The 277,948-nt window shown below is 58.0% G+C and overlaps 9 protein-coding genes across 21 annotated transcripts; 3 read left to right on the top strand and 6 right to left on the bottom strand.

Moving 5' to 3' along the window:
• Positions 1-7,447: 7,447 nt before the first annotated feature.
• On the bottom strand, positions 7,448-13,245 carry LOC139685232 (epiplakin-like). Its single transcript, XM_071581885.1, has 2 exons — positions 13,163-13,245; positions 7,448-10,578 (listed from the first exon to the last, which is right to left on the bottom strand). The coding sequence occupies exon 2, from the start codon at positions 10,523-10,525 to the stop codon at positions 7,598-7,600; it is 2,928 nt and encodes a 975-aa protein (XP_071437986.1). The 5' UTR covers positions 10,526-10,578; positions 13,163-13,245; the 3' UTR covers positions 7,448-7,597.
• An 8,621-nt stretch (positions 13,246-21,866) lies between these two features.
• EPPK1 (epiplakin 1) lies at positions 21,867-39,612 on the bottom strand. The gene is made up of 2 exons (XM_071581884.1): positions 39,541-39,612; positions 21,867-34,610 (listed from the first exon to the last, which is right to left on the bottom strand). The coding sequence occupies exon 2, from the start codon at positions 34,573-34,575 to the stop codon at positions 23,299-23,301; it is 11,277 nt and encodes a 3,758-aa protein (XP_071437985.1). The 5' UTR covers positions 34,576-34,610; positions 39,541-39,612; the 3' UTR covers positions 21,867-23,298.
• A 6,107-nt stretch (positions 39,613-45,719) lies between these two features.
• Positions 45,720-118,695, bottom strand: PLEC (plectin). The gene is made up of 80 exons (XM_071581860.1): positions 118,188-118,695; positions 105,997-106,058; positions 105,012-105,101; positions 102,999-103,076; positions 102,814-102,906; positions 102,441-102,607; positions 100,663-100,778; positions 100,462-100,568; positions 100,259-100,378; positions 99,550-99,645; positions 99,092-99,219; positions 98,418-98,511; positions 98,159-98,313; positions 96,636-96,948; positions 95,876-95,953; positions 95,248-95,409; positions 94,536-94,640; positions 93,877-93,972; positions 93,675-93,800; positions 93,017-93,169; positions 91,774-91,928; positions 91,575-91,701; positions 91,309-91,492; positions 90,959-91,116; positions 90,348-90,526; positions 89,950-90,088; positions 89,514-89,870; positions 88,821-88,904; positions 88,577-88,681; positions 88,294-88,392; positions 83,516-86,896; positions 76,645-82,977; positions 76,350-76,371; positions 76,001-76,246; positions 72,266-72,664; positions 71,170-71,252; positions 70,101-70,240; positions 69,727-69,847; positions 68,904-69,588; positions 68,499-68,704; positions 68,074-68,294; positions 67,368-67,969; positions 65,525-66,114; positions 64,905-65,075; positions 64,599-64,759; positions 64,065-64,224; positions 63,902-63,986; positions 63,225-63,466; positions 62,884-63,003; positions 62,663-62,770; positions 62,349-62,567; positions 61,906-62,109; positions 61,604-61,835; positions 61,253-61,479; positions 61,008-61,130; positions 60,194-60,295; positions 59,983-60,084; positions 59,485-59,631; positions 58,793-58,948; positions 57,880-58,077; positions 57,680-57,808; positions 56,537-56,707; positions 56,293-56,448; positions 55,484-55,690; positions 54,857-54,976; positions 54,416-54,585; positions 53,584-53,743; positions 52,913-53,110; positions 51,658-51,783; positions 50,691-50,834; positions 49,723-49,911; positions 49,300-49,414; positions 48,897-49,063; positions 48,060-48,222; positions 47,829-47,983; positions 47,675-47,749; positions 47,269-47,386; positions 46,906-47,090; positions 46,706-46,826; positions 45,720-46,524 (listed from the first exon to the last, which is right to left on the bottom strand). Exons 1-80 carry the CDS (start codon positions 118,678-118,680, stop codon positions 46,478-46,480), a joined length of 23,121 nt encoding a protein of 7,706 aa, XP_071437961.1. The 5' UTR covers positions 118,681-118,695; the 3' UTR covers positions 45,720-46,477.
• A 14,076-nt stretch (positions 118,696-132,771) lies between these two features.
• Positions 132,772-139,633, bottom strand: PARP10 (poly(ADP-ribose) polymerase family member 10). 2 transcript variants are annotated; one of them, XM_071581891.1, is made up of 11 exons: positions 139,540-139,622; positions 138,491-138,651; positions 137,693-137,938; positions 137,129-137,347; positions 136,475-137,040; positions 136,038-136,250; positions 135,822-135,939; positions 134,773-135,693; positions 134,568-134,701; positions 134,320-134,497; positions 132,772-133,787 (listed from the first exon to the last, which is right to left on the bottom strand). In XM_071581891.1, exons 2-11 carry the CDS (start codon positions 138,648-138,650, stop codon positions 133,483-133,485), a joined length of 3,060 nt encoding a protein of 1,019 aa, XP_071437992.1. In that variant the 5' UTR covers position 138,651; positions 139,540-139,622; the 3' UTR covers positions 132,772-133,482. The 2 variants fall into 2 exon arrangements, with proteins under 2 accessions (XP_071437992.1, XP_071437994.1); XM_071581893.1 differs by lacking the exon at positions 137,693-137,938 and having other exon boundaries at positions 138,491-139,633.
• An 894-nt stretch (positions 139,634-140,527) lies between these two features.
• On the top strand, positions 140,528-146,871 carry GRINA (glutamate ionotropic receptor NMDA type subunit associated protein 1). The gene is made up of 7 exons (XM_071581886.1): positions 140,528-140,593; positions 143,276-143,612; positions 144,522-144,634; positions 144,706-144,906; positions 145,311-145,439; positions 145,706-145,849; positions 146,070-146,871. The coding sequence occupies exons 2-7, from the start codon at positions 143,306-143,308 to the stop codon at positions 146,217-146,219; spliced, it is 1,044 nt and encodes a 347-aa protein (XP_071437987.1). The 5' UTR covers positions 140,528-140,593; positions 143,276-143,305; the 3' UTR covers positions 146,220-146,871.
• A 9,152-nt stretch (positions 146,872-156,023) lies between these two features.
• Positions 156,024-158,012, top strand: LOC139685228 (erythroblast NAD(P)(+)--arginine ADP-ribosyltransferase-like). Its single transcript, XM_071581880.1, has 3 exons — positions 156,024-156,047; positions 156,488-157,308; positions 157,644-158,012. The coding sequence occupies exons 2-3, from the start codon at positions 156,558-156,560 to the stop codon at positions 157,727-157,729; spliced, it is 837 nt and encodes a 278-aa protein (XP_071437981.1). The 5' UTR covers positions 156,024-156,047; positions 156,488-156,557; the 3' UTR covers positions 157,730-158,012.
• A 576-nt stretch (positions 158,013-158,588) lies between these two features.
• CCDC166 (coiled-coil domain containing 166) lies at positions 158,589-161,176 on the bottom strand. The gene is made up of 2 exons (XM_071581859.1): positions 160,283-161,176; positions 158,589-158,708 (listed from the first exon to the last, which is right to left on the bottom strand). The coding sequence occupies exons 1-2, from the start codon at positions 161,174-161,176 to the stop codon at positions 158,589-158,591; spliced, it is 1,014 nt and encodes a 337-aa protein (XP_071437960.1).
• Positions 161,177-167,546: 6,370 nt separating this feature from the next.
• Positions 167,547-169,357, bottom strand: LOC139685230 (NAD(P)(+)--arginine ADP-ribosyltransferase 2-like). Its single transcript, XM_071581882.1, has 2 exons — positions 168,475-169,357; positions 167,547-167,929 (listed from the first exon to the last, which is right to left on the bottom strand). The coding sequence occupies exons 1-2, from the start codon at positions 169,259-169,261 to the stop codon at positions 167,844-167,846; spliced, it is 873 nt and encodes a 290-aa protein (XP_071437983.1). The 5' UTR covers positions 169,262-169,357; the 3' UTR covers positions 167,547-167,843.
• Positions 169,358-174,243: 4,886 nt separating this feature from the next.
• SCRIB (scribble planar cell polarity protein) lies at positions 174,244-277,466 on the top strand. 12 transcript variants are annotated; one of them, XM_071581877.1, is made up of 40 exons: positions 174,244-174,656; positions 196,694-196,811; positions 197,462-197,540; positions 198,865-198,954; positions 199,634-199,690; positions 203,340-203,403; positions 204,918-204,992; positions 205,078-205,222; positions 205,568-205,686; positions 206,471-206,670; positions 208,140-208,306; positions 209,801-209,925; positions 211,071-211,196; positions 212,083-212,298; positions 212,759-213,076; positions 216,570-216,632; positions 228,357-228,446; positions 229,528-229,605; positions 232,021-232,335; positions 233,174-233,254; positions 240,162-240,416; positions 241,368-241,478; positions 242,278-242,454; positions 242,962-243,078; positions 244,134-244,322; positions 245,849-245,968; positions 246,207-246,263; positions 249,928-249,984; positions 251,556-251,639; positions 258,269-258,386; positions 259,395-259,669; positions 261,888-261,956; positions 264,030-264,080; positions 265,214-265,255; positions 266,794-266,919; positions 269,761-269,868; positions 272,275-272,322; positions 274,029-274,194; positions 276,249-276,417; positions 277,357-277,466. In XM_071581877.1, exons 1-40 carry the CDS (start codon positions 174,495-174,497, stop codon positions 277,448-277,450), a joined length of 5,121 nt encoding a protein of 1,706 aa, XP_071437978.1. In that variant the 5' UTR covers positions 174,244-174,494; the 3' UTR covers positions 277,451-277,466. The 12 variants fall into 12 exon arrangements, with proteins under 12 accessions (XP_071437978.1, XP_071437966.1, XP_071437969.1 ...); XM_071581865.1 differs by lacking the exons at positions 258,269-258,386; positions 259,395-259,669; positions 264,030-264,080; XM_071581868.1 differs by lacking the exons at positions 216,570-216,632; positions 258,269-258,386; positions 259,395-259,669; positions 264,030-264,080.
• The last annotated feature ends 482 nt before the right edge of the window (positions 277,467-277,948 follow it).

Below are 277,948 nucleotides of genomic sequence, written 5' to 3'. Positions count from 1 at the left end.
ATGGATTCTGAGGGGGAATGGGAATCCTCAGCGATCTGTTTGTGTGACCTGAGTTCAAACTCCAGGCTGGGACCTCCCCTGTCCTGCCGCTCCTCATCTGCAGCCTCCCCTGTGCAGGTGTGGGACTCACAGGTGACAACCGGGAACTCAGGAGTGTGAATTCAGCAGGGGCAGAACAGCAGGAATCCAATGCCTTGGGATCAGAGCAATCCCAGGAGATGGGCAGAGCAGTTTCCCAAAGGTGCTTCTCACATCTTGGAGCACACCCACTGTCCCCCAGAGGCGCAGGGAAGAATCCAGAGCTGGGAGAATCACAGAATTGATTGGGTTGGAAAAGACCTCCGAGATCATCAAGTCCAACCCTTGGTCCATCTCCAGTCCCTTTACCAGATCATGGCACTCAGTGCCACGGCCAAGCTCAGTTTAGAAACCTCCAGGGATGGGGAATCCACCCCCTCTCTGGGCAGCCCATTCCAATCCCTGAGCACTCTCTCTGCAAAGAATTTCCTTCTGCTCTCCAACCTCAATTTCCCCTGGCAGAGCTTGAGCCCATCGTGCCCCCTTGTCCTATTGCTGAGTGCCTGGGAGAAGAGACCAACCCCCACCTGGCCAGAACTTCCCTTCAGGCAGTTCCAGACAGTGCTGAGATCACCTCTGAGCCTCCTCTTCTCCAGGCTAAACACCCCCAGCTCCCTCAGCCTCTCCCCACAGCACTTGTGCTCCAGTCCCTTCTCCAGCCTCGTTGCTCTTCTCTGGCCCCGCTCCAGCCCCTCAATCTCTTTCCTGAGCTGAGGGGCCCAGAACTGAACACAACACTCAAGGTGTGGCCTCCCCAAGGCAGAGTCCAGGGGAAGGGTCACTGCCCTGGGCCTGCTGGCCACGCTAGTTTGGATCCAGGCCAGGATCCCATTGGCCTTCTTGGCCACCTGGGCACAGTTGGCTCATGTTGAGCTTCCTGTCAATCAGTGCCCCCAGGTCCCTTTCCTGCCTGGCTGCAGACGGGCTGCAGGCTTTGGCAATGACTCAGCCTGCTCATTCCAGCCCTGCCTGTGCCCCTGCTGGGCAGCAAACGTGTCTCCAGCTCTTCCATGAGTGTTTCCAGCAGCGGGAAGGGAGCCAGCGTGTGCCCGGCGCGGGGGCGGAGGTGAGGCTGACCACGGGAGCCGTGGGCGCCTGCGGGGACGGGCAACTGGCCATGGCTAAAAATGGGATGTCTGAGGGAGCTGGGGGTGTTCAGCCTGGAGAAGAGGAGGCTCAGAGGTGACCTCAGCACTGTCTGGAACTGCCTGAAGGGAAGTTCTGGCCAGGTGGGGGTTGGTCTCTTCTCCCAGGCACTCAGCAATAGGACAAGGGGGCACGATGGGCTCAAGCTCTGCCAGGGGAAATTGGAGAGCAGAAGGAAATTCTTTGCAGAGAGAGTGCTCAGGGATTGGAATGGGCTGCCCAGAGAGGGGGTGGATTCCCCAGCCCTGGATGTTTTTCAGCTGAGCTTGGCCGTGGCACTGAGTGCCATGATCCGGTAAAGGGACTGGAGTTGGACCAAGGGTTGGACTTGATGATCTCGAAGGGCTTTTCCAACCCAATCCATTCTAGGATTCTGTGTGGCACTTGGGGACATGGGTTGATGGTGGATTTGGCAGTGCCAGGGAACAGTTGGACTCAGTGGGCTCAGAGGCTTCTCCAACCTCAGCAGTTCTGTGATTCTGTGATTCTAAGGCAGGGATGACAAAAGGAGGTGGGGATCAGGGAGCACTGTCAGCAGCTGCCACCACCAGAGCTGGACAGCTGGATTTTCGAGGCAGCTGATTGTCTTTGGGAGTAGGATAGTAGGATAGTAGGATAGTTGTCTTTGAGTTGTATTTTGGAGACAGCTGGCTGGATTTTGGAACAGGATGATTGTTTATTGGAGACAGATGGTTGCATTTTGGAGGCTGGATTGTGCCTGTTGCCTGTGGCTGGTCACGCACAAAGGGCACCTGCTTTCTGTCAGAGCCTGGTGCTGCTCTCCTGCTGTTCCTGCAGCAGCCAGAGGGCTTGGAGCTGCTCCACAGGGCCCTGGACAGGGTTTCCCAACTCCTGGCCCCATTCACCAGGATGGAATCCGATGGCAGGCAGAGCTCTGATTGGGGACAGCACACCCAGGACTCAGGGTCTCCCCAACCTGAATCCTGTGTTTGGCTCTTCCCTGTTCTCCACATTATGGAAATCTCTGCTGGTTTCTTCAGGCCCCTTCGCTCTGTGGCCCTGCTGCTCTCCAGGGCCCCCTAAAGGACCCCCATCCTCAGGCAGAGCCAGCCAGGACCCCCATCCTGCTCCCCATGCTGGCCCTGGGGGACACTGGGGATGGGGGTGACAGGACAGGCAGTTCCTGGTGAGGTGAGGAGGGGACAGTTCATGACACACTTCAGGCTGAGCCCCTCCCACCCAGTGAGGATGAGGATGAGGAGGAAGGGAGCCACGGGTGCCCAGCCCAGAGTCTTTGGGGTGAAACCCCTCCCTTGGCTGTCACACTGTGAGGAGTTCACAGCCTGGGCTGTCACATCAAACCAGAGAGTTCCCTGTCCCAACAGCCTTTAAACACTCTTCTGAGCTTTTAGGAAGACAAAGAAGTGGAGTCAGTTCAGTTGAAAATAGAGCAAAGCTTCACCATAACAGGCTGGTTTGTTCCTTTTTCTCTTCAAGTCAACACCTTCCATGAGGACAAAGGTGACAGGTGGGGCATGAAGCTGCTGTCATTGTCACCTGTGGGTTTGGGAACACGCTGGGGCTCCATTGCTTTGTGCTGTGTGGGCAAACCAGGACAATTTGCACATATCTGGAGATCACAGTGAAGCCAAAAGGAAACTTTTATGCCCTGTGGGAGCCTTGATGCTGCTCAGGTGGGCCAGAGACATTCCTGTGTCCCTCAGAGACTGGAGTGTGCTGGAAGGGGAGTTGTAAGTGGCAATAAGGGCTCTCACAGCCAAATTAATTCAATATTTTCATCAACAGCTCTGTCAATAAATACCAGGTGAGGTGAGTGAGCTGAGCTGGGGTAGAGTAGAGGGCTGGAACAGGTGACATTGAAGCTGAATGAACAGTCATGGGACCATCAGGAATGGGCCCGAATGCACAGTCATGCCCTGGAGTCACTGAGCAAACAGTTGCACCGTGAATTCGGCCCCAGTTTGGAAGTGATTAAAGAGGAAAAAGCCTGTGTGAGTTCAGCAGCCTCGGGAGAGATGTGGGCTCCCAGGTAACACAGCCCTGAGGCCGTGGTGTGTCCCCAGCTCCCCCAGGATGTGTTTCCAGAGGAGGAGACGGTGCCAGGGGTTGGGCTGTGTGTGCAGCCCGAGCACCAGCCATGCCAAAAAACATGGATTCGTTGTGGGAAAGGGGCAGAGACACAACTGAGGGAATGCAGAGCTGGAGCAGCTCTGGCAGGACAGACGTTTCAGGAGATAAGATTGCCCAGGGCAGCCTTATCAGGGACAAACATGAAACCAGGAGCGGGTCTGGTCTGGCTGATGGGGGAGTTGCATGCAAAGAAATGGGGCTGAACACTCAGAGGACGTTTGTGGCTGCTGGACAAGGCAGAGCAGACCCTGCCCAGTATAGGATTCCTGGAAAAGTGCTGCTGCAGGGATCCAAAGCACTGGCCTAGGAGTGCCCTTGGCTGTGCCTGGGTGGGCTGGGGGGCTCCAGTGGGGGGATAAGCCCAGCTGGCACCATGTCCCACACTCAATGGCACCATTGTGGGGGTCAGTGGCCCCACGGCTCCCTGGAGAGGGACTTCTTGCATGTGACAACAGTGACAGGACAAGGGGGAATGGTTTTAAGGGGGAAAGGGAGAGATTAAAATGGGATATTGTGAATAAATTCTTTCCTTGTGAGGGTGGTGAGGCCCTGGCACGGGTTGTCCAGAGCATTCCTGGAAGTGTCCAAGGCCAGGCTGGATGGGGCTTGGAGCAACCTGGGATACTGGAAAGTGTCCCTGCCCATGGCAGGGGTTGGAATTGGATGGTCTGGTCCCTTCCCACCCAAACCATTCCATGATTCTGTGATTCTGGGATCACTCAGCAGGAAAAGCTGCTGCAGGCACTGCACCTGCTCCTGCACTCACAGCCCGTGGGCACAGCGAGGGATTTGCTGGTTTCCCTTTCCTTTTCCAGCAGGTCATTCCCGTCCCGGGGCTCTTGCTCTCATCCTTTTTTTCTCCCACAAAGCTGAGGAGTTTCCCGGTGCATCCGCTGTGGAGCGACATTCCCGCAGGGATGGAGCATCGGGCTGACCCTTCCTTTCCCCTCCTCTCCTCGGAGAGCGTTCGGAGACTGTTCAGCCTGTTCTGTTATGCAACCAGCTTTTCACTATGCAAATATATGCGGCTCTCGCCCCGCACAACGTCCTGTTTGCTTTCAGCTGCTTTTTTGGAAATTCAGCACTTCCTGTGGGATTGCAATCCGAGTCCCCGGGAGGCATCTGGAGCCTTCCCAGCTCCTCGGGCAGGCTGGAGCTGGCACCGAGTCCCCGCAGAGGGCTCCCAACCCCGGCTGCGAGTCCTCCCTCCCACCATTCGACATCTCCCAACACCTCGGAGTGTCCCAGTGCCAGTGGGACGTGCTGGTGCCCAATCCCTGCCCGGAGTAGGGACACGGCAGGGGCTGCATTGTCACAGTCTGTCCCACTTGTGGCAGCCAGGCAGGAAAGGGACCTGGGGGGACTCATTGACAGGAAGCTCAACAGGAGCCAAGAGTGTGCCCAGGTGGCCAAGAAGGCCAATGGGATCCTGGCCTGGATCCAAACTAGCGTGGCCAGCAGGCCCAGGGCAGTGACCCTTCCCCTGGACTCTGCCTTGGGGAGGCCACACCTTGAGTGTTGTGTTCAGTTCTGGGCCCCTCAGTTGAGGAAAGAGATTGAGGGGCTGGAGCGGGGCCAGAGAAGAGCAACGAGGCTGGAGAAGGGAGTGGAGGTGGCACCGAGTGTCCTCTTAAACACCTCCAGGGACAGAGAATCCAACATGTCTTGATCCAACCCCGCTGTGATCTCCAGCCCAGGGCACAGAGTGCCAGAGTGATCACAGTGGGGTTGGATCAAGGATTGGATTTGATAATCTCAGAGGTCCCTTCCAACCCAACTGAGAAGAGCAACGAGGCTGGAGAAGGGACTGGAGCACAAGTGCTGTGGGGAGAGGCTGAGGGAGCTGGGGGTGTTTAGCCTGGAGAAGAGGAGGCTCAGAGGTGACCTCAGCACTGTCTGGAACTGCCTGAAGGGAAGTTCTGGCCAGGTGGGGGTTGGTCTCTTCTCCCAGGCACTCAGCAATAGGACAAGGGGGCACGATGGGCTCAAGCTCTGCCAGGGGAAATTGAGGTTGGAGAGCAGAAAAAAATTCTTTGCAGAGAGAGTGCTCAGGGATTGGAATGGGCTGCCCAGAGAGGGGGTGGATTCCCCAGCCCTGGAGGTTTTTCAGCTGAGCTTGGCCGTGGCACTGAGTGCCATGATCTGGTAAAGGGACTGGAGATGGACCAAGGGTTGGACTTGATGATCTTGGAGGGCTTTTCCAACCCAATCTATTCTATGATTCTGTGATACTATGACAAGCGACTTATTTAGTGATGGGTTTTCCTCCGTGACTTACTCCAAATGCTTTGGGAGTCCACAGGAAACTTTTGCTCCCAGGACATCCTCCAGCAGGCCCAGCCATGTGGACTGTGAAGAATTCCTTGGATTGGCAACAACCCACAGTCCTGGGGCTGGAATAGACACAGAGCACATCCCCACACCTCTGGATGTTGTGCCATCCACCCTGGGCATCTCTCCCTCTGGGAAGTTCACTCATCCTCCCTGTCCTTTCCTGTGTTTCATCGTTCTTGTCCTCTGAGTCTTTTCGGGATGGGACAGTGGGATGGGACAGTGGGATGGGACAATTGGATGGGGCAATGGGATAGGACAAGATGGGAAAATGGAATTGGAAAATGGGATGGGATGTGATGAGATGGGACAATGGGATGGGACAATGGAATGGGACAATGAGCACCTCAGGAAAGGGCATTCTGCTCTCTGCTCCCTTCCTAGGAATTTCCAGCATCCTCATTCCCTTTGTGTGGAAAGAACAAATCTGTGCTGCTGAAGACCCAAATTACTGCTGAACTGGTTGTTTTGTGAGATCCCACTGTTGGAGCAGCTCCTCAGCCCTGGCACTGGGGGTCAAGTCTGGTGGGAACCTGTGCCAGCCCCTTCATGTGCCCCCCTCGCAGGGCTCAGTCCTCCCCAGGGTTGTGGGCTCCATGTGACACCCAGGACTCTGAGCCTGCCCACATGTACCATGAGGGTGGAAGGGATGAGACTGTTCATTCAGTCCCAGGGACAGCTCAGTGTCCAACTCTTCTGGCGCTCTCATGTGGCTTTGGAGTTCTGTGCCTGTGGAACCCTCTACAGAAGCACCCACAGCTGTGGGGGACACTTGCTGTGGCTCTGGCACTGTGCCAGCAGGACAGATGAAGCTCCTGCTACTCCAGCAAGACAGATGAAGCTCTGGCAGCTCCAGGGGATGCGGCACTGTGAGTGGCAGGGGGACAGATGGGCCCTGATGTGGTGGGATTGACGTGGGCAAACGAGATGGGATGAGCATGGGAGGGAAGGAGCCTGGCCTTGGAGAGTGGCAGCCATGGGTTGGGCTGGGGGTCCTGTCAGAGGCAGAGGCACAGCCAAGGTACCAGGGGAGGAATTGGATGAGCTGAGGGACAGGCTGAGGGATGGACTGGGGCCTTGGAGCCAGCTGAGGGCTTGTCCAGTTTGAGTGCCACCCTCCTGACCAGTTGGCAGCAGACACATACAGTGCCACAGCCAGAGCAAACCTCATGTAACACACACAGACACACAAACACACACATATACACACACCTTCACAGGCAGAGGGGTTTGAGGGTCCCTGGGGCACATGGGAGAAGCCCCCTGTGCCCTCTGTGCAGTGCCCTCATGCCCCGTGGAGGCATCACCGTTCCTGTGAGTGCCCCTGGCAGCCTCTCAGTGTCACAGGTGCCACAGCCCTGGCACCAGGGCCCCTGTCCCTCCGTGCTCATGTGCCATGAGATCCAGCAGCCTGGAGACCCCCATGACCCCATCATGGAGCTGAGCCAAGGGACAGGTCAGGGCTCAATGCCCCACCGGCCACCACAGCCTCATGTGCTGTCCCCACTGCGCAGCAGGACCAGGGTCCCTCCTGTCCCAAACAGAGGGTGTCTGTCCCAAACAGGTTGTCTGTCCCTCTGTAGCTCTCCTGGGGCTGGGGTTGTTCTGCACACAGCCCCTCCCTGAGGTCTCTGCCCCACTTGGAACACTCTCCAGCCCACTCAACTTGGGTGATGGCCCCACATCTCCCTGTCCTTGGTCAGTCCCTGCTTCCAGACCTCAGGCTCCCAGAACCCCTCCAGGAAAGCTCTGCTGGGTGAAAGAAATCTCAGCACAGGGGTGGGTGAGACAGCAGAACTTTAACCAGGTGCCCATCCCGCTCCACACATGGGTTTGCTGTCACCAGAGTGACACACGGAGGGACATGGACAGCAAAGTCCCACAGGTGCCCAGGGGGTTGAGCCCCCTGCTCTGCCGGGGTTGGGGGGGGTCAGTGGTGCCGCTGGTGGCTCTTCTGGCGCTGGGGGCCCGTGATGACAGTGGTGGTGATGGTGATCTTGTTCACCGTCAGACCTCCAGTGCCGTACGAGTCCAGATGGGCCTCACGCTTGTACTCGGAGACTTGTTTGGAGGAGAGGAGCTCCCACACTGACACCCTCTGCTCCTGGCACGGCCCAAATGTGATGTAGGAGCCCTCGGACCGCAGGAGATCCACGGTCTGGGGCGAAAGGGCTGCAAGGTGCCTCTCCTGGCTGTTGGTCATGAGGCTGCTGGTGGTGCTGAGCAGCTCCTGGATGGTGAGTGTCCCCTCATGGTAGAGCTCCAGGAGCTCCTGCCTCTTCTCCTCAGAGATGTAGTCGGAGAAGAGCAGCTCCCACAGGGAGACCTGTCTTCCCTGGAACTCACCCACTGAGCCCTCGACTGTGGTGACCTTCAGGGTCTCTTCCCAGGCCTTGTCCCCTTGCACTGGGGTGGGCTCAGACTCTGTGGCCATCGGCTCTGCAACAGGACCACCCACAGGTGAGGTTTGCTCTGCCCTTGCTGCCACTGTCTTGGTCACAACAGTGGTGACAACAGTCTTCACCTGCTCCAGGGTCAGCTCCCCTGCCTCATACAGCTCCAGGAGCTCCTTCCTGTTCTCCTCAGGGATATAGTGGGAGTGGAGCAGGTCCCACACAGAGACCTTGTGGCCCCGAAACTCCCCGACCTCCATGTCAACCATTGTCGTTTTCAAAGCTGTTTCCCACGGTTCTTCTTTGGGGGAATGGTTACCCTCCTCTCCTGCCACTGTCACTGTGTCCTTGTCAGAACTCTTGACTGTAATTTGGAATTTCCGGCTTGTAGATTCTTTTTTGTTAATGAGAGTGGTGACAACCAGCATTAACTGCTCCAAGGCCAATGTCCCTGCCTGGTACAGCTCCAAGAGCTCCTGCCTTTTCTCCTCGGAGATGTAGTTGGAGAAGAGCAGCTCCCACAGGGAGACCTGTCTTCTCTGGAACTCACCCACTGAGCCCTCAACTGTGGTGGTCTTCAGGGTCTCTTCCCAGGCCTTGTTCCCTTGCACTGGGGTGGGCTCAGACTCTGTGGCCATCGGCTCTGCAACAGGACCACCCACAGGTGAGGCTTGCTCTGCCCTTGCTGCCACTGTCTTGGTCACAACGGTGGTGACAACAGTCTTCACCTGCTCCAGGGTCAGCTCCCCTGCCTCATACAGCTCCAGGAGCTCCTTCCTGTTCTCCTCAGGGATATAGTGGGAGTGGAGCAGGTCCCACACAGAGACCTTGTGGCCCCGAAACTCCCCGACTTCCATGTCAACCACTGTGGTTTTCAAAGCTGTTTCCCACGATTCTTCTTTGGGGGAATGGTTACCCTCCTCTCCTGCCACTGTCACAGTGTCCTTGTTGGAACTCTTGACTGTAATTTGGAATTTCCTGCCTGTAGATTCTTTTTTCTTAATGAGAGTGGTGACAATGGTTGTCATCTGCTCCAGAGTTAATAACGTTTCATGGTACAGCTCCAAGAGCTCCTGCCTCTTCTCCTCGGAGATGTAGCTGGAGAAGAGCAGGTCCCACAGGGAGACCTGCCTCCCCTGCAGTTCCCCAGCTGGGACATCGATGGTGGTGGACTTCAGGATGTCATCCAGGTGTGTGTATTGTGTTGAAAAATCATCTCCATTGTCCCCTGCCCTCACCACTGCCCTGTGTGGATTTCTGGCATTTGCAGCTTCTGTTCTGTTCACGATGGTGGTGACCACAGTGGCCACCTGCTCTGTGCTCAGTATCCCTGCCCTGTACAACTCCAGCAGCTCCTGCCGCTTCCCCTGAGGGACATATTTGGAAAACAGCAGGTCCAGCAGGGAAATATTTTGCCCCTGGAACTCCCCAGCAGCGACATGGACAGTTGCAGACTTTAAGGACTTTCTCAACTGTTGCTCCTGGGACTGTGTGTCCTGAACTGGAGGTGCTGCCCTCACCTTATTGTTGGGTTTGGCTGTGGGTGAGCTCAGCCCCCCATTTCCCATTTCTGCCCTGGTGATGGTGGTGGTGAGGATGGTTGTCATCTGCGGGATGGTCACTGTCCCCGCCTTGTATTTCCTCAGCAGCTCCTCCCGCTGGAGCTCGGGGATGTACCGGGAGAAGAGCAGCTCCCAGATGGTGACACTCTGGCCCTGGAACAGCCCAACACTGAGGGTGGTGCGGGCACCCTGCAGGGCTCTGCGGGCATCCTCGTTCAGCTGGTAGAGCACCGAGCCCTTGTCCATCAGCTGCAGCATCAGCAGCCCCGTGTCCGGGTCGGGGACGCAGCGGCGCAGCAGCTGCACATAGGTCAGGTTCTCGTGGGTGTTGGGGTCGAAGCAACTCCTTGTTTGATTCTCAGGGTCGCAGAGAAACTGTCTCATCTCCTGGTCGAAGTAGCCACGCTCAAAGGCCACCTCCACAGGGACGCGGTGGCCGCGCTCGGGGTCGATGATGCCACCGGTGGCGAGCTGGGCTTGGAGCAGTCGGATGGCGTGTTCCCGGACGATGTACTCCTGCTTCATGGCCTGGAAGAGGGATATCCTGTGTCCCGTGTAGGGCTCCGTGTAGCCTGTCACGGCTCCCTCTGCCGACAGCAGCTTCTCATAGAAGTCCCGGCCGATGAGTCCCGACGCCAGCGCTGCTTTCACCGAGAGCCGCTCGTTCCTCGTGGGGTCCGTGAGCAGCCCCGAGGCAGCCTGTGCCTCCAGCAGCACCAGCGCCGTGCCCGGGGTCAGGAGCCCCCTCATCATGGCCTCGTAGATACTCAGCTTCTTGTTCTTGGCCTGGATGAAGACTCCAGCGATGAAGTTGCTCCCACCCCCGCCCATCTCTTTGTGTTCTCCTGCAATCGGGTTACTCCCCGTGTTGCTCGGCTTGTTGTTCCCAGGGCGTCCACTCATCTTGTGTGTCGTCTCTGGGGAACAGTCCTGCTCCCGCGGGGCACCGTGTGTGTCTGAGGAGAGACAAACAAACAGAACCTGTGCTAAGACCCAGGTCCCTGTGTGATTTCCCTGGGGGGTGTGGAGGGAGCCTCTCCCTGGAGGTGAGTAGGAGGGAGTAGGATCTGGGGCTTTGCTGCTGTGCTGCTCCCTCAGAGCAATCCCAGGGTGCAGGTCAAACACTCCAAGGGCACATCACAGGTCAGGGACAGGTGTGCATCACACAGACAAGCATCTTTTCAGCAGCATGGACACCTTGGCCCCACTCCAGCCCCTCAGGACCCACCTGTTCTCCCAGAGCCTGACACTGTCTCAAACCTGTGGCCTCAACCATCTTCCTCTTCTCTTCCTGGGTGACACAACCATCACTCACTGCTTTTGGGCTGATGTCAGTGGGTGCCAGCACAAGGCAGGGCTACTGCTCACCTCCTGCTTCCTCCCTGCTCCATCCCTGCTTATTCCCTGTTCTCTCCCTTCTCCCTACTCCCTCCCTGGCAGATTTTGCTGGTGTTCACTTCACAAACTCAGGTCAGGCCAAGGGACAGCCATGACTTCCTGACGTAAGGGCCACCAGCCTCACTGAAGTGCTGGCTGATTCAATATTGTTCCCACACTGGCTGTGACAGAGATGGGACACAGCCAGCATCAGGCAGGGTGATAGGCACAGCCCAGCACATGGCTGTGTGTGCAGATCTTCCTGGCTGTGTGATCCCACACCACCCTGGCATAACCGAGGACACAGAAACAGTCTCAGGGATGGATGAGTGGCTGCTCAGATCCACGTGCAGCAGCAAGTCCAAGCTGGCAGAGACCACCCTTGCAATTGTGCCTCTGCTGCACTTGAGGTGGGTCTCTGGTTCTCTGGGTCTCTGCTTGTTCTAAGGCCACTGGGTTGCCAGAGCCTCCAGACCCCACCCTGTCACCCTCCTATCTTGCAAAACTGGGCTGTGCTGCCACAGGGATGCTGGACCTGTCTATGGCTCCATGAGCTTGGCACGTTTTGAGTCTGTGTAGTAAACACAGAATCATCATGGAATCCCAGCGTGGTTTGAGTGGGAGGGAGGGGATCTTAAAGCTCATCTCGTTCCACCCTCTGCCATGGGCAAGGATGCCACCTAGTCATGAGCTGTCTCACATGCTGTCCCCTGGTCCCCTTGGGAAATCCTGTAAACAAACTTTCAGCCTCTCCAACATTGTGCAGTGATGAGGCCACAGCCTTGTAAAAACAGCAGAATCGAAACCCCAAGCATTTCTTTGGGAACACCCTTTTCCTGTAAACCACAGTGAGTGACAGTAATGACACGTTTAACTCATTATCAGGGTCAGAGCTTAAGTCTGCAACTGTTTTCCCAACTGGTTGGAAAGTCTCTGAGTCATTGCTTTTGATCCATTTAAATATTGGATTGATGCTGGGGCAAATGCATCACGATGGGGGAGAGGTTTATTCCAGCAGTTCCAGCCCAGCCCCTGCTCTTTGAGGACCCTGCCCATGTCTTCAGGCTCTTGTGCCACCCACAGCTCTGGTCTACCTTGCTCCTCCAGCCCCTGGCATCAGCTTCTCTCCCTCCCTGCCCGACTTTGAGGATGCAGCTGGGAGGTGGTGGGCTGGTTGTGCCACCTGTTGGGGTGGCACTGGATGCTGGACAATGCTGTGTCACACCCTGGAGCCAACGACAGCTTTGTAGGACAGCGACGTTGTGTGAACACCCTACACTGCAAAGTCATTTCCCGACTGCAGCCTGTCATTAGCTGGTCTCTAATCAGCCTCCTGATGCCGGGGCTGGGCTGCACACGCAGCTCCCGGGGCAGGGGCTGGCTGGTCCTTCAAGCTGTCACAGCAGCCCAGCCCAAGACGCCCCAGTGGAAGCGGTTTTCCAGCTGGAGTGAGTGGGAGTGGCCCGATAGCACAGGGGTCCCAAACCCTGCCTGTGCCTGTGCCCTGGGGAGGGAAATCACACCAGTCCCCCCAGTCTGGTGCTCACTCACAGCCTCCTTGCTGGGCTCCCAGCCAAGCCCCTTCACACCATCCACAGCCTCCAGTTCTGGTATCCCACCAGGTCCCACTGTGCCAGCCACAGCCTCCTGTGCCAGCTTCCAGCTCAGCCCACTGTGCCAGCCACAGCCTACAGTTCCAGAATCCCAGCTGAGCCCCACTGTGCCAGCCACAGCCTCCTGTGCCAGCTCCCACCTGAGCCCCACCGTGCCAGCCACAGCCTCCAGCCCCAGGTCCCCATCTGAGCCCCTCTGTGCCAGCCACAGCCTCCAGCCCTGGGTGCCTGTGGGCTCAGGTGGATCCCGCAGCTCTGACTGTTTCCCTCCCACATCCAGTTCAGCTGAAGCATCTGGAACACAAAGCTCATCGCACGGAGCAGCAGCTCCAGCCAGCCCTAGTGTGCCACTTGATCACTTTGTCCCCTCCTAGAAAAGCACTGAGTCCTGCCTGGAGAGCCCCTGCTCACTAAGCCCCAGAGTCTCAGCTCCCAGTGCTGAGGTTTGGGGCAGAACTGAGTCCCCACATCCCCTGCAGGTCCCTGGGAGCTGCACAGAAGGTGTCCTGCAGGACTAGGGCTGTGGTGGCCCAGATGGGCTCTGTCCTACCTGCTGGACACGTATCCAGAGTGGTGGATCCCCAGCAGGCTCTAATCCTGCTCCTCCTCCTCCTCCTCCTGCTGCTGCCTCCCAGTCAGGATGAACAGCCGAGGCAAATACCCAATTTAAATCCTTCCCTTCCCCGCCCCTGGGGATGGCAGGGCGGCCCTGCCCTGTGCTGACACATGGGATCACACCTGGAATACACAACTAGATCACTGAGCATGGACCCACTGTGGGTCTGGGACCCTGTGGGGTGACAGGGCTGGGGCACAGGGAGCAGCCCCAGTGCAAGACATGGGACATGTCTCACTGTGAGGCTTCTGGACTCTGCCATCACCTTCTTCTGACAGCACAACTGCTGATGGGCAGCCCTGTGTCCTGGCTGTCACAGAGGTCTCCAAGGATTGGGGCTTGTTAGATCTGCCTTTGCCTTGGGTGTCTCCCTTGGCTGATTGGGGACTTGCAGCCACCCTCCTGCCACTGTCCCTGAGCCATGTCAGGGACAGAGATAAGCCTGTCCCTCACTGTGGCCATGCTTGACCATGCCCGGGCCAACAGCAAGGAACAGGTGTTGGCCATGTGAGTGCATGGGGACATTTGTGATGGTGTATGTGTTGCCATCAACCTGCACATGTGCCTGTGCCTTGGTGTGTGACTCTGTGTGTGACTCTGTGTGTGTGTGACTGTGTGGGCTCTGGTGTGACTCTGTGTGTGTGTGTGACTGTGTGGGCTCTGGTGTGATTCCATGTGTGTGTGTGTGTGACTCTGTGTGTGTGTGTGACTGTGTGGCCTCTGGTGTGACTCTGTGTTTGTCTGTAATTGCATGGGCTCTGGTGTGACTCTGTGTGTGTGTGTGTGACTGTGTGGGCTCAGGTGTGACTCCATGTGTGTGTGTGACTGTGTGGGCTCTGGTGTGACTCTGTGTGTGTGCGTGTGTGACTGTGTGGGCTCAGGTGTGACTCCATGTGTGTTTGTGACTGTGTGGGCTCTGGTGTGACTCTGTGTGTGTGTGTGTGTGTGACTGTGTGGGCTCAGGTGTGACTCCATGTGTGTTTGTGACTGTGTGGGCTCTGGTGTGACTCTGTGTGTGTGTGTGTGTGTGTGACTGTGTGAGCACAGGTGTGACTCCGTGTGTTTGTGACTGTGTGGGCTCTGGTGTGACTCTGTGTGTATGTGACTGTGTGGGCTCTGGTGTGACTCTGTGTGTATGTGACTGACTGGGCTCTGGTGTGACTCTGTGTGTGTGTGACTGTGTGGGCTCTGGTGTGACTCCATGTGTGTTTGTGGCTCTGTTGGCCTCATGTGACTCTGTGTGTGGGTGACTCTGTGTCACCTGGACACGGGTGACAGTGTGTGTACAAGACATGGGTGAGGCAGCACGTACAGCTGGCCCAGCTGGGGTGTGTGACTGTGCCCTGCCATGTCCCTGGCCCTGAGTGGGTGTGTGTGACTTGTCCCTGTGTGCAGGAGGGGCACCCTGCCCCAGCCCTGCCTTCCCGGGTGTCCTGTCCTGCTTCAGGAGCACATTCCTGGCTGTGTAGGCGCTCACCAAACTGGCTGATCAGCACACTGAGAGCTTTTCCCTCTGACTCACCATGGGGGTTTGGCTCCAGGGAACACACCTGGGCAGGAGGTCCCCTGTCCTCGGGATGTGGACACGGGATTTAGACCTGATGTCTGCTCCCTCTGCTGAAGCCCTGCCTGGCATCTGTTCTGAGCCTGCCTGACTCTGTACTGTCATTGCAGTTCTTTTATCATGACCAGAGAGTGACAGGATAAGGAGGCTGGTTTTAAACTGAAAATAGAGGGATTTAGATGAGATATGGAGGAGAAATTCTTGCACAAGTTGCCCAGAGAAGCTGTGGCTGCCCCATCCCTGCAAGTGTCCAAGGTCAGGTTGGACAGGGCTTGGAGCAACCTGGTCTACTGGAAGGTGTCCCTGCCCAGGGAAGAAGTGGGATTAGATAGACTTTAGGGTCCACCCAACCCAAGCAATTCCATGATTTCATGATGATTCTGTGATTTCCTGTAGGTTCAGCCGTTTCCCCTGGGCTGCAGCAACTCTTCCTCCTGGGCTGCGTCCTTGGCAGGAGTGAGTGTAGGGGTGCAGGGGTCACCTGGCCTTTCTAGGCAGGAGAAACCCACCTCTCTCTTTGTTCAGCTCCGTCCCCCTCAGCCCAGACCACGTTCACAGTCCTGGCCTGATGGGCACAGCAGCACTGAGTCACTCCACGTGAGTCCCCTCCCAGCTCCTCGGCCACTGCCATGGCCAAGCGGGACCCTCCTCCGAGCTGTGCCAGTGACACCAGAGCACTCCCTGGAGCTGGCACAGTTCATTTAGACGCCTCTGAAGTGCCTGGAGTTGGCGGCTCCCCTCGGAGGTTACTTTGCATCTGAGAAGCAGGCTGATTTACCTCCCCACACTGGACACTTCCCGCGGCGCCAGAGCTCTGGTCCCGTTACAGCCATGAAGAGCTCACTGGGACACTCCCCAGAGCCTGGAGAGTGACTCCTCTGACCACTTACACATGTGGGATGTGTCCACAAAGCAGCCAGCGGCCACACGGACCTGCTGCCCTTGGGCTGCCCACAAACATCACCTGCAGTGAATCAGCAGGAGCGTCACCTCCTCCTGCACGTGCCGGGCTCGGAGCAGCCTCACCTGCCTCGCAGGCACCAGGTGCCTTAAACAGAGCTGGGTCATGTGGGAACGCTGGTGCCTCCCTTCGTGACCCTCCCAGACTGTCCCTGAAAACAGTGGAGAGCCAACCGGGCTCTTCCCCGACAAGGACCGAGTGATTAATCCTGTTCTTTTGGAAACAACAGCACAAAGAGGACTGTCTGTCAGCTGTCCATGCCATGGGGAAGCTGCTCCTTAGGCTGCTCCCAGTCTGTACTGACTCCTGGAGACATCTTGGAGAGGAAATTGTGCAGGTGGCTCAGGGGCACTCCAGATCCATCAGTGGGTGGATGACACGGATCCCCACAGTGCTGAACACACTGTGGGCTTTAAATGCCCTCGGGCAGGACCTGCAGGGAGCTTGTGATTCTCTGTCCCTGACAAGCAATGCCCAGGAGTTTACTCGTTTTATCTTCTCCATCTGGAAGGCAGTGGATGTGCCTTGGGAGCTGGTGCTGACCCTGAACATGGTCACAGGTTTGTGACTGGGGCTTGAAGCTCCTGGTTGTGTTTTCAAACACAGTGACTCCACATTTCACATCCTGTGCTCAGAGAAGGCAGCAACACATCTGGGGACAGTTTGTGTCACGACAGTGGAGACCTTCTCATTCTGTACAACTCCCTGACAGGAAGGTGGAGCCGGGGAGGGTCAGGCTCTGCCCCCAGGGAACAGAGGACAGGATGAGAAGAAACAGCCTCAGGTTGTGCCAGGGAAGGTTTAGGTGGGATTTTGGGCAAATTCCTCCTGGAAAGGGCTGTCCAGCCCTGGCACAGCTGCTCAGAGCAGTTGTGGCATCCCTGTCTCTGAAGGAATTTAACACTCCTGTGGATCTGGCATTTGGGGACATGGTAAGTGGTGGCCTTGGTGGTGCTGAGGGAACAGCTGGACTTTTCCAACCTGAACAATTCTGTGATTCCATGGTTCCATAATTCGGTGGCAGTGGATTGCTGGGGCTGCCACACACCTGCTGTGTGGCCTTAAAATGTTCAGATGTTAAAAGGGCTGATGTTTTTAGGCCAAGAAGGAACACCAGGTGGGTGGAGGTCTGGGGGAGCCCCTGAACCCCACATGTGCTGTATCCTCCTCTGTAACTGCCCCTCTCTGCAGCTCCACAGCCACAGAGCGAGGCTCCAGACCCACAGGATGCCCCTGTGCTCCCTGGCTCACCAGCTGCTCCTGTGGCTTCCCAGGAATCCTGGCATGGAGACACCTGGGCTGAGGCATCTTGCAGTCTGGCAGCCCAACCTCACCTGCCGGAAAGTGTAGGAGTCCTTGGCTGAAGGAGCCAGGAACCACATCAGAGAGCTGGGAGATGCCTTTCCCAAGGATGTTTCAGCACTGCAGTGTTCAGAGAGTGTTTTCCTTCAGCGACTGATTTGGGAAACCTCCTGTGCCAGAGCTCAGGTGCTGACACAGCTCCTGGCTCCCTTCCAGCTGGTCCCAGAAGCTGAGCCTCCGTATCTGTGGTGCTCAGGATGTGTTTCTGAGGAAGGGAGACACATGGAGCAGGGAACTGCCCACATCTGACGTGGGGACAGCAGCCCCTGTGCTGGACACCCTCAGGAACATCCACACGTGGGCAGCACAGGGCAGGGTGATCCAACTCACCTCTGGGAGAGGATTAACGAGGTTCTCATTAATACATCCCTTGGGGTGGATCAGAGTGAAAAAACACTGTCTATATATGAGCAGTGTAACAGCAGTGAAAAGATGTGGCTGTTTTCGTTATTATCTATAAAAATATAAATATATAAATCTGTATCTCTAAAGAAAATATATAAGGAAAAGAAAGAAATAGAAAGAAAGGACAAGAGTAGATCACACACAGAATCACAGACTATTCTGGGTTGGAAGGGACCCACAAGGATCATCGAGTCCCGCTCTTCAGTCAATGGCCCACACAGGGGATTGAACCCATGACCTTGGCATTGTTACAACCAAGTTTTAACCAACTGAGCTAATGGAGAGGAAATATTTCACCACTCATAACCCAGCAATGAGACCTGACTGGTGCAATTTTGGTGTCTGTGGTCAGAATGATGGTCACAGCTTTGATCCTTTGGGGATGGGGACCCCCAAAACAAGAGTTCAACAGGTTAATAGACATTCAGGTTTAGGTGAGGGTGTTCAGGTACCTCCCCTGGTGGGGAGTTTTACTTGGTCTGATGCAACACTGTGGATCATGTGCTATCCTCTTGTGGAAACCTCAGAAATGAGTCTAGGGGTGCTTTAGGGTATGTGGGGGTGTTTTGATGGTTTCTGGCCTCTTCTAATGCCATGACAGTCTTTGGTCTCTCTCCCTGTGCCAGTGTGGCTGAGTCAGATGTGCCTTATCAGAAGGAATGGGATGATAGAAACTTTCCCCCTTCCACAGGATCTGCTTCTGCCCAGTCTTTTCCCTTGTCTAGGCAGAAAACAGCTGGATTCAGGCATCAATCACAGGCCATCAGGGCACAGTAAGTCACAGAGTTGAACCAGTTTGTCTGAGCAGAGTTTGGTCTGTCACAAAGGGGTCAGTAGTAGCCAGAGAACTCCAGCAGCACCCAGAGCCCCTCTGCCTGACATGACCCAAGGTGTGGAGCTCGTGCACCAGCATTCCTGGTGCCAGTGGAGTCCTGTGGCACAGAGCCACCTGTGTGGGAGCTCCAGGAAGGTGTGGAGCTCCTCTGGTCTGTATGGGAGCTCCGGGCAGGTGTGGAGCTTCCCTGCTCCCTGTGGGAGCTCCAGGAAGGTGTGCAGCCCCCCTGCTCCATATGGGAGCTCTGGGCAGGTGTTGAGCCCCCCTGCTCCCTGTGGGAGCTCCAGGCAGGTGTGGAGCTCCCCTGCTCCATATGGGGGTTCCAGGTGGGTGAGGAGCTCCCCTGCTCCCTGTGGGTGCTCCAGGCAAGTGTGGAGCTTCCCTACTCCATATGGGATCTTCAGGTGGGTGTGGAGCTCCCCTGTTCCCTGTGGGAGCTCCAGGCAGGTGTGGAGCTCCCCTGCTCCCTGTGGGAGCTCCAGGAAGGTTTGGAGCTCCCCTGCTCCATATGGGAGCTCCAGGAGGGTGTGGAGTTCCCCTGCTCCCTGTGGGAGCTCCAGGAAGGTTTGGAGCTCCCCAGGTCCCTATGGGAGCTCTGGGCAGGTGTGGAGCTCCCCTGCTCCCTGTGGGAGCTCCAGGAAGGTTTGGAGCTCCCCTGGTCCCTATGGGAGCTCTGGGCAGGTGTGGAGCTCCCCTGCTCCCTGTGGGAGCTCCGGGAAGGTGTGGAGCTCCACACCTGCTCCCTGTGGATGTTCCAGGAAGGTGTGGAGCTCCCCTGCTCCCTGTGGGAGCTCCAGGCAGGTGTGGAGCTGACTTGGGATCTGCAGAACTGTGTGAGCCAGAGGAGTTGGACCCAAGGGCATACATCAGCTTGACCTGAGGGGAAATGTCACCTTGGCAATGTTAGACCTGAAGGAATGTCACCTGGAGGGCAGGTACAGCCACCACACCCACTCTGCCTGCTCCCACCCAGCCACACCACACAATGCAGCCACTTCTGGAGAAAAGAATAACAAAAATGTTCCCTTTGAAAGGGCCAAGGGACCAGCCCAGCCCCACGCCCAGGGGAGGGACACAGATCAATGGCCACAGTCACACAGGAGATAAAAATGTCCTTTTTTTAGCTTAGGAGAGATGTGATTGCACAACTCTGGTCCCTGTGGGAAAGGGACTCCCCAGCATCCTCTGCCCTGACTCGTGATTCCTGGGAAACAGGGATAGGCCAGGCTTTTCCTGGTGATTTGGGACACCTGGCAAGTGGCAGGGGCTGGGAGGGAGATAAGCTGGACATGCTGGAGTGGTGCCAGGGGCGCTGGGGTGGTGCCAGGGGTGAACCACAGCTGTAACTGCTTCCTGCACAAGGAAGCTTCTTTATCATTTGGCCTCCTGGAGCTGAGTTTCCCTTGACAGCTTTGGGTCACAGAGAGGGGAAGGATCTCACTTATGATCTGGTCCAGGTCTCCTCAGGCACAGTCCCTTTGCTCACTGAGGGCACACCAGGAACATGCAGAGATGAGTGGAGCTGGTGGACTCTGCCCTTTGCTCCATCCCCAGCTGCCAAATGATGCATCTCCCCTGCCCTTCTCTGAGGGCCATAGCTGGCCATCTATCCCCCCCAACTCCTTGGACACAGGTGACAGATGGTGGACACTGGCACAATGTCCTGCTAAGGGCAGACAAGGCATAGGCTTGTCCCAGAGATCATCCCTTGATAAATAGCCCCCCATAATGTGGCCACTCTGCTCAGCCCAGCACTCCCAAAACCTGCCCACGGGGGCTGCACACAGAGCAAGGGTAGATGTGCCCCTGCCAGGAGTTCAGAAGTCATGGAATCACAGGGTGGTTTGCGTGGGAAGGGATTTAAAGATCACCCAATCCCACCCCCACCACAGGCAGGGACACCTCCCACCAGCCCAGGTTGCTCCAAGCCCCATCCAACCTGGCCTTGGACACTTCCAGGGATGGGGCAGCCACAGCTTCTCTGCCCAACCTGTGCCATGGCCTGCCCACCCTCACAGGGGAAGAATTACTTCCCAATATCCAGGAATCCAGGAGGTGCTCTGGGACACAGATTTTGCTGTGCTGTGGAGACCTGGGGCACAGGGCACACCAGAAGGCACCCAGGGCTTCCCTAACATAGGATGCCCCAGGGCAGGGCTGGAGTTCCCATCTCTGAAGGGATTTAACAGCCCTGTGGATGTGGCACCTGGGGACATGATCAGTGGTGGCCTTGACAGTGCTGGGGGAGTGGTTGCGCTCAGTGGGCTTTTCCAACCCAGAGCAGTCCATGGTTCATAGAATCATAGAATCAATTGGGTTGGAAAAGCCCTCCGAGATCATCAAGTCCAACCCTTGGTCCAACTCCAGTCCCTTTACCAGATCATGGCACTCAGTGCCACGGCCAAGCTCAGCTGAAAAACCTCCAGGATGGGGAATCCACCCCCTCTCTGGGCAGCCCATTCCAATGCCTGAGCACTCTCTCTGCAAAGAATTTCCTTCTGCTCTCCAACTTCAATTTCCCCTGGCAGAGCTTGAGCCCATCGTGCCCCCTTGTCCTATTGCTGAGTGCCTGGGAGAAGAGACCAAGCCCCACCTGGCCAGAACTTCCCTTCAGGCAGTTCCAGACAGTGCTGAGGTCACCTCTGAGCCTCCTCTTCTCCAGGCTAAACACCCCCAGCTCCCTCAGCCTCTCCCCACAGCACTTGTGCTCCAGTCCCTTCTCCAGCCTCGTTGCTCTTCTCAGTTGGTTTGGAAGAGACCTCTGAGATCACCAAGTCCAACCCTTGATCCAACCCCACAAAGTGCCCTGGGCTGGTGATCACAGTAGGGTTGGATCAAGACATGGTGGATTCTCTGTCCCTGGAGGTGTTTCAGAGGACACTCAGTGCCACCTCCAGCCCCTTCTCCAGCCTCGTTGCTCTTCTCTGGCCCCGCTCCAGCCCCTCAATCTCTTTCCTCAACTGAGGGGCCCAGAACTGAACACAACACTCAAGGTGTGGCCTCCCCAAGGCAGAGTCCAGGGGAAGGGTCACTGCCCTGGGCCTGCTGGCCACGCTAGTTTGGATCCAGGCCAGGATCCCATTGGCCTTCTTGGCCACCTGGGCACACTCTTGGCTCCTGTTGAGCTTCCTGTCCCTCAGTTCCCCCAGGTCCCTTCCTGCCTGGCTGCTCTCCAGCCACTCTGTAGAGTTCTACGAGCAGGAAGGAAGGTGGGGAGGGAGGCAGGGCAGGAGGCAGTGTGGTGCAACAGGACAAGCTCTGCGGGCTCCAGAGGCTCTGGAGGAAGCAGGAACGAGCACACCTGGCTGTGGTTGGGACTTTGATCTCCAGAGGCCTCAGCTCAGTCCCTGTCAGTGCCAGGGCGCAGCTCTGGATGCTCCAAGAGGTGTCCCAGACTGTGTCACAGCTCCTGGCACAGGACAGGGGCAGCAACACAGTTGGATGTTACAGGAACTAACACCAGCTGTTCCTTTTTGCCATTGTGGATGAGGAAATTGAGTTTCCAGGATGAGAAGGTTCCTGAGAGACTTTATTGTGGCTTTCCAGCACCTACAGGGGGCCAAAAAGAGAGTGGAGAGGAGCTTTGGACAATGGCCTGGAGGAACAGGACAAGGGGGAATGACTTCCCACTGCCAGAGGGCAGAGTTAGATGGGATATTGGGAAAGAATTCTTCCCTGTGAGGGTGGGCAGGCCCTGGCACAGGTTTCCCAGAGAAGGTGTAGCTGCCCCATTACTGGAAGTGTTCAAGGCCAGGTTGGATGGGGCTTGGAGCAACCTGGTCTAGTGGAAGGTGTCCCTGACCTTGTCAGGGAGTGGGACTGAATGGGAAATGATTCTGTGGCTTCTCTCCCTTTAACTTGTCCCATCCTTTTTGAGCCTGTGCAGATCTGTGGGATCCACAGCAGGTCAAAGTCAGGAGCCGCACAGTTCCTCTACATTTGATCCCAATTATCAGCTGTACAAGCTGTGGCCAAAAATCCATTATCCAGGACATTACCGGGTTAATTAAGGCAAAAAGCCCCAGGCAGTGCATTTAAGGAGGTCAAGTTTCCTTCTATTAAACAGCAGTAGAACTATTCATCCCTGAACTCTACAGCAGAGTGGCTCCAGGGCTGCTCCTCTCCTGGAGCAGGGCACGTGGGCTGAGCCAGCTCAGGATAAAGGAGGGCAACAGGAAGGAAAGGGAATGGGGTCTGCACTGTGGGTGGGCAGAATAGAACTACAGTATGGCCAGGTATGCTCTGGGCTCTCAGCTCCTGTGTGGATCCATCCCAAGGGAGCGAAGGAAAACAAAGCAAGCGAACAAACTGCTCTGGGCTGGGGGTGTTTTTACTCCAGAGACCCCAGGAAACACAAGGCAGATTGAGAGAAGGAGACCAAGCACAGATTATGTGTCCCACACCGGTGACATCCAATGCCAGCCTGACATCCTGCCCACACCGAAATCTGCTCTCCCTGCAAAACTCAGGCTTGAAAACCTGTAACTTGAATATTGCCCGGCAAAGCTGCTGGGAAAGATATTCAGCATGTGGAAGAAAACAGAGGAAAAGAAGGATAAAAATACCAGTCACAGTAACACCCACACGGAACAAAGACCTGCACTTAAGCCTGGGTGAGGAAAAGGAGGACAACACATTTCACCACAATGACCTGAGATAACCCAGCCTGGTTCCTCTGTTCCTGAAACATGACCCAAGACAAAGCTCAAAGCAATGTCCTAACACTGCTGGGGGAGGCACATCAAAGCTGCACCTGAGGTGGGTGGGAGGTAGGAAAGCAAAGAGATTATAGAGGAAATTCCCTCGGTGGGATCAAAAATGTAAAAACCAAAATATTTAAAAAAAGAAAGACAAACAACAACAGCAAAAGAATTATTCACAAGAGCAACATTCTTCCCCAAGGCAATAAGAAGTAAAAAAAAAATCAAAAGGTTTTACAATTATTATTTGAGAATTTTAAGGAAATAAAGGCCTGTGTCCGGGTCGGGGACGCAGTGGTGCAGCAGCTGCACATAGGTCAGGTTCTCATGGGTGTTGGGGTCGAAGAAGCCCTTGGTGTCATCACTGGGGTCAGACAGGATCTGGCTCATCTCCTGGTCGAAGTAGCCGCGCTGATAGGCCACCTCCACAGGCAGGCGGTGGCTGTGCACGGGGTCGATGATGCCGCCGGTGGCGATCTGGGCCTCCAGCAGGCGGATGCCGTGATCCCTCACGATCAGTTCCTTCTTCATGGCCTGGAAGAGGGAGATCTTGTCCCCTGTGTAGGGGTCAGAGTAGCCCGTCACTGCCCGCTCAGCCGACAGCAGCTTCTCGTGCAGTTCGCTGCCCACCAGCCCGGACGACACGGCCTCGTCCACCGACAGCTTCTGGTTGGTGACTGGGTCCACCATGAATCCCGTGGCCGCCTGTGCCTCCAGCAGCACCAGCGCTGTGCCCTGCCTCAGGATGCCCTTCCACATGGCCTGGTAGATGCTCATCTTCTCCATCTTGGCAGGGTCAGCCTTGGAGGGCACCAGCACGCCCGCGATGACGCCCGTGCCGTCCAGGTAGCGCTTGACGGAGGCCATTTCTGTCACCTCCTGCACCGTCCTGGAGCCCTGCACCAGCTCGGCCAGTGTGTCCCTGTCGATGATGCCCGAGTCCAGCAGGTCCGAGGCCGTCACCTGCCTGCGCAGGCCCGTGAATTTCACGCTGCTGCTGCGCTGAGCCGCCTCCTCCACCAGCCCGGTGAGCAGCGTGGCCAGCTCTGCCAGCGCCACGCTGCCGGCACGCACCTGCCCCAGCAGCTCCTGCCGCTTGGCCTGGCACACGTACTGGGAGAACAGCAGCTCCCACAGGGACACCTTCCTGCCCTGGAAGCCACCGGCTGAGACCTCCACAGTGTAGGACTTGAGAGACCGTTCCAGTTCCTGCTCCTGCTCCCTCTCCTTGTCCTGCCTTGAGTCCGTGGCCTCACCATTCTGGACATGTGGTTTTGGAGAATCCTGCTGTTTGACCTTGGGGGCCAGGTGATCACTTCGGCCCTGGGTCTCAGCCCTTGTGATGATGGCAGTGAGAATCTCAATCATCTCCTCCACGGTGACCGTCCCTGCCTTGTACTGGCGCAGGAGGTCCTGGCGACGGTGATCGGGGATGTAGCGGGAGAAGAGCAGCTCCCAGACAGTGACACTCTGGCCCTGAAAAAGCCCCACATTGATGGTGGTGCGAGTGCCCTGCAGGGCTTTACGGGCATCCTCGTTCAGCTGGTAGAGCACCGAGCCCTTGTCCATCAGCTGCAGCATCAGCAGCCCCGTGTCCGGGTCGGGGATGCAGCGGTGCAGCAGCTGCACATAGGTCAGGTTCTCATGGGTGTTGGGGTCGAAGAAGCCCTTGGTGTCATCACTGGGGTCAGACAGGATCTGGCTCATCTCCTGGTCGAAGTAGCCGCGCTGATAGGCCACCTCCACAGGCAGGCGGTGGCTGTGCACGGGGTCGATGATGCCGCCGGTGGCGATCTGGGCCTCCAGCAGGCGGATGCCGTGATCCCTCACGATCAGTTCCTTCTTCATGGCCTGGAAGAGGGAGATCTTGTCCCCTGTGTAGGGGTCAGAGTAGCCCGTCACTGCCCGCTCAGCCGACAGCAGCTTCTCGTGCAGTTCGCTGCCCACCAGCCCGGACGACACGGCCTCATCCACCGACAGCTTCTGGTTGGTGACTGGGTCCACCATGAATCCCGTGGCCGCCTGTGCCTCCAGCAGCACCAGCGCTGTGCCCTGCCTCAGGATGCCCTTCCACATGGCCTGGTAGATGCTCATCTTCTCCATCTTGGCAGGGTCAGCCTTGGAGGGCACCAGCACGCCCGCGATGACGCCCGTGCCGTCCAGGTAGCGCTTGACGGAGGCCATTTCTGTCACCTCCTGCACCGTCCTGGAGCCCTGCACCAGCTCGGCCAGTGTGTCCCTGTCGATGATGCCCGAGTCCAGCAGGTCCGAGGCCGTCACCTGCCTGCGCAGGCCCGTGAATTTCACGCTGCTGCTGCGCTGAGCCGCCTCCTCCACCAGCCCGGTGAGCAGCGTGGCCAGCTCTGCCAGCGCCACGCTGCCGGCACGCACCTGCCCCAGCAGCTCCTGCCGCTTGGCCTGGCACACGTACTGGGAGAACAGCAGCTCCCACAGGGACACCTTCCTGCCCTGGAAGCCACCGGCTGAGACCTCCACAGTGTAGGACTTGAGAGACCGTTCCAGTTCCTGCTCCTGCTCCCTCTCCTTGTCCTGCCTTGAGTCCGTGGCCTCACCATTCTGGACATGTGGTTTTGGAGAATCCTGCTGTTTGACCTTGGGGGCCAGGTGATCACTTCGGCCCTGGGTCTCAGCCCTTGTGATGATGGCAGTGAGAATCTCAATCATCTCCTCCACGGTGACCGTCCCTGCCTTGTACTGGCGCAGGAGGTCCTGGCGACGGTGATCGGGGATGTAGCGGGAGAAGAGCAGCTCCCAGACAGTGACACTCTGGCCCTGAAAAAGCCCCACATTGATGGTGGTGCGAGTGCCCTGCAGGGCTTTACGGGCATCCTCGTTCAGCTGGTAGAGCACCGAGCCCTTGTCCATCAGCTGCAGCATCAGCAGCCCCGTGTCCGGGTCGGGGATGCAGCGGTGCAGCAGCTGCACATAGGTCAGGTTCTCATGGGTGTTGGGGTCGAAGAAGCCCTTGGTGTCATCACTGGGGTCAGACAGGATCTGGCTCATCTCCTGGTCGAAGTAGCCGCGCTGATAGGCCACCTCCACAGGCAGGCGGTGGCTGTGCACAGGGTCGATGATGCCGCCGGTGGCGATCTGGGCCTCCAGCAGGCGGATGCCGTGATCCCTCACGATCAGCTCCTTCTTCATGGCCTGGAAGAGGGAGATCTTGTCCCCTGTGTAGGGGTCAGAGTAGCCCGTCACTGCCCGCTCAGCCGACAGCAGCTTCTCGTGCAGTTCGCTGCCCACCAGCCCGGACGACACGGCCTCATCCACCGACAGCTTCTGGTTGGTGACTGGGTCCACCATGAATCCCGTGGCCGCCTGTGCCTCCAGCAGCACCAGCGCCGTGCCCTGCCTCAGGATGCCCTTCCACATGGCCTGGTAGATGCTCATCTTCTCCATCTTGGCAGGGTCAGCCTTGGAGGGCACCAGCACGCCCGCGATGACGCCCGTGCCGTCCAGGTAGCGCTTGACGGAGGCCATTTCTGTCACCTCCTGCACCGTCCTGGAGCCCTGCACCAGCTCGGCCAGTGTGTCCCTGTCGATGATGCCCGAGTCCAGCAGGTCCGAGGCCGTCACCTGCCTGCGCAGGCCCGTGAATTTCACGCTGCTGCTGCGCTGAGCCGCCTCCTCCACCAGCCCGGTGAGCAGCGTGGCCAGCTCTGCCAGCGCCACGCTGCCGGCACGCACCTGCCCCAGCAGCTCCTGCCGCTTGGCCTGGCACACGTACTGGGAGAACAGCAGCTCCCACAGGGACACCTTCCTGCCCTGGAAGCCACCGGCTGAGACCTCCACAGTGTAGGACTTGAGAGACCGTTCCAGTTCCTGCTCCTGCTCCCTCTCCTTGTCCTGCCTTGAGTCCGTGGCCTCACCATTCTGGACATGTGGTTTTGGAGAATCCTGCTGTTTGACCTTGGGGGCCAGGTGATCACTTCGGCCCTGGGTCTCAGCCCTTGTGATGATGGCAGTGAGAATCTCAATCATCTCCTCCACGGTGACCGTCCCTGCCTTGTACTGGCGCAGGAGGTCCTGGCGACGGTGATCGGGGATGTAGCGGGAGAAGAGCAACTCCCAGACAGTGACACTCTGGCCCTGAAAAAGCCCCACATTGATGGTGGTGCGAGTGCCCTGCAGGGCTTTACGGGCATCCTCGTTCAGCTGGTAGAGCACCGAGCCCTTGTCCATCAGCTGCAGCATCAGCAGCCCCGTGTCCGGGTCGGGGACGCAGCGGTGCAGCAGCTGCACATAGGTCAGGTTCTCGTGGGTGTTGGGGTCGAAGAAGCCCTTGGTGTCATCACTGGGGTCAGACAGGATCTGGCTCATCTCCTGGTCGAAGTAGCCACGCTGATAGGCCACCTCCACGGGCAGGCGGTGGCTGTGCACAGGGTCGATGATGCCGCCGGTGGCGATCTGGGCCTCCAGCAGGCGGATGCCGTGATCCCTCACGATCAGGTCCTGCTTCATGGCCTGGAAGAGGGACATCTTTTGCCCTGTATAGGGGTGGGTGTATCCTGTCACAGCTCTCTCTGCACTGAGAAGTTTTTTTTGTAGTTCGCTGCCCACCAGCCCGGACGACACGGCCTCATCCACCGACAGCTTCTGGTTGGTGACTGGGTCCACCATGAATCCCGTGGCCGCCTGTGCCTCCAGCAGCACCAGCGCCGTGCCCTGCCTCAGGATGCCCTTCCACATGGCCTGGTAGATGCTCATCTTCTCCATCTTGGCAGGGTCAGCCTTGGAGGGCACCAGCACGCCTGCGATGCTTCCAGTTCCCTCAAGGTATCTCCTCACACTGTCCATTTGTGCTATTTCCTGTGCTGTCTCCTTTCCTTCATTAAGTTTTTCCATGGTTTCCTCTGTAATTATTTTTGCACTCAGCAGTTCTGATGCTGTGATTTGTTGTCGGATTCCCTGGAACCAGACGTCACTCCTGTCCTCCTCTTTATCTCTAATGATCTTTAGTATTGTCTCAATGATTCCTTGTATGATGTGTTGGGATTCTGCTTTATACTTTTTCACCAGTTCTTTTCTCTTCTCCTCCGTGATGTACTCAGAGCAGAGAAGTTCCCACAAGGACAACACTTGTCCCTTGTATTTCCCCACAGGCACTTGGACCATTGTACACAACAGGGCATTCTTTGTTTGCTCATCAATATAGAAATAGTCGTCCTCCTTTTCCAGGACCTGCAGCAAGTACAAGCCGCTCTCACTGTCCTTGGCACATCTCTGCAGGAGCTGACTGTAGCTGATCTTCTCACGAGTGTTTGGGTCTATGAAGCCTTTGCTGCCATGATCTGGATCCGAGAGCAGGAGAAACATGTCCTCATCCAGGTGTCCACGTCGATAGGCCACGTCCAGGGGCAGGCGGTGGCTGTGCATGGGATCGATGATGCCACCAGTGGCAAGCTGAGCCTCAAGCAGGCGGATGCCATGATCCCTGAGTGTTCTCTTCTGCCTTATGGCCTGGAAGAGGGATATTTTATCTCCTATTTGAGGATCTGTGTATCCCGTCACGGCTTTCTCTGCCAGCAGCAGCTGCTCGCGCAGTTCGCTGCCCACCAGCCCAGACGACACAGCTTCATCCACAGAGAGCTTCTGGTTGTTCAGGGGGTCAATGAGGAAGCCAGTGGCTGCCTGTGCCTCCAGCAGCCCCAGTGCACACTGCTCTGTGAGGAGGCCCCTCTTCAGTGCCTGGTAGATGCTCAGCTTCTCTTTCCTTGATGGAAGGAGAACCCCAGCGATGCTCCCAGTGCCATCCAGGTACCTTTGGATGGTGTCCCTCTTTGTGAGGGTGGAAAGCGTGAGACTCCCATCCTGCAGCTGGTCCAGGGATTTCTTGTCAACTATCTCAGAGTTGAACAATTCTGACACTGACACCTCTCCCCGCAGTCCTTTAACTTTGAGGGCTTCTGTTCTTTGCTCAGTGTCCTCGATGATTTTTAAGATGAGGGATATCAGATTTTCCAGCGTCAAGGTTTTGCTTTTGTACTGCATCACCAGCTCTTTCCTTTTCTGCTCTGAGAAGTAGTGAGAGCAGAGGACTTCCCAGATGGAAACTGTTTGTCCCTTAAACTTGCCAACCTTTACCTGAATGGGCTTTGAGCGCAAAGCCTGTTTTGTTGACTCATCAATGTAGAAGTACTTCCCTCCTTCCTTTACAACTTGCAGCATGTACAACCCAGTCTCAGAGTCTTGGACACATCTCTCCAGCAGCTGCATGTAGGTCAGGTTCTCATGGGTGTTGGGGTCAAAGAAGCCCTTGGTGTCATCACTGGGGTCAGACAGGATCTGGTTCATCTCCTGATTGAAGTAGCCCCGCTGATAGGCCACCTCCACGGGCAGGCGGTGGCTGTGCACGGGGTCGATGATGCCGCCGGTGGCAATCTGGGCCTCCAGCAGGCGGATGCCGTGGCTCTTCACAATCAGCCCTTGGTTCATGGCTTCAAACAGGGACATTGGGGCTTTGGTGTAGGGGTCGGTGTAGCCTGTCACAGCTCTCTCTGCACACAGCAGCTTTTCAAAAATCTCCCCTCCGATCAGACCCTCCTTCAGCGCTTCCTCCACGGAAAACTTCTTGTTTCTTTCAGGGTCAATGATGTAACCAGTGGCTGCCTGTGCCTCCAGCAGCACCAGGGCAGTTCCTGGCCTCAGGATGCCCTTCCACATGGCCTGGTAGATGCTCATCTTCTCATTGCTTGGCTGTATAAGGACCCCTGCTATGAAATTGCTGCCCTCCAGGTACCTACGGACAGACTCCATTTCAGTGACTTCTTTGACTGTTTTCTTCCCCTGGTTGAGCTCATCAAGGGTCTTTTTGTCTATCAGTTGGGACTGGAAGAGGTCACTAGCAGATACTCTTTTCCTCAGGCCCTTGAATGCAAACTTCTTGCCTTGTGCCTCAGTCTCTTGGATAACTGTGGTGATAATTGTTGTGATTTCCTGGAGCACTTCAGTCTTCTCATCTTTGTACTTTTGCACCAACTCTCTTCTCTTGTTGTCTGAGAAGTATTCAGAGTTGAGGAGGTCCCAGACGGACACTGTCTGCCCCTTGAACCGGCCCACGTTGACACAAACACTCACAGATTTCAGCACCTCCATGGTCTGTTCATCCACACAGAACATTGCATTTTCTGACAGAGGGAGGAGCCACAAACCTGACTCAGCATCACGAACACACCGCTCCTTCAGCTGCTGGTAAGTCACGTTCTCTTTGGTGTTTGGATCAAAAAAGACCTTGGTGCTGTCATCCAGCTGAGACAGGGTTTGGTTCATGTCTTCGTCGTAGAAGCCGTGCCTGCACGCAGCCTGGAGCGGCAGGTGGAGGTGGTGGATGGGATCAATGACCCCTCCCGTGGCCAGCTGGGCCTCTAGCAAGGGAACAGCCTCTCCCAGGGGGATCAGCTCCTTCCTGAGTGCTTGGCACAGGGAGATGGAGCTCCCTGTGTAGGGGTCGGTGTACCCCATCACGGCCCTCTCGGCGAGAAGGAGTTTCTCGGTGAGCTCTTCACCCACAACAGCTGCTCTCACAGCATCTCTCACGCTGAGCCTCCGGTTTGTTGCAGGGTCAGTCAGGTATCCTGTGGCTGCCTGAGCCTCGAGCAGCCTCAGAGCAGCCCCAGGGAGGAGGAGGTTGTTTTTCATGGCATCATAGAAACTCATCTTCTGTTTGGACGCCTCTATGAAGACACCAGCGATGCTGCCTGTGCCCTGCAAGTATCTCTTCACGCTCTCCATTGCAGCCACTTCCTCAGGAGTTCTTATGTCCTGAACCAGTTCTTCAAATGTCTTCTCAGAAATGATGCCAGTGTCCAGCAGCCAGACCACAGGGACACTGCCTCGCAGGCCCTCCAGGGAGATCTGGGTCCGGGCTTTCATCTCCATGTCCCCCACCAGCCTGAGCACAAGAGTGACCAGCTGCTGGAGCGACAGCTCCTCTGAGCGGAACCTCTCCGTGAAGTCACTCCTCTGCTCCTCAGTGAAATACCCCGAGTGGATGAGCTCCCAGAGGGAAACCCCTTTTTCCTTCACCATGGTTTCCTTGAAAATCTTTTGGATTTGCTCATCTGTGTAGGCAGGAGCAGCTGTCTGGGACAGAGGCAGCAAGTGGAAGCCGGAGGCATCGTCCTTCTGGCAGCGCTGGATTAGCTCAGCATAGGTCATGGACTCTTTGCTGTCTGGGAGGCAAAAGGCCCTGTGCTCATCACTGGGCTTTGAAAGGGCCTTGCTGGTGTCCTCATCCAGGCACCCTCGCTGCTGGGCCGACTCCAGGGGGATGTAGTGGCCACACGCTGGGTCAATGATGCCTCCAGTGGCCATCTGCACCTCCATGAGCTGCAAGGCCTGTTTGTCTGCAATCAGGCCCTTCTTCATCGCCTGGAAAAGGGGGATCTTCTTGCCTGTGAAAGGGTCTTTATAACCTGTCACAGCCCCTTCCGCGTGCTGCAGCTTCTCGTGGACATCTGGTCCGATGACTCCCTCCCTGACAGCCTCATCCACACGGAGCTTCTGGTTGTTGACGGGGTCGATAATGAAGCCCGTAGCAGCCTGGGCCTCCAGCAGGGGCAGGGCTACTCCTGGCACCACAATGTTCTGCTTCATGGCCTCATAAATGCTCATTCTCTGGTTTGATGGCTGGAGCACAATCCCCCCAATGCTGCCCGAGCCATAGAGGTACTTCCTGACAGAGTCCATGTGCAGGACTTGCTCTGGTGTGATGGATCCCTCCAGTACCTTCTCAAACAGGGCCCTGTCGATGACACCCGTTTCCATCAGGTGGTAAGCACTGACACTGCCTCGTATGGCTGGGAACTTGATGGGGGCCCATTTCTTCATCTCCTCCTCCAGCATGACTCGGATTTGCTCCAGGCTGAGCTTCCTCAGCTGGAAGTGGTTGAAAATCTCCCGGCGTCTCCCCTCACTGAAGTACTCAGAGTTCAACAAGTCCCATACCGAGACCTTCTCGCCCCGTAAGCGCCCAAACCTGACAGGCAGCCAGGAGCTCTTGAACACCTGCCTGGTGGCCTCGTCAATGAACTGCCTCTTCCTGCTGTTCAGAGGGAGGAGGCAGAGCCCAGTGGAGGGCTCGGTAATGCACTTCTCCTTCAGCTGCAGGTAGGTCAGGTTCTCGTGGGTGTTGGGGTCGAAGAAGCCCTTGGTGTCATCGCTGGGGTCAGACAGAATTAAATTCATCTTCTTGTCGAAGTAGCCGCGCTTGTAGGCGACCTCCACGGGGATGCGGTGGCTGTTGATGGGGTCAATGATGCCACCAGTGGCAATCTGGGCTTCAAGCAGGCGGATGCCATGCTCCTTGACAATCAGCTCCTTCTGCATGGCCTGGAAGAGGGAGATCTTGCTCCCTGAGTAGGGATCTTTGTAGCCAGTGACTGATTTCTCTGCAGCCAACAACTTGTCATAAACATCCGGGCCAATGACATTCGCTCGTAAGGCCTCGTCCACAGAATACCTTTTGTTGGCTGCGGGGTCAATGACAAACCCTGTGGCAGCCTGTGCCTCCAGGAGGATCAGAGATGTTCCTGGCCTTAGAAGTCCTTTCCTCTTTGCTTGGTAGATGCTGATCTTCTCCTGGGAGTCAGGGAGCAGCAGCCCACCAATGCTCCCCGTGCCCTGCAGGTACTTCCTGACAGTGTCCATGCCAACAACTTCTTTGGCTGATGTTTCACCCTCCTTGAGTTTTTTGAACAAGTCTTTGTTGATAATTTCTGAGTTCAGGAGCTGGTCAGCAGTCACCTGGTCTCTCAGGCCCTCAAAGGTGACATTGGCAGTGGCAGCCATTTCCTCAACAGCAGCTCTGACAGCCTCACCAAGTCCTTGTGTGGAAAGTGTTCCCACCAGGAACTGCTGGGCAAGAGCAGCTCTTTGCTCACCCTGGATGTAGTCGGAGAAGAGGAGTTTCCAGACAGACACCAACTTGCCCTTGAACTTCCCTACAGCAATGGGCACCTGTGTGTTTTCCAGAGCCATTTGGGCCTCGTGGTTAAAGAAGAGGTGGGTTCCCTGCGATCCTTCGCCTCTGTCCCCACCAAGTGGCAGCAGCAGGAGCCCTGTGGTGGGATCAGTGACACAGCGCTGGAGCAGCCCTGCATAACTCAGTTTCTCCTTGGAGCTGGGGTCAAAGAACCCCTTCATGTGGTCAGGAGGGCTGGAGAGGAGCTGTCTGGTGGCCTCATCCAGGTACCCCCACTCACAGGCTGTCTCTGTGGGGACACGGAGGTGCCTGCCTGGAGCAATCACTCCCCCTGTGGCCATTTGAGCCTCCAGAAGGCAAAGGCCGTGGTCCGTGGGGACAAATCCTTTCCTGATGGCTTGAAACAGAGAGAGCATTTCCCCAGTGGATGGGTCTCTGTACCCAGTGATGGTTTTCTCAGCTGAAGACAGTTTCTCATAAAGCTCTGGGCCAATGAGACCAACCCTGACAGCCTCATCCACTGAGTAGGTTTTATTCTTCAGGGGGTCTGTCAGACTGCCAGTGGAGGCCTGGACTTGCAGGAGCATCAGAGCAGCACCAGGCACAAGGAGATGCTCCCTCAGCGCCTGGTAAAGGCTCTTCTGCTCCCCAGAAGGCAGGACAACCCCAGCCACAGTCCTTGTGCCACGCAGGAACTGCTGAACAACAACATTCTCTGCCAACTCCTGGGTAGAGACTCTTCCCTCCTCAAGTCCTCGGAACACATCGTGGCTGATGATGCCAGAGTCCAGCAGGTCCCTGCTGCTCACCCTTCCACCCAGCCCTGGGAATGTGATTTGCAGGGGCAAGAGGAGAAAGCCTGAGGCTGGATCCACAACACATCTCTTCCTAAGCTCTGAATAGCTGACCTTCTCTGTAGTGCTGGGATCAAGGAACCCTTTGCTGTCCTCATGGCTGGGGTCAGAGAGGAGCTGGCTCATCTCTTCATCCAAATATCCCCTTTCACAGGCCACATCCACTGGCAGTCGAGCTCCAGTGGCCGGGTCGATGATGCCTCCAGTTGCCATCTGGGCCTGGAGCAGCTGGATGCCCTGTTCCCTCCCTACCAGCTCCTTCTGCATCGCCTGGTACAGGGGGATTTTCTCTTCTGTGTAGGGGTCAAGGAAGCCAGTGGCAGCTCTCTCTGCTGCGAGCAGCCTCTCCTTCAGCTCCAGCCCCACCAGACCAAGCCTCACAGCTTCTGCCACCGAGACGTGCCGGTGCGTCACTGGGTCGGCGATGGAGCCTGTGGCTGCCTGGGCCTCGAGGAGGGAGAGGGCTGGATCCAGGCTCAGGAGATGCTCTCTAGTGGCTTCATAAAAGCTCATTATCTTCTTTGAAGCCTCTACATACACACCAGCAATGCTGCCAGCTGCCTCCGAGGGTTCCCCAGGAGCACCCGGCTCCGCCACATCCCTGCCAGCTGCTTTTGGCTGTTTGCGTGGCATCACGTCCTGGCACAAGTGGTTTTTCCCTGGCACGTCTTCCCCGGGAAAGCTGGGGACAACGTGGCCATTCACTGCTGGCTTGCTCTCCATTCTCCCACTGCAGACCTTCCACAGCTCCCAGGACTCTGGAGAGAGAGGGAGAGGGGGGAGAATGGGAAGAGTCAGTGAGGAATCAACTTCTTTGTGCTTTGCATGTTAAATACAGGGAAATCAGAAACATAAACACCCCGAGGCAGGAGGAAGTGACAGCCAAAGGCTGAACATGTTTGAACCTGACATGCCATCCCAAGGAATCTGGCCAAGCTCAAGGAGTCCATGGAGGAGAAGCTCCACATACCCTGGGCTGACATCCCAGAAACCCCTCATGTCCTGGGCTGATCCCAGAGTGTGGGCAGCAGGGCAGGGGGGAATTCTGTCCCTCTGCTCCACTCAGGTGAGACCCCACCTGCAGTGCTGCCTCCAGCTCTGGGGCCACAACATAAGAAGAATGTGGAACTGCTGCAGAGAGTCCAGAGGAGGCCATGGAGATGCTCTGAGGGCTGGAGCCCCTTTGGAGCCAGGCTGGGAGAGCTGGGGGTGTTCAGCTGGGAGAAGAGAAGGCTCCAGGAAGACCTGAGAGCCCCTTCCAGTGGCTAAAGGGGCTTCAGGAGAGCTGGAGAGGGACTTTGGACAGTGGATGGAGGGACAGGACACAAGGAACGGCTTCCAACTGCCAGAGGGCAGGGATAGATGAGATAGTGGGAAGGAGTTCTTTCCTGTGTGGGTGGAGAGGTCCTGGCACAGGTTGCTCAGAGAAGTTGTGGCTGCCCCATCCCAAGACCAGGTTGGACAGGGCTTGGAGCAACCTGGTCTAGTGGAAGGTATCCCTGCCCATGGCAGGTGATGGGACTGGATGGTCTTTAAGGTCCCTTCCCACCCAAACCATTCCATGATTTTGTGATTCCAGGAGTCCCGACATGCAGGTCCGTGGCTGCCACACGAACCAACCTCTCCTTCTGCTGTCCCTCCTTTCCACATTCTCCAAATAATGAAAGAAGGGCAGAGATTCCATCTCAGTGAGCAGTGGGCACCAGGCTCTGGAGCCCTGGAGCTGCCTTAGGGTGAGATAACATGTGATCCAAACCTGCCCTCCCATTTGCAAAGCTCCCAGACACGCTGGGCTATGCCACAGTGCAGTGCTGGTGCCAGAGGGAGCACAAGGCTGTGGTGCTGGGCTGTGCACACCGGGAGGCTGGAGGGCACTTGTGGCCGAGCATGGGTGTGCCAAGCTCTGGGAACTGTGGTCAGCCACTGCCTCCAGGCTGTGGTTGCAGCACACGGTGCTGGAGGAGACTCCCTGCCCACAGCCTCCCACACAACAGTGTCAGTGCCAGCACAGTCTCAGGCAGATGAGGGAAGTGATTCTTCTCCTGGACTCAGCACTGGTGAGGCCACACCTTGAGTGTTGTGCTCAGTTCTGGGCCCCTCAGTTCAGCAAAGATCTTGAGGGGCTGGAGCGGGGCCAGAGAAGAGCAATGAGGCTGGAGAAGGGACTGGAGCACAAGTGCTGTGGGGAGAGGCTTTGGGAGCTGGGGGTGTTTAGCCTGGAGAAGAGGAGGCTCAGGGGAGACCTTATCACTCTCTACAACTCCATGAAAGGATGTTGTAGCCAGGTGGGGATTGGTCTCTTCTCTCAGGCAACCAACAGCAGGACAAAGGGGCACGGGCTTAAGCTCTGCCAGGGGAGGTTTAGGCTGGATATCAGGAAGAAATTCTTTACAGAGAGAGTGCTCAGGCATTGGAATGGTCTGCCCAGAGAGAGGGTGGATTCTTCGATCCTGGAGGTTTTTAAGGTGAGATTGGAAGTGGCACTGAGTGCCATGATCTAGTAATCAAAGTGGGGTTGGAGTAAGGGTTGGACTTGATGATCTCAGAGGTCTCTTCCAACTCAATTGATTCTATGGTTCTATGTTTCTATGATTCTGTAACATCCTGCAGCAGGAAGCTGTGGGGTCAGAGCAGGTTTGAGGAGTGAGGGGGCTGGTCCTGCTATGTTGGGACTGCACCAATGGTTTATTCCCTCGTGAGTGTTGTCCCCTAAGGCAGAGCCACAGCACCAGTGCCAGGCTGGACCGGTCCTACAGGGGCAGGTGAGGCCACAGGCCAAGCACAAAGTGCTGCAGCAGACCTAGGAGATCTGCTTGGCAAAACTCCTGCAGACGAGCCAGGGTGGGCACAGTGCTGCCCACCGACATCTCTGGACCCGGCTGCGAGCCCCAGGGGTAGCCAGTGTCACACTGACCCTCCTGCAGAGGTCACTGCGTGGGGACAGTGTGGACCAGCTGCATCTCTCTGCCCAGAGCTCACAGACCCATATTCTCCCCAGCTCCACCAGTGTAAACAGCAGGGAGCAAAGAGCAGCGTGATGGTGCCGGTGGGTGCTGTGCCCGGATCCCTGCTCACCCCGGGACCAGCCGCTCCAACGGGGCTCCGTGTGCCCGTCTCCATCCCCGTGTGTTCCTCTAGCCCATCCCATGCCCTCCAGCCACGCCAGCATCTTTTCCTGGCGAGGGCTCCTCTGTCCCAGCCGTGCTCTGGGCTCACTGCCCGGCACGGGGAAAGGTCCCAACAGGAGCCGGCTCCCTCCGCCCGGTGATGTCACCGCGGCTCGGATCTGCCCAGGCAATGCTGTTTGTGTTTGCAGGATCAGAACTGCGCCCGGCTCCGGCGCCAAGAGGTGGGGACGGCGGGCGAGAGGCCCCGGGTCTGCGACTGCCTCCGGGAAGGACTGGGAGAGACGGGAGGAGGACTCGGGGATCTCTACTTGATGGGGAGGGTCCTGCGGGGAGGGCGACGGGCCCAGCTGCTGGCTGAGAGCTAGAGGAGTCGCTCTGTCCTGCGTTCTACGGTGGGAGCGAGGCGATTACCCCATCTCACAGGGCCACCTCCTCTGTCCCTCCTCTGGGTGTGTGCACAGCCCTGTGCCACACACCCCCAAAACACACGCGGGCCTGGCAGCACCTCACCACCGGCTCTGCCTGCCCCGGTCCTGGGGCCGGGAAGCTGTACCTGGCCCTGCCACCCTGGCAGAGAGATGCCGGGTTGGACGGCACAGGCTGTACTGCGCTTGAGAGGAGCTGGATTCAGCCCAGCCGTGCTGTTGGCACAGCAATTGACAGCAGTGGTGTGGCTCTGGTGTCTGGAGAGCCCCAGGCAGGTCCCCTCATGTCCCAGAGCTGAGACCGACACAGACACCAGCACCGGTGTAGCTTCGGTGTCTGGAGAGCCCCAGGCAGGTCCCCACATGTCCCAAAGCCAAGTCAGACAACGGCACCAGCACCGGTGTGGCTTCGGTATCTGGAGAACCCCAAGCAGGTCCCCACATGTCCCAGAGCCAAGCTGGCGACTGGCACCAGAGTGCAGATGGAATTTGGACACTGCCACCCTTAACTGTGGCAGCTTGAAAATCCAGATCCCATCGAGACTGGTAAATTAAGGGTCGAGGTGTTGCTCCCCACCCTCCCTGGACAGGGGGAGGCAGTGAGTGCCCAGAAGGTGAAGGACTCTGCTCCCTTTCGTCAGAAGGCGTCAGCCCCATGGAAACTTTGAGTAACCAACTCTACCTACGACGGCAGCGAGATTCCTGGTAGAGGTGTTGGCACCTGCCGCTCTCCCCGGGGCCACGGTCTCTCCCTGACACCAGCAGCTCTCCCTGGCAGCCGCAACCGCTGCTCCGCGGCTTTCGCTCCTGGCTGCGTCATGGAATGCGCTGGCACAGGTGTGAGCTGCGGCACACGCAGCCCCCGCGCACCCACTGCCAGCCCCTGGCACGTGTGGTCCCTGTGCACCCACTGTCAGCCCCTGGCACGCGTGGTCCCTGTGCACCCACTGCCAGCCCCTGGCACGCGTGGTCCCTGTGCACCCACCGCCAGCCCTCGGCACACGAGGTCCCCGCGCACCCACTGCCAGCCCCCGGCACGCGAGGTCCCTGTGCACCCACCGCCACCCGCGTCCCTCCCCAGGGTCCCCGGCAGTGTCGTTGTCCTAGGGAACAACCCGCATCTCTGCGCTCGCAGGGAGCACCTGGAAGCCGGCGCCGGGCGGGGAGGGAGAGGCTGCCGGGGGCCCTGGGGAGGGACCGGGAGAAGGGACAGGTTTTACTGGCAGAGTGGGGGACAAGGTGTCAGGGAGGGGGATGGTAGAGAAGGTGTTTGTGGGGCAGGGACAGCAGAATGCTGTGAGGAGCTGGAACTGAGAGTGGGAGCCTGGAGGAGCCCGGGAAGTGTGTGGGGTGGTCTTTGGTGGGATAGGCTGAGCTCGGGGGTGTTGCAGGGGTGGGAGAGTGGTAGAGAAGTTTTGTGGGGCAGTACCAGAGGGTGATGGAGACAGGGAACGGAGCTGGGGCACTTCGGGGGGTCGTGCTTTGAGCGGGTTGGGGGTAGCCCAACACCCTTCCCAGGCAGCGCTGCCTGCCTGGCTGCCCCGGCAGTGTCGGGGTCCCCCAATGGCCGGGAACAGACAAAGCTCCTTGCCCGGTGCCCGTAGAGGGGCTACGGTGGGATGGGGTCACATCCTACCCACAGGGAGAACCCCATCGTACCATGCACCCACCTCGAAGGATACTGTGGGGCGATACTGCCAGTCTCATGCCTGTCCCATCCCACCACCTGCCTCTTCCTCGGCACCCGCCGAGCCCCTCTGTGCCACCTTGCCCCGAGGCATGACGGGTTCTTTGCTGGAGCTGCTCGATCTGATCAGCCACCACCTTCTGTTCTGCTTCTGGGACATGCCACGGTCAGGGACCACCACCCTCCCGCTGTGCCCCAGGAGGGCTGGCAGTGCCCAGAGTGCCACAGCACCGTGCGGCTGCTGCCCTACGCCCACGATCCCGCCCCAGCTCCTGGCTCAGCCCAGCCAGACCGGCGAACGGGAGCGGTGCCGCATTCCGCACATACCGGAGACCGGGGCCAGCGTCTCCGTCCCCTGCTGCCCCCCGGTACGGCCCGTAGTGCCCAGCCAGGTCGAAATCCACCCGATCGCTCCCACCTGCGCACGGTGATCGCAGAACGGGCTTACCTGGCAGGTGCCTGCGGTCCCGCTGCTTCGCAGCTGTTTCCTGCCTGGGCCCAGAGCACGTTTAAAACTTTGCCCTTCCCCGCCCCTGGGGATGACACAACAGCCCAGCCCAGCCAGAAACTCGCGGACCAGCCCTCCCCACGGCTCCCTTTGGGTGCTGGGGTCCCCCTTGGCAGGGGTTGACCAATCCCAAAACCGTGGCGTTGTGGGAGGTGGCCCTGACCCGGTGGGCAGTGCTCTCCACGGAGGAGCTGAGAGTGAGCGACAGAGACCTCCCTCTATGAGGCCAGCGCTGCCCTCATCCCCAGCAACCCCTCATCTTTCTCCCCATCACATCCCAAACCCTCCCCTTCATCCTCAGTGCCCCTGCTCCTCACCCTGGTGGCCAGACCCCAGGCTCCAGCTGCAGGGCTGACAGACCCCCACTGCAGGGTTGGTCCTGGCACCACAGCTACTGGAATGGAGAGGGGGACCCCTCCCTGGTCCCCCCAGCCTTGTCCACACCCCTGGATGCGTACCTGCAGCCTGAATTGCCCAAAACATGCTCAAACCATCCTGTTGCCACCTGAGTCACCCAAACACCCATGTTCTGCCTTCCTCACCAGCCCCACGCCCTCTCTCCAGACCCTGCTCCCAGCTCCACATCCCACTCCTGCTCCCCCCCGAGCACCCCCTCCCTTCTTCCTGCTGCTCTTTCAGGCTCAGTGGACCCTGAAAGAACAACAGGCACCCCAGAGAGGGAAGAGACCTTTGGGCCCGCTGGGGTAGGGGGGTAGCACTGCAGCCTCCTGTGTTGCCACCCTGCAGGGTGAGGTGCTGCGGGAGGGATGTGGAACTTGGGCAAGATGTTTATGGTGTGTGGGAGTGTGTTGTCTGGAGAGGTGCCGGTATCCAAGCACGGGGCTGGCTGGGTGAGCCGGTGGTGCAGCCTGGCACGGTCCAGTGGGCACTGGCCCCTGGCACCCATGGTGGGTGCAGCCAGCACTGGCAGTGGTGATTCTTCCATGTGGAGAGGTATTCCCATGGGAATGGCACTGCCAAATAGCCAGGCAGGACCCTGCTGCTTAGGCAGTGCTGAGCCACTGGTCCAGCAGGGCAGAGGGACCCTCAGGAGGGTCACCCAGAGCTGTGGGGCCAAGAGGGGCTGGCCTGGATGATGTCCTGGACTCACAGGGCAATATCCAAAGAGGGGCAGCATCAGTGAGGCCAAGTGAGAGGGGCAGGGGCTGCATCCACCACTGAACCCATCCCAGCTCCTGTGGCCCATAGAGAGGTGGCTGCATACCAGAAACCAGCGCAGGTTTCCGACAGCTGCCCGGGCGTCGGCAGAGGTTTCGCTCCCAAGAGGTGCTGAGGAGCCTTAATCCATCAGCAAACAAGGATGAGTGTTTGCCACCACAGAGGGCTTGGCGCCGGCACAATGGAGCGGTGCCAGTGCCATGGAGCTTCTTGCTGCCAAGGCTCCAAAGCACTGATGTGCTCACCCTCTAACGGGGTGGGGTCCAACAGAGCCCCCCTGCAGCCTTGCTGGGACCCTGTGACCTGCACTGGGAGCCAGGACAGCCCCGAGGCTGCAGAAGGACTAGGCACAGACATGGTGGCCAGTGACTGGAGAGCCTGGCACCGGCATAGCCAGCAGGGCATCCCCTCCCCACGTGGCTGCAGGGAGGGGACCTCGTGTCCCTGTCTGGGCAGCATGGCTGTGCACACAGGAACCAGTGCACTGTGTTGGGCCATACTGGGCAGTGCTGGGCCATGCTGGGTCATGCTGCTCTGTGCTGGGCTTTAGTGCATCAGGTTGGGCTGCACTGAGCTGTGCTGGGATGGACAGGACTGTAGTGAGCCATACAGGGCTGTGCTGGGCCATGGTGGGCATTACTGCACCATGCTGGGCAATACTGGACTCTACTGGGCTGTACTGGACTGTGCTGGGCCATACTGGGCTGTACTGGGCCATGCTGGACTATACTAAGCCATACTGGGCTATGCTGGGCTGTGTTGGGCTGTACTGTGCTGAACCCTGGACTATACGGGGCTGTACTGGACTGTGCTAGACCACACTGGGCTCTGTTGAGCTGTACTGGGCCATACTGGGCCATGCTGGGCCGTGTTGAGCCCTGCCACACTCCGCCTGCCAGCGCAGAGTGGCTGATGCTGCCCAAGGCAGCGGGAAGGGGCCGTGGTGATAAATGAGCCGTAATGAGCAGATGCGATTCCAGCGAGTCCAACCAAACCACACGCGGCTTCATCAAAGCTCCTCAGCTGCCAACAAGGATGAGGAGCGACTGGCCTGGGCACCTCTCCCCTGCCCGTGGGCGGCACAGCTCCTGGAGCCTCAGTGACACCCCTGCTGTGCCAGCTCCAGAGCCACAGGGCTGTGGGGATGTTTGCCACTGGGAAGTGGAGTTGCTCACAGCAGGAAAGCCCAAGTGGGTGGGTTGGTGCCCACCTGAGCTGGGTGTCACAGGTGTACTGCCAGAGCCACCATGCCCAGCCACTGGTGGGGGCTGTGGGGAGGGTGTTGAGTCCAAGCAGGAGCGATGGGGCTTGGGCTGCACTGGTAGAGCTGGTGATGGGTCCCAGAAATGGCCACTCCACCCTCCACAAACTGTACTGCTGGTGGCCGGGTTCCGATCCACAGGGACATCCCACCCAACACAGCCCCTGGCACTCACTCACACAGCCCTGTATCATTAGGCAGCATGTGCCTCCTGTGCCACATCCATCTGTCCCAGATGCCATCAGTCTGGGCCCATGGATAGCCCAAGGACCAGCAGCAAAGGGCACAGCCCCCTGGCTCTGGAGCCTCTGTCAGGGGGGCTCAGCACATCTCTGGGGTGACAGTGGCAGCATGAGGAGAACGTGCCAGCTTGGGCACAAGACGCCACACTCCCCATCCCTCCGGGCAGACGCTGAGGAAGGGGTGAGGCACAGTGGGAGTGTGGCCCAAAGCCGGGGCTGTGGCCAGACGCTGAGCTCAGCGCCAGGAAGTGCCCGCCAGGGCTTTGCTGCCCAAGATTGGTGCCCACACACACAACCTCATACAGGTGAGCTCAGGTGCTCACACACAGGCACACACACGTCTGCTGTGCAAGTGGTTCTGCACACTCAACACGTGCCCTGACCAAAGATCAGAGCCGTGCCAATCCACGTAGCACTGAGGCCTCCAGCCCTGCCAGCTTCCATTACCACTGTGCCATCGTCTCCAACCTCAGTGGTGTCCCAGCCCTGGGCACAGATAGTGGCTTTGCACTGGCCAGGATGGGGGCCCAGAGGGCTGCAGGCTGTGGTTCTTGCTCCTTCCCCATTCACACCATGCCTGGGCAGGGGTTAAGAAGGTGCTGGGCTGTGGTTCTTGCTCCTTTCCACACTGTACTTGGGCACTGGGCAAGGGCTTCGCCCAGGACACGGGTACAAGCTGCAGACATCCAAGCCCAGTGCCTGCAGGTGGGAACTGGAGCAGCTGTGCTGGGGACAGGAAAATCAGGAGCAGAGTGATGGGAGCTGGGCTGTGCACCCTGGGACTGGAGGAACTGCCCTAGCACCGTCTCTCTTCCCACCCCAGAGAGGGGGCAGGAGGTGTCAGGGGGGACATATCTGAGCACTTTCTCCTTTACCAGCCCAGTCCCAGGGCACAGCTGCTCACCCCATAGTGAGGCTGGGCTCTGTGGGCTGGGATGGATAATGTGGCTTGGCCCAGGGCCAGCGTGGCTGTGTAGGGTGTTGGGGTGGCATGTTGGGCAGGGCAGGCCCCATTCCTGGGGTTCCCACAGCCAGGTTGAGTGCAGGGATGGTTGGGCAACAGGGTGGCACCCACATTCTTCTCCCTGTGTGCGGGCTGCCTGGCTCCGCAGGGCACATGGTGGGACAGCTGCTCTGACCTGACAGCGGGGCTGAGGGACCCAGCTCAGGGGCTTGGGGCTGAGCACCCAGCCATGACAGTCCCACCCATGGCCAAGACCCCACTGCTGCCACCCATTTGCTTGCTGCCCTGCTGACATGATCCCCCAAACCCAGCATGTGCCGTGGGCCTCAGAGGGTCTCCTAGGGCAGCACCGCTCCCCATCCTGTCTCCCTGTGGATGGTGCAGTCCCACTGGGACCCCACATCCCCATCCTCATGCTCTGGGTGGGTGTCTCTGTCCATCGTGTCACCCCCAGCAGGGGGGGGCTGCACCCTCAGGGTCTGTGTCACCATATAAACACCTTCCAAACAGTTTGGTGTGGGCCCAGCCCCCCACGCCTCTTGCCTTTGCTTCCCAAGCCAGCACCGTTGCCTGGGGCTCAGGATGCGGCTGACACAGGCCATGGTGCCGGTGGTGCCGGGCGTGTTGCCCCAGCTGGGAGTGGTGGAAGAGATTTCCACAGGCACAGGAATGTGCAACGCAACTTGGATCGGCAGCCCCAGCCTGTGCCGACAGCGCTGCGGGACCATCCCAGGACGTGTTGGCAGATGTGCCATGGAGAGCTGTGGGCCCCGATCCGGGGTGTTTGTGGGGCTCCCCCATGCATGACTGGGGATGTGCCTCAGCACAAACTCACTGGCACAATTCCAGCCGTGGCCCCTTTGGCTCTGTGTTTGTTCAGAAAAGAAAAGAGCAAAGAGAGGTTTTTAGTGTTAAACAGTGCAGAAATGGGACTGGGAGCCATTGAGGGTGTGGGCAGGTGACCAAGGGGACTGGGATAGGGAGGGGGCAGCCAGGCAAACCCCCAGCACTGGTGAGAGATCACAGGGAACAGCTCCAGCCCCTCTTTGTGGGGTCTGGGATTGCCCCAAAGTGGGAAGGTGCCAGGCAAGGGCCATGGTGCTGTGATACCTGAGGATGGTCCCCATGCTCAAGGTGTCCCCAACTCTCAGACTGGAGACCCAGCCAGTCCCTCCAGACACCCTAACCCACCCTGACAAGCAGCGATGCCCATCCCAACTGCCCCCCAGTCATCCCAGCTGGGATGGGGTGGGCAGGCAGGCAATAGATACACAGCTCTGGGACAACACTGGCACTCCTGGTGCTGAACCAGTTGCAGGGTGGCTGAAGGGCATCCAGCACTGTGGGAAGATGCACCATCACAAGCACCCAGGGATGAGGACCCAGCACCTCCCAGCAGTGCAGGGCCCAGTGTGGGCACAGCAGGAATGCCAGCAATGCCTTCCTCGGAAAGGAGGTAACACGGCACGGTGCCTGCTGGCACCCACTGCAGCACCCGGGGCTTGCCAGTTGTGGCGCCAGGCGGCTCTGCTGGTGGCACCAGCTGGGGCACACCCGGCCATGCTCGGCCACCCCATATGCCACCGTGCCAGAGTGCACTGGCTTTGGTGAGGTGATACACCCCCCATGCCATTGCAGCCCCTGCACTGACAGTGGAGTGAGTGGACAGATGCACAGACAGACTGCAGCCCTTGCACTGACAGTGGAGTGAGTGGACAGATGGATGGACAGACTAAAGCCCTTGCACTGACAGTAGAGTGAGTGGACAGACGGATGGAGAGACTGCAGCCCCTGCACTGACAGTGGAGTGAGTGGACAGATGGATGGACAGACTGCAGCCCCTGCACTGACAGTGGAGTGAGTGGACAGATGGATGGACAGACTGCAGCCCTTGCACTGACAGTGGAGTGAGTGGACAGAAGGATGGACAGACTGAAGCCCCGCACTGACAGTGGAACGAGTGGAACGAGGGGACAGACTGCAGCCCCTGCACTGACAGTAGAGTGAATGGACAGATGGATGGACAGACTAAAGCCCCTGCACTGACAGTAGAGTGAGTGGACAGATGGATGGACAGACTGAAGCCCCTGCACTGACAGCACAGTGAGCAGACAGACAGACTGCCTGCAGCCCCTGTCCTCACAGGGGGCAGACAGAGTACAGTCCCTGTCCCTGGCAGCAGGTGAGCAGACAGACAGACTGACAGAGTGAACCCTTCTGCCCTTAGCAGACAAACACTGATGGACTCCTCCCTCAACAGCAGGGCAAGTGGACAGAGGGACAGACAACACAGCCCCCGTCCCCGAGAGGAGACAGAGTGCAGGCTCCCTCTCTGAGTGGATGGAGAGATGGAGAGTGCAGCTCCTTTCCCGAGCGGGGATAGATGGAGTGCAGCCCACTCCCTGAGCAGACAGACAAACGGACAGAGTCCAGCCTTCTCCCTGAGCAAACAGACGGACGTACGGATGGGTGCTCATAGAAAAAGGAACCTCACTACAGTTTATTGTGGCGGCGGGCGGGCCCGGCCGGGGTTACATTCAGCTCTACTGCTGTCCGGTTAGCAGGGTGCGCAAGCATGCGGCAGCAGGGCGGGGGTCCCTCTGCCCGCCGGGGCCGCCGGCGGGACGGGGGCGCGGGCACGAGGGACCCCCGCACGTGGCAGCCCCAGCCCCGCCGAGGCGGTGGGCGGCCGGAGCGGGGGTCCCCTGTGCACACACCGAAGGCCGAGGGGTGAGGGTTAGCACCAGAAACGGGGCTCGGTGTCCCGGGGCACGGGTACCGAGCCCGGCCACATCCCGCCGGGGAACGGGCAGCAGGGTGGGGGACCCCTCTCAGCAACACCAAATGCCTGGGGGCACCGTAGCCACCCCGAGCTGACGGCACGGGAGAAGGGCAGGGCCCAGCGCGGGGATACCCGGCACGACCCACAGCCCCGGGCACTTGGAGCGGGTCACCGGAGCTCGGCCCCCGCCGCAGTGCCCGGTGGAGCCCTGGAGAGGGGAGCCAGTGCCCGGGAGCTTGGTGTGTGTCGGGGGGGTACTTGCATATCCGCCGGGGTCAGTCCCGGCGGGATCGGTGACGGACAGACAGCTCAGCCCCGCTCGAGGGGGCCGCAGCGCCGGGCCGGAGACCCACGGGGCGCACGGCCGCGGCTTCGCCGTCCTCCAGCCTCGGGGAGGAGGGTCCTGAGTGGGGCCGGCCGAGGGTGCTGGCGCAGGGTGGGCGTAGGGGTCAGCGGCAGGGGCTGCAGCGCTCCGGGGGAGACTCTTCGGGCGGCACTGCGAGGGCACGGAGTGGCTGGAGCGGGGAGTTTTCTTGCACCGGCTCCAGCGCGCCGAGGGGCGGGGGACAGCCCCACTGCCCTGCCCCACACCACACACCCATTCCGGCTCCCCTGTGCCCCCAACCCCCTGCCCCACGGGACGCGCAGGGCCCCCCCCACAGCAGCACAGCCCTCACCTGGGGGTACCACAGCCAGGCTCTCCTCGGCCGCGCTGAAGTGCAGCTCTGCTCCGTCGGGCAGTCCGGAGCCGCGGGAGCGCGGACAGCGGTCTCCAGAGCGCGTCCTCCGCAGCACCGACTGGGGAGGAAGAGGGTCAGTGCCTGGGGCAGCAGCGCAGGAGGAAGCGGGAACTTCTAGGGGGGTCCACAACCCTCACCTTCCTGGCCAGGGGGCTGCTGGGGGCCGAGGCGCTGCTGTAGAGGCTGAGGCTGGAGTTGGAGCGGCTCGGGGACAGCACTTTGGAGGAGGCAGCCGACTGGTTCCCTGCACACCTGGCGGCAGCCCCAAAGGTGTCCGGGGACAGGTACTTCTCGTTGATCTTCAGGTTGGTCCTTCCCTTCACTGGAGATGATGGAGGCAGTAAGGGGGCTGGAGGCGGTGTCCCAGTGGTTCAAGACTCTGGGGAGCCTCATGGGCTGTGCCCCACATGGGCCCCACTGACCCACTTGGCCCCACAGGCAGAGCACCGGGTATGGGGACCCAACAGCACCAGTGGCCAGCGTGGGACCCCCACACTCACCTCTGCAGGGGTCATTCTTCACCAGGAACTCATCCAGCGCGATCCAGCCCCCACCAACCCTCACCATGAGGGTGCTGCGCAGGATCCGCACCATCCGCAGCTGCTGGGACTCCCCAAACTGCAGGGAGAGGCACAGCAGGGCTAGGTGGGGGCTGGGGGCTTCACCAGGGCTTAGATTTGGGAAGGAGGTGCCAGAGTAGTACCATCACCCAGACCAGCCCATTCCTGCGGCCCCACAATCTCTGCTGGCATCACCCACCCATGGGGCCCAGGGCTCTGTGGGCCATGGGGATGTGCCCCCTCCCTGCCACAGGACATAGGCACTGCAAGACCCCTGCACAGGGCAGGGTGTGCACAGGTGTCACATCAAGCCAGGACCCCTGGGGCCCCATAGCTTGGTACTTACCCGGTACCTGTTGGCACTGATCTGCTCCACCTGGAAGCGCTTGGCACAGTTACACTGGGCCACTTGCCTGTTCACCTGGAGGGGCACACTCAGCTCAGCCCGAGACAGGTTCCCAACCCTTTCCAGCCCTCCCCACCACAGCCCCCCACCCCACCTCATCCTGGATCTGGTCAGCATCGGCAGAGCGGCGCAGCGGGTCCCGGTTTGGGTGCAGAGCACTGACGAACTCATAGTAGTCAATGAAGCCGTCACCGTTCATGTCAAAGATGGTGGCCACAGCATTCATCTCCAGGACGTTGGTGGGGAACTCTGCAGGGTGATGGGGACCCTCAGCCCCACAGTGCCAGCCCCCTCAGCCCACTCCAGCCCCCCCCCCAGCACCCACTGGAGGCGAGGACGCTCTCAATGAACTCCCGTTGGCTGATGCGCCCGTCCTGGTCCCTGTCAATGCCGCGGAAAACGTCCAGGACACGGGACTTCATCTGGCTGATCCACTGCATGTAGCGCTTCCTCCAGACCCCAAAGTCGAAGTGCGCAAACTCCTCCAGCTTGGGGGGCCACAAAGGGGGATCAACACACCAGCAGGACTCCCCCAAGCCCCTCTGTGTCAGCCAAGGTGACCACACTGTGGCCCACACTCAGGCTCAGACGCACAGCCCAGATGCTCCCAGCCCTGGCCTTGCCAAGGTTGCAAGAGGGTCTCTGCTCAAGGCCCCCAGCTCTGGGGTGCAGGGGGGTCCTGAGCTCCAGCAGCCACTCTGCAGTGTGTGGGTGCACGGCCTGGGTGCATGGGGACCCCTAGCTGCAGGGGTGAGGTCTGGGACCCACCAACCCCATCTACATCTGACCTCTTGCCATGGGGTCCCATGGGCAGAAGGTGAGAGGAGCTGCCTGTACTCTTCAGGGCAATGGGACCCCCAGATGCCCTTGCCTCCCACAAGAGAAGCAGCCCAGGCCCCTTGAAACACCCCTACCTCCTGCAAGAGGAGCTGCCTGTACCCCCAGGACAGCAGGACCCCCAGGTCTCCCCTACCTCCTGTGGGAGGAGCTGACTGGGACCCCCAGAATGCACCTACCTCCCATGAGAGAAGCTGCCCACATCCCCCCGGGCAGCGGGACCCCTGGCATGGTCCTATCTCCCACAGGAGGAGCTGCCCAGGACCCCAGAGCGCCACTTTATTTCCCATGGAAGAAGCTGCCCCGGCTCTCCGGGGTCCCCTACCTCCCTCAGGCGCTGCAGGGCCGTCTCCAGCCGGTACTGCCGGTCCAGGGCCAGCAGCCAGAGCTGCTGCCAGCGGTGCAGGAGCTGGGCCATGAGGGGCGTCTGGGGCTCCAGCCCCACAAGCGGCACCACCGCTGCCCCCTGTGCCTTCCCACTGCTGCGGCGTCCTGCGGAGACGGGCAATGAGGGGCTGGCTGAGGGTTTGGGGAGGGGGTGGCCAGGGGTCTGGAGAGGGGGCAGCCGGGGGGTCTGGGATGTGGCAATGGGGGCAATGATGGGGTTCCTTAAGGGTGGCCAGCTGGCAGGTGGCCGGGGGTTTGGGGAGGGGGCAGCCAGGGGTCTGGAGAGGGGGCAGCCAGGGGTTCTGGGATGTGGCACTGGGGGCAATGATGGGGTTCCTTACGTGTGGGCAGCCGGCGGGTGGCTGGAGGGCCCAGATCCGCTGCCAGCTTCCGCTTGCAGCTCTTGGTGACCTTCTCCACATCTGGCTGCTTGCGGTTCAGCTCCTCCATGAACACCTGCCATAGGGCACTGCTGCTGAGCCATGCTAGCACAGCTACCCAGTGTGCCCCGCAGCCTGCACAGACCAGCCCCATTGCCTCCCCTCCCAGGAGCCTCCTGAGCCAGCAGAATGTGCTGCAAACCCAGTGGGTTTGGGCTGCACAAAGCAAAAGGTGTTGTGGTGACTGTGACATGTGCAAGTGACACCAACAGACCAGCCTGGTGCACCCCAAAGCCCTCGGCCAGATCAGGTACTTTGCCTGTGACCAGGCAAGGTCATGGGATGACACACTCCCCAGGGACAGCTGGGCACAGGGTGCCTCACCATGTGCTGGGCAATGAGCTCCTCCAACTGCTCGGCCTCCTCTGGCAGTGGCTCCTGGTCCCGCAGCCCCAGGGCCTCCTCAGCTGCTGTGATCCAGTCCATGAGCTGTGTCGTCTCCTCCCGCTCGGCCGCCAGGACGGCCGCCTGTGCCCGCAGCCGCTCGCCCTGCTGCTGTGCCCAGCTCAGCACCTGTGGGGCAGCAAGGGGTACTGGGGCATGGGGGGTGCTGGGGGCACAGGGTTGCCACCCCACTGTAGACACTGAGGCCTCCCACCCCTACCAGATGCCACAGAGCCATCAGTTCATGAGTAATGAATCAGCACAGGGAGCCACAGCCACTCCAGCCATGGGGCAGGTACAAGGGGCAGGGATGTGGGGCAGGACTGAGCTCTCACAGTGCAGCTGGAGCAGGGCTGGGGTGTCTCCCCTCCATGTTAAGAGGTTTGTGCCATGCGGACGTGCCAGCTGCCCTCACTATTCAGGGTGAGCAGGGTGAGTGAAGCAGCCCCTGCACAGATCCAGAGCAGATCCTGCAGGTCTGAGCTCAATAAGGGCTTTGTGTGGGATCACCTGAACCTGCCAGACCGGTCCCAGTAGCACCAGGAGCCTCTTGCCTGCCAGGGAGGTTTTCAGCTGCTACAGGAGCAGGGTCTGAGGTGGGGGTCCCTGGGAGACTGCTCCCAGGTCTCCCTGCCTGGGCTGTGTGGCAGCTGCTGTCACACAGGAATGAACCACCACTGCCTAGGGGGCACTGAGGAGACTCCTGGTGACCCCCTGTATGGCCCCAGGATAGGGGAGTATGGGAGGACACCGGCAAGGCCAAGATTCTCTGTGCCATCCAGAGCTGAGTACCCCTAGACCCCCACAACACCTGGTCAGGGGCACTGCACTGTGCAGCCCCCAGTGGTGGCAGAGGTGCGGGGCCATGCTTGCCCCAAGCAGGGATGGGGACAGGGTGCCCAGCTCACCTCCTGGAAGCGGCTCTTGGCGACCGTGACCCAGGACTTGATGGTGATGACAGAGTCAGGGTGGCAGGTGGCAAGGATCTCCTCCCCCAACGAAGTGATGCACTCCAGCTCCAGCTGCTGGCACTGCAGGGACTGCATGAGCTCCTGGGGGGGCACAGACTGGGGTACTGCCAGGTCTCAGCCCCCTGAAGCCTGTCAGACCAGCCTCCACTCATCCAGGGCTGTTTGAGATGCTAAATCTCCCCACCCTGGGTTGTTTGGGGTCCCAAATCCCTTGTTCTTGGTGTAGGGTGACCCAAAATCCCATATTTCTCTGTGGTGAGTCACAACATTCTACATCTCACTGTGGGGACCCCAACATCCCACATTTCTTCTCTGTGGTGAGTCACAACATCCTACATCTCACTGTGGGGACCCCAACATCCCACATTTCTTCTCTGTGGTGAGTCACAACATCCTACATCTCACTGTGGGGACCCCAACATCCCACATTTCTTCTCTGTGGTGAGTCACAACATCCTACATCTCACTGTGGGGACCCCAACATCCCACATTTCTTCTCTGTGGTGAGTCACAACATCCTACATCTCACTGTGGGGACCCCAACATCCCACATTTCTTCTCTGTGGTGAGTCACAACATCCTACATCTCACTGTGGGGACCCCAACATCCCACATTTCTTCTCTGTGGTGAGTCACAACATCCTACATCTCACTGTGGGGACCCCAACATCCCACATTTCTTCTCTGTGGTGAGTCACAACATCCTACATCTCACTGTGGGGACCCCAATATCCCACATTTCTTCTCTGTGGTGAGTCACAACATCCTACATCTCACTGTGGGGACTCCACATGCCAGCAGGGCCTGTCTGGGGCCAGCTGACCTCAGTGCTGGGGTGTCCTCGGCAAGGCTGGAGCCACACAGAGGTGGGGGCCAGCAGGGACTGGTGGGGGCTGGCACTCACCTGCAGCTGGCTCTGGCACTCCTTCACAGCTGCCTCCTCCTCTGGGAAGACACCGTACTTGAGGGTCTTCTCTGACTCGGAGAGGCGCCCCAGGAAGGAGTGCACCAGGGTGTGGAACTCCTCTGCCTGCCACAACATCAGAGACCTGCTCAGCACCCACATTGTGGCCCCACGTACTGTCCCTTGAGTCCCCCAGCTGCCAAGATCCCTGTCCAGACCCCGAGTTCTGCAGTTTCTGCTCCTGCACATGGCCACACAAGCCCCTGACACAGGTGCTGGCACAGTGCTGTGCCAAAGGAGAGCTGCTGCCAGCCCTGCTCAACCCTCCTGGTGGGACTGAGGGGATGCCACTCACTCTGGCTCAGTGCCTGGACACAAATTCCTCTGAGCCCCCCAGTGCCAAACTGTGCCATGCAGGCCCCTGCCCCAGGCACCCTGTGCCACACAGGCACACCTGCAACAGGTGCCTGCAGCACCCAGCCTGGCACCTGGCCATGGCACCTTGTGACACAGCCATACAGAGCCCCACAGCCCCCCACATCGTTGGCAGTGCAGCCACACACCGAGCCTTGGCACTCCATGGAGAACTCTGAAATGCACAGCCACCTACAGAGCCTGGGAACCCCACAGAGCACTCTGGAGCATGGCCACACTCCAAGCACGGGCACCCCACTGAGAACCCCCAAATGCACATTCTCACACTGCCCAGGGACTCCACAGAGCACCCTGGAGCATGGCCACACTCCAGGCATGGGCACCCCACTGAGAACCCCCAAATGCACATCCACACACTGCCCAGGGACTCCACAGAGCACCCTGGAGCTAAACCACCCACTGCCCAGGCACCCCACACCCCCACAGCCACCTCAGCCTTCCCCACATGAGGGCACCAACTGCAGACCCTGATCCTGTTGCCCTCCTTGGCCCCCCAAACTCCCCACTTTGCAGAATGGTCCTGGGAAGGTTTCTGACTTCCACCCCCGCCACCGAGTGTTTCCCTCTGGGTGCTGGGGATCCCCACTCTGGAGCCCCCAGCCCCCCACTCTGCTCCCCACAGCCCTCCTGGCACTCCCCACGCTGGGGAGCAGGTCAGCCTCACCTTGTGCTCAGCCAGCTGGCACTTGATCTCTTCATGGCTGGTGGGAGCATCCTGCAGCAGACCCCAACCTGGGGATTCTCCTGCTGCCTCCCTGGTCCTCACCTGTCACAGCAGAACCTAAACCAGAGGTCCCCCCGTTGTCCCTCCAGCCCTCACCTGCCGCAGCGCAGCCTCCAATCGGGCCTGCTTGGAGAGGGAGAGTTTGCAGACCAGGTCCCAGCGGGTGCTGAGCTCCTCCACCTGGCGCTGCAGCCACTGCGAGTCCACGCTGCTGCTGCCACGCGTCAGGTCGCGCACCGAGCGCTTCAGAGTCTTGATGCAGCTGGCACGTTTGCCCAGCTCCTTCTGGAACACCTGGCAGGGAGGGCAGGAGGGGTGGGAGGTGCCAGTGGGTCCCAGCACCCCACCTGGGCCGTGTTACTGTGGAGGGTTCCTGTGCATCCCAAACCCTCACAGCAACAGGTATAGGGCTGCCATGTACCCTAAAACCCTCACAGCAGTGAGATCAGGATTCCTCTGTACCCCAAACCCTCACAGCAGTGAGAACAGGATTCCTCTGTACCCCAAACCCTCGCAGCAGTGGGTACAGGGCTCCTCTGCACCCCAAGCTCTCACAGCAGTGGGGTACACAGGGCCCCCCAGTGCTGACCCAGAATGGGGAGCACAGGCTGGGGTGAAGCAGCAACTGCTGTGGGTGGGCAAAGCCCTGTGCTGTGCCTGGGTCCGGTTTTGTTCCAGATGGAGGGTGGGCAAGGTGGGAGCAGAGCCCAGGGCTCCCTGAGGGCTAACACCAGGCAGGACCCTCCCACACACCCCGGGACACTCACCTTATGCTTGTCCATGAGGTCCCCGACCAGGTCTCGGTCCCCTCCGACAGGCACGTCCTCGCTGAGCTGTGGCTCAGCGCGGTACAGCCAGTCCATGAGGGCCTGCAGTGCATCTGTGAACTTGCCTGAGAAGAGCAGGTTCTCCTCCAGCTTGTGTTGCCTGCCAGGGGGGCACAGGAGATGTCACAGTGCCCATGTGCCAGGCGTCACCCACAGAGCTGGGTACAGCCAATCCACAGAGCCAGCAGTGCCATCGTGGACAGGGACAGGTCCTGGCAGTGCCATTATGGACATGGAGAGTCTTTGGCAGTGCCCTTACGGGACAGAGCCTGGCTGCATCCCAGTGGCAGAGCTCAGCAGTGCTGGGCACGGGGGTCCCACAGCAGGGAATGGGATGCTCAGGGAGGAAAAGCAGTGCCATGTGCTCACCTGGGACCCACACAGTGAGCAGAGAACAGACACCTTCCCATTCCTTGTGCATTCTCATCCCATCCCACACTCATCACAACATCCTCCTCATTCCAACCTATCCCCATAGCATCCCACCTGCATCCCAACCCCTTTCCCATCTCATCCCTACTCCTATCTTTATCTGCATTCCCATCCCCATTCCAACCCATCCCCATGGCATCCCACCTGCATCTCAATCCCTCCCCCATCCCATCCTATCCCTAGCCCAAACTTTATCTGCATTCCCATCCCCATTCCAACCCATCCCCATCACATCCCACCTGCATCCCAACCCCTTCCCCATCCCATTTCATCCCATCCCTACCCCCACCTTTATCCACATTCCCATCCCCATTCCAACCCATGCCCACCCCGTTCCCACCTCTCCGCAGCACGGCTGCACAGTGCGTCCCAGCGCTCCTTGAGCTCCCCCAGCAGCTCCTCCAGCGGCTGCAGGTCCTGGGGGAGCCGGGCCCCCTCCCGCAGGGCCCGCCCGCTCCGCAGGGTCGCCTCGTACACCGGCCGCTTCGCTCGCAGCACCTTCTGGAATGCCTGCGGGGACCCCACAGGTGGATGCTGGTCCCCTGAGCGCTCCCCCTTCTCCCCTGAGCGCTGGGGGGGTGTTGGAATGCTGACATCCCTCAGCCCTCCCTGGGTCTCCCCACTTTGTAGAATGGTCCTGGGAAGATTCCTGACTTCCACTCCCACCACCAAGTGTTGTCCTCTGGGTGCTGGGGATCCCCACTCTGGAGCCCCAGACCCCTCACTCTGCTCCCCACAGCCCTCCTGGGACTTCCCATGCTGGGGAGCAAGTCAGCCTCACCTTGTGCTCAGCCAGCTGGCACTTGATCTCCTCTTGGCTGGTGGGAACATCCTGTGGCACCTCCAGGCTCTGCTCCACCTCATCCATCCAGTCCAGGAGCAGCCGCCGGGACTCGCTGAACTGCAACAGAGGGGGAGGTTGTGGGGGGGCTGTGGGGGCAAAGTGGGGCTGCAGCGACCCAGACAGGAGCCATGGAGCCACACAAGGGAGTGGCACAGCCCTGGCACCACTTCAGGACAAACTATGGGACAGCATGGCTTCCAGCAGGACCAGTGTCATGGAATCATCAGTCCCAGGATGCTTTGGATAGGAAGGACCTTAAAGCTCATCCAGTGCCACCACCTGCCATGGGCACTTTCCACTAGCCCAGGTTGCCCCAAACACCATCGAACCGGACCTTCGACGTTCCCAGGGATGGAGTAGCCACAACTTCTCTGGGCAAGTTGTGTCAGGGCCTCACCACCCTCACAGGGAAGAATTTTCTCCCAGTAGCCTATCAAAGCCTGCCCTCTGGTAGTGGGAAGCCACTTCTCCTTGTCCTGGCACTCCCAGCCCATGTTCTGAGCAAATCAAGGGGCAGAGCCTTCTCCCCAGCCAATGGGGGCAGCCAGGCCACATCCCTGGTACCTGTTTGCTGCGTTTTCTGGCCTCCTCCAGTGCCACCCCTCTCTCAGCCGCCTGCTGCAGCACCTTGCCCAGGCGCTCCCGCGCCGCCAGCACCAGGTTCTGGATGACAGCCCCATCCTGCTTCCGGCTGAAATCCTTCAGACGTGTGGCCACAGCCTCCAGGCCACCCAGCTTCTCCCCGTGGGCATTTGCCTCCTTCACCAGGGCCTGCAGCGAGGGGACAGAAGGGGGTGGATGGTCCTGGGGCAGGTGGGGAGTCCCTGGGCACAGCTGGGACACGGCATGAAGCCCCTGGGCATAGCTCATGCTGGAATGGTGTACAGAGCCCACTCCAGGTGCCCCACCCATAGCCCAGGGGAGATCTCCCTGTGGGTGCCACATGGGACCCCTCCAGACAGACCCCAGTCCCATGAATCAGCCAAGGGAAGGTTTGTCTGACATTGCCATTTCTGATGCCACATGGGACCCCTCCAGACAGATCCCAGCCCAATGAAACAGCCTAGGGGAGATGTCCTTGTGGGTGTGTGGCCACGTGGGACCCCTCTGGGCCAACTCCAGCTCAATGAAACAGCCTAGGGGAGATGCCCTTGTGGGTGTATGGCCACATGGGACCCCTTTGGGCCAATCTCAGCTTGATGAAACAGCCTAGGGGAGATGTCCTTGTGGGTGTGTGGCCATGTGGGACCCCTCTGGGCAGACTCCAGCCTCACAAACCAGGCAGGGAAGATCTCCCTGCCAGTGCCTTTCAAGCAGATTCCAGCCCCATGAATCAGCAGCGGGAGCACCGAGAGGGCTCCTCTGGCTCTTGCCTTGTGCTCCTGGATCTGGGCGGTGACGGTGTCGAGGATGAAGCTGGGGGGTGCAGGGGATCCCAGCAGCTCCTCAGCATGGGCCACCCAGCGCAGCAGCTCCTGTGCGGAGCCGTGGAACTCGGTGGTGACCGTCAGCCACTCGGCCAGGCGCTCCTGAGGAGGGGACAGGCATCAGCCACCCCGGGGCCAGGGCTGGTCAGGGTGAGCCCCCCCGGGGGTCACAGCCCGCTGCCCCACACACCTTTCTCTCCTGAGCCTCCGCCTGGACGCTCTCCCACTTCTGCTCGAGGAGCCGCAGGCTGTGCTCGGTGCTGCAGGGCCGGCCGGCGCGGCACGAGTCCAGCAGCCGCTGCAGCCGCTCCCGCAGCCCCCGGTATGTCACTGCCCGCGCCTCCAGCTCCCGGCACAGCTCCTGCCGGGCACACCGGGACACCGGGTCAGTCGCGAGACCGGGATGGGGACAGGGACTGAGCACAGGGAATGGGATGAGGAAGAGGACAGGGATGGGGATGGGGATGGGGAGAGGGACTGAGGACAGGGAATGGGATGAGGAAGAGCACAGGGATTGGAATGGGGATGGGGACAGGGATTGGGATGGGGATAGGGATGAAGAGGGACATGGGGATAGGGATGAAGAGGGACAGGGCGATAGGGATGAAGAGGGACAGGGCGATAGGGATGAAGAGGGACAGGGGGATAGGGATGAAGAGGGACAGGGGGATAGGGATGAAGAGGAACAGGGGGATAGGGATGAAGAGGAACAGGGGGATAGGGATGAAGAGGGACAGGGGGATAGGGATGAAGAGGGACAGGGGGATAGGGATGAAGAGGGACAGGGGGATAGGGATGAAGAGGGACAGGGGGATAGGGATGAAGAGGGTCAGGGGGATAGGGATGAAGAGGGACATGGGGATAGGGATGAAGAGCGACATGGGGATGAGGAAGGGGAACAGTGGACTAGGGATGGGGACAGGGATGGAGAGAGAGAGATATACAGGAATAGGGGAGAGGGAGAAAGACTGGGATGGAGATAGGGATGAAGAGGGAGATGGGGGTGAGGAAGGCAGTCAGGGACAGTGGACTGGAGATGGGGACAGGGATGGAGAGGGAGATGTACAGGAACAGGAAATGGGGACAGAGACCAGGATGGAGACAGGAGCAGGGTCAGGGACAGGGGAGAAGATCAGGGATGGCTCCTGCTCTGTCTCATGAACCGGTAGGGGTTTGGAGAGGGGTAAAAGGCTCTACCTGGTTGGGGAGAGGAGGAAGCAGAAAAGGGTCTTGGCCATTTGGCTTGGAGAGGAGTGGATTTGAGGGACACATCCCCCAGAGGAACCCCAGGGAACAGCCCCACACTGGGGTCTGGCACGGTGCTCATGCTCACCAGGTGTGCGTTGAGCTTCTCTTTGGTGGCATCTGGGTGGCCCCAGGCAGGCTTGGAGCAGAAGAGCTGCAGCTCCACCTGTTCCAGCCACTGCAGCAGCTCTGTGATCTCCAGTGTGATGTCCTGCACCTGGGGGAAAGGGTGAGGGGGGTTCAGCCCTGGCCCCACCATCCTGCAGCCCCGTGGCCCCTCGCCCATACCTGGCTGAGGTTGTTCTCCAGCTCCAGCTGCCGGCTCTCGGTCTCACTGCGCACCAGGTCCCAGTGCTGGCCCAGCTGCTGGAGGCTGCGCTGCAGCCCCTCCACACTCTCCCCCAGGCTGGACAGCAGCAGCCCCTGCCCAGCCTCAGTCACCGACTGCACTGTGCGGGCGTGGGACATCACATCGGTCCGCAGCACCTGGGGAGGAGCAAGGGGGTCACGGCTGGGACCATGGCAGGGACACCTCATAACCCACCAGTTGTGCCACACAACTGCTAATAACTGGGACACATCCTCACTGCCACCACAGTGGTGGGGTCTAGGGGTGCCACACAGAGGGAGGACAGTACCCAGGGTGCCCCCAGCTCTTGCTCTCCAGCAGGGCATGTGGCTGAGGCACCAGATTTGCTGATTTGTGGTAGGGGATTGGCCAGGATGGGCACAGAGGTGACAGACAGGGTACCTCCTGCTCAGCACCCCCCAGCACGGGGCCAGCCCAGCCCTTGCAGAGCCTCGCCTGTGTCAGGCACTGTACAAGCATGTCCAGGCAAGGGGTTGCAGTGCTGGGATGGCACCGAGACAGCTCATTCCTTCCATAGTGTCACTGAGGGAGGGGATGCGTCCTCATGCTGCAGCCTGCCCAGCCTGGCCATCGTTGCCAGGGCATGATGGCAGCACCCCAAAGAGGGGCTGGGCAGCATCCTCTGGCCAGGACACACACCCAAGGGGTGGGACCACAACCAGAGCCCCCAGAACACACATATCGGTGGTGCCACCACAGCTGGGACCCCCAGGATACACACCCTGGAGTGGCACCATGGCCAAGACCCTCAGGACCCTCAGCAACAGCCCCGGCCTGGGTCTACACAGCAGGGCTGTGCCATGTGTGCCCCAGACCACTGTGCAGCCTCACCTTGTGCTTGGCCAGCTCAATCTCACAGCTCTGCAGGTCGGGGCGCAGGGGTGCAGGGCCACGCAGCTGCTCCCCAGTGCGGCTCAGCCACTGCAGCAGCTCAGCCAGTTGGTGCTGGAACTGCCCCAGCCCCAGCAGTGCTGCCTCCAGCTGGTGCTGCCAGGTGGGAGAGCGGTGATGTCGGGGGAGCAACAGCAGCAATGTCTGGCACCCACCCAGCCCACTCAGCACCCACCCAATGACCACTTGGGTGTGTACACTCAGCACCCACTCAGCACTCACACAGTCCTGCACACCCACATGGCATCCTGTGCTCCCACAAAGCTCACACACACCCACCCAGAACCCACATGGCCCCAAGCACCCACCCAGCACCACATACCCAGCACCTGCATGGACACCTGGCACCACGGGGCACCCTGTATCCAATGGCTCCACTGCCTCATGCACCCTCACAGCATCACACCCAGCACCCACGTGGAACTGCTGTGAACACCCCCAGACCCACATGGCACCCACCACACACAGCCAGCCCCATGTACCCAGCACCAACACTGAACCTCCCACACTGACCCAGCACCGATACACACCCAGCACCCACATGGCACCCCCTGCACTCACCCAGCACTCTCATGTCACTCCATGCACTCCTCTGCCCCATGTCCCCTGCACCCCCCATGGCCTCTCCCCACCTGTCGGCTGACGATCTCCTCCTCCAGGTGGTCCCAGCGCTGGCGGAAGTCACTGAGTGCAGCAGGGGGGTCCCCCTGCCCCCCACCCCCCTGGTGCTGCAGGCTCTCCACATCCACCTTGCACTGGTACAGCTCCCGCTTGAACTCCTGCAGGGCGGTACTGGTGGGTGACCCTGGCCCCACAGACCAGGACAGGGTTTGCTGTCACCAGGCACTGCATGGCACCACATGGCACTGCATAGCATGGCATGGGCACCTGGGGCCAGAGCTGTTTCTCACAGGGAGTGAACACTCAACCTACCCAAGGACCTTGTATGGGGCAGGACTTGGCCAATCAGAGCCCATAACGGTGGCACCAGCACTGTCCAACCAGCCACCCCTCCATCCCGCCACTGTCTAGAGTGTCCCACTGCTCCCCCTGCCCCCTGGCCTCGGGTCCCCATCCAGCAGCACAAGATGGCTCAGCCCAACATGGCACAACATGGCACATCACGGCACCTTGAGCTCTGCCAGTTGCTGCTGCACCATGTCCAGGTCCCCGCCAACCAGGAACTCCTCCGCGATGCGCAGCTCAGCCGTGTCCAGCCACTCCAGCAGCCGCTGGGTGTGGGGGAAGATGGGGGAACAGGATTGGGGGTGTCACATGGTGGCCTCACAGCCCCTCAGACTCCCTTCCATGGAGAGTCTGCCTGAGGGCCCCTGCACTCACCTGCATTGTGTCCTGGTAGCTGAGGGCGGCCTGGAGCTGCTCCTCAAGGCGCCCATTCCGCTCCATCCACACCCTGCTCAGGCTGTGCCAGGAGGAGTAGAGCTGCGGCCGGGCATGGGGTCAGCAGTGGCATGGGAGGCAACAGGGCATAAGGGGACAGGGCACAGGGCACAAGGGGGACAGGGTGTGGGGGCTCAGGGCCTGGGGTCAGCAGTGCCACAAGGGAGACAGGGTGTGGGGGGACAGGGCATGGGGTTAGCAGTGCCATGGGAGGCAACAGGGCATAAGGGGACAGGGCACAGGGCTCAGCAGTGCCACAAGGGAGACAGGGTGTGGGGGGACAGGGCGTGGGGGGACAGGGCATGGGGTCAGCCGTGCCGTGGGAGGGGACAGGGTGTGGGAGTACAAGGTGCGAGGTCAGTAGTGCCATGGGAGGCAACAGGGTATAAGGGGACAGGGCACGGCACTCAGCAGTGCCACCAGGGGGACAGGGTCTGGGGGGGTCAGGGCGTGGGGGGACAGCGCTTGTGGCCAGCAGTCCCATGGGAGGGGACAGGATGTGGGGGTACAGGGTGCAGGGACAGCAGTGCCACAGTGGAGACAGGCCATGGGGTCTGGTGTATGGTGGTGGCACCATACAGGTGTCCAGGCTGGGGGTCAGTGGCACTGTACAGGAGTCTGGGCATGGAGGTCAGTGGTGTTGCACAGGGGTCTGGAGTGCAGGGTCAGTAACACGGCCCAGGGTCAGCGGGCACCCAATCCCCACAGCCCCAGAACTCCATCCCTCACTGACCCCAACCCCAGGGACACTCACATCATCCAGGCTCTTGGTGACATCGGGCTTGTCAGGGTCCCCACAGGAGGCCATCAGCTCCACGCCCAGGCTGCCCAGTGTGTCCAGCTCGCCCTGCAGGGCATCGATCTCCTCGCGCAGCGCCTGTGCACGGCCCAGGGGTCAGGGCTGCCTATGTCATGGCACTGCCCAAAACAGGGGTCTGCCCATACCATGGCACTTCCCATGCCAAGGCACTGCCCCCCAAGTCCCCACTACAGCTGTACCTGCATGGTGCGCAGCCGTGCACGGATGGCCTCAGGCTCCCCATTGGCCTCCTCCAGCCCCAGCACCAGCTGCTGGGTGTCACTGAGTGCCAGGGCCAGTTCGGAGAGGCCATGCCAGAAGCGCTCAGCCAGCGCCAGCAGCTCCCGCAGCCACTGCTCCTGCTCCTGGCAGCGGCCGCGCAGGGAGTCCCACTGTGACAGCAGCTGGGCTGTGCGCTCCTGGATCCCTGCAGGGCACAAGGGATCAGAGACCAGGAAGCCCTGCAGGATCTGGCACACCCACATAGCCCCAACAGAGACACAGATCACCCACCCGCCGGTGGTGCCACGCCCACCCCTCCGTGCCAGTACCTCTGGCTGCGGCGTCGGAGCTGACCGCCTGCATGGTGGCCAGAAGCTCTTCACCCTGCGCCTGGACACCCTTCAGGGCCACCCCCAGCTTCTCCAGCTCGCCCAGGGCCAGGCTGTTCTCCCGGATTTGCTCCCGCAGGTGGGCGGTGTCCCCGCGGACGGGGGACTGGCTCTGCAGCCGGCTCTGAAGCCGCTCCAGGCACTCCAGCAGCATGTCCATGCGTTCCGTCAGCTGGGGACCAGCCCGGTCACTCGAGGGGACGCCCCTGGGAACGTCCCCCACCCTGGTGCCAGCCCTGTACCTGGCTGTATCGCGGCAGGGCATCCTCCAGCAGAGTCGCTGCCTGGCGCACATGCTCACGGATGCAGCCATACTGCTCCTCAGCCTCCTGCCAGCGCCGCTGGAATGGGGCTCCCTGCTCCGGGCTCAGCTCCAGCAGCTGTGCCGACACACGCTGCAGCTTTCCCACCAGCGGCCGGTGCTCAGCGATGGCCTCCCGCAGGCTCTGGGGATGAGGAACAGCCACAGGGTCACGTTGGGGTGGCACGTGCCCAGCAGGGATGTGTCTCATGGGGACATGTGCTGGTGCGACCTGTGCTGCTCCCAGCAGACTCATGGTCATCAGGTGCCCCAGCCCTCTGTCCCCCCAGTGATGCCACCTCCATCCTGTCACCTCTCCACTTCCAGCCCCACAGGGACACCGAGAACATCCCTCCATGTTCCTGCCCCTGTCCCTGCCTGCACCTGCAGCAGTGCCTGCTGCTCCTTGAAGGCCTCGTAGCTGATGGTGTTGGGGGAGAGCTGCACCCCCAGGGCCTGTGTCTCCTCCAGCCAGGGCAGCAGCTCCTCGAGTGCCTCGGAGAACTGGGCGAGCAGGGACTGGGCGTGTTCCAGCTGCACAGCACAGGCACCACTGCGCAGGGAGAGCTGCTCCGTGTGCTCCCGCAGTGCCTGCACCAATGGCTGTGGAGACAGGGGGTTCACCAGGCGGCTGGGGACGTGGGGCATGGCCATCCCTGGGTGATGGCACCATTCCCCCTGACACCACACCAGCTCACCTGGAGCTGCTGCTGCAGGGGCTCAGGGCAGCAGCGCAGCAGCGGGTCTGAGATCCCCAGCAAACGCTCAATCAGACCCCGGCAGTGCAGGATCTCAGCAGAGAGCAGCTGGAACGGAGCAGCAGGTGGGTGCCGGGTCCTGGGGGTCAGTGCAGGACTCAACAGAATGGGGGCACTGAGCCAGTGTCCCCAGGGACCCCTGGGCACCACTACAGACCCACCTTCTGCTCAGAGAGCTGTGAGCTGAGAGCCTCAGAGTCCAGTTGCACGCGGCCAATCTCCTCCAGCCGCTCGCCCAGCCCAGCCACACGGGCAAGCTGGGACTCCAGGACCTGCTCAAACTGCAGCAAAGGGACAGGCATCAGCCAGGCAGGGTGGGCACACACCAGGGCAGCTGCTCCAAGACTCAGACCCCTGGCACATCCCAGTCCCACAGGACTGTCTGCCATCACCCAGAGTATCCCACCCAGACCCAACTCCCCCATCTCCCACTGCAGACAATGATGCTGGGAATGGTGAGGGGGACAGAGGATGATGGTCCCCAAAGCCCCACGTCCCGCACCTTCTCCCTGTCGGCAGCGCTGACGAGGGGCTCCTGGCCATCATCCTGGCTCTCCCGCTTGCCCAGCTCCTTCTCCATGCGGCCCAGCCACAGTGCCAGGTCCTCAGGGGCTGTGCCCAGTCGGGATGAGGCCTCCAGGGTCTGCCCCAGCCGGTGTGCAGTGTCAGCGCTGCTCTGGCCCACAATGAGGTACCGCATCCTCAGTGACTCCATCTTCTCCTGTACCAGCTGGGCCTCCTCCCCTGTGGCCACACCACACTGGCATCAGCACCTCCATGCCAGCATCCCCAGGCAAGGGATCAGCCACACCAACAGCTTCCATTGCTGTGATGGTTGCTCTGAACTGACCTTCCCCCTCTCCTGCTGCTCCTGGAACTGGCTCCGGCCCCTCATCCCACTGCCAGTAAAATCCACCTTCCCAGCTGCCTTTCACCACTGCTGCACCCTGTCCCACCATGGCCCTGACCCCTAAGGCTCTGATCTGGCCCCTCTCCATCCCATGGGATGCTGTGCTCCCTCAGACCACCCCAGAGCCCCAGTGGGGAGCAGCATGGCCCAAGGAGTCCCAGTGCCCAGGGGTGCCCTCACTGGGCTGGGCTGCTGCACTCTGTGCTCATCTCATCCCATGCACCGTGGTCCCAACGCCATGGCTGCCACTCCTGGCCATTGCCACTCACCTGTCACCATCTCCAGGACCTTCTGCCCACTTTCCAGGGCACTATCCAGCTCTCCCAGCCGCCCACGGATCTCCTCGCAGAGTGCCTGGACAAGAAGCTTCCATGGCAGAGACTGACAAAGATATAGGTGCCCATGCCCACCCCGTGCCCACCCTGGTCCCACCTGGGTCTGCCGGTGGGCATCCTGCACACGGCCAACACATCCATCAGTGTGCCAGAGCTGGGCCAGCTGCCGTTCCATGGCACTGAGCCACTCCTGGAAGGCATCCATGGCCTCCTGGAAGCCCTGAGCCGCTGGCAGGATCCGCTCCAGGCAGCCATACCTGTGCCGGGAGGGCTGGGTGAGTTGGGAGGTCTTTGAGGCCAAGGTGTCAGCCAGCAAAGCCCCCTCTCCCCCACATCAGGGTCCCCATGCCCTGCGATCCCCAAGGAGGAGTGACATGGTAAGGCCAGTGTCCCCAAAGAGGGACCTGTGGGAAAAGCCTCTTGCTGGACTGGCTGCAGAGCCCTAGACTCTCTGCCACTGTGCTTCCCTGGCACATAGAATGGGGATGGTTCCTCTGCAATGGTGGTGGCCCTCATGCCAGAAGGGCAGAGCAGACAGGGACATTGGGGTGTCAAGATGGCACAGCTGATGGGAACACCAGTGGGTAGAGCCCATGCCCACACGGTGATGAGGGTCTTGACCCTGACCCACCTTGCTTCAGCCTCCTGCATCAGCTTCTCCCACCTCTCCCCAAGGTCGGAGAGGCCAGTGCTGCCCTCAGAGGCTGCCGTGCTGGAGCCGTGTGCTGTCGGTCTGTCCCGCAGGATGAGTTCCACGCGTGGCCTCCGCTCCTCCAGCAGCCGCTTCAGAAGCTGCAAGGCAGGGGGGGATCACGCTGTGCCGAGGGCACCCATCCGCCCAAAAAGCCTTGGCACAGCCCCGGGCGGCCGCTCCAGAGCCGGACGCTAATCCCCGGCTGGAGCCCGTGGGTGGGACGCGCCGGCTGGCCCTGCTGACCTTCTGCTCCTCCAGCTGCGCCTTCGCCACCTTCGCCTCCGCCGACGGCGGCTTCTGGTTGCTCACCAGCTCCTCCATGTCGGCCACCCAGGCCAGCAGCCGCTCCAGCGTCTCCTGGCCCCGCTCTCCGCCCGCCACCTCCTCTGCAATAGGGGTGGCCCGCGGGGACACCTGTAGGGGCAGAGGTGGCTGAGCCGCTCAGATAAGAGGACAGGGCACAGCCGTGGGGCTGGGCTGCGACCCCACACTCTGCCCTGTCTGGGAGGTGACACCGGGGACAGTGTGACCCTGCCCAGCCCATGGGGATCTCCCCGGCATCCCCCACAGGGCTTCTCAAAGCAGGGGCTGTGCCCTCTGCATCGTTTGGACCCCTCTGGACACACGATCCCCACAAGCTGCAGGGTAGGGGAGAGGATTTCCGGTCCTATGGCACCGGGCTGAGTGCCCAGCACCGGGGGTGTCACCAGCACCAGGGCACAGACCCCGGTGACCCCTCACGAGCCCTGGCCAAGGGAGAGAAAGGCGAAGACTCGTTGTGGAGAGAACCATGCCAGAGGCCAGCCCCGTGGTGCGTTGTTGGCACGGTGTCCTCCCGGCGAGGATCCCTGCCCGGCAGTCACCTCGATGGCATCTGCATGTCCGGCGCAGCCGGTGGCAGCGAGCTCCCCCACGCGCTCCGTCAGCACGGTGACCGTCCGGGTGACAACGGGGTCGCCGCCCTTCTCGCCCGCCGGGTACTCGGTCACCTCCACGATCTCCGTCACGATGGTCTCAGTCACCTCCGTCACCTCCGTCACTTCCCGGGTGGTGACAGGTTTCCAGGACCAGGTGCTGCGGGGGACGCTGGCCCTGGGCGGGGTCCAGGTTGCGCCCCCCGCCTGCCCCTTCACCGGGACTCCGGCCGTGCCCCCGTTCTGCACCGCCACCTCGGACTGACTGCGCCTCAGCACCGGGCTGCCCGGCCGGCTCCGAATGGCACTGGGCACCGGACTCCAGCCGTTCTCCACCGGCACCGGCGCCTTCTCCAGCAGTCCCGGCCAGGCCTCAGTGACGCCTCCAGCGGGCAGTTGCCCCTCATCCAGCCCCGGCTCCCGGCACGGCGGCTCCCGCAGGAGCTCCTCCGGCCGCCGGCTCTTCTCGCCCAGGCAGCTGGGCCGGCTCACCGAGTTGCCCATGGCGCGGGCGCCGGGCCCCCGCCTCAAATCCCGGCCTGAAACGAGCCAGGGGACGCGCGTTGCCGAGGCCACCGCGGGGCCCTGGACCCCGTCCTGCGCCCAGGTCACCCCTCCTTGCCTCTCTCCGCTGCCTGATCTCCCGCTCCGGTGTCGGGGGGTTCTGGCCCCCCAACAAAAGGCTGCCAAGAGCCAGGTGACCAGCAAGGGGGGACGGGACGCTGGCCGACACAAGGGTCTGGCGGAAGGAGGGGATCCCGAGGGACCTCCCGGCAGTGCCCGGGATACCCGTTCTGTGCGTCTCGGCAGCAGACGCGGCAGTGGCGGCAGCGCCAGGCACCGGGGACAAGCAGATGCTCCCGCCCTGCGTCGCCTTGTGCCGTTGGATTAACAAGGGCGGCGATGCCAGAAGAAGGGAGCATCTGTCCAGGGGACGGGGGGCTGGGGGTGGCCGGGGGCACCCACCGGCGGGCGGGCGGGCGGTGGGGCGGGCAGGGGACAGGCAGAGGACAAGCAGGTGGCCTCCCCACCCTGTCAGCACTGCCGCAGCCATAAATCCTCAGTGTGACCCGGCAGGACCCTCCCCCGGCAGCCCCCCTGCCAGCCCCCCTGCCGCAACCCTCCCGATCCCCGGCCTCACACTTGGCCCTCCGGCTCGGCCGTGGGCACACGCCCCTGTGCACGTGTGTAAACACACACACCCACACTTGTGTACACACATACACTCACACTCCCACACATGTGCACACACACTCACACACGTGTGTACACACACCCCGCCCACACGCAGACCCCACGCTCCTATCCTTGTGCAAGGGGCAGTGGCAAGACCCCCGCGCCCGTGTCAACCGTGACATGAAACACACCTGTGGCAGCTCCGCACACGCGTGGGGAACGCACATGCCCCTACACTCACCCGCCGTGGCCGTGTCCCCCGGGGTGTCCCCGCCATGGGCACCGAGCCCCCACGCACGGTCCGACACGCGGTAAAACACGCCACGGGCACGGCCCCCGTGCACGATCATTGGACACACTTGGAGCCACAGAGGGGTCCCGACACTCGCACCCCCGTGGGTGCAGTGCTGTGGGGCATCGCAGCCCCCACCCACCGCCCCCCTCTGCGTGTCGGGTTCCCGTGGGACCGTACGGGTAGGGGAGCCACGACGCGGGGTGACTCGGGGGGATCCCGCACCGCGCCTCTGCCTCGAGGTTGCTGGGGGGACACAGACCCCGCCCGGCCCCGCGCGCCCCGCGCTCCCAGACCCGCGCAAAGCCCCGGCCCCACACTCACCCCTCGGCGGCTCCGGACGTCCATGGGGCCGGGCCGGGGGCGCCGCCGCCGCCGCCGTTACCGGCCGGGGGGAGTGGGGCCGGCCTGTGCAGGGGAGCGGGGCGGGGGCAGCGGAGGGGGCTCGGACCCCGTTGCCACCGCCCCGGCCCCGCCGCCGCCGCCGCCGCTGCCTTTGTGCGCCGCGCCCGCGGCGCGGAGGGAGTACAGAGAGCGGGGGGCACTGGTGAGGACCCTCGCACCAGCCCCGGCCCGGCGGGGTTGGTCTGACCCCGGACACGCCGCCGCCCCCGTTAACCCTCCGGGCGCCGATGGCCGCGGTTACCGGGGAAACCCCCGGGGCCCCGCAGCCATCCCGCGGGGGAGGGGCGGCGCCGGCCCACCGCCCGCCCAGCGCCGCCCAGGGGGGGCGACATCCCGCAAGGGCACTGGCACTGACACCGACACCTGCTCTGGCACCGCACTGACACCTGCGCCGGCACCAGCACCGACACCAGGCACCACCGGCAGCGGCAGCGGCACCAGCGTCGGCACCTGCTCCTGTCCCTGCACTGTTGCAGACACCAGCACCTTTCCCCGCACCAGCAGCTGCCCCGACACCAACACTGACACATCAGCTGCCACCTGCACCGACACCGGCATCAGCACCTGCCGCTGCACCTGCACCGTCACTGAAACCTGCACCTGCCCCACACTGGCACCAGCCCACCCAGTGCACCGACAGAGGCACCGACACCAGTCCAGGCTGCGCCACAGCCCCACGGTGTCACAGCCCTTCCAGCTCTGGTGTTGTACCCTCCAGGGAGCACCGATCCCCCTCCCCGGCCCTGGCCCCACCAGCTCCAGCCCCAGGCAGTAGGTGCTGCGGTCATCAAAGGGCTCCGCCCCGTTCCTCAGGGCTTGGGACTGAGGGAGCTTCTGAATAAGGGGCTAGGGGGGGCTCAGTGAAGCAGGGCATAGCTGGGGGGCCCAGGCTAGGCTGCCAAGATTCTGGGGCGAAGGCCACCCTGAAAACCGGGGTGCTGCAGCCCTGGGGCTCCAGGACACCCCCCACCTCCTCCGCGCTGCCACCCTGGGTGCCGGAAATACCCAGGTGGGGGCTGCTCCTGCCTGCAGTGTGAGCCTCCTCCTCACCCTGCCTGGACCCAGCTCCAGCTCCGCGGCCCCCCAGCCAGTGTGAACCCCTCGAGGTGGGGGTCCTGCCCCACAGAGCTGCACGGGTGGCCCTCGCTGGGCCCCGGGAGCCGGGGGGCCGCTGCGGGCGCGTCGGCCACGCTGATGGATGGGGCTCCCCAGGGTCTCCTGGGAGCGGCGGGCGGCGGGGCCGGGGGCTTTGTCTGCTGCCAGAGACGCTGCCGGGAATTAGCATCTGCCAGGGCCTCGGCGGCTCCACACCGTCCTGTGGCGGCTCTGCACCATCTTTCCCACCCAGCTCTGGAGCCTTCCACTGCTGGCACCAAGCTGCTGGGCACCTAGCATGGGTCTGAGCCCCATGGCACCTCGGGCACCCCATAGCACCCCACGGCGCCCAGCCAGGACCTGCCAGGCAGGAGCTGGGCAGGGGGTGACGATCAGCCGAGCTGCCTCCCGGCAGCTCGCCCGGCACGCTCCGCAGCCCCAGGTACCGGGCTCGGGATGGCACGGGCGCCCCGGGCAGGGGAGCCCGGCGCGGGGCACCGGGCGGGAGCGGTCGGCTGGAATCCGCAGCCTCAGATCCCGGGAGCCGGGTGGGTTTCTGCGCGGCCTCGGCTTTGTCTGCGCTGGGGCCGGGATGAATGGCCCTTTCAGTTTGTGCCGTCATGTGTGCCGAGGGAGCCCGTGTGCCGGCCAGGCCCTGAACAAAAGGAGCCGGCGAGGGGCTGCGCGCAGAGCGGCGAGGAGGGGCTGCCGGCCGCCCCCATCGCGCTTCTCCCGCTGTGGCTCCGCGCCTGGACAGAGGGTACAGCGGTGCAGGGCTACACAACCCGTGCGTGGCCGCACATCCTTCGTGCACAGTCACACACCCCTCGCACAGCCGCACCCCCGTGCCCAGGCAGTGCCCAGGCAGAGCCGCAGCTGAGCCCGGTGCAGACGGTGGCCCTGTGGCCAGCCGGGCTCCGAGGCAGCGATTCTGCGAATACTGGCGGGGCCGCGGGGCCCGCGGGCTCCGAGCCAGCAGCACCGTCGGGCTGGGGAGCAGGAGCCGGGGACGGGTGGCCTGACACCGGCTCGTTGTGGGGACGAGCTGAGGGGTCTCTCAGGCCGTTATGGCCAGGCACCCTCTTGCCTTCCAGGGAGCAAGACTTCACAGGCCTCGATGGAAACATGAGCTGGTCCTGCCCGGCTCTGTGTAAGCCGGCCGCAGCCCAGGGCCAGACGTTACCTGCGGGGCCGTGCCGGGCTCCGGCAGCGTCGGCAACCGCTTCTCCACGGCGTCCAGCCAGTGCCGCAGGGCCAGCAGCTGCTCCTGCACCTCCAACCTCCGTTCTGACCGCGGCCGGGCTCTGGGGAGAGAGCGGGGACACTAAAACAGAGTGGAGGACGTGGCCGCTGTCCTCCCTGCCCACATTGCGCTGAGCCCCGGCCTAGCTGCGCACTCATAACAGACCCTGCGAAGGGCGTCCAGGCCACGCCACCGCTTGTGGCTGCACCAGCTCTCACTCTGCTCGCCCCGGCACAGCCGAACCGCGCCCTCCCCATCCCGGCGCCGACCCAGACCCCCCAGACGGTGCAGGTTCACCCCAGCTGCCCCATCACGGTGCAGGCACCGAGGAATACCCGCAGTCCCCGACACGGTATATTCGGAGGTGCTCATACCTCTCCATCTCCTCCCCATTCGGTGATGACCCCTCCACGCTCTCCCCGGTGAGCCCAGTGTTCCCCGCAGTGCGGTGCGTCTGCAGGAAGAGCAGAGAGACGGTGGGGACGGAACACCAGGACCCGGCAGAGTAGCAGGGGATGCGGGTCCACAGACCTTCCCGCTGGAACAGCGGTGCGGAGGTCTGGAGTCTCGCTGCGTTCCCCCAAAGACGACCCACCCTCACCAGCCACGGGAGAGCTCCCATGGCCGGGACCCCCAACCTCTGTCTCCGGCCGTCACCGATGCCTGCGAGTTTTGACTCGGCTCCGGCTCCTTTACATTCCTGCAGCTCTCCTCAGTTTCCCGACCCTTTTTCGCCCGAGATCAATCCCAGATCTCAGCCGGCTGCTGCCCCTTGGGCTCCATCTGGTCCCCTGTGTCCCTACACCTGCTCTGTGCACTGCAGAGCCACTGTTTGGGTCTGGCTGAGCCCAAACCAAGCCATGGAAAACTGAGCCACGACAAACTGTCCCGTGGAAAACCCACTACACTGACACGGTGCACTGACACCCACACCAGCCGCTCCCGGCTCCGGTGCTGTGAGCGCGGTCGCTTTGCCGCAACATATGGAGGGACATGCCAGGCAAACACTGAGATCTAAAACGCAGCAACTCCCCGGCACGGGCACAGAGACGGGGTATGAACGGCGACCGACTGCTCCGTGCCCCGGCAGAGAGAGGGGCTGGCAGAAGGGATCGCACTGTACCCGCTCCCAAGGCTGACAGCTGTGCTACTCCCAACAGCACAGGGAGCCCTGCAATTAACTGATCGTTAACCGTGGTGATTAATTAAGCCAGGTCATCTGGCCGAGTACAACGAGGGGGATTCCAGGAGGAAAACAGTCACCCAAAGACTAGGGGTATCCTGGATGAGCCGTGGGCAGGGTCTTGTCAGGAACCCTCGCAGGAGCAGTAAGGAATTCCCGGAATGAGGTCAAGCGGCTTCAGACAGGTGCCAGTGCCGGACCCGCTGCAGTCCCTCGTCGCCGGAGTGCCGGCAGGGCTCGGTCCCCTCGGAGACGCTCCGGGACTGCGCATTCACGGCAGACCCTGCAGGCGCGATGCCATCAGCCACGTCAGGGTTCTCCCGCCCGACGCGCCCTCAGTGTGGCCCCCTTCCCCCGGCACGGCACAGGTGCCCCATGCCAGCTGTCCAGTCTCGTGCTTCCTCCTGCTCCGCACCGGGCGAGTGTTCAGGAAAGGAGCGGAATGCGAGGCCGGGGGCACTGAGGTTCGTGGGGTCGTGGCAGCTCCAGCGCAGTCACCAGCAGTCCCGCAGCCCTCCTGCCCCGCCAGTCTCTGGTCCCATGTGCCTCACGATGAGCCCTCAGCCCGGGGCAGGACCACGGTGAAAAAGAGGTCACACAGCCCCGTCACCAGAGATTGGGCACAGAGAACCGGAGAGCTGGAGGATGCTGCCGCAGGTGGGCAGAGGACAACAGCGTTTGCAGTGGGAAACGCTCTTCCAGCAACTCAGTCCAGGCTGGCGAGGATGGAGCCGAGGATGAAACCCCAGCGACGCTGCCAGCCTGTCCCAGACAAGGCGTCGGGGCGACTGCACCGGCTGCTCCGGTACCGAGGACATGTCAAGACACCACGATCAACCCCGAACCCCAAACCGTCGCCGGGACACCGATGCGCTGGGCGCGGCACGTGCCTGCCAGGATCCCGCAGCCGCTGTCTGACCTGGCCCGCTAGAGGGGGGTCCCCAGCCCTGGCTCTGGCATCAGACACCTCGAGCTGCGCCGTCTGCCCGAGGACAAGACGGCCGGAACACACGGACCTGAAGCTGCCCGACAGCAGCTCCACAGTTCCGCGGAGGGAGGCAGGTCCTCGCACCGCGCTACCCACACGGCACCGCCGCCATCCCCACCGCGTCATTCTGGCCCCGTGCCCAGCCTGGGGGCTGCCTAGTGCCCGGCAGGACGTGGTGGCTGCAGCCCTGGGGCAGCACCGTCCTCACTCGCACCCCCGAGCCCCGCGTCCCGGACGAGGGGATTCACTGGCCCTGCCAAGGCCGGCCCCAGCAGAGACCGACGGGGTACGGAGTCTCCGGTGCCTACGCGAGGCAGAGCCGCCCTTGGCCAACGCAGCCGGGCTCCGAGCCCCAGCGGTGCGGCCGGGGGTGGTCTCGGGGTCCCTGCCCATGAGGAGGTTCAGCGCCTCGGCGAGGCGGGGGCGTGGGAGAGGCCGGTCCGGCTTTGTGGAGAAGCTGTACAGAGCGTTCCCGGAGCGGAGGGGGACGAGCCAGCAGTGCCCGGGGCGGTGGCACAGGGAGCTGGCAGCTACTCTGTGCCAGCACAGCCGAGCCGGCTGCCTCGGCCACACTTGGGACAGCGGCCACGGGTCCCAACCACCGGACCGCAGCCAGGACGGGGCAGTGCTGCTGCTCACGATGTGACGGGAGGTTGGCAAATGCTGGCGTGCGCTTGGCGGGGGGGGGGGGAAGGACCCCTCCAGGTCTGATCGGCACCAGGGACAGGGCGGCACTCGGTGCCTCACATGCCACGGCCCACAGTGTTAATGATGAGGGGTAGTTTTGCTCCAGGAGGCGGGGAGGGTGAGCTCCGAGCTGCACGGCAGCAGGGCAGGAGGAGCTGCAGGGCATTAAAATTGCGAATGTCATGGAGTTCTCCATCGTGACAAACTTGGCCCCGATACACACTGGCCTGGTCGCTTCCAGTGCATGGTGCTGAAAGGACTTTGGAAGGGACAGATGGTCTCAGGGGGCAATGGAGATGTGGAGCAGCATGAGGCAATGGAGAGGGTCTATGGATAAAGGACATAGCGCTGAGTTTGGGGTTGTGTCACCCAGGAGCAGACAGCCCAGAAGATCTTGGGGTGTCCCCATCTCCTGCACCCCTTTGCCAGCTATGGCAGGAGGATCCCAACACCCCAGGCACACTGGAGAGGGTCCCCATATCAAGGGCCCAGGGCTGAGGGCATGTGGGGAATGGGGTCTCCTCTGTCATGTGGATGCAGGTCCCATGGTGGGGCTCAGGAGTGGGGGATCTCTCACCAGGGACTGGAGCTGAACCCCACCAGTGTTGGGTGGTGATGTCGAGTTGGACCACGGGGCTTAGCCCTGGGCCAGAGGGCTCTTGGTGGCCTCATGAGCTTTGGGAGAGGTGACTGGCTGGGGTGGGAGGTCAGGAAGATGGTGGGGAGGAGGGAATGTCTGGGGGAGCAGGGAACATCTGGGGGACACAGGGAATATCTGGGGGGGGTGCTGAAATGGGGCATGGCCCTGGGCAGCCCATGCCACCCTGGGGAGTGTCATTGCTGCCTTGGGACCCCTCCTGAGTCTGCAACTCCCTCTGTCCCTCCAGCCCTGCTGCACCCAACAGGCACATCCCACTGCCGGTGGGGACAGATGTGGTTAATTGCCAACAGACAATGCAATTAACGTCCTCCCAGCCACTGCCATCTGTCCTGGCTTCCCCACCCAGGGCCGCCGCCAGGGCCAACACTCTTGGCTGCTCCTGACATGGTGAGACACCGCCAGCCTTTGGATGTCACAGGGGTCCCACAAGGGCCTGAACAGCTCTGGTACTCCCAGCACGGTGCCTGGTGCTCCTGGCACTGCTGCAGGATGAGCCTCCCAGTCTGGGCAGAGGAGTTGCACCTGGCTCATCAGGCTGGACAGACCCCTTGAGCTGCCCACACCTGTGCTGGCAGCTGCATCTACATTTCTCAGTTTGCCAGGGCTGTCCCTTCCAAATGCTGCTGCTCTGCCAGCGGCTGCTGGGCCAGCATGCCCAGATTCTCTCCAGCCTCTCATCCTCACGGCAAACCACTGCCACCTGCCCACAACAGCCCCTCACTGCCCAAAAAGGGAGAGTCCATGGCACATCCCTCACTGGGCAGAGACCATGGGATGGGCAGGCACAGCTCTGCATCAGCAGCGGTAAAGGCACACATGGGCACAGGAATGAGTGCTGTGGGGGGCAGTGTCTGTGCCCCACCCAGAGTCCCACTGACAGGGCTGGGAGGGATGGGTCTGTCCCCCTGAGATGCAGCCTCAGAAACCCCACAGCACCAGCAGTGCCCACTCCCCAAAAACAGAGACCTGCTAGCCAGGGGCTGTGGCCACACTCACCTCCTGGCAATGCTGGCTGTGCTACCAGCCTGGGACAGCCCTGGGGACACCCCCACAGCCCTGCTCTGTGCCTGGCAGCACTGTGGGCACACTGAGGCCCAGCCCACGGGTGCAGCACCTGTGCCAAGAGCCAGTCAGGACCCCTGTGCCCCAGCACATTCCACCATGACTCACAGCAGTACACGCAGCTCATGGCACAAACACACATGAGGCAGTGGGAGTCCTCAGCCCACAGCCACGGTGGCAAGGCTGGAGGGGTGAACAGACCACGCGGAGCTGCCAGCTGGTTTCAGAGGATTCTCCTTTACTGCCCTCACAGGGGAGCCCTGGGTTCACACTGCTCCTTTTACAGATGCTTCACGGTATGTACAGGTCAGGGTTTTAGTGTTTTGCCCCCAAAAGGAGATGTGTTTGGGTAACTGATGGGCCCCCAATGCCCCAGTGAGTGATGGCTGGGGCACTGGGCACCCCAGGGAGTGGGGAGCATCCCGGGGCTGCGCGCAGCGGCACCTCATGCAAAGCCAAAGGGCGTAATGAGAGCAATAATGACACCAGAGGCGGAGGGTAACATGACTGGATTTACAGGGGGCAGATGAGAGCAGGGGGAAGGAGGAGATGCCATGGAGATCCACGGTGAGCCTGGCACCCTGCCAGGAGGCCATCCCTGGGGAGCATGGGTTTTGCAGGGTGAGGAGGCACAGGGTGACCCTGTGGGTGCCTCTTGGGCCACTGGCTGCCCAGGCACTGAGGCCCCAGTCTCTGCCCAGGGGCAAGTGCAAAGGGCAAGGGAGCACGTCCCTGTGTCCTCAGGCGCGGTCCCACTGGCCCCGGGGCGGGGGACGGGCTCCGTGGCGGCGGTGAGGGGAGGTGAGATGGACATCCAACCACACTACAACAAAGTGAACAGAAAAGATGGGATGAGACAGGGAGAACGATCCATGAGATGAAGCCACTGACCCGACCGGCAGTGCCGCACGCCCGCCGCGGGACTGGGACGGAGCAGGGAGCTCGGTGTTACCTGTGCTGGCAAGCGCGGCCGAGCAGCTGCCGCCTCCGGGGCTCCCCTCGAGCCCATCCATGACCTGCTGACATCGGAGACCCAGCTCAGGAGCTCACCCAGCGGCACTGGGACATCTTTGGTGGGACTGGAAAAAGATGTCTGCCAGAGAGAGAGCTCGTTACTGCGGGTGGAGGGAGAACAGGGGGGCACGGGGTGGGTCAGAATTACCGCGAGGAAGGAAAAGGATGCTGGTTTTACAGAAATCTGCCTTTTTCTAACACGAGCATGTTTTGGGCTGCTGCAGCATCCCATGGCCCACCCCATGCTCCAGGGGGTCCTGGGGCCCCCACACCCCTCACAAGGGTCAGCAAAGTCCCTGTGGCTGGGGGGGCTCTGGAAACAGGAGCCGTGCAGAACCTGGCTAGGGCATGGGCTCTGGCAGACACCTGCCAAGGGGGCATGGAGCCACATTAGTGTGAGGAAATCAACCTCGAGTGGAAGCACTTCTCAGATACACGGAGAGAGAGACAGACAGACAGACCAGCCGGCCACGGCGGGAGTATCCCAGAGGGCGGGTGAGCGGGTGGGCTGGCGGAGGCAGGCGCGCAGTGAAGCCACTCGGCGGGCGAAGCGGCGGAGCGGAGGCAGGTTCCCCCCGTGTGGCATGGAAGCACCGGGCAGCACCAGCATGGCACTTACGGTCGGAGCACCAGCTCCGCGGTGCGGTGGCAGGGATGTGCCGGGAGGCCAAGGCAGGGAGATGGGGCAGCTCGGGGGCCGGGGTGCAGAGCCCCTTCCTCGACACGCTGAGTGGGTGGAAGGGGTCCAGGCAGCAGCTCCAAGGCCGGTGTGGCGTGTCTGGCTGTCGTGCTGGAGAGCCCACAATGTCCTCCTCCAGCATGCCAGCTGCAGTGGGGTACACCATGGGGCCAGGGTCATCTCCTCCTTCGGGGTGCAGGGGTTGAAGCCGGCAGGTTAATTACAAAAGAGTGCTAAGTGGTTAGATCCAAACAGGGAACTGTTTTCCTGGTATCCAGCTTGACCGCACCATGTGTGAGCGGCAGCGGAGTCTACGCAGCCAGGGGCAGGAACGGCGTCCGGCTCCCAGGGCACAGGGCAGGGAGGGTAGTGTGTGTTCTCTCTCATCTCTTAATATACAAACACTGTCAGCACATTCGCATATATATTAATTTATTAGTCTTGTCTTTTTGGTTAAACTCGAGGCACTGCTTTGGGAGAAGAGTGGAGGTTCAAAATTAAAAAATATACTAGTGATTAGCCAGCAGCGTTACCACATGCGGAGCGGGTGAGGCGGCGCCTCGGGGGGCTGGCGGGTCTCAGGCCACATGGAGTGGAGGCCCACACACCCCGGGGTGCTCCCCGCTCGCCTCCTGCCCACAGCTCCCAGATGCAGCCAAGGCAAGGGCAAGGGCTAGAGCAGCCGCATCCACAGTGCCCTGGGGACCCCCGGCGTATCTGCGCCCAAAGCTCGACGAGGAGTAAGATGAGGAAGAGAAGGTCATGGAGAAGCCGGAGCTGGTGGCATCAAAGCTGCCACGCCGGGAGCCTGAGCGGGAGCCGGTGCGGGAGCCTGAGCGGGAGCCGGAGGTGGAACCAGCACTGCTGACATTGTAGGGGCTGTAGTAGCCCTTGCTGGATTGGGAGGAGGCCTCCAGCAGCCGCAGGCCAGTCCCATCCTCAATCATGCTCCGGTCCATGGCATCCTTGTAGGAGATCTTGAGCTTGGTCTTGGGGCAGGTGAGGTACTTGGAGTAGGTGTTGACGTCCCGCAGCTTCTGGGCAGTGCGTGCATCAATGGTGCCCTTCTGCAGTGCCTCATCCAGGGAGACGCGGCCAGCGGCATCGGGCTCGATCAGGCCCCCTGTCAGGTACTGCACCTCCAGGAACCGCTGCCCAGCCTCATAGTACAGCCAGCCCTTCTTCAGCGCCTGTGCCGCTGACATCTTCGTCTTGGTCCGCGGGTCCTCGAAGCCATAGAAGGCCTTCTGCGCCAGATTGATGCGGTCCACCATGATCTTGTCAACCAGGCCTTTACTGACTGCGTCGGCAACAGAGCACTTGTCACCGGTGTTGGGGTCTATGATGCCCCCGGTGCAGGCCTGGGCTTCCAGCAGCCTCTGCCCTGTGATGTTGTCCACCAGGTTGCGGCGCATCGCCTCCGTGATGGACACTTTCTCAAGAGTGTCCGTGTCCAAGATGCCCGCCACCGGCCCGGTCTCCTCGGTTGGGTCAGTCCACATGGAGATTTGTGTCCGTGTCAGGGCTGGGCTGACGGTGTAGGAGGAGGAGGATCCCACTGAGGATGACCGTGACCGGAAGCCACCCATGTTGCCAGAGAGCATGTCAGCAAACTCAGTGATGGAGAGGGTGCCTGAGCGATACTGGTCCAGGGCTGACTGGTCAATCAGCCCCTTGCTGATGGCATCATCAATGTCGTACTGGCGCCCTGAGCGTCTGTCAATAATCATTGACTTCACCACACCATCGGAGGAGGAGGTGGTGATCTCTTCCCACTCACACTCCTGCTCTGACAGCTCCAGGTAGGTCTGGTGGTCAATGAGGCCCTTGCGATAGGCTTCGTAGACGGACATCTCCTTGCCCGTCTCCGGGTCAACGATCACCACCCGGCGCTTGCGGACAGAGGACTTGGAGGAGGTCTTCCTCTCCCGCTTCTTCTCCTTCAGGGGCAGGAGGCAGAGGCCAGTCTCTGGGTCTGTGATGCACCGCTCCATGAGCTGCAGATAGGTGAGGTTCTCCTCGGTGTTGGGATCAAAGAAGCCCTTGGTGTCATCGCTGGGGTCCAGCAGAATCTCATTCATCTCCTCATCAAAGAGGCCCCTCTTATAGGCCACCTCCACGGGCAGGCGGTGGCTCTCCTCAGGGTCAATGATGCCTCCTGTGGCGATCTGTGCCTCGAGCAAGCGGATTCCATGGTCCTTCAGGATGAGACCCTTCTTCATGGCCTGGAAGAGGGAGATAAGCTTTCCAGTGTAGGGGTCCCGGTAGCCGGTGACAGCCCTCTCAGCAGAGAGCAGTTTGTCCTTGAACTCAGGGCCCACTATGCCCATTCGCACAGCTTCCTCCACTGTCAGCTTGAGGCCCTTGATGGGATCGATCACATAGCCCGTGGCCGCCTGTGCCTCCAGGAGCTCAAAGGCAGTGCCAGGCCGGATGATCCCCTTCTTCATGGCCTGGTAGACGGACAGACGCTCCTTTGTAGAGTCCACAAAGACACCGGCGATGCAGCTGGTGCCCTCCAGGAACTTTTTGAGGTTTTTAGAGACCTCCTCAACGGAGGTGAGGCCCTCCTGGAGGCGCTGGGCTGTGGCTTCATCCATCACCTGTGAACGGACGAGCTCCTCCACGGTGATCTGCTTCCGCAGACCCCGGAAGGTGAGTTTCCGCGTGTCGCAGAGTGGGAGCAAGAGGAGCCTGGAGTTCTCATCCTTCCGGCAGCGCTTCAGCAGCTGAGTGTAGCTGAGCTTCTCATCCGTGGAGGGGTCCACGTAGCTGCGCACCTCGCTGGGCTCCGAGAGCATGTCGTACGTCTCCTTGTTGATGAAACCCCGCTGGTAAGCCACCTCGAAGGGCAGGTGGAAACCCAGGTGTGGGTCAATGACACCACCAGTGGCAATCTGGGCATCCAGGAGCTTGAGGGCCTCTTCGCTGGGAATGAGATCTTTCTTCATGGCCTGGAAGAGGGAAATCTTCTGTTCGCTGTAGGGATCTCTGTAGCCAGTCACAGCTCTCTCTGCAGACAGGAGCCGGTCGTGGATCTCAGGCCCCACTACACCCTTCCTGACGGCCTCGTCGACAGTCAGCATCTCATTCTTGGTGGGGTCAATCATGAAGCCGGTGGCTGCCTGGGCCTCCAGGAGGGAGCGGGCCACTTCAGAGTTGATCAGCCCCTTTTTCAGTGCCTGGTAGACACTGAGTGTCTGCTTGGAGGAGGGGATGTAGATGCCAGCCACACAGCCTGACCCATAGAGGTACTTCCAGACAGTCTCCACCTCCAGAAGCTCCCGGAAGGTTTTGGAGCCCTGCTTCAGCAGGTTGTAGATTTCCTGTGAGATGATCTTGGCCTCATAGAGATCCTCGGCCGTAAGGCGGCGCCGGACGTAGTCATAGGACATGAGGTTCTGCTGCCGGATGATCTCAGTCTTCTCAATGATCTCAATGATGATAATGATCATGCGCTCCTTGGACACGCGGCCTGACTGGAACTCCTCCATAAGCTGCTTCCGTTGCTCCTCGGGCAGCAGGTCTGAGTGCATGATCTCCCACAGTGACATGGAGGAGCCTGCCCGGCTGCCCACAGGGATGTCCACCTGTGTCTCCTCAAACACCTTCCGTGTCTCTGCCTCTGTGTACACCTGGGTGGTCTCCACCACTTTCGGCTTCTCGGGCTCCCGCAGAGGCAGCAGGTATAGGCCCGTCTCCGGATCCTCGATGCACCTCTCCTTCAGTTGCAGGTAGGTGAGGTTCTCCTGAGTGTTGGGGTCGAAGAAGCCCTTGGTGTCGTCACTGGGGTTGGAGAGGGTCTGGTTCATCTCTTCATCAAAGTAGCCACGGTGGTAGGCCACCTCCACGGGCAGGCGGTGGCTGTGCACAGGGTCGATGATGCCACCGGTGGCGATCTGGGCCTCCAGCAGGCGGATGCCATGCTCCTTGACGATGAGCCCTTTCTTCATGGCCTGGAAGAGAGAGATGGTGTTGCCCGAGTAGGGGTCTTTGTAGCCAGTGACAGCCTTCTCAGCCGACAGCAGCTTCTCATGCAGCTCCGGCCCAACAACGCCAGCCTTCACCGCCTCGTTGACATACAGTTTACGGTTCTTCACAGGGTCAATCAAGAACCCGGTGGCTGCCTGGGCCTCCAGGAGTACCACAGCAGTGCTGGGCCTCAGCAGGTTCCTCTTCATAGCCTCATAGATGTTCAGCTTCTCCTTGGTGGCCTCCACATAGACGCCAGCAATGCAGTCACTGCCATGCAGGAACCTCCTCACTGCATCTGTCTCAGAGAGCTCCTTCACTGTCTTCTTGCCTTCCTTCAGCTGCTCATACTGGGATTTGCTGATGATGCGGGACTCCAGCAGCTCACTGGCCGGCACCGGCGTCCGCAGACCACTGAACGTCAGCTTCTCCTGCTTTTTGGTCTCTGTCTCCTCAATGATGGTGATCACAATCTTGATGATCTTCTCGATGGTCACCTTGCCAGTTTTGTACTGTCGGAGCAGCTCCCGCCTGTGCTCCTCTGTGAAGTACTCAGAGTGGATCAGCTCCCAGATGGTCATCGTCTGGCCCTTCATGCTGCCCACCGGGACCTCTATGGTGGTCTTGTCAAAGCACTCCCTGGCCTGGCTGTCAGTGTAGACCTCCTCCTGCTGCGACTGGATGGCCTTGTCAGACAGGGGCAGCAGGCACAGGCCAGTCTGCTTGTCACGGTGGCAGCTCTTTTGCAGCTGGGTGTAAGTGAGGTGCTCCTGGGTGTTGGGACAGTAGAAAGCCTTGGCATCATCTCGGAGCTCAGTCAGAGCCTTGTTTATCTCTGGGTCAAAGTAGCCACGCTTGTAAGCGACCTCAAGTGGGAGTCGGTGGCTGTTGACAGGGTCAATGATGCCACCAGTGGAGAGCTGGACATCCAGTAGCCGGAGTCCAGTGTCACTGGGGATGAGGCCCTTCTTGAGTGCCTGGTAGAGAGAAACCGTCTGGCCTGTGTAGGGATCCTTGTAGCCAGTCACTGCCTTCTCTGCTGACAGCAGCTTCTCATGGAACTCTGGCCCCACCACCTCGGCTTTCACCGCCTCATCCACAGAGAAGAGTTTGTTCCCCACAGGGTCGATGATGTAACCGGTGGCAGCTTGTGCCTCCAGCAGGGACAGGGCAACCTCTGGCTTCAACAGGTTTCTCTTCAGGGCCTCATAGAAGGTGAGCTTCTGGCCCGTTGACTCCACCAGGACACCGGCAATGGCATCGGTGCCCTTCAGGTACTGCCGCACGGACTCCATCTCTGCCACATCCTTCACAGACTTCTTGCCCTGGTGCAGTTGGTTGTAGAGGTCCTTGTTGATGACCTTGCTTTCCAGCAGCTCGGCAGCAGGCACAGGGGCCCGCAGGCCCTCAAAGCACATCTGGCTCTTTTTCTCGCTTTCCTCCACAACCGTGATGATGATCTTGATGATCTTCTCCACCGTGATCTTGCCAGTCCTGTACTGCTGGATCAGGTCCCGCCTTTGGTCCTCAGTGAAGTATTCAGAATTGATCAGCTCCCAGATGGTCATCGTCTTCCCTTGGAACTTGCCGAATGGTGCAGTCACTGTAGCCTTCTTGAAGACGTCCTTGGCTTCCTTGTCTGTGTAGACCAGCTCCCTTGCTTTGGCCGCCTGGTCAGTGAGTGGCAGGAGGCACAGCCCCGTGTCCGGGTCAGTCACGCACCGTTCCATCAGCTGCAGGTAGGTGAGGTTCTCCTGAGTGTTGGGGTCAAAGAAGCCCTTGGTGTCATCAGTGGGGTCAGACAGGACCTGGTTCATCTCCTCATCGAAGTAGCCACGTTTGTAGGCAGCTTCCACAGGCAGGCGGTGGCTGTGCACAGGGTCAATGATGCCACCAGTGGCGATCTGGGCCTCAAGCAGACGGATGCCATGATCCCTGACAATGAGATCCTTTGTCATGGCTTGGAAGAGGGAGATCTTGTCGCCTGTGTACGGATCCTTGTAGCCAGTGACAGCCCGCTCAGCCGACAGCATCTTGTTATGCAGCTCTGGCCCAATCACACCCTCTCGCACCGCCTCGTTCACTGAGAGCCTCGCGTTCCGCACAGGGTCGATGATGAAACCAGAGGCAGCCTGAGCCTCCAGTAGCACCAACGCCGTGCCTGGGCTGAGAAGCTTCTTCTTCATGGCTTCGTAGATGCTCATCTTCTGGTTGGTGGGTTTGATCAGCAAACCAGCAATGCTGCTCTTCCCCTGTAGGTACTTCTTGATGTCCTCCCTCTGCGAGAGCTCATCCACACTCACAACTCCCTTTGACAACTTGTCCAAGTTCTCTCTGCTCAGAATGCCAGCATCAGCCAGCTTCTCTGCTGACACCTTCTGCCGAATGCCATCAAAGGCAAACTCTGGCTCCCCATTCTGTGCTAAGCCGTCCACTGCATCCCGGCCATTGGGCACAGCCTTGATGTCCAGCAGCTGTGTCGTTGTAACTGCAGCCTCCCCAGGCAGGTCATCTGTCTGAATCATGATCTCCCGTCTCTGGGCCAGGGCAGCCTTGTACTCCTCCTGCATCTGCTCAAGTCTCTCCCTCAGCTTCTTGTTCTCCTCTTCCAGAAGTTTCTCCTGCTGCTGTCGCTGCCTCTCCAGCTGCTGCAGCTCCTCTTGCTTGTGCCTGACGTTTTCCTCAGCCTCTTTCTGATGCTTCTTAGCTTCGTCCAACATGGCTTTCAACTGCTGCTTCTCCTGCTCCATCTCCTGCTGCTGCCTCTCCTGCTCTGCCTTCAGGTTCTGGGCTTTGTTCACCTCGTCCTTAAAGAGCTTCTCCAGCTTCAATTTCTCCTCCTCAACGAACTTCTCCTTCTGCAGCAGGGCATCCTTCTCTGACAGGAAGCTCTGCTGGAGAAGCTGCGTCTCCTGACGAAGCTGAGCCTGCTGGGCCACCTGCATCTGGGGTGGGAGAGAGGACAGTGTGGTCAGACACCGAGGAGGGCAGTGTGGGGGACTGAGGGCAGGGGGGTGAGGGGGCACAGCATGGGCAGCACCAGGGAACACAGAGTCACCCACACACTCCGCTATGTTGGGTAAGAATTAAGGAGCAGAGCCGGGGTTAGGGAGCCATATAACACAACACGGGGCAGGACAAACAGGGGGAGGACATGAGCGATCCTCCAGCACCGAGGCTGGAAATGGGGCACAAAGAGGGAACACAGCAGGACACACTGTGGGGCCGAAGAGCTGACCCTGGTGGTGGGAATCCCCCCTTCACAGTAGGAGATGGGATGGAGGTCCCGCTCTGACACTGCCTGTGGGGTTTGCTTCAGTGGTCCCAGCTCTACACACACCCCTGACCCACATGGGGGGGTCCTGCGCCACCATCCCCAGTGATGGTCCTTGGGGACCTGGCTAGGGATGGTGTGGGGTGGCTGGGGAGAGGGACAGCCTCCCTGCATATCACCACCGCTAAGGGGGACCCACAGCTCAGTACCTCCTCTGCCTTCTGCTGCAGCAGTGCTGCCTCCCTCTTCAGCTTGTCCTTCTCATCCTCCAGGTCAGCAATGGCCTTCCGCAGCTTCTCTGCAACCTCATCGCTCTGGTGCCGTTGGATCTCCAGAGTCTGCACCAATGTCATCTTTGCCTGTGTGGCCAGCTCAGTCTCGTGCAGCCTCTCACTGATCTCCTCTGCCTGCTTCTTGAACCGCTTGGCTTCTTCCTCAGCCTTGGCCTGGGCCATGCTCATCTCTGCCACTTGCACTTTGAGGCGCTCAGCCTCAGCTGTAATGTCCAGTTGCCGCCGGCGCTCGGCCTCCAATGTCTTCTGGAAGCCCTCAGTCTCCTCGGCCAGGCGCTGCTGCATCTGCTCCTTGTCCTCCTGCAGCCGCTTGGCGTGTTCCTGCGCCAGGTCCTTCTGCTTCTGCAGCACCTCGGCCTCAGCCCGCAGCCGCGTGGCCTCCTGCACCGCCTGCATCTTCTCCTTCAGCATCTTCTCTGCCAGCGCCCGCTGCTGTGCCAAGTCATCCTCGGCCAGCTGCCGCATGCGGGCAGCCTCCTGTGCCTCCACGCTCAGCCGGGCCACCTCCTCCGCCACATGCTTCATCTTCTCAGCCTCCTCTGCCAGGAACTTCTGCGTGTTGTCCTTGTCCTTGAGGATCAGTGCCTTGTTCTCCTCCTCAATGCGGCTCTTCAGCTTGGCCAGCTCCTCCATCTGCACCCGGACCTTGAAGAGCTCCTCCTCCACCTGAGCCTTCTGCCGGACAGCATCCGTCACCTCCTCCTTCAGCCGCTGCAGCTCCTCATCCAGGATGCCCTTCTGATGGTCTGTCTCATCCAGTTGCAGCTTCACCTTGGTCAGCTCCTGCTCCACCTGTGCCTTCTGCCGCAGTGTCTGCTCGGCAAACTTCTTGTGTTTCTCCATCTCGGCATCCGCCAGCTGCTTCTGCCGCAGGGCCGCCTGTTCTGCCTGCGCCCGCTTCGCCGCCTCCAGCTCGGCTTCCTTCCTCAGCTTCTCTGCATCTGCCTGTGCCTGTGCCTTGGCCTGCGCCTCCTCCTCAGCCCGCTGCTTCAGCCGCTCGGCCTCCTCCACGCGCTGCCGGGACAGGCTGGCATCCTGCTCAGCCTTGCCACGGGCAAACTCAGCCTCCTCAGCCGCCCGCCGGGCCTGTTCAGCCTCCTCGCGCAGCCGGTCCAGGAGGCTCTGCTCCTGCTGCCGTGTCTGCAGCAGCTCCTGCTCCTTCTGCTGCACGGCAGCCAAGTGAGCCTTCTCCTCTGCTGCAATCCGCTTCTGCGCCGCCTCCCGCGCCAGCTGGATCTGTCGCTCCGACTCCTTCTCCGCCAGCTCCTTCTGCCGCCGCGCCTCTTCCACCATGGCCCGCAGCCGCTCCACCTCCTCCAGAGCCAGCCGCCGCTGCCGCCCGGCCTCTTCTTCGGCTGCCAGGATGGCCTGAACCTTCTCCTCAGCCTCACGCCGCCGGCCCTCCTCCTCCAGCGCCAGCGCCCGCTGCCGCTCGGCCTCCTGCTCTGCGTGCTCCCGGCTGCGCTGCACCTCCTCCGCCTCTCCGCGGATGCGGTTTAGCTCTCGCTCCAGCTCCCTCTTGCCAGCCGAGGCCTTCTCAAAGCTGGCCTTGAGGGCGCGGATCTCCTCCTCCACCTGCCGCCGCTGCTGCAGCGTGTCCTCCACCAGCCCCTTCTGGCGCTCCAGCTCGCTCTCTGAGGAGCGCTTCAGCAGAGCAATCTTCTCCTCGATGTCCTGCTTGTGCTGAGCCGCCTGCTCCTCCAGCAGCTTGCGCTGGTAGGCCTCGTCCTCCGCCAGTCGCCGCAGCCGCTCGTTCTCCGCCTCCTTCTCCTTCAGCGCAATCTCCGCCTCCGCCTTCAACCGCGAGGCCTCGTTGATGGCCGCCAGCTTCTCCTTCAGGATGCGCTCAGCCTCAGCTCGCTGCCGGCTGGCCTCTTCTTCTGCCAGCTGCCGCTGCCGCTTGGCCTCCTCAGAGAGGGCACGCAGGCGGGCGGCCTCCTCAGCCAGCTCCCGCAGCTTGCTGGCCTCGGCCTCCAGCCGCTGCTTCGACTTCTCACTGCTCGAGCGTGACTCCTCCTCTGTCTTGGCCTTGCTCTCCAGCAGGACCTCCATCTCAGCCCGCAACTTGGCCAGCTCCTCCTCCAGCTCCTTCCTCCTCTGAATAGCCTCGTTAACCTCGCTCTTCAGCCGCGAGAGCTCTTCCTCGAGGAGCAGGCGCTGCTGCTCCCCGTTTTCCATCTCTGCCTTCAGTCGGATCAGCTCCTGCTCCGCTGCCAGCTTCTGTTGGGCTGTCCCCTCCGCCAGCTCCCGCTGCTTCTCCAGTTCCTCTTCTGCCAGCTCTTTCTGCCGCAGGGCCGCCTCCTCTGCCTTGGCGCGCTTGCGGGCCTCGCGCTCCGCATCCTCCTTCTGCTTCTCAGCCTCCTCTTGTGCCAGCGACTTCTTGTGGGCCACCTCCTCAGCCTGCAGCCGCAGGCGCAGTGCCTCGTTGGCCTTCTGCCGCCAGCGCTCCAGCTCCTTCTCGGCCTCCTCCCGTGAGCGCTCGGCCTCCAGCTGCTGCCTCTTCAGCCTCTCGGCCTCCTCCTGCAGCTGGGCCACCGCATCATGCTCCTGCTGCAGAGACAGCTCCAGCTGCGCCGTCTTCTCCGCAAATGAGAGCCTCTTGCTCTGCAGCTCGGCCTCGGCACTGCGCTGGGCCACTTCCTGGGCCACTTGGATCTGCCGATCCTTCTCGGCCTCTGCCTGCCGCATGCGCCGCTCAGCCTCCTCCGCCTGCAGCCGCAGCTGCTCCAGGTCCGCCACCGCCTTCTGCTTCTCTCGTGCCGCCTCACGCTCAGCCTGCACCTTGCGCTTCAGTTCCTCCTCTGCCTCCCGTTTCTTCTGGCTCTCCTCCTTCACCTGCCGGCGCAGGCGCTCGGCCTCCTCCTGTGCCTGCCGCTTCTGCCGCTCAGCCTCCTCGGCGCGCGCCCGCAGTTCCTGCAGCTCCGTCTCGGCACCCTCGCGCTGTTTCTCAGTGCTCTCCAGCTGCAGGCGGATGAGGCGGATCTCCTCCTCCACCTTCTTGCGGTTGTACTCGGCCTCCTCGATCAGCTTCACCTTGGACTTGATCTGGTGGTCTGAGTTCTGCCGCAGCTGCATCAGCTCCTGCTGGATGTTTTGCTTCTGCTGCTCGGCATCCACGGCCACCACCTCCCGCCGGGTGACCTCCTCCTGCATACGGAGCTGCAGCTCCCGCGCTTCCGCCTCCGCCTGTGCCTTGGCTTTGGCGTGGGCCTCGGCCAGTTGCCGTTGCTTCTCCAGCTGCGCCTCCACCTCCGCCAGCCGCTTCCTCTCCTCCTCCTTCAGCTTCTCGGCGGCTTTCTGGAGGGGAAAGAGGGTGCAGGGGACAGAGAGGGGAGAGAGAGACAAATCACAAGGGATGCGATCGCGCCACGGCGTCGACACCGGCCAAGCCACGCACCGCCGAGCCAGCAGAGGGGTGGAGGAATTGCGTGGAAGGGCTTCGGCCCCTGGGCCACCCCATGAGCCGGTGGCAGTGTCACCAGCTTCCAGAAGACGTACGGCAGGACAGGGGACACATGACAGCACAGGCAGACAGGCAACGGGAGCCAGACAGCAGCGCAGTAAGCGCATGGCCACATACCAGAGAGAAGGGACAGAGCGCGAGTGGAGCCCAAGCGATGGAGACAGATGCGAGCAGCGTGCACACCACCACCATGGCTCCCCACATGAGGGGGCCGGCACAGACAGCCCCTGCTGTGGGCAAATAAGAGAGACAGCCCAAGTGCCAAGAGCAGGATAGAGAGGAGCCATCCGAGAGTGGTGCCAACAGAGGTTTCCCTGTCGGGAAAGTCTTGACAATGGAGAGAGTGATCCAGCCGATTTGAACCCCTCCTGGCTGTTTCCAGGTGCAAGCACAGCACTCACACTCCATGCACCATGAGAGAGGCAGCCGCACGCCCCACAGGACCCGGGCACTGCGCATGCGAGGGAGCCAGATCCCTGCGCCAGACCCCCGATCCCAGGAGCAGCACAGAGGCTGAAGAGGGAGAGGAGGACAGGGCGAGCTATGAAGAAGGTGGGGGTGCCACAGGGAGAGGGCATGCGCAGAGTGAGTACCTGGTGCAGGGCTGCCAGAGTCATCCTGGTTTTTTACCCTCCATTAGATTCCCACCAACACAAACATCCCCCAAGAAAAAGCACCGGCAAAGCGGCTCCGAGGGCAGAAACCAAGAATTAGAGAGGTTACCCCACGCCAGATCCCGCAGGCCGGCGCCCAGCACAGCGGCATGCGCAGGCGGGTGCTGACTGCACTACGTGTATCTGGGAAGTGCCTCCTACCACCAGTCACACCAGAGCCCCTGGCACCTGGAGCCAGCTTGGCTCAGAGACTCTCCACACCCAGAGCCAGTGGCCTCGCTCCCGGGAGCCCAGCAGGGAGCAGAGTTAGAGGCTGTGAGTCAGTGTTAGTGATGGGGCCAGAGTCACAGCCATGGGCCAGTGTCAGTGATGGGTCTGAGGCCAGAGTCATGGCCGTGGGGCAGTGTTAGTAATGAGGCTGGAGCCAGAGTCACAGCCAGAGGCCAGTGTTAGTGATGGAGCCAGGGCTGGAGCCACGGCTGTGGGCCAGTGTTAGTGATGGCAACCAGGGCCAGAGTCACAGCCATGGGCTGGCGTTACTGATGGGACTGGAGTCCCTGTTAACCACGCTCCCCGCGGTTACACACCCAGCAGTGCCACCCCACGCCACTCCCTACCTCCTCCTCCTCCAGCCGCCGCAGCGTCTCGGTGATGAACTTGATGTACTGTGTGGTGAGTGTGGTCAGCTCGCTGTATTGTGTCCGCAGGTCCACATACTGTGGAGACAGAGGGTCAGTGAGAGGGAGGGGAGCACACCCACAGACCCCCAGTCCCTTGGCAATGGTGGGGCCAGATAGCGGTGAGTCTGCACAGCAGCCCCCCAAGTCCACCCCTTCATGAGCAGCCATGCTTTGGGAGCCATGGGGCACCCCAGGCCCACAGCAGTGGGACCCCCCTCACCTCCTGGATGATGCTGTCAGACGCCGACTGCACTTTGGGCTTCTTGGCCGGTGACGCCACCGGCTCCACCTGCGCCTTGAAGCTCACTAGCTGCAGCTCATAGTCCTGCCAGGGAGAGGGTGCTCAGTGTGGCATCACACCTCTGGCAAGACCCCCAGCCTTGGCATTGTCCCCACAGTGACCCATGGGACACTGTGCTGCCCCCTAGCCCCACCAGTCCCAGCCCCCCAGGCAGCAGGCACACCTTGATGGCATCAATGTACTGCTTGGCATAGCGCTGGCACTCCTCCACCTTCTCCTTGTGCTGCTCACACTCTTCCAGCAGTTTCTGGGGAGACATCTGAGGGTGAGTCCAGGCATCCCACAGCCACCAGAGAGCACCCCTAGCCACTCCACAGTTGGGAATGGCCAGGAGCACCCCTACCCTGATGGGGATAGTCAAGAGCACCCCTCATCCTGACACAGCCAGGGACAGACAAGAGCACCCCTTGTCCCACTATGGCCACCCAAGAGCCCTCCCCACCCCAACACAGCAGGCACAGGTGAGAGCACTCCCTGCCCCATTTGGGTCCAGATATGGTCCAGGTGTACCCTCACCCTGTCACAGCAGGGGACGGCTACATGCACTCCTTGCCCTGCCAGGTATGGCCAGGTACACACCTCACCCCACTAGGGATGGCCAGGAGCACTCCTTGCCTCACCAGGGATGGCTGGGCATACCCTTCACCCCACTGGGGATGACCAGGAGCATCCCTCACCCCACAGCAGCCAGAAATGCCCCGGCACAGCCCTTGCCACACCAGGGACTGGCAGGAGCACCTCTCACCCTACCACAGTTGGGGATGGTCAGGCACACCCCTCACCCCGTTGGGGATTGCCAGCAAGCCCCCTTGCCACACCACAGCCAGGACACCCCTTGTCCCGCCGCTGGCTCTACCTTCTCCTGCAGGAGCTGCTCGCGCACAGTCTGGCTGTCGGTGATGGGCACGGCCTGGATGGCCTCCTGGCGCTGCCGGGCATCACGAATCCACTGGCGCAGGGCATCGCAGCTCTGCCGGTAGTAGCGCAGCTGGCGGCCCAGCTGGTCCAGCTCACGCTGGCGCAGGTCGGTCTGGCTCAGCACAGCCTGCCAGCGCTCCAGCAGCTGCTGCACCCGCTCCCGGTACCGCTCCAGGTCCACATCCCGCTCGCTGTGGCCGCGGACCATCCGCTCGTTGACGTCCTTGGCCTTACCGAGGTCGGCCTCCAGGGTGCTGAAGAAGGGCTGGTGCCCCTCAGCCTGTGTCCGCAGCCGCTGTGGCAGATGGGCAGGGGTCAGTGCCAGCCCCAGCTCCACCAGAACCTCCTGGCATTCCCTGGAATCCCCCCCGTACCTTCAGCTCAGCCTTGCTGGCCTCCAGCTCAGCGAGGTCAGCTGGCACTGCCTGCACGTCCTTCAGCTGCTCCTCGTACTTGCGGAGCAGCTCCTCAGCCCCCTGCGTGCTCCGGATCACCAGCCCAATGGTCTTCAGCCTGTGGCAGAGGAAGGGATCAGCCAGGAGCAGGACAGGAGTGGGATGGGAGTGGGACAGGAGTAGGATGGGCTCAGCTGAGAGTGGGACAGCTCAGCCAGATCAGTAGCACAGAGCCATGAGGGAAGGAAAAGGGTAAAAAAAGGAAGAAGGGGAGAAGGGAAAAGGGAAAACTTTCTAATCCCCACTGACTGCCCAGGCTCATTCCCAGCCCAAGGTTCATAGAAGCCACACAGTGCCAGGGCTGAGAGTACACTCACTTCTCCAGGTAGATGGTGGAAAGGCTGTACACCTGTTCCATCTTCCGCAGGGTGACCTCCAGCTCTGAGCGCAGGACAGGGGCTGAGCCCGCCTGCTCTGGCTGTGCCAGCACCTGCTCCGTCTTCTCACTGACCTTGGCCAGGTTCTTCTGGATGCCCTCCAGCTCCAGGTGGGTTTGCTGTGGGGAGGGAGTCCCTCAATCCCTGCCACCTGCAGGTCAGGGCTGACCCCCCACTGACCACTCCCTTGGCTCCCTCAGACCCGAGGAGGAGCCGAGCAGGGGAAGGATCTGCAGCCCACCAGAGCAAGTGGGCAGGGGAGGTTTACATGCGATATTGGGAACAATTCCTTCTGCAATGGCGTGTACAGCCCCGGCACAGGTAGAGTCCCCATGCCTGGGGGGATTTAACAGCTGTGTGGATGTGGCACTTGGGGGCACAGTTTAGTGGAGGACCTGGCAGTGCTGGGGGAGCATCTGGACTCAATGGGCTCTGAGGGTTTTTCCAACCCAAACCATTCTGTGATTCCATGACAGTCCCATCCTGACACCGAGATCCCCATCCGTGTGCATCGCACACGTGTCACACGCCCGCACACACATGTCACACACCTGCTGCTCGGCCTGGCGCTGGGCACACTCACGCAGCGGGTCGGTGTCCAGGGGCAGGCGCAGGCGGTGCACGGTTCGGCTCTCACAGCTCTCCAGCTGCAGCCGGATGTCCTTCAGCTGTGAGATGTAGCTCTTGCACAGCGACTCATCCTGCTCTCCTACGGGGGCACATAGGGATGTCTCAGTATGCTGGGGACACCCCAGGAACACCATGGGAACTGGCAGATGTCTCAGTGCCCCACAGACACCCTGCAGACCCGTGGCAGGGAAGGTGGACAGGGAGACAGCTCAGCACCCCAGGGACACCGTGGGGACACTGCAGGGACCCATAGCAGGCAGGGGACACCTACCTTTCTCCTGGCTACGCAGCAGCAGCTCGTATTTGTGGGTGCAGGCATTGTAGTCGCGCTCCACCTGCAGCCGGTCATCGGGCTGGAAGCTCTGGGCATCCTGGCTGTCCCGCAGGAACTCCTGGTAGTGGGTTTCCAGGCTGCGCAGGACCTGCCGCACCTCCTCTGCTGGCAGCGTGCGGAACTGGGGGGGGGTATGGCTGTGTCAGCCCCCATAGGGACTCACAGGGGACTCCCGTGCCACTCTGGAATCCCTGGGGACTCACCGTGATGTGTGTCCAGGACTGGATCTGCTGGATGTCCCGGGTCAGGTACTGCCAGGCACGGAGGCTGCGCAGGTCCTGGTGCAGCTGCTGCCACAGTCCCAGCAGCTGCTGGTGGATGGTCTCCAGCCTTAGGGGACACAGTGTTTAGCAGAGGGAACACGAGGGAACCCAGGGAGGGATGCAAGGTCAGTGTCCGCACCTGTGCACAGCATCCAGAGCCTCCTTGTTGGGGGGTGGCAGGAGGAAACAGACGGAGGGAACAATGGCCTCGCTGCCACCGGCGCTCACCACCCGCCACTGCTGCGGCTGTGCATTGCTTAGCAGGGCACACGTGTCATTCTTGTGCACTGTCACCTGAAAGGCAGGGGGTCAGGGTGGGGCAGAGTATGCTGTGTCTCCTCATGTCCCCTCCATATCTCCCTGTGTCCCCCTATAGAGCTGGTGTGGTGTCAGACTGGGGTGAGGGATCCCTGTGTCCCCCATCATGTCCCACCATGGGGCTGGGGCAGAGTTGGAGCAGGGTGGGGTTCCCCCATGTCCATTTCATGTTCCCTTATATTCCCCTATGTCTCCTCCTATTCCTCCATATTCCTGTGTCCCACTCCCTTGTCCTCCTCCTGTGTCCCCCCCCACAGGACTGGGGCAGCACCACAGAGGAATGAGGGGATGCCAGTGGCCCCTTGTAGTGCCCAGTGTCTCCCAATTGCACTAGGGTGGTCTCATACTAGGGTGGAGGACCCCCAGTGTTCCTGTATATCCCCCAATGACAGAATCATAGAATCAACTGGGTTGGAAAAGACCTCTGAGATCATCCAGTCCAACCCTTGGTCCAACTCCAGTCCCTTTACCAGATCATGGCACTCAGTTAAAAACCTCCAGGGGTGGGGAATCCACCCCCTCTCTGGGCAGCCCATTCCAGTGCCTGAGCACTCTCTCTGTAAAGAATTTTTTTCTCATCTCCAACTTCAATTTCCCCTGGCAGAGCTTGAGCCCATCGTGCCCCTTGTCCTGTTGCTGAGTGCCTGGGAGAAGAGACCAACCCCCACCTGGCCAGAACTTCCCTTCAGGCAGTTCTAGACAGTGCTGAGGTCACCTCTGAGCCTCCTCTTCTCCAGGCTAAACACCCTCAACTCTCCCCACAGCACTTGTGCTCCAGTCCCTTCTCCAGCCTCGTTGCTGTTCAATGGGGCTGGGGTGGTAAGAGGGAAGTGGAGGGCCCCTTTTGTCCCACCATGTCCCCTCACAGGGCCAGGGTAGCATGAAAGCAGGGTTGGGGATCCCCCATATCTTCCCAGGGTGTTGTCAGTCCAGAGTGGGTGTCCTCCTGTGATCCCCCTTGGCCCCCCGTGGACCCTGTGTCAGATTGGGGTTCTGGTCCCATCATGTCCTCCAACATCTTCCCAGCAACCCTCACACCACCCCAGCCCCTGTGACCCCCGCACCTCCATTTGCTTGTAGTCACAGACAGCCTGGATGGGGGGACGGCCCTGCAGGGGGGTCCCGGGGCTTCGTGGCTTCAGCTGCACAATGGTCCTGGCACGGCGGGCAAGAGCCCCCAGCTGCGTCCCCAACTCTGCCAGCTGCTCCTTCTGCTCCTGTGGGAGCAGGTTTGGGGTACCTCAGGATTTTGGTTTGGAGGTGCATGAGGAATTTAGGGAAATAGCAGGTTTTTTAGGGGAGCTCAGGAATACTGGGAGGTCCTAAAGGTTTTGGAAGCTCTCAGGATTTTGCAGGGGTCCCAGGGATTTGGGGTGGGGTCAGGAATGTGAGGGGGGAGTCATCACCCTGGCCTGTTACAGTGGGAGGCATGTTTTGGGCATCATCCCAGGAGCTGCAGTGGGGATGGGGGTCACCCTGAAGGGACCACCTTGGGGATCTTGGGGGGGTCAATTTGGCAGGTCCCTCCAGGGTCCCATTTGCCCTCACCACGAGGTCATGAAGCAGAGTCATCCTGGGGGTTCCCCCTGGGGATCTTGGGGGGATTGGCCCTGGGGATTAGTGACAATCACCCTGGGGGGATGCCCCCAGGGTCTGGAGGTCATTGTGGGGTCACCCCCCGTGGTTTGGGGGTCCCCCTGGGGGTCCCAGGTGAGCCCTCACCGTGAGGTCCTGCAGCAGGTCCTCCAGGCGCGTGGCTGTGGTGCCGCGATCGCAGCTGAACTTGCGTCGCATCGTCTCCTCTGTCTTCCGCAGCAGCTCCTCAGTCTCTCGCACCTCAGTGAAGAACTGAGGGGGACAGGAGCCAGTACTGAGGTCACCTCCTCCCTTTCACCCACCCAGCTCCTCCCTGGCCCCTCCTTACCTGGAAGTAGTTTGTGTTCTCCTTCAGGTGAGTCTCGATGCAGCAGCAGAGCTGGAGCATCCAGCTCCACTGGGTCTGCAGTGCTGCCAGGAACGCCTGGGGAGGGCGGGGGAGCAGGGTGGGGCACATCAGGGCTGGCACTGAGGGCACCTGTGCTGGTACAGGCACCCACACCTGCACCCTCACCTGTACCTGCATCCACACCTCTATCTATACCTGCACCTTCACCTGCACCTGCATCTACACCTGAACCTGTACCCACACTGGCACAGGCATCTGCATCCTCACCTGCACCCACACCTGCACTCACACCTGAACCTGAACCTGCACCCTCACCCACACCAGTGTTCCCTTAGTGCCCAGGCCCCCTTGACCCCACTCCCCAACCCACCAGGCTCCCCCAGCCCTTTGGATTCTCCCAGCCACCCCAGGTCCCTCAAGCTCACTGAGACCCCAAGGACCCCTCCAAATTCCCCCCACCCTTCAGATACCTCAGCCCCTGTGGCTCCCTCAGCCTCCCATGCCTACCATCCACTTCCCTGTACCCCTTCAGTCCCATGCCCACATCCAGGGTCTGCATCCCAGGGTGTTTCCTGGGCAGTAGCTGCTCTCCCAAAGCCCCTCCTGTAGCCACCACCCCATTATCTCCCCCTGCCCACCTCCAGTGTCTGTGCCCCGGGGTGCTCCTCACGCAGCAGCCGCTCTCCTGAGCTCCGTAGCTCCTGTATCCGCCGCTCCCGCAGCTCCAGCTCCCGCATCAGTGCCTGGTGGGGGTCAGGGCTCACACACGTGTGCACAGATGGGAGGTCAGGGCTCACACACATGTGTGTGAGCCAGGGTGTCACCAGTAAATGCTCTGTGTGTGTGTGAGGGGAGCTCTGGGGATGGGGGTGCTCAGGTGGTTCACAGGGGCTCAAGGTGTGGGAGATGGGGACAAGGAGGCTCAGCACTGCGAAGCAGGGACAGGACTGTGTGGCACAGTCATGTGCAGGGATGGCACAGCCATGCCTGTGTCTGTGTGCAGGGATGGCACATGTTTGCATGTGCGTGTGCAGGTCTCAGTCCATGTCCATGTCCATGTCCGTGTCTGAGCAGGGGTGGCACACATGTGCATTTCCACATCCACATGTAAGTCCATATGCATGTCTATGTGCACGTGCATGTGCAGCAGGTGTCCTTCACGTGTGCAAGCCCTGTTACGTCTGTGCCCATCTCTGCCCATGTCCATGTCCATCCCTGTGCCCACGCTCATCTCTGTGCCCACGTCCATGTCCATTCCTGTGCCTACGCCCATGTCGATGTCCATCCCCGTGTCCATGCCCACCCCTGTGCCCGTGTCCATGCCCACATGCCACCCCACCATGCCCATACCGAGTAACTCTCCTTCTTGGCAGCCATGGCGGGGTTGTGGTGGCTCCAGTCGAAGGCCACCTCCTCCTCCTCACGCTCACTCAGCCACAGCAGCTCCTTGGTGGCAGCACTCACAAAGCCGTGGAGGCTCTCCAGGTGCCGCAGCCGTGACTTGGAGGAGTTCTGGGGAGGTGTGAGGGGGCTGTGACTGTGTCCTCACCCCACACATCCACCCCTCACACGCCTTCACCCTCACATGTGGCCGCATGTCCTTCATCCTTCACACCCCACATTCTCCCACTGCCATCATCCTCCTCCTCACAGCCACTGCACAGCCCCTGTCACATGCCCTCTGTGTCCCACCCACCCCACCAGGTTTCCCCCATGTCACACGCTCTCCATCGGGTCCTCTTATGACTGTCCACTCATCACCCCCCATGTCACACCTCTCCCAGCAGATCCCCCCATGTCTGCCCCCTCCAACTCCCAAGTCACACCTCCCCAGCAAGTCCCCTCCATGTCCCCTCACCACATCCCCCACCAGCCCTCCCCAGCAAGCCCCCTCCATGTCCCTCCACCACATCCCTCACAAGCCCTCCCCAGCAAGTCCCCTCCATGTCCCCCCACCACATTCCCCACCAGCTCTCACCAGCAGCTTGGCATACTGCAGCTCCAGCTTGCCCAGGCACTCCCGGTATGCGCCACGTGGGCCAGGGGACAGCTGGTTCTGGAGGGGACACACCATCAGAACTGGGACCCCTCCAGGGACAGCAGCACCCCACGAGCTTCCCTGCACCCCACAAGGGGGGTAATGGCAGGGGTGGCAGGCAGGGAGGGCAGGGGATGCGCCAAACCATAGGTACAGGGGGTGGGAGGCCAGGGGATGCCCTCAGGGCACCCCGGGGCACAGGGGTGGGGGGTGTCAGGGGGCACTCCAGAGCGGGGGCAAATCCAGGACAGGCTGCTCTCTCCAGAGTCCCTCTCAATCTGCACAAAGCCCTGACACCTCAGGGACCTCCAGGAGCCATAGTGCTTTGGGGACCCACAGGAGTAGGGCAGAGAAGCCCTGTGGGTCTCAGGGACACCCAGTAGGAGGGGTGGGGGCAGACACAGCACCTCAGGAATCCCTGAGAACAGGGGTGGGGGGAGCCCTGAGGGTCTGGGGGACACCCAGGAGCACAGAACAGGGACAGCCTCATGGGAAATGCTCAGGAGCAGGGGTGGGGGCAGCCCAAGGGGGACCCCTGGGACTAGAAGGTCATCCCAGAGGTCTCCCAGGACTTGGGGATCCCCAGCATCCCATGGAGGTTCATCTCATCGACCCCAGGACTTGGGGATTCCCAACACCCCAGGGGTCTCACCTCATCATCCCCAAGGACAGGGGCTCCCCAGCACCCTGGGGGTCTCACCTCATCGGCCCGTGCCCGCTCCACCTTGGCACGGAACTCCTCAATGGCGCGGTGCAGCCCGCGGTGGGCACCCAGGTGGGTCTCCACGGTGGGCAGGTCCGCGCCCCACTCGCCCGAGGCCACGTGCCGCTGGTTCTCCTCCACCCAGGCCAGCAAGTCCTGCAGGTACCTCAGCGGTGCCTCATCTGGCTCCGGCCGCCGCTGCCCCGATGCCACAGTCACGGCCGTGATGGTCGTCACCGGCGCCCCCGACTTGAGCCGCAGGTTGTACTCGGTGCGGATGGACACCAGGCGCTCGTGCAGCCGGTACACGCTGCAGGGTGAGGGGCATCAGTGGGGGGCACAGGGGGTCACAGGGGACATGAAGGGCACAGGGAACATGGGGGCTTTGGAGGCATGCGGGCTTTGGGGTGTACAGGGGTCAAAGGGGGGGACATGAATGGTACAGGGGACATGGGGGCTTTGGAGGCATGAGGGCCTTGGGGTGTTCAGGGGTCAAAGGGCAGTATAGGGGACATGAGGGCTTGGGAGCATGGGGGGCTTTGGGGTGTAGAGCAGTTAAAGGGGACATGGGAGCTATGGGAGCATGGAGGACTTTGGGGTCACATGGGCCACAGGGGACTTTCGGAGGTGCAAGGGCTGCAGAGGATATGGGGGTCTTTGAGGGGACACAAGGGACGTGAGGGACATGGGGGACATGGAGGGCATGGGGGTCACTGAGGGCTTTGCAGGGATCTGGGGGGCACAAGGAACATGGGGAGCTTTGGGATGCAAGGAGCATGAGGGGCATGGGGGGTCTTCGGGGTCCTTGGAGAGGCACAGGGGACATGGGGGCTTTGGAGGCATGCGGGCTTTGGGGTGTACAGGGGTCAAAGGGGGGTACAGAGGACATGGGGGCTTTGGGAGCACAGGGGGGGCTTGGGGTGTAAGAGTGGTCAAAGGGGACATGGGAGCTTTGGGAGCATGGGGGGCTTTGGGGTCACATGGGCCACAGGGGACTTTTGGAAGTGGAAGGGCTGCAGAGGCTATGGGGGCCTTTGAGGGGACATAAGGGCCATGGGGACATGGAGGGCATGGGGGTCACTGGGAGCTTTGCAGGGGTTTGGGGGACACAAGAAACATGGGGAGTTTTGGGGTGCAAGGAGCATGAGGGGCATGGGGACGTCTTTGAGGTCTTTGGGGTCCGTTGAGAGGCATGGGGGACATGAGGGACAAAGGGTATATGGAGGTCTTTGGGAGACTTTGGGGACATGGTGGGCAGGGAGAAAAAGGGAGACATGGGGGACATAGAGGGCTCTGGGGGGGCACAAGGCCATGGGGAAAGGGCATAGGGACATCTCCAAAACCCCACCCTGGGCCATACCAGCGGTACATCTACTCACCCTGCAGGTTCCACCCATGGGGACCCCCCAAACCCCCTGAGCCCTCTGCCCCAGGCCGTACCGGCGGTACATCTGCTCATCCTGCAGGTCCCACCCATGGGGACCCCCTGAGCCCCCTGAGCCCTCTGCCCCAGGCCGTACCGGCGGTACATCTGCTCGCCCTGTGGGTGCCGCCCATCCTTAAGGCACTGGACATCATTGAAGAGCACCCGGATCATGGCATCCGCCTTGTCCAGGTCCCGCTCCACCTCAGCCACCTTCTGTGGTGACTTCCCTGCTGCCAGCAGCTTCACATCCTGTGGGAGAGGACCGTGGGGTCACGGCCAGGGGCATGGCCAGGGTTCGGGTCCTGGTGGGGGTCCTGCCAGGTCCCCCTTGCCCCAGTGTCACCATCACTCACCGCTTGCAGCAGAGCATCCGCCTGGTTCAGCTGCTCCTCGCAGAGCCCCGACTCCATCTGCAGCTTGGTGACCACGCGCTGCAGCCGTTCCAGCCTGTGGAGACATGGGAGACACAGGGGACATGGTCAGCAGGGACCGGGTCCTGCTTGGGGGGTACCTGTCCTGGCCATGCACAGAGTGGATTCTGTCCCAGTCTGCATCCTTCTCCTTGTCCCACTCCCCATCCTGTCCCGCATCCCACCCTATATTCACATCTTGATCCCCATCCCCATCTTGCTTCTCATCCCTATCCTGCCCCCAATCCCAATCTCCCACACTGCTCCCCATCCAGTTACTTATCCCAATCCTCATCCCCATCCCAATCTCCATCCCATCTCACCCCCCATCCTACTCCCCACCCCGCCTCCTATCCCCCTCCCATCCCCTCCCCACTGCCCTCCATCCCCACTGCCCCACATTCCATTCCCGCTGTGCCGTGCCGTGCTGCACTCGAGGCCAACCACTGTGCTGGATTCACAGCCACAGTGATGACTCACAGCCCTGTGGTTCTCCCTCGGGGGGGGCGGGACACCCCACCCCGGCCCAGCCCCGTGGTTTGGCAGCGGGAGGGGGATGCGAGTGCCAGCACAGCCCTGCCCAGTCCCCCCCAGCCCCCCCGGAGCCCGCCACTTGCCTCTCGAATTCAGCCCGCAGCAGCTTCTCCCGCTCCAGCACAGCCACGTGTAGCCGTCCCCACTCCTTCTCCACATCCAGTGGGTGGTACCCGGGGGGCACCTTCAGCTGCCCCGACTGCACTGCGCCCTGTGCCCCCCAAATGTCACACATTGCCTGCACTCCCGAGGGATGTGCCAGGGGCTGCCACAGGACTCCTGGCACCCCAAGAGCCCCAGGACCATCATCCCCTTGGGACCCATCCCCAGCTCCTCAAGACCTCCAGCTCCCCAAGTCTCCCAGCCCCAAAGGACTCCCATCCCTCGGGATCCCCACCCACTAGAACCCAGGCCCAGGACTCCCACCTCCCCAGGACCTCCAGTCCCAGGGCCCTCACCTTCAGACCACCCGTTCCATGGATCCCAGACACCCAGGACCCCCACCCTTCGGGACTCCAGTCCCAGCCTCCAGCCCACGCACCTCCAGCGCCTGGAAGATGACTTTGGAGCGGTTCTTGTCAGCCTCTCGGGCCGGCAGCTCAGTCTCCTTGAACTTGAGGAACTGGCGCCAGAGAATCTGCCAGAGGAGGGGGCAGCTGAGCAGGGACCCTCAGCTGCTGCTGACCCCTTCCCGGGCATCCGCCCTCCCCTCCAATTTTCCATGCGTGCAGAGCCGGCGGGAAGGAAGTGGCCATGCCGGGCTTTGCCAGCGGTGACTCATGGCAGAGCAGGGGAGGGTGAGTCAGGCGGGGCCCCCCCGACGGGGCGCTCAACTCTGTTATGGCTCCAGGACCCTGCGCACCTCTGGCTCAGCTCCACAGCCATGGACAGGTCTCCCAGTGACCTGCAGCAGGCACAGCTGGCTATGTGCCAGCACAGGGGCTGCCACACCAGGCATGAGCCACCCACAGTGGGGCCACCAGTTGGCTGGGACTCTGCACCAGGCACGAGCCACCCATGGCAGGGCCATGGGCCAGCTGGGACCCCTCCATGCACTGGTGGCTCCTGGGGTCAGTCATTGCTGTGTCAGCACCATCCCTGTCTCCATCCCCAGTCCCCATGGTTGTGCCACACTGGCAGCACCAGCCCCATGCCATGCCCTCGACCATGCCCATTCCCATGCCCATGCCGTGCCAGCAACACCATCACTGTTTCATGTCCCCATGCCCATGCTGTGCTGGTGGCCTTACCTCAATCTCCTCATAACTGGCAGGGAGGCGACGCTCCTCAAAGACTGTTGAGTGCTGACGGCTCCACTGCAGCAGCCCCGTCACCACCTCATAGTACTCCTGCCAGCGCAGCTGCAGCTCCTGAGGAAGGGGACATGTGTGGAGTCAAGGGGTGACACCACCAGGCGTGACAGCAGCAGTGACCTCCTGGCTCCCTGACTCACATTGGCCTTGACACCATCCTGCACCTCGGGCACACGTGGCATGGCATCGTACAGTGAGGACACGTAGGTGATGATGGACTTCTCGTCTGGCTGTGCCACATCCACATCTGTGGAGATAGAGGAGGTCAGGCAGGTGGATCCTGTGGCAGGGAGGGATGGGGGCTCTGTTAGGGGACACGCCTGGTTCACTCCAGCCCATACCTTCTGGATCCAGCAGCCGTGTCACCCCCAGGTCCCGTTCGGCCACGGTGAAGGCTTGGTCCAGGTTCTCCAGGTTGCTCTGACGATACACCCGGCTCATGTCAATCAGCATCGGCCTGTGGGCAGTGGGACAGCAGGGGTCAGCAGGGTCGTGGGGGCCTCAAAATCCCAGGACAACAGGTCCCCTCTTCCCCAGGGCTGCCCGTGCCCCTGCCAGGCCACCCCATGTCTCATACACCCACACTGGGGGCACCTGCAGCAGGTGAGACCCCCACACCCAGCACAAGGGCACCAGGAGCCCCAGACTTCCCATGGTCCCCAGCAGGGACCCCAGTGCAGAAAGAGCCCTCGTGGCCTGTGAGATGGGCATCTCAACCTCTCAAAAGGCTGACACCCCAGTACCCTGGGGGTTTGACACCCCAAACCCCCACAGGGTTGATACCTCAACCCTCATGGGGCTGAAATATCAACCCCTCTTGAGTCTGACACCCCAAACCCCCATGGGGCTGACATCCCAACTCCCTGTGGGTCTGACACCTCAAACCTCCATGGGGCTGACGCCCTAAACCCCCATGGGACTGACACTCCAACCTCCTGTGGAACTGACGCCCTTGTGCCCTCTGGAGCAGACACCTTGGCCCCTCCTTGGGGCTCCATGGTGGAACCAAGTTCAGCATGGCAGTGGCTTGAGGCAGAGCACAGTACAGACATGCTGTGGCACAGTAAGGGTGCCTTCCCCCATATGGCACAGCCCTGCACATGCTTGTGTTCCCCAAAAGCACGCAGCAGTCCCAGCAGGACCCGTGGGGACCTGCCTGCCCACGCCCTGGCACGCCATGGTGAGCACGGCACCACCAGTATGAGCCAATGGGTCAGGACTCATGGGGAGCACATGCCCACATTGCCCCAAGTAGGATCACCAGCTGGCCCCAGTGAACACATCCCATCCACAGGATCGATGTGGCTCATCCTGCTGAACACACTCCACCCACAGGATCGATATGGCTGATCCTGGTGAGCACACCCCGGCCACTGGATCGATGTGGCTGATCCTGGTGAGCACACCCCACCCACAGGATCAATGTGGCTGATCCTGGTGAACACATCCCACCCACAGGCTCGATGTGGCTGATCCTGCTGAACACACCCCACCCACAGGATCGATGTGGCTGATCCTGCTGAACACATCCCGCCCACAGGCTCGATGTGGCTGATCCTGGTGAGTACACCGAACACATCCCACCCACAGGCTCGATGTGGCTGATCCTGCTGAACACACCCCACCCACAGGATCGATGTGGCTCATCCTGGTGAACACACCCCACCCACAGGATCGATGTGGCTCATCCTGGTGAACACACCCCACCCACAGGATCGATATGGCTGATCCTGGTGACCACACCCCGCCCACAGGCTCGATGTGGCTGATCCTGGTGAGTACACCGAACACATCCCACCCACAGGATCGATGTGGCTGATCCTGGTGAACACACCCCACCCACAGGATCGATGTGGCTCATCCTGCTGAACACATCCCGCCCACAGGATCGATGTGGCTGATCCTGGTGAACACACCCCACCCACAGGATCGATGTGGCTCATCCTGGTGAGCACACCCTGCCCACAGGATCGATGTGGCTCATCCTGCTGAACACACTCCACCCACAGGATCGATGTGGCTCATCCTGGTGAGCACACCCTGCCCACAGGATCGATGTGGCTGGTCCTGGTGAACACACGTCTGCCCACACGTCATGTGGCAGCACCATGGCACCCACCTGTGCCGGTGGATGATGGCATTGAAGAGGCGCCCGTCCCGCCAGCTGGTGGTGAAGTTGTCACAGCGGAGGCCCTGGTAATCCTCCACCATCCGCTGCGACCACAGCAGCAGCTTCTCCTTGGCTGTCATATCCTCAGACTGCCCTGTCACCTGGATGTCTGAGATCTGCCAGGACACAGATGTTACTCTGGGCACTAGCACAGGCACTGGCATGGAACCAGCACCAGCACTGGTACACTCACTCCATGGCAGCTTCCAGTGACACCACTCCTGCCCCGTGCAGGGACGAGATTGGCTCGGGAAGCCCCTCAGCACCATGGAACTCTGGCCCCCCAGCATCACTGCCCCCATCTCCACTCTGCCAGGCTCACCTGGAAGTGGAGGATGATAGTCCAGATGAGCCCCAGCGTCAGCTTGGGGTTTCCATCAGCGATGTCATCGTTCCGGATGTTCACCAGCTTCACCTGTGGCACAGGACACACTCAGCTCAGGGATGGGGGAGCACAGCACAGCCCAAGGGGTCCCAGGTTGCACAGGGGTCCCGCCCTCCTCTCACCTGCCGATGCTTCAGGTAGTTGAGGGCAATCTGGACATTCTGCAGCTTGTGAAAGCGCATCCGGCCTTTCTCCCGGGGCTGTGGGAGAGAGGAACAACTGAGTGCAGCCACAGTGGACACAGGCCTCCTGTCCTGCCACCTCAGTCCCCCTGAATGGCCACGATCCCTCTGTGATGCCATGGTACACCTCCAGCCCCCCACATGGCCATGGCCCTTCTGCAATGCCATGGTACACCTCCAGCCCCCCACATGGCCAAGGCCCTTCTGTAATGCCATGGTACACCTCCAGCTCCCTGCATACCCACAGCCCCTCTGCAATGCCATAGTATACCCTGGCCCCCTGCATGGCCCCACTGCAATACCATGGTACAACCCTAGCCCCCCACATGGCCAGAGCCCCACTGCAATGCCATGGTACACCTCCAGCCCCCAACATGACCATGGCCCTCCTGCAATGGCATGATACACCTCCAACCCCCACATGACCACGGCCCCACTGCAATGCCATGGTACCCCCTGGTCCCCTGCATGGCCCCACTGCAATGCCATGGTACAACCCTAGCCCCACACACAGCCATGGCCCTGCCATGACGCCAGGACACTGTCCTGCCACGCTGCCACACCCCCACACGCCACCCAGCCCCTCCCAGAGCCACACATGCCGATGGCACCCGCCCTCGCACTTTGCCCCTGAAGGGGTGGGGACGCTCCCCACGCTGCCCCCATGAACCTGCTGGTACAGACGGTTCCCACCCCACACCCAGCAGCACCGGGGCCACTGTGGCCATCCCAGGGCAAGCTGAGTGTCCGGTGTGTGGGCACAGCAGCCACTGCCCAGGCAGGACCAGTGACAGCCTCAGTGCCACAGCACTGAAGTCCTGACCGCACTACATGTCCAGTTTCCACAGTCCCTCACCATGCAGCTCCCCAACACACTCCAGTGTGCCCCCTCAGCAGGACCAGGCATCACTGAGCTGGGTGAGCACCCCCAAAACTTGCAGGTCCCAGTTGGGGTCCCCTGGGCAGGTCTTGCCTGGACAGATCCCCCATTCATGCTGGCCCCACAGTGATGCCAACGCTTCAGCCAGCTTTAGCTGCTGGGAGAGTTGGGGAGCCCCCAAATCCCCCATGTCACTCAGCAATGGATCAGGGTCCCTCCCACCCCACAACCAGGAGTCACCAAGGACCCCCACAAGCCTGTCAGGGCCAGCACCAGCCCCAGCATGAGAGCCAGGGGGTTGGTGGCCATGGTGGCATCCTCCTTGCCAGACACCTGGGCAGTGGATGGCACATCCCACCACAGTGCTGGGAGCCATAGTCCATCTCCAGCCCACAGGAGCTCAGTGCAGCGGGAACACTCCCAGTGATGCCACACTTCTCTTGCTGCCACCACCACCAAGGTCTGGCCCAGGGAAACCCACTCCCACGGTGCTTGGCATTGGATGGGGCACCGGGACAGGCAGAGCATACAGCTGAACACCAGGATGGCATCACACACAGCCAGAGCACTGTGACAGGCACAGCATACAGCCAGAGCACCAGGATGACATGGCACAGGGCATGTGGTACATGAATGGAGCCCCAGGACATGCTCAGCACTGCTCTGTGCCCGCATCGTGGTGTCGGTCACCATGCAGGGCCATGCCAAGAGCTGATGACAGAACCACTCACCAACCGCAAGGTCCGCAGGACGTCGCGCTCCCGGGGCTGCCCCGGCCGAGCAGAGCGGAGCGGAGCAGAGAGAAGGAAGGAGGAGGAGGAGGCAAAGGCGGCGGTGGGTGGGCCGGGGGCCGGCGCCGGGAAGCAGAGAGGGCACCAAAGCAAAGAGAGGTTAGAGGCGGGGGGCGCGGGCGCTCGGGGTCACCGGGACTGACCGACGGCCAAGCGGGAAGAGAGGGAGCAGAGGCGGGCAGCAAGAAAGAGGAGAAGGACAAGGACAGTTGGCAAAGGGGTACCGGCACACGGCACTGAGAGAGGGGGACAGCGCGAGGTGGGGGGCGGTGTGGCACCTACCAGTGTGTCCCCCGAGAGCACCTCCAGCAGCGAGATGAGGTTGTGCCCGTCCCGCAGGTCCTCGTACAGGTCGTTGACATGGCGCTGCGCCTGCGAGGACAGCCACGGTGTCAGGGGGGCTGGGTGCAGCTGAGGACCCCCCACCCCTCCCAGCCAGAACCAGGGTGGGCACCCGGTGACCCCCCAGTGCAGTGGGTGCTCACACACAGCCCCAAGCACTGCCAGTGACCCCAGTGCCACGTTCCCCCACAAACACACACAGCAACTCCCCCCACAGTGCAAGGATGGGTCCGGCATCACTCCATCACTCTGGCATGCGCAGGGTCCTGTTGCCCATCATGCTGGGTAGGATCTGCTGCCCACCATGCCAGCAGCCCCACAAATCCATCCCCAATCAGGGGAGAGGAAGATGTGTGAAGAGGAAGAGCACAGTGGGACAGACAGCGAGGAAGGACCTACCTCTGCTCGCCAGTGCTGCACAGGGCAGAAAGAAGAGAGCAGTTAGGAGAGAGCAGAAAGGGTGGGCTGGGGGTTGTGGTACTGCAGTGGCACTGGGGGGTTGGGGACATGTGGAAACACACTAGCATGAGGGCTGGGGGACATCCCAGTATGTGCTGGATGCTGAGGTGGGGCTTTGTCCGCCACACTGTGGGGATGGGCATTATCACAATGGTGGGGAATGGGGACCAGGAGGAGTGGGACTCAGGTGTCAAAGTCCAGGACACATCCCACATGCCAGGGGCACCATTCCCTCCTGGCACACATGGGAGGGCAGCAGGGGGGCAGCTCCTGCCTGCAAAGCCAGACCCCCACCATGGAATCAGCTGAGATGCCTCAGCCTCTGGTGAGGCACAGAAGTACCAGCATGGGGGACCCTCCACTGCCCATGTCCTCAGCCACACTGGCTGAAGCAGGGGATGCCTCCAGGGCTGAGGGCTGGGGTCTGCTGGAACAGCAGTGCCCACTGGACTGGCGGTGCCCATACCTTGATGAGGTGCTTGTTGACCCATTTGGTGAAAGTTTTCTTCTGGACACGATCTCGCTCATCTGCAAAAGAGGAGAGAGATAGGTGAGCCAGCAGCACCTGGGTCATGGCACAGCAGGAACCAGGCCCCGCCGGTGGCACCGCAGGGCACAGCTGGCGCAGGAAATCATGAGCCAACCGCTCTGGGGAACCACGGTGAGTCACGGGGTGTGGGGGAAGGAAATGGCTAACGGGGATCGGCCCCAGCGTGCCAACACCATGCCAGCACCCGCCAGCACCCATCAGCACCCGCCAGCACCCATCAGCAGCCACCAGCACCGCAACGCTGAGCACTGCTCAGACAGAGCAAGGGGTGCCCACCCAGCCCTGAGATCCCAGTGCCACAGTGGGGAGGGAGACCCAGCACTGCCATGGGCAGTGTGGGCACTGATCGAGTGGGATGGGTACAGCGCAGGAATGAGGCCATGGGATGTCTGTCCCAGCACAGCCCCAGCCCTGCGGGCAGGGCCCCGGTAGAACGTGCATGGGACTGGTATGATCCCACGCACCGTCTGCACTGCTGGAGCCATGGGAAACCCCGGGACACCCTACACCCCCAGGACACCCCTTGCTGCAGGCACAGGGCCAACAGGGCCACAATGAGTCACGACACTCCCTGCCCGCTGCCCTGTCATTAGGGGATGGGATGGGAATGGTGACGCATCGGGATGGGCACCCAGGATCGCACAGGACCCAACCCTCAGCACCCGCTACGAGCACCAACTGCCCTGAAGCCCGTTACCAGCACCCACTGCCCTGCACCCCACTAATCTACCTATTGCCCTGCACACTGTTACCAGCACCCACTGCCCTGCACCGTGCTAACCCACCCATTACCCTGGACCCCACTAACCTACCCATTGCCCTGCACCCTGTTACCAGCACCCACTGCCCTGCACCCCACTAAAAAACCCTGTGCCTCACTACCAGCACCCATCCTTCTGTCCCCACTACCCCCCAGCCCCTCGTGTCACCACCAGGGCCAGACCCAGTCTGGTGCCCAGGAGCGGACAGTGACCAGAGAGGACACTCCATGCACATGGGGCAATGCCACCAGCCCCACGGCCACCGAGACGCCCCCCTGCCCACGCCACAACAAGCCAGGTGCTGCGTGCCAGGTCTTGCCCCGCCGGAGCGTGCTGGGATCTGCCTACACAGCGCCCAGCACCCTACAGCCAACAGCCCCCACCCGGGCGAGCACCTGGGGACGCCGCGCACCCAGAATCGCCCTACGGGTTCACGGGCGCTCAGCAGCACAGCCAGGGCGTGCCAGCCCGGGAGTGGCCGCGGTGTGAGAGAAAGGAAGGAAGGAAGCGTGGGGCACACACTGCGCACCGAGCAGGGGGCACCAACACCGCGCCCCGGCACCCGTGCCCGGCTCACTGACACCCAGGGGGTCCCGACGGCGGCGCCCACCCCCCCGGCAGCGCCGGAGCTACCGCTGCAGCCAGGCCACAGCGACTGGGCAGGGCGTGGCAGGAAGAGACGGACGGGCACGGGGAATGGGGATGGGCAGCGGCGTGGGGGTCTGAACCAAAGTCTGCCGCACAGCCCGCCCCAGGGACACTGCCCGAGCATGGGGGGTCTGCCCCACACGCTGCCCGGGGACACCACCCCAACGTGGGGGTCTGACCCACAGCCTGCCCCATAGGCTGCCCTGGGGACACCAATCTGGGTACACACTGCGCCGGCGTGTGGGTCTGCCCCAGGGACACCGCCCTGGTGTGGAAGTTTGCCCCATAGCCTACCCCACAGACTACCTGGGGGCACACCTCTCCAGGGACACCGCCCCAGCATTGGGGTCTGCACCAGGGACACTGCCCAGGTATGGGGTCTGTCCCACAGCCTGCCCTGGGGACACCGCCTCAGGTGAAGGATGCAATGGCGGGGCGGCCCCCGCACCCTCGGGTGCAGTACCTTTGCGGCCCTCGGCCGCCCGCAGCACGGCCAGGTACAGGTTGTCCTCGGAGCCCGTCCGGGCAGCCGCCGACACCGGAGCCTCCTCCGGGGTGCGCCGCGACCGGGACATGGCTGAGCACCGACACAGCTCGTCTCGCCTCCCGCTCCGCCGCCGGTCCCGCCGCGAGTGGGGCGGCCCGGGGAGGAGACGGGGCTCCATCCCCCCGCCCCACGCCCCGACCCTGCCCACAGGAAACTCCCGAGCCCACGGCGCCGCTTTAACCCTTCCCTCTCCGCGCCGGCAGCCAGGATGGGGTATGGACCCACGGACCCACGGACCTGCCGTGGGGCACCCCACGGGGAGCCGGCACACCCCGCCACACACCAAGGGCCGCGGGACCTCCAGCTCTGCAAGAGTGGGGGGTAGGACCCCCAGTCCTGAAGCTCATGGTGCTCAGAAGCTGCCATCCTCATACCCAGAGGTGCCAGAACCTCTGCCCCACACTCCAGGACCTTGGGACCCCCAGGTCCACAAGCCCAGAGGTTTGAGACCTCACATGCCACACCCTAGGGCCTCGGGACCCCTAGGTCTGCAAGCCCTGGGGAGTTGGGAACCACAGCCCCACAGCCCAGTGTTTTCAGATTCCCCCCATTCCCCACACCCTGGGACCCCCGGGCTTACAAGCCCCCAGAGGCCTAGGACTCTCAAGTTCCCAGCTCAGGACTCTTCTGGCCCCACAACGAGGGTCCCTAGGACCCCTCTGGGCCCTGGTCACCAGTTCCCCAAACCCTGAGCTTCCAGGTGAGACCCTCAGCTCCTCTGGAGGCCATGGCACCACCCCCTCCCTGTGATGTGTGACACCACTGGCCATGGGAACTACGGGGGGAATCCAGGGGTCATGCCCCACAGGGTGTTACGTCCCCCTAGGACATCCCTCCTTGGGGCTCTCGGGGTTGGGGAACCCCAAAGGGGTTGGCACAGGGTGGGAGTCCATGGCCCCCCAGAGTGGCACTGGGCTAGTAGCCCTGCCCATGGCAGCACCCACAGCACCTATGTCATCCATGTCACCCACATCACCCATAGCAGTGTGTCAGCTCCTGGGGAAAGTGCAGCCGCAGGCACCCTGAACGCTGCCAGCCTGGCCCAACCTGGACCCCAATGCCAACATCTGCACCCCAACACACAGGTCTGCACCCTAACATACACATCAGTGCCCCAAGGCCCATACCCTGCACCCCAACATCAACATCTGTGTCACAACACCCACGTCTGCACCTCAACGCCCACATATACACCCCAACACCCACGTCAGCTCCCCAATACACGCTGCCCGACACCGGTGTGGAGTCCAAGGACACGGGGCCCCAGCCCTGTCCTGCCGTGACTCACGGTCCAACCGCGCGCCCGCGGCGCCACGGGGAGCCCTGCCGGCACCCGCCCACCGGTGACACCCACCCGTGACACCCACCCGTGACACCCCGTGGGTGCAGGGGCCCGTCAGGGAGCGGCAGCCAGTGCCGGCCCAGTGCCCGCTGGGGCAGAGCCAGCGTGGCCGCCGCGGAATGCGGGCGGCACCAGCCCGGCCCGGCCCGGCCCCGGCCCCGGCACGCACATTTTTCCGCCGAGAGCGCATCTGGCACAGGCACGTCTGGCACAGGCACATCTGGCACAGGCACATCTGGCGCCCGGAGCGCTATGGAAGCCCGACTGACGCACGTCAGGAGGGACAAGGACACCCCGGCGCCGCAGCTACCGCGGCCCGTGGGCATCGGGACACAAAAGGCGAAGGGCGGCAGAGGGACAGGGCGCTGGCACTGCCAGGACGGTGACATGGGTGGCACCGCGCCGGAGTGGCACCCTGCTCACACCGGCTGAGCCGCTCCGACGTGCCGAGCCGGGGCCGGAGGGTTCCGAGGCGCGGCCGAGAGCCCGGGACCAGGCTGGGGTGAGGGGCAGGACGGCATCCCCGCTCCGGCACCCGCGGCACCGGTACCCCCCGGCTCCGGCATCCTGGCACCGGCAGGTACCGACCGGGGGACGGGGCGGTGTCGGGGCGAGCGCTTTGAAGACCTGACAGGGCGGCTCTTGGCACCGGCCCCGGTAGCTCCCGGGGCAGGCGGCTCCCGGCTCCCGGCCCCCGGCCCCGGCGGCTCCCGGCTCCGGCGGCTCCCGGGCCAGCCAGGCCGGCCGGGCAGGAGCACCGCAGTCTCACCCGGGGCTGCCGACGCCGCCGGGCCGGCCCGGCTCCCTCCCACGGCGTCTCCGCCCGCCGGCCTCAGAGGGAACCCCCGGGACACGCCGAGCCGCCCCCACCTCGGCACCGTGCCGGGCACCCGCACCCGCACCCGCACCCTGAGGCATCCGCGGCCGCGAGCGGGGAACGGGAGCTGCCGGCACTGGGGTAGCACCTATCGCCGTGGCGTCGGGCTCAGGTGGCACTGCCACACACCTGGACGGGGCGACAGGGCAGCGAAGCACCACAGGGGCTCCGGGAACAGGTCCCGGAACTCGGCGGCACCAGCGGGGGACTCGGGGTGTCAGCACTGGGAAAGGGAGTGGGCGCGGGGGGGGAATGGTGCCAGCACCGAAAGGGGGGTCAGCACCAAAGCGGGGGTCAGCACCGAGATCATTCGCGGTGACACGTGTGGGGTGTCCTGACGCGAGAGGATGGGCACACGGGGCACCAATGCGGGGATATCCCATGGCGGTGGGGACATCCTAAGGTGGAGGGGCATGGGGAGCCGGGAGTGCGCACACACACACACATAGAGGAACACACGCAGAGGTGCACACACGAGCACATGTGTGCAGGAGCTCACACACACACAGACATACACAGCATCATACACAAACTCACATGCATGCTCACACACACACATACACACACTCACATGCTCACACACACTCATACACACACTCGCATCCTCACACACATACACGCACACGCATGCTCACACACACTCATACACACACTCGCATCCTCACACTCATACACACACTCACATGCTCACACACACTCATACACATACACATGCTCACACACATATACACACACATGCTCACACACACTCATACACACTCACATGCTCACACACACTCGCATGCTCACACGCACTCACACACACATGCTCACACACATACACACACTCGCATGCTCACACACACTCATATACACACACACATGCTCACACATACACACACACTCTCGCATGCTCACACACTGATACACACACACGCATGCTCACACGCACTCATAAACACACACCCATGCTCACACATACACACACCCATGCTCACACACCCATACACACTCACATGCTCACACACACTCATACACACACACATGCTCACACATACACACACCCATGCTCACACACACATACACACTCACATGCTCACACACACTCATACACACACACATGCTCACACACACTCATACACACACATGCTCACACATACACACACACCCATGCTCACACACACATACACACACACATGCTCACACACACTCATACACACTCACATGCTCACACATACACACTCACATGCTCACACACACATACACACTCACATGCTCACACACACATGCTCACACATACACACACACTCTCGCATGCTCACACACTGATACACACACACGCATGCTCACACGCACTCATATACACACACCCATGCTCATATATACACACACCCATGCTCACACACACATACACACACACATGCTCACACACACTCATACACACACACATGCTCACACACACTCATACACACACACACATGCTCACACATACACACACACCCATGCTCACACACACATACACACACACATGCTCACACACACTCATACACACTCACATGCTCACACACTCATACACACACACACATGCTCACACGCACTCATACACACACTCATATGCATGCTCACATGTGCACAGATACACACACTGGTGCACACACTCACCCATCACCCCCACACACATGTGCAGGAGCGCACACACAAGTGCACATATACACACTTGACCACACACACACAGGTGCACACACACACATGTGCACAGACACACAGACACCATCACACATATGTGCACACACTCTCACACACAATGGTGTACACACACACACACATCATTACGGCCAGATACGTGTGCAGGGGCACACACAGGTAGACACACATGTAGACATACATACATGTGAGCAGACACACACAAGTGCACACACACGTACAGCTGCACACACAGGTGCACGCACACACAAGTGTACGCTGGTGCACACACTGGTGCACACACATGTAGAGGCGCGCACCAGCACACACACACTAACACACACACATGCAATAACACAGACACACGTGTTAACACACAACAACCACTCACAATAACACGCACACTGACACACACCCTCCCGGCTGAGCCCGATCCAACTCAACGCAGTTCAGCCAAGCTCTGGGGGCGGGGTCGCAGAAAGGGGCGTGGCTCAAAGGCTTCGTGCAGACCCCGCCCCTCCCCGTTTCCCCCCCCCCTCGCCTCCCCGCCGCTCCCGTGTCCCCCCGTCCCGCTGCCACTCTCCCACCACACCCCTGCACCGGGACCCCCCCTCGCCACCCCCACCCTCCCCAGACCCCACTCCCCCTCGGTCACCGGCGCAGCAGAGCCGGGCGCTCAGGTACCGCCGCCGCTCGGGCTCGGAGCCGCCGCTCAGCCAGTCCCCGCCGGGACGGGGGCCCGACATGGCCGCGCCGCTCCACCGGACGGGACGGGACGGGACGGGACGGGTCGGATCGGGACCCACCGACCAACCGACGGACCCACCGCCGGGACCGACCGGCGGCACCGGGCGGACGGGACGGGCGAGGGGGGGAGGGACGGGAGGCACCCGCCCCTCTTCGCCCCGCCCTCTGGCGGTCCCGGCTGCGCCACCACCCGCAGCACCGGAGGGGACCGGGGGCACCCGGGGGAGACACCCCACCCTGCACCCCGGGGAGACCGAGGAGACACCCCACCCCGCCACCTGGAGGAACCGGGGGACACTCCGTCCCTGCTACCCCGGAGAGACCTCCCTGTCCCTACAACAACACGGAGTGACCCGGGAGAAAACCCCACACCACACCCTGGGGCGATTCCGGACAGGACCCCTCCTTCCGCACCCCATACCTCGGTGCTGAAACCTTGCGCGCCCGCCCTACACTTCTGCCCGATGCCGGCACCCAGCATTGCCCATCACCCCGCCCGCACTCCTCTGCCCAGTGCCCCCCGGACCACCACGTAATGCAGCCACGGGGTACCCCGACATCTCCAGCCTCCTCTCCAGCCGCAGAGCTCCCAGGGAGTGGGGGCAGTTCGTGCCTCCGAGCACCCACCCCTCACTTCAGCACTCATCCACCCATCCCCTCCAGCTTCCTCTCCCCACAGGCCCCACAAAGATTCCCCGTGCCCAGGGGAGCCTTCAGTGTGTTTTCTGTTGGGTCCCCACAGCACCGACGCCCCCCGAGCTGCCGGGTCCCCGTGCGCCCCACGCCGCGTCCCACCACCCCCGCCCCGAGGCCAGATGAGCCCCCCGGCACAGGCAGGGCCGGACCGAGCTGTGTCGGGAGGGAGCCTGCGACAGGAAAGGGGGTCCTGGAAGACGCCAAGGCGGGGACACCCCCCTCCGATCTCCGGCACGCGGGTCACCTGCTCCTGGCCCACAACAGCAGCAGCAGCAGAGTGCGAAGCCCATCGCGCGTTCCGGCCCCGGCGCCCCCCGCCCTGCTCGGCGTTCGGCTGCGTTTGGTGGGAGCGCAGCAGGATCCGTGCCCGGAGCGCGGCCGGAGCCACGGCCAGTGACTCACACAGCCCACGGCCTCCGCCAGCCCGGCTCCTCCTGCTCCCGGGCAGGGGGGAGCCCACCCACGGTCCCTCTGCTGGGAAGCCCCGATTCAGCACAGCTGTGGGCAGAGCACAACAGGCAGCTGGGACAAAGTCGGAAGGACTCGGACTGCCAGGCATGGGCACAGGCATGGCACGGCACAGACATGCCATGGCACAGGAGCCCTGAGCCAGGCAGACACCCGAATGGTTCAGAATCGGTTGCACCCCCTTGTCATCACGCTGGGTGCCAGGGGGGTCCTGGAGCTCGGCACATCCCGGCCACGGGGAGCACAGAGATCTCAGGGGGGCTCCAGGGGGTCTCGGGGGTCTTGTGTGAAAACCGAGCATGGCAAAAGCCAGCCAGGATAAGCCAGGCCAGCAGCAAGGCCCGTGTGTGGGGGCTGGGCACGGCAGAGCACGGCATGGCACAGTGCCGACGTACGGCTCAGCCCCACGGCAGTGGCCGCGTCCCATCTGTGCCGCAGAGATAAGGAGCTGGGGGGAGAAGAGGGTGGGCCGAGCCAGAGCGATAGCGCCCGACGAGCGGGGAACACCGCCTGGAACGGGACACGTGTCCCGCGGGATGCTCGTGCCGCACCCGCCACGCTTCCCGCACGCTGCCACAGCTCCGACACGCTTCCCACGGCTCTGATACGCTTCCCACGGCTCCACCGTCGAGGACGTGGGACAGTGGCGGGAAGAGCTTCCCCATGGATGCCAGAGGCGGTGCCGGGGGACCATGTAGGGAGGGCCGTGACGGGGATGCCCGTGGTTGCCAGGCACGGCCCCTTGAGGCCGGTGAGTCATGGCTGCGGCCAGCAGCAGCATCCGATCCTCCCGACCTGGCACAGCCAGAACAGCCAGCGCGGTGGAAAAGCTGAGTGGAGCGGAAAGGGGGGGACACAGGGGGGTTCCCAAACCTCTGGGGCCCCCCCTCCGCCCACTGCCGCCACGTCCCTGGCAGCCTTGGAAACCGGAACGGGGCCAAACAAACAGCAGCGTCCTGCTGCCAAACTCAGCCGGCGCCACCACCAGCCCGCCAAGCTCTGCCGCGGCTCCCCCGCCCCCCCTCAGCCCTTTGCCCCCCAGCCCCACACGCACGGGGATACAGAGACAGACAGGAGCCCTGGCTGAGCCGTGGTGCCCCTTGAAAATACGTGCCCCGACACTGTGCCAAAACTGCCACTGAAAGCAGTTGGTACAGCCCCTCATTTGCACCGGGCATCCCCTTGCGGACACCAGGCAGCCCCCTGTGGGTACTGGGCAGCCCCTCCGCAGGCATCAGGCAACCTCTCGTGAGAATCGAGTAGCCTCCCGCGGGCACCGGGCAACCCCTTACTGGTATCCGGCAGCCCCCACCCCGACTCCTCCGTGAGTTCCAGGAACAGCTCCCCGAAACAACCCCAGTGCCCTGGCAAGGCGCAGCCCAGCACGGGGAACACCAGTGAAAACCCCCCCGAGCCCCGGAGGGATTGCAGAGGTGCAGACCCCCAGCACCACCGAGAGCGGCCGGTGCTGCCGGAGCCTCCTGGCACCCCCCAGTTCGGGGGAGGGTCGCGGCGCGGCGGGATGATCGGCCCCGGCAGGTGCGACCTTGGGGGTGCCCTTCGTACTGGGCTGGCGCCAGTGCCAGCGGCCCCCCCGGCAGGGAGCAGCGAGGGCTCCAGCCTGGCCAAGGTGCCCTGCCCGCTTTATCTGGCACCGGCACGGGCACCGGCAGTGGCCGCCGCGGCTCCCGCCGGCCGTGGGCCCGGCAGTGGTTTCCCAGCGCAGCGGCCGCGGGAGCGGAGCCGTCCCGGCACGGCGACAGCCGCGTGACGGTGCCCAGTGCCGCACACAGATCGACGGAAACCGCAGCCAACGCCCTGGAAAGTGCCGGCAGGGGGGGGCCAGGGCCGCCGGCAGCGCCCTGGCAGCAGGGATGCCATGCCGGGGGCTGAGGCTGCGCCAGCAGCGGGTATAGGGGGGTCTCACGGTACCCCCAGACACCAGCATCCGCTCGGCCCGCCCAGGGCCCCCCTGTCATCAGATCCCTGTCTCCAAAAATATTTGGCACCTTCGCACCTCGGGATGGGGATGCTGGGGGAGGGCTTGGGCAGCAGGCCCCACGCCGAGGGGCTGCAGACGGGATCCCCACTCCTAATAGTGTCAGTGTCGGGGGCGTCACACTCCATCACTGCTGAGTCACTCCTGGGTACCACCTTGTGCTGCATCCCGCCCCCCGCACGGGGATGCTCTCTCATGCCATGCTCCCCCATGCCATGCTCTCCCATGACAGGTGACGCCCCCCAGAACCCAGGGCAGCACGGCCCTGCCCTTGTTCCCACCCTCACAGGGGGTGAGTCCCCCCTAAAAACCCCTCAGGACCCCCACCCGCTCAGGAGGCAGCGGGACTGCAGGTGTTGAGTCGCTTCCCCCCTCCCCACGGCGGGTGGGCGGGGCGAGGGGCCGAGCCGAGCGGAGCCGGGGGAGGCCGAGGGGGGACCGAGGGGAGCCGAACTCACCGCTGCCCCCCGGCTCGTCCCGCCGCCGCCGCCAGTACCAGACCAGGGCGAGGGATGCTGCGTGTCCCGCCGCCACCAGCGACGGGAACAGGGACCCGGTGTCCTCCATGCGGGACACGGGACGGGCTCGGAACCGGCCGGGCTCGGCGGGGCAGGGACGGACCAGCGCCCGCCCCCCCGGGGCAGCGCCCGCTCCGCCTTAACCCCTCCCGGGCCGCGGCGCGGAGACTCCTCCTGCCCGCCGCACCGGTACGGCCCCCCCGTGTCCCCCCTATCGTGTCCCCCCCCCTCCCCCGCGTCGTGTTCCCCCGATCCCGGCTTTTTATATCCCGGGACATAGCGCCCCAGCGGCGCCAACCTCCCCGTCCCCGTCCTTTCCGCAGCCCCCCCCGGTCTCACCCACCCGGTACGACCTTCATGGGCAAGGCAGGGTGCGGGCAGGTGCGGAGCGCGGAGCGAGGGTGCAGCGCGACTCCGCCGGTGGCGGCGGGGGCGGGGGGGGCGGGCAGGGAGCGGGGGCCGATATAAATAACCGGGGCCCGTCACCGAGCCCGAGTTAGAACATGACACGGGTGGGGGCGGGACGGGGCGAGGGGGGCCGCGGCGGCACCCCGGGACCCCCGGATCCCCTGGCACCTGGCGGGGTCGCGTCACCCGGCCGGCACCTCGGGGACGTCGTGACACCGGGGCTAAAGACCCTGGCACGGCCCCGCCGCCGGAGGAGGCCAACCTGCCGAGCCTGGGGGGAAAAGGGGGCGCTGGAAGGGCACCGGGACCCGCTCTGCCCCGCGGGGACCTCGCAGCCCCACGCCGCCGCCACCCCGTCCCATGCAGCCTGAAATCCAGGCCGGGTTTTCCGGCAGCGAATCGCGGAGCGGAGGGAAAACCCGGATCCGGATCAGCTGGCACGGCAGGACTGGACGGGACGGCCGAGGCTCTGGGATCGTGCCCCACACGGGGGTCGGGCAGCGATTGCAGCCTCGGAATCCGGCGTGGGGTGCGACCCCCGGGGCAGAGCTCGGGGGGGGCCCCTGTCCCCACGAGACGTGGGTACTGCCCGCGCAGGACCCGCACCCACGGGGCAGGAGCGCCGCGGGCCCGGCCCCCCCGCCGGCCGGTGACTCACGGCGCTGGCAGGGACCGGGCTCGGCGCCTCCGGGCTGGAAACTTGGCCTGGCGGCGACTGCCCACGGCCACGGGCTGACTCACAGCCCGGGGAGGTGCGGGGGGGCCCTCACCGCCGCCTCGGGGCGCCGCCGCAGCTGCCCCACCCGGGGGGGGTGGGACACCGGACGCCTCGCACTCCCGTCGGGTCCAGCTGCCGCCGATCGTGTGTCGGGATCGTGTGTCGCGGGGGAGGCGGGATTGAGGACCCCACCGTAGGCGCAGCCCCCTCCCCACCAGTCCTACCCGCCCCAGCTGCCGCCGTCTGTCCGACCCACCCTGGGCACAACAGGGACCTCGGAGGCACAGAGTCCCCACAGCACGGCTCCTCCACAGCACGGGCACCCCATGGCCGAGCCTTCCCATGGCACTGCCCCCTTCCCGCCATGGGGAGCCCGGGGGGATGGCAGCGGTGACACTCCTGCAGCGCTCAGGGTGTCTAACACTCCACTAGCCTCTTAGGGACCCCAGGGAGCCACCTCACTGCACCCCAGCCCCCGTGGTCCCCCAGGGACCATTCCAGCCCACAGAGTCCCCGTGGCCTCAGGAGGCACAGAGAGGAGCCTCCCAGCACCCTCCTCCCTCCCCGGGCAGTGAGGGGGCTGCAGCTGTCCCCCACCCCATCTTTGGCCGAGCAGCAGAAGGGATCAGAGGGCCTCAGCCACCCATGGGAGCAGCGGGGCTCAAGTGCCCCCACCCACGAGATCACGGGGGGCACCCCAGGGCTCTGGTTGGTACCTGTGGCCGGGCTGGGCTGCGGGGGCAGCTGAGACACCCCCTGCCCTGCAGAGACGGTGACAGGCTCCACGGGCCGCTCGCCCTCATCCTTTCTGCGGTAGAGCCGGTCGCTGCCAGTGGGACGTGCCCGGTGGGTGCCGGTGGTGGTGGTGGTGGCACGGCGGGTGTCGGGGCGTGGGGCGACAGGGCGCGGGAAGCGCTGCAGGGAGCGCGGGACAACGTCGGGCGGCAGGCGCAGGTACTGGCGCAGGTGGGCGATGCCGGCATCGGTCAGGTACCAGTAGAGGTGTCGCCAGGCGGCCGTTTGGCGCACAAGGCCGCGGGAGTGCAGTGAGGCCATGGCACGCCGAACCTCCACGTTGGCCACGCCGGGCAGCTGCGGGTGGGTGCGCCGGGGGCACCCATCCCGCTCCCCCACCAGAACACCCTCACGGAACAGCAGCTCCAGGATGGAGCGGAGCCGCTCCAGCGGCATCAGCATCCCTGCCACCATGGCGCGGGTGGCACAGCAGAGGGCACCGCACACAGCCCAGGGACTCAGTTACGCCTCACCGCTGCTCAGTATGGTCCGGTACAGCTCCGTACGGTACAGCCCAGTGTGGTTCAGTACAGCCCAGTATGGCCCAGCACAGCTCAGTATGGCCCAGCACAGCCCAGCCCAGTATGGTCCAGTACAGCCTAGTACGGTCCTCTCTGGCTCGGTACGGTCCAGCCCAGCCCACTAAGGTCCAGTTCGGCTCGGTATGGCCCGGCGCAGCCCACTACGGTCCAGTACAGCTCAGTATGGCCCGGCAGGTCCTGGCGCGATCCGGCACGGCGCGGCGCTGGCTGCCGGCACGGTCGGAGCGGCGGCAGCTCCACCCCCGTTCGGGGGGGCCGGGGGGAGCCGGGGGGGCCCAGGCCCAGCCCTGACTCACCACCGGCCCCTCCCCGGCCCCGGCTCCCGCCCGGGGGGGGGCACGACCGAACCCGCCCCCCCTTCTTCCCCCCCGCCCTGACCCACCCGGCCGGTTCCTGCGTGGGAACCCCCGCAGGTCCCGCCCCGCCCCGGGACCGGCCCCGCAGAGCTCCCGGGGAGACCCTGAGCCCGAGGGGAGCCTGAGCCCTGAAGGGGGACCCTGAGGCAAGAGGCAGCTCTCATCCCGGGGAGAGACGCTAAGTCCGGGAAGTCTTTGAACTTGGGGGGGACCCTGAACCCCGAGGATCGCTGAGCCTGGGAGTGAGAGCCCTGAATCCGGGAAAGGAGCCCTGTGCCCGGGGAGGGAGCCCTGAGCCGGGGACGTGGCACCCACGCCCCGCCCGAGCATCCCGCACCTTCGGGCTGCAGCCAGAGCAGCAGGCAGGGGTCGGGCAGGGGGACGGGAAGGTGTACAGGCAGGGGCACAGGCAGGGCTGGGCGGCCACATCCTGCCACGTCAGTATTTGCTCTGTTCCTGCCCCTGTTTATACCGGGGAGAGCAGCCCTAGGCGGACCCCACATCGCCCCATATCCCTCAGCAGCGGCACAGCCACGGCGGTGCCACAGCTGTGCCCCACCACGCCCCTCGGGTGGCAGGTGGGGAGGAGGCGGTGCCCACCACGGCCGTCTCCGGGCTCCCCCGGCAAGGACAACCGCCCAACATCCCCTCAATGGCACCGCGGGGACCCGGGCACATCCCCCGGCACAGCAGGGGGACCCCCAAGCACCATAGTGGGAAGATGCCCAGCACCGGTGACCCCTCACGCCATGGGCACACTCAGGCTCCGTGTGAGGGGGGTGTGGGAGTGAGTGCCAGCACGCACATCATGCAGCAGGAGGGACTCTGGGATGAACCGAGGTGCCAAGGGGCTGCCCCATGCCAGGGAAATCCCAGCCCCACAGCCCCCAAAAGGGGAGGAACCCCCTCCAGGGCTCCCCGGGCCCAGCAAAGTGAGGCCAGGGAACAGGAACGGTGCAAGACTGCAGGAGCCTCTCGGCATGGGGGGAAAGGGAGGATGCTGTGGCTTTGGGAACAGCATCCCTGGCACCTCTGTGGCTGCCGACAACACTACTGGGAGTGGCAGTGGGGTGCACTGGGATTACTGGTGGGGAGCAGTGACCTGGGCATGGGGGCCTGCTGCCAGTGGGGCACCCACCCCAAAGACCCCAAATCCACAGATGGGTGATGCAACAGCACTGGAGTCACCAGGGCAGCCTCATAAGGGCTTGAGTAACTTCCCCATCCCCCGAACGCGGGGGCCAAAGGAGGGTGGGGGAGCAGGACTCCCATCGCTGAGGGCCCCCAACATCGGGCACCCCTGTCACAGCTAGTGCAGGGGCCAGGGGCGCCGAGAGTACTGGGGTGCCCACCCCCCAAAAAGGAACCGTCCGAGAGAGCATCAGTAGCCTGGCTGAGCCCCCCAACCGTGCTCAGCACCACAGAGCAACCCCTCAGCCCCACGGTACCCCAGAATCCCAGTGGGGTGCGGATAGATGGAAGGGGGCAGAGATGGGTGGCAGCGACGAGGGGTCAGAGACGGTGAAGCGATGGGAGAGTGTTGGGGGAGTGATGGGGAACAGAGATGAGGCAGAGATGGGGGGAGTGTTTTGAGAGTGATGGGGTGCAGAGACAGGGGGGGCAGCGATGGGGGGCAGCAGGACCATGTCTACCGAGCCGTGGCTCCGCACCCCCAGCTCGCAGTGGGGTCACGGCCGCGCCGGCGGATCCCACAGGGAAGTGCCGCGTCAGCGCCCGCCGCCCGCCGTGATCCAACGCGATGTGACAGCGGGGCCATCGCCAGCATCCCGCCGCTGCCCTGCGCCGCTGCCCTGCGCCGGCACCCTTCTGCACACACCGGGGAGGAGCCCCCCGGCCTCCGCTCTGCGCTGCCAGCCCCCCCGCACCGGCCCCGCACTCCGCGTCCCGCCAGCGTCGCACCTCGGGGAGGCGGGGGCACCGACTGCCGGCACAAGGCACCGGGGCAGCTCCCCGTCCCAATCTTGTGCACTTCCCTTGCCCCTCGCCCCTCCGACCCACAGAGCCCGCGGGCAACCCGGCTGGGGGCAGCCCCCCAAATCGGGGACGGGCAGTGGCTCCTGGCACAGACCCGGCGCTGCCCTCCCGGTGCCAGCACCGGTGCCGGTGCCAGTGCCGGGGTCTGGCGAGGCCGCGGGGCTCCCCGTGCCCAGCGGAACAAAGCCGCGGCTGTTTGAAGAGGGCATCACGGCCAGAAACCGGCTCTTAATGAGGCCGGGTCCGGCGGGGGTCCCGGCACTGGCGTGGGTCCCGGTGCCGGCGGGTGTCCCGGGCTGGGACGGTTCTCACCATAAATCAGCCTCGCCGCAGCCCTGGCCCTGCGGGAGGGGACACGGCGCGGATCCCCCCGCTGGGCCTGCGGCACCGCCGAGGCTGCCGGGCGCCACAACTCTCCCATGGTCCATCCCATCACGATCCACGCCGGAGGCCATACCCACCCTCCCGGGATCCATCCCGATCCACACCGGGGGATCATCCCCACCCTCCCGGAGTCCATCCCGACCCTCGCCGGGCTCCGTTCCAGCCCGACCCCTGCTCGGTGGCTCGCTGCGGTGCCGGGCCCTGCGGTGGCTCTCTGCCCGCTGCGGTGACACAGGGGCCGGTGGCCTCCAGCAGCCCCGTGACCGGCATCCGCCGGCGCCCGTTACTCACGCCCCAGCGCCCCGGCTCTGCGGCGCGGCGTGGTAACATCGCACGGTAACACGGCACGGCACCGGCATGGTAACATCACACGGTAGCACGGCACGGCACCGGCATGGTAACATCGCACGGTAACGCGGCACCGGCCCGGAGCCCGGCTCAATGGTGCCTGGCAAGGTCCCGGTGATAGACAGTGGGTGATGCCTGTGACACCACGTAACACTGGGTGATGCCAGTGATCCCCGCTCTCCGCGCTGCGACACACGCACAGGAGGGATGCAGGGCGGCTGGAGCCCCCCCCCGGGACGCGGAATCCTCCCCGGGTCGCGTAGCCCCCGCCGGCCCACGCGGGCTTGACCTTGGGACCCCCCAGGTGTGCCCCCACTCCGGTACCTTTGAGGGAGGCGATCTCGTGGTGGATGCCCCGCGCCCCCTCCATGGCCGCCCTCGCTCCCACACGCTGCCGGTCGGTCCCGCAGCCCCTGGGCGGGTCCGTCCCGCCCCCTCGGCCCCGGTCCCGCCCCACCCCGCCCACCCGCCGCAGCCCCCCGCCCCTGCGGCACCGACACCGCCCCCCCCTCCCCACTGGATGGGACCGGACCCGCAGCCCCCTCGGCACGGCAGAGCCCCAGCAGCACGGCCCCCTCCAGAGTCTCCATTACAGCAGAGACCCTCCACATCAACATCAACACAGACCCACCAACAGCACAGCTCCCCCGGCCCCACCAAGTACAATACAGCCTCTCCATCAGCATAGACCCCCACCCATCATCCAGCACACACAGCACCCCGCCATGACCAATCCCTCCCATCCAGCAGAGCCCTCCATGCTCATCCAGCTCCCTTCCCTCACTCCACCACCAGTGGGACCCATCCCCCAGGGTGCTGGTCCTCAGTTCAGGGCAGGGATGCAGACCACCTCTGCCAGCAGTGCTAGTGGGGCTTCTGTCCTTGAGGGGGGTAGGGGAGTCCCCCAACGCACTGATTCCTCCACTGGCACCGCTGTCACAGGTTGGGGTGCTGGCAGGAGCCCCCTGGCAGGATGCCAAGCAGCAGTGCCAGGCCTCAGTCTCAGCTTTGCATGGTCACGCCAGCCCCGGGTCCTGCTGGGAATGGCTGTCACACTGTGGCCACTGGCCATCCCTGGGGACACCAGGAGGGACCCAGCACAGTCACCACACTGCAGCCACCAGCCACCCCCTCAGCCCTACAGACACTGTAAGGGACTGTGGAATGGTCACCACTCTAGCCACTGTGGCCACCAGCCAGCCCTGGGGACACTGGGAGAGACTCAGCACAGCCACCACACTGCGGCCACCAGCCACCACACCACAGCCACCTCCAGAGCCCCAGGGACACTGGGAGGGCCCCTCATCCTGCCACCACACTGCAGCCACCAACCATCCCCTGAGCCCTGGGGACACAGGGAGGCATCACAGCATGGCCACAACACTGTGGCCACTATGGCCACTGGCCACAACACTGAAGACACTGGCCAGCCCTTGAGCCCCAGGAACATTGGAAGGGACTCCTGTATGGCCTCTGTGGCCACTGGCCACCCTCCAAGCCCCAAGGACACCAGGGAAGGACCCTGGCATTGCCATCACACTGCAGCCATTGTGGCCACTGGCCATCCCCCAAGCCCCAGGGACATCAGGAGGGACTGTGGTATGGCCACTGTACTGTGGCCACCATGACCACCAGCCAGCTCCAGGGACACTGGGATGTACCCTGGCATGGCCACTGCTTTGCCACCCCAATGAGGGGCTGGGGGATGCCAGGGGTCCAGCAGTCCCCAACAGGGAACAGCCTTTGTGGATGAGCACTGTGCTGAGCCCTGGGGAACAAGCCCTGGCTGCCGTGGTGATGGTGACAGTTGTGACCATGCCAGAAGTGTCAGTGTCCCCCAGCCTGGTTTCAGTGCTCACTGGGCACTGGGCTACAATAACAGATCTAACAGAGAAGCCACAAGGCACCTGGCAAACACTCCAGTCCCTGCATTTCCTGGAGATCCCAGTATCCCCAGTTACCCACTATCCAGTTCTGTGGTGGGACCACCACCAGCTCTGCCAGTCCATGCCCCACTGACAGCAGCAAGCACCAGCCAATGCCCCACAGCACAGTCCCTGGTAGAGCAGGTGCTGGCTTCCACTGGGCTCTGAGCCTCAGGGATGGCACATGCAAGTGGCAGTGGCAGGTATCGCCGGCCCCAACAGGCTCTGCACCCACCATCACCATGTCACCACATGTGACAGAGCCCAAGGCCAGCTGATGCTTCCCAGTTGCCCCAATTCTGCCCCGACATCATCATCCTCTCCACTCAAACTGCCCTCCAGCTATGATGGCACACACACCCACCCCTGGGCCATGGCACTAAACTCACCAACACCTGCTGAGGGGTGACCAACCATATGGTGACACCAACTCCTGCTCTGGGACCCACAGCATTGCACCCACCAGCACCCAGTGAGGTGGGACTGCACAGTGATACCAAACCCACTGGCACCCAGTAAGGGGTGACTGCATGGTGACACTAAATCCACCCCAAATCCCACAGCACTAAATCCACCGGCAACCAGAAAGGTGGGATCATATGGTGATACCAAACCTCCCAGCACCTGCCAGCAAGGTGGGACTACACAGTGACGCCAAACACCTGCCCTGGGGCACATGGCATCAAATCCGCTGGTACACAGTGATGTAGGTCCACATGGTGACACTGAAATTGGCAGAACCTGGTGAGGTGGGATCACGTTAACACCAAACTCCCACTCCAGAACGCACAGCACCAAACTCATTAGCACTCAGAGAGGTGGGACCACATGGTGACAACAAACCTGCCAGCACCCAGCGAGGTGGGACCCCATGGTGACACTGAACCCCTGCCACATGTCCAGCACCACCAGCCAAGCCACACTAACCAGTCCCACAGTGCCCTGGCACCACAGAGGGATACCAGCTCTTGAACTATGTGCCATCCCTGCCGGTGGCACCCAGACCGTGGAGGGGACGGACATGCTGAGCTCCTCCCAACAGTGCCGGGTGCACGGGTGTCCCTCAGCCAGGGGACACCTGGGCCATGTCACAACTGGTGGTGGCACCAAATGGGCTGCAGGCTGAGGGCACCACTCCAGAACTGGTGTCCTGCCCTGGCGGGAGCAGTCGTAACTCCTCATCTCCAGGACCCCGTGGAGGGATCAGCCGGGACCCCCCGGCGCCGGGACGGGGGGGCTGCCCCCCCGCAGGCAGCACCCGCTCCCATGTAAGGGCATGGCTGCGGGCACTGCCGGCTCCACGCCGGGCACCGGTGCCCCCCTCGGCCACGATCAGGCACTGGGGGGCACTGCGGATAGCATCGGGGTCTGGCCCACCACCCAGCCTGCGATTTGTACCCCGAGATGCCACCGATGCCACCAACACTACCAATGCCACTGCCGAGCACCAGAGCTCTGCTGCCCACCACCGCCGGCCCTCACAGCCCGTGCCCACTCCCCGCCGCTCCCAGCCCCTCGGCAACACCCCCTGTCCCCAGCCCTCCCACTGGGACCCCCCGCCGCACCACACTGCCACCGACCCCGCCCTCCGCCTCACGGGGCCGCGGGCACAGCCCCCTGCCCATCCGCGGGCACCGAGCCCCGACGGGGGCAGCGACCCGGGGGCTCCCTTTGGGGTCCGAGGAGCTGGTCCGTGACTCCCGGTCCCCCCCAACCCCCCCGGCCGTGCCGGGGCTGGCGGCGCCCGTCGTGCCCAATTATGGGAATGAGTGGTCGGGTTCCTCCGCGCCTCCCCCCCGCTCTCGGCGCCCCACGGCGCCCCCCGGCCGGCCCGCGGTGGGCTGGGGGTCCCGTACCCTTGTAGCGCTCCCGCACGTCCTCGTAGGCCTGGATAAAATCCTGCTCTTCGGGAGCAGGCGTGGGGCCGGCGGCGGCCATGGCGGCGGGGGGCGGCAGCGAGGGGCGAGGGCAGGGGCCGTGGCCGGGGTCCGGCGTACCCGGTGTGTTCGGCGTGTCCGGCAGATCAGCGGCCCCGCACCCCGCGGCTGGGCACGGGCACGGGACGGGATAAGGGACGGGACAGGGGACGGGACATGCCCCCGCCCAGCCCTTTAAAGGAACCGCCGGACACCGCCCCGAAGCGCGCCGGACCCTCGGGCACGGCACCCACGGACACGGCACCTCAAGGGGCACGGACACGCTATGGGGAACAGCACCCCATGGGGGATGGGGCAAGTGGAACCCTCTGCGCCCCCCTAAACAGGTCACAGGGCGCTGGGAACGCGGCACTGCCCGAACCCAAACACCACCAGTCCCGGCCGTGGAGCACCCACGGGTGCCCAGATGAGCACAGGGAGGCAGAGATGAGTAATAAGGGACGTGGGTCGCGATTGATGGGGGACACAGTGGGGTTGGGAGCGCAGGTGATGAGAGGTGGGATGGGGGGGGTCATGGTACACCCCACAGCTGGCAGAGGGACCCCCCAGATTTGTACCCTGACCTTCCCACCCTCGCTCGAGGGGTAGACGAGCCGCCCCCTCCCTTACTGAGTGCTCAGCTTCTCAAAGAGATCCCCGGGTGACCCCCAGCTGGTGGGGACAGGGACGTCACGGCCCCTCCGGGGTCCCCACAGCAGCCCCATGAACACCGGGCGATTTTTAAAACTCCATCTCCCATTGCCACCGTTCCTGGGTGGTACCGGGAGGCCCCCACCGCGGCCCCCACCAACCCCCACCGGAGCCCAGTCCCAGCCGTGGGCGAGCTGAGTGGGTTGTGACACTGGCCTCGTGGGACGGGGCATCGTCATCCCTAAAAATAGAGACTAAAGCCCCGAAACCCGAGCGGGGACGGGAACGGCGGCGGGGGGGCGGACGGGAGGCGGGGAGAATGGCGGGAAAGGACAGGGAGGTGTAACGGAAATAGCCCGGGGAGGGGGGTATACTGTGCGGGGGGGGCTGCGGACTGTATGGGGGGGACACGCTGAGCGCTCTGAGAACACACTGGCTGCCCAATGAGGACACACTGGAAGCCGTATGGGTACGGCACGGCACGGCTCGGCTCAGCACAGCAAAGGCACGGCACAGCACGGCATGGCTAGGTTCGGCTCGGCTCGGCTCGGCACGGGCTCAGCTCGGAACGGTACCGGCACGGCTCGGCTCGGCACGGCATCCTTCATATCGTTATCACTGCCCCGGCCCTGGTACAGGTCCCCGCCGAGCACGGGGCTCCCACATCACCCCACAGGATGGCCCCACGGTCCTCCAGACACCGCCGGCCTCTCCATCCCACCGCGCTGGACCCCCCTGCGCATGCTGAGTCCTCTGGTCATACCCCGACCCCCCGGTCACATTCCAGCCCGTCGGACGCGTCCCAGCCCCGGTCCCGGCTGTACCTGCGATGCGGATGACGGCTCTCTCGGCGGGGTCCAGCACCGTCCCGTTGCCCGCGGCTGCCTTGGCGCGCTGGGAGCGCTGGTGCTTGCCCAGGTTCCAGGGCAGCGTGTCACCGGCGCCGGGCGAGCCGCTGCTGCCACTCGAGCTTTCCTCCGCCATCGCCGCCGGCTCTCGGCTGCCCGCCGACCCCGGCTCCTGCGGCAGAGGGACGGCGTCAGGGACCCCCAGAGCCGGGACCCCTGGCATCGCCACTGCCCTCCTTCGGGCGTCAGGGACCCCCGGCACCGGGACCCCTGGCATCGTCACCATCCTCCCTCGGGCGTCAGGGACCCCCGGCACCGCCGACCCCGGCACTTGCGGCAGAGGGATCGCGTCAGGGACCCTCGGCACCGGGACAAACGCCTTCGAGCGTCAGGGACCCCCGGCACTGGGACCCCCCCCGCACCTGGCAACACCTGGCAGCATCTGGCAGCACCAGCAGCCCCCTCACGCTCCAGCCCCACGGCAGAATCACGGAGCGCTGGGAGGTGCCGGGACCACCCGGGACTGCCCGGGAAAGCAAGGTCTGTGCCGAGCCGTGCCGGGCGGTGTCGCCAAGGCTACCGCGGCGAACGGACAGGCAGGGAGCCGTGGTGATGAGCGGTTCGGCACCGGGACAGCAGCGGGAGCACCGGGAACTCGCTCGTGGGGCTCTTCCGCCGGTGTCGCCGCAGCTGGGGCGGGCACGGGCAGAACAACCAGACCGAAGCCGCAGAGGACAAGACCGCACCGGTCACCGGAGCAACGGCCGGGAGGGCTCCGTTTCCGGGAGCGGCTGCCGAGGTTCGGCCGGTGCCGGTCGCAGCCTCTCGGTGCCAGGAGCGCTCCCGGGAGAGCGCGACGGGGGGTACTGGCAGCGGCAGGGATGGCTCCACGATCCCGGTACCTCCGTGATCCTGCACCCGCCAGCCCAGCACCTCCGCCATCCCGCCTCCATCATCCCGGCACCTCCGTGATCCCGCCCCCGCCATCCCGGCACCTCCGCCATCCCGCTGCCTCCGCCATCCCGGAACCTCCGTGATCCTGCCTCCGGCATGCCGGCACCTCCTCGATCCCGGCAACTCCGCGATCGCAGCTCCGCCCCGGCCCTACCGCAGCCGTGACACCGGCTCGAGCTCGTTCCCCCGGGAGCCGGCAGAACCGGGTGTTTGCCGCGGCCCAGGCGCCATTTGCAGAAGCTCCGAACCCGGCAGAGCCACCGGACCCGGCATTGCCGGTGTCACCGATATCACCGGTCCTGGTCCTCCCGGCACTGCCGGACCGCGGCATCACCGGTGCCGTCAACACCGGCATCGCCGGGACCACCGGCACCGGGGGTGGCAGGCGGGGGTGGGCATGGGGAAAAACTAGGGGGCAGGTGAAGGGAGCAGGTGAGGGGCGGGCGTGGGGGGCAGGTGTGGGGCAGGTGTGGGGCCGGGCGTGGGGGCAGCGCGGCGCGTGCCGGTGCCAAGCCTGAGTCACACCGGCTCCATCGCCCACGTCTCCCCCGCAGACCGCCCTCCCCCCGGGCCTGATGCGCCGCCTCCCCCCACCCACAGGGGCACCCATAGGGACCCCGCCGCCCCTTCGAGCTCTCCCCGCCCCCGAGGATTGGAGCCTCAGCCCCCAAACGCCCCTGGCACCCCCAGAACAGCCCTCCTGCACCCCACGGCCCCAGAACAACCCTCCACCGCGCACCCCCCAGCCCCCACGGCTACCGCACCAGCCCCCACCCCCGCCCTGCGGCATCCCTGCAGTCCCCTCCTGCATCCTCCACGCCGTCCCCGGCCCCACGTGGGGGTGGGGTGAGTGGGGTTCCACGCGCGGGGACTCACCGTGCGCCGCGGTGTCCGCCGGGGTGCGGCGGGGGGGCATGACCGGGGGGGAAAAACGGCACCGGGGGTGATTCCGAGGGCGATGCGGCACAGGGGAGGAGCAGCGGCACCGGTACCGCGGATGCTCCGGGGGGCAACGGCCACGGGGGCTCCGCCCGCACCGGCACCGGCTCCGGCTCCGCGGCAGGGGCGGGGCGGGGGGCGGGGAGCAGGGGGGGGCCTTTTTTCACTGCCCCACCCTCTGCACCCAGTTCACCCCGCGGGGGGTGTACCCCCATGGGGCGGGCACCCCCATGGGGCACCCGGTGCGGGAAGGGTTAACCCTGACCAGTACTCCCAGTACAGCCAGCACCAGAGCCCGACCCTGACCAGTGCTCCCAATACAAGCAGCATGGCACGGATTAGCTGTGACCAGTGCACCCACTACACCCTCCCAAGTACACTCAGTATGGAGAGGATTAACCCTCCCCAGTACACCCAGTATGGAAAGGGTTTAGCCCTCACCAGTGCTCCCAGTACACCGAGGAGACAGGTGTTAACTGACCAGCTCACCCAGTACATCCAATATGGAGAGGGTTAACCCTCACCACTGCATCACACCCAGCGGTCCCAGCAAAGTTGGTCCCATCCCATGCTCCCACAAGGGGGTCCCACAGCCCCTTGGCACCTCTGTGCTCCTGCTGCTTCCAGCACTGCTCAGGGACACCCAGGACATCCCACCCAGGGGGCACCACAGAGCGACCAGCTCCAGTCCCTGACCAGCCCAAGCTGGGCACACAACTCTGTGAACATCACCAGCACATCACCAGGACACCGCAGGCACATCACCAGCACATCACCAGATCACTGTGGACACATCACTGGCACAACACAGGGACACCACTGGCACACCAGCCTGGGCAGTACACATTTGCTGGTGGCACAGGCCACCTTAGGCTACTGTATCCAGAGCCCCAGTTGAGCTGCTGTGGCACAGCTCTGGCACAGCCCTGGCACAGCTTGGGCATGGCTCCAACACAGTGCTCACAACCTTGCTGGCTACTGGCCTTTCCTCTGGCTCCAAGAAAGTGCTCGGCTCCAACCACTTGTGCTGCAGGTGGGCATCTGGTTTGGCAGCTGGGGAGACCTAGGGAGCCAGGGAGACCCTGGGCAGATGGGAGCCAGTGCTGGGAACTGGGGCCAGTGCCAGTAACCAGTCTTGGGAACTGGAGCTGGTGCCTTGATCCAGAGCTGGTGTTGGTAACTGGAGTTGTAGCTGGGACCTGGTGCCAGGAACTAGAGCCAGTGTCAGTAAATGGTACTGATGCCTTGAACCAGAACCTCTGCCACGAACCAAAGCCACTGCTGGAGAACTGGAGCCAGTGACATTGGTTCTGGGAACCAGAATAGGTGCTGAGAACAAGAGATGGTACCAGGAACCAGAACCAGTGCTGGGAACCAGAGCTGGTGTTGGAAACTGAAGCCGGTGCTGAGAACTGGAGTTGGTGCTGAGAACTGGAGCTGGTGCTGCCTACTGGCCCCAGCCTTGTGGTGCCCAGGAGCCCCCTGTGGTGCCAGTGCCACAGGACAGAGTCAGCAGCCTCCAGATGCCCAACGGCATGGATGGGTATGGGTACCCATGGACATGTGTGTGTGCTCTCCTGCAGGTACACACCTGTGCCCACACCAGTGCACCAATTTGCATGTGGGTACAGGCACCCACACCCACGTGCTCATGCCCATCCGCCCCACCCACATGCACATTCATGAATGCCCATATATGAGTGTGCACACACATGTCTGCCCAAAAGTGTGTGCAACCCCCCACTGCATGTGCACTCATGGGTGTGGGCACAGGTGAACACGTGTGTGCCCAGCCCTGCCCGGCTGTAGGCACGCACAGCACACACCAGCACAAACACAGCTGTGTGCACACACATAGGAACACAGACACACAGACACACACACACACACACACACACGCCGGGGAGGATCGGGGGCTCTGATGCCTCTCAGTGCCTCCCGGTGCCACCCACCACATCCAGCCGCTGGCGCGGCATCGCGGGGCAGAGCTGCCCCTCAGCCCCACCGTGTGCCACATCTCGTGCCAAACTGACCCTGGCAACCCATGCGCAGCCGCCCCCACCCCGTGGAGTGCGAAGATCACCGAGGACCCCAGACTGGGGTGGCGTAAGGACCACCAGGGACCCCTGACTGGGGTGGTGCAATGTGGCACCTGCTGTGCCAGGGTCGGGGTTCCCTCAAAGCTCGACAAGACCCCGGTCCGCCCTACAGCGTTTGCCGTGACAGAGCCACAGCTCAGCCCCCCACAACCCGTTCTCCCTGAGGCCGTACCGGGGCTGCCGCTCACTCCGTCCGTCCGGATCCGGTGCTGGCGCAGCAGCTCTTGCTGCGGTCATGTGCCGGTGCAGGCACGGGCGCAGGAGCGAATCCCCTGGCCAGAGCCGGACAAAGGGCCCCTTTCAGTCCCACTGGGCCCCGCGGGCCCCCCGGCGCCAGGGGACAAAGGTCCGGCATGCTTGGCACGGGCAGCGCCGGGCACTCCCCGCCCGGGTCACCCGCGGGGCGGGGTGCCCCGGGTCCTTCCGAGGGGGTGGGCGTGCAACCGGGACCCCTCCTGCAACCCCTGGCCCTCTTGGCTCTCACCTCCGTCCGACTGTAGCTCCGTCGGGAGTGGGGCTCGGCGCCACGTGCGCGGGGCTGGCACGACTGGCGCGATGCCTGCGGGGATCCCAGAGCTGGCACACGTCAGCAGGGCTGGCACACGCCGGCACAGTGCCATGGCCGGCCCTGCCCCGGAGCCGCCCATGCCTGCGGGGCTGGGGCGGGAGCCACTGGTGTCACAATCGTGCCCACTTTGTGCGGGCTCCCAAAGGAGCACAGGTGACTCCAAGACCACCAGTCCCACAGTTGCCCACCTGTGACCTGGGGCATCTTGGTGGGCAACACAGGCATGTGGGGATGCTGGGGGGAGCTGTGCCCTCACAAGCCCCGCCTCTGCTGCCTGCCTGAGGGTTCCACTCGGTGGGCACCAGCACTGCCCATGGTGGGGGCCCTGCCCATGCTTGCAGGTTGGGCAGCCGGGTATCCCTTGGCACAGCTTGGGGCAGAGGAGGCAGAGGGGCAGAGGAGCAGGCAGGGAGCAGAAGGGATGCAGCAAGTGGGGAGCAGGAAGCAGGCAGGGAAAAGACAGGATGCAGGCAGGGAAAAGGCAGGACGAGGGAAGTGGGCAAGGAGCAGGCAGAATGCAGGGAGCAGGAAGCAGTCAGGGAGCAGGCGGGATGAGGGAAGTGGACAAGGAGCAGGCAGAATGCAGGGAGCAGGAAGCAGTCAGGGAGCAGGCAGGATGAGGGAAGCAGGCGAGAAGCAGGCAGGATGCAGGCAGGGAGCAGGCAGAGACAAGGCGGGATGAGGGAAGAGGGCAAGAAGCAGGCAGAATGCAGGGAGCAGGATGCAGGGAGAGAGCAGGAGGGATGAGGGAAATGGGCAAGGAGCAGGCAGAATGCAGGGAGCAGGATGCAGGCAGAGAGCAGGAGGCACCAGATCCAGCCCTGGGGTGGCCCAGAGCCACCACCTAGCCCAGCCACTCCACAGGGGGACACAGCTTCCCCACGCAGCCCCTGCCTGATCCCAGCTCCCAGTGATTCCAGCTGGCACTGGGACCTCCCACACACAGTCTGCCCTCAATTCCAGCTCCATAAAACGTTCCAATTTATTCCCAGTTTTATTTGCAGTTTTATTCCCCATTTTGCTGGTGTCACACTGGTGATCTCAAGTCCTTCCATCTGGCTCCTGCCCTGGCATGAGTGTCCCCAAGTGGGGACTTCCCCACTCCAAGCCTCCTGGGCAGGGCAGGAACACCCCTGCACCTCGAGCCCCCCATTGCAGGAACTCCCAGAGCACCTGATGGGGGGTGGACACCGTAACCCCTGTGGTGGCACAGGTGCCAGGAGGCTCTGGAGGGTCAAGAAGGGTCCACACAGCAGAGCTGATGCTGGACAGCTCAGGAGGTGCTGCCTTGGCAGAGCTGGTACCAGGCAAGTCAGAGGAGGCCCCCGTGGCAGAACTGGTGTTGGAGGGCTCAAGAGGTACCCCCTTGGCTGAGACAGTGCCAAGAGGCTCTGGAGGGTCAAGAAGGGTCCACATAGCAGAGCTGATGCTGGACAGCTCAGGAGGTGCTGCCTTGGCAGAGCTGGTACCAGGCAAGTCAGAGGAGGCTCCCATGGCAGAATTGGTACTGGAGGGCTCAAGAGGTACCCCCTTGGCTGAGACAGTGCCAAGAGGCTCAGCAGGGTCAAAGGGAGCCCCTGTGGCAAAGCTGGTGCTGGAGGGCTCAAGAGGTACCCCCTCAGCAGAGCCAGTGCCAAGGGGCTCAGGGGGTGCCCTCACAGCAGAGGCAGCCCCAGGGGAGTTCAGGGAGGTCAGAGGGGGTCCCTGCGGTGGCGGCAGGTGATCAAGTACTGGGGGTAGGCCTGGGTGTCATTGAAGATGACAAAGATCTCGGGCTGCTGGACGTTGTCCACAACGCTGTGGTAGCGCTGGGGACCCATTGCATCCTCCCGCAGTGGGGGTGCCCGCAGCCCCCGGTGCCCGGCCGTAAACATCCCGGTCACCACCTTGGCCATGAAGATGAACTTGGTGCCGTCGGCGCTGGGTGGTGAGTACCGATCCCGTGCTGAGAGGGCCGCACGCACCGCGAAGTACACACCGCGGCCATAGTGTGTGGCTGTGGAGACAGGGGTCAGCTGGGGCACTGGCGGGGTGTGCTGGCAATGCCAGGCCCAGAGCAGCACCCCATTTCAGTACCAATGGCACCATGCCCATTTTGGCACAGCATTCCAATTCCCATGGTGATGGCACCGTGCTCCCACGATCAGCCCATTCTTGCACCAATGGCACCACGCCTGCCTCACTGCTCTATTCCCATGCCAATGGCACCGTGCCCCCATTGTCACCCTGTTTCCATGCTGCGCCCCATTCCCACACCGATGTCACCATGCCTGGATCAGCAGCCCATTCCCATGCCAATGGCACCTGAGGCCCCATTCCCATGCTGTCAACACCATGCCCACACTGGCACCCTGTTCTTATGCTCATGGCACTGTTTCTGCCTCGGTGCCCCATTCCCATGCTGACAGCACCACACCCACAGTCGCACCCTGTTCCCATGCTGATGGCACCACATCCCCTTTGGTGACCCATTTCCCCACCAAGGACACTGTGCCCACACTGCCATCCCACACCTGCCCAGCACTCACCGTTCTTGCCGCAGAAGCTGCGGTTGAAGCCATGCAGGCAGATCTCACGGCTGGAGGCCTTGGTGGTACCATGAAAGAGGACGCGCTCCGTGGCAGTGCCAGTGGCACACGCCCGCTCCACACTGCCCTTCTTCAGCTGGTACTGCTTGTACAGCACTGGGTGGATCAGCTTCTGCACCTGCCAGGCACCACAGAGTCATTGCTCTGCCATGGGGGCACTCTGAGGGGTCTGACGCCCCCAGACCTACCTTCACGATGATGATCCGGTTATGCAGCTTCTCCAGTGTCCCATAGAAATGGTGCACAGTGTCGGCAAACTCCTCTGAGTCCTCGGCCAGTGGCATCAACCTCACCTCCTCCTCCATCCCTGGCACCTCCGGCCCTGCCAGACACAGCCACAGTGAACACGGGTGCAGCACAGGACAGGGGCAGCCCCACAGCCCTGGCACGCACCAAGCAGGCAGTGGGCACTCTCAGCTGGGGGCTGGCTGCGGCAGACAGGCACGGCACGGGCGCTACCAATGTCATACTCCTCCATGCGCTCCAAGTCCACAGTGAAGGGCCGCCCGTCCAGCAGCAGGTCTAGACGGCGCTCCCGGCGCAGCCAGGCTTGTTCCAGCTGCGCTGCCACCTCAGGGGCGTAGGGGACAACCGTGCCAGAGGGGTCCCAGCGCACCCAGTGTGCGGTAGCAGTGGTGGCAGTGGTGCCAGCAGTGGCACCATGCTCTGGAAGGGGCCGGCACTGCAGTACCATCGCGAGGTCATGGGCAGCAGGGGCTGTGTACTCAGCAAAGCCATGCACTGTGGCGGTGCTGCCACACAGGTTGACGTGCACAGCGTGCCGGCACTGCAGGAGTGCCAGCGCGTGGTGACCGGCAGCCGGCAGTGTCCGCAGCCGATCGCTCTCCACCTCCTGCGGCCGCAGCCGCCCCGCCAGTGTCCGCTCCAGCTCCTGCTGCACCTCCGACACGTCCCGCTCAAAGGAGCAGAACACTGTCACCTGTGCCGTGTCTGCCGCCAGCAGCGCCTCCTCCAGCGAGGCCCCCAGTGCTGCCAGCAGCCCAGCATCCTGCTCCACCTGCTCCTGCTCCTGGCAGTAGGAGCGCAGGGAGAGAGCAGTGGCGCGTGCCAGGTCCTCCTCCTCACGCTGTGTGCTGTCCATGGAATACTGGATGGCCAGAGCCATCTCTGCCTCCTCCTCCTCCAACCCAGTGCCCAACAGCGGCTTCTCGGCACCCTCTCCACCATCCGTGTCGAGGAACTTGGCATCAGGGTCCCACTTGATGCTGAGGATGGCATCAGGCTGCACCTCAGGGTCCTTATGGTCATCGGCCTCATCAGGGCGCAATGCTGCCAGCAGCTCCTTGATCTCCTCTGTGGGAACAGCAGGGCATCAACCACAAACACCCACCATGGCCTAGGGGAGAACCAGCATCTACAGCCCTCTTGCCCCACTGTGGCGCAGGGAGAGTGAGCACCAGAGCGGTCCCCTTGAACCTCACCTATGTTGGAGCAAAAGCCATCACCATCACTACTGTCATCATCAGCACCATTGTTGCACTCAGGCAGGTCCTGGTGCCAGGAGTGCGGTGCCACAGGCAGCAGCTCCTCCAGCTCCAGCTGTGGGGACCAAGGGACAGCATCACTGGCGCTGCTCTGGCATAGCAGGGACAGGCACAACGGCACCTGCCTGCCAACCCCTCCCCATGAGGCCACACCTGGAGGTCTGGGGGGCTCCAAGGGATGCCATCCAGGTGGATAACACACTGGAAACGGCTCTCCAGCTCTTGGAGGAGGCTCTGCCCACACAGGTCCCGCAGGAAACGGGCAACACCAGGGAAGTGCAGCGTCACGGGGTGCGAGGCCACGGAGCTCAGCAGGCTCTGAAGGAAATCTGCTGCTGCCCGGCACCGGCCCAGCTCTCCACTCACCTGTTGGGAGGTGATCAGGGGGGTCAGCACCTGGGCACTGGTACCTGATTGGCTCCCCACTCACTGGCCAGCAGTGAGGAAAGTGCAGTCATCACCAGGGAACCAGCAGCCACTGCCAGAATGTGCCATGAGCACATGAAAATAGGAGCACACCACAGAGCCCAGTCCAGACCACACCCACACCCCTGACCATAACCCTGTCCAGATTCCTGCTTGCAGCTCACCCGGAACCCAGTGACATCCCCCGCCTCCAGTGGCAACAGGGACACCTCAGGGATGCTGCCCAGTAGGTCCTGGTAGTGCCGCCGCAAGTACTGCAATGCTCCCGGCTCTGCTGGCACCAGCATCTCATCCTGTGCCAGCAGTGCTGACACTGGCTCTGGGGCCACCACTGATGCCGGCTCCAGACAGCAGCCCTGGTTTGTTACGGTTTCGACTCCCTCTGTGTCTTTGTCCCTGCTGGGGAAGGTGGGCAATGGCTGTACTGGCACTGGGTGTGACGCCCGCAGGTCTGCTGGTGCTGCTGGCTCCGATACTGCAGGGGCTGTGTTTAGTGCAGGGCTTGTATCTGGTGATGGATCTGTGTCTGGTGATGGTTCTGTGTCCCGTGGGGAATCCCTGTCCAGCAGGGGGATCGTGTCCAGAGGTGGGGCTGTGTCCAAGGGGTGGGGGGCTGTGTCCAAGGGAGGGTCTGTGTTCCACTCCAGCGGCTCCAGGAAGGGATAGTGGGGGCTGAGCTCCAGCACCTCATCCTGCAGCCGGTGTGGCCTCTGCAGCACCCGCTCCACAGCTGCAGGGGGATGGATGGACAGATGGGCAGCCAGTGGCCAGCCAGTCACCCCTGGCACCAGCAGAGGGTCCTGCTGATGGCCACTCACCTGCCAGCTCCTGGAAGGTGACGATGGCGCCATGCCCGCCTGGCAGCAGCTGCACCTCCTGCACGCAGCCACCGCCGCTGCGCCGGTTCTCGAAGTAGAGCTCGAGCAGGTCTCGGCTCAGCGCCGGCCCTGCCACCCGCACCAGCACCGCGGGGGTCTGTGGCACTCGCCGCAGTGCCAGCCCTCGCCGCTGTGCCCGCTGCTCTGCCGACGCCAGCTCTGCGGCATGGGCAGCACTGGCACCACGGGACAACAAGGACCCCACAGCGGTGCCACTGTACCCATGCCAGCATCTGGGGACTGGATGCCCTGCACCCTCCACACCCCAAAATACCACCCTGGTGCTCCCAGATCCCCCAGCCCACCACCCCCTGCGCCCACCAGTACTCTCACCCCATTGCATCCCCAAACTCCTGGCACCCCCACCCCATTGCCCCTCACCCCTTGGCAACCTTGCCCCTTCACCTCGGCCCTCCATGCCCCAATCCATCACCCCCCAACCCTAGCATGCCCACGCCATGTCCAAACCAAGTCCTAGTTTCCCCACATGGCCCCCAGTCCCACCTGGGGGGGTGAGCGGGTGCTGCAGGTGCAGCAGCCCCCAGCTGGGTATGGGGCCCTGACACAGGGTGACAGTGCCAGGGGAGACCCCCAGGAGGGTCTCCAGGAGGAGGTCCAGGTGCTCAGGAGGGTTCTCGGGGTCGAGGCCATGAAGCAGCAGGTGGGTGGGGTCCCAGGGTGGGGCCAGGCGCACCTCCAGCTTGGCCCCCCCAAGTTGGTGGCTGCCATGGGCCAGCACATTCTGTGCATCTGGGAAGGAGTGCAGGGTCACTGGGGTGGGGGGTGGCACCCAAGCCCACCCAGCAGCCCCTCGCCCCCAGGCACCTGGGGGTACAGCACTGCTTACCAGTGCTACCAGTGGGACTGGGACTCCCCAAATCCCATCCCAGTGTCTCCAGTGGGGCTGGGACCCCCAAACACAACCTCAGTGCTCCCAGTGGGGCTGGAACCCCCACACCTCATCTTAGCGCTCCCAGCTGGGAGTGGAACTTCCAAACATCCCAGTTCTGGAGCTCTTAGTTAGGACTGGGACCCCTCACACAGCCCAGCCAGCCCAGAGCTCTCAGTTGGGACTGTGAAACCCCCACAGCCCATCCCAGTGCTTCCAATTGAGTCCACAACTCCCCACTCCAATCTCAAGTGCTTCCAGTTAGGACTTGAACCCTTCCCCACCCCATCCCAGTGCTCACAGTTGGAACTGTGACCCTCCACCTCCCATCCAAGTGCTCCCCATTGAGACTATGATCACCCACACCTCCTCCCAGTGCTCCCAGTTGGAACTGGGACCCTCCTCACACTCACCCTGGGGGTCCTCAAAGGTGAGGAAGAAGAGAGGGCCGAGGCTCTGGCAGCTCTGCACGGGCCCACCCCCCGAGCGCCGCTGGCTCTCAAAGTACAGGACCAGTAGCTCCTCCGGGGTGTTGGGAGGCACCCCATGCACCTCCAGCACCCCCTCTGCCATCCTGGGGCACACACACACACTGGGGGGAGCTGCCCAATGCCAGCACCCCCAGGGGAAGCACCCTCAGTTCAGCCCCCCCTATCTTGGGGCACCCACACATTGGGGGAACGCTGCACCTCCTTTACCCCTCATCCTGAGGCACCCTCACACTGGGGGAACCCTGCACCTCCTGCACCCCTCATCCTGGGGCACTCACGCATCAGGGGAACCCTGCACCTCCTGTACCCCTCATCCTGGGGCACCCACACACTGGGGGAACCCTGCACCTCCTGCACCCCTTATCCTGGGACATCTACACATTGGGGGAACCCTGCACCTCCTGCACCCCTTATTCTGGGACATCCACACATTGGGGGAATCCTGCACCTCCTGCACCCCTCATCCTGGGGCACCCACACACTGGGGGAACCCTGCACCTCCTGCACCCCTCATTCTGAGGCACCCACACATTGGGGGAACCCTGCACCTCCTGCACCCCTATCTTGGGGCACCCTCACATTGGGGGAACCCTGCACCTCCTGCACCGCTCATCCTGGGGCACCCACACATTGGGGGGGATGTGTTGGAATCCCCTTCACCTCCTCTACCCACCCTGATCCTGCTGTCCCCAGCATCAGTGTGATTCCCGGAGCCAGGACCCCTCCCTGCACCCACATGTGACCTCAACCCATCCCCAAACCCCACGTTCGCGTTCCTCCCCCCCTGCACCTCCACACCAAGGACACCTCGAGCCTTGAGCCACCGGGGCGGGATTCCCTATAGCCCGGGGGGGACCCCGCATAGGCCGGGGCAGGCCACCCCTATAGCCCCTGGGTGGCCCCACGGTCCTCCGGGCAGCGCCCTCCATAGCCCCGGACACTCTCCACGGCCCCGGGCAGGACACGCTCACCTCCCTGGGGGCAGAACCCCCCCGAGCCCCTCGGGGCAGGACCCTCGACATGCACCGGACGTCGCGCAGCTCCGCCTCGGCAGAGAAACGAAACTGAAACGGGGCGGAAAGGGGAAGGGGAAGGGCCCGGGGCGGGAACGGGGTGGGGACACGGGGTCGAATCCACGCGGGAGACGGGGACACGAGAGCGTCCCCCGCGCGTGACCGGCGGGCACGGGAGCGGCCCCACGCTTGATAGTGAGACACTGGACCTGTCCGATGTGTGACGCAAGGACACGGGACCGGCCCCACGCGTGACAGGGGGACACGGAGCCGTTCCCCAAGTGTAATATGGTGGCAAGTTACCGGCCCCACGCATGACTGGGGGACCAGGAACAGTCTCATGTGGGGAACGAGGACACGGGACCGACCCCACAGATGACTAGGGGACACGGTGCTCTCCCAAATGTGATATGGGAACATAAGTCCATCTCCAGACACGACCAGAGCGCACGGAGCCGGCCCCACGCATGACAGAGCACACGTGGCCATCCCCTACACGTAACCAGGGAATAGGGACCGGCCTCAGATGTAACCAGGGAGTACAGATCCAGCCCCACGCGTGACACAAGGACACAGAACTGACCCCAGACGTGACCAGGGGACATGGGAAAAGCCCCACGGCTGACTTAGGGACACGGAACCATCCCCAGCGGTGACACAGGGACACGTAACCAACATCACGGCTGTCGTGGGGACACGTGACCGGCCCCACGAGTGACTTGGGGGCACGAGAGAGGCTCCACGGGTGTTCAGGGGACCCCACGCGTGACACGGTGGGGAGGGTCGGGCAGGGACGGCCACGCCGAGGCCGCTGTGCCGCCACACGGGGGCGCCCTCTCATCCCGCGGGCCACGCCCACGGGCCACGCCCCCTCCGCCTGCGCGGGGAGCGGCAGGTCCAGCGCAGCTGTGGCCACGCCCCCTCCAAAGCCACACCCACAGAGGCCACGCCCCCGGTGTGGCCCCGCCCTCCGGCGCTCAGCGAGCGGACCCCGCGCAGCTCGGCCCGGCCGGTGAGCGGGGGGCGCGGGGGGGTCCCGGGGCTCCGGAGGGGTGGGTTGGGTGGGCGGTGGGATGGGGCACGGAGCCCCCCGCGCCGCCCCCGAGCGCCGTTCTCGCCTGCCGCCCCGCGCTGCCGCAGTACGCAGCGCACGGGTTCGGTGCGGGGAGGCGGGTGGGGGCGCGGTGACAGGAGAGGGGCGCGGGGCCGAGCGGGACCCCGCAGGTATAGCGGACATAGCGGGGGTCCTCAGGGAGCCCCCCCACCGAGGCAGCGCTCGGGGATTAGGCTCGCTTGTGCCGTAAATAGGCCGCTCCGGGGCTTTACCGAGCGTCAGGGCAAAGCGGCTTACGGGGCTCCGGGAGAACCGACGGGGGGGCGGGCGGCGGCACCCCCGCAACCCGTGATGCGGGAACACTTGCACCCTCGCACCCCCGCCCGCCTCCAGCTCCCGCAGCCGGGCACCCCCGCACCTCGTGCTGCGGGCAGCCCTGCACCCCTGGCACCCGCTGCAACCCGTGATGCGGGCAACCCTTGGCACACCGTGCCCCTCGCACACCGTATTCCCCCACATTCCCACAACACATGATGTAAACACCCCCTGTACCCACGGAACTCTGGACTGCGGACCCCCTGCACGCTGTGGCTCCCCCGAACGCGAGCTGTGGACACCCCTGCACCTCTTGAACTCCTCGCACCGCATGCAGCGTGCCCCCCGTAGTGCCTGCACCTCCTGCCTCCTGTTCGAGGTGCCCCCTTATATGGGGTGCATCTCCTACCCTCTGTTCAGGGTGCCCCCCTATGTAGGGTGCATCTCTTGCCCCGTGTTCGGGGTACCCCCCCATATAGTGTGCATTTCTGCCCCCTGTTCAGGGTGCCCCCTGCACTCCCCATAGTGCCTACACCTCCTGCCTCTGTTCGAGGTGCCCCCTTATGTAGGGTGCATCTCCTGCCCCTGTTCGAGGTGCCCCCTTATATAGGGTGCATCTCTTGCCCCCGTTCGGGGTTGCCCCCCATGCCGCACACACCAGGTGCCTCCCCTACTCCCCCTGCCTCACGGGGGAGCCCCCCATGCTCCCCACACACCGTGCCCCCCCAGGGGAGCCGCCCAGGCCCCCTGCACTGTGCCCCCAGTGCCGGTGCCGCAGGACCGAGCCCCCCCCGTTTCCCGCCGCCCGCCCGGGGCGCGGGTCCGTCACGAGGCGGCTGCGGTTGCGCCATCGGCCGGCGCTTCTCGTTGGCCGGGCCCGGAACCCCTGCAGCAGCGCACGGACACCGCACCGGCACCGGCGACTACCGGGCCGCGGGTCCGCACCGGTACCGGCGACCGACGGGCCGCGAGCCCGCACCGGTACCGCACCGCTGGGTGGACGGTCCCTGCGTAGGGCGCAGCCGCCGCTTCCGCCCTGCCCGGTTTTGTAACCGGGCCCCGGCTATGGCGGGGTCGGGGGCGGACCTGAGGCTCCGGCGGAGCCCCCGCCCGGCCCCGATGAATGCGGGGCTGGGATCGGGGCTGGCCGGACCCCACCGCTTTTTATGGCGGTCCCGGGGGGCAGAGAGGTAGTGCCGTGGCTCCCCCGCACCGCCGCCGGCAGCCGCGGCAGACCCCGGCCCGCACAGCGGCCTCTGCGCCATGGCCGGGCCCCCCAACACCGCCCCTCGGGCCCCCCGCCACCGCGCACCGCCCCCCGCCATGGCCGGGGCCCCCAACACCGCACACCGGGACCCCCGACACCGCACACCGCCCCCCGCCATGGCCGGGCCCCCCAACACCGCGTACTGCCCCCAGCCATGGCCGTGCCCCCCCAACACCGCCCCCCGCCATGGCCGGGCCCCCCCAGCACCGCACACTGCCCCCCGCCACCGCCCACCGGCCCCCCCCAACACCGCCCACCGCCCCCCACTATGGCCGGGCCCCCCCAACACCGCGCACCGGCCCCGCGCATCATCCGAGGGGGTGTCGCCATGGCAGCGGCCCCGCCGCTGCCGCCGCCATCTTGTGCGGGCCCGAGGGAGGGGGGCGAGCCGGGACCCCCATCCCGGGGCAGTGCTGGGGACAGGGACCCCATATTGCGGCGCTGAACTGGTTGGGGATCCCCCGGGGCTGCCTGAAGGGGGAGCTGAAGGGTTCGGGGTGGGCGGAAATGATTAAGAGAGCGGTGACAGCCATTGAGGGGGTGGTGGGGACAGAGTAATGGCCATTGGGGGTGACAGCCATGAGGGGCTTATGGCCGTGGGCGCGATGAGGAGGGGGTTGACAGCTGTGGGGGGGCAAAGCCATGGGAGTGAGGAGGAGGAGGAGGAGGGAGAGAGCTGTGAGTGTTTGGTGTCTGTAGCGGGGTGATGGAGAGGGGATAATGGCTGTGGGGAGGGGACAGTGGCCCTGCGGGAGGCGATGGCTGTGGGGGAGTGATGGCTGTGGGAGGGTGATGGAGGGGGAGAGGGTAATGGCTGTGGGGAGGTGATGGCCGTGGGGAGGTGATGGAGGGGAGGGGGTAATGGCTGTGGGGAGGTGATAGATGTGGGGGAGTGATGGCTGTGGGTGGATAATGGGGGGAAGAGGGTAATGGTTGTGGGGATGTGATAGCTAGTGATGACTGGAGGGGGGATGAGGGCCGTGGGGGTGATGAGGAAGAGGCTGACAGCCATGGGGGATGATGACACTGACTCTGCCCCCTTCTCCTGCCCCCCACAGCACAAAGGCGGCCGCAGCCTGCGGGACAAGATGTCCCACGAGAAGAGTTTCCTGGTGACCAACGACGGCTTTGCGGGGCAGCAGCCGACAGCCCCCCCGGCCTATGCACAGCCCCCGTACCCCCCTGCCCCGTACCCCCAGCCCCAGTTTGCCCCTGCTCCCTACCCCCAGCCAGGCTTCACACAGGGGCCGGGGCCGTACCCACCACCGGGGCCGTACCCCCCTGCTGGGCCGTACCCCCCCGGCCCATACCCACCCCCTGGGCCGTACCCACAGGGCCCCTACGCGCAGCCACCCTATGCCCAGCCCCAGCCCATGGTCCCAGGAGACCAGGACTGTAAGTACCAGGGAAGGGGGGCAGGGGGTATGCTCCAGGCTGGGGGCCTTCAAATGGGGTGTATGACCCCCTCAGCTCCCACATGGGGGCTCACGATGGATGTGCAATGGCCCTTCAGCTCCTGGCTGGGGGGGCTCCCAGTGGGAGGTACAACCCCCATTTGGATCCCCTCTGAGGGGCTCCCAGTGGGATGTACAACCCCCATTTGGATCCCCTCTGGGGGGGCTCCCAGTAGGATGTACAACCCCCATTTGGATCCCCTCTGCAGGGGTCCCAGTGGGATGTACAACCCCTATTTGAATCCCCTCTGAGGGGCTCCCAGTGGGATGTACAACCCCCATTTGGATCCCCTTTGAGGGGCTCCCAGTGGGATGTACAACCCCCATTTGGATCCCCTCAGAGGGGCTCCCAGTGTGGTGTTTGACCACTTGGAGTCTTTGCTGGGAGGCTCTGAATGGGGTGTACAACACCCCCTGGCTTCTGTCGGGAGTCTGGGGGCTCCAGGTATGGGGAGCAGCTCCCCACTTTGGGCAGTGATGGCAGCCTGGGAGGGGCTCCCAGGGAGGGGGGACCTGTTTTGGCAGTGCTGTCCCCATTTTGGCCTGGCAATATGGATGATGAGTGGGGGTCTGGTAGGTCACACAGCTAGAGGGCCTGAGTGGAGCAGCAGGGACTGCCCCCATGCCCCATGGATCCTGACTCCTTCCCCACATATCCTGGGGAGGCACTCAGGGTGGGTCCTGCCCACTGGGGACTGTGCAGGGCCATGACCCTGAGCAGGGGGACACTGCCCAGAGCTGTGTCAGCTGTGACACCTGGCTTTGAGGGGCCCAGAGCCCTGCTCCCCATGGCACCTGGGATGTCTCTGGGACCTCCAGCCCCACTCAGTGGTGCCCCCTCTCCCCACAGCCCCCCTGCACAGCACCTACCATGAGGATGGACCCCCCTCCTACTATGACAACCAGGACTTCCCGTCGGCACACTGGGATGACAAGAGCATCCGACAGGCCTTCATCCGCAAGGTGGGACACGGGGGGCTCTGGGGGGGAGCACGGGGCACAAGGGGCCCCCTGTGACCTGCCTCTGTCCCCAGGTGTTCCTGGTGCTCACACTGCAGCTGACTGTCACCTTTGCCTTCGTGACCGTCTTCACCTTCGTCAAAGGCGTGAGGGGCTTCGTGCAGCGCAATGTGTGGACATACTACGTGTCCTACGCCGTGTTCTTCATCTCCCTCATCGTCCTCAGCTGCTGCGGCGACTTCCGCCGCAAGCACCCCTGGAACCTCGTGTCCCTGGTGGGCTGGGGGCTGGCCCAGGGGGGCACGGGGCGGGTTTGGGGGTGCTGTGCTGGGGGCACATGGCAGGTTTGAGGGTGCTGAGCTGGAGGCATGTGGTGGGGTGGGTTTGGGGGGATGCAGCAGGGTGGGTTTGGGGGTGCTGAGCCAAGGAGCACGCAGTGGCTTCGGGAGTGTTGGGCTGGGGGGCAGATTTGGGGATGCTAAGCTGGGGTGGGTCAGCAGGGCAGGTTTGAGGGTGCTGAGCTGAGGGGCACGTGGTGGGTTTGGGGATGCCAGGCTGGAGTGGGTTTGGGATGCTATCCCAGGGCACATGGCAGGTTTGGGAATGCTGGGCCAGAGTGGATGGCAGAATGCATTGGGGGTGCTGGACCTGCCTGATGTGTTCCCCATTCCTCCCCTAGTCCATCCTGACTGTCAGCCTGTCCTACATGGTGGGCATGATCGCCAGCTTCTATGACACCGACGCTGTCATCATGGCTGTCGGCATCACCGTCGTCGTCTGCTTCACCGTCGTCATCTTCTCGCTGCAGGTCAGTGCCAGGCCCCCCTGGTCCCAGCTGGGTGGCTCCAAACCGGGGTTACAACCCCCTTGGTCCCTGGCTGGGGAGCTCCAGACTGTGGGTACAGCACCCCTGGCTCCCAGCTGGGAGCTCCAAGTGGGCCATGCAACCCCCATCTACACCCTGCTGGCTCTTGAGGGGCTCTGAATGGGGTGTATGACCCCTCCTCAGCTTCCTGCTGGGTCTGAGGGCTCCAAACTGGGGTCTGACTCCTCTGCTGACCCCTCTCCCCACAGACCAAGTATGATTTCACCTCATGCCGGGGCGTCCTCATCATCTGCCTCGTCGTGCTTATCCTTTTCTCCATCCTCTGCATCTTCATCCGGAACCGCATTGTGGACATTGTCTACGCCTCGCTGGGGGCCCTGCTCTTCACCTGCGTGAGTCAGGGGGGCCAGGACCCCCAATTCCTGGGGGGAAAGCACCAACAGGACCCCTGGGGTCCCTGACTTGCTGGGGGGATGCAGGATGGGAGTACAGACATGGGTTTGGGGGATGCAGAACATGCTCAGAGGGTGTCTGGCTGGTTTGGAGGGGGCATTGGGGAGCTGCTGGTGCCCCCCAGCCCCGTGCCCACTCCAACACCCCCCTGTCCCACAGTTCCTGGCGGTGGACACGCAGCTGATCCTGGGCAACAAGCAGCTGGCGCTGAGCCCCGAGGAGTACATCTTTGCCGCGCTCAACCTCTACACTGACATCATCAACATCTTCCTCTACATCCTCGCCATCATCGGCAGGGCCAAGGAGTAGCTCCCCCGGCCCTGCTGCCTGTGCAGCCGCCCCGGTTCGAGCCCCTCCTCCCTGTAGACGGTTTTGTTGCTGTTCTCATTGTGCCCCCCACTCCGGTGGATCCGCGTGGCCCCGGTTCCTCCCCCACAGGGCTCGCTGGGACAGGGGTCTGCACTACAACCCCCCAGCCCCCTGCTCTCTCCAGCTGTGAATATGATTCCCCCCCTCTTGTTGCGTTGAACGCGGACTGGAAGCACTTTGAAGCCCCCTCTGTCCTGTCCTGCCCCCCTCCCACTACGTTGCCCCCCCTTTCTTGTGCTACCATCACTCCTCTGGCCACACAGGCAGGGGCAGTGCCAGCAGCACTCTGGACACTCCCCAAACCACTGTCCCTGCCTGTCCCCACCCCCAGACCCCCTGAACCACACTCCTGACCGTGACAATACCAGGCCCTCACCTCAAGTCACCATCCTTGTCTGTTCCCACCCCAGACCCCCTCCAGCCACTGTCCCTGCCTGTCCCCAGATGCCACCAGCCACCATCCCTGCCTGTCCCCACCCTCAGACCCCCATGACCTGCTGTCCCTGCCCGTGGCACCCCCAGATCCCCCTGTCCCCTCTCCACGTGGCCAAGGCCATGTCCTGGTCCTGCTGTTAATAAACCATTTCGTTCATCTCTCAGGGCTCCAGCTCTGGCCTGTGCTTTAGGGGGACTCTCTGGGGATGGGTCTTGGTGTCCCCATTTCCCAGTGTCCCCAGCACAGTCTGGCTGGGGGTCTGCCCCTGGTGACACAGGAGCAGAGGGAGCTGGGGACACTCAGCCTGGGGACAAGAAATGAGGTGAGGAGCAGGGGGGACCCCAGAAGGACAGGAGGGGGCAGCCAGATGGGGTTGGGCACTGTTCCCTGGTAACAAGTAACAAGATAAGAGGAAATGGCCTCAAGTTGTGCCAAGGGAGGTTTAGGTTTGATATTGGGAAAATTCCTCCTGGAAAGAGCTGTACAGCCCTGGCACAAACTGCCCAGGAGTCCCCCTCTCAGGAGGGATTTAACAGCTGTGTGGATGTGGCAGGTGGGGACATGGGTTGTGGTGGCCTTGGCGGTAATGGGGGAGTGGTTGGACTTGGTGGGCTCAGAAGGTTTCCCAACCCAAACAATTCCATGGTTCCATCATGCCCAGTCCATCCCGGCACTCCTGCCATGCTCCTTGGCAGGTGCCAGCCCTGGCCAATGTTTCTGTCTCCATGTTCTCCCAAACACCTTGAGAGACATTCTCTCCTCTCCCTTTGCTGCTCCCAGGGCTTCTCATCCCATAATTCCTCTCTCAGGGCTCCTGTGATGAATGAGAATTTTAAGGTGGCTCAAAGAACCCTCGACAGAGACACTAACAAAAGCAGGTTTATATAAAAGGCAAAATCAACCCAAAAATTACCTACATGGAGCGAGGGGGGTGAAGGGTAAGGACAGGAAAGGGTAAGGATAGAAAGCAATAAGGGAGAACCTGTTAAGGGGCAGAGGGGACCCCCTTGCTAAACTGGGCCTTGGACTTGACTGACAGTTTAGGCCTAAAGTTTTCACAGCACTTCAGTTTAGCAGCACTGAATCAAGAGCTCGAGATAAACAATTTAGTAAAGGATTCATACAGAATTTCCTTAACTCATGTAGGGCCTGAGTTAAGAATCTGACAGCAACATTCCTGGGACATTCCCACTTGCACACACACACAGCTGAAGAGTTTGTACAAGGTGTGTACAGGTGTGTGTACAGCCCATGTACAAGGTCTGTACAGGTGAATGTACAGGTTTATACCTGTGAAAAATCCCCTTTAAGCTCAGAGGACTCACATCAGTGCCTTGCATCTTCTCGAGGGGCAAAGGACTGAGCCTTGAGCTGTGGGGGATCAGCCCAGGCTCCTGCCTTTGGTCCTCCCAGTACAACAAATGGGAGTGTTCTCTGGCTCCAAGAGACTCTCCACTCTGAGTGGGATGCTGGGCTGGGCACAGCCCACTGAGCTCCAGGAGAGCTCTGAGGGTCTCTGAGAAGCTCTTCAAGGGAGATGCTGGGCAGGGCACAGCCCCTGGAGATTCAGTAGAGCCCTGAGGGTCTTCTGAGAGGCCCTGCTGGGACGGAGATGCTGGGCATGAGGTCAAGAGCTCCAAGGGTCTCCCTCAGGATGGCTGTTTACAAGGTCACAACAGACTGGATTTTGTTATTTTCTATCCTGACCACAATTTCGGTCAGGAACTTTTCTTTCAAATTTCAATAACAAGAATGTTGTGGCACTTGGGTTGTTCTTCAGGCAACAAAAATCAGTTCCCAAGGCTGCCCACTGAAGCAGGAGCTTGTTATCCAGCAGGAGTTCCTGGGAACAGACAGTGTTCCTGATAAGCTGCAGAGGAGCTTGGCACAGGTGCTGTTTATTGAGGTCTGATGAACATTTCTGAGATCATAGAGCAGCCCAAGAGGGGAGGGAAATGCAGTTTCACTTCCCACAGTTCTGATCTCGGGGCTCCACCTCCAGCCATTCCTCTCCTGGGGCTCCCCAGGTCCCTTTCTCTCACCTGTTCTGGTTCAAAGAGCAGCCACTGCCTCTTGGCTGGTTCCAACGGTTGTTCCCAGGGAACAGAACTGCCCTTGGCAGCTTCCCCTCTCTCCTGTCCTTCAGGGTTCCATCCCACTGCCTCGGTAGTTTATTTTTGTAAATCCCTCCCCAGCACCTGTCACGTTGCTGCTGTCCCTGTCCTACCCCTGGGGACATGTGTGTGAGTGACAGTGATTCCCAAAGGCCAGAGCTGAAGCTGCTGGAGCTGCCCAGGGACTCCATGTTGGTGCTGGGATGGGAGCAGGGCAAGGACTGAGCCATTCCCACCGTGAGACATTCCCACCTGGAACATTTGCCTGGCTCTGGGGCCCCAGCACAAAAAAATAAGAGGAGCAAGTCCAGAGGAGACAGCAAAGATGCTCTGAGAGCTGGAGCCCCTCTGCTCTGGAAACAGGCTGGGAGAATTGGGAGTGTTCAGCCTGGAGAAAGCTCTGAGGAGAAGTCAGAGCCCCCTCCAGTGCCTAAAGGGGCTTCTAGAGAGCTGGGGAGGGACTTTGGACAAGGGCCTGAAGTGCCAGGACAAGGGGAAGTGGCTTCCCATGGGGAGATAGAAAGGGTTAGATGGGATATTTGGATTTTCTGACCCTGGAGGTTTTTAAGATGAGGTTGGACGTGGCATTTTGTGCCATGATCTGGTAATCACCGTGGTGTTGGATGAAGAGTTAGACTTGATGATCTCAGAGGTCTCTTCCAACCCAGTTGATTCTATGATTCCATGGGACTCTGAGATCAGCTCAGTTGGTTAAATCTTGGTTGTAATAATGCCAAGGTCATGGGTTCAATCCCCTGTATGGGCCGTTAACTTAAGAGTTGAACTCGGTAATCCTTTTGGGTCCCTTCCAACTCAGAATAGTCTGGGATTCTGTGAATTCTTCCCTGGGTGGGTGGGGTGGCCCCGGCACAGGTTGCCCAGAGAAGCTGTGGCTGCCCCATCCCTGGAAGTGTCCCAGGCCAGGCTGGGCGGGGCTCGGAGCACCCTGGGCTGGCGGGAGGTGTCCGTGCCCGTGGCAGGGCTGGCACCGCCGGGATGGGCTTTCCTGCCCCTCCATCCCAAAGCGCTCCCGGAGCGCCCCCGGGGTCGGCCCGGGGCGGCCGCTCCGCAGCGGGACCAGCCCGTGCTGCCGCCTGCTGGTCAAACGCGGAACTGCAGCCGGGGCGCCGCGCCTGCGCAGTGGCGCTGCTTGGCCGCGCTCGCCGCTGCCCTCGCGGGGCAATTCCCGACCCACAACTCCACGGGAGTCACGGGAGGTGTGCGGGGTCAAGGGGAAAAGGCCCCTTATTTGAAAGAAAAAGCTTTTCCTGACTGAAACCGGAGTTTTTCCAGAAATAATTGTGTGCTGGTGCCTCTCTCCCTCCCCCTCGGGCCACTCTATGAGCTCAGAAATGCTCATCAGACCTCAACAAACAGCACCTGTGCCGAGCTCCTCTCCAGCTCATCAGGAACACTGTCTGTCCCCAGGAACTCCTGCTGGAGAACGAGCTCCTGCTTCAGTGAACAGCCTTGGGAACTGATTTGTGTTGCCTGAAGAACAACTCAAGTGCAACAACATTCTCGTTTTTGAACTTTCAAGAAAGTTCCTGACCTGAATTGTGGCCAGGATGGAAAATTATGATGATCAACTCCAGTCTGTTGTGACCTTGTAAACAGCCATCCTGAGAGAGACCCTTGGAGCTCTTGTAGACCTCAGTGCCCAGCATCTCCCTTGGAGCAGGGCCTCTCAGAGATCCTCATATGTCTCCCGGATCTCCAGGAGCTGTGCCCAGTCCAGCATTTCCCCTGGAGCAAAGCTTCTCAGAGACCCTCAGAGCTGTCCTGGAGCTCAGTGGGTTGTGCCCATTCCAGCATCTCCCTCAGAGTGGAGCCTCTCAGAGCCAGCAATTGGTCCTGTTTGCTGTACTGGGAGGACCAAAGGCCGGAACCTGGTTTGATACTCTGCATGGAATCACAGAATATAGGAAGGGACCCATAAGGGTCATCAAGTCCAACCCTTAGCCCTGCACATGATCACAGAATATGGGAAGAGACCCATAAGGGTCATCAAGTCCAACCCTTAGCCCTGCACAGGATCACAGGATATGGGAAGAGACCTATAAGGGTCATCAAGTCCAACCCTTAGCCCTGCACGGGATCGCAGGATATGGGAAGAGACCTATAAGGGTCATCAAGTCCAGTCCTTAGCCCTGCACAGGACCCTCCCCAAGAGTCACACCATGTGCCCAAGAGATCATCCCAATGCTTCTTTAGCTCTGGCAGGCCTGTGCTGTGCCCACTGCCCTGGGGTGCCTGTTTGCCCTCTCCAGCTTGCCTTCTCCCATCCCATCACACACACCTGGGGACTACAACGTGAAAGGTGAATTTTTGGTACTTTTCCTCACAGTTCCCATCTCCAGGCAGCAGCTCCCTGGTCCTTGGCTGTCCTGCCTCCTGCTGCTCCTGCTGCCAACCAGCATTTGCCATGAGGGAGAACCCGGGGAAGTACCCTGGGATGGAAAAGTCATTGAGGCCACCACGCTCTGGTTGTCTTCCCTGTGGTACTTCCACTCCTTCTTGTTCATCTCGTCTGCTTCCACGCCCGGCCTGGGCTGTGCCAAGGGAGCAGCCACTGGCACCGCTGCCCTCGAAGCTCAGCCCTTCACCCCTTGAGAAGATGCAGAGGCCAATGTGAGTCCTTCTCTGAGCTCGAGGGGAATTTTTCACAGGTATAAACCTGTACACACACCTGGACATACACTGTATATAGAGCTGTACATACACCTGTACATATTTCGTACATACACCCATACATACCCTGTACATACATTGTATATACACTGTACCCACACCTATACACGCACTGTACATAGAGCTGTACATACATTGTATATACATAAATTGTATTGTACCTACACCTGTACTGTACATACACTGTACACAGAGCTGAACATACACCTGTACACATCTCGTACATACACCCATACATACCCTGTAGATACCCTGTATTACACTGCACATAAACTTAAATATACACTGTACATAGAGCTGTACATACACCTGTACATACCCTGTACATACCTTGTGCATAGACCTGTACATACCCTGCACATACACTGTGCATACAGCTTTACATACACCTGTACATACCTTGTACACATACCTGTACAAAACCCTGTACATACACTGTACACACACCTGTACACACACCTCTACATACACCTCTACATACACTGTGCCTACAGCTTTACATACACCTGTACATATGTTGCACACTCACCTGTAGACACCCTGTACTACCTTGTACACATACCTGTCCATGCTCCGCACATACCCTGTACACACACCTGTACTCACCTGTACATACTACTCTATATACACTATACACACACCTGTACATACAGCTGTACATATACCTGTACATACACCTGTATATACACTGTACATACACTGTACATACACCTGCACATATCTTGTACACACACCTGTGCATATGCTGTACATGCACTCACTGTACACATACTGTACATACACCTGTACATACACTGTACACACACATCTACATACCCCTGGACATACACTGTGCATACAGCTTTACATACACCTGTACATACTTGTACACTCACCTGTACACACCCTGTACATGCCTTGTACACATACCTGCCCATGCACTGTACATACACTGTACATACAATGTACATAGAACTGTACATACACCTGTAATACCCTGTACATAACACTGTACATACACTATACACACACCTCTACATACACCTGTACATACACTGTGCATACAGCTGTACATACACCTGTACATACCCTGTACCTACAACTGTACATGCACCTCTACATCCACCTGTACATACCTTGTACATACACTGTACATAGACTTGTACATACACTGTACATACATTGTACATACGCTGTACACACACCTCTACACACACCTGAACATACCTTGTACATACACCTGTACATACCCTGTACATACCTTGTACACATACCTGTCCATGCACTGTACATACACCATACATACACCTGTACATTCCTTGTACATTCGCCTGTGCTTTAACCATCCAGTGAGTACAGAGTGACCTTTGCCAATGAACTTGGTCGTGCTTTTGATTTTATTTTAATCTTGATTTAGAAGGTGCCTTTGCCAGTGGTTCTGTGAGTGACCTCAAACCTCTCACTCGCCACAAGATGTTAAATTGTGATTTGTGAACCACAAAACCGCTTGTGACAACATCAGCACTTCGTGGCTGGGAACACGTGACCACGTGCTGGTAAATTGAATTATTTTTGTAAATTCTCTCTTTTACCATTGTTGGGGGTTAAAAATCTCCCTGATAAGGAAAATTCTGAGGTATCATAAAACTGAAGTGATTTGATGACTTTCCCAGGAGTTGTGGGTGCAGCTGATGATGGAGATCAGCAGAGGAAGGAGCTCCACATGGGAGCGAGCCATAGTGGGAGGAAAATGTTTCAAATTTTCCTCATTTACTCCAGATTTTAAAATTCCTGTACGTTTTTTAGGAAGCACAAGAAGGATTCCCTCGTTGTGCTGCTGGGTTTTTGTTCTTCATTACAATCAGGGTAATGGAGGCTGTGGCTGAAGGAGGCACAGAATCATCTCATCTGCAGTTTTCAAATATTTTAAATTACTGGGATTTAAATATAATAAATTACCAGAAGATTTAGTCAGCTCTCTGGGCCTGATTTGCACTGCAAAATATTTGTCAGAGGAATCATTTCAGTGAAGGAATTTCAAACAAAACACAATTCTGGGTTTTTTCATCACAGCACATGAAATAATCCAATCTGATGCCGAAATCAGAGACAAAAGAAGAGAATAAATGGCTAATCCCAGATTTATTTTCCTGAAGCCAGAAGTTAATCCATTCTGGCAGCTTGGATAGGACTCTGGCATTTTTGGGAAATGCTCATAATCCTGGGACTTTATTTCTGTCACACAAAGTCTTCAAGGAAAATAATTCCAGCCTTATGTTGGCTTCCTCTTTCAGTCAATTTTTGAGAGAGCAATGGAAAAGCAGGATCCCCTCTCTTTAACAAGAATATCCAAAACAGAGGAGCACAAATGAGGCTGCAAAGGAGGAACTTTGTGGGTTTCAGCAAAGCTTTGGGTACTTTCTCTCCCAGGATCCTTTTGGACAAACACATCTCGGGGTGGGTGAGCAATTGGCTTAAAGGGTGACAGAGAATGAGGGGACATCAGGCTGGCATTTGTCACTAGTGGGGTTCCAGGGCTCCATAACTTGGCAAAAGCAGAAGCAAAAGCAAAATGTTGCTTAAGCAAAGGGAGAAAAAGATTTTATTCTCTACTTCCAGTCAGCAGGAGATGTCCACCCACTTCCCAGAAAGTGCAGCTCCAGCCCATGGAACGCTTGTTCCAGAAGGCAAAGGTTGGAAAAAAGCAATGACCCCCCTCCCTTCCTCCTCCTTTTCTCACCTTCCTTGTCCTAGCCAAGGTCCTACAGCCTGGGATATCCCTGGAATCACCTGGGGTCACCTGTCCTGGCTCTGTCCCCCACCAAGACCTCACCCAGCCCCAGCCCTACTGATGGGAGTTGGAATGTTGTGGAGACAGCACTGATGAGGTGCCAGCCTGCTCAAAGCCCAGGTGTGTCACTGGCACCTTTCCAGGTGCCACTGCAGAGCCCAGGGCTGTGGGGGCTGCCAGGGGAACAGGAGCTCCACCTCAGCCACACCCAACACACAGGGGCCAAGGGAAGGTGCCACTGTGGGGCCAGGGGACACCAGGAGGGACAGATGGAGGGGGCAGAGCCCAGGAGGGGCAGTATCTGAGTGTCCCCTGGGCACTCACCCTGTCCTCAGGCTCAGCCTCACTGCCTGGGTGAGTTTAAGGCAGCAGAATCCTTTGAAGCTCTCAACAATTATTGATTGACTTGAATTCAGGCTCTGCAGAGACTGGGATGGGCCCAGGATTGATGGGCCAAGACCCCGACAGTGCCCGTCCCCTGTGCTGGCACTGATGGGGCACCTCCAGTCCTGGGGACAGCTTTGGGGTCCCCAGGGACAGGACCTCGAGGGGCTGGAGCATGTCCAGGGGGGAGAATGGACCTGGGGAAGGGTCTGGAGCAGCAGGAGCTGCTGAGGGAGCTGTGGGGGCTCAGCCTGGAGAAAAGGGAGCTCAGGGGGGACCTTCTTGCTCTCTCCAACTCCCTGACAGGAGGGGGGAGCCAGGTGGGGGTCAGGAATTCACTGATGTAGCTGCCAAGCCACTCTCCAGGATATCTGAAAATTCCTGGCAAGAGAGGGGAAGTGTCGGGTGACTGGAAAAAGGGAAGCACAAGACCCATCTTGAAAAGGGAAGAAAGGACGGCCATGGGAACTTGCACTCTGTCACCCTCAGCTCTGGGCCTGGGAAGGTCAAGGACAGATCCTTCCAGAGGCTCTGCTGAGAAACGTCGAGGACAAGGAGATGATCTGGGACACCCAGCAGGGCTTCACCAAGGGCAAGTCCTGTCTGAGCAACCCAGTGGCCTTCTAGGATGGTGTGACTCCATCAGTGGGCAAGGGAAGGGCTGTGGATGTCGTTGATCTGGACTTCTGTAAAGCCTTTGCCACGGTGCCCCACAACATCCTTCTCTCCAAACTGCAGAGTGATGGATTCGACACAGGGACTGTTGGGTGGGTTAGGAATTGGTTGGATGGTCCTATCAGGAGGGTCGTGGTCAATGGCTCAGAGTCCCAATGGACAGCAGTGACCAGTGGTGCCCTCAGGGGTCCGTACTGGGACCAGTGTGATTTCATCTCTCCATTACTGGCACAGACAAAAGCATCGAGGGCACTCTCAGCAGGTCTGCAGGTGACACCAAGCTGAGGGTGCAGGTGACACACCTGAAGGACAGAGCTGTCCAGAGGGATGCGGACAAGCTCCAGAAGTGGCCCCTGGGAGTACCCTGAGGTTTAACAAGGCCAAGTGCTGGTGCTGCCCCTGGGTCAGGGCAGCCCCCGGGATCCATCCAGGCTTGGGATGGACAGATGGAGAGCAGCCCTGGGGAAAAGGACCTCTGGGTGCTGGTGGGACAGAGGCTGGACATGTCCCATCCCAGAGCCCCTTCCATGTGCTGGGCTGATCCCACAGCATGGACAGCAATGAAGGGGTGGATTCTGCCCCTTTGCCCCACCGGATATCGCCAACAGATGGGAAGGAGTCAATAAAATCTTCGGGTATTCCCCTGTGCAACTTTCAGTTTTCCTTCTGCTTTTCTTATCTCAGTCCACCACACAAAGGTAGGAGCACAGGGGGTTTATTGGGCAGGTTCCTGCCCGTTCCTGGGGCACGAGGGTCAATGGTTGTGGGGGGACAGTAAAATTCCCTGGGAGCAGGAAGGGGGTCTGGATCCAGCCCTGACCATCCTGGCTATAAGAGCCGGAACAGCCCCGTGTGCCCCGTGTAGGAGCTGAGGGAGGGGCAGGAGCAGCCCCCCGACCCCACAGTCCCTGCAGGGCACAGGGCACGCTGCGGGCAGGGGTGCCGGGGGGACGCCAGGCAGTGTGGGGGGCTGGGGCCGGGGTGCTGGGCCCGGGGGCACGACGGCCTGTGGCACCAGGGCCGGGGTTGGGGCAGTGCTGGGACGTGGCTGGGGGGCTCCTGGCTGGGGGTGCAGCCGGGGGTACCCCCCCTGTGCCCGGGCTGACCTCACTCCCCCTCCCCACTCTACCCGCCCCAGAGGAACTGGCTGTGTCCCCACCTGCATCCCCACAGTGCCCAGGGGCTTCCCTGGGGAGTCTCTGCCCACCATGGAGCTCCTGCCACTGGTGCTGGTGCTGCTGGCTGGGACTTTGGCCACTGGCATTGAGGAGATGGCACTGGACATGGCCCCCAACTCCTTCGATGACCAGTACCAGGACTGCAGAGATGAAATGGTGGAGGAGATGCCGGCGCTCAACCACTCCGAGTTTGTCTTCAACAGCAACTACTCCAAGGCCTGGGACTCTGCCATTGCCCACTGGCAGAGCCACCCATCCCTGGGGACACTGCATTGGAAGGAACAGGCCATTGCCCTCCTGGCATACACACTGGAGACGGATTTGTACAAGGCGTTCAACAAGGCTGTGCCCAGGGGCGGACGTTCCCAACAGGATTATCTGGACAATTTCCACTTCAAGGTGGTGCATTTCCTGCTGACCGAGGCCCTGGATGACCTGAGGGATGCCGAGTCCCACCCTGTCTGTCTCCACGTGTACAGGGGTGTCAGAGGAATCCGGTTCACTGCCAAGCCTGGTCAGATCATTCGCTTTGGCCAGTTCACCTCCACCTCCCTGAAGAAAGAGGTGGCCAAGGGATTTGGCACTGACACCTTTTTTGAGGTGGACACCTGCCATGGTGCCAAGATCCGGGACTTCTCCTTCATGCCCTGGGAGGAGGAAGTCCTCATCCCACCCTTTGAGACCTTTAATGTCACCAATGTCACCCGCCAAAGTGACACCACCTACATCCTGCTCCGCTCGCAGGGCGTGTACAGCAAATACAACTGCGCCTGGCTCCGAGGTGACATCCCTGGGGTGGGGACACCTGCAGTCAGGGATGGGGACAGGGTGGGGGTGGCACCAGGCTCTGCTGGGACAGGGGGATCGGTGGTGGGGCAGTGGATGGAGGTGGCAGAGCTTTGGGTATGGCATCCATGGCTCCAGCTGTTCTCCTGGCATGGGATGGGATAACGGGACATGGCATGATGTGACAAGGTGTAGGACAGCTGGGTCTGGCCTGGCATGGGCTGGTGGGACACCCCCCTGACACTCTTGACCTCCCCTCAGATCTTTCCTGCCCTGGCTCCCCCTTTCCCTTTCCTGGCTCCCTCTGACTTTGTTCTGCTGCTCCCCCAGGCAGAAGTGTCCCCCGGGAGCCCCCACACCTCGCAGGTCTCCTGCTGGCAAGCCTGGCCCTGGCTGTGGCCACTGGCACCACCTGAGCCACGAGGACACCACTGCCACTGCTGCCACCTCTGCCACTGCTGCCACCACACCCAGTGAAGATGAGGGCTCAGGGATGGAGCCACCAGTGTCACCAGGACGGCAGGACAGGCTGAGGGTCACAGGGATCCCCCTCTGCAGGAGGACACTGGACAAGCCCTCCCTGAGCCTTGCTGGGGTGTCAGGGTGCAGCTGAGTGGGGGGTACTTTTCTTCTCTTTTTGGCTTTTTTCCTCCCTTCCAATATTTTTAATTCTCCTTTTCAATTATTAAACTGGTTGTAGTTCAACCCATGAGTTTCCTTCTCACTTGAACTCACGTGATCCTGCTCCAGTGACTTTTGACAAGGGCCTGGAGTGATGGGATGAGGTGGGAATGGCTTCCCATGGACAAGTTTAGATGGGATATTAGGAAGAAATTCTTCCCTGCAAGGGTGGTGAGGCCCTGGCACAGGTTGCCCAGAGAAGCTGTGGCTGCCCCAGAAGTTCAAGGCCAGGTTGGATGGGGCTTGGAACAACTTGGATTAGTGGAAGGTTTTCCTGCCCATGGCATGAAGTGGAACAAGGTGAGTTTTAAAGTCTCTCCAACCCAAACCATCCTGGGATTCCACAATTCCATGATAATATGGAAGGAGAAATCCTTTTCAGCTTTTTTCCCAATTTGGCTACTCCTTCCATCCTTCTTTTTTTTAATCTTTTAGCTTTATTTCCCATTTTTCCTCCTCACACTATAACAAAACTCATCTTGATGCCTGTAGATTTTTGCCACCATCTGTATTAAAGCAGAAATAACTTCCTTTTTTTTTTTCAGCATCAATCCATCTTTCTGCACATCCAGTTCCCAAAGTTTTCAATAAACACTAAAAATAATCATCCAAGAGGCTGCTCAGGGTGGGCCTCCACAGCTGAGGGGTCACAAACTCCAGGTTCTTATCAGTGGAGGGATCTGAACTTCCAGCTCTCATCAGAGCAGAGCCCCACTGGGAAGAGGGAGCAGCACCAAGAGAGGTGGGAGAAGCCCTGACCCCAGAGCCTGGTGCCAGTGGGGCAGGAGAGGCTGCAGGTTTTTGAGTTCGATCATTTCAGAGGAAAAGGGAGCTCAGGGGCTCCTGATTCTCTGCTGAGACCTGAAAATCCAGGCTGGAGGTCTCACCCCCAGTGGATGAGGTGCTTGAGTGAGCTCTGTCAGGTGTTCCATGATTGCAGGAGACTGAATTCACCTGAAGCTGCTTCAAGTCCATTCCTGTAGCTGTCACTCCTGTTTCCCCCACCCTCCCTGCCCCAGCCTGGAAACACTTTCTCCCCAGTCCCTTTGATTGGGATAATTAATCACCAGCTGAAATCCTGCCTGGACACCCCATCAGAGCTGCATTCCACTCGTGTTTCCTTTGGCCCAGGGCCTGGAATGCTGTTGCTGGTCTAGTCCCTGCTGCCAACAGTGCACAAGCTTAAATTCTGGAAGTCCTGTGGATTCCTGGTACATTTCTGCTTGGTAGATGAGCAGAGGGTGCCCAAATCCCTTGGGAAGCAGCAGCCTGAAGCAAAGCAGCTGCACAAGGTGGTTCCTCAGTGTCTCACTGGTGCTTGGATCGACTCTCTACATCAGCTTCATTCCAAATCTGTGGTTTAATTTGATGGGAATAAGGAAAAATCCTGATTTGTCAGCGTTTTCCAGTGTGTGCTGCCTTGTGTGGAGAGATCTTCATTTCCAGCTGTTGGGTGAGGGCTGGGATTGCCAGCACAGCTTGAGTGCCCTGTCCTTCCAAAGCCCACCCCAGCGGGAGGAGACTTGGCAGCACCAGAGCCAGTGAGTTTGTGTTGGTGCTCCAGAGAGATCTTTACCTGCAGCCAAACTCGGGGGGGGGGGGGGAGCTGAAACCACAGCTGAAATCAAACTTGGGAGGGGGCTGAAATCACCTCAAATTACAGCCCAGGATGTTGGTTGAGGGTTTTTTTTTTTTTGTATGAGCTGATTACCAGACTTTTCTGTAGCAAGAGTGACCACTGAAGCCTCTACTGTCTTCTGACAATCCACACCTGGATCTCAGTTGGAGTTTGGAGCAGAGCTCCAGCTGTATCCTGCCTGTTCCCAGGGTCATCAGAGCTCTCAGGGATGATCTCAGGTCCCTTCCTCCTGCAGAGCTCTGAAGCTGCTGCTGTGGGCACAGGTCTCTCTTACACAAGCCTTTTGTGCTAAGAGTGCCCCAATTTCGTGGAATCCTGGAATAGTTTGGAAGGGACCTTAAAGCCTGTCCAGTTCCAACTCTGCCATGGGCAGGGACACCTTCCACTCGACCAGATTGCTCCCAGCCCCATCCAGCCTGGCCTTGGGCAATTCCAGTCATGAGGTCACCACCATCTCCCTGAGAGGGAAGGAGGACATGAGTATGGATATATTCCATTAATATATTTTATGGTCAGGGCTCAGACTCCTCCATGTTTCCACTGCTGAGAGGGTTGGGTTGCTTCCACTGCTGAAAGGATTTGGTTGCTTCTGTGTTTATTTTGTTATTTTGCTTCTGTGTATATTATGTTTTAGGGTCCGTGGGCACACCTGCACAGGTGAGTGTGGCAGGTTGTCCCGGCGGCGCGGGGGGCCTCGTGCTGGTATGCCCAGTGCTGCCCGCTGGGCACACTGGTTCTCCCGGAGCAGCTGCTCCTGCTGGTCCTGCAGCCGCGTTTTGGCATCCCTGAGGACCTGGGAATGTTGGATAAGCTTGAGCAGCTCGTGGCGCAGGTGGCTGTTCTCTGCTTTCACCTCTTGCACGTGCTGGATCAGAGCCCTCAGCGCCACCTCCTCCGCTCTCCAGGTGAGCCGCTGCATCCTCTGCCGGAATTCCCGCTCGCAATTCGACTTTTCCTGCACGAACCTGCTCTTAGCGCTGCGGGTTTCCTCGGCACATCGGATCCCAGTGAGCAGCGATTCCCTCTCCAGCTCCTTCACCCTCTGCGCCGCCCGCACGGACTCTTCCCTGTAGGGATGGAGCTCCTGCAGCTCCTTGTCCAGGAGCGCCGCCTCCTCCTCCGTGTCCCTCAGGGCTCCCGTCAGCTCCTGCTCCGTCCCGGCGAGCTGCGGGACCAGCCGCTCCCGGTGCCGCCGGCTCCGCTCCAAGTCCCACCCGTGCTGCTCGTTCAGGGTGACGATCCCATCCTGGCTCTCCCTGCCGCGCTTGGCTCCGCAGCGCTGGAAAACCTGGCTCTGCTCCCCAGTGCCCTGCGCTGCCTTTGCCAGGGATTTGCTTTCCTGCAGGAGCTGCTCGGCCCTGCCCAGGTACGTGCCCAGGTGTTTCCTGAGGATCCCGCATTCCTCCTGCAGGTGTAGTTTCCTCTCCTGGAGGGGGTTTTCCACGTCACTGATTTCTTTGGATGTCTCTCCGTCCCTGCTCGTTCCTTGCTTGTTTTTCGCAGCAGCCTTGGGGTCTTCTTTCTCCTTGGATTTGGATGACATACCCCAGTCAAACTCCAGAAAACTGGAACAGAAGGAAAACAGCAGTTCTGAAGGAGCATTCCCCCCCCCCCCCCCCACCAGCCCTCGGATTTCCAACTGGATCTTCGTGCAGCTCAAAAGTGTGACCCAGAACTGTCCTTGTCTGGGGCGAAAGTGCAGGTGCCACACCTGGATTTGCATTTCCCACCTGGAATTGTCTCAGGAGAACCCCCAAAATGCACATTTTTAAAGATTTCTCTCTTTTTGACATATAATGTTGGGATATTCCTGCAGTTTGCAGGAGAAAGTCCAGATCCATCCCATTCCTCCTGCACAGACTCGTGTCTGGAGAGGCAGCTGCAGCCCAAACCAGTATCTCCCATCCCCAAACCAGTATCTATCTCCCATCCCCAAACCGGTATCTATCTCCCATCCCCAAACCAGTATCTATCTCCCATCCCCAAACCAATATCTCCCATCCCTAAACCAGTATCTATCTCCCATCCCCAAACCAGTATCTATCTATCTCCCATCCCCAAACCAGTATCTATCTATCTCCCATCCCCAAACCAGTATCTATCTATCTCCCATCCCCAAACCAGTATCTAGCTATCTCCCATCCCCAAACCAGTATCTAGCTATCTCCCATCCCCAAACCAGTATCTATCTATCTCCCATCCCCAAACCAGTATCTAGCTATCTCCCATCCCCAAACCAGTATCTAGCTATCTCCCATCCCCAAACCAGTATCTAGCTATCTCCCATCCCCAAACCAGTATCTAGCTATCTCCCATCCCCAAACCAGTATCTAGCTATCTCCCATCCCCAAACCAGTATCTAGCTATCTCCCATCCCCAAACCAGTATCTAGCTATCTCCCATCCCCAAACCAGTATCTAGCTATCTCCCATCCCCAAACCAGTATCTAGCTATCTCCCATCCCCAAACCAGTATCTAGCTATCTCCCATCCCCAAACCAGTATCTAGCTATCTCCCATCCCCAAACCAGTATCTAGCTATCTCCCATCCCCAAACCAGTATCTAGCTATCTCCCATCCCCAAACCAGTATCTATCTAGCTATCTCCCATCCCCAAACCAGTATCTATCTAGCTATCTCCCATCCCCAAACCAGTATCTATCTAGCTATCTCCCATCCCCAAACCAGTATCTATCTAGCTATCTCCCATCCCCAAACCAGTATCTATCTAGCTATCTCCCATCCCCAAACCAGTATCTATCTAGCTATCTCCCATCCCCAAACCAGTATCTATCTAGCTATCTCCCATCCCCAAACCAGTATCTATCTAGCTATCTCCCATCCCCAAACCAGTATCTATCTAGCTATCTCCCATCCCCAAACCAGTATCTATCTATCTATCTATCTATCTATCTATCTATCTATCTATCTATCTATCTATCTATCTATCTCCCATCCCCAAACCAGTATCTATCTATCTATCTATCTCCCATCCCCAAACCAGTATCTATCTATCTATCTATCTCCCATCCCCAAACCAGTATCTATCTATCTATCTATCTCCCATCCCCAAACCAGTATCTATCTATCTATCTCCCATCCCCAAACCAGTATCTATCTCCCATCCCCAACCAGTATCTCCCAATTTCAGAAGATTTCTGGGGATTTTCAATATTTTTAGGCATTAATTTAATGAGTTTTCAAACATTTTTCAGCATTAAACTCAGGATTTGCTGAATTTCTGAATTATTTATTTCAGTGCAGAATGCTGGAATTCAGGATTTGGAGCCAGAGTCAGGCAAGTCTGATGGTTTTAATGAATATTTATAATTAAAAATTCCCATTTTGTAATACAACTCATGTCAATTTTGAAAGAAAAATTGCAAAATTTCAAGAGATGGGTAAAAAACAGAATAAATCCACTAAAATCCCAGTGGAGATGGGGCTGGAATTTTGGGGGAATGAGCAGTTGTGAGGGTTAGAGAATTCCCAAGTCCTGTGGGAAAAGGACAAAGCTGTGATTGTACAATATTTAGGATTTTGAGGCACTGACCTTCCCTCCTCCCAGGTTTTCCAGCTGCTTCCCCTGGCTCTCAGTTGGCTGCTGTTCAGTGTTTGGGAGCCGCCTCCATGGAGATGGGGATGTGAGGTCACAACAGGAGTTCTGCTGTTGATGCCATGTCCTGGGAAACTCCGTGCTGGGATCCCATGCCCAGGGAAGTTCCGGCATCCAGGCAGTGCTCCCAGGAGCTGGGACACCCACACCCCGAAGCTCCAGGACAGGTGACAGCTGGGAGGAGGGGGGGTCAGGGCAAGGTGACACATCAGGGCACAGGTGGCCTCAGGCAGGAGTGAGGGTGGTCTGAGGGGCTTGCAGTGGCCAGATGGACTTTGGACAGGGGTCTGGAGGGACAGGACAAGGGGGAATGGTTTCCCATGGACAGAAGGCGAGGTTAGATGGGATATTGGGAAGGAATTCTTCCCTGTGAAGGGGGTGAGACCCTGGCAGAAGTTGCCCAGAGAAGCTGTGGCTGTCCCACCCCTGGAAGTGTCCAAGGCCAGATTGGAGCAACCTGGGATAGTGGGAGGTGTCCCTGCCCTTGGCAGGGGGTTGGAACAGGATAATCTTCCCCTTCCATTCCAAACGATTCCAAGATTTCCTTTCTGGTCTCTCTCAATAAAGAGCTCACACACCCACAGTCTCTTCAGGCTTCCTTCTCACCGTGCCCGAACCTCATCTTTTCCATCTCTTTCTGGAAGAACCACCTGTAAGTTCAGCTGTGTGGGAGGGGATCAAAGGTCCATCAGCCCTGGAAACCCATCTCCATAGGGACTGGGAGCAGGTGGTGTTGAAAACACACTGGAACAGGAACAGCACTCCTGATTCTTTGCCACTTCTTGGAGCCAATTTCAGCTCCCTGAGGCTCCGGAATCTCCTGCTCCAGATGGGCTTTGATGCCTGTCAAGAGCCTCAGAGCATTTTGCTGTCACCAACTCACCCAGAGTTTCCCTAAACCCCTTTCAAACTGGAGTATGTGCAGCAGTCAGAGGCAAGGAGTTCTCCAGCTCAGCCCCACAGTCCATCAAGGCCTTCTCCTCCTTTGGATCTGCTTCTTGTCCTTTGGCTTTGGCTTTGGATAAGAAAATCCACATCTATTGCCCCTTGGCATGGCATCATGGAAACATGGAATGGTTTGGGTGGGAAGTGACCTTGAGGCCCAACCAGAGCCACCCCCTGCTATGGGCAGGGACACCTCCACTGGAGCAGGCTGTGTGGGAACTGGAGCTGTTGGAAGAGCCCCCAGTCCTCCAGGACCCATCCTGGGAGCCCCCAGAACCAGCTGACCCAGGAGATCACAGATGGAAGTACCAGGGAATCTCATCCATCATCCATCACCAGGAGCAGGAATGGGGAGTGTGGGGGAGCTGAGTCCCATCTCACCCTCTGGGGACACCAAACACCTCCTGGTGACCCTTCCTGGCACACCCAGCACCAACAGCCATCATCTCTTGCTGCCTCCTCAACTGGGAACAACTGAGCAGCTCCAGCACTGGCACCAGACCACACACAAGCCCTGGTGCCCACACCAGCACCAGAGCTCCTCACCACGCACTGAACCTGCTCCAGCACCCCCACCCTTGTCTGCCACCATGGCTGTGGTGGCACCACCAGTGTCACTGTCACCACTGCAGCTCCTGCTTGGTGATCCCATGCTCTGGTCATGTCCATGATCCTTTTCCTTTCAGTTCTGGCCAGGGACACTGGTCAGAGGCAGAGGTGGGAGCTGGCAATTGGCACCAGCATCACCGTGGGGTAGGGGAATCCTTGTCCTGTTCTGTGTCACTGCCCGTCCTGCAGCACAATGGGATGGGCCTCAGTGGGGGTCTTGGCATGGCCAGCTGCAACCCTCATGCCAGGGATGCTGGGGGATGCTGGGGAGGGGTTCAGGGACCAGGGAGGCCGTGGCAGAGGGACTGGGCTGCCTGGGGTGTCAGGGAGAGAAGGATCTCCCCCCGCCCATCTGTGGGGTTGCTCACTACCAGTGCTGGGAAGGAAAAGGGAAGGGGGTAGTTTAAGATCAACCCACCCCAGAAGGAAACCACCAGCCATGTCATGCCATGGCACACCTTGTCACCCCATGTCAAATCTTCTCACACTGTGTCACACCTTGTCACACCATGGCAAACTGTGCCAGCAGATCCAGGGCCCCTCAGGTGGGGGCACATGGTTGGTGAGAGGGTGGTGTGGGTCCTCCATGCTGGGTCTGTGCAAGGAGAGGTGTGGGGGGGTCAATGCTGTGGTTGTCACCCCCATGCTGGAGGTGCTGTGGCCACTCCTGGCCCTCCATACAGCCCTCCTCCAGGGACCATGTCCCTGAGAACATGAAGAGGTGACAGGGTGGGGACATGGGGGTGGGGGACATGGGTCAGAAGTCCCACAGGAGCCGAGTGGGGAGGGGGTCGCTTCAGCCAAGCCACCAACTTGGAGAGGGGAGTGATGCTGTGATCACAGTGTCACCATGTTCCCATGTCACTGTGTCTCTGTGCCATTATGTCCCCATTAGACCTTGTTCCTGTGCACCACATCCCATGTCCCCATATCCCCATGTCCCTGTGTCCCTGTGACCCCTGCCGTGAGTGTTCCCATATCCCTGTGTCCCAGTGACCCCTGCCATGAGTGTCCCTGTGTCCCTGTCCCTGTATTCCAGTGACCCCTGCCATGACTGTCCCCGTGTCCCTGTGTCCCCATGTCCCCATGTTCCTGTGTCCCAGTGACCCCTGCCATGACTGTCCCCATGTCCCTGTGTCCCCATGTCCCCATGTTCCTGTGTCCCAGTGACCCCTGTCATGAGTGTCCCTGTGTCTCAGTGACCCCAGTGACCCCTGCCATGAGTGTTCCCATGTCCCTGTGACCCCTGCCATGAGTGTCCCCTGTGTCCCAGTGACCCCTGCCGTGAGTGTCCCCGTGTCCCTGTTTCCCAGCAACCCTTGTCACGAGTGCTCTGTTTCCCTGTGTCCCAGCAACCCCTGCCATGAGTGTCCCCATGTCCCTGAGTCCCAGTGACCCCTGCTATGAGTGTCCCTCTGTCCCTGTGTCCCTGTGACCTGTTCCATGAGTGTCCCCATGTCCCAGTGACCCCAGTGACCCCTGCTGTGAGTATCCCTGTGTCCCAGTGACCCCTGCCATGAGTGTCCCCATGTCCCTGTGTCCCAGTGACCCCTGCTATGAGTGTCCCTCTGTCCCTGTGTCCCAGTGCCCCCAGTGCCCCCTGCCCTGATGCCACTGTCTCTGCAGGAGGTGGTTGGGGTCTCTGTCATCACCCAGTTGGTCACATGCTCTGACCACCTGCCCGTGGCTCTGCAGCTCCAGGTGGGACCCATCACCCTCTGGGCCCTTGACACCGGCAAGGGGAAGGTTCAGACCTTCCACCCTCACAGACCCCAACAACAGCACAGGGGTGTCTCGGACTTGCTGGCCCACAAGGAGGGGCTGGCACCTCACAGGGACAGGTCACAGAATTGCAGAATTATTTAGGTTGGAAAAGACCTCCGAGATCATCAAGTCCAACCTGTGGCTGATCCCCATCTTTTCACCCTGCCCAGAGCACTGAGCGTCACGTCTAGTAATTTCTGGAACACCTCCAGGGATGGGACTCCACCACCTCCCTGAGCAGCCCCTTCCAATTCCTGACCAACCTTTCCATGAAGAAATTCTTCCTGATGTTCAACCTGAGGCTCCCTGGCACAATTGGAGGCTGTTCTCTCTTGTCCTGTCCCTTGTTCCCTGGGAGCAAAGTCCACTCTCATCAACTCCCCCCTCCTGTCAGCGAGTTGGAGAGAATAAGAAAGTCCTCTCTGAGCTTCGTTTTCTCCAGCTGAGCCCCTCCAGCTCCTTCACCTGCTTCTGGTGCTCCAGATCCTTCCCCATCTCTGTTCCTGTCCCCAGACATGCTCCAGCCCCTCAGTGTCCTGTAGCTGAGATTGGAGTCCCCCTAGGATTGGAGGCACCCCAGCAGTGCCCAGCACAGGGGACAGGGACTGCCTTGGGCCTGTGCCCACACTGGGGCTGCTGCAAGCCAGGTGTCATTAGCCCCTTGCCCACCTGGGCACACCTGGATTCATTTTCACCCACTGTCACCAGTGTCACCCAAATCCTCTTCCAGCTTTCCAGCCACTCTGCCCTAAGCTTGGAGCGTTCCATGGAGTTGTTGTGATCCAAGGGCAGGACCTGGCGCTGGTCTCTGGGTAACCTGTGTCAGCACCTCACCCTCCTCCCAGGGCAGAATTCCTTCCCAATATCCCCTCTAACCCTGGTCTCTGTCCATGGGAAGCCATTCCCTCTCGTCCTGTCACTTCAGGCCCTTGTCCAAGTCACTGAAGCAGGATCTGGTGGGTTAAAAAAGTAAGAAAAAAACTTGTGGGTTGAGCTAAAACCGATTTAATAATTGGAAAGTGAAGTTAAAATATTGGAAGGGAGAAAAAAAAGGAAAAAGAGAAGAAAATCCCCCCTATGCCCCCCTGCTCAGCTGCACCCTGACACCAACAAGGCTCAAGGAGGGTGTCTGCCAGGCTTGTCCAGTGTCCTCCTGCAGTGGGGGGTTCCCTGTGACCCCAACCTGTCCTGCTGTCCTGGTGACACTGGTGGCTCTGTTCTTGATCCCTCATCTTCACTGGGAGCTGTGGCAGAGGTGGCAGAGGTTTCCTCGTGGCTCAGGGGGTGACGGTGGCCACAGCCAGTGCCAGAGCTGCCAGCAGGACCCTGGAGAGGCTTGGGGGTTCCCAATGGACGCTCCTGGCTGTGGAGGGGCAGGAGAAGGAGGTCAGAGGGAATAAAATAGAATCACTAGAATAAAGAATAGAAACCCTCGCCTCAGGGTGTGAATTGGCTCTGCCACAGGAAAATCATAGAATGGACTGGGTTGGAAAAGACCTCTGAGATCATCAAGTCCAACCCTTGGTCCAACAAAAATCCCTTTACCAGATCATGGCACTCAGTTCCACGGCCAAGCTCAGGTTAAAAACCTGCAGGGATGCTCAGGCATTGGAATGAGCTGCCCAGAGAGGGGGTGGATTCCCCATCCTTGGAGGTTTTTAAACTGAGATTGGCCATGGCACTGAGTGCCATGATCTGGTAAAGGGCCTGGAGTTGGACCAAGGGCTGGACTTGATGATCTCGAAGGTCTTTTCCAACCCAATGCATTATATGATTCTATGCCCAAAGCCCCACCATCCCCATCCCCCCCCCCCCCCCCCCCCCCAATGTCCCTGTCCCAGCAGAGCTGGTGCCCTGGTGCCCTGTCCCTGCACCCAGCCATGGGTGTCTCCACCCCAGGGATGTCACCTCGGAGCCAGGCACAGCTGTATTTGCTGTGCATGCCGTGGGAGCGGAGCTGGATGTAGATGGTGTGACTTTGGTGGGAGACATTGGTGACCTTGAAGGTCTCAAAGGGTGGGATGAGGACTTCCTCTTCTTCGGGGTAGTGGGAGAAGTTCTGGATGTTGGCACCATGGCAGGTGTCCACCTCAAATAACGTGTCAGTGCCATAGTGCTCGCTGACATTTTTCAGCAGGGAGGTGGAGGCGAACTGGCCGAAGCGGATGAACCGCCCGGGCTTGGTGGTGAACTGGACACCTTCGACACCCCGGAACACATGGAGACACTCAGGGTGGCTCTTGTCCTTCCTCAGGTCATCCAGGGCCTTGGTCAGCAGGAAATGCATCACCTTGAAGTGGAATTTGTGCAGGTAATGGTGGCGGGAGGTCCCGCCCTCGCGCGTGGCCTTGTTGAACTCCATGTACAGGCCGTCCTCCATGGTGTACGCCATGAGGGCGATGGCCTGCTCGGGCCTCAGGCGGGACCCCACAGACGGGCGGTTCTGCCACTTGGCCACGGCCTTCCCCCAGGCCTTGGCATAGTCGCTGTTGGAGGCAAACTCGGTGCGGTTGAGGGCCCTCAGCGCCCTCGCCATTTTGTCGCGGCAGCCCCGGTACTGGTCGTCGAAGGAATTGGGGGCCATGGTCAGTTCGATGACCCTGATGCCACTGCTACGGTCTGACCAGTGTACAAGGGGGCTGGTGGTGGCCAAAGTCCCGGCCAGCAGCACCAGCACCAGTGGCAGGAGCTCCATGGTGGGTAGAGACTCCCCAGGGAAGCCCCTGGGCACTGTGGGGACGCAGGTGGGGACACGGCCGGTCCCTCTGGGGAGGGTGGAGTGGGGAGGGGCAGTGGGGTCAGCCCGGGCAGAGGGGGGGCACCCCCGGTTGTACCCCCAGCCAGGAGCCCCCCTGGCCACGCCCCAGCACTGCCCCAACCCCAGCCCTGGTGCCATGGGTCGTCGTGCCCCCGGGCCCAGCACCCCGGCCCCGGCCCCCCACACTGCCCGGCGTCCCCCCAGGACCGCTGCCCGCAGCGTGCCCTGTGCCCTGCAGGGACTGTGGGGTCGGGGGGCTGCTCCTGCACCTCCCTCAGCTCCTGCATGGGGCACACGGGGCTGTTCCGGCTCTTATAGCCAGGATGGTCAGGGCTGGATCCAGACCCCCTTCCTGCTCCCAGGGAATTTTACTGTCTCTCCCCCAACCATTGACCCTCGTGCCCCAGGGACAGGCAGGAACCTCCCCAATAAACCCCATGTGCTCCTACCTTTGTGTGGTGGACTGAGATAAGAAAAGCAGAAGGAAAACTGAAAGTTGCACAGGGGAATACCCGAAGATTTTATTGACTCCTTCCCATCTGTTGGCGATATCCGGTGGGGCAAAGGGGCAGAATCCACCCCTTCATTGCTGTCCATGCTGTGGGATCAGCCCAGCACATGGAAGGGGCTCTGGGATGGGACATGCTGGGTCCTGTTCTTGGGTCACCACAAAGCCTCAGTGGTCCAGGCTTGGGGCAGAGTGGCTGGAAAGCTGGAAAAGGCCTTGGAAGTGCTTGATGACAGGGGATGAACATGAGCCCAGGTTCCCAGGGCATCAAGAAGGTCAGTGGCACCTGGTTTGTATCGGCCACAGTGTGGGCACAGGCACAGGGCACTGCCCATCCTCCTGTGCTGGGTGTTGCTGAAGCACCTCCAATCCTTGGGCCAGCTTTGGGCTCCTGATGACTAAGAAGGACACTGAGGGGCTGGAGCGTGTCTAGCAGAGGGCAATGGAGCTGCCCAGACCCCTCTGCAGAGGTTCCTGCCCTCTGGCAGGCCCAAACTCCCACCCAGCCTGGTGTCCTCTGACTGAGGTGACTGCTGAACTGACTGAGGTGCCCTCAGTTCCCTTGTCCAGAGCAACAATAAAGACATTAAACAGCACTGCCCCAGTACACCCCACTGGTGCCCAGCCCCACTCCCCACCACTCCCTGGGCCCAGCCATCAGCTGGGTGTTACCCAGCAAACAGTGCCCCTATCCAGGCCAGGAGCAGCCAGTTTCTGCTGGAGAATGTGGTGGGAAACACTGTCAGAGCTTTACTAGAGTCCCAGCAGGCACATTCCGAGCCTTTCCCTCAGCCACTGAGTGGGTCACCCCGTCACAGAGGGATGTCTGATTGGTCAGGCAGGATACATTTGTCATAATGCCAGGCTGTCTGGGCCTGACGCCCTGGCTGTCCTGCATGAAGTGTGTGATGATGGCACTCAGGATAATCTGTTCCATGGCCTTCTCAAGCACCGAGGTCAGGTGGAGTTCTCCAGACCTTCTTCTGGCCCTCCTTGTGGATGGGCATCACATTGGCATCTCCAGTTGTCTGGGACCTCCCTGTGGAGCCAGGAGTGGTTATGAACAATGGAAAGGGGCTGGGTGAGCTCTGCCTTGGGAGACACATTGTGCTGAACCCCTGAGTCTTATGCAGAACTGAAGTTCTTGTTCCTAACACGACCTTGCACCTGTGCTGAGGCTTAGTTTGATCATCCTCGAAGCATTGTGGGTTTGTTCCCTTTTGCTGCTCCTCCACTTATAGGAAATGGAGCTGGGATAGTCCTACATTTGGTCCAAATTCTTTGTGCTGTCCTGAAAATTTAAATGTCAACTTTCTGATTCCTGATGGCCAATTCATTGTCTCCCTCACAATCTTGCTGTTATACCTGTGTTTCCTGACTCTGTTCATGATTTCTGGCAGGGCATGACACCAGCTGATGCATCACATCAGGTACTGCCCCAGAAATAATAATTAGTGTGAAGTCTCAAGTTCGTGTGGCAGGAATACTCAGTTACAGGATTGCTGTTACAGACACATAGGAGTGTCTCTGTTACAGACACTGCAATTGAAGCAAATGAAAGATCAATAAAGCCAAATGTTTAAAAATGGACTTCTGGGACAAGGGAGAATGACTTTCCACAGAAGATGGGATATTGGAAAGAAATCCTTCCCTGTGAGAGGGGTGAGGTCTTGGCACAGGTTGCCCAGAGAAGCTGTGGCTGCCCCATCCCTGGAAGTGTTCATGGCCAGGCTGGACAGAGCTTGGAGCAACCTGGGATGGTGGAAGATGCCCCTGCCCATGGTAGGAGTGGCACTGGATGAGTCTTGAAGGTCCTTTCCCACCCAAAACTGTGTGTGATTCCACAACTCTGTGAAAAATTCCTTCTTTCCCAGTTTCACAATGGACAGTGGCACTGAAAGAACTTTAGACAGCTCTCACCTCCTCCTGTCTGCACAAAGGCCAGTCCTTCACCAGTGCCCCACCAGTGTCTCACCAGTGCCTCACCAGCACACGTGCCTCATCACTGCCTTGCCCTCAGTTATTGTTCACTTTCTGTTCCTTGCAGCGATATTTCTGACTCCACAGAATGAGGGATGCAGAGCACACAGAGTCCGTGTCCTGCCCTGGGCTGATGTCCCAAGTGTCCCAGGTTGTTCCCAGGGCACTGGGCTCTGCCCAGTGTCACACAAGTTTGGGCATGGAGGTGCCCCAGTCAGAGAGTGAAGAAGGAGCATCTGATCTCTGAAAAATAAATGAGAGAGAGATGAGATAAATAAGCACAGAAGGAGCTTGTGGCAGGTGGTGAAGAGCTTTATGCAGGGCAGAAGTATCTGGGACAGAGAATTGTGTCTGGAGAGGAATTGGATATAAGGACTGAGTGACAGCACTGGCCTGGAGAAGGGATAAACTTCAATAAACAGGAGAAACTGGGGAAGAAAGATGGAGTGACAAAGCAACCAGGAAACTGTGCAAGCAGTAGTGGGTGGAACAGGGAGAGCCACAGTGCCCTGAAACAGCTCAGAGGTAGCTCCCCACTTTGCGTCTTGGCTTTTGTCACAAAGAAGTGCCTGGGCACCGTGTCCCAGAATGGACACACATGTGGGCTTTGATCCATCTGTTGTGCCCTGTGCAGAGAAAAGGAATGGAGGCAGCTGCTCTTTGTCTCTCCTGTCACAGCTCTTGTTTCTCCATGTCTGCCATGTCCCCTTGGCTCCTGCTCCATGCATGGGTTTTGGCCAAACTCTGTTCATAAGGACCTGTTTCATACTCCTGGTTGCCTTTGTACATCGACTCTGTGCATCACCAGGATTTTACAAGAGATGTTGCTGCACCACAGAACTTCACACATGGCAGGGGCTTTTTGCAAAGTGTTTTCCTAAATCTGGAAAGAAGATTTGCAGTTATATGTGTCCGTGTGCGTGTGTTTCTCTGTATGTGTCTGTGTGTTTCTACGTGTATGTCTGTCTGTGTGTGTGTGTATGTGTCTGTTTGTGTGTGTGCATGTCTGTGTGTGTCTCCCTGTATCTGTATGTCTGTGTGTTTCTGTTTATGTCTCTGTGTGTCTGCGTGTTTCCATGTCTCTGTCTGTATGTCTGTCTCTCTATGTCTGTGTGTCTTTGTGTGTCTCTGTATGTCTGTCTGTGTGCCTGTGTCTGTGTGTGTATGTCTGTGTGTGTCTCTGTATATCTGTGTGTGACTATATATGCCTGTGTGTGTGTCTGTGTATGTCTGTATCTGTGTGTCTGTGTGTCTGTCTGTGTCTCTGTATGTCTGTCTGTGTGCCTGTGTCTGTGTGTGTATGTCTCTGTTTGTCTCTATCTGTGTGTGACTCTATATATGTCTGTGTGTGTCTCTGTATGTCTGTATCTGTGTGTGTCTCTGTCTCTGTATGTCTGTGTGTCTCTCTATGTATCTACGTGTGTGTCCGTGTCTCTGTTTCTGTGTTCGTGTGTCTCTGTATGTGTATCTCTGTGTCTGTATATGTGTCTATGTCTGTGTCACCGTGTCTGTGTCTGTGTCTTTGTACATCTCTCTGTGTGTGTCTGTATCTCTCCATGTCTCTCCGTGAGTTACCGAGGAAACCCCCAGCCCTTACTGCGCGAACACATTCGGGCTCATTCTCCCCTCGGGCTATTTTTCCCCATGGCTGTTTTTAGGGGTGGCGTTGCCGGCAGCTCCCGGAGCCGGTCCCGAGGCCGGGGCAGAGGCAGCGGCTCCACTCAGTCCCGTGGGTGGCGGTAGCGGCGCTTTGGGGCGGGGCATTTCCCAGGGACTCCATTTCCCAGGACTAGGCGGTCCTGTGGTGTAATAGAGAGCACTCTGGACTCCGAATCCCCAGGTCGCGAGTTCGAGTCTCAGTAGAGATCGTCGCCTGGCAGTACAATGCCTCCCTGCCATCCGATCCCGTCAGATATTGGATGCTAAGCAGGGTCAGCCCCGGTCAGTACCGGGTGCTGTAGACAGTCCCGAGGACTTCACTGTCACTGTCCAAGCTCGCTCGGCCGTGGCAGATGGACCTTAGTACTTAAACGGTGGGGCCAGTTCTGCGCACGCTGTGCCTCACCTAAACAATCCACTGTGCAGACTGGAAGGGCACACCCACGTGGGGAGAGCCCTGCCCAAATCTTCGTTCGCGGTTTGGCCACACTTACATACATCTCCCGGGCACTCCATCTCCCGGGACTCCATCTCCCAGGTAGTCCATCTCTCAGGCACTCCATCTCCCAGGCACTCCAACTCCCGGACACTCCACCTCCCAGGCACTCCATCATTTCCAAGGACTCCATCTCCCAGCACTCCACCTCCCAGGCACTCCACCTCCCAAGCACTCCACCTCCCAGGCACTCCATCTCCCAGGCACTCCATCTCCCAGGCACTCCATTTCCCAGGACTCCCTTCCCCGGGACTCCGTTTCCCAGGGTGACCCGCGGGGGGCGGTGCGGCCGCAGGCGCAGGCCGGGAGCGGCACCGGGAGCGGCTCCGGGCGCTGCTCCAGGCCCGGGCGGTGGGAGCGGCGCGGGGGCTCGGCCGCAGCCGCAGCGGGAGCGCGGCCGCCTCCGCTCGGCACAGTCCGGCCCGGCCCCCGCCCCGGCCCATCGGGGCGCTCCCGCAGGCCCGGCCCGAGCGGTACCGGGCGGCTCAGCCCGGCTCGGCCCGGCCCCGGTGGCCCGGCCCGGCGCGATGCTGCGCTGCATGCCGCCGCTCTGGCGCTGCAACCGGCACGTGGAGGCGCTGGACCGGCGGCACTGCTCGCTGCAGGCCGTGCCCGAGGAGATCTACCGCTACAGCCGCTCGCTCGAGGAGCTGCTTCTGGATGCCAACCAGCTCCGCGAACTGCCCAAGGTGAGACCGGCACCGACACCGCCGCCGCACGGCGCTCGGAACGCCGCTCGGCCCGGCCCCACTCCCGGAGCGGCGCCCACCGAGCCCCGCGGGGCCCGGCGAGTTTTCCTCGCTCCAGGGGCTGGGCCGGCGGTCGCGGGTGGGTTTGTGAGCCCCACTGAGCCCGGCGCCTTTCCCTCGCTCCAGGGGCTGGGCCGGCGGTCGCGGGTGGGTTTGTGAGCCCCACTGAGCCCGGCGCCTTTCCCTCGCTCCGGGGGCTGGGCCGGGGTCGGGGCTGAGCGCCCCCGCTGCGGGTCGGGGGTCGCCGGTGGGTTTGTGAGCCCCACGGGGCCCGGCGCATTCTCCTCGCTCCGCGGGCCGGGCCGGGGTCGGGGCTGAGCGCCCCCGCGGCGGGTCGCGGGTCGCGGGTGGGTTCGTGAGCCCCGTGGGTGCCTTGCGGACACCGCGGGCCGGGACCCTCCCGGCTGTGACCGGGGGAGAGAGGGAGAAGGGCAGGGAGGGAGAGGGGGAGCCCCCGGGTGAGGAGGAGCCCACAGCTGCGATGGAGAGAGCCCCCGACTGTGATGGGGAGAGCCCCCGACTGTAATGGAGAGCCCCCGGGTGAGGAGGAGCCCCCGACTGTAATGGGGAGTCCCTGGGTGAGTAGGAGCCCCTGACCGTGATGGGGAGAGCCCCCTGACTGTGATGGGGAAACCCTGAGTGAAGGGGAGAGTCCCCCGGTGAGGGGGAGAGCCTCCGACTGTGATGGGGAGCACCCAGGTGAGGGGGAGTCCCCAGGTGCGGAGGAGCTCCCAGCTGTGATGGGGAGCCCCCCAGCTGAGGAGGATCCCCCGACTGCGATGGGGACCCCCTGGGTGAGGAGGAGCCCCCAGCTGTGAGGGGACCTCAGCTGGCTGATGAGCAGGACAAAGGGGTCCCCTGCTCAACCTGGGAATTGCTTTAGCCAAATTGTCACCTCTGCGTGTCACAGTTACTGCCAACCAAACCACAGCGTGAATTTAAAAGGTCTCATTTAATCTATGAATGGCAAAAAGCGTCAAGTGAGATAATTAAAAGCAATTTAACTGCTTTATAGTTACAGTCACTGGGTCACAGAGGTGCTCCAAAGGCTGAAGTTCCTCTGCTCTGGAGACAGGCTGGGAGTGTTCAGCCTGGAGAAGAGAAGGCTCTGGGAAGACTTCAAAGCCTCTTCTAGTGCCTAAAGGGGCTCCAAGAGAGCTGGAGAGGGACTTTGGACAAGGACCTGGAGTGCCAGGACAAGAGGGGGAATGGATTCTCCCTGCCAGAGAGCAGGGATAGATGGCATGCTGGGAAGGAATTATTCCCTGGGAGGGCAGGGAGGCCCTGGCACAGGTTGCCCAGAACAACTTTGGCTGCTCTGTCCCTGAAACTGTCCAAGGCCAGGTAGGATGGGGCTTGGAGCAACCTGGGATGGTGGAAGGTGTCCCTGCCTTTGGCAGAGAGTGGAACTGGGTGGGCTTTGAGGTCCTTTCCATCCCAAACCATGATTCCATGACCTGGGATTTTCTGCTGCCCGTTTATTCAGCCACAGACCTTTCTGTCCACACAGGACACACTGGGATAAGCCCTCCATGTGCTGCTCTGCACCTCCGTGATCTCTCTGCAGGAGGAGAGAGCTGTAGGTCTGTCCATCTCCTGGCCTGGTCTGGTGTCTCTGGCTCCCCAGGGTTTGCTGTCACAGGGCAGGGGCTGGGGACAGGCTGAGCTGTCATGTTTGGTTCCCAACATACATCGAGCAGGAACCCAAGCCATGATGTTCCTGTTCTGGCAGGTAATTTGGACCATGGGATACTGAGGGCAGGAATTTGAACCTGCCTCTCGGAAAGCAAAAGGCCTTCAAACTGTACTGGGCTTTGGGATGTTCTGGAGCAAGTCTTGCCATGTATCCCTTGTGGAAACTGGACTATTTTTTTAAAAGTTAGTTAAGTATTGCCTGTGCCAGAGAGACAAAGTGTTTCACTGCAGTGTGTTTGGAGAGATGCTCCCCAGGGAATATGGGCTGAGTTGCCAGTTTATTAAAAAAATTGAGAAATAGATCATTAGCTTTTGAGTTTTTCGTTGAGTTACTGGCATGTTACAGAATTTGCCATCAAATCTGGGGGAAAATTAAAACCCTTACAAAACAAGAACTTGATTCAGGCCAAGGTAATTTGGTTCAGTTATGTTAAAATGTACAGTTTGTGCCTCCCCACCTGAACAGATTCTCTTGTGTGGAAGTGACAGGTTCTTGCTCTGATGTTTGTGGGTTCTCTCTGTCTTTCCCCTGAATCCCTGTGAGCTGAGCTGCCTGTGGGATTCCCCTGTGAGGTTGTTCAGGTATGGAGACACCAGTGTGATAGTCTCAGCTCCTTCATTGGGTAGTTCAGCATTTTGTTGTGTTTTAGGCAGGGAGATTTCCCAAATCACTGGAAAATGTGTGTTATGGGCAGGCTGAGACCTGGGAATGGGTGTCAGTCCCTTTTGCAGAGGAGGGTGATTGCAACATGCCCGAGGAGAACCTGCCAGTCCCTGCACTCTGCTCTGTGTGTCCTGCTGAACAGTCACAGCCCAGCCTTTTGCTACACTGAACCCCTTGAAACTGGAACAAACTGGGATTTGTGAGCTTGGAAGAGCATCTTTTGAATTAGAAATGCAACTTTTATACTGACATTTTATTTAGTGGATACAGTTCTGCCTGTGACCAAGGTGCTGTAAGTGTGCCCTGAGCACCTTCCTGAGTGACCTGAAGAGTTTGTGTTTCACTCAGCTGTGATATCTGTTCAGCTTGAGCGTTGGAACTCCTCCTGTGACCTGTCCTGGTGTTTGAGTTCCTCTTTTAAGCCTCTTTTGGTAGAAAATTATTAAAAGAACAGAGAGAACAGTCTGGTCAAATCCTGGTCCTCAAGTCTCAGGAGATTTAGTAAATCAGGAGAGGGACAGAATGGGGAGCAGCAAACGGTGTGACCAAACCCAATATAGAAGCATAGAATGGATTGGGTTGGAAAAGACCTCCCAGATCATCAAGTCCAACCCTTGGTCCGACTCCAGTCCCTTTACCAGATCATGGCACTCAGTACCACGGCCAAGCTCAGCTGAAAAACCTCCAGGGATGGGGAATCCACCTCCTCTCTGGGCAGCCCATTCCAATGCCTGAGCACTCTCTCTGCAAAGAATTTTTTTCTGCTCTCCAACTTCAATTTCCCCTGGCAGAGCTTGAGCCCATCGTGCCCCCTTGTCCTATTGCTGAGTGCCTGGGAGAAGAGACCAACCCCCACCAGCAGCAGCTTTTCCACAAGGACAATGAACATTTTCATGATGTCTTTGTCTGGAAAAGGTAGTAAAAGGTAGAGACATTCCTTATCCAATGGCAGAGCTCTGCCTGCAGTGTCACCAGTGTCCCAGAGGGAATGTACAGGGAGCAGCTGGTGGCTGCTGCTGCAGCAGGCCTGAAGGGCAAGGAGTGAAACCAAGAAGAGCTCAGTTCAGAACAAATTAAACTGCATTTTGCACGAAAAATTATTTAACTGAGCTGTGGAACCACTTGCTGTGTGACGTAATGGTGGTCTAAGTTAACGTGAGCTCAGGAGAGAAGTGGAGAAGTTCCTGTAGAAGATGCCCATAAATGAGGATCTGCAGAGATACAATAATTGTGCCTGTACTGTGTGTCCCAGGAGAGGCTTGGATGGAGTTTGGCTTTTGAACACTTTGTATCATGGAATCACAGAATCGTAGAATGGTTTGGGTTGGAAAAGACCTCCCAGATCATCAAGTCCAACCCTTGGTCCAACTCCAGTCCCTTTACCAGATCATGGCACTCAGTGCCACGGCCAAGCTCAGGTTAAAAACCTCCAGGGATGGGGAATCCACCCCCTCTCTGGGCAGCCCATTCCAATGCCTGAGCACTCTCTCTGCAAAGAATATTTTCTGATCTGCAACTTTAATTTCCCCTGGCAGAGCTTGAGCCCATCGTGCCCCCTGGTCCTATTGCTGAGTGCCAGTTTGCTGGGGGATGCTGAGCCCTGGAGACATGTTGGACAGAGGGAATGGAATCACATTCCATGGTCTTTTCCTTTTCCACCCCCACCCCAGGTTCCCTCTGGCTGTGCCATGTCTGGTTTGGGGTTGAGTGAGAAGGAGATCTGCAGTTTGGTGGAATGAGGAAGCAGGTTCAGTCCTGAGGTTTTACCCAATGTGTGTCCTGGTGGTTTTGTGCTCATGGTGTTTCACTGAGCAGTGCCAAGGTGTGTCACACCTTGAGTGTTGTGTTCAGTTCTGGGCCTCTCAGTTCAGGAAAGAGATTGAGGGGCTGGAGCGGGGCCAGAGAAGAGCAACGAGGCTGGAGAAGGGACTGGAGCACAAGTGCTGTGGGGAGAGGCTGAGGGAGCTGGGGGTATTCAGCCTGGAGAAGAGGAGGCTCAGAGGTGACCTCAGCACTGTCTGGAACTGCCTGAAAGGGTGCTGTACCCAGGTGGGGGGTTGGTCTCTTCTCCCAGGCACTCAGCAATAGGACAAGGGGGCACGATGGGCTCAAGCTCTGCCAGGGGAAATTGAAGTTGGAGAGCAGAAAAAAATTCTTTGCAGAGAGAGTGCTCAGGGATTGGAATGGGCTGCCCAGAGAGGGGGTGGATTCCCCAACCCTGAAGGTTTTTAAGGTGACACTGGATGTGGCACTGAGTGCCATGATCTGGTAATCAAAGTGGGGTTGGATTAAGGGTTGGACTTGATGATCTCAGAGGTCTCTTCCAACCCAACTGATTCTATGATTCTATTTGGTCCTGGGCACATGGATTGCTGCAGGAAGGGTGTTGTTTGAGGAGATTGCTGTGTGTGAGGACAGATACCCGAGGCAGGAGTAGGAATCTGTGTGGTGCAAGGTGGATATGGGATGAAAATTGAAAATAAACTGCCCTCCATCAGAGAGAGGGAAGGTGGGAACACTGAGTTTGGGTGCACACTGTCCCCGAGGGAGGGTGGTGGAAAAGACCTTTTTTTGGGTCAGGTGGACATTTTCCAGGTGAATAGCCCTTCATGGAAATAAGCCTTTTGTGGGGAAGAGAGCCTGGGAGACGGGTTTGTGCTTACCATGAGGGAAGGTGTGTTTGTTTCACAGAATGAGGCTGCACTTGCCTGTTCCATGGGAGAAGGTTGAAAGGACACTGAGATGAGTCTGTGGGAGCAGCAAGTGTAGCTTTGTCAGAAAAAACGGAGTATGGACAGCAAGTTTGTGTTTGAGGGCTCCAGCAGGATTTTTGTGGAAGGCTTCACTGTGGAGGGGAGTTTTGAGGCAAAAGGATGGAGGGATGACTTTTAGAAAAGTCAGACAACTCCCCCTGAAAATGCTTGACTTTATCCAGCCCCTCTTCCCAGGGATTTCTCACCCAGTGCCTGTTGCCAGCCTGCACCTCTCCAACAGGCTTTTATGTGTCCTTATTCCACCTGTTCCAGAAGCATGGGAATCTCTTGCTCTCTCTGTGGCATCATTTTCCTCTGCAGAATTTCCTGAGTCCCCTTCGTGCTGCTGCTTCTCTCTGGATCCCATGGGATGCTTCCCATTCTCCCAACACTGCTGAGTGACACTCCTGTGCTTTCCACACCTCTCCCTTCCCAGCTGTAGAAGTGAACCTGCATCTCTCTCTCTCCTTCAGTGCCAGACACTCTTCTGTCTGCTCTCACTTCTTTCTCACTTGCCCCATGTGGAATCTTGCCTGTTTTGATCCCAGATTTTATCTCGGAGTGATTTTCCTCGGGGTGTTTGAAGTGATAGGTTAAATCTGTGTGGGAGCACCTGCTGCCCTGTCACAGGGATTTGCTGCCAGGGTGGCACTGCATGATTTGATGGAAAGCAATAAATTCCCTTTGGTAAGTTGCCTGTGCTCTTCTCAAGGCTATTTGAGGTTGTCTGCAGTGGGTTTGGAGAGCAGGTCCCTCACTGGGGGTGTAGGTTTTGGGGAATACAGCAGGCTAAATTATTGAATTGGAGCTGCACAACACCTGACTCATCCAGGCCACTCCATGAGCTCTTGAGAAGCACAAGTCTCACCAGGCAGGAATGAAGAGAGTCTGGAATTTGGAGGAGGAACTTGGAAGTGGTGGATGGAGCCGGTCACAACCCAGAAGGATCCAGAGGCTCTTGTTGTGCTCTTGGAGGAGTTCTCCAGTTTAGAGTATGGGGAGGCAAAAGGAAGAGGCTGGAGAAAACCTGGGTGGAGCAGAGCTGGGTGTAGGACCTGGTGTAGGAGGTTGAGAGGGTGGAGCTGAGCAGGGACTGAAATCCTGGGCAAGTCTGTGCAGAGGAGGGAGGAGATCTCAGAGCTCTTCTGTGTCAGCATGAGCATGCAGAGGGACAGGCTGCTGTCCCTGGTGGAGGGATATGGGGCTGGAAGTGTCCAAGGCTGGGGGTTGCACAGAGAGGAAATGCCAGGGCTGGCTGTGATCCCAAGGGTTTGAGGAAAGAGGGATGCCTGAGGTATTTCTAAGGGAAGAGCTGCAGTTCCTCTGCTTTGCTGTCTCATTACTGCAGCTCTCATGACAAACGGCCCAGGGCAAAAAACACTCTTCCCATTGCCCAGTGGGTGAGCACTGGAAATTTTGGGTGAGGGCTGTTCAGGCTTGTTGCTGTTTGCATTGTGGAGAGGCCCTTTGAAACCAGCTGAGTTTCAGCCCTTCCTCCTGTTTGGCTGCCGTGGCCTGGCATGAGAGCATCCCTGTCCTGAGCTGGGATCCTCCTGCACCAGAGTGAAACCCGAGGCCATGGTTGTCACTTTCCCAAGGCAAGGTGGGGCCTTGCAAAGCTAATTAAGAGCAGCTTTTAATTTCCTGGCATCTGGGGCCTGCAAGGAGGATCTTGGGTTTATTTACTTGCATGGAGGAGTAAAGCTGCCCCTTCTAATCTCTCCGTGCTAATAGCCCTTCCCTGAGAAAGTCAGCGAGGCAGGAATCCTCTGTGGCTCAGGAACCTCAGAGCCTGCCAAGGCTGGGTGTGCAGGGGGCACCTCCTCTTGCTCTGGATGTGGTTCTTTCCATGCCAGGCCGTGTCAAAGCTGCAGCTGCATTTGTTTAACAAAACCAGTCAACAAACTGGTTTCACTTGCTGGTTGGGGGAGCTGTATGCAGGGCTGGTGTGGCTCTCTGTGCCTTCCAGGAGCTTAGGAGCTTGGTGGGTTAATGACCTCATCACTGTCTAGAACTGCCTGAAGGGAAGTTCTGGCCAGGTGGGGGTTGGTCTCTTCTCCCAGGCACTCAGCAATAGGACAAGGGGGCACGGTGGGCTCAAGCTCTGCCAGGGGAAATTGAAGTTGGAGAGCAGAAAAAAATTCCTTCCAGAGGGAGTGCTCAGGGATTGGAATGGGCTGCCCAGAGAGGGGGTGGATTCACCTTCCCTGGAGGTTTTTAACCTGAGCTTGGCCGTGGCACTGAGTGCCATGATCTGGTAAAGGGACTGGAGTTGGACCAGGGGTTGGACGTGATGATCTTGGAGGTTTTTTCCAACCCAATCCATTCTCTGATTCTATGATACAGCTGGATGTGGGTTTGTCTCTTCAAAAGCTGGGCTATCTGCTGCCCAGCAGCTGAAATAAGTGCAGGCCATTTCCCCTTGCATCTCTTTCTCTCTGAGCACTAACCAGCTGTCCTATAAACCCTGTGTGGCCCTGCCTGCACCTCTTGCATCTCTCTGGTTCCCTTTGGCTGCTCCTGAGTATCTGCCAGGAACAATTTAGTTCACTGATGGTTGGAGGTAGAGGCGGGGCTGGGTTAACCCTTTCAGGTTTTCTTTGACCTGTTCTGTGTGTTCCCCCGAGTATTCCTGGATTTTATAACCCTGTTTTGCTGTCCCCCTGGCAGGAACTTGGCTGAGGCAGCAGTGGGAGTGTGGTGGATGCCAGGGATGCTGCATTCTGAGCTGGGAATGTGGCATCATGAGGTCTCTGTGGGCTCTGACTCCTGGTTCCATTCCTGGTTCAGGGCATTTACTGCTGTGTGTCTGAGCTGTCCCCCTGGGAGTTGTTCCAGCACCTTCCTCCTTGTCCTCTTCCTGCTCAGAGGAAATGTTTGTGTCTGTGTCTTTCTGCACAGGAACACTAAACTCTTCTTCAAGACTTCTCCAGTCCCCCAGATATGCTTCCCTTCACCCCAAGTGTAGAGTCCACCATCAAGTCCCCTGCTCTGGGGGGGGAGACCAGTTACTCGCCTTGGTCTCATTGTCTTGCCTTGGGTTCCCAGTTTCAGGGTTAGAGTTGATTTGTTGGGGTTTTTTGATTGTTTATTTTATGGTGCCTCTCAGTGCTGGAGATATATTTGTTGGAGAAACTTAGGTGTAATTTCTGCATCAGGAAAACACAATCTGGTTGGAAACAGTTGCAACAGGTTATGGCATAATACAACTCTTGGCATTTCTCCCTTTGCTAATAGCTGTGGCATTACAGATTTATCAATGAGTTTTTGTAATAGCAAGTTGACCTGTCTTTCCTGAGAAGATGGTTTGGCAGAAGATGGTCAGCCTTGGCTGTGTGGGAGACGGTGATTCCTGAGTTTCTGGTATGCCAGGGAAGGGCCTGGGCTGAGGAAAGACAAATGGTAGAGCAGGTCAGAAAGGGAGAGAGGTCCTTGGAGTGTGTTGGGTTTGGCAGCTTCACCCATAGCCAGGTGCTTTCTATGAAATGATCTCTGCAGGTCTCTCCAGATGAATTCTTCTGCAGTAGAATCACAGAATCATTGAGGTAGGAAAAGACCTCCGAGACCACCGAGTCCAACTGTTGATCAAACACCACCTTGTCAACTAAACCATAGCACCACATGCCACAATTATTTCATACATTCTAATATTTCAATGGAAAATGCCCCTGGATGCCCTGTGCCTGCTGCAGGGGGTTCTGGTGGCACTTGTCCTTCAGACTCCTGCTGTCCCACTGCCCTGGACTGAGGTGAAGGCTGCCTGTGCTAGAGGTGTGGTCAGGACCCCTCTCTTCTTAGAATCATAGAATCAGTTGGGTTGGAAGAGACCTCTGAGATCATTGAGTCCAACCCTTAATCCAACCCCACTTTGATTGCCAGATCATGGCACTCAGTGCCACATCCAGTGTCATCTTAAAAACCTCCAGGGTGGGAGAATCCACCACCTCTCTGGGCAGCCCTTTCCAATGCCTGAGCACTCTCTCTGTAAAGAACTTCTTGTGTTGAAGATCAGACTGAGAGCATCGATAACTTCCCCAGTAACCCCTCAGCCCCTCTCAGCAGCAGGGTGTTAATTGTGGTGTCCTGATCTAATTTTGGCTCGGGATTGCATTTCTGTGGCCCTGGATTGGTTTGTCCTTCCATCTGGAGCAGCGATTCCTCCCTGTGCTGTGTGTGCCAGCGGCAGCTGCTCCCCTGGCCCCTCTGGAGGGGACAGCATTCCTCAGTCCTGCCTCAGCGCCTGGGAAGCAGCAGCTGCCGAGCCTTTGGCTCCGAGACAGCTTGCTTTGTCTTCGCTGGAATGTATCCCCGATGCTTAAGTACTTTTATGTATTTGCAATGCATTCCTCAGGGCCTGATACGGGGTTAAATAGTCGGAAATCCGCGGGTCTGTGTGGGGAGGGCTGTGTCCGGCGGGCAGGGAGCAGGGCAGGGAGCAGCCCTGTCTCCTCAGGGGCATTTGGGGCCACTTGTGCTCACTGCCCTTGGCCCCCTGCCCTGCCCTGCCCTGCTCTGCCTCACTGGGCCCCTCTGTACCTCTCCTCCTGTCTGTGGGCAGGCAAGGAGTGTCCCCCCATCCCGGGCCTTTTGCCAGGGGTCTGGCTGCAGATCCACATGTGGTTGTGCTGGTGCTTGATGTGTCAGCAGTGTCTCTTTGGGACTCAGCTGAGTTGCCACCTTTCAGGTGTTGGTAATCACTGTTTGTGGCCAGAAAAGGCTGAAGCAGGATGTGGCAGATGCTGAGGAGTGTAGAAGGAAACAGTGCTGGAGCTGGAGCCAGCTGGGAAGATCCAGTGTTGGAAGGGCAGGTGGTCTGTATCCACTGCCTGTGGTCTTGTCTCACACCTGCTAAGGTGGGTCAGACCAAGTCTCTTGGTAACTATTTACAAGGGTCTACCTGGACAGGGGTCATGGTGAGATCAGCTCAGTTGGTTAAAACTTGGTTGTAATAGTGCCAAGGTCATGGGTTCGATCCCCTGTGTGGGCCATTGACTTAAGAGTTGGACTCAATTATCCTTGTGGGTCCCTCCAGCTCAGGATAGTCTGGGATTCTGTGATTCCCCTCTCAGCAGTGTGGTCACTTGTCTGACCTCTGCTCCCAGTAACTCAGTTATCCTCACCAGATTTTGGGGATTCTTCTTGAATTGAGTATTTGGGGAATATCCATTGCCTGCCCGGTTTCTCTTGTCGGGGAAGGGAACATCCATTGCCTGCCCGGTTTCTCTTGTCGGGGAAGGGAACATCCATTGCCTGCCCAGTTTCTCTCTGCAGGGAAAGGCATCTCTTGGATTTACTGGGCTGGTGATGTAGCCTGGTGCTCCCTGGGGACAGTGGGCTCTGCTGGCAGGGAACAGAGTCCTGCTCTGCTGAGGGAGCTGTGCAGCCTGCAGGGCTGGCAGCCCTGCCAGCACTGCCCAGCCATGGCATACAGGTCTTTCTGGTTCTGTGGCCTCACCTGTGCTGTGCTGGCTTGGAGAATGGTGACTTGGAAGGGCCTGATTTAACCTCAGAGCTAATCAACTCCCAAGTGTTTTACTTTGCATTTGCTGCTTCCAGCTCAGCACAGCTCTGCCCCAGGCTGGCTTTCCCCAGAGGCAAATCCCACTGGCACAGGTACAATAGATCTCTCTCTCAGCAAAGGTGTGAAAGGGGGAAGCCCGGGTCTGTTTACACCTTCCCTGCCTGTAGGTCTCTAGACAGGCAAGGTGGATGTGTGTGCTCCCTCATCCCAGTGCCTGGCCATGGAATTTGCAGCATTTTCTGCACAGGGACCTGTCCAGGGGCAGGTCTTATGTCAATCCTGCATTTAACTAGGAAAATGGGAATGAAACACAAGGCTCCAATACATGAGCTGGTGCTGCTGTCAGCATTCCAGGGCCTGCCTTGCACTGCTGATGGATGGACAGGTGGACAGACAGACACCTCCTGCCCTCGGTGCAGGATCCTGTGCATTGATCCTGGCTGGAGACAAATGCAAAGCTCAGCTGGGAGCCCAGCCCATGGTGGCTTGTGAACCAGGCCCTCTTGCTCATGAATCACTAGGAGAATTGTAATTGTTTTCCTGCTTCACAGTCTGATTCTGCCTTTAATTAAACCTGTGCTGTCCTGCTGGAGGCAGGGGCTGTGCTGGCAGGGCTGGACAGTTCAACTTGAAATTCTCTGAAGAGAAATGAGAGGTGAGAAGGGTGAGGAGGACCTGTCCTTAGTACAGGCATTTCCAGGGCTGGAAGAGTTGGCAAAGCCTCTGCCATGGATCCCTGTAGCCCACGTTGGAGGAATTGTCACTCAGCATAGACTGCTGGGGTGCTCAGTCCCTGCTGCAAAATCCGTCTGCTTCCAGTACCACTGGCTCAGTGCTGATGTTTCAGGGCAGCCTGGGTTGTCACAGGTTGTTTCTGAGGAAGAGGAGGGGCCTGAGCCCTGCTGTTTGGGCAGCAGAGGTGGGAACACCATGATGGTTGTGGCTGCAGGAGCAGGAAGTGTCTGTGCCATTCCAGAGCAAATACTGTACGTGTGGGGTAGACCCAGTTCCTGTTCCCCAGCTGTATCACTTGTCACCACTGTGCTTCAGAGCCATTGACCTGTATGTAAAATCTTTGTGGCTCTGTGGTTAAGCTGCTGCCTGACTCCTTTTCACATGGCACATGTCATAGAATCATAGAATTGATTGGGTTGGAAAAGACCTCTGAGATCATCACGTCCAACTCTTGGTCCAACTCCAGTCCCTTTACCAGATCATGGCACTCAGTGCCACGGCCAAACTCAGGTTAAAAACCTCCAGGGATGGGGAATCCACCCCCTCTCTGGGCAGCCCATTCCAATGCCTGAGCACTCTCTCTGCAAAGAATTTCTCTCTGCTCTCCAACTTCAATTTCCCCTGGCAGAGCTTGAGCCCATCGTGCCCCCTTGTCCTATTGCAGAGTGCCTGGGAGAAGAGACCAACCCCCACCTGGCCAGAACTTCCCTTCAGGCAGTTCCAGACAGTGCTGAGGTCACCTCTGAGCCTCCTCTTCTCCAGGCTGAACACCCCCAGCTCCCTCAGCCTCTCCCCACAGCACTTGTGCTCCAGTCCCTTCTCCAGCCTCGTTGCTCTTCTCTGGACCCATCCTGCTCCCCTCCAGCAGTGCTGTGGTGTCTCACCTCAGGGGATGCCCTGTCATTCTGAGATGTTGCACCAAAACCTGCCTAAAGACTTCTTGGCTTGAGGGAGGAGCATTCCCACAGCTTGGTGTCACTGGGCAGCTGCCCCACTCCTGTTTGCTGTCTGCAGGAGGGGCCCTGGGGCCAAGGCAGCCCCCACGAGCTGTCCATGCTGAGAATAGTGTGGCTCCTTCTCTGGGGAAAGCTGGTGGAGGAGCCTGGGCATCCATCTGCCTTCTTCCCTCCCTCTTGACACGTGGAGATGGCTCTCCTCCAGGCACAGGTAGGAACATGGGGACTGGCTACTGGAGGAGAGCACAAGGTGATGCTGAGGAGCAAGGACTCCCATGTCCTAGTCCTCTTCCCCTGGCATGAGGAGATGAGGCACTAGGTGAAGGGAAGAGCTGGAGCTCAGCCTCAGGTAGGCCAGAAGCCCCTTTTTTTATAGCCTCAGGGAGGCAAAGATTTGGAAAAGGTCATGACACTGACCTCAGAGGGAGGATCAGTCTGTGTGCAGATGCACTCAGTGTTTTCCAGGTCGCAGTCTCAGCTGTCAAGTGCTTTCTCCTTCCTTAGCAGTGAAGATGCCTCTCCCTGCAGATGGGATGGGAGCTGTAGGATACACAGGCTTGTGTTGCCATGGTGGATGGGCACAGGGCTTTGACTTTGTGGCCATGGTTGTTGCAGGCACCAGCTGTCCACATGGCAAGTTCTGTGGATGTGGTGGATCCATCCCCTGACCTGCCATGCACCATCAGACTGCCCAGATTGTTCTGGGACCGCAGCCCTTTCCCCCTCCTGTCTGAGCTCCACCAGCCCACTGTGCCATGTGGGGGTGGCTGCAGTGACCCAGCTCTGTCAGCCCTTGAGCTGGGCTGGCTCTCTGTCCCTAATCCTGGCTGGGGAATGGTTGGCTTTCCAGGCCTGCCCTCGCATTTTTTTGGTTTCTGGGAAACAGCATAGCTGACTGGTGGCTCAGAGTGTTTGTCCTGATCCTTTTATCCATTGTCCTTTCTCCTTTCTTCATTTTCCACCTCCTGGTCTGGCTGAATAAGTGAATGAGGGGCGGACCAAAGCTCTGCCAAAGCATCCAACTGCAGCAGGAGGGAGTTGTGGGGGTGGTGTCTGAATTCCCAGAATCCCTGTGTGGACACTGTGGTTCTCTCAGCTTACCTAAGAGTTCCAGAAACCCTTCCTTCATGTCCTGGGGCTCTGCTGCAACCTTGGCACTATTGCTGGGAGCTTCACAGAGAATAAACACACAGTCAAAGAGGCAGGATTGGGTTTGGAGAACACATCATGTCAGCAAGCTGGAGAAACACAACTTGGAAGCTTTGTCGTGACAGAGAGTGGGATGAAACCTCCTCCAGATGGTTCCTTACAGACAGAGACTGGGCTAAGAGGGCCCTTTGAGACTCTGGTGTCTGTGTACGTGTCACATGTGACTCTGCTGTATATGTGCATGTGTGTGACTTTGCTGTGTATGTACATCGTGTGGGATTGCTGTGTATGTACATCATGTGATATTGTGTGTGTACATCATGTGGGATTGCTGTGTGTGTACATCATGTGGGATTGCTGTGTATGTGCATCGTGTGGGATTGCTGTGTATGTGCATCGTGTGGGATTGCTGTGTATGTGCATCGTGTGGGATTGCTGTGTATGTACATCGTGTGGGATTGCTGTGTGTGTACATCATGTGATATTGCTGTGTGTGTACATCATGTGATATTGCTGTGTGTGTACATCATGTGATATTGCTGTGTGTGTACATCATGTGGGATTGCTGTGTGTGTACATCATGTGGGATTGCTGTGTGTGTACATCGTGTGATATTGCTGTGTGTGTACACACTGCCCTGGATAACCTGCTGTAGCTGACCCAGCTTTGAGCCGAGATTGCACTGTTGGGTCTTGAAAAGTCCCTTCCAACCTCAGTCCTTCCATGGATCTGCTGGACCCTCCTCCATGACTCAGACTGCCTTTTGGATCAAGCTGCTGTACTTGGCAATCTGTGACCCTCACCTGTGTTTTCTACCTGCCCCTTCGCAGTTTTGGAGCCCTTGGCTCTCCAGAACTTTCCCTGCTTTATGGATGTGCCTGGCAACTCTGCGCTGGTGTCTGCAGGTTGTGGGGTGTCTGCAGGTTGTGCGGTGTTGGCAGGTTGTGGGATGCCCACCTGGTGTTGCTCCAGGCTGGGTGAGGACAGGGTTGTCTGGTGCTGTTCTGTCTGGCAGGACAGGAGGTAGCTGATGTATCCGGATTTGGAGCAGGACAATCTGTTACCCACACAGTGAATGAGGAAGGAGTGCAGGGGACCTGCTGTCCCTGCTCAGGAGTGGGACATCCCCCTCTCCTAAGGTTGGCCAGTGCCACCCGTGCTGCTGGGAACTCGTTGTGACACACTGGGGACATGAGGCCAAGAGCTCATTTCTCAGTCACTGGGTGAGAAGCTCTGCAGTGGGTGTCTGGCATCCTTGGATTTTCAGGGAAAGTCCTGTATGGGATGAGCACTTGAACATCAATGTGTGAGACTACAGACTGCCCTGATGCCAAGGTGTTCCAGCTCCTCAGCAGGAGCCAAGGTGAATCTGCCAATGGAGCCTCTGTTTGCTGCTGCCAGCGTGTCCTGTTTCCATAAACTGGCTGAGCCTGTTGTTGTTTCTCTGGGTAACCTCCAATCCAACCACAGTGGGAATGTTCCTTGGGCAGGACTGACCTCACCACTCAGGGTGAGCAAGGTGTGACCAGGATGGCTCTGCTCAGCTGCTGCAGGGTCTCACTCTGAAGGGAACTTTGTGGGGACAGTTTTGGCTGTCATAGCATGATCCTGCTCTGGCCAAACTGACTCCAAAGTGAGTGCTCTGAATCAAGAGATTTGTTAATAATTGCACAGGGGTTTCATCCTTTCTCATTCCTGCCTAGATCAGCCAGTTGGAGCGAGTCCAGAGGAGGCCACAGAGATGATTAGAGGGCTGGAGCACATGTCAGTGAGGAAAGTCTGAGAGAGTTGGAGTTTTGTATCCTGAAGAAGAGAAGGCTTCAGAGAGACCTTATTTCAGTCTTTCAGTACCTTTGGAGGCTCCAGAAGAGCTGGAGAGGGACTTTGGAAAAGGGCCTGAAGTGATGGGACAAGAGGGAGTGTCTTCCCACTGCCAGAAGGCAGGTTAGGTGGGATATTGGGAAGGAATTCTTCCCTGTGAGGGTGGTCAGGCTGTGGCACAGGGTGCCCAGAGAAGCTGTGGTTGCTCCAGAGGTGTTCAAGGCCAGGTTGGACAGGGCTTGGAGCAACCTGGATAGTGGAATGTGTCCCTGCCCTTGGCAGGGGGTGGCACTCTGTGGTCTTGAAGGTCCCTTCCCGCTGAAATCCTTCTGTGAAGTTCCAGAAGTGCCATCAAATAACTTCCAGTCAAAACAGGGGTCAGCACTGAAAACCCGTCAATGGTTGTCTCAGTTCTCCTGTTAAATTAAAAAGAGAAGCCACTCTGTGACAAGCACAGTAAGGAAAAAGGAACAGATGGGTTTGGATGGGGGAACTGTGTGACTTGTGGGCCTGCAGTGTCTGGGGGATGTCACTGGGCAGGGTTTGGCACATCAGGGGCTCCCCAAGTTCTGCTGGTTCCCTCCCTTGGGTGATGTTGGCCACACTCAGCCTGAGAGCAGCAAAAAGGGGCATTTGAGGGTTTTTATTTGGTTCTGCAGTGGCCTGTGAACCTCTGGAGCTGCCTGGCTCCCTCTGGGTATAAGGACCCTTTCACCTCCATGGTTGGAGGTTTGAGCAGAAAAAGACCTGAGCAACCTGACCCTGCCTTGGGCAGGAGGTTGGACTGGAGATCTCCCAAGATTTCTTCCAATCTAAATTATTTCATGGATCTGTGATAAAGGTCTGATATACACAGGGTTGGAAGGATATTGCATCACTGTCCTTTTGACTGAGAAATCCATGGATCTGTGTTGCCTTTTTTTTAAGATTGAAGTAACTGAATTTTGTTTCAGAACTTATTAAAAACCCTTCAGTGACTTCTCCTGTCTTTGCCCATATTCAGCTCTCACAGGGCTGCTGAGAGAGGATGTTGCATCTGAAAACCTCCTGCAGAGCCTGGATTTCCATTTTCTGCCTTTTTTTGCCATGTTATAGATTTGTGGGGCATTTCTTATCTTTTGGCTCATGGTGCTTTACAGGCTCTTTATACCTGTCACTAATTACAAATTACTGTATTTCCACTTGGTCACGCTGTGGTTGCTCTGCTCTGGGTATTGTAAAAGTTTGTGCCCCTCAGTCTTATTTGCAGGACAGCTTTGTAGCTGTTTTCCATCTTATCCCCCCTGTGGACACTCCCACCCTTCAGCAGTGAATATCTTTGTGATCCATCCTTCATTTGCAAAGGCTTTTCCCACCAGTTACCCAACTACTGTTATACTGGTATCTCCCCAGTCTGCAGCTTTTTTGAGTTGGTGATGACTTCATCAAACTCCACACTGCTGGATTCCAGTGTGCTGGAATCCTTCTGTGCCAGCTGAGGATTCCCATCTCCTGGAATCCTTTGGTGATGATCTGGGATTCTCATGTCCTGGAATTCTTTGGTGCTGATCTGGGATTCTCATGTGCTGGAATCCTTCTGTGTTAACTGAAGATTCCCATGTCCTGGAATCCTTTAGTGATAACCTGGGATTCTCATGTGCTGGAATCCTTCTGTGCCAGCTGAGGATTCCCATCTCCTGGAATCCTTTGGTGATGATCTGGGATTCCCATGTCCTGGAATACTTTGGTGATGATCTGGGATTCTCATGTGCTGAAATCCTTTGTGGTGATCTGGGATTCTGATGTGCTGGAATCCTTCTGTGCTAACTGAGGATTCCCATCTCCTGGAATCCTTCGGTGATGATCTGGGATTCCCATGTCCTCGAATCCTTCTGTGCCAGCTGAGGATTCCCACGTCCTGGAATCCTTCAGTGATAACCTGGGATTCCCATGTGCTGGAATCCTTCAGTGGTAAATAATCTGGGATTCCCATGTCCTGGAATCCTTCAGTGCTGATCTGGGATTCTCATGTGCTGCAATCCTTCTGTGCTAACTGAGGATTCTCATGTGCTGGAATCCTTTGATGATAATCTGGGATTCCCATGTCCTGGAATACTTTGGTGATGATCTGGGATTCTTGTGTGCTGAAATCCTTCTGTGCTGATCTGGGATTCTCATGTCCTGGAATCCTTCTGTGCCAACTGAGGATTCCCATGCCCTGGAATCCTTTGGTGCTGATCTGGGATTCCCATGTCCTGGAATCCCTTGGTTCTGATCTCTGATTCTCCTGTGCTGGAATCCTTCTGTGCCAGCTGAGGATTCCCATGTCCTGGAATCCTTCAGTGACCACCTGGGATTCTCCTGTGCTGGAATCCTTCTGTGCCAGCTGAGGATTCCCCTGTCCTGGAATCCTTCAATGATGATCTGGGATTCCCATGTCCTGGAATCCTTCGGTGCTGATCTGGGATTCTCCTGTGCTGGAATCCTTCAATGATGATCTGGGATTCTCCTGTGCTGGAATCCTTCAGTGCTGATCTGGGATTCTCATGTGCTGGAATCCTTCAGTGCTGATCCCTGTGGGCTTTGGGCTTCTGGACTGCCGGGGAAAAAGGGAAAGATTGTGCTTACCTTTTTTTCTTCAAACTTCTGTTTTTGATCTCTCAGTCCCGTTTGGACCCTGAAGGGTCTGGATCAGGCAGATGATAAGCCTGATAAGCTCCTGATGGGGAAAGGGGAACCCTCAGCCCCTGCAGGGGCTCCCAGGAACCATTGTCAGAAGACAAAGAGACTCCAGTGGCTTCCTGAAAGTGCTCGAGTCAGATTAATAGGATTAACTGAAGAATGGAATGTTATGGACATGACAGGGCCCTTCTTTGCCACACCCTGTGGGGACTCAGGGAGCCAACCCTCAGGCTTCTGTCATCTGTCTGTCACCCCCAAAATAAAGACCAAACTATTATTCACTGTAGTCACTCAACCTACCTAATTAAAAAAGGTATAAAAAGAGATTGGACATGAGAATAAGTGGGGGAGAGAAATGCCCCCATCTCTGCAGGAGTAACCAGTGAGCTGCCCTGTCTGCTCCCACCTCTTGGGACAATTTAGGAGTGAGAAACTGTACTCTCTAAACTTTATACTTTATATCTTATACTTTACACTCTTTCAATGCTTATTACTTCATATTTACTATCTTATGCCTTATACTATGCTTATTACTTTATAAAGTACCTTATACCCTTATAATACACTTTTACTCACATGGCTTTTATTCACTTTATTTTTTCACATGGCTACTTTGATACTGATTTCACTGGGCTGTATCTTTATAGGCACTTTACACACTAACTGTGTTTTGCTACTTTAATACTTATTATACTTTGCCTTCCTAACCTACTGGGTATAAATCTTATTATATTGGTTATGGTGTTCCTTTTAGGTGTGTAGTTCCCTTTAACATGTGTGTTAATGGGGAACAGCTCAATATCCTTCTGCTTTGTGTTCCAGACAGTGTTGTGTGCAGTCTGTTATGATCCTCTCTGTTACTGAGGGGGTTTAGATTTGTGTTTTAGGTTGTTGTGTTTCTGGTTAATAGTTTTCTTTTGAGTTCTATATTGAAACTGGAGTTTGGTGTGCTTGTCTTTAGAGTGTGTTTTGTGCTGATTTCTTTTGAGGTTTTTATCATCAATTAAATATAATCCTGCAGCTGAACCTTATCACTGGCAACACAAACCCCACAATAACTGTCACATACTTGTATTAATAAAAGTTATTTCTGGACCTGCTGTAGAGAAAGTTCTTTCTTACTATTAAGTGTGGTCTCACAGAAGAGTGTCAGAAACCTTTGCAGACTGTTCTGTCCAGTGTTGTCTCTTTAAGTCAGACACAGACAGGCTGATTTGGGTTGTATAAGGTTTTGATATTCTGGAGACTCTTATAGTGACAATTTTCATAGAGAAAGTTCTCCCTGGTTCTCATAAAAGTATCAGAAATCCTTCCAGACAATGTTCTGTCCAGCATCAGACAGGCTGATGTGGGTTCTATAAAGTTTTGATATTCTGGAGATGTTTATAGCCAATAACTTTATATTAATACAAGTGGGACAAGAAATCTTTGCATTTCTGCCCCTTCCTTTTCACGTGACATGTGCTTAACTTCTTTTCTTCAAACTTCTATTTTTTATCTTCTCTCAGTCCAGTTTGGACCCTGAAGGGTTTGGGTCAGGCAGATTTGATGGTCACAAAATCACAGACTGTTCTGAGTTGAAAGGGACCCACAAGGATCATGGAGTCCAACTGAAGTCAATGATGTTTGGATGTATCAGAAAACGCTGAAGTTGTAGGAGCAATTTTACCTTATTGGAGATGTTCAATGTGGTGCTAAATCCAAGACTTGTGCTTTGCCAGCTCTTGGAAATGGGGTGAACTTTGATTAACAAAAAGGATAATTGTCAGTGTCTGGAGACAACATGCTCAAAAAGCTTCACTCTCAGTTCTAGTCACAATTTTTAAATGAATTTGTTCTCATTTTTCATTGTCACAAATGAATCTCCTGCGCAGCCCTTGCTTTGGAAATTGGGCCATTGGGCTGCTGAGCTGAAGTGCTCAGTTCAGTTCACAGAATACTGAGCTGGAAATGATGTGGAAATTCATGTCAGAGACGGTGATTGCAGCTCTTGCTCACATCCTTTTTTCCCATTTTTGAATGGCAAATCTGAATTCGAGCATGATAATACTGCAATTCTCACGTTTGTTTGTTGTGACCACCACTGAGTGGCAGTTGGTTGGTTTTCTGTTTTGTCACATGTAAATATTTTATAATAAAATAACTGACTCTTACAAGTGGGATGTGGCACTCCTGTCCTCCTCAGTCCTTCTGTGGAAGTCTGTGACAGTCTGGCAGTGCTGGGGGGGTTTGGAAGGTTTTGATTATCTTTCTTTAATTAAAAAAAAAAGAAAAAGTTGAGGGAGAAAAATGCCACGTGTAAACCCTTTCCAGATTTATTGCTGTGCCACACACAGATGGGTTTATCCCAGTTTATTCTAAATGTTGTGTAAAAGTGTGCACATCTCTTCTGAGGCTGCCTGAACCCCTGTGCTGCATCCTGAGCTGTGGAAGTTCTGTCCCCACGGTTATTTTCCAACGTGCAGACTCTGGCAGGTCAGCCTGATGTCTTGCCTGGAATTTCCTTGCATTCTAAAATTAGGAGAAGGCTCTAGGAAACAATAGCAAATCAAGTCTCTAAACTCCTGCTCCCCATGAACCTTTGTTGTCATTTAGACTTTCACCCACTTCCTTCTCACTGAGCTGATTTTTCATTAGATAAACTAAGTTAAACAGAGCCTGTGATGGTCAGTGGTGAGGGGGTTTATTTTTCTTTTATTTGCTCCTTATACAATTGTCGTGTTACTTTGGGGCACTGAGAGTGTGAATTTCTTATCAGTGCTGTTTGTCCCTGAGCATTTTCTGCACAGGCTGATGTGGATTAGAAGTGGCTTCTTTGTGTCACTGCACAGACCTGAGTTTGTTCCAGGTCCTTAAATGGTCTCATTCTCTGCAAGTGGCCCCAGGTGGGTTGTTTGTTATTCCCAGCACTTCCAAACAATCCAGGAAATGCAGCAAACACCCCAGCCCTAGTTCCCATCCTGTCCAGGGTCCCACCTCCAGCAGAGTGTTAGAAGCAGCTGCAGGATTTGTTTGGTTGATAATTACAGTCCATTGTGTTTAGAAAACTCACAGGGTTTGGTGGTGGCTTGGAGGAGTGTGATTGATGGATCCTGGAGTTTGCCATTTGAGGCTGATGGAGTTGTGGGAGCCAGGTTGGGTGTTGGAGTTTGCCATTTGAGGCTGATGGAGTTGTGGGAGCCAGGTTGGGTGTTGGAGTTTGCCATTTGAGGCTGATGGAGTTGTGGGAGCCAGATTGGGTGTTTTGAGGCCCCTTCCAGTCAGTAGTTTGTAGAAAGGAATTTTCTCTCCTCCTCTAGTTCTGTGTTTCTTGGGTCATACAGGCAGCTCACCTTTACCTTTTCCAGCTGGCACAAGGGGCACAAACACCCTCCCTGACGGTGAGGGGACCTGCCACTGATGTCCTGGCAAAATGCACTGACCAGCAGATGTGTGTGGTGACAGGGGCAGCACTTTGGACTTGAAATCTCCTTGTGTTTCTCCCTTGTTGGGTTGCCTGGACCAGACTCAAATCAGGTGTTTGCTGTGAGCTGCTTTAGAGTGACTTCCCCATGGGTTTGAGAGCCTGAGGTGAACTGTTACAGAAAGCAAGGAATACCCAGTTTGTGTCCTACACAGGAGGGTGAAGAAGAATCACACAATCCCAGACTATTCTGAGTTGGAAGGACCCACAAAGATCATTGAACCCAACTCTTAAGTCAGTGGCCCACACAGGGGATTGAACCCAGGACCTTGGCATTGTTGCCACCAAGTTTTAACCAACTGAGCGAAGAGTGGGATAACAGATGCTAAATGAATGATCAAACTAAACTCATTTATGCCTTTACTCTATCACCATCACCCCTTGTAGCCCTTCATGGGGTCTCTCATCTGTGCAGTGACTCCCCTGGGAGGGCCTGGCCAGGACAGGGGTTATGGGAGCAGCCAGGTGTCCCAGGGGTGGCTCTCAGGCTTGGCCTGAGGTGGGGGGACAGATTTCCCCCAGAGCTGCTGCTGACCCAGTTGTGCCCTCTCTGTCCCAGCCTTTCTTCAGGCTCCTGAACCTGCGCAAGCTGGGCCTGAGCGACAATGAGATCCAGAGGCTTCCCCCCGAGGTGGCCAACTTCATGCAGTTGGTGGAGCTGGACATCTCCCGCAATGGTAAGGCTGGAGCTGGGCAGGAGGGGTACCCAAGCCCTGCAGTGCTCCCTGGGCCCAGTTTTGGGAGAGGCAGTGCCCTCCACACCCTGCAGAGCGGTCCCTGGAGGGTCCTCAGCTGTGACTATCGGGTTGTCTTGCCCTGACTGCCATCACTACCTGCTGTCTCATTTTCCACATAGAATCATAGAATGGACTGGGTTGGAAAAGACCTCAGAGATCATCAAGTCCAACCCTTGGTCCAACTCCAGGCCCTTTACCAGATCATGGCACTCAGTGCCACGGCCAAGCTCAGCTGATAAACCTCCAGGGATGGGGAATCCACCCCGTCTCTGGGCAGCCCATTCCAATCCCTGAGCACTCTCTCTGCAAAGAATTTCCTTCTGCTCTCCAACTTCAATTTCCCCTGGCAGAGCTTGAGCCCATCGTGCCCCCTTGTCCTATTGCTGAGTGCCTGGGAGAAGAGACCAACCCCCACCTGGCCAGAACTTCCCTTCAGGCTGTTCCAGACAGTGCTGAGGTCACCTCTGAGCCTCCTCTTCTCCAGGCTAAACACCCCCAGCTCCCTCAGCCTCTCCCCACAGCACTTGTGCTCCAGTCCCTTGATAGGCTCTTCTCAAGCTTCTTTTGTTCTTTCACCTGTTTTTTTCCAGACATTCCAGAAATTCCTGAAAGCATCAAATTCTGCAAATCCTTGGAAATCGCAGACTTCAGTGGGAATCCTCTCTCCAGGTAGGAAGGAATATGCAACCCATTAGTCCAGCTCAGAAGGAGAGTTGAAGTTGCCCATTCTCTCTGGTTTTCTCTGGTCTGCATCCTGTAATTGTCTTTCTGTGAAGCCAAGGCCTGGTCTTGCCTTTCCTGTGCCAAACCTGCAGGTGTCTGCTCTCCTGGCAGGTGGGACACGTGGCTCAGGGAGGAGCTGTTGTGTCTGTCTGTTCCTTCCTCTGCAGGGCCTGTGCCTCAGACTGATGAGCCCTTAGTTCTACTGGTGTCAGTGGTGATGAGGACTTTCCTCCTCCTTAAATGAGTTTGTAGCTCCCTCACCATCCCTTCACCATGACCATAAACCAGAATGGACATGGGGTTTTGCTGCAGAAGAGGAAAGGCCTTCATGCTGTCCTCTGTCTCCCCTCAGAGTCCCCCATTGCCCCCTCTCAGCCCCTTTTCCCCCTCCTCTTATTCAAAACTGATGACAACCATTTTTTGAACCCCATTTTTGGTTGTCTCCCTAATAACTCAGTGCCCAGAGCTGTGAATCCTGAGTGGGAATCTCTGCCATGTCTCTCAGTCCTCTGTCTCTACACTCCTTAATCCATAATATCTGGGAATTCAGTGGGGCTCCTCTGCCTTGGTGAGCCATGTTTTTGGGCACTGGTGTTTTGCTGCACTGTCTGCCAGGGTCCCTGCAGGTGCCAGTCAGGCCCCAGGTGCCCCCTGCCCTTTGTGCTCAGGGCAGCTGCTGCTCAGGTTCCCCTTCAGGCAGATTTAACTTTGCTCCCCTTCTGTGGGCACTGCTGGAGTGGGACAATCCCTGTACCACAGACACAACCAGCATTTCTGTACCAGGTGTTATTTCTCAGAGCCTTTTCCTGGCTCAGGGTTGAGATGAGTGTGAGGGGATAGGGGAGCTCCAGGAGCTGCCTGCAAACAGCAAAGGAGTTTCTTCCTTCAGGATTTTTCCCTGGGACTGTTGTGATGGTTCTTGGTCCCAGGGAATGCTGCAGTGAATTATACCTTGCTGGGCACTTGAAGTGCTTGGGAGCCCTCCGTGCTTCCAAGTTTAAATGATTCCATGCCATGATTTAGTCTGGAATTCTTGCTTGATTATTGCAGAGCTGAGTTTGCCCACCTGGACAGGTGGTGTCTGGTGCGCTTTTGTGGTCTTGGGAACAGAACTTGTCCTGGACCAGCAGCTCAATGTTGGTTCCTGCCCTTATACTTCCCACATGTTGACACTACTTGGGAGAAGACTGGTTTGGAGGGGGTGTGAGTGTTTTGTGGGATTCTGTGGTTTGTACACAGGATTAATGGAGTTTTTTTCATGCTCTCCCAGGCTTCCTGAGGGCTTCACCCAGCTCCGGAGCCTGGGCCACTTGGCCTTGAATGATGTGTCCCTGCAGAGCCTCCCCACTGACATTGGAAAGTGAGTATGGCCCTGTCCTGGCAGTGGGGTGGGGACAAATGCTGCTGGGCTGGGGACACTGGCAGGACCTGGAGGGATGAGCCAGGGGCAGCTTTGCCCCAGTGCCCTCAGTGCTGTGTGGGCACCTGTGAATCTTGGTTTCTTGAAAGACCTTCCTAACAAAGGTTCCTGTCTTGGTCCCAGTTTCTCCTCCTGTGGTCTGTAAGGAATGATCCAGGCTTCTCAATCCTGCCTTTCCCTGTGTTCCTAATGCCCATTTACCCCTTTCCAAGCAAACATGGGTTGCCCAATGACGTTGGAATGATTTTTGCTGCTGGAAAATGGCCCCGTGGGGCTTTTCCCATGGGGTGCAGTGCCCTTGCCATGGGATTTGCCTTTTCACACTTGAGGGATTTTACCTTTCTGGGCAGACAGTGTGTTGTGACACGTCGTGACAGCGTGTTCCTTGTCCTGAGTGTGGGCACAGTGTTGTTCCCTGTGGCTGCAGCAAGCACTCACTTCCATCAAAGCCATTTCCACCCTCCTTGTTTTTGTTCCCCCATCTCCATCCACGTGTGCACACTCATGCATTGTGCAGGACATAAGGGGTGGCCCCAAGAGAGTGGAGATGAGCAGCTCCTTGTGTCCCTGAAGCCCTGTCCAGTGAACCTGGCTTTTCTTGCTCCCTTTTCTCTTGCAGTTTGGCAAACCTGGTGACTTTGGAGCTACGTGAGAACCTGCTAAAGACTCTCCCCACGTGAGTGTCTGTCTGGGGGTTGCAGGAGGCTCCTGCCTGATTGTTCTTCCTGCTTCCTTAGGCACTGATTCCTCAGGGACTAGTGCAGGCTCTGGCACTTGGCTTGGGAGGGCTCAGGCTGGGCATAAATTGGCTGCATCTTGCTGGATTTCAGTAAATTGGGGAGAGAAGAGAGAGGATGGTGCAGAGTTGGAGAGCAGGGAGGGACCTTCAGATCCTGTACTCACCCTCTGTGTCAGGATTGATTTGGAACACACAGGGTTCCCCAAAAAAAGCTGCTGGAAATAGTGAGAACCATTTTTCCTGGAGGGGTGGAGCAGACCATGGATTCTTTTGGAAAAAGGCAGAAAGCTGTAGGGATGTGGGTGTAGGAGGAGCTCTGTGCACAGTGAGGTTCAGCAGGATACAGAACCTTTTGCTTCTGGCATCTCTTTTTTGGGGTGTCCCTTCTGGTTGTTCCGGGTGGGATAACTGCCAAAAACATAAGCCAGCAAGGGAGAAGAGGTAAGTGTTGTTCAATGTTTTGGAGTTAGGGACAGGGATGAGTTCCTGGTAGGAGACCTGGCTGGTGCAGGTGATGCTCTCAGGTAGATGGACATGGAAAACTAACCAATCCATCATGAATACCTGCTTGGAGCCACAAGAGTCGTTTGTTCAGTTTTCTGCCCTCCATCAGCTCTGTCAGCTTGTTTCCTGCTTGCTTATCCATCCCACTGATGATTCCCCCAGCTTTCCTTGGATATCTGTTGGTAGGGGTTCTGCCTGACTCCTTTTTGAACAGCAGAGTTTTTTGGGCCACACAAACTCCTCGGTGAAGGTGTGACACACACAGCTGTTGTCACCTGTCCTCAGGGCTCTCTTCCTGTTCCTGTTGGGAATTCAGTTCACCTGCTGCTATTTTTTCCCCTTGCTCCTCTGACTTATTTGAGGGACAGGGAAAGGGAGGCAGCTGATGGTCCTGCTCAGGCATTTGGGGCTTTAGTCTGAGTGCTGTGATGGCTGTGCCTTCCTCAGAGATGCTGCTTTGCCTCAGCCTTGTGCTCTTTCCAAGGTTATTTCCCTTCAGGACCTGTGACACGAGTTGTACCTGCTTGTAACTTTGACCCAGAGAACAAGACCCTTCTGAAAGGAGCTGAAAGGGCCTGCCCTGTCCAGCTCCCAGGCCTCACATCTGGTGGTTACACCACATAGAAGCACATGCCAGAATCACACAATCTCCTTGTCTCTGGTGCCAGAGTCACCAGATCTTTCCTGCACAGAACTTTTCAGCAGTGATGCTGTCACAGAAAGGTGATAGGAAGGTGCCAGCTGAGATAGTCCCGTGTAAAATATCACCACAGGGGAGAAAACAAGAGCCAGAGTTCCTTATCACAGAATCCCAGGGTGGTTTAGGTTGGAAGGCACTTTAAAGCTCATCATGTTCCAGAGGCAGGTACACCTTTCCACTAGATCAGGTTGCTCCAAACCCCATCCAGCCTGACCTTGAGCACTTACTCCAGGCTGAGAACAAGAAAGCAGGAGGAGTTTGGGTCCTGGTGTTGGGCCCCGCTGCTCTGTAGACCTGTGACTACTGTGTGTTTATCCAGGCAGGTCCCACTGCTGGCTCACACCATGTCTGTGAACAGTTCGGCTTTCAAACTGCACTGAAGATGCTCCCAATGGCTTTTCCGTCTCAGAACCAGCAAGTGTCTGGAGTGTGAGAATGCAGTCTGTGACCAAACCCCGTGGGTTTCTGTGGAAATCTCTCCAGCCCAGTGCTCCCATGTTGCCCTGTTGTAGATCAGGGTGCTGTCCACCAGGATACTTGTACAGTGCTAGGAGGTTTTGGGGTTTTTCACTGGAAGTTCATTCCAGGCTTAATACTCATTCTGCGGTGCAATTCCAGCTTCTTTTCATCTTTCCCCAGTTCCCCAAATTCTATTTTGGGATGACTTCCAAAAGTGGAAAATGAATCTTGAAGGCCAAGGCACTTCTGATCAGATCTGTCAGTCAGACATGAGGGCACAGTTGACACCCAAAGTGATGTCAGTGGTGCTGTCAGGTTCTCTGCCTGGGCCTGAAGCTGCATGTCATGTCCAAGAATGACTCTAAATGAGTCCAGGTGACCTTGTCAAGGAGGAGAATGACTTACCCAAATGGCTGGTGCTTTGTTTTCAAGGTTTCTGAGCCCAGTGGGTAGATGGGCTGAGAACTTGGGATGACATAACCCATCAGTGTGCTTTTGGGTTTTGTTGGATTTGTTCAGCTCCTTGAAAGATCCAGCTTGCAGTGACCTTTACTTTCCAAAATTCCATTTCACTGGTCAGTCTTCTGCTATCAACTTAGTTCTGAAACAATTCAGCTTGTACAGCTAGTGATCACTCCTCATCTCTCCCACACAGATGGGGCACAGTCAGTGACTTGGGAAGGGCAGCTCTCAGTGCTGTGTTCTCATGGAATGGTGGAGGGTGGTACATGCTGAGGGCTGGATTCCACAGCTTGCTTGTCCCTGCTTTGGGAATTGAGGCTGTGAAGGTGCAAAGGGACAGTCAGGGCCGTGTCACCTTTAGAGGACTAAGAATCCATGTACAGTTGTGGTGAGTGAGTGCTGTGCAACAGGATCCTTTGGATGATTCTGTTGATAAACCTTTGCTGGAGTTAATGTAATGTCTCAAAATCCACCACTGCATGAGGTAGGAACTTGCTTTTCTAGCATAGTCCAATTGTTTTTACACCTGGTCCAGTCAAGACAGTTCCCTTTTCTTGCAGCCTTGGTTTGGGTGGTGTTGATGGGTGGAGCTGTTTCCAGAGAAATGAGAGGATTTCTGTTTTAGGACAGTTCCTTAGTAAAAGAATAAAGCTGTTCCCTGCTGGGGAATGGACAGGGCTGGGCTGGCAGCTTGGCCCTGGAACTCAGTGAGGGGCTCAACCCCCTTTTGGGGAGGTGGATTTGGAGCTGGTGGGTCAGACTCATTAATGAGGACACAGGAACACCTGGGCCATGTCAGGACAACCCACCCCTGGGTTTGTGGGACTACAGGCCTTGTCCTTCCCCAGGTGTGATGTGTGGGGTGCTCGGGGTGTGGCTGTGGGTCCTGTGCAGTGTCTTCATAGTCAGCTTCTTGTCTGTATGTCGTGACACCTGAGACATCGTGCCACTGTTGTCCTCCCTTCCTCTTCAGCAGCATGGGGAAGCTGAGGCTGTTGAATTTGTCATTCCTCCCTGTCCCTGCAGCTGTGCTCCCCTTGCCCCCCAAAACATGTCTTGTCCTCTGCTTAGTCCCTCCTGTTACCTGTCAGTCCATGCCCAGGTCCCTGTCCTTGCTGCAGAAATGGGCAGCGTTGTCAAGGTGTGTTTGATCACCTCTTATGGTTTTGCTCAAAGAGTATTTTATGGTGGGAGGGGGAGAAAGCAAACTGGTGTCAGTGGAACTGGCTGCTGTGGGACTGGTGGTGCCTCTGAACTCAACTCATTGGGGCAGAGAGGAAGGTACCAGCTCCCTAAACCTGCTGGGCTCAGAGGGACCGTGAGAAAGGTCAGGATTGCCCCACCTGCTGTAGGGGTTATTAGAGATCATGTGATTTGTGTGATGTGTGTCCCAGATTTTAACCTTCCACTCTTGATTTCCTGTTTTCTCTCTCTCCCTTCTCTGCCCCCTGTGCCTTGCAGTTCACTCTCCTTCCTTGTCAAGTTAGAGCAGTTGGATCTCGGTGGCAATGACCTGGAAGTCCTGGTAGGTGAGGGCTGGTGGGGAGGGATTGTGGGTGGTTGGCAGGGGCAGACCCACAGTGCAAACAGGTGGGTTTTCACCTGAAATGTAAAGGAAGAGACCTGCGGGTTGTTTGGGAAGATTCTGCTTTGCCCAGCACGTCCCAGATTAATGTTCTCTTCATGTGTCAGCCCTTGTGTCTTGCTCCCTGCTGGCCTCACTCACAGCCTGCTCTGCCCTTTCCAAGCTCTGGGATGGTAATTCTTCCTGTCTGGCTGCCAAGGATCTTTCCTTTCTGAAGAGACTCTCTGCTGCTTCCCTTCTCCTCTCTCCTGCACTGCCCCCAGCTGTTTTTCTTCTCATCCAGCTTCCTGCATTTCTCCTTTCTGATTTGATTTCTGCCCTGTGAAGAGCTGGGTTATTCTGTGTTGTCCCTGGCAGGAGGGGCAGTCCAGTGTGGGGAGTGTCTCTGTGGAGAGCCAGGGCACAGTCTCAAAATGCAGCTTGTCTGGGCATTCAGGGACACCCAGTGACATTTTGTAACTTTGCAGCTGTGGATTAAGCTGTTCCTGGAATGGCAGAAACCCACAGAAACTGGGAGGAAAAAGGGTTTGTGCAGAGGCTGAGCTCACCTGTGAGAACAGGTGTCTCTCAAATGAGCCACATTCCAGTGGAGCAGGAGCTCCAAACCCAAATGCTGATCAGTGGGGAGGTTTTTGGGGGATGAAAATGTGTCTGCCGTGGCTGATGGTGCTGCTGGGTCACACTGAGTTGGGCAGTGATACCCAAGTGTTCGTTTCCATGTCTGAGAGGAGGAGGACCCATTTCTTCTGTAAGGCCAGACTTTCCAACCGACTAGAATCATGGAATCATTTCGGTTGGAAAAGAACTCTGAGACCACGGAGCCCAATCACTCGTCCAGCACTGCCAAGGCCACCACTGACCCATGTCCCCAGGTGCCACATCCACAGGACCGTTAGATTCCCACAGGGATGGGGACTCCACCCCTGTTCTGGGCAGCCTGTGCCGGGGCTGGACAGCCCTTTGCAGTAGAAATTTCCCCAATACCCAACCTGACCCTCCCCTGGCACAGCTTCAGGGTGTTTCCTCTTGCCCTGTCACTTGTTCCCTTGGAGCAGAGCCCGACCCACCTGGCTTCATCCTCCTGTCAGGGAGTGGGAGAGAGTGAGAAGGTCCCCACTGAGGCTTCTTTTCTCCAGGCTGGGCCTCCCCAGCTCCCTCAGCTGCTCCCCATCAGACTTGTTCTCAAGGTTTAGTCTTGCCTTGCCTGCTCCCAGACAGTTCTACTGTTGCCTTCCATATTTCCTGCTGGACCTCCTGCAGCCAGTGGGGGCCATCCTGGACATTTCCAGACACATGTGCTGCTATCCTGTAATAAATCATACAGTGGATCATCTTGGAAGGTGTGAGAACCAGCAGAGTGCCTTGCTTTGCACAGTGTGGTGTGTTTGTAGTGTCCTCAAGCAGCTTCTCCCTGTGGAAGGGGCTGATGCCATCACTGTCCTCTCCCTTTACAGCCTGACACTCTGGGTGCTCTCCCAAACCTGCGTGAGCTTTGGCTGGACCGGAACCAGCTCTCGGCTCTGCCTCCGGTGAGTGTCTGTTCAGGGCCTTGTCCACCTCTTTGCCCCTGACCCAGCTGCTCCCTGGAGCTGTGATGTCCCCTCTCTGATCCAGGAGCTGGGCAATCTCCGCCGCCTGGTCTGTCTGGATGTGTCAGAGAACAAACTGGAGCAGCTGCCCAACGAGGTCAGTGGGCTGGTGGCACTGACGGACTTGCTGCTGTCACAGAACCTGCTGGAATGCATTCCAGATGGGATTGGTGAGTGTTGTGGGATGGGGAGTGCTGCAGGAGTTCATTGCCTGGGCAATGTTCCTGGGGGAGCTTCGGGCAGGACTGTGTGTGGCAGGGAATTAGAGGTTTGTGGGCATGGGCACAGTCCTTTTGAGAAGCAGTGGGTGATACAAGTGAGCAGAACTCTCCAGGAGAGTTCAGGTGCTGCTTCTGCATCAGGTGTGGGTGAGGCCTGTGAACAGACCTGGTGGGAGGAAAGGCAGAGCCTGTGCTGCTGGATTACATGATCCATTATGGGATCATGGCCAGGTGAGTGTAGAACAGCATCCTTCCCCTTGTCACAGCTCACACCTAACTTGTTGCCCTGGCCAGGTCAGCTGAAGCAGCTCTCCATCCTCAAGGTGGACCAGAACCGTCTGACAGATGTGACAGAGTCAATTGGGGACTGTGAAAATCTGTCAGAGCTCATCCTGACCGAGAACATGCTGACGGTGAGTGCACAGCAACCACCTGCCCTTCTCATGCTGTTCCCTGTAGCCACCTGCCAGGGATTGCTCCCCTTCTTCTGTCCTCTGAGCTGATTCCTGAGTGTGCTGCAGCTGCTCCAAATAGAGCATCACCAAACTCACAGGGTCTTGAGAAGACTGGTGAAAGTTGCTTTCTCTGACTGATTTTTTTTCCCCTCTGAAAAATTCTTTGGGATAACTGTAGTGCTGGGTTTGCCAGTCCCAAAGCCCACACAGCTCTAGAAGGAACCCCAGCTTTTTATGCACCAAAAATACCCAGCCTATCACATGAGAGTAAATGTTTTTTCCCCTCCAGTTAGACAGAGGACTAAGAGACAACCCATTGTCTGCAGCACATTCACCACTTCACACATAAATGTCCCATCAGAGGAACAACAACCACCTCAGCTTTAGTTCCTCATTATTACTCACTGCATGTGCAGGGAATCCAATTGTTTCAGATCCTTTATGAATTGGACTCAACATGTTGCAGAACAGCCCCGAAAAAGCCTCCAGTTAAATTACCTAAGGTAAATAAAGGCAAGCAAATTACCTTAAATTCTTCCTCTCTCCACTTCAGCACAAACACAAGCAAGAAGTTGTGCATATTGCTTGCAGTCTTAATGCAACTTATTTTAACTTCATAAAAGAGCTCTATTAATGTTACTCCGTGAAGTTTCTGCAGGCTCCATTTCCAGAGGCCTTTGTGCCTTTTACCTTAATTCTGTTGCTTTTTCCTCTTGCAACCACTGACTTGGCTCCTTCCCAGGCCTTGCCCAAGTCCTTGGGCAAACTGGCCAAGCTGACGAACCTGAACGTGGACCGGAACCGTCTGACGTCGCTGCCAGCGGAGATCGGGGGCTGTGCCAACCTCAACGTGCTGTCCCTGCGCGACAACCGCCTGGCACTGCTGCCCCCCGAGCTGGCCAACACAACCGAGCTGCACGTCCTGGATGTGGCTGGGAACAGGTGAGCAGCACAGGCTGGCAGGGCTGTTCCTGGACAGGCTGCTGGCTTGGGCTGAGCTGAAAAAATGCCACCTACCCAATACAGAGACATAGAATTGATTGCGTTGGAAAAGACCTCCAAGATCATCAAGTCCAACCCTTGGGCCAACTCCAGGCCCTTTACCAGATCATGGCACTCAGTGCCATGGCCAAGCTCACCTTAAAAACCTCCAGGGATGGGGAATCCACCCCCTCTCTGGGCAGCCCATTCCAATGCCTGAGCACTCTCTCTGCAAAGAAGTTTTTTCTGCTCTCCAACTTCAATTTCCCCTGGCAGAGCTTGAGCCCATCGTGCCCCCTTGTCCTATTGCTGAGTGCCTGGGAGAAGAGACCAACCCCCAGCTGGCCAGAACTTCCCTTCAGGGAGTTCCAGACAGTGCTGAGGTCACCTCTGAGCCTCCTCTTCTCCAGGCTAAACACCCCCAGCTCCCTCAGCCTCTCCCCACAGCACTTGTGCTCCAGTCCCTTCCAGCCTTGTTGCTCTTCTCTACTGTATTTATATCTTAAGTTTGCATCATCTGGTATGAAATATTTCTTTGGTTACTTAAGTCAGGTGATACCTGTCTCTCCTAATCTATGTGGATTCTCTGAGCCTGTTGAATTAAGGCCCAGCTAAAACTAAAGCCAAAACTACCACTGAGGGAGAATGCTGGATCTGTGAGTGCATCCTGGGATCTGCACGGTGGAGAAGCCCAGACTGGCTCAGCCTTTGCCTGGGAAACCCTTCCTTGTGTCACCTGAACACTGGGTGGAGATAACACAGAAGTGTGAGGGCATTTTGTCACATGTGAAATAAAGATCAGGGGAATTCCCTGGTCACTGGCTTCCTTCCTGCAGATTCTGTGCTTTTTTGGGAGTTTCCAGGTGGTCAGTGCCAAAGCCTCATTCATGGTGTGCAGATACCCTGGAGCTGTTCTGAGTTCTGCAGGTTTGGGCTGTGGTTCTGTTTGCTGGGGCTGATATTTTTGGGAGCAGCTGGAAGCTGACCAGAGGTTCTCTAGGGCACCCTCTGTACACTGGGCTGTGAAAGTATTGTTTTTCTGCCTTTAAACCCCTCATTTCACAGTTGTCTTAAGGTCACACAGAATCCCAGACTATTCTGAGCTGGAAGGACCCACAAGGATCATCGAGTCCAACTCTTAAGTCAATGCCCACACAGGGGATTGAACTCATGACCTTGGCATTATTACTACCAAGTTTTAACCTGTTGAGCTGAGTTCTGATGGGAGTGGTGCTCAGCTAAGTGTTGGTGAGGGTGGGTTTCTGGAGCCCAGTCCATGGCCATGGCAGAGCCATGGGCAGCACAGATCAGCTGCTTTAGTGGTGCAGGAGTGAGGGATCCACAGCAGCATGGCTCTGTCCCTCTCCTGGAGCTGAGGTGAGTTCCCTTCTGATCAGGTAAGTTTTACCAGCAGTTGTTCTTTTTTGCAGGCTGCAGAACTTGCCCTTTGCTTTGACAAACCTTAACCTGAAAGCTCTGTGGCTGGCAGAAAACCAGTCCCAGCCCATGTTGAAATTCCAGACTGAGGATGATGAAAAGACAGGAGAGAAGGTTCTCACTTGCTACCTGCTCCCTCAGCAACCCTCTCCCAGCCTGGGTAAGAGTCTGTGTCACAAGCAGTGGCTGCAGAGCTGTGTGCTCCAGGGGAGTGAGGCCTTGAACCTTCCTCTCTTCTGGATTGGACTGTCCCTTGCTGTGATTCCTGTAGAAGATCCATCCTCCTGAACAGCTGGGACACTTTTCCCAGGCAGAGATTGTAAAAACTGAGGACTTGCTTCTCTGCCAGGTGATAAGGAAGCTGCAGCCTTGTCTCTGACTGTTCTCCTTTGATCTACTGACTGAGCAGTTAATGATCTATTGTCTTATCACCATAATATTCTTGTGTCAATACTGCTGATTCCTGCCTTAATCCTACTTTTTTCCTTATTGAGGAAGGAGTGTTAGAGCTGAACCTTCGGGCCCTTTTGAGGAGGCTGCTGTAGGTCTGGCAGAAGATGTACAGAAGGTGACAGGAGCTGGAGGCCACAGCCTTTGTACTCAAGGCCACAGATGCCATAGAATCATAGAATCAGTTGGGTTGGAAGAGACCTCTGAGATCAAGTCCAATCCTTAATCCAACCCCACTTTGATTGCTAGATCATGGCACTCAGTGCCACATCCAGTGTCACCTTAAAAACCTCCAGGGTTGGAGAATCCACCCTGTCCCTGGGCAGGCAATTCTAATGCCTGACCACTCTCTCTGTAAAGAAATTCTTCCTGATATCCAACCTAAACCTCCCCTGGCAGAGCTTAAGCCCGTGCCCTCTTGTCCTACTGCCTGAGAGAAGAGACCAACCCCCCACCTGGGTACAGCACCCTTTCAGGCAGTTCCAGACAGTGCTGAGGTCACCTCTGAGCCTCCTCTTCTCCAGGCTAAACACCCCCAGCTCCCTCAGCCTCTCCCCACAGCACTTGTGCTCCAGTCCCTTCTCCAGCCTCGTTGCTCTTCTCAGTTGGGTTGGAAGAGACCTCAGATTATCAAATCCAACCCTTGATCCAACCCCACTGTGATCACTCTGGCACTCTGTGCCCTGGGCTGGTGATCACAGTGGGGTTGGATCAAGACATGTTGGATTCTCTGTCCCTGGAGGTGTTTAAGAGGACACTCAGTGCCACCTCCAGTCCCTTCTCCAGCCTCGTTGCTCTTCTCTGGCCCCTCTCCAGCCCCTCAATCTCTTTCCTGAACTGAGGGGCCCAGAACTGAACACAACACTCAAGGTGTGGCCTCCCCAAGGCAGAGTCCAGGGGAAGGGTCACTGCCCTGGGCCTGCTGGCCACGCTAGTTTGGATCCAGGCCAGGATCCCATTGGCCTTCTTGGCCACCTGGGCACATTGTTGGCTCCTGTTCAGTCTCCTGTCAATGAGTACCCCCAGGTCCCTTTCCCCCTGGCTACTCTCCAGCCACTCTGTGCCCAGCCTGGAGCGCTGCAGGGGGTTATTGGTCAGATACGACAGAAGTGCCCTAATGGGATGAGAACTGGCTTCCATCCAAGCCTACAACCCTCCTCCTTCTGAAAGGAGCTCCCACTGTGTTCCCTCTCTCTCCCCCCAGAGAACCTCCTGCAGAACAGCGTGGACGAGAGCTGGACAGACACCAACTTAAACAGAGTCAGTGTGATCCAGTTCCTGGATGAACCCAAAGGAGATGATGAGGAGGAGTCTGGAGCTGAGAGACGAGTAAGAAGTCCCTGGAGGCTTGTTGGCTCCTTGTGGGAACACAGGCACAATCAAGCTAAGGGAGCCCACTGTGGTGTTCATATTCCACCCTGTGACACTGCTATGGGTCTGTGTGAGATTCTCACAGTCTGAAGGGCATTTGGTGCCCTGAGGAGCCAAGCAGGAGTGAAAGGAAAGGAATTCCCTGGGTGCCATGGTGCAGGGTCTCATTTTGAGGCTGTCCCAATGCAGCTGTGACACTGGGAGCACTGGGGATGTCCAGAAATCCTGACAGAGCACTGTCATGGTGGGGTTTTATCTGAGCCCTGTCATGGGGAAGAGCTGCCCAGCCAAACCCAGGCCATCCTCTACCTCAAAGCACAGAGACAACACAGCCTGTGCTGCTGGGAATCCTGTTAGGAAAATACTGAACACTGGAGGCAGCCTCAAAACCTGCAGGAGATGATTGTGCTTTCAGTGCAGATGCAAAGGGCAGGATAAAAGTTTGTTTTCAGCAAGTGCTCTGGGGGTTTCAGCCTCCTGCAGGACTTTTTTTTCCCCTTTTTATCTTGTGGAAAGCCATTCTTGAGATCTGAATCCTTCTGTTGAGTGGTGTTTGCATCTGTCCTGGCAGCAAGTGTGTGCTGCTGGCATTGGGAATTTTGGGGGGGGGGTTGATTGTTTTTAATGTTGTTACTAATTTTAGAGTGCAAATTTTCCTGACTCTTTCCTGGGATGGAACTCACTAAGCTACACCAATTCTGGTGCTTTCAACCTTAGCAGAATTGTTATAAGTAACTCCAGAGGGATTAGGAGGATATCCCAAGATTTCCCACCTGTGTTGTCTTGGGATCTCTGTGTCGACAGTTTCGCATTTACTAAGCCTGAAGCACCATTTAAAACTTCCCATCTCCATCATTCCTCCCAATCCCCCTATCAGATGGAGAGCAAGATGATGTCCAGAGAGCTGAGTGTTCCCTGCCTCCATCCTTCCCTCTTCCCAGCTCAGGCTGTGTGGGGCTTGGAGCAGATCCTGCAGTGGGATGTGTCAGTCCTGTCTGGCCATGGCTCTGGCTCTCTGCTAAAGGTGTTAGTGACCTGCAGGGCTTCATTCCAGAGGCCTGGCATGTGCTGGAAGGCCTTTCCTGAGGGTTTCCCTTCGGCAGGGCCTGCAGCGTCGAGCCACCCCTCACCCCAGCGAGCTGAAGGTGATGAAGAAGGTGATTGAAGTTCGGCGCAACGAGGTGAACGCAGCGAAGGCTGATGCAGACCTGAACTCTCCGAAGTCAGAAGTGAGTGCTGGTCACTGGGCAGTGGATAACCATAGAAAACATGGAATTGTGGAGTGGTTTGGGTTGGAAGGGACCTCACAGACTGTCCAATTCTGCCCCTTGCCATGGGCAGGGGCACCTTCCACTAAGAACTTACATGGGAAGGCAGAAAGGACTGACTTTTGGGAAAGATTGGGAGGGTCTGAGAATCAATTTTTTTGGATTCTAAGGGTTGGGAATCTGCCTTGTGGTGTCAGGAGGAGCCAGTTAGAGGAGTAGATGGGACCAGGAGAGAGAGAACTGTAAGGGGAACTGCATGTGAAGGTACCACTTTTGTCATAGCACAGGGAGAGGAAGAGAATGATAGAATCATAGAATGGATTGGGTTGGAAAAGACCTCCGAGATCATCAAGTCCAACCCTTGATCCAACCCCACTTTGTGCCCTGGGCTGGTGATCACAGTAGGGTTGGATTCTCACTCAGTGCCACATCCATAGAACCACAGAATGGATTGGGTTGCAAAAGCCCTCCGAGATCATCAAGTCCAACCCTTGGTCCAACTCCAGTCCCTTTACCAGATCATGGCACTCAGTGCCATGGCCAAGCTCAGTTTGAAAACCTCCAGGGAAGACTCTGATATTCCCAGTAAAGAATGATGGGAATGCAGCACTGGGAGGAGGCACCTTGCTGGGATCCCTGGTGGGATACTGAGAATAAACACCTACACAGGAGGTGGAACAAGGTGGACTCAGGTGATATGGAGGAGGCTCAGTAGGGGAATCCATGGGCAGCCTGAGGCAAAGCTGGTTCTGTTGGTTCTGGATCGTTCCCACCTCACACCAGTCACACCACACGGCTCCAACTGCTGCTCTGAGTTCCATTCTGACCATCCCAAGTCTTTTCTCAGGAGAAGAGGCTGAGTGCCACCTCAAATCGCAGCGAGGACTCCCACGTGTCCACCAGCACGGCCTCTGCAGACTGCAGGGCAGAGGAGGGGAACAGGGGCTGGCCCAACGGGCCTGATGGGTGGCAACTGGAGAAGGAGACAAAGCCCAGAGCGGAAGAGGAGCATAAGGAAGCTGCTGGCCAGGAGGAGGAAGATGTGGAAGTGGAATACAATGAGGTAAGAGCCTGGAAACTGCAGCAGGGTCATGAGAAAAAGTGGAAGGATGTGGAAGTTTCAGAGAAAGTGGGAAATGGATGTACAGGTAAATGGATATGGGGTATGGGCATCACTGGAGACAGATCCAGGCTGTGGAAGGCAGTGCAGGCTGAGGTTGAGGCAGCCTGTGGGAACTGGATCCATGAGAGACTGAGATGGACAGTGTGGGAGTCAAGCAGGGAGCATGGGAAAGTGGGAGTGCCAGTGGCAGGTTTGAGGAGCATGTCTGGGGAAAAGAGTGGATATGGAAAAAGACAAGGATGGTGAAATGGTAATGTGTTTTCTGCGTGTTTCCTGAGCACACAAGGAGAGAAACTGGCTCTGCTTGGTCTGGGAGGGGGGACACATGGCCAGCAGGGTCTGCGCTGCCACACATCTGTTACCTGAGGCTCATGGCCTGTCTGGGGCTTTGCCATCACAGCCCACTGTACACTTTGCTGAGGACACACTGGTACGGAGTGAGGATGAGGATGAAGATGAAGAGCGACCGTTCCCCGTGGAGAAGCAGAGGCTTATCCGCAAGGACACTCCCCATTACAAGAAACACTTTAAGATCACCAAACTGCCCAAGCCAGAGGCAGTGGTGGCACTTCTGCAGGGCCTGAACAGCGATGGGGTCCCCAAAGAGGAAGAGGAGTTGGGAGGCTGCAATAACAACACAGAGCCCGAGGATGAGGAGGAAGCATGGAATGAGGATGACAGGAAGAATGGAGCTTTGTCTGCTCAGCCATCTGTGAAGGTAAGAAGGGGGAAAGTCAGAGAGGTGCAGACCTGCCCTCTGCTCCTTTGACCTGCCAGCCAGGCTGATGAAGAAACTGCTGGCAAGAGGCTCCAGCTCTTGGGGTTGTGCTGAGGGTGGGAGAACTGAAGGTCATTGTGGAGCTCGTAGGGTTGTTCAAGAGCTGTGCCATGTTGTTGTGTCTGACTCCTTCTCTGTATCCAGGTCCTTGCACCCTCCCTGTTCTGTGTGATATTCCCTGTGCTGCAGGGACAGTTTTCTGTCCCCATCACTGATGGGTTCTGCCATTCCTTCCAGCTGCCTCCTTGCTTGCTGGTTGTTGCTCCTCGTTCACAGCAGGATGAGCTTTATCCCTGGGTGGATCCAATCTCAGACTGATGTTCAGGCCACCAACACTTGTCTTGCTGCCACGATGTTTCCTGTGTGCCCATCTGGATGCAGCCTGATGCAGGCTGTGTTGGGATTTTGGGAAGCTTGTGCTCTGGATCTTTGCCAGAAGGCCATGATGGGCCTTACTGGTTATACTGGGGCTTATGAGATAGGAGGTCCTTGGCTCTGCTCAGCTGAACCACCACGTTTCATTAGAGACACACAGAGGTTCCTGCTTGGGGAAGTTCCTCACAGTGGAATAAACATGGATGAGGGACACTGCATGAGGTTGGAGCAGTTCTCCCCAGAGCTGGTGTGAAGATTTTGGGGTGTATTTGTCAGTCAGGGATTAGGATGTGGCTGAGTCTCTATCTTAGTCTGACACCAACAAATCTCACGGGTGAGATGTGGGTCTCCAAACACAGAAGCTGCTGGAGTAAAACCTGTTCCTGCTGTAACTGCACGTGCTCCAGACTGCTGGAATCACCCCCACTGGAGCTCAGATTGACCAGGGGAAAGTCCTGATCCTCACTTTGCCTTGGAGCCTTTCCCTCTGTGTATGTTTGCCCTGCTCTGTCTGAGCTGATGCAGCTCAGACTGTGCTCCCTTAGGGGTCAGTTGTGCTGTTTTCCTGTTGTTGGTGAAGTTCCTCAGAAGAAAAAGGAGTTGGTGCTGCTTCTAGGAATGTGTGAAGCCATCCTGAGTCCCCTTCATCCAAGATCTGCTATGCTTGGGAATCCCCTCACCCACAAAGGTTCTTTTAGCCAGGGACTGGCGGCTGAGGAGTCACTGAGGCACTGGCAGAGCCCATGAGGCCTGTCCAGGTGTGCTGTACCTGTCAGAAACCACCTTGGTTATTAGCTAAGCTTTCTGCCTGGGGATCAGGTCTCCTTTCCATGGGAATGGGTTGGTTACCTGCTCCATGAAGGTATTTATCAGCTGCCTCCTGAGCTGTATTCCAGGAGTGGAGAGCACCACCCCTCTGCAGGAGAGGCTCTGCTAAGAGGTGATCTGTGCATTGAAGAAGGAGGCAGGACAGGCTGTGCAGGAGGCTGAATCCTTAAACCAGAGGGTTCTGTTGCCAAGACAGTTGATTTCCAAAAGAAATCCTGCCCTTGGGAGCAGCATCCTGGGTGCCTGACAGGATGCAGTGTTTCACCAGAGAAAGGGACTGGTGCAGTTGGGTTTGGGATTGCTTTTTGTTGTGTAGCAACTGGTGGCACCACAGGCCCCTCAGTGCTTTCTCCTGTGTTTAATTCTTCCTCCTTCCTGGAAGGAGGTCACCTGACTGAGGTCAGCTGATGGTGGTCAGCTCAGGGGTCATGGCCTTGGGGCCCCATCATGGACAGAACCTGATTTTAGGGGTGCCCCTGGGTGGGAGCACGCTGGCACTCAGCATTCTGGCAGCCCAGAAGCAGCCCTGGCACTGCTGAGGTGGTGGGCAGGAGTGGGGGCTGCCCAGGAGCTGTGGGGGATGCTCAGGTGCTGTGGTGGCCAGGAGTGACTCCATGAGTGGACTCAGCTCCAGAACTCTAGAGAGAGGTCAGGAGTGCCCCCGTGCCAGGCTCAACTTGGAACTGTGGAGGAAGGTCAGGAGTGACTCCATGAGTGGGCTCAGCTCCAAACTGTGGAGGGTCAGGAGTGACTCCATGAGTGGAGTCAGCTCCAAACTGTGGAGGTCAACAGTGACTCTCCATTAGCAGGTTCAGCTCCAGAACTGTGGAGGACCAGGAGTGCCCCTGTGCTGGGCTGAGCTCCAGAACTGTGGAGGTCAGGAGTGACTCCATGAGTGGGTTCAGCTCCAGAACTGTGGAGGTCAGGAGTGACTCCATGAGTGGAGTCAGCTCCAAACTGTGGAGGTCAGCAGTGACTCTCCATTAGCAGGTTCAGCTCCAGAACTGTGGAGGTCAGGAGTGCCCCTGTGCTGGGCTCAGCTCCAAACTGTGAAGGGAGGTCAGGAGTGAATTTGTGAGTGGGTTCAGCTCCAGAACTGTGGATATCAGGAGTGCCCCTGTGCTGGGCTCAGCTCCAAAGTGTGCAGGTCATGAGTGTCCCCATGCCAGGCTCAGCTCTGGAGCTGTGGAAGTCAGGAGTAACTTCATGAGTGGGGTTAGCTCTGGAGCTGTGGAGGTCAGGAGTGCCCCTGTGCCAGGCTCAGCTCCAAACTGTGGAGGTCAGGAGCGACTCCATGATTGGGCTCAGCTCCAAACTGTGCAGGTCAGGAGCGACTCTCCATGAGCAGAGTCAGCTCCAGAACTGTGGATATCAGAAGTGACTCCATGAGTGGGCTCAGCTCCAAACTGTGGATATCAGGAGTGCCCCTGTGCCAGGCCCAGCTCCAGACTGTGGATATCAGGAGTGCCCCCGTGCTGGGCTCAACTCCAGAACGGTGGAGGAAGGTCAGGAGTGGCTCCATGAATGGGGTCAGCTCCAGACTGTGGATATGAGGAGTGCCCCTGTGCCAGGCCCAGCTCCTGAACTGTGAAGGGAGGTCAGGAGTGACTCCGTGAGCAGGGTCAGCTCCAGACTGTGGATATCAGGAGTGCCCCCATGCCAAGCCCAGCTCCAGACTGGGTATCAGGAGTCTCCCTGTGCCAGGCTCAACTCCAAACTGTGGATATCAGGAGTGTCCCCGTGCCGGGCCCGGCTCCAAACTGTGGCTATCAGGAGTGTCCCTGTGCCAGGCTCAGCTCCAAACTGTGGCTATCAGGAGTGTCCCTGTGCCAGGCTCAGCTCCAAACTGTGGCTATCAGGAGTCTCCCTGTGCCAGGCTCAACTCCAAACTGGATATCAGGAATGTCCCTGTGCCAGGCTCACCTCCAAACTGTGGATATGAGGAGTGTCCCTGTGCCAGGCCCAGCTCCAGAACTGTGAAGGGAGGTCAGGAGTGACTCCGTGAGCAGGGTCAGCACCAAACTGGATATCAGGAGTGCCCCATGCCAAGCCCAGCTCCAAACTGTGGCTATCAGGAGTGTCCCTGTGCCAGGCCCAGCCCGGGCACGGCATGCTCAGGCTGCTGGCGGTGCCGTGCGTGTGTTGGGTGGTGGTGGTGGTGGTCGTGGTGGTGGGTTTGGTCGATGCTCCACTAATCCGCATGCCTCTTTGCTGGTTCCTGTCCTAACAGGGGGTGTCGTTTGATCAAGCCAATAATCTGCTGATTGAACCTGCTCGCATTGAGGAGGAAGAGGTCTGTACCACTCCCACTGTTCTCTCTCTGCCAAAAATCATCCAGTCTGCTTGATTTGCTTCCCAGCCTCACCCGTTGTTGTAGGGGGAACTCTGAGCTCTCTGGGTCAAGTGGCTTCTGGACCTGGCTGATCACAAACATGATGATTGTTTCCTCCCTGCTTTCCCCTTTCCCTCCTTTCCCATCCCTGAGGTGAGAGTGGCTGCTGCAGAGCAGGAGTGAGATGGAAGGGATGTAATAAACCAAAGGGGCTGAGGGGTAAGGTTTGCTTTCTATTTGCTGTGTGCTGAGGGAGAAGTGGAATTAAATAAATGGATATTTTGGAAAGTGAAGGTAACCCTGGAGGAGCAGAGACCTCAGGAATCAACCAAGTGCTGAGTGGGACCCTTCAGGAGAGGGAGAAGGATCTCACTCAGGACACTCTGCCACTGCCTGAGGAAGGTGGACTGGAGACAATGATTTGTTCATGTCCAAATCAGCACCTCCAGAACCCCCTCAAGGCTTCACATACAGCACCTTGGGGTGTCAGAAAGTGGCAGGTGGCACCAGGGTGACACAAAGCCTCTGGCATGGGGATGGTGTCTGTGCCAGGGGTTAAAGTCTCGTGTCTGGCTGCCTTGGCTCATCCCAGTGATGAACCTTCCTAGATTTGTCTCCAGGTTGTCAGTGCCTGCTCAGTGGGGTCAGTGGCTTTCTGCAGGCAGGTTGCCAAGGAGCTGATGGAAGCAGAGCCTGTGTCAGTGCTGCTGGGTACAGGGGCACCAGATCTCTGTGTTACCTGAGAGTGCTGGCCTGGGAGTCTCCAAAAACTTGACTTTGTCAGGTGTAGAAGGGAGACTTTCCTTGGTTTTGGATAAGACTTTCTGGCAGCAGGGAGGTGATGAATCCTTTCCACTCAGTCAGAACATGATCTGGCTGAGGTGTGGTCCCCTTTTAGTGGGTCCTGAAGATTTCTCCATCTTCCTCCATCTCTAGACCTCTGAAAACCACATTAACATGTCACAAGATCACAGACTCGCAGACTGTTCTGGGTTGGAAGGGACCCACAAGGATCATCGAGTCCAACTCCTCAGTCAATGGCCCACACAGGGGATTGAACCCATGACCTTGGCATTGTTACAACCAAGTTTTAACCAACTGAGCTAATCTCACATTTCTCTTGGATAATCTTCTGTCACTCAGCTTAAAGCTGAGCATAACCCAGTGCTTCCTGATCCTTCCTCTCCCCCCAGCTCTTCTCTCTAGCTCTTGGACATCCTGCTCCATTTGAAGAGTTTTCCTGCTCCATGGGGTGCTGTGTCCCAGGAACTTCAGTCTTGTATCAGACACAGTCCACCCACCTCTTCCTTGGCTCCTGCTCCACCTGCACCTGATGCAAAGGCCTAGAACTCCTTCCCTGGAGGTGTTCACCATCCCTGGAGGTGTTCAATAAACAACTGGACGAGGCACTCAGTGCTTTGGTCTAGTTGAGAAGGTTGTGATTGGTCACAGATTGCACTAGATGGTCTTGGAAGTCTTTTCCCACCTAAATGATTCTGTGATCCCTCGGTGTGGCTGGTTGGAGCCCCCAGGTTTGCTCTGGTGTCCCCTCAGCACAGTCTGCTTTGTGTGGATCTGTTCCCTCTCTGTGAGGAGGAAGGTGGTCCTGCAGCTCCCAAGGACCAGTAAGCTCAAAATCCCCCAGGTTGATGGTGGAAGTCACCCCAGAGCAGACCAGCTTTGGGATGTTGATTTGGGACATTTGATTGTCCTACAGCCTTGGGGAGTGCTCAGACAGGAACCTTTTGCTCAACCAAGTTGCTCCAAACTCCATCCAGCCTGGCCTTGAACACTCTGCATCACATCTGCCTCATGTTTCCAGGGATCATTCCATGTCCTTGACAAGAACCAGTGAGCTGCTGGAACTGAGCAAGACCCCTGCAGAGCAGAGATCCTGGTACCCTTGAGCACCACAGTTTAAGTCCACGATGGTGCTGTCACATTCCTTGTATAATTTAATGCAGCTTTTAGAGAGAAGGAACTACAGACTGTGTGTTCCTTAAGCCTAAACCATAATTCTGAGCCAGAGACAGTTCTTGCCAGAGCAGAGCTGGAGACATGTGCCCAAATTCTGCCAGCACCCAGCACTGGGGTGTGGGAACCTGGTGCTGGTGTGCCCAGAGCTCCTGTAGCTGTTGGTACCACTGGGGCTCTGCTGCAGTGGAAGACTCATTTTGTTAAAATGTGTGATATCCAAGGTGGATGTCTGGATTCCTAGAATGGCTCATTCCCAGTGTTTGTCTCCATCCCCATCTGCCCTGCAGAAGTGGCTGTACTGAGATGTAGGGAGGCTTTGGGAGGAGAAAAGCAGCATATGGAGTGGCTGTTTGCCAGTGTGAGGTTGGACCTGGGCTCTGTTGTGTTAAAAAATAGCTGTTGTGTGTCCCTCTGTCCTGGGCTGCCTGGACAGGGATAGCTGCCAATTCCCTCTCTGGGAAGGAGTGAAGGTGGTCAGAGCTCCTGGGTTTTCATAGAATCATAGAATGGATTGGGTTGGAAAAGACCTCCCAGATCATCAAGCCCAACCCTTGGTCCAACTCCAGTCCCTTTACCAGATCATGGCACTCAGTGCCACGGCCAAGCTCAGGTTAAAAACCTCCAGGGATGGGGAATCCACCCCCTCTCTGGGCAGCCCATTCCAATGCCTGAGCACTCTCTCTCCAAAGAATTTCTCTCTGCTCTCCAACTTCAATTTCCCCTGGCAGAGCTTGAGCCCATCGTGCCCCCTTGTCCTATTGCTGAGTGCCTGGGAAAAGAGACCAACCCTCACCTGGCCAGAACTTCCCTTCAGGCAGTTCTAGACAGTGCTGAGGTCACCTCTGAGCCTCCTCTTCTCCAGGCTAAACATTTCTTTGCTGCTGCTGCTGTTCAGGTGTCACATCCTGTTGGTCCACAGGAAGGAGTCAAGTTTTCTCCTTGAAGAAGTCTCATCCTGTGGAAACTGCTCAGGAATGTTACCAGTTTTCTTGGAATGCCAGCCTCAGGCCTGGCACCAGGTTAGTCTTTGCCAGTGGCAGATGTGACAGCACAGCTGTAAACCTCTTGTTTAATACAGGATAGGTCTCCTCACCTGTGTTTGCTCAGCTGGCTTGTGTGAGTTATGATAGAACAGAGTCCTTTTGATGTTAGAAAAACATGCAATGCTCTTGTTTGTCTCATTTACTTTTTAAAACCACCAAAATTCCCCATTGACCAAGGCAAAATGTGCCATATTTTCTGTTTTTATTTGTCTGGCTTCTAATTTATTGCCATTGGAGTGTTTTTGTGACCTTTGCCTGCTAAGGTCCTAAAGGGCCCTTGGTGTTCTCTGTGGAATCATAGAATGGTTTGAGTTGGAAGGGACCTTTTAAATGTCACCCAGTCCCACCCCCTGAGACCCCTTGGACACCTTCCATTGGACCAGGTTGCTCCAAGCCCCATTCAACCTGTTCTTGGACACTTCCAGGGATGGGACAGCCACAACCTGGGCCAGTGTTGTGACCCTCTGGTTTGGAGGTGGGATCATGATCTCCTGTAGAAACACAGCTCCATGTTTGGGCCTCTTAAGGCACAGTTTGGACACGAGTCACCCACAAAGTGATAGAGATTGATGAGTTGTGTCATTGCTGCTTGTTCATCATCATCCATCACTGTGAATTCTGTCTGATCTGGAGCTTCCCTAAGGAGCAAACCTGAGGAATGATTTCTTACACAAATGTAGACCAACCTGCAGAGTTTCCTTTCCCTGCTCCAAGAGTGGGACAGGACCATCTGGGTCTGCTCTGTCACTCAATCATCTTGTTGACATTCACAGAGAGAAGGAGCAGAAAGCAGCAGAGGAGTGATTGGCAGAAAGAGAGAAAACTCCACGTTTAAACAAAACAATCCACAGAGAATCTGATTTTCCCTTCTGAACTGGGCAAACACCCTCTGTGTAACAGCTGTGAGGCTTTGCTGACCAGGGTTATGTACAAAATTCAGACATTAAAATAACCAGTGTAGAAATTACCAGGGCTGAAGCATTTACCTGCCTTAAACTAGTCCTTGTTTGCAGCAACGTGTTCTGACTGTGTCAGTGGAGGAGAAAAGTAACTCTGAGAAACTTCCTAGACTTTCTGTTGGAAATCAATGCCCAGCTTGGATCCAGGCACTAGAATGAGCCCAAACTGGGATGGGTTGGTGTTTCTGGAAGATACAATTTAGCCCCCCAAAAAAGGGCTGTGCTCAACTGGGGAATAGCAAAGGTGAGTTTGCAATGCAGGTAAACCCAGAGGATTGGGAAGAAGTCCTGAGGACAAGTTTCCTACCACCACTGGTGGTCAGACACTATGAACTGTTTCTTAATCACACTTTTTATTAAATACAGGTTGTTTCCTCCTGTTATGTGACATGTGCACACTCATAAGTTTCTCCTCTGGGCAGAAACCCAAAATTTCTCCAGACTTTGGCTTCTGGAACGATTAGAAAACTTTCAAGCAGAACTTTTCATTTGTTAGTTCATTGTTTTCATTGTATTTTATCTTGTGCAATCTCTTCCCTGCTGCCTGACCCATTGTCTGCTTGTCCTTGGGGTAGTTTTATCAGTCCCAACTCCTTTCCAGGTTCCTTTTGCTACATTAGAGAAACCCAGTTCTGGTGTTCTCTAGGAAGAAGGATTTCCATTCCCTGCCTTTCTGGCTGCCTTTTCTTTTGCCTGATCTACTTGAACTCAGGTTTGGTGACTGTGGCCAACATGACAGAGTTTATTCAGACTTTAGTTCACTAAATTCCATAATTGTTTCTCCATTTCAAATGTGGCTGTTCCTCTTCATGGGTGGGAGTTTTCTTTATCCCCCTTTTTTATTTGTGCCTTTGTTATACCTTTAGCATTTTTTCCTGTGCCACTCAGGGTCTGGTTTGGCCTCCAGACAAGATGTACTTAGAGATGTGTCTTTTATATGTTTTAAAGAAAGTGATGCCACGTTTAGTGCAAGAGTTTTCCATAAATCCCACTGTTCCTTGGACAAACTCTCCTCCTGTGTGACCTGCCCTTGGATTTTAGGAGAATTGTAAAGTCCCCAGTCTTTGCAGTCTTGTGTATTAGATAGCCAAATTAGACCTTTAGAACAGTCTGAGATTACTGGGCTGAGAGGATTTTCCAGTGGAATTTTCTGTTGGAATGGTGCAAAATGAATGACTCTTCCAAGGATTTCACCACACAGAAAGGATCAGTAAGAACAGGAATAAAAATTCCTTGCTGCTAAAGAAAGGAAGGAGAATGTGTTCCAGTGTCATCCATTCCAGCTGAATCAAGGGATAGATTTTTGTCCTGTTTCCACTTCTGGAACAGTTTGAGGCTCAGTGGCTTTTGGTCAGTGCTGATTTTGCTTCTTTTTAAGCAGTTGAGTGTTTTAATTTCCAGAGGGATCCTGTCCTGCTGCATTCTGTAGTTTTGGCAGCCCAGATTCTTGCAGGATCCTCTTCCCTCTGCCCGTGGTGATAAGGGGGGAAGTACCAGCTTCCTGAGTCCCTGTTTCTGGAGTTCATTAATGAATTAACTAACCCTGGAATCATAAACCAGCCCAGATGGAGGGGACCTCAAAAGGCCCAAGGTTTTGTGTAGCCTTTGTGAGGATATTGGCACCCCAACCGTTGGCATCTGGAAACTGCCCAGGAGAAGGACTCAGCACCTCCCTGGGGAGTTTATCACACTGAAGGATTGTTCTCACTGCAAACATTTCTTTCTTACACCAAGATGAGATCATGCCTTTCTATAGACACACATGTAGATGTGGATATTGATATATAATATCTGATTCCTCTCCTTGATAGCTGCATAGCCAGGGCCATAGAGATGCATATCAAGATTATCTGAAGGAACCTCACCTCTGGTTTTGTTTATGCTTCAAATGTCACCATAGTTCATGTTTTTAAAAGACATCCTTGCTTCCTTCTCCCTTTGGGAAATGTAGTCACTGTTCTGGAGTCTCCCTGGGAGGAGATGTGCAGGAGCAGAGCCCTGAGTGTGGCAGGTCCCCTGTCCCATCTGTTCCCAGTGCTCCTGTCACCACTGGGGCAGTGGCAGGTCCCTTGTCCTGTGTGTTCCTGTCACCACTGAGGCAGTGGCAGGTCCCTGTCCCATCTGCTCCCAGTGCTCCTGTCACCACTGGGACACCTGTCCCATTTGTTCCCAGTGTTCCTGTCACCACTGGGGCAGTGGCAGGTCCCTTGTCCTGTGTGTTCCTGTCACCACTGGGGCAGTGGCATGTCCCTTGTCCTGTGTGTTCCTGTCACCACTGGGACAGTGGCAGATCCCTTGTCCTGTGTGTTCCCAGTGCTCCTGTCACCACTGGGGCAGTGGCAGGTCCCTTGTCCTGTGTGCTCCTGTCACCAGTGAGGCAGTGGCAGGTCCCTTGTCCCATCTGTTCCCAGTGCTGTGCTGTGGCAGGTCCCCTGTCCCATCCACTCCTGGTGCTGCTGTCAGAGGTCTCTTTTTGGGGGTCTCTGGTTTTTGCTGGTTTGTGGAGGTGTTCAGTGAGAGGGCATTGAAGTGCTCAACCCTCTGCTCTGTGCCCACCATCTCTGCCCTCCAAGTACCTGTTCCCTTGGGAACTAAACCCATTGGAATGGAGGAAGGAATAACATCAGAGCCAGGGAACCTCCAGCCCGTGTCCAGCAGCTGCTCTGCTGCCAGGGCAGCTCTTCCCTTTGCTCTCCTTTTCCACTGTCCAGGTTAATTTAGGTCTCAGCAGTCACTCAGCAATGTCCCACATCCCCTTTGCTCACCGATATTTTCAGCCTGTCCCCTTGTCCCCATGAGCTGTTGCTGACCAAAGCCAGCCAGATTTAGCTCTTCTCATCTTTCCTGGTGAGTCAGTGCCTCCAGCTCCTGCTCATCTGTGTCCCAGCTTTGTGCACCCAAGGTGAACACAATCCCAGAATCATTTAGGTTGGAAAACACCTCCAAGACCATGGAGTCCAACCAATCCCCACCTTGTCAATAGACCAGAGCATGAAATGCCACATCCAGGCGTTTCTTGGACACCAGGGGCAGTGAATGCTCCACCTCCCTGGGCAGCCCCTTCCTGCCTAACCAGCCTTTCCAGAAGAAATTATTCTATTGTCCAACCTGAACCTTGAGGCTCTGATGTGACATGAAGTGACACGTTTATATTACACTGTCTGAATGTGCTGTCAGTGTAAAGTGATGGGGAATGAGGGGCCTTCTCTGGGGCTTGGGGAGCACAGACCTCAGCAGAAGACAAGGATCCTTCCACTAATGGGTATCCAGCTCCTGGCAATCTGTGGATCAGGATTTCTCTTTGTGCCATCCATGAAGTTGTCTGATTTCTCCCATCCCTTTTATACATTTCCACAGAATTTAGTGGCAATAAATTATGTAATTTAGTAGAGTTTTATGTTGAAAATCATTTTTTTACATTAGGTAATGCTGTTGAATTCCACTGAATAGCTCTAATTCCTTTGTGGTTACAAGCATTGAATAATCTTCTTTATAAAATTATTAATGGCATAAAAAGGGTCAGTCTCCCCTCCCAACTTTCTCTCATGCAGAACTGTTTCAATTCTGTCTGATCTGAAGTAAGACCAGGTCTGATGCATCTCAGCAAAGGTTCTTCCCTGGTGACTCTTACCTGGTTCTTGGCTTGTGCAATGCACACCTGAACCATCATCAGGTGGTGTCAGTGCCAGGGCTTGGATCACGAATTCCATATTTTACTCAAGTCTGCTTAGTGAATCTTCACTTCAGCCAAGTCTGGAGTCTTGTCAGAATAAAACAGTTTGGGTTTTGAGAGACCTGATTTTCATAAAATTCAGCTGTTTTTCACAAGAGCTGTTTCTGTGCCTGGTAAGAGCCACAAGTTTCACAGTTACTCCTCTGTCCAGATATCATCAACCCTGCCAGCTCCCTGAGAAGCTCCTGGTCCTCCAGACCCTTCCCCAGCTCTGTTCTTATTCTCTGGACACGCATCAGTATTTCAGTGTCTTTCTTGTCATGAGGGGCCCAACACTGACCCCAGTTATGTGCACCCACATGTACAATCTGTTACAGATCAATGCCCCTGTTGACAAAACTTGCTGTCTTCTGAAGCCCTTGAACCTCATCGGTGCATGTGGAGAAAAAACTTCGTCTTTCAGCAGCTCTGAAGTGTGACAGCTCCAAGCTTTGTCCCTTGAGTCATAGAATCAGTTGGAGTGGAAGAAACCTCCCAGATCATCAAGTCCAACCCTTGGTCCAACTCCAGTCCCTTTACCAGATCATGGCACTCAGTGCCACGGCCAAGCTCAGCTGAAAAACCTCCAGGGATGGGGAATCCACCCCCTCTCTGGGCAGCCCATTCCAATGCCTGAGCACTCTCTCTGCAAAGAATTTTTTTCTGATCTCCAGTTTCCCCTGGCAGAGCTTGAGCCCATCGTGCCCCCTTGTCCTATTGCTGAGTGCCTGGGAGAAGAGACCAACCCCCACCTGGCCAGAACTTCCCTTCAGGCAGTTCCAGACAGTGCTGAGGTCACCTCTGAGCCTCCTCTTCTCCAGGCTTCTCCTCTTCATGGCAGTCCAGGCAGGTGTGGAACAGCCTTAGGGCAGAAGAGCTTTGGGGAACAAAGAACTTCTGGGTTTAGTGCAAGAAGCAGCTTGGGCTGCAATGTGAAGGTTGCTGGATCCAGGACCTTCCTCCTCAGGTTCATATTCACATCAGTTACTCTTTGCATAGACTTCAAACACCACCAGTTCAGTTCCTCACCACTCTGGTTTTATGGTAAAACTGATTTGCTTGGGGAGTTTAAAATCTTCTTTCCAGCCTAAATGTATTTACGTCCAGTTCAAGACCTTTTGCTGCCTTTTCTCTCAGTGTCTAACAAGTTTGGTTCCTCCTTTTGCTTTTCAGTGAACGTTCTTCCCCCTCAGGCCATTTGGCTTTTCTGGCAAGTTTCCAGTTTGGTTTCCTGAATGTGTGAAATCAGGGAGCTTGTGGTTTATCTTTCAGCTGCTTTACACAATCAGCTTCCCATGCAGCTGGGAGTGACTTTCTGTGACCAGCGACATCACACAGTCCTCAATCCTCATCAGAAATCGTGATCCTGTCCCATAGATTCAGGCACTGAGCAGAACCATCATCTGCCTTCCTAGGAAATGCCAGGAACCCGCTATTAGACTGCTCTCTAATTCTTTCCTGGAGACCTGGTTTTCCATCATTTTTGGAAGTTTTTGTCTTGAATATGGAATCACAGAATCTCCTTATCACCAGGATCATCAAGTCTAGTTCCTGGCCCTGCACAGGACAGTCCCAAAATCCCACCTTATGCCTGAGGGCATTTTCTGAATGCTTCTTGAACAACACAGATATGAGTCTTTAGAGCATTTGTAGTGCCTCTCTAAGTTAAAATGTGGATTTTTTCATTAGTTCCTAAAAGACTTGGTCATGTAAGAAGCATTTGTCTTGTCTGGAGCTGGTTTGAGTTGGGTTTTCTCATCACTACCCCATTGATGTCTCACCTTGATAAACCTTGTCTTGGATTTTACTCAATCTCTGGGTCTTGCAGTGGAGATAATGGACTGCTGGTGGGTCTGGAATGAGGGATTTCCATGGGAAGATCCCAGTGTGTCCTGCTGTGCTGTTGACTGGGTACCAAAGGAACTATGAGAGCACCTCAGTTTGGTTTTTTGGTGGTTTTTTTGGTTTGAGTTTTGGTTTAAACTTAGCAGAGTGTGGTGGATTTTTGGTGGTGCAATGGTTTTTTGGTTTGGTTTTTGGTTTCAACTTAGCAGAGTGTGAAGCTCCACAGGCTGTTGCTTCTGTCATTGTAGAAGTGAAGGGGGGTTGGAAGGGAGGGGTGAAGGAAGGCAAGTCTCCTGCTCCCTTTGCTGCCCACACTGTGGCCACTGGAGCTCATTTTGACACTCTGCAGCAGCCACTCTCCATCCTGGGCCTTGTTTTCAGAGTGGTGACATCTGGAGGACAGGAAATTTGGCTCTCTGTCACTTACCTCACCAGCAACTTGGTCCTTTGCTCTGAAAGGATCCTGTCTGTCCTATTCCTTTCCCTGTATCCTACCACATGCTCCCTGCCTTCCTTCTCATGACTGTGGCAATGTGGATGGTTCCTGCTGGTGTCCTGAATAGAAGCAGCTTCAGGTCAAGTTTGACCAGCTATTGCAATGTGCATAATTGGGTATGTAGAGGTGGGAGGTAGGAAGGAGAAGAGACTTCTGGGTTGGTTTGCTGCAATGCTGAGCAGCCAGGGCACAGGAGAGCAGAGGAATGAGCCTGCTGGACAGAGCTGAGGGGGTTTTGGGAGTCATGTGTTGATTTTCAAAGCCAAGTATCTGTTCCAGAGTATTCTGGACAAAGTGCCCTCCTATCCTGGGGTGACTTGGAATCTCCCAGTGGCCGATGGAATTAATCCCAAAGGGTAGAGCTGGGCTGTGATGTGAACCGGGTGGTTCCATGAGCCAGTCCAGTTTGCATTGTGGTGGAATCTCCTTCTGATGTGTCCACTGTGGGCAAACTGACTGTTGGGTCCTGACTCAGCCATGGAAAGGGGTTTGTGTGTTCCATGTGTTGTGGCAGTGGTGCCTCCGTGCTGTGGGTGCCACGGCTCACCCAGAGGTGCCACAGCTCACCCAGTTTTGCCATGGCTCACCCAGAGGTGCCAGGGCTCACCCAGATTTGCCAAGGCTGACCCAGAGGTGCCACGGCTCACCCAGAGGTGCCATGACTCCCTCAGATTTACCATGGCTCACCCAGATTTACCATGGCTCACCCAGATTTGCCACGGCTCACCCAGAGATGCCAGGACTCACCGGGAGGTACCATGGCTGACCCCAATTTGCCATGGTTCCCCCACATTTGCCATGGCTCACCCAGAGCTGCCATGGCTCCCCCAGAGGTGCCACAGCTCACCCAGAGGTGCCATGACTCCCCCAGATTTGCCACAGCTCACCCAGAGGTGCCACGGCTCACCCAGGTGTGCCACAGCTGGCCCAGAGGTATCATGGCTCACCCAGATTTGCCAAGGCTCACTCAGATTTGCCACAGCTCACCCAGAGGTGCCATGTCTCACTCACATGTGCCATGACTCCCCCAGATGTGCCATGGCTCACTCAAATGTGCCATGGCTCACCCTGATGTTCCACGGCTCACCCGGAGGTGCCATGGTTCCCCCATATTTGCCACGGCTCACCCATATTTGCCACAGCTCCCCCAGATTTGCCACAGCTCTCCCAGATTTGCCATGGCTCCCCCAGATTTGCCACGACTCACCCAGAGATGCCATGGCTGACTCAGAGGTGCCACGGCAGACTCAGATGTGCCATGGCTCCCCCAGAGGTGCCACAGCTGACCCAGATTTGCCACGGCTCACCCAGAGGTGCCACAGCTCACCCAGATTTGCCATGGCTCACCCAGAGGTGCCACAGCTCACCCAGATTTGCCACAGCTGACCCAGATTTGCCATGGCTCACCCAGATTTGCCACGACTCACCCAGAGATGCCACGGCAGACTCAGATGTGCCATGGCTCACCCAGAGGTGCCACAGCTGACCCAGAGGTGCCACGGCTGACCCAGATGTGCCACAACTGGCCCAACACACAAGCAGATCACTTGGGGTTGTAATTTATTCCTTAAGAAGTTGTCCCTTGCTGCTGGAGATGTTTTGGCCGCTCCCTGCTCTGCACTGACCCGTAACCACTGTCCCTTCTGCTTCCAGCTGACTCTGACCATCGTGCGGCAGACAGGGGGGCTGGGCATCAGCATCGCGGGGGGCAAGGGCTCCACCCCCTATAAGGGGGACGATGAGGTAAGACCTGGGCTGTGCCACTGCCGAGGCACCTGCTTTTTCAGGGACTGCTTGTCTGTAGCTGGAGGTTGGGTGTCCATTTATTTTGGCTGTGTGGGCTTTTAGGGCCAGGTGGGAGCAGCCCTGGGTCATGGAATCATGGAATGGATTGGGTTGGAAAAGACCCCCGAGATCATGAAGTCCAACCCTTGGTCCAACTCCAGGCCCTTTACCAGATCATGGCACTCAGTGCCACGGCCAAGCTGTTTAAAAACCTCCAGGGATGGGGAATCCACCCCCTCTCTGGGCAGCCCATTCCAATCCCTGAGCACTCTCTCTGCAAAGAAGTTTTTTCTGCTCTCCAACTTCAATTTCCCCTGGCAGAGCTTGAGCCCATCGTGCCCCTTTGTCCTATTGCTGAGTGCCTGGGAGAAGAGACCAAGCCCCACCTGGCCAGAACTTCCCTTCAGGGAGTTCCAGACAGTGCTGAGGTCACCTCTGAGCCTCCTCTTCTCCAGGCTAAACACTCCCAGCTCCCTCAGCCTCTTCCCATAGGACTTGTGCTCCAGTCCATTCTCCAGCCTTGTTGCTCCTTCCAAAGCAGGAGGTCAGTGGGACTGGCTGGTCTTGACCTGGAGTGACCATGGGAACAGCAGGTTCCTTCCTACCTGTGTCCTGGGGCACAGGATTCACAGGGCAAAGAGTATGGAGTTGTCCCACACCTGGTGGCATCAGCTGCATCACATTCTGATCCTGCTGGAAACGGATTAACTCCATGGTCTCCTGTGTGACCTGGGGGTAGCCCTGCAATGGGACTTATGTCCCCTGTGTCACCTGGGGGCAGCCCTGCAGTGGGTCTTCTGTCCCCTCTGTCACTTGGGGGTTGCCCTTCATTGGGGTTTCTGTCCCCTGTGTCACCCCCAGTGGATTTTCTGTCCCCTTTTCCCATCTCCTGAACAGGGTGCTGTGCTTACCATGTCCCCACATCCCAGGGCTGGCCAGGGACTGACCCTCTCCCTGGAACTGAGAAGATGGAGAGGTCTCTGCACTCCAGAGGGTTGAGAAATGGGCTCCACTTCTAACAGGTGGTTTCTTTTTCCAGGGCATCTTTATTTCCCGTGTGTCTGAAGAGGGTCCTGCAGCTCGTGCAGGTGTCCGTGTTGGGGACAAGCTGCTGGAGGTGAGGACCTGGATCCTGTGACAAAACAAGTGCTTCTTGATGACTTTGAGTGGAGGGAGAAAGATAATTTATCACACACATTTTAGGCCAAAGCATGAGGAGCTGTGCAAGAGCAAAACAAAAATCCTCTGGCTCAGAGTTAGTTGTTTAATTAATGTCGCTGTGAATCTTTTGCTGCTTTATAAGGACAGAATTGCTCCTCTCTTCACTCTCCCCCAGCTCTGAAATGTTGTGTGACCCAGATGGGAAGAAGAACATCCCCTGTGGCCTGAGCTCTGCACATCTGGGTTGGGCAAAAGTGGACCTTGTAGAATAACTTCTTACCCAGGGAGTCATATGTCTGTTCTCATAGAATCATGGAATGGTTTGGGTGGAAAGGGACCTTAAACTCCACTCAGTTCCACCCCATGCCTTCCCCTAGCCCAGGTTGCTCCAAGCCTCATCCAGCCTGGTCTTGGACACTTCCAGGAGTGGGAGCAGCACAACTTCTCTGACCTATTCCAGGGCCTCCACACCCTCACAGAGAAGAATTCCTTCCCAGTATCCCACCTAACCCTGCCCTCTGGCAGTGGGAAGCCATTCCCCCATAACCTGTCACTCCAGGCCCTTGTCCAGAGGCTCCTTCCAGCTCTCTTGGAGCCCCAATAAGTACTGGAAGGGGCTCTGAGGTCCTCCTGAGCCTCCTTTTCTCCAGGCTGAGCCCCCTCAGCTCCCTCAGCCACTCCTTGTGCTCCAGACCCTTCCCCAGCTCTGTTCCCTTTCCTGAACACTCTCCAGCCTCTCAATGCCCTTCTCATGAGCAGCCCAAAATGACCCCAGGACTGGAGATGCCTCAGCAAAGGGGGACAAGAACTGCCCTGGTCCTGTGGCCACACTGTGGATGGTACAAGCCACTGACTTTCTTGCCCACCTGGACAAACCTGGGGCACACACCAGCTCATGAGCAGCCAGTTTCTCAGGAGAGTGTTGTGGGAAATGGCATCAAAAGCTTTACTGAAGTCCAGGCAGATGCATCCACAGCTTTTCCCTCACCTGCTGAGTGGGTCACCTGGTCACAGGAGGAGATCAGGTTGGTCAGGCCCTACCTCCCACCTGCCTGTCACAACCCCAGGCTGGCTGGACCGGATTCCCTGGTTGTCCTGTACGTGCCACACTCAAGAGCTGCTCCATGACCTTCCCCAAACCAAGGGACTGACACACTGAAGGTGTTTTGGTGTGTGGGGAAGGTGAACAAAGAGTTGTGTTGACCCCAGCTGTGCTGAGTTTGTTGGTGGAGCTGGTTGGGGTGGGTGTGTTTGTCTGAGAGCTTATTCCCTGCAGGGATGGTACAGGTGTAGGGAAGCTGGAGCTCCCTGTGTGTGGAGAATTCCACTGAAAAAGCCTTTATTGTACTTTCCTGGCCTTGGATGGGCAGGTGGGAGTGCAGGGAAACTTCCTGGAGGTCTGGGCACACCTGTGGGCACAAGGTGCCAGCCGAGCTCTGCAGGGGCTGAGGTGCTTCCCTTGGGGTGGTTGAGGCTGGAGCTGTTTGTGAGGTGAGTCTGGAGCTGTTTGTGAGATGAGGCTGGAGCTGTGTGTGAGGTGAGGCTGCCCCTGCCCTGTGTGTGCCCGGGTGAGGCTGTCCCTGCTCTGTGTGTGCCTGGGTGAATGGTGTGTCCCTGCCCTGTGTGTGCCCAGGTGAATGGTGTGTCCCTGCCCTGTCTGTGCCCAGGTGAATGGCGTGTCCCTGCCCTGTCTGTGCCCAGGTGAATGGCATGTCCCTGCCCTGTGTGTGCCCAGGTGAATGGCATGTCCCTGCCCTGTGTGTGCCTAGGTGAGGCTGTCCCTGCCCTGTGTGTGCCCAGGTGAGTGGTGTGCCCCTGCTCTGTGTGTGCCCAGGTGAGTGGCGTGTCCCTGCCCTGTGTGTGCCCAGGTGAGACTGTCCCTGCCCTGTGTGTGCCCAGGTGAATGGCGTGTCTGTGTGCCCAGGTGAATGGCGTGTCCCTGCCCTGTGTGTGCCAGGTGAATGGCGTGTCTGTGTGCCCAGGTGAGTGGCGTGTCCCTACCCTGTGTGTGCCCAGGTGAGGCTGTCCCTGCCCTGTGTGTGCCCAGGTGAACAGCCTGTTCCTGGTCTCTCTGTGCCGAGGTGAGTGGTGTGTCCCTGCTCTGTGTGTGCCCAGGTGAATGGTGTGTGTGCCCAGGTGAGTAGCGTGTCCCTACCCTGTGTGTGCCCAGGTGAATGGTGTGTCCCTGCTCTGTGTGTGCCCAGGTGAGTGGGGTGTCCCTGCTCTGTGTGTGCCCAGGTGAGGCTGTCCCTGCTCTCTCTATGCCCAGGTGAATGGTGTGTCCCTGCCCTGTGTGTACCCAGGTGAGTGGCGTGTCCCTGCCCTGTGCGTGCCCAGGTGAACAGCCTGTCCCTGCTCTCTCTGTGCCCAGGTGAACGGTGTGGCCCTGCATTGTGCCGAGCACCACGTGGCCGTGGAGGCTCTGCGTGGCTCGGGCAGCTCCGTGTCCATGACGGTGCTGCGGGAGCGGATGGTGGAGCCGGAGAACGCCATCACCGTCACCGCGCTGCGCCCCGAGGACGATTACAGCCCTCGGGAGCGGCGTGGGGGGCTGCGCTTCCCCGAGCGCCCCGAGGCCCCCGCCGGCACCGAGAGGTTCTCCACCTGCCTCATGCGCAACGAGAAGGGCCTCGGCTTCAGCATCGCGGGCGGCAAGGGCTCCACACCATACCGGGCTGGGGACACGGTGAGTCCTGATCCCCTGGAGTCCTTGGGCTGTCCTCACCCCTGGGCATGCAGCTTTGGCTCAGGGATGGTGGGTCTGGTAGAGTCAGGATCGGCTCTTAATTCAGGATCTGAGAGCCAGGATCTGCTCTTAATTCTGGATCTGAGAGCCAGGATCTGCTCTTAATTCTGGATCTGAGAGCCAGGATCTGCTCTTAATTCTGGATCTGAGAGCCAGGATCTGCTCTTAATTCAGGGAAGAAACCCTGGAATGGGTTGGGTGGGAAGGGACCCAAAAGCTGACTTTGTTCTGCCGCCCTTGCCATGGGCAGGAACATCTTCCACTATCCCAGGTTGCTCCAAGCCCCGTCCAACCTGTCCTTGGACACTTCCAGGGATGGGGCAGCCACAGCTGATCTGGGCAACCTGTTCCAGGGCCACCCCGTCCTCATAGGGAAGAATTTCTTCATAATATCCCATCTAACCCTGCCCTCTGTTCATGTGAAGCTGTTTCCCTTGTCCCATCACTCCAGGCCCTTTTCCAAAGTTCCTGTCCCTCTTTTTTATAGAAGGAGGGGGGGATGGGCCTCCCAATCTCTGCCAGTGACATCTAATCCTGCTGCTGCCCTCTTGGCACATATTCCAGGCTCTGGGCCTCAGGGAGGCTTTGCTGCCAGTGACTCTGGGAGCAGAGGGTTTGTGTGGAGTGGGGCACAAACGGGAAGCACCAGGGCAGGGGAAGGGTCTGTGCAGGGAAGAGGACTGGGTGGGACCTGCTTAGCATCCAGGAACAGGTCTGGAGAGCCAGGCCCAGGTGAGGGGAAACCTGAGCTGCTCTGACCCTCCTGACTGTGCTCCAGGGGATCTTCATCTCCCGGATCGCGGAGGGCGGTGCAGCCCACCGGGACGGGATCCTGCACGTCGGAGACCGGGTCATCTCGGTGAGTGGGTGTGCAGGGAGGGGGCTGACTCAGCCCTGTGCCCTCCCTCATGCAGAGACTCCTGCTCTGTCACTCATGCTGGATTTGGGGGGCTTTTTTCAGCTCCCAAGCCTTTTTGGGGAGCATTTAATGTGTGTGGGTTTATCTTGTTCATGATGGGTGGTGGGTGCAGTTACACCTCCCCTTTTCCCAAAGGTTCTGTGTGTGTGAGTGCTTCACATGGAATGGCATGGAGAGAGGTGGCATCCAGCACTGCCCCAGAGCCTGGGGAACAGCCCAGGGGGCTCTGCCGTGGCAGGTGGAAGGGATGGAGCCCTCTGGGGCACAGCAGATTCATCTTGAGCTGGAGCAGAGGGCACTACCCACAGGTGCTGTGGAGCAGGGCAGGGGTAGCCCAGTGCTCCCCTGCTTCACTCAGAACTCTGGCCCCAGTTTCCCATCCTGTCTGTGCAGATCTCACTGCTCTAACCTCGTGTCTCTGCCTCCTGTCCCTCGCTCCCCTCCTGCAAGGAGCCCCTTCTGAGCCTCCCCACCCTCCTCCCACGCTCGCATGTCGCCTCCAAGGGGCAGCTCCTGCATCCTGGTGCTGGTGGTGGGTTTCTGGCCCAGCTGCTGTGGTAAGAGCATGTGTTACCACAGCGCTGGCGTGAGTAAACACTGAGACAGCCTCGTCAGTGCTGGCTTCTGTCTGCTCTATCCCTGGGCTGGGGCTGTGTTGGGTTTGCTCAGGCACATTTTAGCAGAGCTCAGGCCCAGGTCTAACATTGGTGTCTTGGCAGGAGACCTGAACTGGTAGAGCATCACTCACTCCTTGCTGGTGCTCCTCACTCCTCCCAAAATCAAGCCCTGACCCCTGTTTGGTGCCACATAGACTGAATTATTTTGGGTTTGTTCATGTTTTATTGCTCCCTGGTGTAGAGTCAGGACTGAGACCCAGCATTTGGGGTTGCTTTGTTCTACCTGTGGCAAGAAGGAGACAGAAAACTTCAGAACAGAGTCAGAAGTCAAACCTCTCTCCACCCCCCTTCAGCAGCTCTATTTATATCTATGGGCAGCTTTATAGGAAAAGCAGATCTAATTCCCTAGTAATAGCTTGCTGTGAATTCCAGCTGGGATGTGTGGGCTCAGGGCCTACAGAGTTCAGGGCTTGTATTTTGTGCTGGATTTTGACATGGCTGAGGCCTTGCGGTCCTTAGTGCCAACACCCCCAGGGTGGTCCCATCTGAACTTGTGCCAGGTTTGGTGGCCACCCAGGTTTGGTGCTGAGCACCAGTTCCAGCTCAGACCTGTGCTCAGCTCTGATGAACTCAGCAGGAGCTGCAGGTTATTATTTTCCAGGAGAGCACTCACTGGACTATTCCCATAATTTCTGAGCCTGTTTTCCACACCCTTTTGAAGCAGTGACTGCCCATTTTGATTGGAAAGGCTCCAGGGTGCAGTGATTCCTGGGATGTGGGTGCAGACTGCAGTGTTCTCTGTACCTGCATGGGGAAGGGCAGGGCCCTTGTTGGGTGCTGGGCTCATGAGTCCTGCAGGCAAGGCCTGTTTCTGAACCAACCCATGGTCTCCTGGTCATGCCTCAGCTCTCACTTTACCAAGGATTCTTATTTTCTTAGGGAAACAAAGCACAGTTTCCTGCTCTTTCCCTGTGTTCTAAACCTTCCTGGACCTTTCCACAGAGGAAGGACCAGGGTTGCTCCTTTGACTTTCCTAAAGGAGCTTTGAGCACATGGATTGAAGAGCCCAGCCTGGGTCTCCCCTCTGAATTAACACCCCCCCAAAACTACCCAGTGACACTCACTCCCAAAATTCCTGTACTCCTGTGTCTCTTGGGAGTCCTTTTTGTGGGGAAAGACACAGGGCAGGGAGCTACCAGGGGCAATGTCAGAGAGTTGGAGTTGTGGAATGGGAATCCAGCAGGGAAGATGCAGGATTTGAAGCAATAATAAGAGCAGATGTTTTTTTTGGACAGGACTGGGAATAGACTATAGAAAACTGATTCTGGGGAGACTTAGGACAGTGGTAGGTGACATTTGGAGTCCTAATGAGGCAGTTTGAGCCCTGAGAGATTTGCCAGGTAGTGTAATTCCCTGGCATACAGAGAAGTGTGTGGAGCAGGGAGAGAACAGAGACCTTTTGGGCACTCAGAGGGCCACACTGCAGGGCTGGCCTTACTGGATAAAGGCTACAGAAAATGAGCTGCCCAAAGGCTTTGAGGGCACCAGGATTGCCAGGGAATGGAGAATTAACTGGATGAAGTGCATCCAGGGCTGTTACACATGATATTACACTCTGCTGCACTCTGGGAGTCCTACTGGGGAGGGAACACTGAGCCCTTCTGGTCTGACACCCACTGACCACTCTCATCTTGTCAGGGGCCAGAAAATAGCAGAGGGATGTGAGAAATCAAGAGTGGGTGATGCTGCAGCAGGTGTGTCTGTGGAGTATCATTTTAGAGTCACAGAGTCAGAGCAAGGCTTGAGTTGGATGGGATCTTAAAGATCATCCTGTTCCAAGTCATTGATTATGTTGGGCCTTGATCTGGTGAGAGAATCCAAGGCCAAGTTTCTCTTCCATGTCACCTTTGTTAACCATCTGAGGGATCCTCCCTTCCCACTCCTGTGGACATCTGGCTGCTGCTTTCCCTGCTCCCAGGCCCAGCCATCTGCAGGGATAAGTGCAGATTTCCAAGGTGGAACCCACTGCTGACATGGCTGGCCCCACATTCACACAGGCAGGAAGGGGGTAATACCTTTACAGGTGCACTCCTTCCCTCCCTCAGGTAAATGCTCATGTCTGTAGGTCGCCAGCTCAAACATCAAGGTCTTCAAGGCTCTTTGGTGAGACCCAGAGCCTTTCATCCAGCTTCTGAACCAGCTCTTGGCTCCCCCCACCTTTTGGGTTCCTGCTTGCTGGCTAGTTCAGCTTGAATTTTACCAGTAGCTCTCACATGTACCCAGAACGGAGTGAACTGGCACAGTAAATACAGAATGTGGGGAGAAGGCAGAGCAGGTGTGGTGATCAGGCCAGACCAGCACAGACCAGCAGCCTCTTGTTCTCCACCCTCAGCATTTCTACTTCCTCTTCTCTCATCCTGAACCAGTCCCGTGTCCCTTATGCCAAGCATCCCATAATAAGTGCTGCATGTTCCCACAACCCACCTTAAAGCTTCCTACAGCCAGTTGGAAGAGCTGGAAGTGCTGAGATAACCCCTTATAATCTCCTTTGTCTCTGTGGATCAACTGCTGAGTTTGCTCACCCTTCCCTGATGTGGGTGATTCCTTTAATGATCCATCCTGGAGTGTCCATGCCCTCTCTCTGTTTCTTGCCTTCCCTTAAGGTCTGTGCACCTTTGTGGTTAATTGATTATCTTTCCTGCTTGCTGCCTTGTCTCCTGTGCTCAGCAGCCACTCCCCAGGTCCTTCTCATCCTTCCTCTTCCCACGGGCATATGCCAGCTGCTGCCTTCACATCCTTCTGGTTGTTGCCAGAGGCGTCCTGTGGGGACAGTCCCCTCAGCAGGGTACACTGTGGGCTCAGAGCTTCCAGCACAGCCCAGGGCTGCTTGTGGTTCTCCTTTCATGTCTCACAAGGGCAGCAGCACCTGCGACTGTGGGTGGAACAGGACCAGCTGGGTGGTTGCTGGGGGTGTCTCGGGTTCTGGACAAAACCCTGTCAGGCTGTGTGTGTCAGCTCAGTGCAAAAACTGCTCTCTGGGAAGGAGCTGGGGAGCAACAATGATATTCCTGGGAATCAGGTTGTGAGGAATTGGACTACAAAGCCCACTTGCTGTGGCTGTTACAGTCACACAATCCCAGACTATTCTGAGTTGGAAGGACCCACAAGGATCATCAAGTCCAGCTCTTAAGTCAATGGCCCACATAGGGGATTGAACCCATGACCTTGGACATTATTAAACCAAGTTTTAACTGAGCTGATCTCAATTCACATTGTTTTGTGAGCTAATCAACCCCCATCTTGGCAGGTGCCATTTTCATGTCCTCGTTGGTCATTTTGGAAAGCTTTTCTAGAACCCAATGACTGGAAACCTTTTTAATTTTCAGCTTCAGCTTTTTCCTGGCAAGTTTTTGGCAGTGTTCTTCCAGCTTGGTGCTGGGGTTTCTGCCCCTCATACATTCATGGAGAACAGTGGCATCCCTCTGGTCCTTTGAGTTTCTAGGGAAGCTGTTTTAAATCTTAATTTTGTAGCAAAGGCTCTCTGTGATTCCACGTCTCTCTGTACCTGGGATCACCTTTAATGCCTTAGAACTGGCATCTTCCCTGGGCTGCCATGACCTTGCCCAGCACAGGTCCTGTCACCCATCAGATCATGCCTTCACTGTCTGTTTCTGGGCTTTGGGTGGCTGATAAGGGCAGGTGGCCTGGTGACAATGCAGCAGGTGCTCCAGCACATCCATGTGCTGTGGCATCAAGGCTGGGAACTGCTGTTTTGGGTTCTCCCATATTGAGATGTTTGGTCCCATTCTTTCACTGCAGGGAAGATGGAATGGGATGCCAAGGAGTGCTGAGTGTTCTCCTGGGTGAGCTGCAGCATTGCCCAGGCCCAGCTGGGTTTGCTACAGGAGGTGGAGCATCACACCTGGTCTCTGTGGGTTCCCTGGAGCCTCTGTGGTGCTCCAAGGCACCAGGTGTGCAGGGAAGGTGGGAATGGGGTAGGAAAGCTGCTTAGGAAGGGGATTGGGGTCAGGTGGGAATGAGCATGCACTGTGTCCCTTTGCCAGGGAGAAGGGAGCAGGGTGAGTTACAAGGTGCGTTGGGGCACAGGCCCCTTTGCCAGGTAGGAGGAAGCAGAGTGGGTTAGAAGGTGCTTTGGGGCACAGGTGCCTTTGTTAACTAGGAGGGAGCAGGATGAGTTACAAGGTGCTTTGGGGCACAGGTCCTTTTGCCAGGTAAGAGGGAGCAGGGTGAGTTAGAAGGTGCTTTGGGGCACAGGATGAGTTACAAGGTGCTTTGGGGCACAGCCCCGTCTGTCAGGTAGGAGGAAGCAGGATGAGTTACAAGGTGCTTTGGGGCACAGGTCACTTTGCCAAGGGAGCAGGATGAGTTACAAGGTGCTTTGGGGCACAGGATGAGTTACAAGGTGCTTTGGGGCACAGGTCCCTTTGCCAGTAGGAGGGATCAGGATGAGTTACAAGGTGCTTTGGGGCACAGGGTGAGTTACAAGGTGCTTTGGGGCACAGGTCACTTTGCCAAGGGAGCAGGATGAGTTACAAGGTGCTTTGGGGCACAGGGTGAGTTACAAGGTGCTTTGGGGCACAGGTCCCTTTGCCAGTAGGAGGGATCAGGATGAGTTACAAGGTGCTTTGGGGCACAGGGTGAGTTACAAGGTGCTTTGGGGCACAGGTCCCTTTGCCAGTAGGAGGGATCAGGATGAGTTACAAGGTGCTTTGGGGCACAGGGTGAATAAGAAGGTGCTTCGAGACACTGTGTCCCTTTACCAGGTAGGAGGGAGCAGGGTGAGTTACAAGGTGCTTTGGGACACTGTGTCCCTTTGTTAGATAGGAGGGAGCAAGATGAGTTAGAAGGTGCTTTGGGGCACAGGATGAGTTACAAGGTGCTTTGGGGCACAGGCCCCTTTGTTAACTAGGAGGGATCAGGATGAGTTACAAGGTGCTTTGGGGCACAGGATGAGTTACAAGGTGCTTTGGGGACAGGATGAATAAGGTGCTTCGGGACACAGGCCCCTTTACCAGGTAGGAGGGAGCAGGGTGAGTTACAAGGAGCTTTGGGGCACAGGCCCCTCTGTCAGGTAGGAGGGAGCAGAGTGAGTTACAAGGTGCTTTGGGGCACAGGGCTGTGTTCCAGCACAGTGGGGTCCCTTGGGGGCTTGGCTGAGCAATATGTTTGTTAAAAACTGTCGATTAGTTCCCAAAGTTAAAAGGGAGGATTGTATTGGGTTTTTGAGTGAGGTTAAGTCACTGGTAATTGTGACTAATTTGTCCATTAGTATTTCAGAGTCTATACTATTAAGAATTCCAATAATGCCTGTTACATTTCTCCTGTCTCGTTTGGAGGAGAAAAGGGTTCATTTATTTAACCAACAGGTCCATCCTATATATGAAGTTTGCAGGAAGGGTGAACAAGATGGATGGGTTACAGAAACATCATTTGGCATTAATAATTTGATTTGTTTGAGAGACCATGTTGGGTTGATTAACATTTGTTGTACACCAGTTTTTTTCACTAAATAAGGACCATTATTATAAAGGTGAGGAGAAGGAATTGAGTTTGAGGTCGATGAGACCCCCTCTTCATCAGCCTCCTCTTCTTCAGCACACAAAGGGCTTTTGGAGGTTTTCCAGTGTTCTGGGTCACTCTGCCCCATGTTTATATCTTCTTCTGATACCCTTCAATCTTGTACCTTGAAACAGAGACTAAACAGCTAAAGAATTTTAGCTCCCTGTTCTGGGACTGGGGGTAGTGATAGAAAGACATTAAACGAAATATTAACCCACTAAAAATCTACTTTGCTACTTGTGTTCCTAAAATCTACAAAATGTGAAAATTAAAAAAAAGTCAAAAATCCTTCCTGCATCACCATGCATCCAGTCACTCAGCAATAGGACAAGGGGGTACAGGCTCAAGCTCTGCCAGGGGAAATTGAAGTTGGATATCAGAAAAAAATCCTTTGCAGAGAGTGCTCAGGCATTGGAATGGGCTGCCCAGAGAGGGGGTGGATTCCCCATCCCTGGAGGTTTTTCAGCTGAGCTTGGCCGTGGCACTGAGTGCCATGATCTGGTAAACGGCCTGGAGTTGGACCAAGGGTTGGACTTGATGATCTGGGAGGTCTTTTCCAACCCAATCCATTCTATGATTCTGTGATTTAGAGTTACATTGAACTGGGCATCCTGTAGATGATCTGACATCGAGTTTGCGGGTCGTTCTAGATCAATGGGGTAGACATGACAGAAGCCAGGCATGATCAGGCCGTAGCACTGCTTACCGCGGCCTCCCCCACCATCGTCCTGCTGGTAGAGAGAGAGGGCTCGGAGCAGCCCGGCCAGGGGGACCCACCCGGAGTGCCCCGCGCCCGCATGCACTCCCCGCCACCACCGCCCGGCCCCGGGGACAGCCCGCCCGAGGAGCCGCCACCGCAGAGGAACCACCTCGCCAAAGGGCTGGAGGATCAGTACCCCATCGAGGTGAGTGTGGCTGTGGGGGTGGGATGGTGGGACCCCCTGGGTGGGTTTCATTGGGAAAACGTGGTGGTGTGGTGGGGAGTGGCTCTCTGGGTTCTGGGCATGTGGAGGAGTCATCAAAGTGGGTTGGTCTCTTCTCTCAGGCAACCAACAGTAGGACAAGAAGGCACAGCTTAAGCTCTGCCAAGGGAGGTTTAGGTTGGATATCAGGAAGAAATTCTTTACAGAGAGAGTGGTCAGGCATTGGAATGGTCTGCCCAGGGACAGGGTGGATTCTCCAACCCTGGAGGTGTCTAAGATGAGACTGGACGTGCCATGGTCTGGTGATCACAGTGGGGTTGGATTAAGGGTTGGACTTGATGATCTCAGAGGTCTCTTCCAACCTAACTAATTCTATGATTCTATAAGGAAAGCTTAGGGCACAAGGGAACTGCAAGACCATCCTGTTCCACCACCTGCCTTGGGCAGGGACACCTGCCACTAGACCAGGTTGCTCCGAGCCCCATCCAACCTGGCCTTAAACACTTCCATGGATGGGGAATCCACAGCTTCTCTGGGCAACCTGTGCCAGGACCTCATCCCCCTCACAGGGAAGGATCATAGAATTGTAGAATCAGTTGGGTTGGAAGAGACCTCTGAGATCATCAACTCCAACCCTTAATCCAACCCCACTTTGATTGCTAGATCATGGCACTCAGTCCTCACAATATCCCATCTAACTTTGCCCTCTGTCCATGTGAAACCATTCCCCCCAGGTCCTTGTCCAAAGCCCATCTTCAGCTCTCTTGGAGCCCCTCCCAGCTCTTCTCCAGGATGCACAGTCCCACATGGGGAAACCCCCTTATCCTGTGGGTGTTCACCCATCAAAACACCCCTCACTCCATGGTTTTCAGTGTTTGTGGTCCTTATGTGATATCCCTCATTCCCTTTGTCTCTGTTTCTTGTTCCCTCAAGGAAATTCACCTGGTGAAAGCAGGTGGTCCCCTGGGCCTCAGCATCGTTGGAGGGAGTGACCACTCCAGCCATCCCTTTGGGATTCATGAGCCAGGGGTCTTCATCTCCAAGGTAGAGTCCCAGGAGATCCATCCAGCCCCGGAGGCTCCTGAGCTGTTGGATTATTTGTGTGAAGGTGAAAGGTTTTGATTCAAGTCCAGAAGTGCAGGATGGATTTATGAAATAAAGGGATGGGAGAGGGATGTGTGAAGGGTTGGACTGGGAATGCTGGTGGTGCTGTGATCATCTAAGGGCACACCAAAGCCTCAAACCTGTATAATCCATATGCCAAACCCTTTGGAGGGATCCCAGTAAGCTTCTGAAATTGCTGAGCTCCTCATGACTTTAATGAGTCATGGGAAAATGCTGGCATTGCAGAAAGGTCAGGGGAGCAGGATTTGCTCTTCCCAAAGCCAGATTAACTTTTTTCCACCATCCCTGCTTGCCCACATGCTCACAGGTCTCAGCCTTTCTGTGCTGACTCCTTTGTTTTAGCAGGAACAGAGGTTTGGTTTCATGGTTAGTCCCTCTGTAGCCCTCAGGATTCCCTGTAGAGCATTGGGTGAGGGCTGGACTTGTACTGGTGCTGTCAGCCTTGGTTACTGTCACAGACAGAAAAATGGCAAAGCTGGAACAGGATTGGTTCACACAAAATTGGGAATATGAGAATAACTTATGGAATGACACTTCCAAGCAAATCTCACTTCATTCTTTGCCAGCGTTCCCAGATATGTCACCCCTTGGGGAACTTTGGCTGCAGAGAGAGAGGTGTCAAAGCAGGCCAGGAGGGTGTTGGAGGATGCTCAGGGACACAGTTGGAGATGGAAATGGTGGAATTCCCTTCCCCAGTTGTGCTGCTGGTTCTCTGCAGGTCATTCCCCGGGGGCTGGCGTCGCGCAGCGGGCTCCGTGTCGGGGACAGGATCCTGGAGGTGAATGGCATCGACCTGCGCCATGCCACCCACCAGGAGGCCGTGAATGCCCTGCTCTCCAATGCCCAGGAGCTCACCATGCTGGTCCGGAGGGACCCCCCTCCACCTGGCATGCAGGTGGGTTCTGGCTGGGGGGAATCACACAGGGTCACTTCTTACCTGGCTGGAGGGCTGGGACTGGGACACAATCAGAGTCCTCGTTGGAATTTCCTTGTCCTTTGGGAGGATCCAGTCTCTTTGGAAGTACCTTTCCAGTGGGGAAGTGGTGAGGGTCTCTTGTCTGTGGTGATTCTCATTAGAGAATGACCAGATTCTATAAAGACCACACCTGAACAGGGAACAGAAAAGGGCAGAGCCTCACCAAAGGAAATAAACTGCCATATGAGGGATGGGATTAATTCAGGCCCTTTTTCAGGGCATTCAGAATATGAATGCTCCAAGGAGTGTTCTCTCAGAACAGAAAAGGTCAGAGCCTCACCAAAGGAAATGCACTGCCAAATGCGGGATGGGATTAATTCAGGCTCTTTTCAGGGCATTCAGAACATGAAGACTCCAAAGAGTGTTCCATCAGCTGTCCCAGAGTGAACTTGTCCCAGTAACAAGGACACTTTTCTGTTTTTCCAGGAAATATGCATTGAAAAGGCTCCAGGAGAGAAGTTGGGCATCAGCATCCGGGGTGGAGCCAAGGGCCACGCTGGCAACCCATTTGATCCCACTGATGAAGGCATCTTCATCTCCAAGGTACCAGAGGTGCCCTGCAAGGACTGGCAAGGAGAAGGGGGATCCCTGGGGGGTCTGTTGGGTGTGCTCTCCCTGCTTTCACTTGGTGCAGCAATTAGAGAGACTCTCCCTCCACCAACGAGGGCAGTGACCCTTCCCCTGGACTCTGCCTTGGGGAGGCCACACCTTGAGTGTTGTGTGCAGTTCTGGGCCCTTCAGTTCAGGCAAGATCTTGAGGGGCTAGAGCGGGGCCAGAGAAGAGCAACGAGGCTGGAGAAGGGACTGGAGGTGGCACTGAGTGTCCTCTTAAACACCTCCAGGGACAGAGAATCCACCATGTCTTGATCCAACCCCACTGTGATCACCAGCCCAGGGCACAGAGTGCCAGAGTGATCACAGTGGGGTTGGATCAAGGGTTGGACTTGATGATCTCAGAGGTCTCTTCCAACCCAACTGAGAAGAGCAACGAGGCTGGAGAAGGGACTGGAGCACAAGTGCTGTGGGGAGAGGCTGAGGGAGCTGGGGGTGTTTAGCCTGGAGAAGAGGAGGCTCAGAGGTGACCTCAGCACTGTCTGGAACTGCCTGAAGGGAAGTTGTGGCCAGGTGGGGGTTGGTCTCTTCTCCCAGGCACTCTGCAATAGGACAAGGGGGCACGATGGGCTCAAGCTCTGCCAGGGGAAATTGAAGTTGGAGAGCAGAAGGAAATTCTTTGCAGAGAGAGTGCTCAGGCATTGGAATGGGCTGCCCAGAGAGGGGGTGGATTCCCCATCCCTGGAGGTTTTTCAGCTGAGCTTGGCCGTGGCACTGAGTGCCATGATCTGGTAAAGGGACTGGAGTTGGACCAAGGGTTGGACTGGATGATCTGGGAGGTCTTTTCCAACCCAATCCATTCTATGATTCCATGATTCCTTTCCTTGAGTGAGTGGCTCACTTCTCCATGAGTCTGCAGCAGCAGTTCCAGATGCTTCCCCTGCCTCACTGTGCTTGTTCCCCACATGTGTGTTCCCCTCTCGCTCTGTCCCCCTGTGCTCTCTGAGCTCTGTCACCTCCCCAGTGACACTCCTGGTTGGTTCCAGGTGAGCTCCTCTGGGGCTGCAGCCCGGGATGGCCGCCTGAAGGTGGGCATGAGGATCCTGGAGGTGAACCATCAGAGCCTGCTGGGAATGACACACACGGAGGCTGTGCAGATCCTCCGGGGCGTGGGCGATGCGCTGCTCGTGCTGGTGTGCGACGGCTTCGACCCCAAGGCTGCAGCTGCCATCGAGGTGAGCACTGCAAGGCAGGTGCCCTTGGAGAGACCACAATCCCACCTCTTCTTCCTTCACAGAATGCTGGGTGAAGTTCAGTAAGGCCAAGTGCCAGGTCCTGCACTTTGGCCACGACAACCCCCTGCAGCGCTCCAGGCTGGGCACAGAGTGGCTGGAGAGCAGCCAGGCAGAAAAGGGACCTGGGGGGACTGAGGGACAGGAAACTCAACAGGAGCCAACAGTGTGCTCAGGTAGCCAAGAAGGCCAATGGGATCCTGCCCTGGATCCAAACTAGCGTGGCCAGCAGGCCCAGGGCAGTGACCCTTCCCCTGGACTCTGCCTTGGGGAGGCCACACCTTGAGTGTTGTGTTCAGTTCTGGGCCCCTCAGTTGAGGAAAGAGATTGAGGGGCTGGAGCGGGGCCAGAGAAGAGCAACGAGGCTGGAGAAGGGACTGGAACACAAGTGCTGTGGGGAGAGGCTGAGGGAGCTGGGGGTGTTTAGCCTGGAAAAACAAACTCACAAGAATAGCTACTGAGTCACCCAACCAAATAATACAGATTTCAATCACCCGAAACCTCCCAAAAACTCTTTCAGAGAAACCTCCCAGCAAGAGGGGAGAAAATTAACAAGAAAATCTTCCCCTCCCTGGATAACAGAGGCCTAATCTCAGGAGAGGCAGAGCAGTGTGTCCTCCTGTGACTAAAGCAAAGACCAAAAGAGACAGAAACTCCATCTCGCTCTCTATTTCTTGACACTTCTTGATGATGTCAGATGATACGAAATACTCTTTGGTTGCTTAAGTGAAGTGATGCCTTTTCCTTCTGATCTATGTCATATCCTTTGGGCCTGCTAAAACTGAGGTCTAGATAAGGCCTAAACTGAAACTAAACCCAAAACTACCACACCCAACCTTTTGCTGTAGATTTTTTTTTTGAGATCCCAGATTTCAAATCTGATGTGAACTGGAGTTGGTTGCCAGTCCAGAAAATCAGTGGTCTCTCAGGACTGTCTCTTTGCTGCTGCTTCCAGAATTGTCCCATGGTAGCACTGCACTGAAATGAAGTCTTCAAGCTCACTTTCTGCAGGGTATTTCTGCACATTTTTTTCTGGCCAAATTACATTTATAGTAAATTTTCTGGCTCTTTATTGGTGTTTGCCTTTCCCCACAGGGTAACACTTCTCTGGAGCAATCCTGTGCCCTGTCAGATTCCTATTTTTAATTAGCTAGTTGGCTTTTGTATTCTTCAAGAGGACATGAACCCAGTCCCTGCTCATCTCATCCCCTTCCTGCATCTGGGTGCATTTAATTTCATTTTATTAGACCTCAGGTTCCTCAAACACTTGTTGGCTGAAATGGCAGGGATGGAACTGGATCCTCCTGAAGTCCTTCCAACCCAAACCTGTCTGGAATTCTACGGAATAAGGCTTCAAGTTGCAAAGAATCCTGCTACTGGTACTCTGGGAGCCCAGGATAGGGAATTTTTGGAATGGCACTCTGTGGGTTTCCACTTTCCACCTGTGGGACTTGCCTTTTGCTTTGCAGATGTCCCCAGGAATCATTGCAAACCCTTTTGCTGCTGGCATTGGGCGCAAGAACAGCCTGGAGAGCATCTCCTCCATTGACCGCGACCTGAGCCCCGAGGAGATGGAGATCCTGCAGAAGGTGGGTGTTCTGTCTGCACTGGGAGCATGGTTTGGAGTGGAAACAGTTTGTGGAAATCTCTAGTTAGTCCCTCTTGGTGCATGGAATCTGCAACATAACAGGCAGTGGACGTGGCACAGGCTCAGCATCCCAGCACTTGAATCAGGAATGCTCCAGGATGGGATTGTGGCATCTTCAGGAGGTTCCCAGGTGTGGAGAGAGCACTGGTTGAGGTGGCTCTAACTCTGCTCTCTCCTAGGAGATGGAAATGGTGAGAGAAGCAACTCAGTGGGAGAGAGAAGAAATGGAGAAAGTGGTGAGAGATTTTTTGTGTAGCAAGATGTGTTTGTGGCAGCAACTCTGCTGAGCCTGTGAGCCCCAAGGAAGGTGCCTCAGGTTATCTCTGCCCAGTTGTCAGTGCAATGGAGAGCTCTGGATCTCTGTTCCATTGTCAGAGCCATGGGGAGTTCTGGATCTTTGCCCAGTTGGGGAGCTCTGGATCTCTGTCCCATTGTCAATGCCATGGAGAACTCTGGGCATTCCTTTTCCATAGAGAGCTCCTCCATTCCCCAGCTGCTCTTTGGCTTTGCTGTACCTCCCTGTGCACCTTTCTGGTGATGCTTCTCTGGTTTTCACAGAGTCCATCCTTGTTACCTGCTGGTACCTCCTGGCCAAGCTGCAGCTTTGAGAAAAATGACCAGTGAGCTTGGGAGACCCAAATTTAGTCAGTTCTCTCTGTCCAGTACCCCATGACCTGGAAGAGTTTTTGTGAGCAAAGATGAGAACACACAGCTCAAAGCTGCCCTGAGTGGACAAGTGACACTGTTGATCAGTCACAACTTTGTGCTCCTCAGTTCACATGGTCATTTTTCTGCTCTGCTGTGAGTTTTGTGTTCAAACTTGCACATAAATAGAAATAGAATTTCCCAGAAATAGAATTTCCCAGAAACAGATCAGCAAACTGGAGCCCCTTTACAACTTGGGGTTTCAGTCATCCCTCCCAAAACAGTAATTTATCCAGTCAGTGTTTGGAAGAAGAGGGAAAACTGAGTTCCTCAGTGTTGTCAGCTGGGAATCTGCTCTTCCAGCAGAGGAGTGAGTACATTTTGCAGGTTTCCAGTTCAGTCACACTTGATATTTCTCTGGGCAAGAGCAGGGTGAGGGTGGGAGGTCTACTGGAAGTGGAACAACCTTATGGAATAATCTTCAACTTGATCCTGTTGGAGTCTCCCTGCTCTTTGCAGGAGCTGGACTAGATGACCCTGAAAGGTCCCTTCCAATCCAAACCATCCTGGATTCCTGTGAATAATTTGGGTAGGAGGGACCACAGCAGTGCACTTGGGTCAGCCCAGAGCAGAGCCAATTCAGAGAAATTTGGGGTTTTCTTACAAAAGGCTTTTTTCCTTGCCTGAGAAGGAACTCAGAGTGGTTCAGCAAACCTGATTTCATTGTGTTTCTGTTGATGTAAAGGCTTTTCCTGCCAGTTTTATGCACTTGAATATGGATATATGTATTTGAATACACTTCAGGTGCTGTGGGGTCAGGATCAGTATTTCTAACATTGTGAATAAACCAAATCTGACCCCAAACTGCTGCTCAGACTGAGCATTTGTCCAGGCTCAGGTAAAGAAAGCTTTTACCAAAACTTATGCTGATATTACTTAAAAATATTTTGTCAAAAAATCCCAGAAAAACCTTTGTGATTGGTGCAGTAGCCTTGGCTGTGTCTCATTTTAAAAAATGCTGATTTTTTTGGTGCCACTTCCCTTGGGAAGTCAGGAGGAGGCAGCAATGGATTTTCCAGGCTCCTCAGAGATCTCAAGATCCATGGACTGAGGCCCACAAGCAAAGACAGGTTTTTCTGCTGGACCTTTTAGACCTTGAATCTGGGATTGTGTCTCTAAAGCTGGTTTGGATGATTAAATCTATCCCAGTGGTGGAGCCTTTGGAATGCTGAAGGAAGTTCCCATCTCGGTGTCACATCCTCAGTGATTTCTGTCACCATTTTTGGACCTCTTTCCTTACTCTCCAATGATTCCTGCACAAGAACAATAGAAACCAAACGTGTCTCCAGCCCACAGCAAGTTGTGAACTGAAGAACTGGAAAGAATTTTGGCTTTGCTCTACTCCCTGTAGAGGTTTTAGAACCCACTCACTGCAGACATCTCATAAATTCAACTCTCTGATAATTCAGTTTCTAGTAGAAGTGTCAGGAACTCCTTGTCTCTGTGGGCTGATTCCTGGTGTATTTGTCTGTCTGTGGCTCAGTTATTTTTCTAATCTTAATCCAAATCCTCCCCAGATGTTGTCAGAGATGGACTTTGAGTGTTCCACAGCTCCTTCTGGGCTGGCTGGTGCTCCTGTCACTCCTCAGAGAAGGGTCACACACCAGATTAGTGTCACCTGGAACCCTCACCCTACAGAGAACTTGTCCAAAAACAGGTGTAACCAAATTCAGAACAGACCTTAACTTAAATATCCCTCAATATCCCTTTTGAGTATCAGTGGCTTCTCATGCTGCTTTTTCTTGCTGGAGGTTGGGGGTGCTGTGGGCACTGGGTGTGTTGAATTCATGCCAGCTCTTGAAGAGAAGGGCCCAGCAGGATTTTCAGTTGGCTCTTTGTCACCTGCCTTCCACCTCTCAGCCTTGGGGCTTCTGGACCATCTGGTTCCTGCCTGGGAGGAGCAGCCAGGAGGGTTCCCAAGGCAGGAGAAGGGAAAGATTCTGCTGCTCTGTCCCCAAGAGGTGCTGGTGTTTTGGTTTTGTCTTGGCCTCCAGCTCGAGCTGCCCCTTCCTTCTCTCTCTGCTCCTCGAAGCAGGAAAAAGGAAAGGAAACAAAAAGGACTTGCAAGAAGCTGAGCCAAGTCAATATATGTATATAAATATATATGTATATTCTCTAAATGTCTACAATTATATGTATACAATTTGCACCCACAACAGGGAAAAGGGAAGGGGAAAGGGGAAGGGGAAAACAGGGGCGACAAAAAGAATCAAAACAAAAAAACCAGTGGGTACAAAAGAACACTCCCACCCCACCCCACTGAGTAAACCAGTACCACACAATCCCACCACCACTCTTAGAAGAAAACCAGCCCCTTTCTTTCACGTGGGGGGATCTCACTCATGCCCTTTCCCCTGATCTGCTGCGTGGCTCTGATAAGGGACTGAGCAGCAGCAGAGAGAACCTCCTGCCCTCCACTCTCACCACAAACCCAAGAGAGCTAAACTACTTATTCCTGTCTCTTATCCCGTTGGAGGGGAAAAGAATGGGTGAGGAATACCTGGGAGACAAGCCCCTCCCTGGTTACATCTGGTTACCAGGAACAAGCCTGGGTTAAACTATCACAGCTGGGCAACAAGTCATCGAGAAATCAATCTTTGGGACAAGTCCCACACTGCTCCCTCCCTCTGACAGCCTGGAAATGAACCCGGGGCTGGGGCTTTTGGGATCAGTCACTGGTCACTCTGTGGTGGGACTGGGGGCTGGTGGTCAGTGCTGAGACTGGCCTGGCCCTCCTTGATGTATTTGCACCCCTGTATGTGACACTCTGAGCAGCATGTGGGGTTTAGGTCTTTCTCCTTAGTGACAACCTGTGCTCTGAAGGTTTGTTTTTCCATTTCCTTCCAACCTTTCTGCTCTCTCAAAGTGTCTCTTCCAGCAATGAGCAACCTCCCGCTCTCCCTTTGGTGCTGGGGTGGCTTGTGCTAAGGGGGGCTGTAGCTGTCTTTGTTTTCCCCAGGATTGTCCCTGCTGAGGATCTTGGGGACTCTGCTCTCCCCCTGATCGTGTCGTCCAGAGTGTCCCTGTCCATTCTGCTCTTCCTTCCCTGTCCCAGGATTCATGCTGGGGTTTTGCCACCCCATTTGCTGATGCTGGCACTGCTCCTCTGTGCCCTCAGGAGTCCCTGCCCAGCATGTCTGACCTCTTTCCCTCTCTCTTGTCTCTCTGCTCTGGCTCTGTCCTGTCCCACGGAAGGAGCGGATGCGTAGGGAGCGGGAGGCAGCCACGCAGCAGCTTGAGGAGGAGGTGGAGGTGAGCAGCACGGGGGGAGAGCCCCAGAAAAGGGGTACAGCTGGACTGGAAGGCTGGGAAAAAATCCCCCAAAAGTGTTTTTATTCTTGTAGCTCATGTTTTCCACTCTCCTGTAAAAGGGTGTGGCTTTGGGGATAACAGAAGAGATCAGAACTGAAGAAATGTGTAATAAGGGATTGAGGAAGGGATTGAGTGTTTTGTTCAGTTCTGGGCCCCTCAGTTTAGGAAAGATCTTGAGGGGCTGGAGCGGGGCCAGAGAAGAGCAACGAGGCTGGAGAAGGGACTGGAGGTGGCACTGAGTGTCCTCTTAAACACCTCCAGGGACAGAGAATCCACCAGGACTTGATCCAACCCCACTGTGATCACCAGCCCAGGGCACTCAGTGGGATTGGATCAAGGGTTGGACTTGATGATCTCAGAGGTCTCTTCCAAGCCAACTGAGAAGAGCAACAAGGCTGGAGAAGGGACTGGAGCACAAGTGGTGTGGGGAGAGGCTGAGGGAGCTGGGGGTGTTTAGCCTGGAGAAGAGGAGGCTCAGAGGTGACCTCAGCACTGTCTGGAACTGCCTGAAGGGAAGTTGTGGCCAGGTGGGGGTTGGTCTCTTCTCCCAGGCACTCAGCAATAGGACAAGGGGGCACGATGGGCTCAAGCTCTGCCAGGGGAAATTGAAGTTGGAGAGCAGAAGAAAATTCTTTGCAGAGAGAGTGCTCAGGCATTGGAATGGGCTGCCCAGAGAGGGGGTGGATTCCCCATCCCTGGAGGTTTTTCAGCTGAGCTTGGCCGTGGCACTGAGTGCCATGATCTGGTAAAGGGCCTGGAGTTGGACCAAGGGTTGGACTTGATGATCTGGGAGGTCTTTTCCAACCCAATCCATTCTATGATTCTATGAAGGGGCAGTCCCAGAAAAGGGCTACAGATGGACTGGAAGGCTGGGGAAAATCCCCAAAAAGTGTTTTTGTTCCTGTAGCTCATGTTTTCCACTCTCCTGTGAAAGGGTGTGGCTTTGGGGATAACAGAAGAGACCAGAACTGAAGAAATGCGTAAAGGATTGAGGAAGGGACAGTGGAAAACAGTGGCTGGGTTTGAAACCTGTACTGCTGTTTGGGGTTAGAAAGGCAGCACATGGGAGGCAAAATTGGACAAAATTGTACAGTGAGTGTGAGTTAAGGTTGGGAAAAGAAACCAGAGGAATTGCAGAGTTGCATTCTTGGACATGTCCAGATGCAGACTGGAGTTGTGTTGAATGCTGTTGGGGCAGCATAAAAGGAAGGTATGGCACATTCCCCTCCCTCCCTGTGAGGGAGTGGGTGGGGGGCAGGAGGACTGAGGGGATCTGAGCAGCAATGGGTGACCAGGAGTGCACAGTGACACGTTCTCTGGGGTGCTTCTCCAGCCCAACCCCTGCCATGGCTCCCCATGGTTGTGTTTGGAACAATTCCAGCTCCTTGGAACTCTGCAGAGTTTGGAGATAAGGCCTCGGTTATTACTGGGATGATTCTCTTTTCATTGCTTTTCTTCAGTGGTTTAGTTGCCTTTGGGCCTGACCTGTTGCTGGTGTTTGTGTTCTCCAGAACATCCCCAGTGAACCTCTGCGCCTGGACTACAGGACCCTGGCAGCGCTGCCCAGCAGTGGCCTGCAGAGGGGCAACCGAGCTGTGAGTGGGGCTGGGGGGGACCAAAGAGATGGGGGGCCCTGTGGGGGGGAGGCTGTGGGGGCAGTGAAGAGATGGGGGTCCGTGAGGGGGCACTGAGGAGATGGGGTGTCCCTGAGGGGGCACTGAAGAGATGGCGGCCCCTGTGGGGGGACCGAAGAGATGGAGGTCTCTGTGGGGGGGAGATTGTGGGGAGACTTCAGAGATGGGGGGTGTCCCTGTGGGGGCATTGAGGAGATGGGGATCCCTGTAAGGGCACTGAAAGGATGGGGGTCCCTGTGGGTAGGAGGCTCTGGGGCGACCAAAGAGATGGAGGTTCCTGTGGGGGCACTGAAGAGATGGAGGTTCCTGTGGGGGCACTGAAGAGATGGGGGTCCCTGTGGGGGGACTGAGGAGATGGGGGTCCCTGTGGGGGTTGATGGGTATGGGGGCACTGAAGAGATGGAAGTCCTTGTGGGGAGGAGGCTGTGGGGACATTGAAGAGATGGGGGTCCCTGTGGGGGGCACCAAAGAGATGGGGAAGACTGTGGGGGCACTGAAGAGATGGGGGTCCCTGCAGGGAAGGCTGTGGGGGCAGTGAGGAGAGGGGGGTCCCTGTGGGGGCACTGAAGAGATGGGGGTCCCTGTGGGGAGGAGGCTGTGGGGGCACCGAAGAAATGGCGGTCCCTGTGGGAGGAAGGGTATGGGGACACTGAAGAGATGGAGGAGGCTGTGGGGACACTGAAGAGATGGGGGTCCCTGTGGGGGCACTGAGGAGATATGGGTCCCTGTGGGGAGGATGCTGTGGAGGGACCAAAGAGATGGGGGTCCCTGTGGGGGCACTGCAGAGATGGAGGTCTCTGTGGGGCGACTGAGGAGTTGGGGGTCCCTGTAGGGAGAAGGCTGTAGGGGGACTGAGGAGCTGGGGGTCCCTGTGGTGGGGAGACTGTGGGGAGACTCCAGAGATGGGGGTCCCTGTGGAGGTTGGTGGGTATGGGGGCACTGAAGAGATGGGGGTCCCTGTGGGGGCACTGAGGAGAGGGGAGTCCCTGTGGGGGGAGGCTGTGGGGGCACTGAAGAGATGGAGGTCCCTGTGGGGGCATTGAAGAGATGGAGGTCCCTGTGGGGGGACTGAGGAGATGGGGGTCCCTGTGGGGGTTGGTGGGTATGGGGGCACTGAAGAGATGGAAGTCCTTGTGGGGAGGAGGCTGTGGGGACACTGAGGAGATGGGGGTCCCTGTGGGGACACTGAAGAGATGGCGGCCCCTGTGGGGGGACCGAAGAGATGGAGGTCTCTGTGGCGGAGAGACTGTGGGGAGACTTTAGAGATGGGGGGGGGTCCCTGTAAGGGCACTGAAGGGATGGGGGTCCCTGTGGGGAGGAGGCTCTGGGGTGACCAAAGAGATGGAGGTCCCTGTGGGGGCATTGAAGAGATGGGGGTCCCTGTGGGGGGACTGAGGAGATGGGGGTCCCTGTGGAGAGGCCATGAGGGGGCTGAGGAGCTGGGGGTCCCTGTGGGGAGGCCACTGGGGGGCTGAGGAGCTGGGGGTCCCTGTGGGGAGGCAATGGGGGTGATAAGGAGATGGGGGTCCCTGTGGAGAGGCCATGGAGGGGCTGAGGAGCTGGGGTCCCTGTGGGAAGGCCATGGGGGGCCTGAGGAGATGGGGGTCCCTGTGGGGAGGCCATGGAGGGGCTGAGGAGCTGGGGGTCCCTGTGGGAAGGCCATGGGGGGCCTGAGGAGATGGGGGTCCCTGTGGGGAGGCCATGGGGGGGCTGAGGAGATGGGGGTCCCTGTGGGGAGGCCATGGGGGGGCTGAGGAGTTGGGGGTCCCTGTGGGGAGGCCATGGGGGGGGCTGAGGAGATGGGGGTCCCTGTGGGGAGGCCACTGGGGGCTGAGGAGCTGGGGGTCCCTGTGGGGAGGCAAGGGGGGGGGCTGAGGAGATGGGGGTCCCTACAGGGGAGGCCATGGAGAGGCTGAGGAGCTGGGGGTCCCTGTGGGGAGGCAATGGGGGTGATAAGGAGATGGGGGTCCCTGTGGAGAGGCCATGGAGGGGCTGAGGAGCTGGGGGTCCCTGTGGGGAGGCCATGGGGGGGCTGAGGAGCTGGGGGTCCCTGTGGGGAGGCCATGGGGTGGGGCTGAGGAGATGGGGGTCCCTGTGGGGAGGCCATGGGGGGCTGAGGAGCTGGGGGTCCCTGTGGGGAGGCCACTGGGGCTGAGGAGCTGGGGGTCCCTGTGGGAAGGCAATGGGGGGGCTGAGGAGATGGGGGTCCCTGTGGGGAGGCAATGGGGGGGCTGCGGAGATGGGGGTCCCTGTGTGGAGGCCACAGGGGGCTGAGGAGATGGGGGTCCCTCTGGGGAGGCCGGAGGGGGGGCTGTGACAATAGGGATCCCCCTAGGTGGGTCCTGGTCCATCCCTTCCCTGCCCTCCACCTGTGCTGTGCTGTGGGAGGTGATGGCATCTCTGCAGAGGAAAACTGGGAAGCAGAACTGTGGGATACTCTGGCACTGAAACAAAAAGTAGCTGCAAAAGAAAGATGGGAATAAGAAAATGAGAAGATCAAGGGCCAGGTGGTTTTCCTTTTGGGGAAGGGAAGTGTCAAAGTTTGCCAAGTTGCAAAAAGCACAGTCTGGAACAAGACAGAAAGAACAGGCCAGAAGGAAAAGAAGGGGATGGGAGTGGGAGAGTGCAGGGATTTGTAGCTCCAGAAATCTGCCAAGGAGGAAGGGAAAGATTCTTCCCAACACAGTGATGACAGTATTGGGTGCACAGCTCAGTTGTAAATCCAGTGTGGAATGGTGGTCAGGAAGGAGGAGGGATGAAGGTGCTGAGACCAAAAGTATTAAAAATAAAATAGTTCAAGGCTGTGTTGGATGAGGTCAGAGCAACCTGGTCCACTGAGAGGTGTCCCTGCCCATGGCAGGGGGTGGGACTGGCTGGTCTTCAAGGGTCCCTTCCAACCCAAACCATCTTGGGATTCTATGAAAGCCAAGAAAGTGGCCAGGGTTGTGTGTTGTGACTGAGCCCTGTGGCTTCTGTGTCATGTTGTGTGTTGTGACTGAGCCCTGTAGCTCCACTGTCATGTTGTGTATTGTGGCTCCAGCTGTGGATGCTCCTGCCCTTTGCCCTTCCTGCCAGTCCCTCATATGTAGTGGCCAAGAGAAATTACAGATCTCATGAACTTCATGGATTACAAATTCATCTCTCTTCTATATTGTTTAAATTCTCCTCTCTCCATCTTTGCTGCCTTTTATTTTCCCTGTTAATACATTCCATTGGGCCTGCTCCTTCACACATCCTCAGCCTCCTCCTTCCTTCCCTCCTGGTGTGACAAGACCTCCCTTTGCTGTGATCATCCACTCTGTTGTTTTGGGATCATCTCTTTTACCTTTCCTGTCTCCATCTCATTCCACACAGACAGGTCTCCTCTTTTCTCCTGTTTCCAGGCCCTCTTGTTCTCTGCCTCCCTTCACAGCCCTGCTTTGGCTCCAGCTCTGGCTCCTTTTCGTCTCCTACTTCCCAGCTTTTGGGTTCACACAAAACGGCATTCTCAGGAAAAAGTTTATTTTTAGCATTTCTGAGTGTAACTCAGGAGCTGGAAGAGGGGGAGAGGCAGCAGCTGCTTCCAGTGTGGTCCAGAGTGGAGCAGCCTTTGGGAGCTTGTGCCTTGCACTCAGTCCCAGGAACACCCAGCAGAGGAATGCAGGGGTCAAGTGCCCTGGAATGCCAGGGTGATGGGCAGCATCTATAAATGTCCCACTTCAGGGAAGGCCCATGGGTGCCCACGTGTGTCTTTGTCCAGCTGTCACCAGCCCTGTCTTTGCTCTGCTCAGATTGTGGGGACAGGGAGGTTCTGGTGTGGGGACAGAGATTCTTGTGGTCCTTCAGGAGCTGCCCTGGTTGGAAGTCACGGAATCCCAGACTATTCTGAGTTGGAAGGACCCACAAGGATCATCGAGTCCAACTCTTAAGTCAATGGCCCACATGGGGTATTGAACCCATGACCTTGGCATTATTACAACCAAGTTTTAACCTCAGCCAGGGTGGGCTTTGCAGCAGCAGGGCAGGCAGATGGGTGACAGGTTGTCCATCTTCAGACAGTCACTGCATCCAGGTGACTGGTGCTCTTGTCCCATTCCCATCATGGTTTCCACCTTCCTATCTCCGGGCCAACCCTGTCACCACAGACATTCTCCTCCAAACTGTGTCTGGGTACCTTTTACTGACAAAGTTCCCTGCAAGGGGACTGTTCCTGTCATTGCTGTGGGGCAGGAAAAGCTGCAGGAAACTGTTCCTGTCCTTGTTGTGGGGCAGGAGGAGCTGCAGGGAACTGTTCCTGTCCTCACTGTGGGGCAGGAAAAGCTGTAGGGAGCTGTTCCTGTCCTTGTTGTGGGGCAGGAGGAGTTGCAGGGAACTGTTCCTGTCCTCACTGTGGGGCAGGAAAAGCTGCAGGAAACTGTTCCTGTCCTCACTGTGGGGCAGGAAAAGCTGTAGGGAGCTGTTCCTGTCCTTGCTGTGGGGCAGGAGGAGCTGCAGGGAATTGTTCCTGTTCTGGCTGTGGAGCAAGAGGAGCTGCAGGGAGTTGGTTCTGTTCTGGCTGTGGAGCAGGAGGAGCTGCACATCAATCCTGACCTCTAACTATGGGTGAAATTCATCCTGAGGATTCCCCAAGAATGGCCCCCAGAGAAAGGAGCAGGTGGTTTTCTGCCTTGGATCAATGTGTGTTGCTGTGTCTGGTCCCTTTGTGAGGAGGATTTAACAAAAGCTGATGAGATGCCTGTTCTGTTTGTCCACTGTTGAAAGCCCAACTGAAAATTCCCATTGGAAGCAGTGTGGGAATGCTCATTGGGATGATGCTCTTTGGCCATGCAGCCACTTTACTGCAACATCTGGATGGAAACTGTGGCTGCCCCACCCCTGGAAGTGTTCAAGATGAGATTGAATGGATCTTGGAGCAACCTGGGACAGTGGAAGGTGTCCCTGCCCATGGCAGAGGGTGGAACAAGATGAGTTTTTGGGTTCCTACCCACCCAAACCATCCTGGGATTCTGTGACTCAATGACAGTGCCCTTACAGGAGTCAAAGAGCTGTTACAGTCCCTGTCTCTGTATCCATCAGGCATGAAAGCTGCACCCACGAGGGACTGATCACAGAAAAATTTAATATCAAAGTCTAGTTTTGCTTTCTGGACTATGAAAAATTGAGAAGACTTGACGTGTCTTAGTACCAGCTCACCGTGATTAGTTAATTAACAGCCTTTACTTTCTGCTCTGAATCTGTTTCTCTTCAGTTTCTTGCCTTTGATTCTTTCTTTGTGCTTGCTCATCAGATTCAAGATTACATTTCTTTCAGTGCCCTGAAGGATTCAGGGTAACACCTGCCAGCCCTGTCTGCAGGCTGGGAGAACTCTCTGCATTGCCCAAATCTTTGCTTACCCAAAATAGAAATTGTGTCTTATCTGACAGAAATAGTCCCTGTGGGGCTGGGGAGTGAGGAATCCCCTCTGGGAGGCACTGTGGCAGTGGGAGCAGCAAGGGGCACATCCAGCCCAGTTCCAAGAACAAAATAGGGATTTAGGCTCCCCAGAGACTGTCAGGCTTTATGGCCCTCTGGGAAAAGGTGTTTGGAAAAAGGGATTTTACACTGCAAAGCCACAAAATCAGGATTTCTCAAGGTAGCACAGACTTGGCTGCTCAGGAAACACGATACAAGCCAGGGCTCTGCCAACCACAGAGGTTGGATTGGGAGGTTAGGGGAGGGCCTCCCAAATTCCTGAGCCTCCCAGCTGCCATTGTAGTCACCAGCCCACCCCTCCAGAGCTATTTTGGTGACCACTGCCATGACACAGGAGCTGGAGAATGTGCTCTGAGCAGGAGAGGTCTTTCTGCTCCCCAGAGGCGCTTGGATGGAAGGTTTGGTCTTTGCTCTCTGCCTTTCTCTGCTCCCCTGAAAAAGGCTCTGACTGGGGTAACAAATTCTCTTCTATGGCATTAAGAGGAAGGGTCAGGGTTTTATCCAGGCTGGGTGTGAGCCCTGGAACAGCAAGAGCCACCCAAAAGGGGTCTGTGCTCCACTGGCTGTGCTGAGCTCTGGTACTTTGGGTGTGTTGTGATGTGGTGAGGCCATGACAGCACGTTCACCTGGACAGGTGTGATGGGAATGCACAAGGTGGGTGTTGTGGGGCTGTGTGGCAGTGCTGGGGTGACAGCAGAGCCTGGGCCATGGGTGATGGGGGGAAAAGGAGTGGGAGTTGGACAGGGTGGTCTCCAGAGGTCCCTTCCAAGCCCAGCTATTTAGTGGTTCTGTGTGCTGGGGTGGTCAGGTGGAGGACATGTCCTTATGTAGATGTTGGCAGTGAGTTTGGCTGTAGAGCAGCTGGAGAAATGAAATGTGTGTGAGTTGGAGCAGTGCAGGGAGTGCTTGTGCCTGTTGGCTCCCTGGGGTCCCTGTGCTCAGCAGGAACCTCTCCTGGAAGTGGCACTGGGGGGTCCCAGATTGGTGGTAGAGCAGGAGAGAGGGGTGGGATAGTATGTGGGCATTAGCAGTGGAATTCTTCTCTCCCTTGTCCTTTGGCAGTTGCTCTGTATTTTCTTCCTCCTCTTCTTTACTCTATTCTCCTTATTTTCTGTCTGATCCTTCTGTTTTCCTCTCAGCCTGTTCAGGGTACTAAGCTCAGCTCCAGCATGGAGGGTGACTGCACAGTGCTGGCCCTGCCCTTGGCATGGGACAGCCAGGACATGTCCCTGGACCTGGCAGTGGGCACAACCAGCAGTACCATGGCTGAGTCCCCTCAGCACTCCGTGGGCACATCCAGCAGCAGAGTGGCTGAGTACCCCATGGGCACATCCAGCAGCAACACCATGGCTGAGCCCCCTCAGCACCCCATGGGTACCACCAGCACCATGGCTGAGCCCCCTCAGCACCTCATGGGTACCACCAGCAGCACCATGGCTGAGCTCTCCACAGGCACAACCAGCACCAGCGTGGCTGAGCCCCCTCAGCACTCCATGGGCACAACCAGAGTGGCTGAGCCCCCTCAGCACCTCATGGGCACTATCAGCAGCAGCGTGGCTGAGCCCCCTCAGCACCTCATGGGCACAACCAGCAACAGAGCAGCTGAGCCCCCTCAGCACCCCATGGGCATCACCAGCAGCACCATGGCTGAGCCTCCTCAGGACCCCATGGGTACCACCAGCAGCACCATGGCTGAGCCCCCTCAGGACCCCATGGGTACCACCACCAGCATGGCTGAGCCCCCTCAGCACCCCACGGGCACAACCACCAACAGCACAATGGCTGAGCCCCCTCAGCACCCAACCAGCAGCAGCAGCGTGGCTGAGCCCCCTCAGCACCTCATGGGCACCATCATCAGCAGCAGAGTGGCTGAGCCCCTTCAGCACCCCATGGGCACAACCAGCAGCACAATGGCTGAGCACCCCACAGGTACCACCAGCAGCAGAGTGGCTGAGCCCCCTCAGCACCCCATGGGCACATCTAGCAGCACCATGGCTGAGCCCCCTCAGCACCTCATGGGCACAACCAGCATGGCTGAGCCCCCTCAGCACCCCATGGGCACCACCAGCAGCAGCAGAGTGGCTGAGCCCCCTCAGCACCCCGTGGGCACCACAAGCAGCAAAGTGGCTGAGCCCCCTCAGCACCCCATGGGCACCACCAGCAGCAGCAGAGTGGCTGAGCCCCTTCAGCACCCCATGGGCACCACCACCAGCAACAAAGTGGCTGAGCCCCCTCAGCACCCCATGGGCACCACGAGCAGCAAAGTGGCTGAGCCCTCTCAGCACCCCGTGCCAACCATTCAGTACCCAAGCAGGGCAGAACAGCCCCAGGGAGACAAGGAGGATCCCCCAGGGTGCCCCTTGTCCCAGGAGCAGCTTCCAGAGCCAGAGTGTCTGATCGAGACTCAGCCCATCCCCTTCAGTGAGAACCCCTTTGTGGTTGCCAACCGCAGGGGCAAAGCTGCGGGCACGGCTGGCCTGGGGGGGCCCCCCCTGGGCTATGGCAGCGGGGGAGTGCTGAAGACCAGCCTGTACTGCAAGGCAAGCAGCGTGTGCCACGTGGTGTTTGGCATGCACTCACAGTTCTGGCCACCACGCCCTACTAAAAACCCTGGCACGGGGCAGCACGGTGCCCCCCTAACTCCTGTGCCCCCAGCACTGTGTCCCTGATGGTCGGTGTGTCGTCCTCCAGCCACTAACACACCCCCCAGCATGTGCTGCTGAGCCCCTCTGAGGGGACACGGTGACATCTTTGCCCATAACAACCCCCTGCAGTGCTCCAGGCTGGGGACAGAGTGACTGGAGAGCAGCCAGGTGGAAGGAGACCTGGGGGTTTGGATTGACAGGAGGCTGGACATGAGCCAGGTGTGCCCAGGTGGCCAAGAAGGCCAATGGGATCCTGGCCTGGATCAGGAACAGTGTGGCAGCAGGCCCAGGGCAGTGACCCTTCCCCTGGACTCTGCCTTGAGGAGGCCACACCTTGAGTGTTGTGTTCAGTTCTGGGCCCCTCAGTTCAGGAAAGGTCTTGAGCGGGTGGAGCGGGGCCAGAGAAGAGCATCGAGGCTGGAGAAGGGACTGGAGCACAAGTGCTGTGGGGAGAGGCTGAGGGAGCTGGGGGTGTTTAGCCTGGAGAAGAGGAGGCTCAGGGGAGACCTCAGCACTGTCTGGAACTCCCTGACAGGAGGTTGTAGCCAGGTGTGGATTGGTCTCTTCTCCCAGACAAGAGGGCACAGCTAAAGCTCTGCCAGGGGAGGTTAAGGTTGGATATCAGAAAGAAATTCTTCCCAGAGAGAGTGGTCAGGCATTGGAATGGCCTCCCCAGAGAGGGGGTGGATTCCCCACCCCTGGAGGTTCTTAAGATGAGACTGGATGTGGCTCTCAGTGCCATCATCTGGTGACCACAGTGGGGTTGGATCAAGGATTGGACTTGTTGATCACAGAGGTCTCTTCTAACCCAGCTGGTTCTCTGATTCTCTGATCTGTGACTTCGTTGCTGTCCCTCTGGGTCTGGCTGGAGCAGCATCATCCCAGTCCTCTCAGCTGGCATTGTGGGGCTGGCAGGGCTTGTGGAGGATCAGTGTTGGTGCCACACCTGGGCCTGACCACAGCCCTTTTTTAGATGTCTGAAAAGCAGAGCAGAGCAGCTGGCATGGTTGATCCACAGCCCAGCAGCTGCTCCTCCAAGTGACACTTTCCGGTAGGTTGAGACTGGGATTTCAAGGGAGAACTTTGCTTTCTGCTCTGGGAAATGTTTGTATTTGACATTCTTGCTGTTGCACAGGGAACCTTTGGCAGAGCAGGGACTGGACCCAAAGATGGATCTAGCCCATCCTCCTTGTCAACTCTCTCCTTCTTCCTTTCTCAGAGTATTGGGAGGTCTCAAAAACTAAATAAACAGCCCCACACAGAGGAAAACCAACCAGTCAACCCACCCAGCCCCTGCTGCAGTGATCTTGGAATCTTGGAGGTGTTTTAGGGAATCTCACAGGTCTGCAGGCAGGTGGGCTTAGAGCAAGGCACAGAGTGGAATCTGTGCTCCAGCATAAACTCCAGGTTGCTTCAGGCTTGGTCAGATTAAACCCTGTTGCCCAAGGCTGACTTGAACCAACTGACCAGTGGCTATGGTGTGGTACTGACTGGGAGCTGCAGGTTTGCCTAAACAGTTCCCTAAATCCCAGATGATCTGCTTCCACCTTCAGGCATCTGAGATACTTCCAAAGTGTGCTCCTCACTCCTGCAGTTGGAGTGCAGGTGGTTCCTGGGACACTGTTCAGCTGTTGGGATGGGCTGTTGGCTGGTTCAGCCAAGCTTTGGTGTCAGAGGTTCCTCTGGAAGTGAGGAGAGCACCATCTCTCCAATCCTACTGGTCTTACCAGCAGGACAACTGCAAAGGATGTGGCTGGGGATGATTCCTGTCCTCTTCCAGATGGGAATGGCTGTCCTTGCTCAGTGTCTGTACAATGGAAAGTTTGCCTGGGAGGGTTGTGAGGATTCAAGGGAGAGGATTCCCAGGATTTGCTCCGAGGCAGAGGCTGTAACCTGATTAGCTGACCTTGCAGACTGTTTGGAGATGATCCCAATTCCAATGTTTAACATCATTCCCTCGCTGTTTGTGGTCCTTTTGGCCAGTTTGTGGCACATCCCAACTGCTGTGCCCTGCTAACCCTGCTCCTGGAGAGGGGCCATGGCTGCATGTCCAGGCTCTACAAACCCCCTCCTGCCACACAGTAACTCTCGAGCTTTGTCTTCTCTTTTTCAGGCTCCTGTGGGCGAGTCTGGGACAGGAAATTCCAGGCGTGAATCCCCCTATTCTCCCAGTAATCCTCAGGTGAGACTGCCCTGGGAAAGGCAGAGGCACCTCCAGGGGTGAAATGCAGAGGAAGCTGAGGGTGATTTTCATCCTTGAGTGACACCATCAAGGTGGAGGGGATCTGTCACAGGAGGCCACCAGAGAGCGAGGGAAGAACAGCCTCCTTCAAAGGAAGGTTATTTGATGGTCTTACACAAGCTCTGAGGGGTGACTTAATTCCAGGGATGTACCTGGAGTTGGTACAACATGTAGGTGTCAGGATTTTGGGAATGGCCTCACCAATGCCTTGTACAGAGACTCTGTTGACTGTGGTAAGAAAGGGAGGAGTCAGGGTTTGGAGAACGATCTCAGGTCTGTAAACCAGTGCTCCCAGTGCTTCCCAGTCTCCCAGAGGATCCCTGGATCTGTGTGTGGCACTGAGGGTGACCCACCTGAGCTGTTGTGGAAGGGCCGTGCCCTCAGGAAGTGATTCCCTACAGCTCCTTGCTCAGAGGTTTTCCTTTTGGAGCAGAAAGTGTCTTTATTTTTTGTAACTTCTGACTATTTTTTCTTTATAAATACTACCTGTCCTCCCTCCCTAATGAATGTTCTTATTCATTATATCAGCTCTGATCTTTCCTTTTCAGTCTTTGAATCTTTGATCCCACTGTCCATCCTGTGGCAGGAGGTGCCACAGCTGAACCTTTCCAAGTTAAATGATCTTAAATGGATTTTTAAATTTTCCCTTCACATCCATTACCTGTAACTGGTTTTTATATTGGGGGCTGGACTGAACTGCAGGTTGTGCTTTGTCCTTTGTCCATGGTCATTTTGGGTCTCTTGTGTTCCTTTTGGAGTCCAGCTGCTCTCCAGCTGTTTGGGAGCAGCTGTCCATTGCTCTCCCCACCAGCTCTAGCCCTTCCCTGCTCTTCAGTGAAGCCATTTTGGTTCTCAGAGCTGGAGAGGACTCTTAAGGTGAAGGGCATCACCTTTGGGTGAGGTGACCACTCACATGGGCTCAGGAGAAGGATTTGGGACCACCTGTTGAAACTGTAGAAGCAGCACTTTGGTCCATCTTCTGTTGCTTCTTGGCCTGTCTCAAATCACCCTCAGTTCTTGGATCCTTTGGAATCGAGTGTCCATCAGGAGCAAAGCAAGATTAGAAGAGGACACAGTTTGTTACAGCAACACTATTTCAGTGCTCTTTGTTCCAGGTGCATGTGTTTCCCTGTTGGCATTTTGAGAGCAGCTGCAAACTGGGTGAGGGTTTGGTTTGGGGCTGGTTCCAAGTTTTCCTTTTACCACAAGTGCCAGTTTTCTCTGAGACTGGTTGCCATGGAATCCCAGGATGGTTTGGGTGAGAAGGGACCTTCAAGACCCTCCTTTTCCACACCCCTATCATGGGCAGGGACACGTTTCATTAGACCAGGTTGCTCTAAACCTTGTCCAGCCTGGCCTGGGACACTTCCAAGGATGGGGCGGCCACAGCTTCTCTACCCAACCTGTGCCAGGGCCTTCCCACCCTCCCAGGGAAGGATTTCTGCCCAGTATCCCATCCCACCCTGTTCTCTGGCAGTGGGAAGCCATTCCCTGTGTCCTGTCCCTCCATCCCTTTTCTCCAAGTCCTTCTCCAGCTCTCCTGGAGCCCATTTAGGCACTGGAAGGGGCTCTCAGGTCTCCCCAAGGCCTTCTCCAGGCTGAAGACCCCCAGCTCTTTGCTATTCTGAGGATTCAGGACTCTTGACCTTCAGGTTGCTCCTGCAGAGCAAAAGTTCCAAGGAATTGTATCTCTAATTCTCTGACTCCATCTATTTTCAATATTTATTCTTTGGTTTCAACATCTTGTAGTCCAGCCAGAATTTATTGGCATATTTCAGAGAATTCTTGAGGGAAATGGAGTCCTTTGCCGTGAGTTGGCATCACGATAGTTGTGCTTGACCTGTGGCTCTGTGAGGGGGTGGGAGAGGAGGTTTGTGGTGGGTCTGTGTGTGCTGAGCAGGGCAGGAGGGCATTTCAGCTCCGGGTGCTGCAGTCTCTGTGCTTGTCTCCCTTGGAAAACCCAGACTCTCCGTTTTCTCTCCTGTTCTCTGCCCTGCTGATGCCCCTCTCCAGGTGCCCGCAGCCCCCCGGCCCCCTCACCTGGCGGGCAGGGAGACCCGCTTTGTAAGTGCTGTTGGTGTGCAGTGTGCGCTGCTGCTCCGGCTGCTCCCGCTGCCCACCCCCTGCTCCGGCTCCTGCCGCTTTGGGGCACCCCTGGGGCTCCCCCATGAGGGAGCAGTGCCCCCTTGGCACCTGGGGCACGAGGGGCTGCTCCCCCTGAGCCGCTGCTGTGATGGCACCTGCGAGCGCTTCTGGGGAGGACCTGCCGTGGGGTGGCTTTGCTCCGGCTTGGGGGCAGGTGTGGAGGGTGGGGTGTGCCCAGGGAGTGTGCCCAGGTCCAGGAGCAGAGGAGATGCCAAGGATCAGGAGCTGGGAATGTGCCCAAGGGCCCGGCACTGGGGATGTGCCCAGGGACCAGGACCTGGGAATGTGCCCAAGGGCCAGGAGCAGAGGAGATGCCCAGGGATCAGGAGCTGAGGGTGTGAGCAGGGACCAGGAGCTGGGAATGTTAGCCAGGGCCAGGAGCAGAGGAGATGTCCAGGGATCAGGACCTGGGAATGTGAGCAGGGGACAGGACCAGGGCTGTGAGCCAACACCAGGAGCTGGGGTTGTGCCCAGGGAATGTGCCCATGGGCCAGGAGTAGAGAAGATGCCAGGGACCAGGACCTGGGAGTGTGCCCAAGGGCCAGGAGCAGAGGAGATGCCCAGGGACCAGGACGTGGGAATCTGAGAGGGGACAGGACCAGGGCTGTGAGCCAACACCAGGAGCTGGGGATGTGCCCAGGGAATGTGCCTGTGGCCTTGAGCAGAGGAGATGCCCAGGGACCAGGAGCTGAGGGTGTGAGCAGGGGACAGGACCAGGGCTGTGAGCCAATGCCAGAGGCTGGGGACGTGCCCAGGGACCAGGAGCAGGGGCTGTCCACAGGCCAGGACCTGGAGATGTGCCCATGGGCCAGGACCAGCCTAGGGTTGGGGTCACAGCCTGGAGGTGTTCAGAGCACTGAGGGCATCCTCACACAGCAGAGGATGAAGCAGGGGTGGGCCCTGGGCTCTGACCTGTCCCCACTTGAAGAACCAGGTATGGGGGGAACTTCTGTGGGATCTGGGGGTCCCCACACAGCGCAGGCAGTGGGGCAGAGGTGAACTAAAGGTTTTCAGGGTGGACTCCAGATTTACACCTGTATTTTTGCTTTCAGGCTTCCATTAACTTCATTACACCGCAGGATGACAGTAAATCAGTGAGTACAACCCCCATGAGACCTGACTGGTGTCCCTGTCTCTTTGTCCTGACTCCCACCCAGCCTTGCAGCTCCACTTGGCTCCTATTCTATCTCCTCCAGTCCTCCACTGTGCCTCAAATTTGTACAAATGCACCAAATCTTAAATGTGGTCCATTTGAAAACTGGACAGACCTGCTTTTTGCAGCTTTTATTCCTGTTTTCCCTCGCAGCTTCCCCTGCTGGGTCTCTGCTGGCTTACCCAACTCCTGCTGCCACTCTCTTTGGTCTCAGATGCTCTGTTCACTTCCACCCAGCATCCAACAGTGATGATGATGCCCAGGTCAAGTCTCAGACTCTTGTCTGCTCCTGTAACTGCATTTCTAGTCAGAGCCCTGACTTGATCTGGTTCAATTCCATCCACAGTTTCTGCCAATTCCCATTCCTGGATGATGTTTCCCTACATCCATCACCAGTGCTCACATTCTTTGATCTTCCTCACACTCAAACTGCCTAAAGGGAAGTTCTGGCCAGGTGGGGGTTGGTCTCTTCTCCCAGGCACTCAGCAATAGGACAAGGGGGCACGACGGGCTCAAGCTCTGCCAGGGGAAATTGAAGTTGGAGATCAGAGAGAAATTCTTTGCAGAGAGGGTGCTCAGGGATTGGAATGGGCTGCCCAGAGAGGGGGTGGATTCCCCATCCCTGGAGGTTTCTAAGGTGAGCTTGGCCGTGGCACTGATTGCCATGATCTGGTAAAGGGCCTGGAGTTGGACCAAGGGTTGGACTTGATCTCGGAGGTCTTTTCCAACCCCATCCATTCTATGATTCTAAGCCATGCCCTGCTGACCCTTGTGTGGCAGATGCTTTCTTGTGTCCTGACCTTCTCCATAACCCAGTTATGACCCTGTGTGACCCTGACTTGGCTGAACCTCTTTGGGTGTTGGTGCAGGAGCTCTCCCTGCTGGTGTGGTCTCTGGAGCAGGGAACACAGCTGAGGAATGGAGCTGGGGTGCATGGAGTTGTTTATTCACCTGCATAGAATCATAGAATGGATTGGATTGGAAAAGACCTCCCAGATCATCAAGTCCAACTCCAGTCCCTTTACCAGATCATGGCACTCAGTGCCACGGCCAAGCTCAGCTGAAAAACCTCCAGGGATGGGGAATCCACCCCCTCTGGGCAGCCCATTCCAATGCCTGAGCACTCTCTCTGCAAAGAATTTTTTTCTGATCTCCAACTTCAATTTCCCCTGGCAGAGCTTGAGCCCATTGTGCCCCCTTGTCCTATTGCTGAGTGCCTGGGAGAAGAGACCAAGCCCCACCTGGCCAGAACTTCCCTTCAGGCAGTTCCAGACAGTGCTGAGGTCACCTCTGAGCCTCCTCTTCTCCAGGCTAAACACCCCCAGCTCCCTCAGCCTCTCCCCACAGCACTTGTGCTCCAGTCCCTTCTCCGGCCTCGTTGCTCCTCTCTGGACCCCTCACTGCCCTAACTGCTTGTTTCTCTTCTCTCTTTCTCTCTCTCCTGCTCCTCCTCTTGCTCTGCATTCCCCTGGGGTGCAGACCAAGCCTGGTGTCATTCAGCCCCTGCCCCGCCTGCGACCCGGCGCTGCCTCGCACCCTGCGCAGGACGGGGACAGCCCCAACCCCTTCCAGCAGCCAGAGCTGTGCTTCAGGATCCCAAACTCTGTAAGTGGCCTGGGGTTCCTCCCTGAAAGCCCTGCCCCTGCCCTGCCTGGCTGTGGTGCCACATGTTGTGTCTGGACACCCTTTTTGTGTGAGGTTGAGGTGGCAAAATGCCCAAAACAAGGAGAGGGAATCAACCCCAACACCAAGGGAAGAGGAGGGAGGAAAAAATAACCAAAGAGGAGAAAAAAAGAAAAAAACCCCCAAAACCTGAAATAGCAAACTTCTTATATTATGGAAAGAGAGACAATTAAAAACAGAATGTGATACAATACATATATCACAGACTATCCTGAGTTGGAAGGACCCCCAAGGATCATCGAGTCCAACTCTTAAGTCAGTGGCCCACAGAGGGGATTGAACCCATGACCTTGGGCATTATTAAACCAAGTTTTACCCAGCTGAGCTGATCTCAGGGTCAGATACACAAATGTGGGAAAAAACAAACCAACCACAACAACCATTGTGTCACCCACCCAACAACACAGACCTGCACCACCCCAGCTCACAAAAACACTCCTAAAAGCTCCCCCCAAAGGATACTCAGCAAGAGAGGAGAAAACCAACAACAAAAAAAAGGGGACTTTCCAAACCAAACAGCTGTGAAGTGGTGAATGAGGCCCAACACCCCAGCAAGGGTGGCAGCAGGTCTGCTCAGCACTGACCATGAAGGGACTGAGCTGGGCACCTCCTACACCTTCTTTTATACTTGATTTTGATGTTAAATCATATGAAATATCTCTTTGGTTGCTTAAGTGAGGTGATTCTTTTCCCCTCTGATCTACATAGACTCTCTGGGCCTGCTGAAACTGAGGCTTGGCTAAAACTAAACCCAAAACCACCACACCCTTGCAGAGGTGATGGTGTGGTTTGACAACCATGTGCCTGAGCTGGGGCTGGTGGTGTCTGTGCACCAGCTGGGTGGCCCAGGAAGGAGCTCACACTGCTCACAGGGCATCCCACTGGTTCCTGTGGGTCTCCTGAACTGTCCCAGGTCTCCATGTCCCTGTCCCATGAAGTTCTTGTGGCAGAAATCTCCTGAGCTGTCCCTGGTCTCCATGTCCCTGTCCCATGAAGCTCTTGTGGCAGAAATCCCCAGAGCAGGTACAGCTTTAGGGACTTAATTTGGGAGGTGTTGAGTTCTGTGGAGACATAAATCCCACAGATCCTTTGTCTGGCATGTTGGAGCAAGAGCCAATACTATCCTGGTGATGTGTTCTATGATCTGCAGAATTATTGTTTTTGAAAGGTTTGTATTTCCAGGGCTGTTTGTTGATGAAGATTCGCTTATTTTGGTCTTAGTCATACCAGAAGACCTTAAATATATAAGTTGAAGCAATAGTGGAAGGTGTCCTTGCCCATGGTATGGGCTTTAAGTCCCTTCCCACACAAACCATCCTGGAATTCCATGAATCCAGCCCTTCTGTCTCTTATTGGACCTTGTACATGATACCAAAACAGAGGTGTGGTTTGCAGACAAAGAGCTGTACAGAACCCATGGAATTGGCCCAGGGTCATGTTTTACAGTCCCTTCTGATCTTTCTGTGCTGCTCTTTATCCTGTGCAGAAGGAACAGGATCAAACAACATAATTTAACCTCAGTCTGGAGCACAGAAAAACCAAAAAAACCTGGAACTGGGTTGGTGCAGCTGAAGGGCTGGAGTAATGAACAGCAAAAAGGGAATTTCCTTTCCAGCAGAAGGAAGGTTGGGGTGTCATTGTCCCCCGTCCCAATCATTGTTATGGTGCTTTGAGCAGGTCACCCCAATTCTGCTGCCCCCAAACATGGCAGGAGTGGTTGTGGGGAAGGGACAAGCAAAGACAGTGACAAGCAGTGGGAGGGTCTCCTCAGACCTTGTCAGATGTTTCTGAGTGAGTGGAATTCTCTAAAGGAAATATTTAAGATGAGAGGCAGATCTCCCCCAGATTACAGATGCCTGAATCAGATCATGGAACCACAGGGTGGTTTGGGTTGGATGGGACCTTAAGAACAATCTTTTTCCACCCTTTGCAGTGGGCAGGGACACCTTCCACTAGGAGGGATCTTGTTCAGCATTTAGTAGGATCAGAGTCAACCATGTGGCTGTTCCAGCCCCAAACCCTCTGATTCCAGTAGGGACATGCTGGTTAAATTGGGTGGGAATCCTCAAGGACTGTGACAGCAACATGGCCCTTGGCCAGGAGATCCACCCCAACATTCCTGCCAGGTCAGTGAGGATCTGGGCCACCACAAATACCATTCCCCCACCAGCCAGGAAAGAAAACAGGGCTGTGACCCACATGTAGAGTGTGCACAGGGCTCTGCTCCTTGTGTGCCTTCCTGCCCAAGGCTCAGGGGCAGCCTTGGCATGGCTTGTGTATTCCCTACATATTCCATTACATATTCTCAAAAGAATATGTATTCTCTTACATATTCTTTTACCTATTCCCTACATATTCCCTAGATATTTCTTTACCTATTCCCTACATATTCTCTTACATATTCTTTTACCTATTCCTTACATACTCCCTACATAATCCCTTAAATATTCTTTTGCCTATTCCCTACATATTTCCTACATATTCCTTTACAAATTCTCTTACATATTCCCTATATATTCCCCTATCTATTCTCTACATGTTCCCTTACATATTCCTTACATATTTCCTTACCTATTCCCTGCATATTCCCTTACATATTCCCTATATATTCTCCTACATATTCCTTACATATTCCCTCACACATTCCATTCCATATCCCACTCCTCAGTCCCTGCAGCCCCAGAGTTGGGCTGTGCTTCCTTCCCCCCTGTGGGTTTTCCCACCCCCCCTGTGCTCACCTTTTCCTCCTGTCTGTACCTGCAGCCAAAGCCACCGTCCCCACCGTCCCCTGACGAGGTGCCCATCAATGTCAAGCAGGCCTACAAGACCTTTGCAGCAGTGCCCCTGTGCCACCCTCTGCTGGGCACGCAGGTAATTTGTGCTCAGGTGTGAGCAGGGAACCAACCAGGGGGGATTTGTGCCCTCCAAAGAAAGCTGCTGTGCAGGAGGGACGTGTTGAGGTCCTGCAGAAGTTGGTGTGTGGTCATGATGCAGGTGGTCACCCTGCAGAGTCCTGTCTGGGAGTGTATCAGGTCCTGGAATCTCACTGTTATTCCCCCTGGATGTTGGGATGTTTCACAGACTATTCTGAGTTGGAAGGACCCACAAGGACCATCGAGTCCAACTCTTAAGTCAATGGCCCACACAGGGGATTGAACCCATGACTTTGGCATTATTACAACCAAGTTTTAACCAGCTGAGCTACTCTCAGGGTCTCACCTCACTGCTTCCCTTTTCCCTACTCCTGTCTTGTTCTTGCTGGCTCATTTGTACTGCAAATGAGATCCTCTTTCACAGTTGGCTTTCTACTGGGGTGTTGCTCCTTTCCTTTCCTTTCCTTTCCTTTCCTTTCCTTTCCTTTCCTTTCCTTTCCTTTCCTTTCCTTTCCTTTCCTTTCCTTTCCTTTCCTTTCCTTTCCTTTCCTTTCCTTTCCTTTCCTTTCCTTTCCCCTTTCCCCTTTCCCCTTTCCCCTTTCCCCTTTCCCCTTTCCCCTTTCCCCTTTCCCCTTTCCCCTTTCCCCTTTCCCCTTTCCCCTTTCCCCTTTCCCCTTTCCCCTTTCCCCTTTCCCCTTTCCCCTTTCCCCTTTCCCCTTTCCCCTTTCCCCTTTCCCCTTTCCCCTTTCCCTCCTCTCCCTTCCTTCCTTTCCCTTTCCCTTTCCCTTTCCCTTTCCCTTTCCCTTTCCCTTTCCCTTTCCCTTTCCCTTTCCCTTTCCCTTTCCCTTTCCCTTTCCCTTTCCCTTTCCCTTTCCCTTTCCCTTTCCCTTTCCCTTTCCCTTTCCCTTTCCCTTTCCCTTCCCCTTCCCCTTCCCCTTCCCCTTCCCCTTCCCCTTCCCCCTCCCCTTCCCCTTCCCCTTCCCCTTCCCCTTCCCCTTCCCCTTCCCCTTCCCCTTCCCCTCTCCCTCCTCTCCCTTCCTTCCTGTGCTGGGAGCTCCGGTTCTCCTGCAGTGACTTGGGACAGCCACTCTGTGCCCTCCCTTGTCCCTTGTTCCTGCCCTCCCTTGATCTGGTACATCCGTTGGGATCACATTCTGTCTCTGCTGTTTTTAGGCTTGAGTTTTGTCCATTTTAGCTTTATTGACTGATTTCCTCAGAGTTAATGACTGTCAGACAACCTCAGGGGAGATGTAGCAAAGCCCAGGATGAACAGGATGTGGAACTGGTCCCTGTTGGCTCCTGGCATCCCCCAGGTGACCCAACCTCATGGCCAGGTGTCCCTTGTGCACAGAAGTGTTTCCAGCATCACCATCTCTGCCTGAGGCATCACAGGTTGAAGAACAATTTCTGCTCCTGCAGGAGGTCACCTGCCAGTATTCACTAATGAAAGAAAATTTTTTTGTTCCCTTAAATTATTTTTGTTTAATTACATTCATCCATTGAACTTGGACAGACTGATCACTCCACTGATAACTCCACTGCCTGCTTCTGGATTTTTAGGAATATACCAGCTATTGTTTTAGGCATGAACTACCTAAAACCAATTAAAAAATCCATTAAAAATCCCTGCTTGTCACATGGGTATTGTCACAAGTCATTCCACTCAACAGTTATTGCACAGGGATTGTCCTGGTCCCGCCGGTGTGTGTTGAGCTCTTACCTTTTCTTCTCTGGTAGCAGCAAAAAGTCCTGTTTTCAGGCATTTGCTTCTTAGCTAGAAGCTTTATTTTGCCTTTTTTAGCTCCTTCTTTTTTATTGTGCTCCATATTCTACAAAATTTAAACTTCCTGTTAAAGTCTGTTTGGATAAAGCCAAAGGTTTTGCTCTCTTATTGTGGGTCCTTTCAATTTGTCTAATTAAAAGTCTTTTCCATAACTTGTTGGCAGTTCTCAGTTTCCCCCTATGGGTTCCTGGTTCACAGATGGATTCTATGGACCCACTTTTCTACCTGTAGTTTTGCTCATCCAATATTCTGTTCTTTATCCCTGTAAAAATGGGTTTCTTTCTTTCTGATGGTGTTTTTCTTCCTTAAAAGTAAATTTTGGATGGTTTTATTTTTGATGTAAGGAAGGTGTGAGTGATCCTTGTTGAGCTCCAGCTCAGTCCCTGCTTCTGTTCCCCACCTGGTTAATGTTTTTCAGTTTCTGCTCCTTCAGAAGTTGTCACACCTGGTTCTGTTTAACCCTCAATTTAACATAAATTCTCATTCCTGACGATTGCTGAGCCTGAGTTGTTAATTCTGTGAGAATTCTGGGACTGTTTTGGGAGCCTCCATCAGCTCTTGGGAAAAAATGGTGGGTGGAAATTTCCCTTTTGAAACGTCCTTGTTTCTCTCTGTCCTTAGGAACTGTCTGGTCAGAGCAGCACAGAGAACCCCAAAACAGGCTCAGAGGTGAGGGCTGGGGCTGGAAGGAGGGTGGGGGTCAGAGAGGATCTGGGGGCTGTGATGGGCAGGTGGGCTCACTGCATGGGGAGGCTGAGGAAGGGGAGAAGGGTGGGAAGCAGGTGGCAGAGGAAGGGCTGGAGTGATCTGGGGAGGGCAGTGGGTCTGGGGGGTCCATGAGGAGTGTGGGAGTCCTGTGGGCTGGGCTGTGTCTGTGGTGTGTCTGGGGGGGTCCATGGGCAGTGTCTGGGGGTCCATGGGCTATGTTGTGTCTGGGGGGTTCCATGGGCAGTGTCTGGGGGTCCATGGGCATTGCTGTGTCTGAGGGGGTCCATGGGCCATGTCTGGGTGGTCCATGGGCAGTGCTGTATCTGGGGGCTCCACGGACAGTGCTGTGTCTGGGGGGTCCATGGGCCATGTCCAGGGGTCCATGGGCAGTGTGGGGGGGCAAGTGCATGAGCAGTGCTGTGTCTGGGGGTGTCCATGGGCCATGTCCGGGGGATCCATGAGCTGTGCTGTGTCTGGGGGTCCCATGGGCTGTGCTGTGTCTGGGGGTCCATGGGCAGTGTCTGGGGTGTCCATGGGTTGTGCTGTGTCTGGGGGGTCCATGGGCTATGTTGTGTCTGGGCGGTTCCATGGGCAGTGTCTGAGGGGTCCATGGGCTATGTTGTGTCTGGGCAGTTCCATGGGCAGTGTCTGGGGGTCCATGGGCAGTGCAGTGTCTGGGGGTCCATGGGCAGTGCTGTGTCTGGGGGCGTCTATGGGCAGTGCTGTGTCCAAGGGGGTCCATGGGCTGTGCTGTGTCTGGGGGGGTCCACGGGCAGTGCTATGTCTGGGGGTCCATGGGCCATGTCCAGGGGTCCATGGGCATTACTGTGTCCGGGGGGTTCCATGGACAGTGGCCGGGGGGTTCCATGGGCTGTGTCTGGGGGGTCCATGGGCTATGCTGTGTCCGGGGGGTTCCATGGGCAGTGTCCGGGGGGTTCCATGGGCAGTGCTGTGTCTGGGGGGTTCCATGGGCAGTGCTGTGTCTGGTGGGTCCATGGGCAGTGCTGTGTCCGGGGGGTCCATGGGCTGTGTCCGGGGGGGGTCCATGGGCTGTGTCTGGGGGTCCATGGGCTGTGTCTAGGGGTCCATGGGCTGTGTCCGGGGGGGTCAGTGGGCTGTGTCTGGGGGGTCCATGGGCTATGCTGTGTCCGGGGGGTTCCATGGGCAGTGTCTGGTGGGTCCATGGGCAGTGCTGTGTCCGGGGGGTCCATGGGCTGTGTCCGGGGGGGGTCCATGGGCTGTGTCCAGGGGGGTCCATGGGCTGTGTCTGGGGGTGTCCATGGGCTGTGTCTGGGGGTCCATGGGCTGTGTCTGGGGGGTCCATGGGCTATGCTGTGTCTGGGGGGGTCCATAGGCAGTGCTGTGTCTGGGGGGGATCCATGGGCAGTGTCTGGGGGGTCCATGGGCAGTGCTGAGTCTGGGGGGGGTCCATGGGCTGTGTCTGTGGGGTCCACGGGCAATGCTGTGCCTGGAGGTCCATGGGCCATGTCTGGGTGGTCCATGGGCTGTACTGTGTCTTAGGGGTCCATGGGCACTGTCGTGTCTGAGGGGTCCATAGGCAGTGCTGTGCCTGGGGGTCCATGGGCAGTGCCTGGAGGTCCATGGGCAGTGTCTGGGGGTCCATGGGCCGTGTCTGGGGGTCCATGGCAATGATGTGTCTCTCTCAGGTGGCGCTGCACAGACCAGGGGGTCAGCACAGCCCTGAGCAAAGATCCTTCCGTGAGAGGCAGAAGTATTTTGAGATCGAGGTGAAGCAGCAGCACCTGGACAAGCCTCCCAAGAGAGTGTCCCTGGTGGGGGAGGATGACCTGAAGAAAATGAAAGAGGAGGAAGGTATGTTGGAATCTGTGCACAGAAATTTGGCCTGGGAAGTGATTCCTTTCCCCTGGAAGTGCAGCACTTCCAGAAGCCCATGGGTGGTTATTGTAAGGCCTGGGAATGACCTGAAGCAAGTGAACATTGAGGAGTTCTGGGATCCTGTGTGGGCTGGTGGAAGTGCTCCGGTGTCAGGGTGTCCTGTATCACAAAATCCCAGGATGGTTTGGGTTGGAGGGCATTAAAGCCCACCCATTCTCACCCCTGCCATGGACAGGGACATCTTCACTATCCCAGGTTGCTCCGAGCCCCTTCCAACCTGGCCTGGGACACTTCCAGGGATGGAGCAGCCACAGCTTCTCTGCCCAACCTGTGCCAGGGCCACCCCACCCTCACAGGGAAGGATTTCTGCCCAGTATCCCATCTAGCCCTGCCCTCTGGCAGTGGGAAGCCATTCCCTGTGTCCTGTCACTCCAGGTCCTTGTCCAAAGTCCCTCTCCAGTTCTTGGAACCCTTTTAGGCACTGGAAGGGGCTCTCAGGTCTCCTCTCCAGGTAAGCCCCCCCAGATCTCCCAGCCTGGCCCCAGAGCAGAGGGATTCCAGTCCTCAGAGTGTTCCTCTGTCCCTCCCCTGGACTCTCTCCAACAGGTCCATGTCTGCAGGTGGTAAACACTTCAGGAACACTTTTTAAGCCACTCCAGACAATCAGGCTGTGCCAGCAGCCTGGGTGGCACCACGTCCCCCTCACACAGGACTGGCAGCAGAGCTCTCAGTGCTCACTGTGCTGCTCTGGGTTTGCAGGAGGAGGTAGATTGCATTTTTTATCTCATTTCTTCAGCTTGAGAGTTGTTTCAGGAGGTGCTGAGGGACAATGTGAAGTAAAAAAAGGGCTTTTACTGAATCTCCAGCTGCTCCTCTCCAAATTGTACCTGGGCCTGGCATTGTTCTGTCCCAGCTGTGGAACCTGCCATGTGCCCTCATTAAATTTTATGCCATTAATGGTTGCTCAATGCTCCAGCCTGTGTGGATCCCTCTGCAAGGCCTCAGAGCCCTTGGGAGAGTCACCAGCACCTCCCAGTTTGACATAACCAGCCAAGTGTTACTGGTCCATTCAGCTCCTGCAGTCAAAAGTATTAATAAAAGTCTTGCCCAGAACTGGCCCCAGGACTAAACCCTGACCCCTCTTTGTCTGGCTAATGGTTCCCAGGGCCACTGCCATGTGTGGGGCCCATCCCCAGGACCCCATCCAGGCCTTGGTGCCTCCAGGAGGGCAGTGGGAAGATGAACATTCCCAGGGCCGTTCTCTCCGGGGAAGGGGCAGAAGAGTCTGTACCCAACTTCCAGTTTGAGGATAAGAATACTGGGCATGAGGAGCTGCTGGAAATCTGCCCATAGAGTTTCCATCCAGGATTGGAAGTTTGGTGGATAAGGAAGAAGGGACTGAGGGAATGGTGTGGAGTTTGTTCCACCTGAGGCATCAGTGGAATGGTGGAGAAACAAAGATGTACATGGAGAGGGAATGGACTGAAACCAGCACAGACTTGGAGTGATGAGGAGCACAAGGACCTGCCCAGAGGTCCCACCCTTGGGGGGTTCATTGTAAGGATCTGCCCAGATGTCCCACCTTTGGGGGTTTCAGCACAAGGACCTGCCCGGAGGTCCCACCCCTGGGGGGTTCAGTGTAAGGACCTGCCCAGAGGTCCCACCCTTGGGGGGCTCAGAATAAGGCCCTGCCCAGAGGTCCCACCTTTGGGGGACTCAGCAGCCCAGAGGTCCCACCCCTGGGGGGTTCAGCATAAGGACCTGCCCAGAGATCCATTCCTGGGGTGGTTCAACAAAAGGACCTGCCCAGAGGTCTCACCTTTGGGGGGTTCATTGTAAGGACCTACCCAGAGGTCCCACCCTTGGGGGTTCAGCACAAGGAGCTGCCCAGAGATCCATTCCTGGGGTGGTTCAGCAAAAGGACCTACCCAGAGGTCCCACCTTTGGGGGGTTCAGCAGCCCAGAGGTCCCACCCTTGGGGCGTCCAGCGAGTGCTCTGTGGTCTGAGCTGCCCCTGTGTCCTTTGGCAGCCCGAAAGCTGCAGCAGCAACGAGCTCTTCTGCTGGAGGAAGAGGAGGAGGAGGAGGAGGAAGAGGTGAGGAAGGTGCCTGAGGCCGTGCAGTCCAGCGTCATCATCGAGGGCGTCGAGTACAAGGTGGAGAGGCTGAATGGGAGGAGCCTCCAGGCTCCTGCAGCTCGGTAAGACAGACCACAGGACCACCACCCTGTACCACCCACATGTGTCATGAGTGTCCCAGAAGCTCTCAGGGCAGAAGGTTGGGCAGGATTTCCTCTTCAGCACAGAAAGGGGCAACTTTGCAGCTGTTTCTTTGCAGGGAACTGCTCCTTCCCCTGTGCTGGAAGGGGTGGAGAGAGGTTGATTTTTAGAGGCAGCTGATTCAAGATAAGCTGAGTGAGAATCATTGAATGATAGAATGGATTGGGTTGGAAAAGCCCTCCGAGATCATCAAGCCCAACCCTTGGTCCAACTCCAGTCCCTTTACCAGATCATGGCACTCAGTGCCACGGCCAAGCTCAGTTGAAAAACCTCCAGGGATGGGGAATCCACCCCCTCTCTGGGCAGCCCATTCCACCCCCAAGGCTGGAGAAGGGACTGGAGCACAAGTGCTGTGGGGAGAGGCTGAGGGAGCTGGGGGTGTTCAGCCTGGAGAAGAGGAGGCTCAGAGGTGACCTCAGCACTGTCTGGAAGTGCCTGAAGGGAAGTTCTGGCCAGGTGGGGGTTGGTCTCTTCTCCCAGGCACTCAGCAGTAGGACAAGGGGGCACGATGGGCTCAAGCTCTGCCAGGGGAAATTGAAGTTGGAGATCTGAAGAAAATTCTTTGCAGAGAGAGTGCTCAGGCATTGGAATGGGCTGCCCAGAGAGAGGGTGGATTCCCCATCCCTGGAGGTTTTTCAGCTGAGCTTGGCCGTGGCACTGAGTGCCATGATCTGGTAAAGGGACTGGAGTTGGACCAAGAGTTGGGCTTGATGATCTCAAGAGGTCTTTTCCAACCCAATCCACTCTATGATTCTGTGACTCCATCTTAAACCAGTTGTTGCTTTCTGGGGGTGGATCTGCCCCACCCTCTCTGGGTGTGCAGCCTGAGGTGCTGCAGCTCACAGGGTTCTTTTCTGCAGGCCCTCAGAGCTCAGTGAGAACAGCAGCTCACAGAGGAATTCTCTGGAAGAGGGGATCAAACCTGAGCAGAGAACCAACTCCATGTCGGGGTAAGTGGGGCAGGTGGGGCAGGGACTGGGATGTTCCTCCTTTTGAACAGCCAGAGGCTGCAAAGGAAGGATTTGGTGGAGAAACCAAAGCTGATTGGACCCAACTTCAGGGTGGGGTGGGTTGGAGAGACCTTCAAGGCCATCTGGTTCCAATCCCTGCCATGTGGGGATTGCTAGGGACAATTGGTCCAAGCCCCATCCACCTTCATCTTCCTCACACCACACAGGGTTCCTTGGAGGCTTTCCAGGGTTCTGGGCTTGGAGGTCACTCTGTCTGTGTTTATGTCTCTTGGTGCAGGCCTTCAGATGTTTTTTAGCACTTCTACCTTGAAAAGAAGTCCAAAGAGCCAATGGGATTTTGAGGAATTGATGTGGGATAGGGGTTGGTATGTATAGACATTGAACTTGAGCTACTGGAAATAGTGGTACAGTAAAATCTAAATCTACAATTACAAATCTAAAATCACTACAATTACTTCTAAAATCTAAAAAAAAATTAAAA

This window comes from Pithys albifrons, unplaced genomic scaffold, assembly GCF_047495875.1.
Source record: "Pithys albifrons albifrons isolate INPA30051 unplaced genomic scaffold, PitAlb_v1 scaffold_45, whole genome shotgun sequence".
NCBI lineage: Eukaryota > Metazoa > Chordata > Aves > Passeriformes > Thamnophilidae > Pithys > Pithys albifrons.
The sequence above is the reverse complement of the archived record's forward strand: the minus strand, read 5'-3'. Positions and strand labels throughout refer to the sequence as shown.

Bases quoted from the DNA above. Each gene is read 5' to 3' on its own strand.
- LOC139685232 (XM_071581885.1), bottom strand. From the start codon at position 10,525: ATGAGTGGACGCCCTGGGAACAACAAGCCGAGCAACACGGGGAGTAAC.
- EPPK1 (XM_071581884.1), bottom strand. From the start codon at position 34,575: ATGGAGAGCAAGCCAGCAGTGAATGGCCACGTTGTCCCCAGCTTTCCC.
- PLEC (XM_071581860.1), bottom strand. From the start codon at position 118,680: ATGGTGGCAGGGATGCTGATGCCGCTGGAGCGGCTCCGCTCCATCCTG. The intron at 100,569-100,662 runs GTATGGGCTGGA...CTATCTCCACAG, and splicing joins ACGGCTGCTGGATCCAGAAG to ATGTGGATGTGGCACAGCCA. The intron at 68,295-68,498 runs GTGAGGAGGAGG...AGCCCCCCCTAG, and splicing joins TGGAGCTGGGTCCAGGCAGG to CCCCTTATTCAGAAGCTCCC.
- PARP10 (XM_071581891.1), bottom strand. From the start codon at position 138,650: ATGGCAGAGGGGGTGCTGGAGGTGCATGGGGTGCCTCCCAACACCCCG. The intron at 137,348-137,692 runs GTGGGACTGGGG...CCCATGCCGCAG, and splicing joins GCACCCGCTCACCCCCCCAG to AGCTGGCGTCGGCAGAGCAG. The intron at 135,694-135,821 runs GTGAGGTTCAAG...CTGTTCCCACAG, and splicing joins TGGCTTTTGCTCCAACATAG to AGGAGATCAAGGAGCTGCTG.
- GRINA (XM_071581886.1), top strand. From the start codon at position 143,306: ATGTCCCACGAGAAGAGTTTCCTGGTGACCAACGACGGCTTTGCGGGG. The intron at 144,907-145,310 runs GTGGGCTGGGGG...TTCCTCCCCTAG, and splicing joins CCTGGAACCTCGTGTCCCTG to TCCATCCTGACTGTCAGCCT. The intron at 145,440-145,705 runs GTCAGTGCCAGG...CTCTCCCCACAG, and splicing joins TCGTCATCTTCTCGCTGCAG to ACCAAGTATGATTTCACCTC.
- LOC139685228 (XM_071581880.1), top strand. From the start codon at position 156,558: ATGGAGCTCCTGCCACTGGTGCTGGTGCTGCTGGCTGGGACTTTGGCC. The intron at 157,309-157,643 runs GTGACATCCCTG...CTGCTCCCCCAG, and splicing joins CAACTGCGCCTGGCTCCGAG to GCAGAAGTGTCCCCCGGGAG.
- CCDC166 (XM_071581859.1), bottom strand. From the start codon at position 161,176: ATGTCATCCAAATCCAAGGAGAAAGAAGACCCCAAGGCTGCTGCGAAA. The intron at 158,709-160,282 runs GTGTGCCCACGG...CCCTCTTCCCAG, and splicing joins TGCCACACTCACCTGTGCAG to TGGGGCTCTGCTCTGATGAG.
- LOC139685230 (XM_071581882.1), bottom strand. From the start codon at position 169,261: ATGGAGCTCCTGCCACTGGTGCTGGTGCTGCTGGCCGGGACTTTGGCC. The intron at 167,930-168,474 runs GTGACATCCCTG...GCCCCTCCACAG, and splicing joins CAGCTGTGCCTGGCTCCGAG to CCAGGAGCGTCCATTGGGAA.
- SCRIB (XM_071581877.1), top strand. From the start codon at position 174,495: ATGCTGCGCTGCATGCCGCCGCTCTGGCGCTGCAACCGGCACGTGGAG. The intron at 213,077-216,569 runs GTAAGAAGGGGG...CTGTCCTAACAG, and splicing joins CTGCTCAGCCATCTGTGAAG to GGGGTGTCGTTTGATCAAGC. The intron at 233,255-240,161 runs GTGAGTGGGTGT...GGGTCGTTCTAG, and splicing joins TCGGAGACCGGGTCATCTCG to ATCAATGGGGTAGACATGAC.